This window comes from Capra hircus, chromosome 19 (assembly GCF_001704415.2).
Source record: "Capra hircus breed San Clemente chromosome 19, ASM170441v1, whole genome shotgun sequence".
NCBI classification, from domain to species: Eukaryota; Metazoa; Chordata; class Mammalia; order Artiodactyla; family Bovidae; genus Capra; species Capra hircus.
The window spans coordinates 46,656,534-46,944,891 of NC_030826.1; the positions used below are offsets into that span (position 1 = coordinate 46,656,534).

Sequence of the window (288,358 nt, forward strand, 5' to 3'; positions counted from 1 at the left end):
TGACTCACTGTCAGCCTGTCAGTTTCTGCCCTGCTGATGGGAGGAATGCCCAAACCACTTGGGCTGGTGGGGAAGGGATATCCAACCCTGTTTCAGAACCTGGAGGGCGCCTTGGGAGCCCTACCTGAGTTCCCTTCCAGAGGCCAGGGGGCTCCCTGGTGAGAACTGTGGCTGGCACATCTAGGGATAGGCAAGCAGATAGACGCCGGTGTTTTGGCTGCTCAGACAGGAACAGAGAGAGGGCAGCTTCGTCAAAGCTGGCGGATTCTGAACCTCCTTGAAAATAATGTGAGAAAGGGGAGGCCAAGCGAATGGTTTCTGAGGCAGCTCAGTGTGGTCAGAACTCTGGGATCCCAGTGAAGGAAGTCACCAGCAGGAACTTAGCTCTGTCAGGCAGCTAGCTGTGGGGTGCCAGGGACTTTGCTGGCCTGACTGCTAACCATTTTTTAGGGCCAAAGGGTGGATAGTGGGACTCATTCTAGGGGACTCTAGGGGATTTTATGGGGGCTCACTTTGGCATCCTGCAGCCTCTGGATTGATACTTGGTAAGAATCAGCCCAGCAGAGATGGAAAGCACCAAGTGAGCACCTCCGGCCCCATACCCTCCTTGCAGCGATGGGGAAAGATTTACCCAAGGCAAGGGTAGTAAAAAAGGAGAAAACAACATTGAATTTGTTATTTCCAAAAACAGCACTGAGGTGGACAGCACAGGAAACAATAAAATTTATATTACCGTTTCATAGTGTTTTTATTTGATTACTCGTGGTGGCAGAACGTGAATCTTCTTTGCATTAGGGTCTAAATGTCTCCGTTCAGCTTTGAGCCCAGACGTCCCAAGTAACTTTTCTAAGGTCGCTCGGGAAAGGAGAGATGGACGTGGGCCTGGACTCTCTAACACCCTCTCAGTCCAGTGCTCTGCGCTGCGGTGACCTGTTGCATAATACGGAATAACTGTGGCTTGTCTTCTGAAATTTCCATTTGATCCTCTGAGATCCGCCAGCAGTCCGGTTGCTGGTGAGAGTGATGCTGTCTTCTGGGACGTCCAGGGACAGATTCTCCCTGGCTTTCTGGATACTGCCCCCATCTAGCAAAATCACGACACCCCTCTGCGACAGGGACGCTGACACGGGGTTCACGCAAATGCTAAAACAAGACTTGCAAACGTTGGCGCTCCGCACCAGGCACGGGGGCCCTGCCTCCCCCTCCCCCATCTTTGCCCGGGTGGCTGAGCCCTGGGCTCCGCCCCTTCCCCACCCGGCCGGGGGAGGGGTCCTGCTCCGCGTGGAGGTAGCGGCGGCTGGAGACGCTGGCAGAAAGAGGCGGGACGCAGGGGGCGCCAGCGGCCCGGGTCTGGCCGGCTGGGTCAGCCGCGCGCCCCCGCCCCGCCACGCGGTGAAGTTTGCGGAAAGTTTTGCACAGCCAGCCGGGGAGTTGTGACGCAGCGTCTGGGGCTCCAAGCCCGGACCGAGAAGCGAGGGAAGGCGAGGCGGGGAGAGAGGGAAGCGGAGAGCGAGAGAAAAAGTGCACGCCGGGGTCCTCTTCGACCCCACGGATCCTCCTCTCCCGCTTCCCCTTCTCCCTCCCGGGCCCCGCGCCCGCCCGCTCTTCCTCCCCTTCCCCTCCCACGCTGCCCGCTTCCCTTCCCCGCTGCCCCTCCAACCCTCCTCCCCGGGTCTGCGCTCCTCCCTCCGCCCTCCCTCCGCCCGGCCTGCCTCCTTCCCTCCTCCTCCTCCCCTCCTCTCCCCGGGAGGCATCACTTCGTCCCGACCCGGAGGAAGACGCGAGCCCCTCGCGGGCGGTCACCACAGCCCAGCACCCCTGCAGCCATCGCGCGCCGCGCCCGCGCTCCCTCGGTCCCCGCATCCCCCGAGCGCCACGCCGCGGGCATGGGGCCCGGCCGGCCGATCCTCGCGCCCTGGCCTCATCACCTGCTGCGCTGCGCCTTGCTCTTCGGGGGTCTGCACCTCGGCCGCCCCGCCGCCGCCGCCCTCCCGGGTAAGGCGCTTCCAACTTGGTCAACTTCGAGGGCCGGGCGGGGGGAGCGCCGGGGAGCGGGCCTCACTCCACTTTTCCCTCCTTTTTTTCCCCCGCCTTTGCAGGACGTGTGTGCGTGTGTGTGTGTGTATATGTGTGTGACTGGGTTTTAAAAAATCGTCTCCGCTTTTCTGAAAGCGGGGCGAGGGGTGGGGGGGGGGGAGGACAGGGGTGAGGGAGGAGGAGCGCGCCTGGAGGTGGGGGAGGACCTGAGTGGAACCAGATGTGGCGGGCGGCGGGGGAGGGGAGCCCGGGGGTCTCGAGCCGCCTCGGAGGAAGAGGGCGGGCCCCGGGAGGACCCCCGCGCCCGCCCTCTAGGACCACCCGGCGCCTGCCCTGCGCTGGGCCCGGGGACCTGCAGGGCGCGTCCGGGGAAACCAGCGGAGACTCCAGGCCGGGCTCCTTGCTTTGCTTCGGGACCAAAGCGTTATTGTTGTTTTTGAATTATTCGTGAGGGCTTGGTTGCCCTTCCTGGCACCTCGGGGGTGTTGGTATTTTCTTTTCCACACTTGGTCTTCAAAGGACAGCCCGTGGCAGGCGGCATCCGCATCAATTGAACGGAGCTCTGTGGGGCAGTTTTGTGTCATCAGAAGGACGTAGCAGGCTTCGGCAAGGGTGTGTGTGTTTGTGTGTGTGTAGTGAAGAGAGTGTTGTGTGGGCGGCTCTGACCCAACTGGCACCCCTCCAGAGTGGACAGATCTTGGATGGCCAAAGAGCTGCTAACGATGCACAAACCCGACCAGCAGAAAACAAAAACCCAGAGCTGTGTCTTCCTGCTGCTCTTTCAAAGGGTGACAGTGAAGTGTGGGGACAGACAGACCCCCTCAGCGGTAATCCCAGGGGGAAGGGGGAAGATCTGCTTGCGAAGGGTGAGTGGGGGACGGTGGTATGCAGGAGTCAGAGCTGGAACTGCCCCGGAGTTTGGTTGTTACAACCCAGGTGCTGGGCCTGTGGAAAAGGCTTGGTCTTGTTTTATGTTTAATTTAGGGATGAGGCTCAGTGAAAGGGGACAATCAGCGCAGCGTGTGTAGTTTTGTGCACAGCCCAGACAGCCCCCTGGAGGATCTGGGACCTCTAGCCAAGGCCAGTGCTTGCTGAGTTTGCCTGCCCACCCTTAGGGGACCGAGACACATATCTGCCCAGATTGTGCCCAGCCACTGCGTGAGGTGGGGGCCTGGATGACGCATATTCATGCTGAGCAGACCCCGCCTGCTGAATTCCAGACCCACCTGGAACTGAATATCAGACAAACAGAATCCAGGCAGTAACTCCCCACCCACTGCAGGTCAAGGCACCCAGGCTGCCCCCTGCCTTGCCTTACTGCTCTCCTGCCTGCAATTTCGCCCCCTGTGAAGGCAGGCCGGGTGGGAGGGGTGGAGGAGCCATTCCCAGAGCCCCAGAGCCCATTGTAAAGCCAGGCAGGCTCTGGGAGGGTTGTGGCCAGAGTGCTGACTCAGCCTTTTCCCCTGTGGCGCCTTTGACAGAGTGAGCTGGAAATGCCTGGGGAGAGGCTGGGTCAGGGGAACCGCCTGGAGTGGCCCTCTGCCTCTGGGTCTCCTCCTGGCCCCCCTTTGCCCTTCCTCAGGCTGTGTCCGTGGGTTTGAAGCCCCCGTAGCCTTGGAGGGGCCTGTCCCCAGTGGCACTGCATTGCTCACTCTCGAAGAAGCTTAGGTGTGAGCAGGGGTGGATGGAGAGGACATGGGGTGGGGATGGCCTGGTCCCCAGAACAGCAGTTGAGCACGATGTTGCAGGGCCTTCCCTGCTGTGTTCCCTCTGCCCAGAATACTCTTGCGCCAAATTCCTTCTCCATCCCCCTCTACCTGACGAATTAGGTGGTCCCTGGGAAGAATTTACCAGCACCGGGATCCAAATAGCCCCAGGAAATGCTTGTGGGAGATAGGATTTGGTTTGGCAGGCCAGCGCTGCTGGGTGAAACTTATCCTGGGGGCAGAGTGCTTCCTGACCACCAGGAGGGGAAAGGATGGGACACCACAGAGCCCCTTGGTGTGGGATGGTAGAATCCATCTTTTCTCCACCATCCCTTGTGGAGTACCCAGAGGAGTACCCACACAGCTTGTGGCTGGAAGACTCTCTGTTAATTGCAGTACTGATGCATTTTTGTCTCTTTTACTGCTCAGTGCTGAGCCAAATACTTGGGGAGGGAGGAAGGTACAGAGGAGTTTAAGTTGCATCCTCAGAGAAAGAAAATTTTGTTGGTGGCAGAAGAAACTGTGAGGCAAGTGGTCACCAAGGCCCCCAGGAGGGAGGCAGGGAAGAGAGCAGAGCAGGGAGACTGGGAATGCAGGCTGGGCTGTGCTAGAGTGGCTGTGGAAGCTGGCCGGGCTGGGGTGGAGAGATCCTGAGTAGGGTGGGGGAGAAGCTCGACTGAAGAGGAAACTGGCCAGGTTTCCAAGAGGCCAGAGTGGGGAAGCGACTTGCTGGCTGGCGGTGGGGAGCCCTGGAGAACCCTTGGGAGTTTCTGAGCAGAGGAATGAGGTGCGGATTAGAAAGAGGGCTGCTGGGAGCCCCGGGGATCAGGTATCCCGGTGGAGGAGCGAGGAGACCTTGGGAAATCTTTCTATGGGGACAGACTCTGCTGTCTAAAGGACAGGGAGGGAGGCATTCCTTTGGAAAGGCATCAGGTACTTGCTGCTACTGCCGGAGTCAGCAAGACAGGTCGCCTGCTCTTCCGGCCCAGGTCCTGGTGAGTCATGGAGTTCAGAGCCTTCTTACTGCCCACAGCCACCCATCCACCTACAAAAGTCAGTCTTCCTTGACTTTCTTGCTCCCCCGACCACTCACCTTCTGTGAGCTGCCAGGGCTGAGACAGTGCCCAGCTGAGCTGTGGTTAGTGCTGAGATCCGGCCCTCCCCTGGGGTGACGTGAACAAGGCAAAGGCGTAGGCAGAGGAGGAGGCGGCGGCCAGGGTCTTGGTCCCCACTGCACACAGGAGAGAAATCTCAGCTTTCTGAGGCCTGCAGGGTGTGGTTGATTTGGGCCGATGAGAGGATTTCAGAAGCCACATGAAGTTCTCAGAAGGGCATTCACTTGGATTCACCAGTAATTTCAGCATTGAATAGGAGCCCCATTGCGCCCATCAGCAGGGTGAAGTGGTATCACTGTGGCTACCATTCTTCAAGTGTTGGGTGCGGTGCTGCACGCATGCTGTTCGGGCAAGGGTTCCTCCAAGTCTCATAACCTCGCACACGTTGGCTGTCAACAGCTGAAAGGTGTTAGGTTGTTTGCACAAGACCCTACCTCAACGCCGATAGAACGTGGTGAAAGAGATTCGAACCCAGGTGTGGCTGCCCAGCCTGAGCACTTCACTACCAGACCTTGCTGAGAATCTGTTAAGATTAACACTGTGAAATAGATATGTTAGGAAAGGCTGGAAAATTCTATGGTAGAGGGTACCCCCCGCCAGAGCTCCAAGTCCTCTGGAACGTCCTCTCCACATGTCCTCCAGAGGAGAGTCCCAGGAAGGGGTGGTGGGCATCCTCTGTTACCCCCCAGCTGTCCGGGCGCTGGTCTCTCCCCGCGTCCTGGGGACCCCAGACTCAGGTCCGAGCCCCCCTCGGTGTCCTCAGGGGTCTGAGGTGCCTGCTCCCGAGGGACTGAAGGGATCCAGTGGAGCAAGAGCCCCACTACGCCGAGGTCAGGGGTTCATGTTCATTCAGCCAGTCTGTCAGAGGATGTTTACTGAGCCTGGGCGGTGCTGCAAGCAGGAATGACCTCCGCCTGTTCTTGTGAGCCCACCTCCCCTGCACCCCCAGTGGGGGTCCCTGGGCTTGGAGGGCCTTAGCATTGCCAACAGGAAGTATCCTTCCTGTTTAGTCCATTATGAGATGGGGGGGACGGCTACTTTCCCATAACTGGATCCTATAAATCTGGGTGGGGTGGGCCATCGAGCGGTGACGCAGCTCTTGGACCTCACCCTGGGCCCTGCAGATCCCAGTTACTCCTCAGCAGGAGCTGTGTTGTCAACAGGCGGGATGAAGGCTGCGCGGTGGTATCAGCCAGCTCCAGCTCCTCGGAGGACAGGCTAGGCCGGGCCCCCACCCGCGGCCCCACGTGGAACTCCAGTGGTTAGTTAGGTGCCTTCCTGCCCTTCCCCCTCTTTAGATCCTCTGTCGCCTTGACCATGTATACCCCTCCCATCCTGCCTGGCTGGGCCTATGCTCTCTACCTCTCCTCAGCTCTGCCCTCCCCCAACTTGAGTTCCCCACCCTAAAAAAGCCCTGGTTGTGTTGCTGGATGGTGGCTAGGAACCCTCAGCTTCTTCTCAGCCCTCCACGCATTCCCCCTGCCATCGTCAGGCCTTTGCACACACCCTTCCCTCTGCCTGGCATGCCCTCCCTGTCTTCTGGCCTGACTACCACTGCCCTTCCTTCAAGACTCAGGATTCTCAGAAGGACCCCGAGGGGTCCTGGTCACTGCCTCTTGGGCTCGCCTGGGCTAAGGAGACAAGCTCACAGAGGGCGAACACAGGGATAAACGCCAGAATGGAGGGGTGGCCTTTTTTGGGGGGATCATCTCTAGAAGGACACAGAAGCTGCTGTAGTGGGCTTGGAGCTCCTACAGGGTAAAACAGGAAGCCCGTTGCCCAGCCTCTCTTAACATCCTCAGAAAGTGTGTGGAATGGGGGGCAGACACAGCTCACCCCAGGGTAGACTGAGGCAGGAGGAGGGTGGCTGGGAGCGCCCCGCCCCGGCTTCCTCTTAGATGTAAATCAGCACAGCTGTGTGAACTCGGGCAGAGGCTCCTGTTTCTTCATCTGTAAAAATAATAGTCCCTCATAGGGGTGTCGTAAGAAATGACATAACAGATGTATGAAATACATGGAACAATGCTGGACAGTCACGTCTTAGCAAATAATATTAAATTAGTGCTATTTTTTATTATGGAGGGAGAAAACATGAAAATCCTCAACAAAGTTCTAAATAACTGCAGCCACTTTTTTAATCAAAGTAGGTCTTTGATTATCCATTTTTGCTTGGTGACACTTTGCTAACTACCGTTAAGTGCCTAAAAGTAACCATACTTTTTCTGAAAGTAAATTTAAATCCTAGAGAAAAAAAAATACCCATCCTCAGTTGTCTTTACCCCTTAAGCCCCTCAGTTTACTCCCCCTCCTGCTGCTTCTCTTTATAATGAAGCTTCTTCAGCTGAACTTCCCTTGGAGCGGAGTTCCTGGGACTCTGCCCTTTCAGCCAATGGTCATCCCACCTCATCTAGCCTTCCTCCTAAGAAGCTGCCTCCCAGGGGTTCTAGTAATTAGGCGTCCTAATTACTAAATCCCGTGCCCCTGCTGGCCTCACCTTGTAGCATACGTGCTGCTGAGAGCCTGTTTTATAATACATGCTGTGTGGAAAATAGCCATACAGGGGTAAAGTTTTAACGATTTGAGGTCCTCACTTCCCTTGACCCGCAGCCTAACAGTAGTCGCTGCCAGTAGTTGGGGTGATCTTCCCTTTTTTATGCATATACACACATACAAATACTCCTTTTACACAAACAGGACCACGTTTTATGCTGTACAGTACATTAAATTTTATTTTGTAATATTCGTGGCCTTTCCATGACAGGCTTCAGAGCGGTGTCATTCTTAACGGTGCTCAGTAGTCCATTGGAAGGATGTACTGTCTTTTGGGGGTTTTTTGCTGCTTCCCTGTTGACGGGCACTGTTTGGGAAGTTCTCTCTAGCTCTGGCCTCTGCGATGCGGTTTGCATCCGGGGTCTCCGCCTCCTGGCTTCCAGCCTCAGTCCAGAGTCCACATCGTTGCCAGACTCATGATTCAAAAGGGCTGCTTTTATCGCCAGTCTCAACTTTCTGAACTGAGAATTTGAGGCCTTCCACGGTCAGGTTCTAGCCTTCCTCTTCAAACCCTTGAGCAAGTCGCGTTCCGATGCCCTGAGTCCTGCCTGTGAAGCCTCTGCTTCTCTCGCCCCGCGAGGAGGGCGTGTCTCCGCAGGTGTGGCTCCCAGTCCCCGCTCTGACCCGCAGCTTTAGCCTTCTAGAAGAAGCGTTTCTTCCGCCTCCTTTCTCAATTCATCGCTGCCGCCCTCCAGGTGGATCCTTCCCCTCTCTTCGCCGACTGGAACCTCCGGGGCAAGGCTTTGTCAACGTAGCACAGCCTCCAACCTTGGACACGGTATCCTTTAGTAAATATTAATTGAATCAAACAAAGCGGACAGGTGTTCCAAAGAGCTCCCCTCACAGGTTTTATTGAGTGTAATTGACATATAACATTGCATTAAATTTGAGGTGTACACATAATGATTTGATGTTTGTGTGTATTGCAAAGTGGGGCTTCCCAGGTGATGCAGTGATAAATAATCCGCCTGCTAATACAAGAGACTCAGAGATGTGGGCTCCATCCCTGGGTGGAGAAGATCTCCTGGAGTAGGAAATGGCAACCCCCTCCGGTATTCTTGCCTGGAAAATTCCGTGGACAGAGGAGCCTGGCTGGGCTACAGTCCATGGGATTGCAAAGAGCTGGACACACTGAGCAACTTAGTACACACATATTGGAAAATGATCTCCACATAAGTTTAGTTATCATACTGTCCATCACCTCCCATGATTGTAAATTTATTCCTGTGATGAGAATTTTGTTTGTAGTAGTATAAAGGCAATGAAGAGAGTTGCCCTTCCAGAGTTTTAGGTGATGTCACAGTCGTGAGAAACATGGCATTGAATTAAACAGAAAAAGAGTCCAGTAGACTGGAGTAAATTTCAAACATAGACCTAGACTGTTACAAGAACTAATGTGAGACATGCCAGAAACAACACCCTGATATGAAAAGGAATCTGTACTTGTAAATAGTATGGGACAACTGGATTATAATTTTAAAATTTTAGTTCCAATTTCTAGCTGATTGCAGCTGAGAAAATTCAGCCAGCAAGTTTGTCATGTAGAAAGTGCAAAGATCACTAGAAATTAACTTTCAAAAATACATAATTAAGCTAGTGAAAACAGAAAACCTAATCATGGCAGATCTGTGAGGAAACTCATCTGTATGCCTGCTGCTGCTGCTGCTGCTGCTGCCGCCGCCAAGTCTCTTCAGTCGTGTCTGACTCTGTGCAACCCCAAGGACAGCAGCCCACCAGGCTCCGCCATCCCTGGGATGCTCCAGGCAAGAACACTGGAGTGGGTTGCCATTTCCTTCTCCAATGCATGAAAGTGAAAGTGAAGTCGCTCAGTCGTGTCCGACTCTTCGTGACCCCGTGGACTGCAGCCCACCAGGCTCCTTTGCCCATGGGATTTTCCAGGCAAGAGTACTGGAGGGGGGTGCCATCGCCTTCTCCGTCTGTATGACTGGGGCATGTAAATTAGTTCAGTTTTTCTGGATTCAGTCTTTCAGACAAGATGTAAGAAACTAGATAAGTAAGACTTCACATCCTTTGACCTCATAATTCCGCTTGGGGAATTTATAAGTCATTAACCTCAAAAAGGAAAAAGAAAACGTTCATAGAAGGACTATTTGTAGTAGCAAAACAAATTGGAAACCATCTAGAAGCCTGATAGCAAAAGCATAGCTAATCAAACCAAGATATCAACACAATGGACAACTTACGTAGTTCTAAACAACAAACATAGAACCAATGCCAGTATGTGGAAATATATCTAAGAAGGAAACTTCTCATGACCATAAAACAAGCTTGCAAAATAATTTGTAATTACTCTGGTAGTAATTAAATGAAGGTACATGCCTGATCCCGGACAAGCAGTTTCTCATTCATTCGGCTAACTGTTTTGTTTTTGTTTTCCTGAGCACTGACAATGTGCTACGTGTAGTATTTGATGGTGAACAAACCAGGCATGGCTTCTGCCTTCCTGAAGCTTACATTTTAAGAGCAACACCCCACCCCCAGCAGAGAGCAATGTTCCAGAAGCAAACATGCACTGATTTCAGTTTTGGGTGCAATTTTAAGTTTTTTAGAAGAAAGATGGAAGCAATAGACTGCTCAGAAATCTCAGACACAGGGTCAGGAACCTTTTTGACCACAAAGAGAACAGCCCTGAGTCAGAGCAGCCTGGTCAAGTAGGAATTCAACAGGAAACAGCCTTGTAGTCAGTCTTGGTCCCCAAGGAAAGGATTTCCTAACTTTACAGATGCTTAACCTCATTTCTGAGGATCTGAGGAGATAAGAGTGGTTTAGGAGCACTGTTTTACCATAGCCAAAGCAAAACCAAAAATGCACCTTGAAAGAAATATGGATAATTATAGAGTATAAGCACACAACGAAATATAATGCAGTAGTGAACTGACAATGGCACCCACTCCAGTGTTCTTGCCTGGAAAATCCCATGGACAAGAGGAGCTTGGTGGGCTGCAGTCCATGGGGTCGCTGAGGGTCAGACACGGCTGAGCGACTTCACTTTCACTTTTCACTTTCATGCATTGGAGAAGGAAATGGCAACCCACTCCAGTGTTCTTGCCTGGAGCATCCCAGGGACGGGGGAGCCTGGTGGGCTGCCGTCTCTGGGTTCGCCCAGAGTCAGACACGATTGAAGCGACTTAGCAGCAGCAGCAGCAGCAGCAGACTGACAGACCTCAATGCCTGCATCAACATGAGTGATTCTTAGAGACAAATGCTGAGTGCGGAAAAAAACTCAGAGGACTACGTTGGTATTACAGTCAGTCTCAAACAGCTAGAAGAGTTGACGGGAAAATACAGTGAGCATTCATATACTCTCCACCTGGAAGCACCAATGGTTAACATTTGGCCACATTTGCTTTACCTCATTCTGTGTGTGTGCTGAAGCTTTGCGTTAGTTGTAGACATGACATTTCACATCAGTATTTCACCATATATCAACTAAAAACAAAGACATTCTATAAAACCATAATCACATCCAAGAAAGATAACAGATGCAACAGCTCTTTTTTTCCAATACGCAGTTTGTGTTTGAATTTCTCCATTGTCCCCCTGTATCAGCTGTTATTTAAGTCCAGGACTCAATTTGATGTCATGTCTCTCAGTCTCTTTTAATCTAAAATAGTTGGTCTTTTTTTCTTTTATGACCTTGCATATTTATTCATTTGGCTGTGCCAGGCCTTAGTTGTGGCACATGGGACCTTCGATCTTCACTGTGGCATGTGGGATCTAGTTCCTCGATCAGGGATTGAACCCAGGCCCACTACATTGGGAGCTTGGAGTCTTAGCCACTGGACCGCTAGGGAAGTCCCTATGACATTCCATTTTTGATGACTTCTGGCCAGTCGTTTGCTAGAATGTTAGCAGTCATTTTATCTGATTGTTTAATCATTAAATTCATGCTAAACATTTTTGGGAGGAAAACCACAGGTGTGGGACGCAAGTGTGTTCTTTCCACTGTGTCACGTTAAGTTAGTTGGTTCCCTTATTGGTCTTGCTGACTTTGATCACTTGGTTCAGGTGGTGTCTACCAGATTTCTCCACTAAAAAGGTACCTTTTCTCTTTTTATTTGGTCGATAATTTAAGAAACTAAACGATATTCTTTAAAAAGCAAAGTTGCTCCTAGCAGCACTATTCTTAGTAGCCCCAAACTGAAAACTACCCAAACGCCCATCAACAATGGAACAGTTAGGTTGTGGTGGCTCCACACAGGTCAGTAGCACACAGCACTGAGAATGAACAGCCCACGACACATGCGACAGTGTGGATGAAGCTCACAAAACTGTTGAACCACATGCAAGGCATTCGTGCCATATGATCCCATGTGTGTGAAGTACAAAAAAGAGGGCGACGCTGACCTGTGCTGCTGCTGGCAGTCAGACAGCGCTTACCCCTAGTGGGAGCAGTTGTGACCAGAGGGTGTCCCAGATAACATTTAGAAGAAAAACGGGAGATATCTAGAACATTTATGGCAAGAAGCTCCTATAAACCAATGAGAAAAATACCGGAACCTCCACTAGTTTTTTTCTAATTATTATTGAATTTATTGATTTTGGCTATACTGGGTCTTCATTGCGGAGCATGGACTCTAGAGTGATGCAAGGGCTTAGTTGCCCCTTTAGTATGTGGGATTTTAGTTCCTGGACCAGGGATTGAACCCATGTCCCCTGCATTGCCAAGTGGATTCTTAGCTGCTGGACCACCAGGGAAGTTCCTCCACTAGTTTTAAGGCATTTAAGATAAGCCAATAAAGGCTGGGAACAGAGTTCACCAAGAAGAAATACTGACGTCCAATATGCTTTGGAAAATGTTTTAAATCACTAGCAATAAAAAAAGAGATACCCTTCTCAGAGTACCATCAGAGTACCAACAAAGAGTGATGTAACAATACGTTCAATATAATATTATTTATAATTGAGGAGAATCTGCTTACAAATTGAAGACCAGTAATAGCTAGAGAATGAATAAATGAAATGTATGCTGTCATGGAATAGCATATAGCCATTAAAATGGTTTTTACAAAATTAAAAGACACATTACAGTCCTTTTTCTAAAATGTTAAGTGCAAATCAAGACTCAGAAGCATTTGTTTGGGAGTGTAAGTAAGTAAGTAAGTAAATTCACTCAGTCGTGTCCGACTCTTTGTGACCCCATGAACTGCAGCCCACCAGGATCCTCAGTCCGTGGGATTCTCCAGGCAAGAATACTGGAGTGGGTTGCCATTTTCTTCTCCACGGGATCTTCCCGACCCAGGGATCGAACCCGGGTCTCCTGCATTAGAGGCAGACGCTTTAACCTCTGAGTCACAGTAGTATATATCAATAAATGAACATAACTTGTATTTGAAGTAAGTAGGCAAGATAAAATTGGTAAAGATCACACCAAAATTTAGCAGAAGTCATATGTGTCAGAAAACTAAGATCCTGGCATCTGGTCCCATCACTTCATGGGAAATAGATGGGGAAACAGTGGAAACAGTGTCAGACTTCATTTTTGCTGCTGCTGCTAAGTCGCTTCAGTCGTGTCCGACTCTGTGTGACCCCATAGACGGAAGCCCACCAGGCTCCCCCGTCCTTGGGATTCTCCAGGCAAGAACACTGGAGTGGGTTGCCATTTCCTTCTCCAGTGCATGAAAGTGAAAAGTGAAAGGGAAGTCGCTCAGTCGTGTCCGACTCTTAGCCACTTCATTTTGGGGGGCTCCAAAATCACTGCAGATGGTGACTGAAACCATGAAATTAAAAGTCACTTACTCCTTGTAAGGAAAGTTATGACCAACCTAGACAGCATATTCAAAAGCAGAGACATTACTTTGCCAACAAAGGTCTGTCTAGTCAAGGCTATGGTTTTTCCAGTGGTCACGTATGGATATGAGAGTTGGACTGTAACAAAGCTGAGCACCAAAGAATTGATGCTTTTGAACTGTGGTGTTGAAGAAGACTCTTGAGAGTCCCTTGGACTGCAAGGAGATCCAACCAGTCCATTCTGAAGGACATCAGCCCTGGGTGTTCATTGGAACGACTGATGCTAAAGCTGAAACTCCAGTACTTTGGCCACCTCATGTGAAGAGTTGACTCATTAGAAAAGACTCTGATGCTGGGAGGGATTGGGGGCAGGAGGAGAAGGGGATGACAGAGGATGAGATGGCTGGATGGCATCACCGACTCAATGGACATGGGTTTGAGTGAATTCTGGGAGTTGGTGATGGACAGGGAGGCCTGGCGTGCTGCAATTCATGGGGTCGCGAAGAGTCGGACGCGACTGAGTGACTGAGCTGAACTGATGGGTGTCCAATTCTGCTCTGTTGTGTATTTATCGTTATTTACTTATTTTTGGTTGTGCTGGGTCTTGGTTTCTGTGCACTGGCTCTCTCTAGTTGTGGTCCCTGGACTTTGCATTATGGTGGCTTCTCTTGTTGCAGAGCACAGGCTCTAGAAACGCTGGCTTCCGTCGTCGTGGCTTGTGGACCCTAGAGCTGGGGCTCAGTAGATGTCCTGCGTGGGCTTAGTTGCTCTGGGACAGGTAGAATCCTCCCAGACCAGGGACTGAACTTGTGTCCCCTGCGTTGACGAGCAGATAATTATCCACTTGGGAAGTCCTCTCTTGTGAACTGATTATTTGACAGAGGTGATTTTTTTTCTTTTAGCATGTCTATAATTGGCAGCAATGGGGTGGCAAAGGACAGCTTTCTCCCTGTCCTACTGAGAGATTCCCATCTCACCCATGCCCATTCCCAACTCCTAACAGGGCCACACCCACAGCACGTGATTCCACGGGGCCAGAATCTCCTTGGAGGGGGAGATCTCCCAGTGCTAAGGGAGCCTTGAGAGTCCCTTGGACTGCAAGGAGATACAACCAGTCCATCCTAAAGGAAATCAGTCCTGAATATTCATTGGAAGGTCTGATGTTGAAGCTGGAACTCCAATACTTTAAGGCCACCTGATGCAAAGAACTGAAAAGACCCTGATGCTGGGAAAGATTGAAGGCCAAAGGAGAAGGGGATGACAGAGGATGAGATAGCTGGATGGCACCACTGACTCGATGGACATGAGTTTGAGTGAACTCCGGGAGTTGGTGATGGACAGGGAGGCCTGGCATGCTGCAGTCCATGGGGTCGCAAAGAGTCGGAGGCGATTGAGCAACTGAACTGAACTGAGCTGAAGGGAGCCTTGTCGGGTGGGTCCAGCAGAGGGGGTGCCGCCTGGCTGCAGAAGGGAAGAGTGGACACTGGGTGCAGGGTGGATGGCCCCTGGGACTGAGACCCAGCTGGCTGGGACCTTGGTTAGTTTTCCCAAGCCACTCCCCATTTGCCCGTCTTGGTTTTGTTTTTGTTTTTGTTTTTGTTTTTAATGATGAGTTGGAGCTGGGCTTCACCTACTGGCCGGCAAGGAGGCCGGTGTAGGAGGGTCACCCTCTGAGCTGGGTTCCTGAAGGCGCACTCTGGATGCTCAGGAGCAAGAGCTGGACGATGGGTGCAGCATCAGCCTCGAGCTGTTTCATTAACAGACCCTCAAATGCAAACCCCTTGTTGTTAGTGCTCATCAACTGAGTGTTTACACAAGGGACAGCCGGAGAGAAGGCAAACTCAATAATACATGTACTAAGTATCGTCCTTATGGACAAGATTGGAGTGTATATCAGATAAGTGCCAGTCAAGGGACGGGCTTTTGGAAGGCTTCCTCATTTTTGAAATCTTTATGTGTAACAAATGAGAGGAATGGAAACCAGGTTAATACTGAGCACGTCTAATCTGCCAGGGTCAGTATTAGGCAATTGGGCATGCCCCATATTTTTAATCCTCACATTCCTCCATTTCGTGGATAAGGGAATTGAGCCAGCAAGGCTGTGAGCCGGATCACGCATCTCGTGAGTGGCAGAGTCTATGTCTGTTTGGTTTCCTGCATGGTCTTGTTTTATTTTTGTAAACAAGTATGCGTTTTAATATAATGGACATTAGGCAAGACAGAGAGAGAACTTTGCAATACTTACGTTTACTCATGAACTCCTCTCTCTCACCCTGTTCCTCCCACCCAATTTCTTATTTTGTATTTTCCATGCTTTGCTCTTAAAGTTTTTCATTCTTGGTGTCCTATATAAATACAGGAAAGTGAACACCATAAATGTTCAGCTCCATGATTTTTCACAGACTGAACACACCCATGTAGCCAAGGATTGGATCCAGCAAATAACATTACCAGTATTACCAGTGCTTTCAAATGCTTTTATACATTTTTCTGTAACTTCATTAGATGTGTATATTTCTTCTTCATCAACTGCCTGTTCAGACGTATTCTTTATCATCTCACCTCTTCAGGTCTTAGGGGCTTAAAATGACTGGATCTCTATATTTTTCTCATTGGCTTACATGAACTTCTTGCTGTGTTTGTTAGAAATATCTTTCTCCTGTTGGTTGTTCATTTACATTTTTTATTTTGGGGGGAATTCTCTGGTGGTCCAGTGGTTAGGGCTCCAGGCTTTCGTTGCCAAGGGCCTGAGTTCAATCCCTGGTCCAGTAAACAGAGCCCCATAAGCCATGTAGTATATACAGTGTGTGTGTATATATGTGTGTGTGTATCTTTTTTTAATCCCTCCCCCCACATGCACACACTTGTTTTTTTTTTAGTAAAGTTTACAAAACCCTTGGGGGTTCTCTTCTTCATTGAAAGGCTTCACCCTCTTATGCACCGACACCTTTCTGTTGCCCTGACTCTCACTCCCTCAAGACCCTCAGCAGCTCATCTGAACTTGTGGGCAGCTTCAGTTAGCAAACTTGAATAAAGCTGGAGAAGGACAGTGTTAGATATATATTTTTTCAGAATCAGAATACATTTTGGTGATTGTAAACAAATAGTACACAATTCAAAAGTTGAAAAAGTTACAAAAAAAGACAGGTTACCGAAAATGTCACAGCAAAGAAACAGCCACTATTAACAGTTCAGAGACTATGCTGTCTGACTGTCTCCTCGCCTCTCCTCCCCTCTCTCTCTGTAACCCTTGACGTAAAGTTTTCAGTGTTGGCTTGTGACACTTTTTCGTATGCCAATGTGTCGTCAGTGTGTTTCCACCCAATGCTCCCATTGACTGTGTAAGATTCCATTGTACAGATGTACCATAACTAGCCCATGTTAGACATTCGGGTCATATCTCTTTTTAATTTCCAAACATGTAAATTGTGGAAAATACAAAGAGAAGAAAATAAAAGTCACCAGCTATCCCATATGTCAGTAATAACCACTGTTAACACTTAGGCATGTACGGTGGTTCTGAGATTCTGGTGAGCCTCAGAATCAGCTGGGAGTCTTATTTACAATGCAGATATTCCTTTCTGAGCTTCTAATTCAGTAGGCCGGCTGTAGGGCTGGGGCTTTCCAGGTGGCGCTCGTGGTAAAGAACCTGCCTGCCAAAGCAGAAGAGACTTGGGTTCGATCCCTGGGTCCAGAAGGTCCCCTGGAGCATGGCACAGCAATCCACTTCCGTATTCTCGCCTGGAGAATCCCATGGGCAGAGGAGCCTGGCGGGCTACAATCCTAGGATCGCAGAGAGTCAGGAGTGAAGCGACTTAGCATGCACGCACGCTGTAGGGCTGGGCACTTGCTCTGTAAACAAGCACGCCTGGAGGTTTGGACTCCCAGGTTTAATAAAAGAGCATGGACAAAGGTCTTTTCAGACTTTACTTGATTTAAAAGTAAATAGAAACAAGGTCATATTATACATCCAGTTTTAAAAATCAGTTCGTGTGAACGTCTGTTCATGTCAGAATACTGCTGCAAGTTGATTGGTGTTGTCTGTGTGGTCTCCCATTGCATGAATGTATTTCATTTGGCTCTGTCAATGCTGTATTGTTGGACATTAATTTTCACCCAGTCATTGTCATCAGTAATGCTGTGTAGCAAAATATTTGCATAGATTCTCTTTTAAAATGTATTTCTTTTTAATTGGAGGACAGTTGCTTTAGAGTGTAGTGCTGGTTTCTGCCATACATCACCATGAGTCAGCTGTAGGCATACGTATGTCCCCTCCCTCTGCGTCCCCACCCCATCCCGCCGTCCAGGTTCTTGCAGAGCACTGGGTTGAGCTCCCTGCATCACACGGCAGATTCCCGCCGACCATCTGATTTACATATGCTAATGTATATGTTTCAGTGCTCCTGGTCTCTCAGTTCATCGCACCTTCCTTGCCCTGCTGTGTCAAGTCTCTTCTCTGTGTCTGCATCTCGATTCCTGTCCTGCAGATGGGTTCATTAGTACATTTTTCTAGGTTACATGTATATGCATTAGTATACCGCATTTGTTTTCCTCTTTCTGACTTACTTCACTTTGTTTAATATGCTCTAGTTTCATCCACCTGACTAGAACTGACTCAAATTTCACTTTTTATGGCTGAGTAATATTCCACTGTGTATGTGTGCCACCATTTCTTTGTCCATTCATCTGCTGATGGACATCTAGGTGACTTTCAAGTCCTCGCTATTGTAAATAGTGCTTCTGTGAACACGGGGTACGTGTCGTCTTTTGAATTGTGATTTTCTCAGGATATATATCCAGTAGTGGCACTGTTGGGTTATATGGTCGCTTTTCCCCCTAGTTTTTAAAGAAATTTCCATACTGTTCTCCATAGTGGTTGTATCAGTTTACATTCCCACAAATAGTGCCTGAGGGCTCACTTTTCTTCACATCCCCTCCAGCATTTATCGGTTGTAGATTTTTTGATGATGGCCATTCTCACAGATGCAGATGACACCACCCTTACGGCAGAAAACAAAGAGGAACTAAAGAGCTTCTTGATGAAAGTGGAAAAGCTGGCTTAAAACTCAGCATTCAAAATGCTAAGATTATGGCATCCAGTTCCATCACTTAATAGCAAATAGATGGGGAAACAATGGAAACAGTGACAGACTTTATTTTCTTGGGCTCCAAAATCACTGCAGATGGTGACTGCAGCCATGAAATTAAAAGACGCTTGCTCTTTGGAAGAAAAGCTATGGTAAACCTAGACAGCATATTGAAAAGCAGAGATGTTACTTTGCCAACAAGGTCCGTTTAGTCAAAGCTATGGTTTTTCCAGTAGTCACGTATGGATGTGAGTGTTGGACCATAAAGAAGGCTGAGAGCCAAAGAATTGATGCTTCCAAACTATGGTGTTTGAGAAGACTCTTGAGAATCCCTTGGACTGCAAGGAGATTAAACCAGTCAGTCCTAAAGGAAATCAATCCTGAATATTCATTGGAAGGACTGATGCTGAAGCTGAAGCTCGAATACTTTGGCCACTTGATTCGAAGAGTTGACTCACTGGGAAAAAACGCTCTGATGCTGGGGAAGACTGAGGGCAGGAGGAGAAGGGGCCGACAGGATGAGATGGTTGGATGGCATCACTGACTCAATGGACATGGGTTTGAGCAAATTCTGCGAGATGGTGAAGGGCAGGGATGCCTGGTGTGCAGCAGTCCCATGAAGTTGCAGAGTCGGACATGACTGAGTGACTGAACAACAATAATTCTGGCTAGTATGAAGTGATACCTCATTGTAGTTTTGATTTGCGTTTTTCTAATAACAAATGCTGTTGGACATTTTTTCATGTGTTTATTAGCCATCCATATTTGCATAGATTCTTAATTATTTCTTCAAGTTGAGTTTCTAACAAGTGAACTCTGGGTCAAATGTCTGTACTTTTGAAGACTTTGGACCTTCTTCTCCAGAAGGGTTAGCCTCCAGGGCTACTGCCACCATGTGCTCACTTGTGCGGGGCAGCGAGGTGGTCAGTTATTCTGCCCCTCGTCTCAGCGAGTCCTGCCAGCCGTCCAGTGGGCAGCACCAGCATAGCTCCTGGCACATTCCAGGTGCTCAGTACTTGTCCTGTGCAGTGAACAGGAGTATGGGCACTGAAGGATGAAGAGGTCAAGTGACTAGTTCAGGAGCAGGAATTCAAACCCAGCGAAGACACCAGAGGCTGAGCTCTCTTAGCCGTGCTGTTGATTTTTAATTAATATCAGAGAGGGAGGAAATGTGACGGTTGTGGGAGGAGTACTCTTAAAAATACGGTCCTAAAATTATCCTGACAGAATCAGAAAAAGGGAGCGAAAGGGTGGGGAGGGAGACGGCTTTGGAGGGCCCTCACAGACATTCCTCTGTCGGTGAAGTCTGTTGTGTCACTGGAGGTCTGGGTGCTGCCACAGTGGTGCTCACGTGTGTACATATGGTGGTCTTGTGTACGTATACAACCCTTTGTAGCTTCCAGGGCAAAGCAAGTCAGACTCCACGAACACTGAGCACCGAGTCGGGTTCTGTGGGAAATGCAGAGAGGTTTGGTTCCTTCAAAGATCTTAAGATGTCCACCTTGTCTCTCTTCCCTCAGTTTTATTTACTTTAAAAACATTGTAATAATACAATAGAAAGTTATGCATAATTCCCACCTCCTGGCAACAGAGAAGAATACTTGTTTTGCCATCAGGCCCCAATTCCAAAATTCACAATAACATGTTTCCTTGTACTTTCAGAGCTGTGTAAAGACACTCCTAGGACACTTACGTACCTTTCCATGAGAAAAAAGAGGTCGGGAATGTGTTCCCTGAGTGTTGACTGCCATACATGTTGTTACCCTGATCAGGTGAAATAGTGCTGTCACACAACAGATAATTTCATTCCCTTGTTGTCTTCTATTCATTGTCCACATGTGATCTTTTAAAATTATTATTATTATTTGCTTATTTTTGGCTGCCCTGGGTCTCCATTGCTGCACTCGGGCTCTCTCTAGTTGCGGGGAGCGGGGGCCGCCCTCTAGCTGCGGGGAGCGGGGGCCGCCCTCTAGCTGCGGTGCACCGGCTTCTCATTGCGGTGGCTTCTCTTGTCGTGGTGCACAGGCTGTAGGGCACGTGGGCATCAGTAGTTGTGGCACATGGGCTTAGTTGCCCTGCAGCATGTGGGATCTTCCTGGACCAGGGATCAAACCGGTGTCCCCTGCATTGGCAGGTGGATTCTTAACCACTGGTCCAAGATCTTCTGTTAAAGGAGGATGTAAATTCAGAGGATGTTAAACCTTTGCCTGTGGGACACAGAGCAGCTTGCCTTTCCACTTCCCCTTGTCCAGCTCATGCAATACACATGTATTGACCACCTGTTGTATGCCCTGAATCAAGGGGATGGGTTGATAAGACACAGCTCCTGCTCTGCAGGAGCCATTTAGTGGAGAAGGAAATGGCAACCCACTCCAGTGTTCTTGCCTGGAGAATCCCAGGGACGGGGGAGCCTAGTGGGCTGCCGTCTATGGGGTCGCACAGAGTCGGACATGACTGAAGCGACTTAGCAGCAGTAGCAGCAGCAGCAGAGACCCTGAAAGAATCATGTCAATATCTGCATATATCTCTCCCTGGAAGTCTCCCCAGGAGCCTATGGAGAGGCAGGGAAGGTGTTTTTAAATTCAGTCCACAGGTAAGAAAACCAAATCCCCTCAGGTCATTTACATTGTAATAGCAGAATCAGCGGAAAAGGTGATGGCACCCGACTCCAGTACTCTTGCCTGGAAAATCCTATGGACGGAGGAGCCTGGTAGGCTGCAGTCCATGGGGTCGCTAAGAGTCGGAGACGACTGAGCAACTTCACTTTCACTTTTCACTTTCATGCATTGGAAAAGGAAATGGCAACCCACTCCAGTGTTCTTGCCTCTAGAATCCCAAGGACGGGGGAGCCTGGTGGGCTGCCGTCTATGGGGTTGCACAGAGTCGGACACGACTGAAGCGACTTAGCGCAGCAGCAGCAGAATTAGAGCCATAACTCCTAGATTCTCAGCCTGTGCTGCCCCAACTCTTTCCTCGCATTCTTTTTTTTTTAATGATTTACTTATTTATTCATTTATTTGGCTGTGCTGGGTCTTAGTTACCGCATGGGGGATCTTTAGTTGAGGTATGTGGGATCTAGTTCCCTGACCAGGGATAGAACCTGGGCCCCCTGCATTGGGAGCTCAAAGTCTTAGCCACTGGACCACCAGGGAAGTCCCTCCCCCCCCATCCTTGGAGCCCTACCGCCATGTGACTGTCTGAACCCCAGCGAGGGTCCCATGCAGACTGTCCGCTGCCACGCCAAGTAGTGGGGGCCCTGCGCCACCTCCTTCCACACTCCCAGCTGCATTTTGTGACCTCATTTTCCCTCTACGGCTACATTTGGATTTGATTTCTGCAGCACCATAATGAGGTGGGGAGAGCAGCCCACCCCATGCTGCCTCAGCCTCCCCAGAAATCCCCCCTCTTCCCCCATCGCATCGTTCACAGTTTCTTCTCCATGCATCTCCCTTGCAGGCGCACCTGAGGAGGGTCCCCCAAATTCAGAGGTCAGAAACAAACAATAGTTGCCAGGGACCCACCCATGGGAACTTGGGGAGGACTCTGCATCTGGACAGTGGATTTATTTTTCTTTTAATTCTTCTGAAGAGCAGCTTTAAGCACTCGAGTCCTTGGCTTTATTTATTCTTATCATTTCCTCTTATCCAGATTGCAGCGTCTGCTGAGGCCTGGTTCCCAGGCTCTCTGCTGTGAAACAAACAGATTTTGGAGCTCACGGCCCCCACTGGGGCAGAGGCTCCTCAATGTCAAAAAACAGTAATGGCCTTCCATTACCAAGGGCTAAAGGTACCGAACATCTTTATGCATCCTCTTGCTTAATCTTCCCCGAAACTCATGGGATGGGTGATACTGGTGTCTTCCCCACAGTGAGGCTTGCAGCTGGCCCCAGAAGGGATTGGGACCTGGGTGGGTCCAGATTCCAGAGTCACCCTTCTAAGCCCTTCTCCAGGCTTCTGGAGGCAGTATGGGGAAGGAAGCTTCCATGGGTCTGTCACTGCAGAGGTCAGTGAGTGTTTATTCTTTAGCATACAGTTTTAGGGAGATCTTGAAGATTCCCGAGCAAAAAAGACTCTGAGTTCATTTAACTTCTTTGTTGAGAAGCTGGAGCTGGTATGTTCATTAAGGATATGCAGGTTAGAGGAGGCACAAGCCACTCACGTGGATTGGGGTCGGTTGGCAGGTATTTCCACATCCACTGAACTCCCACTGTGGGGAAGTGAAAACCCTGGGGTTGCTGGGGCTGAAGGGACAATTTCAGTAAACCAACACAGAGGAAGAAAAAACCAACAATTTGTTGCTTTTTGATCCCAGAAACAGGGTTGAGGGGCAGGGGGTTGGTGGCCCAGTGGGCCAAGGGAAGGGCAGCCCTCAGACACAGGGGGCAAGACAGAGAGCAGGTAGGAGGCACCTAGTACTTACAACGTGGTGTGGGTGGAGGCCACAGTTTTCTCAAGGGCTCAACTCTAAGTGGTTATTTTAAAAACAGCCCCCTGGAACTTCCCTGGTGGTCCAGTGGTTAAGACTCTGTGCTGCCAATGCAAGGGGCACAGGTTCCATCCCTGGTCAGGGAACTAGATCCCACATTCTTCGTGGTGTGGCACAGCCATAAGATAGAAAAATTAAAAATAAAAGGTACCCCTCAAAAGCAAAGCAGGAACTTAAGGTAGGAATCCCTAACACAGGCCCTTATCTAAATATCTAGACTCGGTGTGAGCAGGCTTGTCACGCTGTAAAAGGCTGAGGCAGCTTCTCAAAAGGGTTGTTTTTCTCATCACAGCTTTTTAAAACAGAGTGCCATGGCTTGCTTTGAGAACCAAACAAGTCCTCCTTGAATACTTCCATGTCAGAAAGTCACGGGACTGCCAGTAAGTAAAGCAAAAGCTTGTCATGAAACGTGTCACGATTTCTCAGAATCATATTCTGGTGTGTTTCAGACACATCTCGGTAAAGGAATGCTGCCTGTTGCAGGGACATTGTGGTTGCGGGGCAGTGGAGCCTAATTTGGAGGTACCCCTCTCCCAACACATTTCCTTTTTTTTTCCAGTTTTGAAATAGGTACAACCCTCTGGTCATTTTTAATAGAGACTGGAATATTGAAGAATGTTTCTCCACTCTCCTTAAAACAGTAGCTCAAAAGTGATGACACGGGGCCATTCCCATTCCACTTCAGTGTTGGGGTGGGGGTGCACAAAGGGTGGGGGGGGGTACTGTGGCAAACCGGTGAGCCCCTCTCAGATGGGCAGGAACCCCAGAACCTGCAACTGGCTCCCTGCAGGTACACAGGCTCAACATGGACGGGCCTCCCAATGCTTCTGAGAGATGCTGAAGATTCAGATTTTTATGTGAAATCTCTCCCGTTTTCCATGTTGGCTCACTTTGCTTTCACTTACGGTGAAGGCTGTGTGTGATTTGCCTGTGGGTTATCAGTTTAAAGTGCCTGGAGTAGTCTTTTGGCGCTCAGCTCTGGAACTGACCAGTCTCCCTGGTCTCCCATCTCTGGTCTGCCCCTTACTAGCTGGGTTATCAAGAGGATTGATCTCTGAGGTCTTTAATACCTCAGTTTTCTTATCTGTCAAATAGAGAGAAGAGTTTTACCTACTTCTGAGCAGTGCTGTGAGGATTAAGAAGAAAGCCTGGGAAGCCAGTGCCTGGTACCTAGCAAGTACATGGTAAACAGTCACTTATATCATTATTTGTGGTCTCTACTTAAGTGCTGGATGACCACATGTGTCGTCGTTTGCCTGGGACAGCCGTGACTCAGGCTTGTTGTCGTGCTATAATGATTACTGCCTCCCCTTTTCATTCTCAATATGAGACAGTAAACTGTATGCTCAACTTATATAAGCAAATACTGGCTGATACGCTTCAAAGCTTGCATAAAGTGTCATCTCAATGGAAATGCCATGGTTCCAGTTGTTTGAATGTTCCTGGACAAATGACTGAACTTTTCTGTGTTTCTGTTTCCACATTCTAAGGGATTGACACGATGACTACTAAGACTTTCTGGTTCATATTCATTCTGTAATTTAGCAAACACTTACCATGAGGCCAGACTGTGCCAGGCAAATGCCCAGGACATGGAGAGGCCGGGATACAGCTGGGCCCCCAAGGGGCACTTCAGTTTAGTTCAGTCGCTCAGTCGTGTCCGACTCTTTGCGACCCCATGAATCGCAGCACGCCAGGCCTCCCTGTCCATCACCAACTCCTGGAGTTCACTCAAACTCATGTCCATCGAATCGGTGATGCCATCCAGCCATCTGATCCTCTGTCATCCCCTTTTCCTCCTGCCCCCAGTCCCTCCCAGCATCAGAGACTTTTCCAATGAGTCAACTCTTTGCATGAGGTGGCCAAAGTACTGGAGTTTCAGCTTTAGCATCATTCTTTCCAAAGAAATCCCAGGGCTGATCTCCTTCCGAATGGATTGGTTGGATCTCCTTGCAGTCCAAGGGACTCTCAAGAGTCTTCTTCAACACCACAGTTCAAAAGCATCAATTCTTCAGCACTCAGCTTTCTTTATAGTCCAACTCTCACATCCATACATGACTACTGGAAAAACATAGCCTTGACTAGACAGACCTTTGTTGGCAAAGTAATGTCTCTGCTTTTGAATATGTCATCTAGGTTGATCATAATTTTTCTTCCAAGGAGTAAGCATCTTTTAATTTCATGGCTGCAGTCACCATCTGCAGTGATTTTGGAGCCCCCGAAAATAAAGTCTGACACTTCCCACTGTTTCCCCATCTATTTCCCATGAAGTGATGGGACCAGATGCCGTGATCTTCGTTTTCTGAATGTTGAGCTTTAAGCCAACTTTTTCATTCTCCTCTTTCACTTTCGTCAAGAGGCTTTTTAGTTCCTCTTCACTTTCTGCCATAAGGGTAGTGTCATCTGCATATCTGAGGTTATTGATATTTCTCCCGGCAATCTTGATTCCAGCTTGTGCCTCTTCCAGCCCAGCGTTTCTCATGATGTACTCTGCATATAAGTTAAATAAGCAGGGTGACAATATACAGCCTTGACGTACTCCTTTTCCTATTTGGAACCAGTCTGTTGTTCCATGTCCAGTCCTAACTGTTGCTTCCTGACCTGCATACAGGTTTCTCAAGAGGCAAGTCAGGTGGTCTGTTATTCCCATCTCTTTCAGAATTTTCCACAGTTGATTGTGATCCACACAGTCAAAGGCTTTGGCATAGTCACTAAAGCAGAAATAGATGTTTTTCTGGAACTCTCTTGCTTTTTCCATGATCCAGCGGATGTTGGCAATTTGATCTCTGGTTCCTCTGCTTTTCCTAAAACCAGCTTGAACATCTGAAAGTTCACGGTTCACGTATTGCTGAAGCTTGGCTTGGAGAATTTCAAGCATTACTTTACTAGCATGAGGGATGAGTGCAATTGTGTGGTAGTTTGAGCATTCTTTGGCATTGCCTTTCTTTGGGATTGGAATGAAAACAGACTTTTTCCAGTCCTGTGGCCACTGCTGAGTTTTCCAAATTTGCTGGCATATTGAGTGCAGCACTTTCACAGCATCATCTTTCAGGATTTGAAATAGCTCAACTGGAATTCCATGACGTCTACTAGCTTTGTTCATAGTGATGCTTTCTAAGGCCCACTTGACTTCACATTCCAGGATGTCTGGCTCTAGGTGAATGATCACACCATTGTGATTATCTGGGTCGTGAAGATCTTTTTTGTACAGTTCTTCTGTGTATTCTTGCTACCTCTTCTTAATATCTTCTGCTTCTGTTAGGTCCATACCATTTCTGTCCTATATCGAGCCCATGTTTGCATGAAATGTTCCCTTGGTATCTCTAATTTTCTTGAAGAGATCTCTAGTCTTTCCCATTCTGTTGCTTTCCTCTATTTCTTTGCATTGATCCCTGAGGAAGGCTTTCTTATCTCTTCTTGCTATTCTTTGGAACTTGGCATTCAGATGCTTATATCTTTCCTTTTCTCCTTTGCTTGGGTGTTGCAAGAGGGCATCAAGGGGCAGACACACAGAAACCATACTCACAGAAAACTAGTCAATCTAATCACACTAGGACCACAGCCTTGTCTAACTCAATGAAACTAGGCCATGCCCTGTGGTGCCACCCAAGACAGGCGGGTCATGGTGGAGAGGTCTGACAGAATGTGGTCCACTGGAGGAGGAAATGGCAAACCACTTCAGTATTCTTGCCTTGAGAACCCCATGAACAGTATGAAAAGGCGAAATGATAGGATACTGAATGAGGAACTCCCCAGGTCGGTAGGTGCCCAGTATGCTACTGGAGATCAGTGGAGAGATAACTCCAGAAAGAATGAAGGGATGGAGCCAAAACAAAAACAATACCCAGTTGTAGATGTGACTGGTGATAGAAGCAAGGTCCGATGCTGTAAAGAGCAATATTGCATAGGAACCTGGAATGTTAGGTCCGTGAATCAAGGCAAATTGGAAGTGGTCAAACGGGAGATGGCAAGAGTGAATGTCGACATTCTAGGAATCGGCAAACTAAAACGGACTAGAATGGGTGAATTTAACTCAGACGACCATTATATCTACTACTGCAGGCAGGAATCCCTTAGAAGAAGTGGAGTAGCCATCATGGTCAACAAAAGAGTCTGAAATGCAGTACTTGGATGCAGTCTCAAAAACGACAGAATGATCTCTGTTCGTTTCCAAGGTAAACCATTCAATATCACAGTAATCCAAGTCTATGCCCCAACCAGTAACGCTGAAGAAGCTGAAGTTGAACGGTTCTATGAAGAACTAACACCCCAAAAAGATGTCCTTTTCATTACAGGGGACTGGAATGCAAAAGTAGGAAGTCAAGAAACACCTGGGGTAACAGGCAAATTTGGCCTTGGAATACGGAATGAAGCAGGGCAATGACTAATCGAGTTTTGCCAATAGAATGCACTGGTCATAGCAAACACCCTCTTCCAACAACACAAGAGAAGACTCTACACATGGACATCACCAGATGGTCAACACCAAAATCAGATTGATTGTATTCTTTGCAGCCAAAGATGGAGAAGCTCTATACAGTCAGCAAAAACAAGACTGGGAGCTGACTGTGGCTCAGATCATGAGCTCCTTATTGCCAAATTCAGACTTAAATTGAAGAAGGCAGGGAAAACCACTAGACCATTCAGGTATGACCTAAATCAAATCCCTTATGATTATACAGTGGAAGTGAGAAATAGATTTAAGGGACTAGGTCTAATAGATAGAGTGCCTGATGAACTATGGACTGAGGTTCCTGACATTATACAGGAGACAGGGATCAAGACCATCCTCACGGAAAAGAAATGCAAAAAAGCAAAATGGCTGTCTGGGGAGGCCTTACAAATAGCTGTGAAAAGGAGCACTTTGCCAATGACAACGTTATTGTGTTGTGTGAATGGGGGTGGGAATCCTACCCCTTTTTTCTATATTTGAAAAACTTAGCTAGAAATTATTCATAAAATATTTCTTGTGAATCCAAAGTTTATATTTGAAATCTCAGTTTTTCGTGAACAAATAATTACATTTCAGTTCAATTCTCCACACGTTTCTTTTATTGTTGTTTGAAAAAAATTTCACTATGGAAAATGCAGAAAGGCCTAAAGAAGATTCTTTCTTTCTTTCTGTGGACTCTGCAGCAAACAGTTACTGTGCCTGCATGGGCAGTCCTGTCCAACTCTTTGGGACCCCACGGACTGTAGCCCACCAGGCTCCTCTGTTCATGGAATTTTCCAGACAAGAATACTGGAGTGGGTTGCCCTTTCTTTCTTCAGGGACTCTTCTCCGGCCCCCACTCCCCCACCCCCCACTGCCCCCCCCCTCACCCCCCAACCCCAGGTATGTGCCTGTATCTTGCCCATTCATTGGCAGGGGGCAGGTGGATTCTTTACCACTGCACTGCCCTGAGGTCGGTGGGGGAGGTTTCTGATATTTTACCCTTAAGTTACTGCCCAGACCCCCACACTTCTGCAGCCACTTTGCAGAAGTTAAAACAATTTTTCTTTTTCTTTTTCTTTTTTTTCTGGCCAGCTGTGGCTTGAGGGATCTTAGTTTGCAGACTGCGGATTGATTCCATGCTGACACCGGCACTAACCCCGCTGTGTTAGCACGGAGGCCTGACCACTGGACTGCCAGGGAATTCCCAAAACTAAGTTTTTAAAAAGTTGCTCTCTCTCAGTCTGCCAGGATGTCTGTTCATAACTGCTTTCCTTATTAGCTTACTCCTCCTCAGTCAACCAGGTAGGAAGGGTCTGATCTGGTCCTGCGGCTAGAGCTCACGCTCCTGTCCGTGATATTCTAAAATAATCTGCTGACGACTCCCACAGATAAATAAGACAAGTGTGGCCCCTCAGGGGCCATCGGGCCTGCGTCCATGAGTAAGTGGGCACTGCTGTCCGGGCTGTGATCGCGGAGAGGGGCTGGAGATTGCTGGGCCTCGGCTGGAGACGCCCTCGCCCACGCGCGCTCCGTCCAGGCGCGAATGCGCAGCTGGGCCCGGCTCCAACCCCGGGTCCTGAATCCTGCCCTTCTCTGGCCCGTCAGTGAGGTTGGATTGTGCTGGCCCAGAAAGCCACTTCCTGCCGCGACCGGAGCCGGCCGTTGTTGTGAAAGTTGCCCCCCGGGGGAGGAAGTGGCTTTGGGCTGTTTATTTTGGCTGCGTTGAAGCAGACGGCGCCGCCGGGGGCCGAGGACCCGAGGTTCGCAGAGCTGGGCTGGGGAGCCGAGCGGGACCTCGGAGCCGTGGGGGTGCGTGTGGGGGAGGTCAGCGCCCAAACGCCCGGGACGCGCGGCGGGGATGGGGGCGCGGGCATGGGTGGGGGGCGCATCACGGAGGGAGGGCGCACGGCCTAGGTGGGGGTGCACTGCGGCGGCAGGAGGGCGGCTCGCAGAGCCCGGGTTTAGGGAAGGAGGGGTCCAGCGGCCGTAGATCCGGAACTCCGAGGGCGGACAGGTCCCAGCATCTCAGGTCCTGGAGGCGTGTGTGAGGGAAGACGGGGTCCAGGTGGCCCACCGCTGGGATGCTCTGGTGAGGAAGAGACGTGGGGACCGGGCAGGGGAGCCAGGCCCCGGGAGCTGCCCGAGAGCAGAGGGTGCCCGGTCCTCCCAAGAGGTTATGGGCGAAATTAGGCTCGGCCAGCCCCGCCCCTTCTAGCCTTCCTACAAGACCAGGCCTGGGAAAGGATAAGCCGAAGAGATCCTGATGCTTCAGTCTGAGAAGACAAAACCCAGCAGGGAATGAGATCAAACATCTCTAAATCGCCGGGAGGTGGGGTAGAGGGTGGAGAGGTTTTGCGTCTCAGAGAACCAGGGGAGGGCGGGCAGCCCCACTCAGCTGACCCCGCGGGCGGGGGTGGGGGGCACCCAGGCAGAGCCTTGGGAGGGTGAAACTTGCCTTTACAAAATTTACCTGAATTCCCATCCCCTCTTCACCGTGCACCGTTCTGGTGCATTTATTAGGTGCCAAACCCATCTATTAACCCATCCTCTGCCAGAGTGCAGTAACATCTTAGTAGAACCCAGTGTGGCCCTTCGGAGTGGCTGAGCGGTAAAGAAGCTGCCTGCAGTGCAGGAACCCTGGGTGCTGGGGGTTCAGTCCCCTGGGTAGGGAGGATCTCCTGGAGGAGGGCATGTCAACCCACTGCAGTATTCTTGCCTGGAGAATCCCACGGACAGAGGAGCCTGGGGGGCTGCAGTCCCTGGGGTCGCATAGAGTTGGACAGGACTGAACCGACTGGGCGCCCTTGCAAAGCAGTGTATCGCATTGTGGAGCACAGACATTCTAAGGGAAGAGAAGAGCATGTCTAGAAATGAGTGCCAGAGAAAGCTCTCCTAGGGTGGGGGAACTGACTGCATGACACTGTGCTCACGCACACTCACACACAAACACACGGGCACGTGTCAGCGGAGCCTGGGGTGGGGTGGGAGTGCTGCTGTCTGTGTTTAGTTTTGTCACAGGCTCTGTAAGCAGTGGAAGGCCAGCACTTTGGCCTGGCCAGAGTGGAGGAGCTGGACAGGAGGACGGAGAGTGTGAAAAGCCTGGAGGGTGGACGGTCTGTCGGGAGAAGTCCACACTAATCCCAGGATTTTGGTGGGGCTGTTGCACTGTTGGGTGGGGTAGTGGGCCTCAAAGTCATGACTCTCCTGCCCTCCATGGAAGGAATGTGCTGCCTCCCACCACCCTCAGGTCCAGTGTGCGAGCCCGGACATGGACATGGCCTCTAGTAGAGGGTGGTGCAGGGTGAGGTGCTGGGGTCCTCAGGGCTGGCCCCTCAGCAGGGCGGGGCAGGCAGCTTGTGCTGACTCAGACATTTCCAGGCCTGGCCTCAGGGCCCAGCGGCTCATTGAAAACAGCTGCTCCTTCTGGCAGGCGGCCCCTTGGGTGGGCGGCCCCTGGCTCTCCCTGGGATGACCCCTGGCCTTTGCATGGCCTGGGGAGGGGTGCCGCTGGGGGAGAGAGGGGTGAGGCTCAGTGGCTGGAAGCGCCCCCTGCCGTGTCCTCTGGAACCAAACCTGGTCAGCTTCCCCCAGCCCGCCACCTGGTCCCTGGTCCCCGGCTCTCTAGGAGCTGAGCCAGGCTGGTCGCTGGGTCCCCAGTCTTTACTCCTCCATGCCCCAGCTTGGAACCTTCTCCGTGTCCTTGTCTCTGCTTGTGCCGTTCAGGGTTTTGTTTGACATGCCTCTCATTCAGTAGATATTTCTGGAGAGCCTGCCTGCTGCGTGCCAGGCCTTGGGCTAGAATGAACTTCCCCTCCGCTTCCTTCAGCATGATGTCTTCAGCTTGTAATGGGAACAGCCGTCTTATCTGAGGTCAGACCTCTGGCTGCCTCCACTGCTGGGCTGAGTCCCAGAGGCTGTCGGGACAGCTAGGAGGCTTGCTCCTGAGAGAAACAGTGTGAGCCTCTGTGCTTGGCTTTAGGACCAGCCCATTGTGTATACTTTGCAGCAGACGGGAAAGGAGGCCACGGTGACCCTCACCCAGGAGGAAGGAGATGGAGTTACTCAATGTAGGGCAAGTAGCTTTGAAACCCAGTTACTTCTGAGCACAGGAGTAAACTTCCAGGATCATGCCCTAGATGTCTGAGAAGCAGAGACTCCACACCAGAGGGTCCATCAGTTACCTGGAAAATCATTTCTATCCACTTTAATTGATGCTTTTGAACTGTGGTGCTGGAGAAGACTCTGAGTGTCCCCTGGACAGCATGGAGATCAAACCAGTCAATCCTAAAGGAAATCAACCGTGAATATTCATTGGAAAGACTTATCCTGAAGCTCCAATACTTTGGCCAGCTAATGCGAAGAGCTGACTCATTGGAAAAGACCCTGATGCTGGGAAAGACTGAAGGCAGGAGGAGAAGGGGATAACAGAGGATGAGAGGGTTGGATGGCCCTTACCAACTCAATGGACAAGAGTTTGAACAAACTCCAGGAGATAGTGAAGGACAGGGAAGACTGGCATACTGTAGTTCATGGGGTTGCAGAGAGTCAAACACAACTTAGCAACCGAACAAGAACCACCCAAACCATGCAGTATGAATTAGACCTGATGTTTTGCACATGTTGTTATATTGCCTGTAACTTTTTCATGACTTGGTTTTGCCTTTCCAGGTTCACTGTAAACATCTTGAGGCAGAAACCATATCCTTAATTCCCTGTAGTACCTCGTTCAGTGCTTCACAAAACTTGTCATTGTCACGAATGAGAAAACCTCTGGAGGAGCAGCTGGAAAGGTGGTCAGGAGGATGGGGTGGGTCCAGCCTCCAAACACCTCCTGTGACGTGGCCCATGCAGCCACCAGCCCAAATAGCCCATTACTGGTCTGATGGTCAGAGGGGACCTGGGCACTAGGCTTCCAGGGGAGTCAGGAGCATGGACCGATGTTCCAGACTGGGAGAAATGCTCTGGCTCCAGGACCTAGGGCTGTGTGTTTATCAGAATTCTTTCGTTACAAGGACAAAATCCTGATGCAAACCAGCTCAGCAAAAAAAAAAAAAAAAAAAAGGAAAGAGAGAGAAATGTAGCTGCAAACGACCCTGAATGATGCATGGAGCGCTGAAGAGCTGTAAGAACTCAGGGACGGGCCTGACATTCTGCACCCTGGGCACTCGCTCCCCCTCCTTCCGTCTCTCAGCTTTGTGTCTCTTCCCATAGTATCCCTTCCTTGCCTACAGCAGAAAGGTCTTTTCCTCCTGGTAGGAAACGTGGCTGTTGGCAGCCCTGGTTTAGAGAGGGGACTTCAGTGTTCCAGGAGGGGCTCTGGTCAGCCCTGTTTAAGTGCCAGTCACTGTGGCCTGGGAATGGGCATGATTATTGGCCAGTAGTGAGCCTCGTGGGCTTCCCTGGTAACTCAGCTGGTAAAGAATCCGCCTGCAATGCAGGAGACCCCGGTTTGACTCCTGGATCAGGAAGATCCCCTGGAGAAGGGATAGGCTGCCCACTCCAGTATTCTTGGGCTTCCCTGGTGGTTCAGACAGTAAAGAATCCTTCTGCTATGCAAGAGACTTGGGTTCAATCCCTGGGTCGGGAAGATCCCCTGTAGGCAGTCATGGCAACCCACTCCAGGATTCTTGCCTTGGAAAATCCCCATGGAAAGGGGAGCCCGGCAGACTACAGTCCATGGGGTCACAAAGAGTCGGACACGACTGAAGCGACTTCGCATAGCACAGCACAGTGAGCCTGGTGTGCACTCAGCCAGAGATACAGGAAGATTCTCTATAAATAAGAAGGGGAAGGGGACGGGAAGTTTGCTGGGCAGACAAAACAAGGACCAGAGACTGTGGGCGGCTCCACGAGGGCAGGGATTCTGTTACCCTCTCCATATCTTCCACGCAGAGCCCGGCCCCTGCCAGCCCATCTGGCGACAGGGCTGGGTTGTATCTGTGTGGCTCAGCCCTGCACCCTCAGTGCCTGGCACCCTGCCCGGCACCCGTGAGATTCTCAGGGAATATCTGTCGAACAGATAAATGCATGAAATGCAGTTGGCGCTCGGTGCGTGGTTACCTGCCTGGCTTCATTCATTTGTTCACTGCCTGAACAAGGCACTGTGACCCGCACCTGGGGGCCTGGTGTGGTGGTGGTGTGACCATCCAGATACAGGGGTCGTCCTTGTCCTTGCTGAGGACCCTACAAGGTCCCAGTGAGGGCCACTGCCACTCCCTGCACAGCCACCCAAGGCTCCCAGGCGAGTGGAGCGAGGCTAGGGGCCTGGGTTCAGGTGGAGGGGGCCTTCTTGGAATGGGAGAGCCTTCTCATGATGAAGGGCATCAGGTCTTTGCTTTGAGCTCCTCCTGCCACCTCCCATGTGCCTGCAGAGAGCAGAGCTCAAATGACGGTACAGTCAGTTTCCAAAATGCCTGGTTTCCTTCCCAATCCTTGAGCATCTTTAGCTTGGCCAAGCCTGGGCCTCATCTCTGCCTCCATTGACCCCTGGAGAAACAGCTTTCTTTCTGGGAGGACCCAGACCCACCCCTCAACTCTGGGTGGCAAATGTTCTCCCCAGAGGCCCCCAGCCCCCTCCTTGGCAAAGCCCCAGGGTTCCGCTGCTGAGAATTCCCCTTGGCCTCCCCACTGCTCCCAAATTCCTTTTCCTTTTCTCATTTGCTGCCAAGGCAGCTCTGTGACCCGCATCCCTCACCTTCTGCCTCCTCTGGATCCTCAGTGACTTCAGAGTCCAAAGGCCCAGCTCCCTCTGCTGCCCCCAGACACCTGGACTTGAGGGGCTTGTTTGCCCTTGTCTCCTGCTAGACCCACCGTCTCTACCTGGGACAGTGAGCTGTGTCTCCTTGTGTTCCTGGCGTCGCCTGGGACATATGCAGGGAGAGATGGGTCACTGAACCCAGGACCTCGGACGGCAGAGGGAGGGGGGACTTGCAGCGGTGACCCAGGTGACAGAGGAGGAAGCTGAGGCCTTGACCGGTACTGTGCTTGGGTGTCCTGCTCCCCCCCGCTCTGGGCCTCAGTTTCCTCATCTCTCCAGGGGTGGGAAGGTGGCGTTTCCCGACCACGTGGGCCTCTTTTGGACCCTTCACTTGCCCCTTGTTACAACTGCATGCCTGCTGAAGTACCGTGCCTGGGTTTTCTGGTTGGGGAGGAAGGGAAGACCCTGGCCCCTGGGCTCCTATAGGCTCCTGTGATGTTTTGGGCTGTGTGTCCAGCCCCATCTCAAAGATCACCTATGAAAGCAAGTACTGCTTTCTCCCTTTTCCAGTCCCAGACCCTTTCCCTCCCCCTGCCAAGGGTTACTTTCTGTTGCTGACGGTCCTCGCTGGAGTGGAGTTTCCGAGAAACAAATGCCCAATTCAGTCAAATGCTCAGGCAGGCCTGGATGGAGTCCTGGGCCAGTTTGTGGTTCCTGGAGAAGAGCTGGAAGGGAAGGAGCAGGTTAGGGCAGGGGGCAACAGGGAAGTCTTCACGGTGGTGGTCACGCTTGTTGGTCCTTCAGGAAGTCACCTGTGTCTTGCCCAAAGAGGACCCCATCCCGGTGTCATCAAAGAATAGAGTGACCGGTGTCCCTCCCCACCAGCCTTCCCACTCTGGAGTTTCTTGATTTCTTTTTAAAATTCTAACATATCTTTAAAAAAAAATGTTTTGTTATTATTTGTTTGGCTGGCAACTAACCAGGTCTTAGTTGCATCTCTCAGGATCTTTGATCTTCGTTACGGCATGAGAGCTCTTAGTTATGGCATGTGGGGTCTAGTTCCCTGACCAGGGATCAAACCTGGGCCCCTTGCAATGGGACGTGGAGTTTTAGCCACTGGACCGCCAGGGAAGCCGCCCACTGTGGAGTTTCAACATGCAGTGACAGGAGCTGCGGGTGCTCTGTTTTAGTGAAATTGATTTGGCAGCTGGGACGAGGAGCAGAAAGTTAGGTTGGTTGTGATTGTTATCTAGGCAGGGAATTGATTCATTCATTCTTCATTTGCTCATTTGTTATTTTATTAAGCAGTACCATCTGTTGAGTGGAGTTACAGGTACTGAGGATACAGTGTGAAGAGGAAGTCTTTGAAACTTCTGAACAAGAGGGGAGACAGAAAATAAACAAAACCGTGTTAGTTCATGAGCTCTGGTCTGGAAATGGAAGGTTAGCTTTTATCAGTCTGGTTCTCTGGCCAAAAGCCCTTATCGGTTAATGATAAAACATAAAATACAGTGGTTCAGGAGCAGTCAAAACCAGGCAAAGCCAAGGAGGAAACAGTCCTTGAGAGAAAAGATGAAGATGAAGTGAGTGGTTCATTTAAGCAGCTTTTTGGTTCCCTGGTGGCTCAAACGGTAAGGAATCTGCCTGCAATGCACGAGACCAGGGTTCAGTCCCTGGGTGGGTAAGATCCCCTGGAGAAGAGAATGGCTGCCCGCTCCAGGATTCTTGCCTGGAGAATTCCATGGACAGAGGAGCCTGGCGAGCTATAGTCCATGGAGTCGCAAAGAGTTGGAAATGACTGAGCAGCTAACACTCTTCACTTTCCTCCTGAGAACACTACCCAGTTTGAAGAGCTGCAACAGAACGGGGCAGCTTTACTGGTCAGAGTGTGGGGCTACCAGAAAAGCTAAAACTCGAGAGGGAAAATCCTAGAAAGGCAAGAGATGTCCTCATTCGAATTCTCCTCAAATATTTGGCAGCTCGAAACTGCATAGGCAGAGGGATGCTTTAGGGAACCCAGCAAGAAAGAGGAGTGGGGAAGAAGAGATTTCAGTTGCTGCCTGATGCTGAGAAAACAAGAGTTTGTAATTCAAGTTCCACTGAGTTAGAGGAACTTGGTAGTTGCCTAACGTTTTCTTTTGAAATGCTAGAAGGGCCTCACCTTATGATTAAACCCAAGGTTAAGGGCCACACCTTTTTAAGACTAAACTAAAACCCCGAACAGCCCCACCCTAGCAAAACTGAGCCCCTGCAGAATCAGGATGATCTACCACTAATTTAACTGCCTGCCACAACAAAACTCCACATTATTTTAAGGAAGATAATGCGTCCAGACTCCCTGTAACGTGTCATCAACAAGTCCAATATGTAATAATAATAATAAAAAAGAAACAGGTTCCTGGTAACATTATCCACTATGTCCAGTATGTAATAAAAGTGACTATACATGCAAACAGCAGGAATAATCAACAGAAAAACTAGTCAGCAGACCCAGACTCACAGATAGCCCAGATATTGGGAAAATGTCAGATAACAATAAATGCTGCAGAGAGAATTATGCTAGAAAGTAACTGTGACTGCTTTAGATATGGAAGTTGGAGAGGGCCTCTCTAAAGATGTGCCTTTTTTAAATACCAGTCTCAGGCCAATTAAATCAGTCTCTGGAGTGGTACCTGGGCACCTGCATTTTTTATTTTTTGATGCACCGTGTGGCATGCAGGAGCATGTGGAATCTTAGTTCCCCGACCAGGGATTGAACCCATGCCCCGTGCATTGGGAATGCAGAGTCTTAACCAGTGGACCACCAGGGAAGTCCCCAAGATGTGACTTTTTTTTCTGAAATGCGAAATGCCAGGCAGAGGAGACAACGCAAAGGCCTTGAGGCAGGGGAGAGTCAGGCCTGTTCAAGGAAGGGCAAGGAGGTCTGTGTGACCTGAGCAAGGGGGATGTGTGATCTGAGATTAGACTGGTCGGCAGGACCAGAATACGTGGGATCTGACGGCTCATAGCAAGGAGTTTGAATTTCATTTATAGAATGATGAATCGCCTTTGAAGCTGGGAGAGAGACTAACATGACATATTGCTTTTTCTTTTGCTATGAGAGAAGCTGTCATTTCAAAAATTTAACAGCCAATTACATTTCGTTTGTTTTAGCATGTCTTTCACTCATTGTCTACTATATTGGTGCCATTTTACTCCTAATTTATTATATTTTTTTGTAGAAGCTGTTTCCATTTTAGGGAATAAACTGTTCACCTCTAGTAAGTTACATGTGTTTTGTCACTTGAATTCTGATTGTTTTTATGGCATTTTTCATGCCATGAAAAAAATCACGTTACTGAACCACTGTTTCCTTTATGACTTTCAACACGCCAGTATTATTATTATTTTTAAAAATATTTATTTGACTCCTCCAGGGCATAGTTGCAGCATATGGCATCTAGTTCCCTGACCAGAGATTGAACTGGGGCCCCTGCATTGCGAGCACAGAACACTACAATATTATTTAAAAAAATCTTTTTTTTTGTTTAGAGCTTATTTATCTTTGAAAGATCATGCTGTGTGGCCATGATGAATGGCTTACAGAGGGAGGATAAGGCCTGCATGATGGAACAGAAAGGAATTGGGGTTTGGACTCAGAAGACGGGGGGCCAGATTTCAGTCTCAAAACTCTGGTCAAAGTGTTACACTACTCATAGTCAAATATTTTGCCTATAGTGTGGAATCGTCAGGAACGTGTATGGGGCTCTTACTATGTCTGGGCCCTGTTCCAACACTTTACATGTATTATCTCATCTAATCTTTACAATAGTTCCATGAGGAGGAAGCTCAACAGTGCACCCAGCTCACACATTAAATGGCATAGCTGGCATCTGAACCCTGGCAGTCAGACTCATGCTTTTGAGGCATGAAAATTGTCCTGAGAAGCCAGGGGCTAGTGGATGCAGAAGTGCTTTGGAGCCTGGGATGTGCTGTGTATCTGTGGTGTTGTACTCAGTGCACAAAACGTGATGTCACAGAGACCTGGGCTTGCTTCCTGGCTGTGTGATACCATGACTGGGTCACTCTGTGGCTCAAACGCATGTCAGCTTCTTCCCTTCTCTCTCTTAAAACCTTAAAGATATAATAAAAGCTTTGAGATAGAATTCACATATCATAAAACTCACGCATTTAAAATATGCAGTTAATTGGGTTTTAGTATGTTCACAGAATTGTGTAACTATCATGACAATCTAATTTTATTTTTTCCATGATCGGGTTTATTTATTTATTTGTCTGCGCCGGGCCTTAGTTGAGCAAGAGGGATCTTCAGTCTTCACTGTGGCATGCGAACTCTTAGTTGCAGCATGTGGGATCTAGTTCCCTCGACCAGGGATCAAACCTGGGCCCCCTGCACTGGGAGCGCAGAGTCTTAGCCGCTGGACCACCAGGGAAGTCCCATGACAGTTTGATTTTAGAACATTTTCATTTCCCCTAAAGAGACCCTGTGCTTTTTCTTAGCCACTCCCCATTCCCATTACCCAGCCTAGCCCCAGGGAACCACTGATCTACCTCCTATAAATTTAAGTCTTGATTTCTTCATCAGTGTTTGGCAGGGGGCAGGTTGGATTTCAGTGTCTTTCATAGAGTGTCTGCTTAGCGAGGTGATGGGTGAGAAGATGCAAGACTGGGGAAGGCAGAGAGCTAAGTGCTGTCCAAAATCTCAGGAGTAAGATGGTTATGGGATGTGAATGGTTGGGTTTGCTGGGGGTGGCATGGCGAGCGGTTTGGGAAGATTCTAAATGAGAGGAAAATGTGGAGCCAGTGAATGTGAGGAGCCGGGGGAAGAGCGAGACAAAGCAATTTCAGGCTGGAGAACTCTGCTGGAAAAACAACGCCATGTAACAGAGGTTTTGATAAAGGCTGCAGTGTGGTGTCTCATGTAAACACCTTCCCCCTCCTCGTAAGATCTTCATAAAAGGAAACAGTCCCCAACTTGCCCTGTGGAATTTGGTTTGCTTTGGGGGAGACGAGACGGAAGGCTGAGTCCTCCTCCAGGTGCTGTGGGACCAGGGCAGAGGCTGGCCACGTGGGCTCTGCCTTGACTGGGCACAGGCAGCCAGCCGTGCCTCTTACCACCCCATGCAAAGGGCCAGTTGTGAGGATGGAGTGATTTATCATAGGAGAGAAGGCCCACAACCCACTACCAGCATCAGTGTCTGCAGGCAGCCTGGCCATCAGCAGCAGCCAGGAGACCCCTGTGATGGCCTCGTGTCCTGCTTTCCTTCCAGAGCCCAATGTCTTCGTCATCTTCAGCCATGGACTGCAGGGCTGCCTGGAGGCCCAGGGTGGGCAAGTCCGAGTCTCTCCAGCCTGCAATGTCAGCCTTCCTGCCCAGCGCTGGAAGTGGGTCTCCCGAAACCGGCTGTTCAACCTGGGTACCATGCAGTGCCTGGGCACAGGCTGGCCAGGCACCAACACTACCGCCTCCCTGGGCATGTACGAGTGTGACCGCGAGGCACTGAGTCTTCGCTGGAACTGTCGCACCCTGGGCGACCAGCTGTCCCTGCTCCTGGGGGGCCGTTCTGGCAATACATCCAAGGCTGGCACCCCCGAGCGCGGTGACCAGACCCGCAGCGGCCAGTGGCGCATCTATGGCAGCGACGAGGACCTGTGTGCACGGCCCTACTATGGTGAGAGGCTACCCCTGGTGTCAGGGGCCTGGAGCCACGAGGGACAGACGTAGGGGAGACAAAACCTTGGCCTCCACAGGCCTCTGGCAGTCAGCTCTTTCATCGTCATGGGAAGCATTTGGGGATCATGGAGAAAATGAACTTCAGAGCATTTAATTTGCCTTAAAAAACTTACAAACCCTGATACACTCTTGTAAAGACCTCGGTCAGTTCAAAAGTGTATAACGTACAACTAAAAGAGAAATCCCTTCTTTCTCAGGCCCACTCATCAAGGGAGACCCCAGGGTCACCGTCCACAGGCGTCTCCATCCCCCTTTTGCAGGGGTGAATGGGGACTGGAGTCACCCACTGAGAGGCCTTTCCTGGTGGGCAGCTCCATCCTGGGGGCCCTTTCCCGGGATACCTCCTAGAGTGCCAAGATGGAACTTGGCGTGTGAGGCAGCTGAATTTTGGACAGGTGTTAGGGGCCCTAGGGGACCCCCTTTCCCAGCCTGATGGGATGAGCGGCGGGACCTCTCCCAGGCTCCTGGGCTGACCCGAGGGCAGAGGCAGCCTTCCGGCCACTGTCTGACATCGCTGCCCCCTCCCTCTCTCTGCTGACCCTTGCTCACCCCGGCTCCTGGGGCTGTAGGAGATTTTCCCTGGGGGATGAGCGGGCTGGGCAACCTCTGGGGTCCAGATGCCAAAGGCCTGGCTCCCTCTCCTGCAGAGGTCTATACCATCCAGGGCAACTCCCACGGGAAGCCATGCACCATCCCCTTCAAGTATGACAACCAGTGGTTCCACGGCTGCACCAGCACCGGCCGCGAGGATGGGCACCTGTGGTGCGCCACCACCCAGGACTATGGCAAGGACGAGCGCTGGGGCTTCTGCCCCATCAAGGGTGAGGGCCAGCGGGCGGGGTGGCGGGAGGTCGGCCCTGGGGTGGAGAGTGCGGCGGGTGTGGGTGGCGGAACTTTCCAGACTCAAGTGAGAAGTGCCCCCACCCCCCACTTCCGTAGGGTCTCTGCATATTCCTTGAGGGACCTCCCCTTGGACCCCGCAGAGCGGGCCGGGGCGGGACCCACACCTGACTGTCCTGGTGGCAGGTAACGACTGCGAGACCTTCTGGGACAAGGACCAGCTGACCGACAGCTGCTATCAGTTCAACTTCCAGTCCACGCTGTCCTGGAGGGAGGCCTGGGCCAGCTGCGAGCAGCAGGGCGCGGACCTGCTGAGCATCACGGAGATCCACGAGCAGACCTACATCAATGGTGAGGTGGGGGCAGTGGGCAGCGGGCGGGACCCCAAGACCTGTCCCCACCTTTGAAGGGGGCCCTGAGCCCTTTCTGCTGCTGCTGGAGGGCAGGATGCAGTTGGTGTGGCAGCGAGTGGAGGACTGGGGTTGGGATGACCCCCCCCCTCACTGTCGCCCTCTTGTGCTCAGGGCTCCTCACTGGCTACAGCTCCACACTGTGGATTGGCCTTAACGACCTGGACACCAGTGGAGGCTGGCAGTGGTCAGACAACTCGCCTCTCAAGTACCTCAACTGGGAGAGTGGTGAGGCGCCGGGTTTGGGGTACAGGGCGGCCTGGGGATCCCACGGGCACTTGCTCTCCTAGGGACTCCTTCCCTGGTGCCCTACTCTAGACCAGCAGGTTTCCACCCACTCCCGATTGGGTGCCAATGGTCCGTGCAGCGCGTTGTCTGAGTTAGGAATGATGCCCTTTCCTGGGGGCACTGGGCCTGGAAGGTGGACTGGATTTCATCCCCATGCACCCCTTCAGCTACGGGCACCGGGGCCCTCAGCAGGCCAGCAGCCTGGCCAGGGAGGGTGGGCATGGTTGGCCCAGGCAGAAGGTCGAGGACCATGTGAGCCCCGGGGAGGAGGCAGGAGAGCCGAAGTGCAGCGCTGGGCATCTGAGCGGGCTCAGGCTTCCGGGGAAGCATGAGGCTCGGGGGAGGGCTCCCGGGCCAGGGGGTGAGTTCCTCTTCCCTGGGGCGCTGGCGCCCTGCGCTCCCCACAGATCAGCCGGACAACCCGAGTGAGGAGAACTGCGGGGTGATCCGCACGGAGTCGTCAGGCGGATGGCAGAACCGCGACTGCAGCATCGCGCTGCCCTACGTCTGCAAGAAGAAGCCCAACGCCACTGCCGCCGAGCCCCCGCCTCCCGGTGAGCGGGGTGGACGTGGGTGGTAGGGGGCTCCTCAGGCCGCAGCCACTGCGGACCACCCTCACAGCACTGGGGGCTCTGATCCTCCCTCTTCTTAAATGGTTCTGCTGAAATCTGAACAAGTTGAAATGTACTATTCATTCATTCTGGGACATTTGCTGGGAACTGTGTTAAATGCTTCACGACCCATCCTGTCCTCCTGTGGTCACAGTCTGCTGCCGGTGATGGACATGTCAACACACAAACGGAATATCTGGAGTTGTTATAAAAAATAGTATCTATATTAGAGAGGAAATTGATCAAGCTCCTGAGAGCTAAGGAGGGTTTCCAGGAAGTGACACTGGACTTGAGCCTTTCAGGTGAAGTATAAGTTTAAAAACCCAAAAAGAGGTGTGGGGGAAGGGCATGACTGGCAGAGGGAAGGGCAGGGGCAAAGGCACAGAGGCCTGCAAGGTCACAGCAGCTCTAAGGTCGGTGAGGATTGCACCCTGAGGGTTAGAGTACAGGTGGACACTACTTAAAAGTGTGGTCCCGGGATGTCCCTGGTGGTCCAATGGTTAAGAATCCACCTCCCAATTCAGGGGATGTGGGTTCGATCCCTGGTATGGAAACTAAGATCCCATACGCTGCAGAGCAGCTCGTGTGTTACATGCGCAGCTAGACAGAAGCCAGAATGCTGCAACTGAGACCCAACACAGCCATAAATAAATAAATATTTTTTAAAAAAGTGTGGTCCATGTCCCAGCTGCCACCATGAAGGCCGTGGTGCCGCACGTCACCCAGGCCAGCATCACAGTTGGAGGAGAGTAGATAGGCGCCATCAGCTGGGTCATCGGCATGTTGCTGGGTATTTCCCTGGAAGATGCACAGAAGAAACGGGAGCACGTGGGCTGGAAGATCTTGAACCTGCGTGTGTCTGAGGATGGAAGTGGGAAGCACTGGTCGAAGAGCGTGATGGACAAGCAGTATGATGTGCTGTGCCAGTCCTCCCTGCAGCGCGTCCTCAAGGGCAACCAGCCCAACTTCCACCTGCCCATGCCCGCAGGGCAGGCTGAGGCCTTTTACAAGAGCTTTCTGGAGCCGCCGTGCAGGGCGCCAAGGCCAGAGCTCATCAAAGATGGCAAGTTCAGTGCCTACCTGCAAGTCCACATTCAGAACGACGGGCCTGTGGCCGTAGAACCGGAATCTCCGGCCCCTGGTGCTGTTGCCTCTGATTCAGAACACCTGGCGAAGCTTGAAAAGCAACAACAGAAGACAGAAAAAGCCAGAGCCAAAGGGCCTTCCGAATCAAGCAAGAAGAGAAGTGCTCCCCACAAGGAAGACCACAAAGCCAGCAGCGGGGCCTAGGGGGACGTGTCCTCCGAGCAAGAGCCCGTAGGTGGGCCGGGCACAGTGCATTATTATTGAGCAGAACTGGATCCTGAAAAATTCATGAAAGATGCTAGACACCCACACTACTTTAAGAATTTGGAACCAAATCCTGAAAAGGAAGATGGAAATAAAAAACTGGGAACCTACCTACAAAAACAAAAAACCACCAAAGGAGTGCTTCCGTTTTCTGCTGCTGCTGTGGTTTAACAGAGGAGGTGGGTGCTGCCAGCGTGGACAAGGCGCCCCACCCACAGGGCAGCAAGGGACGCACCCAAGGGTCCCCTCAGGGAGCCGTGTTGGTTCCCCTGATTCTCTGCTTGCTTTTGGAACAGGCTGGCCCAACATCACTTGTCATCGAATCCTCCTTTCACAGTATGGTGTATTTCTAAGTGTCTGTGATGAGTCTCAAATGCATTCATGCTGTCCATGTTTTTCCAGAACAGTCATCCATAATAATATATTATGTGAGAACTTAAAAAAAAAGTGTGATCCCTGGACCACCAGCACCTTCCCAAGTGATGTTATAATAAGTGCTTATTAGAAATGCAGACTCTCAGGTGCCTCCCCCCTCCTCCCCCCAATTAATTGAACTAGAACCTGCATTTCACAAGATCTTAGTGACTGGTGTGGAGTTTGAGAAGTACTGGCTTAGAGGGCACGGGGACATGAACAGTTCAGAAAGGCAGGTTGCAGCCAGTCCCTAAAGGATTTTGGCTTCCGGGTGAAATTCAGGTGGGGCCAGGTAGGCTGTGGGAGCCTTTGCAGGCTTTTAAGGCAGGGAGTGTCTTGCTCACATTTGTGACTCACCGAGTTAGCTCTAGGGGCAGGGCGCAGCGTTGGGGTGTGGCCTTCGTCCAGCAGCTTAGTCTCAGAGGTGCCGATTGAGGGTAGGTAAACTCATATCCCCTGTAGGGTTGCTGAAAGGCTGGAGACCTGGCCTGGCTCAGAGGAGCATCTCCATGGGCTGGAGGGGGCTCCTCAGGAGTCCAGTCCCCATGGGGTGAAGAGGGGATTTATATAAAGAAAATACAGCAGGACAAAACAAAAATTCACAAAACACAGAAAGTGAAGAACTTACAGAGCCGACTTTTGCTTCTGACCATTAAAGTGTTGCCAAAGGTTGATTCAGGGCCATTGGCCACTGTTCTCTCCCCTTATCCCCTAGGGGATCAGGAGCAAAGGTTTAAAACATAAGTGCCCACATCAAGGGCACCTCACCTCCCCCTGGGAGTAGACACAGGGGAGCCTGGGGCAGGCGAAGAAAGGAGGGTCACGGGGCTGGTGTGGGCGGGCCTTGCCCATGTGGTCTCCTTCAGGCCTGGCCCCTCACTGAGTCCTCTGTACCCTGGATCTGCCCAGCATGGCTGCTGTGGGGAGCCCTCCCCTGGGGCCTCACGGATCTGCAAATCTGTCTCTAGCCTTGGATTTCCGCTTTCATCCCGGCCCACATCTCTCTGCATGAGGCATATTTTCTTTTTTCCTTTTGGCTGCACTGCATGGCATGTGGGATCTTAGTTTTCCAGTCTGGGATGGAATCCGCGCCCCTGAAGTGGAGGCACAGGATCTTAACCACTGGACCGTCAGGGAAGTCCCAAGGTGTTATTTTCTAAGCAGTTTCTTGGGTGGGTCCTGCCTTCCAGCACTCATCACTCAAAGCATGTCATTTCAGAGGCAGGCGCCATCGGGCCCTGAAGCATCCACATTTCCTGAGCTTCCTCCCTCCCACTAAACTCTCCTGTCCAGGTGGCAGCCTCGGGTCTTAGCTCAGCTGCTGACAAGAGATGATTGACAGGTCTTGAGCCACTGAGGGAGCCTGCTTAGGCTCTCAGCCCTCCCCACTTTGCCAGGTCTGCCAGAGACAGTATGGCCAGTCCTTGGAGCATCTCCCAGGGTGGAGTGTATCCCAGTGGGACGATGCTTCAAGTGGGTACATGCCTTCTTGCCCAGCCAGGCAGAATCCTGCCCAAGCCTGATGTTGTAGGTGGTTTGATGAAGTCCTGTTTTCTCTTGCCAAGGCCCAAGTGAGAGCTTGTTTGCATCAGGTGCCCTGGGACCCCAATCCCTAGAGGGTGAACTTGAAATGCACAGAGATGGGGGTGAGGAGGGGCCTAAGACCAGTCAGGTTCTCAGCCCTAGGGTTCAGGGAGAGGAAAGAGGGTAGGGGAGGGAATGAGAGGAAAAATTTCAAGCAGCGCATGCCTGCCGGGCAGCAGTGACTTCATGAGCTGCTTGGGAGGGGGGTGCGATTCCTCACCTGCGTCACTCTGCACTGATGGGGCCCTGCTCCATAGGTGTTCTTGTCTTTCTGTTTTTTGTAATATTTATTTATTTGGCTGCACCGGATCTTAGTTGTGACAGGTGGGACCTTCGATCTTTGTTGTGGCATGTGGGGTTTTGTTTTTGTTTTTTTTAGTTGCAGCAAGCAGGATCTTTAGTTGTGGCATGCAAACTCTTAGTTGCGGCATGTGGGATCTAGTTCCCTGACCAGGGAATGAACCCAGCCCCCCCTGCACTGGGAGCATGGCATCTCAGCCACCAGACCACCAGGGAAGTCCCCATAGATGTCCTTTGAGACGGTGTCAGCGGTGTCATTTATTAAGTGAGGCGGACATGAGCTAAGCTGGAAGCTTACAGCAGGAAGCCCCATTTTACAGAGGAGGAAACTGAGGTTCCCGGGGCAGTTCTGTCCTGAGTCCCCATCCATCTTTCCCTTTGAGAGCCCCAGCTGGAGGGGCCATCCTATCTTGAGTGGAATCTGCCACCACCTCCCAGGGCTCCAGCTGCCCTGAGGGTTTTGTCTTTTCAACATCACACTGTCTTCAGTATTCAGACCTGTCTTGGTGGGAAGGGTGGATGTAAGACATGTTTGGGGAGGAGGTGAACGTCAAGGCCCTGTCTGAGTTGACGCAGACACCACCATTGCGTGGTGGGTCCGAGCCCATGCTCGGCGTCCCGGCCCCTGAACAGTGGCCTCTCTGGTCTCCACAGATGTGTGGGCCAATGTGAAGGTGGAGTGTGAACCCAGCTGGCAGCCCTTCCAGGGCCATTGCTACCGTCTGCAGGCCGAGAAGCGCAGCTGGCAGGAGTCCAAGAAGATGTGTCTGCGGGGCGGGGGCGACTTGCTCAGCATCCACAGCATGGCGGAGCTGGAGTTCATCACCAAGCAGATCAAGCAGGGTGAGGGGCTGCCTCCCCCACGCCCGTCCCGGGGGCTCAGGCACTGTCCTCGCCTCCCCTGCCGGTGGAGAAGGCCGACCTCCTGACGTCCCCTCTCCCCTGCCGCACCCCCCCAGAGGTGGAGGAGCTGTGGATTGGTCTCAACGACCTGAAACTGCAGATGAATTTTGAGTGGTCTGATGGGAGCCTCGTGAGCTTCACCCACTGGCACCCCTTTGAGCCCAACAACTTCCGAGACAGCCTGGAGGACTGTGTCACCATCTGGGGGCCGGTAAGAACCCTCTCTCCTCACAGTGCCCCCAGACCCCGCCTCCCAGTGCCGCAGCAGCTGAGGGATGTCCTGTTCTTGGTTCCTGCTTGTGACCCCACCCTCTTGCCTCTTGGAAGTACCCCCACCCCATCTCGTCTCCTTCCCATCCGCGTGGAGAGGTTGCCAGGGTTTGACTGTCCTCTCCACCTCCAACTAGCTGGGTCATCTTGGGCAAGTTACTTTATGTGTCTGTGCCTCGGTTTCCTTAGCTGAGTTTTCTTAGCCTCAGTTTTCCCAGCTCTCAGTGGAATTCTAAAGGTGTCAACCTCAGAGGGTCTTCATAAGGATTAGTTCAATGAAACCTTTGGACGTTTGTCGCCTGGCGGTGATCTTGGTCTCCTGCGGGCTGCACTTCCCCACCAGCAGGTGGCGTCAGAACCCACATTATGTGGACAAGCTCCCCAGGCAGGGCTGCTCCCTGCCAGCCCTACCCTAGCGCAGGGTCCTGTCCTCTCAAGAAATGGTGGCGTTGTGACTGTTTGCCATGGTTGTGGTTCAGACAGTGTGGGCAGATGAAGGAATTGATACAGGGTTTCAAACAGTTAAGTCTGTTCCTTAAAAGACAAAACTGTAGAACAGACTACCTACCTCAGAGACAGAGAGGACATTCTGCCTTGAGATACAGCCAACAGTGCCAGGGACTCTAGAGGCATCTGGCTTAGAGGATGCTGTTTTAAAATTTATGAACAGTTAGGAAATGGCTACCTACTCCAGTATCCTTGCCTGAGAAATCCCATGGACAGAGGAGCCTGGCAGGCTATAGTCCATGCGGTCGCAAAAAGTTGGATACAATTGAGAACGCATGCTTTTATTGAGCATCTGCTAAATACTGCGCATTTTCCTGGGGGCTGAGACACACAAACACCTCTGCCCTCCGGATGGCAGACAAAAACTGCTGGCTGGCTGCACTGAACACAGAAGCACTAAGGCTGTTAGGAGGGGCTGAACTAAGTTCCTCTTCGGCTCCACCAACAAGGGAAGGGTCTGGGCACACAGTCTCTGCTTGCCCTGGATCTGCAAGAACTGACTGGACACCTTGCCAAACTGGGAATCTCATCTGTCTTGCTAATGGTCTTAGCCAGCTTGTCCTTGGTGTTTATGAAGTGATCTAATTTAAAAGAGCATGTTTCCATTTTGACAGTGTTTGTCAAAGTTTGGAGGCATCTGCGCAGCTACTCTGTGCTCGCATCAGCCTAGTGAGGCTTCTAGCACTAATCCTGCACGCCCACATCTGCCACCATGGAGCACAGAGAGGTCAAGCTTCTTGCTCGGAGTCACACGGCAAGTCAGAGGCAGGGCCAGGTTTGGGAGGTTTGGGGGAGATAGACTGACACTGCCCCTCACCCTGTGTCCCTAGGAAGGCCGCTGGAACGACAGTCCCTGTAACCAGTCCCTGCCGTCCATTTGCAAGAAGGCGGGCCAGCTGAGCCAGGGGGCCGCCGAGGAGGACCATGGCTGCCGGAAGGTGAGGGTGCTTCTGGAGCTGCCCCGGATGGGGCCAGCCGGAAGGGCTCCCGGGGGCAAGAGGGCAGGAGGAATCTGCAGCCTCCTGTGGCACCCTCCCTTTTTCCCGCCCTCCAAACTGCTCCATCCAGAAGGAGTGATACAGGATGAGGTGGGTGTTGGGAGGAAGCGGAGCTCCCCACCCCACCCCAGCCCTGAGCCCCTTCTCCATGGAAAGCTGCAGAGAACTCGGAGGTAGGGGTAGGCGGGCCCCCCACTCCCACCCCCAAGTCTGGTCTAGTCATCATCTGCGTGGAGGCTGCTGGGGACCACCTAGGTCTCTGTGTACCCTCCCTCCACCCAACCCCCCACTTTCCCACCCATCTCTGCTGGCAGGCACACCAGCCACAGATGCAGTGTGCTTGTCTTTCTCCTGGGGGCAGGGGTGGGGGGAACCAGGCCAGCCCTAAGGAGAGCAGGGATTAGACTAAATGGGGGGAATGAATGAGTCTGGGAGAGAGGGTGTGAGTGAGGGTGAGGGCATGTGATTGGCCCATTTCCCTCCTTCAGCCCCACGCCTACCCCGCTCCCTACCCGGACTGGCAGGGATGTGAGCAGTGTGGCCCATGTGGGCAGGCTGCTCATAAAGGCCACTTTGTGGTGTCTGAGCCCCTGGCAGCTCCCTCCTCCAAAGCCATGTTCCTCCTGCCAGCCCCTCACTGCCAATCTGGTTCCTCACTCTATTTTCCTTTGGATCAAACGCGCTTATCACACCCGCCCACCTGCACCCCAAACTCTCCCCTAGGGGGAGAGCATGAAATGCCTGCAGACATGAGCTCCAGTGGGGAGGAAGGGAGAGCTCACGGGGCCGGGCTGAAGAGCGTGGGGGCCAGCGTGGTCAGCAGCTAGCCGGGGCTCTGACCAGGCTGGGGGAGGCAGAGGGGCTACTATTAACTGTCCCGCGCCAGGACCAGCCTGGAATGGGTGGAGGGTTGTTGGGCTGCCATGGTTAACACGCCAGGAGAGCCAGGGGTCTTAGCACAGTCCTGCTGGAATATGGGGATCTGTGCCTCTCCCCCATACACACATATACATACACATGTAAACACACCCATATGAAAATGAAGAGAGAGTATTAGTCGCTCAGTCGTGTCCAACACTTTGTGATCCATGGACTGTAGCCCATCAGGCTCCTCTGTCCGTGGAATTCTCCAGGCAAGAATACTGGAGTGGGTTGCCATTCCCTTCTCCAGGGGATCTTCCAATCTAGGAACTGATTCCAGGTCTCCTGCATTGCAGGCAGATTCTTTATTGTCTGAGCCACCAGGGAAGCCCCCTAAACACACACATATATAGACACACATAAACACACATACACAACACACGCACATACACACGGACTTCCCTGATGGCCCGGTGGTAAAGAATCCACCTGCCAGTGCAAGAGATGTGGGCTCGATCCCTGGGTTGGGAAGATCCCCTGGACTAGGAAATGGCAACCTACTCCAGTATTCTTGCCTGGAGAATCCCATGGAGAGAGGAGCCTGGCAGGCTACAGTCCGCAGGGTCGCAAAGAGTGGGGCATGACTCAGAGAGTAAACATCAATGACACATTCACAAATAAACACACATACTCATATACACATACATGCACATATGCATAAATACGACTAAACACATACACCTACACACACGTAAACACACATACACACACACCAGCTTGTTCTGAACGGGCTCCTGCCCAGGGGGCTGCTCCCTCCCCCTGCCTCGCCTCTCTCCCAGGCTCCAGCCCCCACCCCTCAGGGGCAGAGAGGCCCTCAGGGCGACCCAAGGGGCCACGGGTTGGTGGGGTAAAGCCTCCCTGGTCTCCTGGGGCGGGTGCAGGGGGCAGGTTGCAAGCCAGCTGTGAAGGAAGGGCGGTCTACTGCAACTTTGCTGCCCCTCACTGAGGGTTTGTTCTCCGCCCTCAACCGCCCTCAGGCGGGTGCCGCCTCCATTCCATTACTCCAGCTTCTCCAGGCCCCTGAGGATCAACCAGCCCCCTCCACTTGCTGGCTGCTCTCCCAGCCTTTCAACTCTCATTTCCCAGCCAGCTGGCAGTTTTCCCAATACGTCTCTTGGTTCAAATACCCGAGAGAGGCGTCCAGTGGGCCACTCATCTTTCTTGGCCAGGCCACAGGCCGGGTGACTGGCTGCCTCCCTTGGGCCGTGCTTCTACCCTGAACCTGGCAGCTGTGGGTGGTGGTAGGCGGGGCTGTGTGCGTGGCACGGTGCAGACACAGCACAGGAATAGCTGGCTCTGGTGTCACACCAGCCCCCTCAGTCCTGTGCTCAAGCCTGCAGAAAGTTCAGCGGTGCCGCTGTTGGCATCCCCACCCCTGGATTTATGGGTGAGAGAGAAGCCCTCCCCCAGACACCCCCTTTTCTGCCCGCTCTCTTGAGCCAGGGTTGGACGTGGCACAGCCCCTCCTGCTACTGGCTGGGAGAGGACCAGGTGACCTACAGTGAGGCCCGGCGCCTGTGCACCGACCACGGCTCTCAGCTGGTCACCATCACCAACAGGTATGAGAGGGGGACCAGCCCACCCCTATGTCTGGTCGAATGTGGTCCCTCCACCGGAAGGGCCAGCATCCTACCATCACGTGCAGAGGGACTTGATCATTGAGTCCCTTTGAGCTTCAGCCGTCTCCAGGGCCTTTTTCTAATATCATCAGAAGAATGACTCTTGTTTATTAAGCGACTCTAGCGTGGGGCAGTTCCTGGGAGGGGGCAGGAACAGGCCTCTCTGTGGACTGGATGCCCCAAAGAGGTCTTGAAAAGTGAAAGTTAGTCGCACAGTCTTGTCCGACTCTTTGCCATCCCGTGGACTATAGCCCACCAGGCTCCTCTGTGCTTGGAATTCTCCAGGCAAGCGTTGGCTTGTGTCTGATTTTTCTCTCAGCAAGACGTGGAGATGCAGACAGCAGCGGGGGTCAGCTGTGTCAGCTGCAGCTTCCCCAGGGGTCCCCACTTCCCTGAGCAAGTTTCCGATCGGGTGCACTCAGGCTCCCTGAGCAGGCCTTCTGGCCTGAGGCCCTGGGAGCGGTGGGGGTCGAGTTGCCTGCCTTGACCAGCCTCTCTCCCGCAGGTTCGAGCAGGCCTTTATCAGCAGTCTCATCTACAACTGGGATGGCGAATACTTCTGGACGGCCCTGCAGGACCTCAACTTCACCGGCTCCTTCCGCTGGCTCAGTGGGGACGAGGTCATGTACACCCACTGGAACCGGGACCAGCCTGGTGAGCCCCTCTCTCAGCCCCCTTCTCGGCGGTGCTTCGATGAAGCCGGGAGGGCCGTGGTGGACCACCCCTGCCACGACCGAGACCCAGGGCTTCATAGGAGACAGCATTCATAGAGTGTGGTGATATGGTTAGAAGGATGGCCTCCAGAGCTGAGATGCCTGGCTCAGGTCCTGACTTTGCAGTTTATTAGCTGTCCATCTTTGAGCCTCAGTTTCCTCATCTGTCCAATGGGGATAATGGTACTTTCCTCACAGGGCTGACATGCGGCTTGAATGGGTTAATATATGTAAAGCCCTTGGAATAGTGGGCGTAGAACAAGTGCTTGCTATTATGCCATTTCACATTTATTACCTTAAAAAATTTTTTTTATAAATCTTTTATGTTTTTAATTAATTTTTTTGGCTGTGCTGGGTCTTCATCGCAGGCTCAGTGGTTGCAGTACACAGGCTTCTCTAGTTGCCCAACGGCACGTGGAATCTTAGTTCCCCAATCAGGGACAGAACCCATATCCCTTGGAAGATAGATTCTTAACTGCGAGTCCACTGTTATCTTTTTTAAGCCCTTTCAAAGATGGAGTAGATGATGAAACAGGCTCAGAGAGGTTAAGCAACTTGCCTAAGATCTCACAGGAGCCAACGCAGAGTGAGGCTTCTGCCTCCATTTCCTTCCTGCTCTCCAGCCCCGCCGCCCCCAACCCCACAGCTATGTCCCTGCAGAGATGGCCAAGCTCGGTGCAGGGGCCATGGAGGTGCCCCTCGGGGACGTGAGGGAGGGCTCAGTGTGTGGGTGCCCCCTCCCTCCTCCAGGGTACAGCCGTGGGGGCTGCGTGGCCCTGGCCACGGGCAGCGCCATGGGGCTGTGGGAGGTGAAGAACTGCACGTCGTTCCGGGCTCGCTACATCTGCCGCCAGAGCCTGGGCACGCCCGTGACGCCTGAGCTGCCCGGGCCAGACCCCACGCCCAGCCTCACCGGCGCCTGTCCGCAGGGCTGGGGCTCAGATCCCAAACTCCGGCACTGCTATAAGGTAGGCAGCCCGAGGGCCTCAGGGTGGGGGGAGAGAAACGAGAGCAAAGACACAGCATCCCTGGCGGGGAGGGTGGTCCCAGTGGGACGCAGCCATGATCCAAGCAGGTGGGCCCTGGAGAAACTTCTCCCCTTAGGTCCTTTCTGTTGAAACTCTTGTCAGTGTCCTCTGAGGCCTGGTGCGCAGCAGGTGCTCGGTAAACAATTGAGGAATTGAAAAACCCACAGACCATCAGTTTTAGAGATGCTCAGATGTTGGGGCCAGCCTGGCAGCTCTTTAGATTGCCCCAGGAGCCTGATTTATACGTGACCCCTTATATGTGGGATCTACAGTGTGACAGAGATGAACCGATCTATGACACAGAAACCAAATCACAGATGTAGAGAAGAGACTGGTGGTTGCCAAGGGAAGGGGGTTGGCGGAGAAATGCAGGAGGAGGTTTGGGTTAGCAGATAGAAGCTTTTATATATATAATAGGTAAAGAACAACATCCTGCTGTATAGCACAGAGAACTATATTCAATATTCTATGATGAATCATAATGGAAAAGAATATTGAAAAAGAATCTATATATATTTATGGGCTTCCCAGGTAATACTAGTGGTAAAGAACCTGCCTGCCACTGCAGGAAACATAATGAGACTCGAGTTCAATCCCTGGGTCAGGAAGATCCCCTGGAGGAGGGCATGACAACCCACTCCAGTATTCTTGCCTGGAGAATCCCATGGACAGAGGAGCCTGGTGGGCTACAGTCCATAGGGTTGCAAATAGGACATGACTGAAGCGACTTAGCATGCACACATATATATTTATAACTGAGTCATATTGCTGTACGGCAGTAATTAACACAACATTGTACATCAATGTTTTAAACCGAAGTACAGGAGTACTTCAGTTTAAAAAGATTTAAAAATCTTCCAGGCTGTCACGATAGAGATGGGAATTCAGTGGGCTGTGGTGGGGCCTGGTAATCTGTGTTTTTAAACCTGGCTGGGTTTGGGAGCCACTGAGGTAGTCCAGGGTCTTTTATTATAGAAAGATGCTAAAGTCCAGGGAGCAGAGGGACTTGCCCACAGCAAACTGTGGCTCTGCTGGGATAAGAGCCCTGACTGCCCCACTGGTCACTGGGACCATCTCTGGGAGATGCTTGTGCCAGTCTTCCTCCCCCAGGGCTCCCTCTCTGATGAGCAGGGCTGTCTTAACTAGCCTTGACACCCTGTCCAGTAAAGCCGCAGCCCCCTCTCCACACAAGTCATGGGAGGGCAGGTGTCCCGTGGGGAGGTGGGCCAGAGGGACAGCTTGGACTCTGCCCCTGCAGGTGTTCAGCTCGGAGCGGCTACAGGACAAGAAGACCTGGGTCCAGGCCCAAGGGGCCTGCCAGGAGCTGGGGGCCCAGCTGCTGAGCCTGGCCAGCTATGAAGAGGAGCACTTTGTGGCCAATATGCTCAACAAGATCTTCGGGTACTGAGCTTAAGGCGCTGGCCCACATGCACCTTTGTGGGGCTCTTGGTTTTGCTGGACACAGGGCAGTGGGCAGGGTGAAGGTGACCCAAGAGAGGTCTGTCCAGGGCTTGGAATGACCTGTGTGTCCGCTGCTAGTGCCAGGCCTGTCCTGTCCCCACTTAAGTAACCCTGGTCTCGCTGGAGTCGGAGACCCTGTGTTGCTCATATGAGCCAACAGCACCCTCTCGGACTCTCAGATCACACAAACCTAACCCTAACCCTTAGGGGCTTCCCTGGTGGCTCAGCAGTAAAGAATCCACCTGCAGTGCAGCAGACACAGTAGACGCAGGTTCAATCCCTGGATCAGGAAGATTCCGCTGGAGAAGAGAATGGCAACTCACTCCAGTATTCTTGCCTGGGAAATCCCAAGGACAGAGGAGCCTGGTGGACTATAGTCCATGGGGTCACAAAGAATCAGACGCGACTGACTGAGCACATATGCAACCCTAATCCTTACCATTCCTTCTCCATGGCAAAATCTATAAGCTTATCCAAGTGAGTGCTCCCTCCTGTAACCCTACACCATCCCATAATAACCCACACTTCTCAATAAACAGCTTTTCCTGATAGGATGAGAAAGGCTGCAAAAGTGAGCATTTACCCACAGGGGTTCCCCCCAGAACCCTGTCTCTGTCCTGTGGGTTCCTATGACACACAACCCCATCATACCTTAGCCTTGGGAAACATCCAAATGGATCCAGGCTTCCTGAAATCTTAATTCCAGGGACATCTCCTCCCAGCAAACAGCACAGTGACATTATTTGACTGGTGATTATTAGAGCCCATGTTGATCGCTTCTCGCTGTGTGCCAGAGGCCGCACTAAACATTGAACCACATTCACTGCTCTCCTCAGCCCTACAAAGTAGACATTATCCCTTGTGGGCTGATCCAGAGGTTGGGTTATTTGCCCAAGGTCACAGGGATGACCTAGGACTGGAATCGAGGTGTATTTGAGTCCATGGCCCCAAGTCTATGCACTGCCCCTGTCTACTTCCTAAAGTGAAAGTCTGCAGACTTGCTGGAGGGGCACACCCTACCCAAAGGGCAGCAGTGGAAGGGGCCAGGCCACCTGCCCTGAGTGAGTGAGCGGGGGGCCCAGCCCAGCTGGCCCAGTTCTCTCTGGGGAGAAGACATTTTAGGGTGGCCTCAACAGTGTTTTCAGTGTGAACCCCAGATGGAGAGATTCCAGGTCCCCGGGACTGCCCGAGTCACAACTGCAAGGATTCCCTACAACTCTCACCCTCCCCATGCCTTCCATCTCCACCCCCCGGTTGTGCTGAAGTGAATCAGAGCCCGAGATCCACGAGCAGCACTGGTTCTGGATCGGCCTGAACCGTCGAGACCCCGGAGCCGGGCAGAGCTGGCGCTGGAGTGATGGACTTGGGGTGAGGAGGCCTGGAGGAGGCGGGGCGGGTGGACGGGATGTGGGCGTGGCCTTTCGAAGGTGCGTGAGGTTGAGCAGAGGCAGGGCCTAGGGCAAGGGCCGGCTGGTGAAGGAGAGGGTGGTGGGGGTGCCTAGCCCAGGTTGAGGGGGCGTTCCCAGCTTATGCCAGGCCTCTCGTTGGTCTGCTCGGGGGTGGGGGCAGCCTGTGCCTGGTGCCTGAGGCCCCTCTCCCCCTCTGACGTCACCAGTTCTCTTACCACAATTTCGACCGGAGCCGGCACGACGACGATGACATCCGCGGCTGCACGGTGCTCGACCTGGCCTCCCTGCAGTGGGTGGCCATGCAGTGCGAGACGCAGCTGGACTGGATCTGCAAGATCCCTCGAGGTGGGTGGGGCGGCGCTGCTGGACCAGGCAAGGGATGACGGGCGGCAGGGCCCGGGGCCCAGGGAAGGGTCTCCCATCTCTGCAGCTTGTCTGTCCCTGTTGCCCCCATAGGCACGGACGTGCGGGAGCCTGACGTCAGCCCGCAAGGTGAGGCTTCCTGTCCATCCCCCTCCCCGTGGCGGCCGGACAGGGCAGGGCTTGACCAGGACAGAAGGAAGGGGATTAAGGGTTTGAGCCAAGGGAAAAGGGAATCGGGGCACATTTACTGGTCCAGGTCAGATGGGCTCGCAGGCCCGCCTGCCCTGGCTGCCCTGAACACGCCTCGTCCTCCGTGGGCGGGGCGGGCAGGCAGCCGCAGCCTGGACTCCAGCCACATGCTGCCCCCGCAGGCCGGCGGGAATGGTTGCGTTTCCAGGAGGCTGAGTATAAGTTCTTCGAGCACCACTCCACGTGGGCGCAGGCGCAGCGCATCTGCACGTGGTTCCAGGCTGAACTGGTCTCAGTGCACAGCCAGGCCGAGCTGGATTTCCTGGGGCACAACCTGCAGAAGGTGGGCATGCCAGCAAGCAGGGAGGGCAGCCCGGGAGCCAGGGGAAAGGCCCTGCCAACCCTCACCTGCCTGCCCGGCTTCCCCAGTTCTCTCGGGGCCAGGAGCAGCACTGGTGGATCGGCCTGCACACCTCAGAGAGCGACGGGCGCTTCAGGTGGGAGCCCTGGCCGGGCGGTGGGTGTGGCTGGGCAGCGGGGCACATGCGTGGATGGCTAGCAGGGACTCAGGCTGGAAATGAGAGGCAGCATCGCACACAAGAGACAGATTTGGTTTTGAATCCAGTTCTGCCCCTCGTGGGCTGTGTGGCCTTGAGCAAGTGGCTTAACCTTTCTGGGCCTCTCTTGGTTTTCTCACCAGAAAATGAAACAACGAGGCGTGCCTGGTTGGGTTGTCCTTAGGGCTAAAAATGAGGTGTCTGAGTCCTTGGTGCTGCGTCCAGCACGCTGTTGTCCACGCAGTAGTGTCTGACTCTTTGCGACCCTGTGGACTAAAGCCCGCCAGGCTCCTCTGTCCATGGGATTTCCCGGGCAAGAATACCAGGGTGGGTTGCCATTACCTTCTCCAGGGGATCTTCCCAACCCAGGGATCGAAGCCGTGTCTCCTGCATTGGCAGGTGGACTCTTTACCACAGAGCCACCTGGGAAGCACATTATTGGACACTAAATAACAGCTGTTCGTATTATTCTGGGGTCACTCGTGAAAAAGGTCCGTGGACGTGGGCAAAAACACATGATGGTCCAGAGGGGCCTCTTCATGGTCAGGGCTCACCTACCCAGGCACGAGGCACAGAAAGACCAGGAGAGCACAGGAGTGTCTGAGCACAGTGTTGCCACTGGACTCCTGCTTTGGGATCCTTAGACTTCTTTTCTAGCTAGAGAAGTGGAAGGCACTGGGTCCTTGGGTTCCTGCTGCACTGAGCCCAGTAGCCTCGCTCCTCAGTCTGTGGCCCTGAGCCCCTAGACTTGGGCCCCAGTCTCTGCCCCCTTGCTTCTGCATTCAGGGGAGGTCTAACCTGGTGCCCTGTACTAGGATCACTCCTGCTTGTACCATTGCAGGTGGACAGATGGTTCCATTATAAACTTCATCTCCTGGGCCCCCGGCAAACCTCGGCCCATTGGCAAGGACAAGAAGTGCGTGTACATGATGGCCAGCCGAGGTGAGGGCAGGGTAGGGCAGAGAGGGTGCAGAAGCCGAGGGGAGGGTTGGTGTTCAGGGCAGCAAGGTGAGCCCGGGCAGGGGCCTTCAGTCTCTTCTCATCCTCTCTGTTCGCCCAACCCAAGAAGGACTGGATCCAGAGAGGGGAGGGCCGGTACCTGTCCAGCAGCCACAGAGGACTTGAGTTCAGAGCTGGACACGGGACCCGAGCCCCAGCCCCACCTCCTCTCAGGGCGTGAGGCCAGGTGCTGGCAGCCTGGCCCCACACTCAGAGTGACTGCTGTTCACTTTTCACAGAGGACTGGGGGGACCAGAGGTGCACAACAGCCTTGCCTTATATCTGCAAGCGGCGCAACAGCACCAGAGAGCTGCAGCCCCCAGACCTGCTGCCCACAGGGGGCTGCCCCTCTGGCTGGAGCCAGTTCCTCAACAAGGTAGGGGGTAGGGAGGGGGTCCCCAAGGGGAAGCCTGAGCTTCAGGAGTACTGGCCCTCTGGCAACATCAGAGTCACGGCCTCTGCCCTGAACCCACCACCCTCTCCCCTGCTCAGTCCTGGGACCAGGGCTAGACCCCTTGGACACTAACTCAGCATAGTGACACCTTCCAGTTCATCAAGTAATAATGTTGCCCATATAGTTTGGTGAGCATCTTGATAATGAATTCCTATTAAAACAAAATGTTGAACATACAAAATATATATATGTGCCATACATATATGTGCAAAAGTAAATATATGTATTTCTTTCTATACTAATGTGACTGCTGCTGCTGTTAAGTCACTTCAGTCGTGTCCGACTCTGTGACCCCATAGACGGCAGCCCACCAGGCTCTCCCGTCCCTGGGATTCTCCAGGCAAGAACACTGGAGTGGGTTGCCATTTCCTTCTCCAATGCATGAAAGTGAAAAGTGAAAGTGAAGTCGCTCAGTCATGTCTGACTCTTAGCGACCCCATGGACTGCAGCCCACCAGGCTCCTCCATCCATGGGATTTTCCAGGCAAGAGTACTGGAGTGGGGTGCCATCGCCTTCTCCGAATGTGACTGATGTCATATATAATAAAATATACACAAGAACAAAACAATCTAAAGCCTGAGCTAAAGATTTCAAAACAGTATTTGTAAGTTTTCAAAATTTTTCCTTTTGGTGGTATGAAAAACATTTTGTGCTCACTCTTAAATGTATCAATTATAATAATTATTACTATTTTAAATAATTTTGATAAGAGCAAAGTGATCACATACACTTCATTATTTTTATTTGTTAGTTTTTCATTTCTTTCTTTATTTTTGGCTGCACTGGGTCCTCCTCTGCAGGACCTTTGCAGGCTTTCTCTAGCTGTGGCGAGTCGGGGCTATTCTTTGTGGTGGTACACGGGCTTAGTTGCTCTGTGGCATGTGAGATTTTCCCCGACCAGGGATAGAATCTGCATCCCCTGCATTGGCAGGCAGATTCTTAACCACTGGACCACCAGGGAAGTCCCTATACTTTATTTAAAAATCTAGGTCTGACACTGATTCAGACTTCACAGGTCTTGTTTGGAGGTCAAATTATTTTAGAACATGGATTGAATGGTTGCTGTAGATGAAAAGATTGCCTTACAAAGACAAATAGATGAAGATGAAGAAAGTTCATCCATCATTGGCTGGGCTTTCTAAGTCCTTCTCTCCATTTTTCAGCCCTTCTGCTGATTTTTGTTTAAAAACTAGCTCATCAATTTTTGCATTTAAATGAATCTGCCTTATAAACTACTGAGAAGAACTGATTGAGAGGGTTTAAAAAAGTCTCTGGAAGATTTTTAAAAAAACAACATTTAGAAGATTCTCTTTCCAACTATTTTGAGTGTGCAGCTAGGAGAGTTTGAGGCAATCAAGAGAATCAGGATGGATGTGCGTCTAAACATGTTTTCAAAATGTTCCTTCTAGAGTGTGACTCTCTTTCCAAGAATGGTTAGTGACCCATGGGCTGATTCATCCAACCTGATTAGACCTTCATTGTTTTTATCTAGCGGCTGAAAGAGCTTATCCCAGGAAGGAAAGTGTGCTATTTCCTTGCAGGTTTCCTTGGTATCCTTAGTATGAGCTTTGAATCATGCCTTCTTTGGCGGACACTATAAGACTGCTTAACTGAGTTGTGAGGATTAGATTAGTTAACACTAGATAACATAATCCATAAATCTTTGTCATGTGCTGGCGTGCAGCCAGCTCATACTGTCATGGAGCTCTCACTGTCTTCAGATTATTCAAGCAAATAATACACCTTTTCTGCCTTAAAGAAAGCAAGAAGAGCAAGATGTATTATTCATATTTTGGAAAAAAAACTCATCTATATTCTCCAGAGATAACCACTATCAATATTTGTTACTCCACTTTCTGACTTTTTCCACATAATTGAGATCATACTAAATAGCACAGTTTTGTAGCCAACATATTTTTCCTCAGTGTTGTATTTTGAGTATTTCTCCATGTCATTGAATTGCTCCAAAAGCTTATTCTTATGGCTTCTTCCACCTAATCTAAAACAATATATTTCATATCTGTAACCGGTCCCTTTCTGAATTTGTCAGCATCATTATAATGATACCAATAATTCTGTGGAAAGCCTTTGAAGTATATGAAGCTGAGAACCAGACAGACCTTGTCCCCAGGTGTGGCCCAGGGGTTGCCGTCATAGGTAGTGGAGCATTTGGTGGCCCAGAGAAATCTTCCCACTTTAAAATTCCCCAGGTGTGGGCAAGTGTCTGTGAATCTGCCGTGCCAGGTCGGGAGGGTATCAGAGCCTTGGTCAAGGGGACCCAGATGTCCTGGTTCTCCTGTTTTTCTCCAGGGCCTGGCGCTGAGGGGTCGAACTTTCTGGGTGTGGGGGCCAGGGAGGTGGAGCTGGATGTCACGCCTCTCCCCCCGCCCCACAGTGTTTCCGAATCCAAGGCCAGGACCCCCAGGACCGGGTGAAGTGGTCAGAGGCACAGTTCTCCTGTGAACAGCAAGAGGCCCAACTGGTCACCATTGCAAACCCCTTAGAGCAAGGTAGGGCCAGCCCAGGGGGAGGCCCCAGAATCCTCTGACACCGTCCCCCTAGACGGCTAGAGCAGAGTGACGAGGGGGCTGCCGCCCTGTGGCTCATCACGGTCTGTTCTGGGGGATTGTAGCGTTCATCACAGCCAGCCTGCCCAATGTGACCTTTGACCTTTGGATTGGCCTCCATGCCTCACAGAGGGACTTCCAGTGGGTGGAGCAGGAGCCTCTGCAGTATGCCAACTGGGCCCCCGGGGAGCCCTCTGGCCCTAGCCCTGCTCCCAGCGGCAACATACCGGTGAGGAAGCCCCTGCCCCATCCTCTCCTCTGCACCCACTAACCCGCCCTGGCCCGCAGCACTTGTCTTCACACCTGGGGACCCCCTTGCAGCCTCTTTGCTCATAGTACAGACTTTCAGGGGCAGTAGCACAAGGCAGGCAGCTCCTGGGGCTCCCCTGAGCGGCTCCTTCCCCCCAGACCAGCTGTGCCGTGGTCCTGCATAGCCCCTCAACCCACTTCACTGGCCGCTGGGACGACCGGAGCTGTACAGAGGAGACCCACGGCTTCATCTGCCAGAAGGCCACGGGTAGGTATCACCCGGGAGCCTGGAAACCTCAGCCCAGGGCTGGACTCTGTGGGCTGAGCCAGGAGGAATGAGGCATGGTCCCTGATCTCAGGGGACCACTCTGCTTGGGAAGCAGATGGGCAGAAAGGCCAGGCACCAATCAGAGGGACAGGCAGTGAGCGTCCAGGGGTTGCAGGAGGAAGGTTTGGGATTTGGAGGGCTACCCAGGAAGAACTAAGACATTGGGCATGCGTTGTGGCAGGGACCCCGTGGTTCAACATCTGAGGCTTCTGCAGCTCTGAGCAGGGGTCCCTCTGCCCTGGGTTCCTGGTCAGGCTCAAGGTTGTTTATGCCTTTACTAGTAAGAATGTATTATTAATAACAACAGTGACTGATGGTTATGTGCCCAGAGGAGAGTTGGTCTCTGCCTGCTGTTCCCCCTTGGCCTCATGCCTGGGGATGGGGTGAGGGGAGCAGAGCCCGGCCTGAGTCCTGCCCCCTTCCCTGTAGACCCCTCCCTGAGCCCATCCCCAGCAGCGTCGCCCCCTGCCCCGGGCACTGAGCTCTCCTACCTCAACGGCACCTTCCGGCTGCTGCAGAAGCCGCTGCGCTGGCACGACGCCCTGTTGCTGTGTGAGAGCCGAAATGCCAGCCTGGCCCACGTGCTCGACCCCTACACCCAGGCCTTCCTCACTCAGGCTGCCCGATGGCTGCGCACGCCACTCTGGATTGGGCTGGCCAGTGAGGAGGTAGGCACTGGGCTGGGCCCCCCTACCCCCAGTTCCCTGTCTCTTCCTAACCCGCTGCCTTCCGTGGCCACCCCCCTCCACCCAGCCCTGGCTGGTCCCCTTGCTTCCACCCTGATGGCCCCCTGTGCCCAGGGCTCCCGGCGGTACTCTTGGGTCTCGGAGGAGCCACTGAGCTATGTGAGCTGGCAGGACGGGGAGCCCCAGCTCCCGGGGGGCTGTGCCTACGTGGACACGGATGGCACCTGGCGCACCACCATCTGTGACACCAAGTTGCAGGGTGCTGTGTGTGGAGTTCACGGTGGTGAGTGCCCACCCGCTGGGGCGAGGGCTGGGCCAGGGAGAAGCCGACCCCAGGAGGACCCTGGGACACTTCCTCAATGCTGCATTTCCCCGCTCACAGGGCCCCCTCCTCCGCGACGAGTAAGCTACCACGGGAGCTGTCCTCAGGGGCTGGCGGACTCGGCCTGGATTCCCTTCCGAGAGCACTGCTACTCCTTCCACATGGAGCTGCTGCTGGGCCACAAGGAGGCGCTGCAGCGCTGCCAGAGAGGTGGGCTCGGGGGGCGAGCGCCCCCACCTGGGCGTTCCGGGCGGCGACCCCTCTCGAGGATGCTCAGAGACCCCACGAATGTGGTCCCCGTGCCGCACTCTGCTTGTAGGCTGCACTCACTTCTCAGTGCCCCTCACGGTCCAATCCACACAGACAGCCTTGGACGGGGCATGGATGTAAATGTAGCCCCCTGTTACACGCACGTCTCCACGCCATCCTCTACTCAGGCTGCCAGGGGAAAGGGCGGGGCCTCTCCGGGGGCTCTGCTACCCACCAGGAGACTCGCCTGCCCTGACGTCGGCCTCCTTTATGTCCAGCGGGCGGCGCGGTCCTGTCCATCCTGGATGAGATGGAGAACGTGTTTGTCTGGGAGCATCTGCAGAGCTCTGAGGGGCAGAGTCGGGGCGCCTGGCTGGGCATGAACTTCAACCCCAAAGGTGGGCGGCCTGGGTATAGGGTCAGGAGGGGCAGGCCTCGGGCTGCAGGGGGAGGCCCTCCACTGGCGTTTGGCCGGTGGTGAGGGGTGGGGGCATGGGGGGTGAGGGCCTGTGGGAGGGGGGTGAGGATCTGTGGGATGTGGGGGTTTTCTAGAACAGGGCTCTTCTCTCCCATCTGCTTCTGCTCCATGTCGTTGGCCCCCATCCCCAACAATGCCCCCCCACCAATGCCACCTTTCCCACAGGGGGAACCCTGGTCTGGCAGGACAACACAGCTGTGAACTACTCCAACTGGGGGCCCCCAGGCCTGGGCCCCAGTATGCTGAGCCACAACAGCTGCTACTGGATCCAGAGCAGCAGCGGGCTGTGGCGCCCGGGGGCCTGCACCAACATCACCATGGGCGTCGTCTGCAAGCTCCCTCGAGGTGCGGGAGACATCTAGTGCTGGGGGGCGGGGGCCCCCGGGCCGCTGCTCATTCCGCAGGCCACACAGTGGATGGGAGGGAGTCAACAGGCCTGGGGCCGCCGGGACCCTCCTCTGGGATCAATTGGTTTGTACCAAGGACTGGCCCTTCCTGAAAATTGCCAGAGTAGACAGCCATTGGTAGACTAACCATTTTGTAGTGGTTAAAGGCAGGGATATGGGGTTCGAGCCCAGGCCAAACCGTTTGCCAACTCTGTGACCTTGGGTAAATTGCCCAAGCTCTCTGGCCTCAGTTTACTCATGTAAAATGGTGTAATAAAAGTACCTATGGGCTTCGAAGGCGGCCCAGTGGTAAAGAATCTGCCTGCCAATGCAGGAGATGCGGGTTCAGTCCCTGGGTTGGGAAGATCCCCTGCAGGAGGAAATGGCAACCCCCTCCAGTATTCTTGCCTGGGAAATCCCATGGCTAGAAGAGCCTGGCAGGCTACAGTCCAAGGGGTTGCAGAAGAGTCAGACACGACTTTGCGGCTAAACGGCAACAACAGTAATAAGAGTACTTATGAGAGAAGTAAACGAGCCAATGAAGTGTCTGGCGCCGCAGAAAATGTTCTTGCATGTTTGCTTATTGTTACTCTATTGTCACTACTACTGTTAACTGGTCCCTCCTCCCCTACAGCTGAGGCGAGCAGCTTCTCTCCATCAGGTGAGTGGCAGGCAGGACTAGCCCTCTCCCCCCGGGTCCTGGTCATTCTGGGCAGCGGGCGGGCATGGCGGGGCTTCTGACCAACGGTCCTTCCGGCCGCAGCTGCCCTCCCGGAGAACCCCGCTGCCCTGGTGGTGGTGCTGATGGCGGTGCTCCTGCTCCTGGCCCTGCTGACCGCTGCCCTGATTCTCTACCGGCGGCGACAGAGCGTCGAGCGTGGGGCCTTTGAGGGTGCCCGCTACAGCCGCAGCTCCTCCGGCCCCAGCGAGGCCACCGAGAAGAACATCCTGGTGTCGGACATGGAAATGAACGAGCAGCAGGAGTAGAGCCGAGGGCGTGGGCGGGGCCGAGGGCGTGGGCGGGCCCGGGGGAGCTGGGCCCCCACCAGCTGCGGTCCAGTCGGCCTATGGGGGGAGGTGGCGCCCTGGGGAGCGCTGTGGGGAGCTGGGGCTGGCAGGGCCTGGGCTGGTGGGGTCCCTCCCTCCCATGAGGGCTGGGCTGAGGCCTGGCTGAGTGCAGCATGGCGTTTCCTTTTGGGGGGACCCTAAGGTCTTGTCACCCGGGCCTGTACCCCCATGGTCACCGGAGGCAGGACGGGAGCCTTTTTCTCCCTGCCCCCACCCTCCCAGGCCTGTGCCCCAACCCTGGGACCCCCTCTTCTCGTTGCAGAGTCTGAGGAGCCACCCCGAGCCCTCAGCCGGCCTCTGTCGCTTCTCCCCTACCCTGGCAGCTCAGCTCCTCACCCCACATCCTCCCTGCCCCCCCGCCGCCCCCCTGTCCCCCCGCCCTGCACCCTGCCTGCTCTCCGAGCCCTTCCTTCTGAGCCAGGGCCCTGGGGTCTGGGGAGCCCTCTCTTGCTGTTGGTGGGAGTCACAGGGGGCCGAGCGTTTGTCACTTGTGTGCCTGCTGGGGTGGCCGTAGGGCATGACGGGAGGGTTCTGGGCTGGGACTGAGGACCGGAGCATCACTGTGGTATCAGCTGGGCTGGAGACAGGACCGGGGAGAGACACCCTGACCTCCTGGGGATGACCGGGCTGGGCTGGGATGTCATCTCCTGCCGGTCAGGGGAGGGCTCTGTCCCTGTAAAGTCCCCTGTGGGGACCAAAGTAAGTTCCCTAAGGTTTCCAGGTCCTGGCTGTAGTTTGGAGAGAGAGAAGGTGGTTGGCCAGGGTCAGTGGGAGCTGGGGTGCGCCCTCTAAGGGGGGCCCAGAGAAACGGCACCTGAACCCCCTGGAGTGGCCCCTGTGTGGGGGAGACGACCCACCCAGAACCTTTCCAAGAGGCCAGAGCCCCAGTTAGAGTCACCGGTCCTGGCGCCATGGCCCAGGGCAATGTGAGCACAGACTCCAAGACACGGTCCTTTTTGTAGTTCTTAATTTTTTTTAATGTGCCATTATTGTTTTAAAAGAAAAAGATAAAAGCAAACAAATAAAACCTTTCAGAGGCTTGAGAGAGAAGGGTCCCCACTTTGTCTCGTTGGGAGTCTTGTCCTTCATACTGCTTCAAAGATACATGTTATTTTGGGGGACTTGCATCTGTTTTGCTTCTGTCATAGGGCCACGGGACCCCAGCCTTCTCTCTGCTCCTGGGGATACGTGTGAGAGTAAGCATTCAGGAGCCAAAGGACAGTGGCGTGAGCTTGAGCAACTTGGCTCCCCTTTCAAAGTGTAAAATGAGAGAATAGGATGCACCTCCCAGGCTCCTTTAAGGAGGTTGAAGATTAAGTGAGATCACCTTGGCAAAGCAATCTGCACGGGGCCTTGGTGCTCGAGCTGTAATTGTCCCATAAACGTCAGCTGGTACTGCTTGTCTCTGGGCTGTGGCTCCCAGGCCAGTGTGTGAGGTGCCCCTGCCAGACTGGGGTGGGGCCCCCACACCACCATGCTTCCAAGGCAGACCTGCATTTGAGCTGCAAGACAGTAAGTACATATTTGTCCCTGGGTAGAGTGGGCTCTGAAACTGCCCTGAGGCAGGGGAGTGGGTCACAGGACCCCACCCCCACTCTCACCTCCATTCAGGATGTTTGAGCTGGAGTTAGAGCCGCAAACAGAGAAGGCCTTGCCAGCCAAGGATGGTCAACTGTGCCAGGTCGCGCTGGGTGCAGTGAGAAGGCTTGAAGCAGGCCGAGGGGTGGGGAGCTGCTTTGGGCTGGGTGGTTGGGGTGGGTCTCTCCAGTGGCAGTGAAGCTGGAACCTGAAGGAGGTGGGTGGGAGGTGGTGCAAGCATCCGGGCCAGGTCCTGGGCTGGGGAAGCCAAGGGGAGGGGGCCGGGTCCTGCCGCATGGTCCTTGGGGCTTCAGATGACTAGTGAGAGGCCAGGCTGGCTGGAGCGTGGCGGGGCCTGGTTGCCGGAGGCCTAGAAGGCAGCCCTAGAAAGCCTGAATGTGGATGTCAGGTCCAGCAGGAAGTCAGTGGGAATGGCTAGTCTGACCTTTTTAGCCGGTGCTTTGGATCGTTTTGTCTGAGATAACTGGTGAGGAACCTGTGTGCGCATGCGTGTTTGGCCTTGGTGATTTTTAAACTGAAACTGAAGCCGCTCAGTCGTGTCCGATTCTCTGCGATCCCATGGACTGTAGCCCACCAGGCTCCTCAGTCCGTGGGATTTTCCAGGCAAGAGTACTGGAGTGGGTTGCCATTTCCTTCTCCAGGGGATCTTCCCAACCCAGGGATCCAACCCGAGTCTCCTGCACTGCAGGCAGACGCTTCACTGTCTGAGCCACCAGCGCGTTTGTTTTCTAAATCGGTAATCCTGTCACGTGGTTCAAACCTAAGCCCATATGATAGGAAAAGATACACAGCGAGAAGTCCAAGGCGTCTCCTGCACAGTGGGGTGGACGAGGTGCCATATCTGAGTCTGGGAGCGCCTTTTTGGAGCCTTGGAAACCAGGCCCTCTTCCTACTCTCTGTAGCAGCAGCAGGACACACAGAGGGGCCTGATCACTTCAGGCTTCAGGTAGGGACCCCCAGTCCTGTTGGGGGGTGGTGTCCTTAATGATTAATCCACTGCAGCCTGAAGTGATTAGCCCTCCACAGTGGGGAACAGCTCCCTTTGTGAGCTGAGTGCCTGCCCATTAGCCACAACTCACAGATGGCTAGGCCAGGCTGAGCCCAAGACCCCTTGGGGAGTTGGCCCTGAGAGAGAGGAAGAGCCTAGGGGTGAAGGCGGGGTCACAGGCTCCCAGGTGGGGTTGTGGGTGGGAGGAGCAGCTGAGTGAGGACCCAAATGCCCCAGGGCTACCTGGGGCCAGTGGCTGCTGTGTGTCCAGAGGTTTAAGTCAGCAGTCCTCAACCTTTTTGACACCAGGGACAGATTTCGTGGAAGACAAGTTTTTCAAGGACTGGGGGGCGTGGGGGTGGGGGGAGGAGTGGTTTTTGGATAATTTGCGTGCCTTACATTTATTGCACACTTTATTTCTAATCTAATGCTGCCGCTGATCTGACGGGAGATACCAGTACATGGCCCGGAGGTTGGGGACCCCTGGTTTAAAATACTCCAGAAATACTTGTTCCCCACTCTTCTCTGCTTTCCTCAGGTGGCTTTAGTCCTCGCCAGAGCCCTGAACCCTCACCGAGAAGCATTTCAGACAGCTTCGCATGCACCTGGGGGCTCCTCATAGACCTTGTTCTCCTTGGGGGCTCCTGCCTGCCCAGGGGAGGGCTGGGGGACTCTGGGTGGCTCTCTGTGGGCAGGAGGAAGGCTGGGGCCTGGGGTCATCTGCCTCTGGCCCCCGGCCAGTGCTGGTTCTGGTAGGGTGCATGGCAGAAACTCCTTTCTTTCTGCTCATTTCCATGCAATAGGCCTTCACCCTCTCTACATTCCATCTATGATGCCCTGAGACCCAGCCCCTGGTGCCTGGGCAAAGGGCACTGAAACCAGGCTCCAAGCCCTGCCGGCACTGGTGGGGCAAAAACCGGGACAGCTCTGGCCACCTGGCCTCCGGGATGGCTCGCTGAATCCATGAATGAACGGGCCTCTCTCCAGAGAGTGGTGTCAGGCCTTCTCACAACCTCTTCTTGTCAAATCAGAGATGGCTTGCTCCCAGGTGTCCTGGCGGAGCTGGCCTGGCCCAGCGGGCAGCACTGTGAGGCCGCGGGGGTAAGGAGCCGGCCAGCCGCACCACATGGCTCTCCTGGAACAGAGCTGCCCGGGCCCTGCCAAGCTGCCTGGAGCACTCGGGCGGGAGTCTGTGGCGGGGACAAGGTCAAGAACTGCATCTGGAGGGAGAGGCAGTTCCCGAGAAAGGCGGGCAGGAAGGGGGAGGAAAGGCAAAGGCGGTGGAGGGAACGTGGAGGGTCCTTGAGTGAGACTGGCGTGAGATGAAAGTGCTCGGATGTTCAGGCCTCTGTCTCAGGGGTCAGGGCAGCCAGGAGGCCCAGTGAAGGCTGACTTTAGTCTCAACTCCCCACTGAATGGGCCCTGTTGGATCTGCAGATGGCAATCCTTGTCCAGCAAAGCAGCCAGGGAGGCCAGCCCTGGAGAAAGGAAAGGGACAAAGCAGCATGCAGGCCTTTCCCCCTTGAAATGGATTTGTTGCTTGCAGTCAGTGCAGAAAATGGACTAGCTTCTGCTAGTGGCTGAGGGCAGAACTGTAGCCAGTTCAGGGAAACCCTGGTCGGTTCAGGTTTTCTAGTTGGCTTTTTTTTTCTTTCCTGCCTGGCATCTCTTAAGTTCTGAGGTCCTGCGGTGTGTCCGGAGATCTGGCCCTCCTTGGTCATTGCACAGCCCTGCCGGCTTACTCAGGGAGGCCTGTCTGTATCTTTCTCTGGGACCTGATAAACTTTTGGATGGTGTCTTTTCCTACTTTGGGGCTGCAGGGAACTTGGGGACGTTGCCTCAGACAGGCCATTCCTCCATGATGATGGTAATGATCAAGATACGTGTTATTTACTAGGTATGGCCCTGTTCTAACTGCTTACCATGAATAAACTCAGTTTATCCTCTCAACCTATCATCAGCTGGTTGAGACTGTGCCCCTTGACAGATGAGGAAACAGGCACTGGGAGGGGAAGGACTTGGCTGATCACTTCTCCACCCTCCCTGCTCTATAAAAAGGTTGGGGGATGGGATACAGGAGAGAACCCACCTCCACCCCCATGATCTTACAGTCAGACTCTGAGGCTCAAGAACTCTCTCTCAACCTGAGACATCTGTGCTGAGTTTCAGAAGCCTGTTTTGAGTGTAAGGGCTAAAAACGACCTCTCTCCTTTCCTTTTTCTCTGGCCTCCATTCCTGAGGCAGCGGGGGAGGGACACCTGATGAGCCTGGGCTGGGGCTGGACATGGCACGCAATGCACAGCATTGCATAGGATGGGGACTTCCCTGGTGGTCTAGTGGTGAAGACTCTGTGGGGCCCGGTTTGATCTCTGTTTGGGGAACTAAGATCCTGCATGCAGCACTCTGCAGCCAAAAGAGAATTGCTTAGGATGTGTAGAAATGAAGTGGGGGCTTGGTTCATATGTGAGACGTTTGCACTATTATGGATATTTTATTATTTTTTAAAATTGGAGTATAATTGCTTTACAATGTTGTTAGTTTCCACTGTATAGCAAACTGAATCAGCTATTCGCATACATATATCCTGTATTCCTTGGATTTCCTTCCCATCTATGTCACCACAGAGCACTGAGTAGTTTCCTGCGCTATATACAGTCAGTTGTCACTAGTTTTCTATTTTGTGCATAGTAGTGTATATAAATCACTGAGGATGGTGACTGCAGCCTCGAAATTAAAAGAAGCTTGCTCCTTGGAAGAAAAACCTATGGCAAACCTAGACAACATATTAAAAAACAGAGACATCTCCTTGCTGACAGAGGTCCATATGGTCACAGCCGTGGTTTTTCCAGGAGTCATGTACACATGTGAGAGGTGGACCATAAGGAAGACTGAGCGCTGAAGAACTGATGCTTTCGAATCGTGGTGCTTCATTGGAAGGACTGATGCTGAAGCTGAAGCTCCAATACTTGGGCCACCTGATGTGAAGAGCCAACTCATTGGAAAAGACCCTGATGCTGGGAATGACAAGGCAGGAGGAGAAAGGGGAGACAGGATGAGATGGTTGGATGGCATCACCAACTCAATGGACATGAGTTTGGGCAAACTCCAGGAGACTGAAGGACAGGGAAGCCTGGCATGCTGCAGTGGCCTCTGTATTGGCAGGGGGGATTCTTAACCGCTGGACCTCCAGTGAAGTCCAGAGGTTGGCACTGGAATCAATAAACCGTAAAGAAGATCACTCTCCCCAGGGTGGGGGGGTGGGCATGGTCCAATCCATTGAGGGCCTGAACGGAACAAAAAGGGAGAGAAAGGACAGATTTTCTGTTGAGCTAGGACACCCATCTTCTGCTCTAGAGCATCAACACTTCTGGTTCTCAGGCCTTCAGACGCCAACCAGGGTTCACACTCTTGCCGCACCCCGCCCCATGTTCCCAGGCCCAAGTTTGAGTTGGAACCGCATCACCGGCTTTCCTAGGTCCTTAGCTTGCCGATGGCAGATGGTGGGACTTCTCAGCCTCCATAATCCTGTGAGCCAATCCCTCATACTAAATCTCTTTCTATATATCCTATTAGCTCTTTTTCTCTAGAGAACCTAGTGCACCTTTCTTCCCATGTAACATGGGGTTACTTGTATCTGCCTCATGGGCGTATTGTGAGGATTAAAGATAAATGTGAAACGCTTACCCTCAGGCCCAGCTCCTAGGACGTGCTCTGTAAGGGCGACCTGTGGGCTCCTGTTACCTCAGTATGATGTTTTCTACACATGTCCTGCCCCAGTGAGAACTGAGCTCCAAGGAGGTGGGTGCTATGCATTTTTCCCCTGCGTCTTCACATCCTGCGCCTGGTTGAAAAAAGTGAAAGTTGAGTCAGATTCCGTGACTCCATCAGCTGTAGCCTGCCAGACTCCTCTGTCCATGGAATTCTCTGGACAAGAATAACTGGAGTGGGTAGCCATTCTCTTCTCCAGGCGTTCTTCCCAACCCAAAGGTCTAACCCAGGTCTCCTGCAATGTGGATTCTTGACCCTGTGAGCCACCAGGGAAGCACAAGCTGATAGTGGGTAAAAGCTGCCTGAAGACCCTGTGTCCTGTCCAGTGTGCCTCAGCCTCGAGTAGGTTCTGCTGATATTTAGCCAGTTATAGGGGAGGGAGATAGCCCTTTTCATCATTCTTTTTTTTAATTATTATTTTTGAGAATTTATCTATATGGCTGTACCGGGTCTTAGTTGTAGCACCCGATTTATTTATTTATTTATTTTTCAGTTGCAGCATGCAGGATTTACTTCTCTGGCCAGATCAAACCTGGGCCGCCTATATTGGGAGTGTGGAGTCTTAACCGCTGGACCACCAGGGAAGTCCCCATCGTTGTCTTTTTTTTTAAATCACAAATAATGCATTTAATTGTTTAGCTTCTTGCAGTATGCCTGGGTCAGCAAGATCCACTGGAGAAGGCCAGTATTCTGGCCTGGAGAATTCCATGGGGTCACAAAGAGTCGGATGCAACTGAGCCCCTTTCACTTTCACTTCACACTTTCAGCACTCACGTGACAGAAGCTTCCCTGGTGCCTCTGAGGGTAAAGAATCTGCCTGCAATGCAGGAGACCCAGGTTTGATCCCTGGGTCAGGAAGATCCTTTAAAGAAGGAAATGGCAACCCACTCCGGTATTCTTGCCTGGAGAATTCCATGGACAGAGAGGCCTGGCGGGCTACAGTCCATGGGGTTGCAAAGAGCTGGATACTACTGAGTGACTCACACACACACACGACAGAAACTGACAAATCCATGTTGTTGTTTAGTCACTAAGTCGTGTCCGATTCTTTGGCACTCCATGGACTATAGCCTGCCGGGCTCCTGTGTCCGTGGGATTTCCCAGGAAAGAATACTGGACCCATCATTGTCTTTTAATAGATGAGACTTGGTACTTTGGCATCTTGGGCCATGAGAAGCCCCATCGGCAGGCCCCTGGGCTGCAGTGGCGATGAATTGATGGTGCAGGTCTGCTGTGTTGCACCTCTCGCCACCCAGACCTCACAGGAGGCACTCCTGCTTTTGTCTGTAAATCCTTCAGATAGTTGCCCCACACCCAACACCGGCTGATGTAAACCTGTAACGGTTTCAGGGTAGCTGCCTCAAACCCTGCTACATCTTACTGCAGGTTTGGCCTGCCAGAACATTTACCCAGCCACCTCAAATTCCATTAAGTTCTCTATAAACCTTATTTTAAAATATGCACTGTCCCTTAGATATTTCTCAGTATTGGCTCTCGGACAAATCCTTTATCTTCAGTTGACCTTACAATTCAGTGAAAAACAAAGACCCATTCTCTCATAGAAGGATCAGGGCTTGGAGCTCCACTGGTGAGTGGAACAACTTGAGGTTATAGGAATCTAATGTACAGCATGGAGATATTTTCAACCTGAGTGGCTCTTCCAGGGACTATGCACATTTAAAGACGTTCTTCTGTGGTTCTCGGATCTAGGCAGCCTGGTGGAACCTTCTTGTTTGCAGTCCTTGAGTCACTGCCTAACTGTGGAACATAGACAAGATTTCGACGTCTAGCTTTTCCTAAACCCCACTGATGCTGTAACTTATTTGGGGGACCCCTTGGCAGCAACATCTTCAGTGGTCACTCTTGTTCTGAGGAGGGCAGGTCTTAAAGGCGGTTCGAGAAGCGCCTCATCCTCTTTAACCCTTTTCTCTCTCTTACCCTTTCTCTGCCCCTTCTTCCATTGTTTAGAAAGTCTGTTGAGGCATATTTTACAGTTATACCACAGAGTTCGCCTACGTTAAGCACACAGTTCAATAAGCTTTAGTAAATGCATCCAGGTGTGTGAACATAACCACAGACCAGCTTTCAGAAGCCGCTCATCACCCCGCAAAGTCCCCTCGAGCTCGTGTGCAGTCCATCTCCACGCCCCTCCCCAACCCCCAGCAAGCACTGCCCTGTCCCTATGGTTTGCCTTTCCAGAAACTGCATGTAAACAGGATCGTACAGTATGTTGTCTTCCGTGACTGGCTTCTTTCATTCGCTGCAGTGTTTTTGCAGGTATCAGTAGTTCACTCCCTCCATCTTTATTTTTTGACTTGGCTTTGTCTCTCTCTCATATATACACACCTACCTCTTCTTTTCTTACTAAATTCTCTGCCTTGTTTTTCATCCTAAGTCTTGATCTGGTCTTTGGGTGATAAGGTGCAATTAGGAGAGAAGTGTGGAGGAAATGTACCAAACCCTCCTAAGTGGGTACATACGGGGGCAGCCAGCCAGCCTGTGCGGGCCCAGGCGGTGTCATCCCTCGTGGCAGTGATGGTGGGGGCAAGGAGAGGTGAGACAGGGGGCGGGGTGTGCGGGAGGTGTACTCCTCAGAGTTTCAGGCCCTGAGTCTTTGTCCAAGGGGACTGGAATGAGCACAAGACAAAGTTGCGTGAATAACGTCAGTTTACTGATTCCACTCAGGGTGGAGTGAGACCTGAAGGGGCACCCTCTGCAGAGGGACCCCAGGCCCTGGGGCCCACTAGGGCCAATGGGTCCCCTTGGACTTCTGGGTGGAGGGGCAGCAGCTGGGCAGCTGGCGGGGGCTCAGCAAGCCCAGGTCTGGGACTGAGCGGGTTGCTATTGCTGTCTGTGGATGCTCGAGCCAGATCCCAAAAAGAGAGTGGCAGAAGGTGAGAAAGATAACTGGGAACATCGGTTTCGGTTTCAGTGGCAAGGAGGAGGAAGGGAGGCTTGTGGGCACAGAGGAAGGGTGGCCAGGAGGAGAGGCTTCTGCCCGGCCAGCTCCAGGGCCAGCTCCCTTGCTAGACAACTCGGCTGTTGCCTTCACAAATGCTGCCGTCACTCCCATCTCCCAGCTCGGAACCTGGAAAGCAAGAGGAAGCTCAGGCTGCGGACTCTGTCGTGGAGGAGGATGGCATCGTTGCCCTTCCTGCCCAGCTACCCCAAACCCCTGCCCCAGCACCAGTGACCAGACATACAGACAATACACAACAGACACACACACCACACACACACCACGTGCTACAGTGCTTGGAACAGTGTGAGGAACAGAGGCCCTGCAGTCTTTCGGGGATCAAACAGGACACAGAGGGTCATGTGATGGGGGGGCACAGAGGCAGTGAGAAGCAGTGGAGTCAGAGCGGAAGAGCTGAGGTGGGGTGCTTTCTTTATTCTTGAGAAAGATTTTTATTCTCAATATTTCTTTTCTCATTGGCTGGAGTGAGTGCTCCCTATTTGGAAGCACATTCTGACTGGTGAAGGGCAAGGGAACAAGAGTAATCGCCTCCCTCCATCCCTACCTGGATACTCTCAGCTTCACCACAATGCAGCCGCAGCTCCAAGAGCTGCCCACCTTCTCTCACCTTCCTCTTTCCCCCAAATCTAGTTGCCTTGACTTGTACATTTGGGTTAGGGGCAGATGCTCTGGCCCAGCCGAGGCTGAAGGCCTTCATGGCTGCTCCTGCCCACTCCAGGCTGCTGGAGGCATGATTCCCCTCCCTGGACTTGAACTTGACTGTGGTGACCATTATTCGTGCCAGCCAAGAAGCAGCTGTGTGTGTGTGGGGGGGGGGGCCTGTGTGACAATGTGTTAGACCCAGGCACACCCACCCAGGGCCTCTCCCCAGCAGCCCTTATTTTGTGTCCAGCCTCGGTTCCCAGGAGCCCAGGACAGGGTGCCCAGCGGGAAGGTTGGCATGAGCCACAGAGGCTGGCATCTTTGTGTCACCTGCTGTGCCCTGATGAGTTGCCTTTTCCCTCCCTGTTTACCTGCATGGGGCTAGGGCGGCGGGTCACAGCCGTGACTCAGCTGCGGCAACCCATCTTCACAGAGCGCTGCCAACCAGGTGAGTCCCGCCAGACTGCCGGGACCAGGGAAGCCATGGCCCCAGGGGGAAGGGCGCGAGGCGTGTGGATCCGCCTTCGGCTGCCCTGGCTCTGGTCCTGATCAGAGCTCGGGCGGGAAGCCAGGCCCCGGCGGCGTCTGAGCAGCGAGCCAAGACGGTCCCTCTGCGCGGGGCTGCCCCTGCCGGCGCCTGGGGTGTGCGCAGGGCTGGGACAGGCGGAGAGGGCCTGGACCCGTTTCCAGCGGGGAAAATCTGAGGCCCCTACATTAGGACTCTACCGGGAGGGGGTGGATCCTAGAGCTAGTCCCAGCTTCCTGAAGAGAGGCGGTTCTGACATGGTGCGGGGCTGGGGGCGGGAACCATCTGCCTCGGTGCAACACAGGAGGCAGGGTTCCCTCGGCGGAGGCGCCTTTTTAAGCACCACCCTGGGGGCGCTCTTCTGCCGTCCTCTAGATATGTCACCCAAGCCGGAGGCCCCAGGCCTGGAGCCGCGGTGCCCCTTCCGCATCCCCAAGCCGGGGTGTGGAGGGAAGCTCTCCATCCTGCTCCGGGCCGCCCCCCGCGGCAGGGCGGCAGCAGGCCCCGCTGGGCACTAGGGGTCGCCCCTGCCCAGCCAGACGCGCCCGGGCGCGCCCGCCGCTGCAGGTTTCCCCGAACCGGGGAGAGCGCGGGCGCCTCCGGGGCGGGGGCCGGGAGGGGCGCGGCGGGGCGCGGCGCCGAGACCCTGCCCGGAGCCTCGGGCCACCGAGCCTTCCCGGCCGACGCGCGGCGGGCCCTCTCTGGACCGAGCCGGGGCGCCCGCGCCCGCACACAAAGGTCTTTCCTAGTCCTCGCCGTTCCCTGCCTGCCCTCCCTTCTCGGCGGCCCGAGAGGGAGCAGCTGCTCGGGGTCGGCCCGGGCGACGACGCCGGGGACCGGCCGCCCGCCGAGTGGCCCCGCGACCTTGCGAGGGCGCGAGGGGGCTCTGGGCCCGCACCTGGCTCGGCTGGACCCCCGCGGTGGCGCCCGGGGACTGGGACCCTGCGAGTTCCTTTTGTGAAGGGAGAGCCCGGGAGAGCCCTCCCCACTCTGAAAATGATCCGCTGGGTTCTCGGGACTGCGTGCCCTGAATAATAGATTGGGTGCTCTAGGGTCGTCATCTGGGCCCCACCCTGTGGAGCTTTGAGCTGGTTCAGCCTCTGCGGGCGGGTCGGTTGCGGGGGGCAGGGTGTGGGTCCCCAAAGCATTACCATGACCACTGACTGTATCAGGGTCACCAGGCGCCCACCCCAGTGCCTGAATCGGTGTCTCTGGGAGGGGCCCGGGAATCTATATTTTTCTAAGTTCCCCGGGTGATTCTGACGGCAAAGCCTGAGTGGAAATAGCTGTTTTAAACCTTTAAAGGCAGGCAGTTGTGACATTTCTCTCCAGAACAGCCTCTGGGGATGGAACTGTCGCTTCTGGCACCCCCTTCCTTAGTTCACTGTAAGGTTTATCCTCCCAGCTGATGGGATAGTTCTTCCCACATCTGACCACCAGCCTGCCTGCTTTAATTGAGCACGCTTTCTTAAGTCGGGTTTTCAATGGGATAATAAGCCTGCTCTGGAGACAGCTGGCCTGGCTCCTTGGCCCTTTCCCAACACTTGTTTTCCTTGTTCAACTTCTGAATCCGGCAGGGCCACTGGCTTGGGCCGAAGAGTGAGAAAATCCAGTAACTCCAATACTAACTTGTGAATGATGGTGGTCCCTTTATGTAATGGCTACACGGCGCCCTTCCGGGGTTTAGAAGAAATCCCAAGAGACTCCTCTAAGTGCTGGAGGCTGGAGAATCCCAGTAAAAGGAAAGGAAGGAAACCTGCAGCGGGTCATCCTATGCCTGAGGAAGACTGATCCTCCCTTTGCCCGCCTTTGCTTTCGCTTTCAGCATGAGTTCAAACTCATCTCTTCTGCATCCAGCACACTTGGACTGCCTTGCTGACTGCTGCAGCTAGGGTTTCCCCAGCTTTGTGGGGTTATTTTTGCCTCTGGGGGCAGGGGGTGGTTGTTACTTCCTTCCATAGGATTAGGTTCAACACAGCCACAGAAAGACAGCAAATTGCCAAACACCCTCAACATGGCAGGACTGACCCCCACACCTACTTTCGTTTTCTTCCGGTCTGGGTTGTGGGTAGTTTCTTGACAACTATGGGAAAGAAGACAATGAAAAATGAACGGTTTTTTCCAAAGCAATTGTGAACAGATGTCTAATCCCCTAGTCGCGGGAATATTCTAGGAATCCCTGACATCACCTTAAAGGGGCAGAGAAGGAGGCGTGGAGGTGCGAGGGCAGTGTTGATATTCAGCACCTGTGGGGCGTAGGCGCCTCCTAAAGACAGCGTCAGCGATAGCGCAGGTCACCTTTGCCTGTTTGTGGCGTCTAAATTTGGCAGTGTGAACAGACCTGCGACCTCTCAGCAATTGATCTGAGCAGCAGAACCCCATCCTGACGGTCCAGAGTCACATTTCCAGGCAGTGGGGGTGAAAGCCGTGCTAATTGGCCACTTGCCTCACCACTGGCTTTTAAACAATCGGTTGTATTCTCCACCCGGCAGGAAGCAGCAGGCCCATCAAGGCTCTGGGCTCCCTCTTTGTTCTGACTTTATGGCATTTTATGCCACAATGAGAAACACTGTGTACTCCGTGGGAGGCCATTGTGCGAGGCTGCAAGGATGTGGGCTCTGGGGCAGAGGGGCTTGTGCCCTTCCCCCCCCCAGGGGGAGGAGGGCCTTTGTGACAGGCTGGGGGACAAAACAAGGGGTGCTGGACACTGTTACTGGGGCAACTGCCTGGCCAGTGTAGCCTCTGGGTCCCTCTCCCCAGAAGACCGGGGGGAAGGGCAGAAGGTTGGAATTTCTTCTAGAGGAGCAGTCCTGGTTACCTGGTAAAGTATACCTCGGGCGATGCTAGCAACGGCCTCCGTGTTCCCCAGGCTGCTAGGACGACCTCATCCTGCCTCTAGATTCTGCGCCCGGAGATGGTGGCTATCTAATGATGGCCACCAGGGGGCGCCAACTTGGTGAGTAGGCAAGCTTTCCCAATAGTTGACCAAGCCTGGGCCTTGCACAAAATTTTGGGTTGGTTTGGTCTTCTGGGGCAAGGGTTTTCGGTTTTGTAGAGATGATGTGAATGGCTCCGGAGAGCCTAGGGAAGATCCACGGACCCTCACACACGGATAGGCCAGTGGGATTTCCAGGCGACTTCAACACCCTCCCCTCCCCTTCCAGGTGAAGTGTGAAAGTAGCACCCCTAAGGCAGAAGACAGGTGGGTACTTGTGCCAGGAGGGCATCGTGGAAGCCGTGGGCTCCCGCCTATGCTCTGCTTTTTAGTGCATGCACACACACAGGGATTCTTTCTATTTCATCTAGTTTGGCAAATGAGGCACTTGAGAAGTGTAAGGAAGCTGCCATGGGCAGGCAGGGAGAGCAATTTCGGGTCCAGGGTCATTTCATTGAGAGGGGATGAAGAGCGTGGCACAGACAAAACCCACACCCAGGAGGAAGCCCAGGTTAGGGAACCCTGGAGGGTGCTGTCCCTGAATACCGGAGAGCGCCACATGGGCACTGAAAGAGAGAAGGCAGAGGGAAGGCATGTCCTTTTAGCTTCACCCTGCAGAACAGTCCTATGTCCCCATGAGATTAAAGGGTGAGCCAAGCAGGTCAGGTGAGGCTGGTGGGGCCCCATGTTCTCTGGAGATGCTCTCATTGTGAACAGCTGGAGAGAGAAAAGGCCAGTTTCCTGCTAGGCATTTGCAGAGCATAACAGTCACTGCTCCCTTCACCCCGTACCTCACTCTCCGTGCCCACTTAAATCTGGCCCTCCACCTCCAGTGCTCCCCACGTGGGCCCCCTCACCCTGTCCCAGTGCAGAAGCTGCCCAGCTGGGCTCTTCCCCCTTAAGCCCACCCTCCACATGGCCACTCTCTCAGAAACAGAGCTCTCCTGACCTGTCAACCCCAGGCTAGAAAGCCTTCCATAGCCTCCCAGAGCTGCACCCAACCCTGTCACATCCTGCTTACTTCCGGCCAGCTCTGGCCACACTCAGTGCCTTGACTTTCCCAGACACGCAAATCTTTTCCTTCCTGAGCCTTTGTGTTCCCTTCTGCGTGGATGCCCTTCCCTCCCCACCAGCACTGGTCCAAGATTCAGCTCCAGCATCACCTCCTCAGCTGACTGGTTGACAGGAGCAATAAAGAAGTGCTTTGCCACCAGGCTCCCAAAGCAGTGGGAAGACGGATGGCAAAGAGTACAAGCTAACTGGATTCAGAGCAAAGGCCTCTGAAACGTTGGCTTGTGTCCCTCCTGCCTGGAGGGTCTGTCCTGCAGAAGGTATGGAAGAAGCAGGGGTGGGGGGTGGGTAAGAACAGTGGCCCCTTCCTGTCCTTTAACTCTGCCTTCTTCCACATCCAGCTCCATCTCCTGAAATAACACAAGGCACTATTTATTTTTTTGGATACTCTTGGTTACCCATCTGTCTCTTTGGACTCTGAATCCCTTTTAGCAAAGTGTGTCTTGATCATCTTTATATTCCCCAGGATCTAGTTTAGAACCCAAGGGCTTCACCGATGGCTCAGTGGTTAGAGAATCCACCTGCAATGTAGGAGACATGGGTTCAGCCCCTGAGTCAGGAAGATCCCCTGGAGGAGTAAATGGCAACCCACTCGAGTATTCGTGCCTGGAAAATCCCATGGACAGAGGAGCCTGGGGGTCTACAGTCCATAGGGTCACAAAGAGTTGGACATGACTGAGCAGAGCGAACACAGTTTAGGACCTATCACATGGTAGACATGTAGAAAACCTCTGAATACTCAGATATACCTTGAACTTGAAAGAGTTCCTTTACCTAGAATACTTTTTTCTCCATAAATTTATATTATCACTTTCTCCACATTTCTCCAATTTTTTCAATACTTGCCTCTTGAAGAAGCAAGTATTGTTCACTTTTTCATTGCTTGAGCATCAGGAGGTTACTGAGTGCGTAGTATGTACCAGGCATTTTCAAGGCACTGGAGGACCACGGTATACAAAAGAGGTAAGGGTTCCTTGCTCCAACTTGTCAATGACCATATCCTCCCCCTGACCTACTCCTGCAACCCTTAGCAGACCACATCCTTTTCTGGCAGTAATTTAGCAAGTTTGTAACCAGTGCTCCTGGCATCCATAGTGTCTGGGACTTGGTCAGCAGTCAAACATGAATCATTGTGTGTCCAGCTTCAGGAAAAGGATAAATGTAGAAGGTTTGACTTTGCCTTAAAATGGCTCACAGCCTCACTGGGGAGCCAAATTATTCGTTTATAAGATCACTGAAAACCCCAGGAAGCCACTGTCAGGGAAGATCTTGGGTTATTTCACAGCCTCTGGGAATTCATTGGATCTGTTAGTTCTCTTGATCAAGGGCTGCTGCTGCTGCTAAGTCGCTTCACTTGTGTCCGACTCTGCGACCCCATAGACAGCAGCCCACCAGGCTCTGCCGTCCCTCATATTCTCCAGGCAAGAACAGTGGAGTGGGTTGTCATTTCCTTCTCCAATGCAGGAAAGTGAAAAGTGAAAGTGAAGTCGCTCAGTGGTGTCCGACTCTTCGCAACCCCATGGGCTGCAGCCTACCAGGCTCCTCCGTCCATGGGATTTTCCAGGCAAGAGTACTGGAGTGGGTTGCCATTGCCTTCTCTGGATCAAGGGCTACTTTTTGATCATTTTCTGGTTTTCCCTATATGTGAGTCTCACCTTCCCACCTGATTATTAACTCCTCAGAGAAAGGGACATCATGTCTGATAGCCACTTTCCCAGGTCCCCATCTCAGCACCTGATATGCAGGTGTGAATGAGTGATCACCACCACAGACAGACCTTCATCACTGTGTCTTATTGAGACACAACCAGGAGCCTGTTGTGAATGGCTTTTCAGGTTCTTGTCAGTAAAGAAGAGGGAAGGAGGCATTCTTTCCCATCATAGTGCCTCTCTCTTGCTAAACGTCACCCTTAGAATCTTCTGCAAGAAAATACTGAGACTCAAATCCAGAAGAGAATCAATTTGATGAAAGCCACTTGTTATGGCAACCCACTCCAGTATTCTTGCCTGGAGAATCTCATGGACAGAGGAGCCTGGCAGGCCACAATCCGTGGGGTCACAAAGAGTCAGACAGGCCCGAGCAACTGAGCACATTCACACACCTGTTTTCCTACTTCCATTCAGGTACCTCGTAACTGGTTCTTAGTACTGGTTACTGCTTGGTGGTTTATATGGGTGAGAACTACGGGGCTGGCCAAAAAGTTTGTTTGGGTCTTTCTGCAAGATGGTACAAAAAACTCGAAAGGAATATTGGCCCACCCAATATTTCGGGGGAATCTCAAATTACAAGTAAGCTTGTGATGAGAGAAGTGATGCCCTGTCCTTCCTGCTTCCTTCCCTGCTGGCTCCTGGCTTGCTCCCCACGTTACCTGCTCCTTCTCTGGGATAGTTTTACCAGAATGTTCTCTAGAGTCAATGCTTTAAGGGCGTGGGTTTTTCATCCGGTGGGCTGTGCTCTTTGTTGCCTTCCTGTGTGCAGTGTTATAGTCCCAGAGGCTAATGTCTCTTGCCTTTGTTTGTGGACGGTGTGGCCATCTGTAACCTTTATCGAACCCTGGGTGCTTTGAAGTTCAATGTGCAATAAAAAGTTCATTAAAAAAGATGTGGAATCGTGAAAATAAGGTTACAGAAATGTTAACAAAGGATCATTTCCTGCTTCCTGTTATACTTTTAAAAAAATGTATTTCTCTAAGGAATTTATGTCACCATTAAAACTACGGAAGAGTGAAAGGAAGGACAGGCCTGGGTCAGAGAGAGGGTGAGATGCCTGAGGAGATATCTTGGCGAAGACCCAGCCTGTTGTCTTAATTGAGAACTTAGGGTTTAAGGGGAGAATGGAAGCCAGAAAGATATAGAGACAGATCTCAAATTCTTATGATTAATGGTCTGAACCCAACATTTTTAGTGGCGTGAGTGTATGCTCAGTCATGTCCGACTCTGCAATCCCATGGACTGTAGCCCACCAAGCTCCTCTGTCCATGAGATTTCCCAGGCAAGAATACTAGAGTGGGTTGCCATATCCTCGTCCTAGGGGATCTTTCCGACCCAGGGATCAAACCCACGTCTCCTGCAGCGGCAGGTGGATTCTCTGCCACTGAGCCACCAGGGAAGCCCATTTCTAGCAGGGATGGCTCCGAATGGATTGCCACGGCCTCCAGTGGCGCAGGGACTGGGGCTGTGTAGGGAGCACTTGGAGTCACTGGGTTTCACCTTCAGACGGTGACTGGTGCTGGCAGGTGCCTCTTGTCCACTTGAGGTAGAAAAGTAGAGACAGAGAGACATGAAGAGCCAAGATGGTGAAGAGAGAGAGGTGCGTGGGACGCGTAGCAGAGCATCACTAAAGCTGCCTCAGGGTACCACTGGAGGCTTGTCCACGGCCACACTGGTTTGCTTTCCAGGGGTGACTTTTTTTTTTTTTTTTTTTGCCATGTGGCACTGTATGTGGGATCTTAGTTCCTCGACCAGGGATCAAACCTGTATCCCCTGCATTGGAAGCATGGAGTCTTAAACACTGGACCACCAGGGATGTCCCTTCTGAACCCGTGAACTCTGTGAACCTATGAATTCAGTCCCTTCTGAATCTGTGGTGACCTTCTGAAGTGAGCAGATGGTCAAATTTCGAGCCTCAGGGGGTGTCCTGGGAACCCCAAACACTAAAAGCATATCAGTGCCTGGCATGGCCTTCAGGTAAGGAAGGCGCCCCTGTCCGGCCAGTGCTCTTCCCTGGCGCAGCCACCGGGGGACATTTAACAAGGAGGACAGTCCCTTGGGGCTCCGGGTTCTGACTTGATAATGGCCAAGGGTATGCGTACATTTCAGAGGTTGCCCTGTTCTCCCGCATTTTGATCTGAGTAGTGGATCCAGGCTTCTCCCCCGACACCATGCAGTCTCCTAGACGGCCCTGGTTCTTTTATTAAAGGAAGGGCAGCCACAGATGATCATTCCTCGTAAATATGCTGTCACTTCTCTAGTGACAGATGGGACCCCATCAGCACCTTTGTTTCTTGGCATATACACACACACAGATGCTGGGATAACATACCCTGGGAGCCAAAGCGAAATAAACAGCTCCCTTGGCTGGGGGCAGGGAAGGTTCCTGTTTCTCATGGACCCTCCTTGCTTGGGCAGTGGACATCCACGTGTGATGCACACCTAGCCCCTGCAGCCTTGCTGGCCTTATTTTGGGCACCAAATATCCCTAGAGACCCACTTGCTTATATAACCATTAATGACCATTTAATTACCACTCATATTTAATAGGAAACAATTATGTGACCTGGTGGCTCAGACGGTAAAGAACCTGCCTGCAATGCAAGGGATCCAGGTTCGATCCCTGGGTCAGGAAGATCCCTTGAAAGAGGGAATGGCTATTCATGCTGGTATTTTTGCCTGGGGAATCCCATGGACAGAGGAGCCTGGTGTGCTACCATCCCTGGGGTTGCAAACAGTCAGACATGACTGAGCAACTAACACTCACACTTGACTGTCACTTTTCAGCCAGAGGGTCGCTGTGCCTATACCTGGCAGCCATTAGTCTTGGTGCCAGTGATGACAGTGCCATATCCCACCAGCTGAACACAGACACACATCTACTAAAGCACACAGCAAGGTCAGTGACACTGCTGCTGACCGTCCAGGCAGGGCCCCGCTCACCCTCTCTCTCGTGGCCCGGTTGTGGTTGAGTCTCATGAGTTCTGCAAACCTCTGTTCATAAAGATGGAGCAGCAACACCAGATATAAGCCTGAATTCATCAGCTCATTTTGTACCTACAGGTGAACAAGAAAGCCTTTAAGTTCATCTATAATATTCATGGTCTCAATAACAGGGTGGAGGATACTAGGCCAAGAGGGGACAAGAAATAGGAACGGGAGACCAAGCCCCAAGGCAAGGCCTGCTCTGGAGGGGGACCGGAGTACAGAGCAGAAAGGGACCTGGGGTGGAGGCAGGATAGCCATCCTGGAATCTTTGACTGCTTCATAGAGGATGCCTGAAGAAGCTCCTGGCCTGGTCCTGGGCTGTGGACACTCACTGAGTAGTTACCTGCCATGGCCTTGAGCTGAGTGTCAGGAGAACACAGGGCCAAAGGTCTCAGCTCCCTGCTGGGACCCCATTCTGTGATGTGGGAGAGAGTGTGTCTCATTCAAAGACGGCTCCCGTATCAGTGGGATGTGTCAAGGGCCACAAAGGAGTCGTGAATGGGAAGAAAGAGGCTGGTGGCATATGACCTGGGTGACACTGTCTCTGATGGTCCTAAAAGGGTGGGAGGGACTTTGGTAGGTGGCTCTGACAAAGGCCCTGAATGGCAGCACACACATGAGGGGGCAGAGTGTTTGTTGGGCAAAATTCTCTACTCACGAGTATAGCTGGAGTATATGGGGCATGTGTTGGTTTTGAATTTTTTAAAAGTCTTGTCATGGGCTGGGGAGATGGTACGGTGGGACCATATTAGGCAGAATGGAGGCAACTGGACGTCATGTTATATGTACACGTGCAGCTGCTGGCCACTGAGAAGAGGAGTCAACAGGATGAGACTGTGACTCAGGAAGGCAGACGGGTCTGTTGGAGAATCTGGGACACAGGTGCCATGGCGGGAATGTTTTTTGTTCCTAGATCCCTCATTTGCTCAAGGGAAGGGCCTCAGGCCTTAGTTCTCTAAGTTTCTCCCTTCACAACTGGGCTTAGTGATGGTCGCACGTAGGGGCTCCCCGACTCCCCACCCTCCCCAGCTGCCCTATTGTCATCTAAACCCCAGAGAGCATGTGCCCGGTGGGGCCTCGGATGGCACGTGAACCTCAAGGCTTCTGCGCATGCTCTTTCTCACGTGGTCTGTTGGCTTGTTTTCGTGCGTCTGTTTCTTTTGAAAATCTTTATTTAGCTGTGCAGGCTCTCAGTTGCAGCACTCAGAATCTTTGATCTTTAGTTAGGGCATGTGGGATCTTCAGCTGCAGCGTGCAGGAGGTGGGATCTAGTTCCCTAGCAGGGATCGGGGCTGGACCCCCCGCACTGGGAGCATGGGGACTCAGCCTCTGCACCACCAGGGAAGCCCCTTTGTGTCTCTGCTGTGAAATCTCTGCCACTTTCCACCCTTCCAAGGCTGTGTCCATGACTTCCTTTACAGCTGTCTCAAGGTCGCCTCCTTGCAGAAATCTTCCCGATTTGTTCCAGGCATTCCTCCCTGAGTCCTAAGCCTTCGTCTTTGCTGTGTATGCTGCGTCGTTCACTGGCTAATGTCTTTGCTTTTTCTCGGTGGGTGTGTGCTGGTGTATTTTTCTCACTGGTGCTGAACACACTGGGAGGTTCCTCTAGGGAAGACCTGACCATCCGAGTGACCGTGGCGCCTCTGTCCTCGGCTCCTTTGGCGGTCTGTCTTGCAGAGCCTCGCCCCATGGACCTGCCTCGACCTTCCATAAATTATCAGATTTGTGATGACTCCTCCCCGTCTGCCGCTTTATTCCCCCATCTGTCCTCGGGTCAGATCTCCAGGGTGGGAGGATCAGGGATGGGCCAGATGATGCTCAGGAAACCCCAGGGGACTAGAAGCCCCAGCAGAGGGCACGGCCCTTGACATCACCCTTGGGAAAGGTCGAAACCGTGACTGCTTTCCCAGGAGAACTGAAGCTCGGCCTTGACACAGTAGCATCTCAGTGCCTCCTCCTTCCTTTCCCCCGGGGGCCCGAGGGGCTTTGCAGGCCCGGTGTCCTGTTCCCATCCCCTGGAGGGCAGCGCAGGAAGCCAGCACAGAGCACACCCCTTCCAGGATGGATCGGCTGCCAGAAAAGGTGCTCAAGCTAAGCAAAGACCCTTGTGCTCTTCCCTTCTGCATCAGGGCCAGCTCTGAATCTTGGTGACCACTGGCCTCAAGGTCACTGCTTGAACCCCCTCCTGCCCTACAGACCTGCCTTCAAAGACTCCAGCCAACAGTCCTTAGCGGTTAGCCTATTTTTAGACTTTCTCTTCTGACCTTGGCCTAGAACAGGCAGAGAGATGGCTCGTTTCTCTTTTTTCTGTGTTAAAGGCCTCCTGCCACCGTCCCCAGGAGTCAGTGCTTCCTTTGCCATCTGTCTCAGGAGCCACCACCTCTGGGAAGCCTTCCCAGACTACCTACCACACAGACCAAGCCTTGTCCCTCGTTGACTTTTCCAAGTGGGGGGCCTCCCATGAGCTGTCGATGGCTCTCTCCTGAGTGAGTGCTTCACCAGGAAGCCTTTCTGCTCCCAGACACTCCGATGCATAATGGCAAATCAATCAGCTAGAAAATGGCTTGGAACTATCAGGTTTGTCAAAGCGTGCAGGGAAATCATTTACTTTTTATGACTCCATAAGACCCGGAGGCATGCAGATGGGAAAATATCCACTAATGTTTTCTGCAGATCATTTGAAAAGTCACTTCCAGCAGATTGTGTCTCTTCTCTGGTCTGTGGGAGGGAACCTGTCACTCGGTGCCATAAATCTCGCTGGCCCAGCTCCTTTATGTGTGCCCTTTGCAGAGCCTGTGATGCTGGACAAAAGGGGCCGGGTGGGCCAGTCGGCGCAGACATTTCATAGTCAGCTTAGAGTCATCCTTTTTACCCTAAGCCACAAGTGGGAGGCATTTGTTATCAGAGAGTTCCATCCGTTGTGTTTGGTTGGTAAGGGCGGGATGAGCTAATTTTTGGAGCATTATTTATTGGAGTTGCTCCTGACCTGACCCTCCTTGGCCCATGTGCATCACACTTTGCTGCCCACGTGCAACAGCAGAGATGGGGGTGGGAAGGCACGAGAAGCAGTGGGCAGGAGCTCAGGGGGGGCACTCCGCCCACCTACCAGATGTTTTTCTTCCTTTTCTCCTGCCCTTTTATTTTGTTCAAATTCATTTCGGCAGAGAGAGTTGTTATGGATGGAAATTCTCAATGTAATCTGCTCGAAGAAAGAGAGCCTGGCTAAGAGTTCTAGCAAGTCTTCAAATATGCTCCAAGGATGCTCCCAGGTGTGAGGGGGATTAGGTGGCTACGTGTGTCCAGGGACATCTGTCCACGGCTGAGAGGGAGCACGGCCAGGCCTGTGCTTCCAAGCAATGACAGCCACAGGCCCCCTGAGCCCCTCCTGTGTGGCAGGGGCCAGGATGGCAGGGGCACTTCTTCATCACACAGGGAGCCTGGGACCTCAGAATGGGCATCCTGGGACCACCGTGCCCTGTGACGTTGGGCCAAGACTTTTAACTGTGCATGGAGAACGGGACTCCATTTATCAGTGAGGAGAATTGTAGCCTCTGCTCTGCCTCGTTTCCTCAATGTGTGATGACAAAATGAGCTAATCCAAGTGGACATGGTATTTCGCAAAACAGAAAACATCCTGCAAGAGACAAGCACTAAAGCTGGGATTCGGGGCAAGCACCACATATGCCTTGCCTGCCCCTTTGCTCCTAGTGCCCGGCCCATGCCTGGAATATGATTGCTCAATAAATACCTGCATGGATCAAAGAATGAGGGGGAAAGTGCGTAATTTTGGGTTAGTGATGACTTTTGACTCTTGTGGTCCCAACTTTAACACATGTCAGAATTACTGAAAGGGCCTTTTAAATGCAGTTCCTGGATACCCCCTTTTCCCAAATGCTGATTCAGTAGGTCTGGATGGGGCCCAAGAACATGCATTTCTAACAAATTCCCAGATGATGCTGTGGGCCGTGGTTTGGCAACCACCCATCTTTGAGAGCCCCTGCTCTCAGCTAAGGATCAACAGTCGGTAGCCAGTAAGCAGAATCTGGCCTGTGGAGGTGCTCTGGTTGAAAGGAAGGAGGGTAGGAAAGAAGGAAGGATGTGACCACCTTCGGCTGGAGGGAGTATTCACCGCCTTGCCACAGTAGCCACCGCTCCCAGTGGATGCTACTTGGGAGATTCTGAGCAGCTGTTAACCTGCCTGGTCTCTATGGCATTTGAGTGTACAATCTCTGACCTCGGGTTTTCTTAAACGTCTTTTCTTATGGTCCATCTTGGAACCTGGACTGTTCCTTGGAGCTCTACCTGTTGCCATCCAGGAGCTCTTCCTTCCGCTCAGAAACCCAATCAATCAACCCATCAATCAATCGTGAGACCCACCTCAGATTCAAGAGCGTGCACATGCACACATACACACGCAACGATGTGGAGTTGCTTCATGGGCAACACTGCAGGGAGGTGGGCAGTGGGTGTGGAATGCCTGCTGGGCTTAATTGCCAGGCATCTTTGAGTAAGGGCGGGAGCAAGTTGATGCCAACCCTGGCAGGCCAATCAATGGACTGCCTGATGCCCACAGCCCAAGGTGCTTAGTTCAGGTCCTGGTCTCCCCTCCACCCCCTCCAGCTGCTTTAGCTTCATGAGGCCTCTCCCCAGACAGCCTATAGGAGTTCCTAATCTAGCCACCTGGAGCCTGGTAACAAGCCGTGACCCTATGGGGACCACCCAATGTCCAAAAAAAGGAGGGAAAATCGGATTTCAGTGCCCTGTTAGAGGTCATGGCTAGCATTCCTGCTGGCCCTACTCAGGTGCATTGAACGAAACCAGGGAAACACACACTAATCCAAGCCCCTCAGAGAATACTGACAGTGCTGGCTGGGCACCTACTGGGCAAGCCCATCTGTGGTCAGATGCTAAGTGAGGTATCTTAGAGGGCTTTGTCCTCAAAAGCCTGTGTGTGGAGGGCTCACTCTTTTTCCTCTCTGGTCTTCTCTTGGCTCTGCTGGGTCTTAGTGGGGGCACACGGGATCTCTGATCTTCAATGAAGCATGTGAGATCTAGTTCCCTAACCAGGAACTGTAGCTGGGATTCCCTGTATTGAGAGCACCAAGTCTTAGCTATGACCACCAGGGAAGTCCCTCCTCACTATCTTTATGCTAAACGACAGTTACTCCCATCTTCATCCAGGGAGAGCTTCTGAACTTATGGAAGTTACACTTCCCTAGTGCCTCTAGTTTAACTCAGACTGTTAGCAAACAGACGCTATTAAATTCACCACCAGCCATCGGAACAGTCGGAACTGCCGTAAAAGTGTGAGCCCTCAGCTGCTTTCCATCCGCAGATAAATATTGCACGTTGGTTCTTGGGACCTTTGTTCTCCTACCAGGGTGGGTCTGTCAATCTAGTTTCTCCCTGTGATTATAATGAAGGGCATTTTCAAAAGGCTCTGATGGCCTGTCAAGCTCTCCTCGAAACTAATTTCAACTCTTTTCTGCTTCCATGTCGTGTAATTAGTGTGCTGGGTATTTTCCATCTTCCCCTCAGCTCCATTTTTCACTTGCTCTGCGGCCGAGAGGCTGATCTCTATGGATTGCATTTACTTGGCCCCCTTGTCCTCTGGCTCCCCATTGTGTTCAGCCAATGGGAGGCCCTGGGAGAAGCCCAGAGGGCAGGAGGAGAGAGGCTGGGGTAGTTATCCCACGGTTTCCTCTCTGCGGGGCAGTGGGGTGCCCGTGGCAGCTTTCCCCTACTCACAGCCTGGTGGTGACTCCCTCCTGGAGCCATAAGCCAGGATTTAAAAAGGTGACTGTAGGACTGCCCAAACTCAGGGGACCCATTTTGACTCTGTTGTGCTTTTTGCACAAAAAAGGTCTGGATATAGACTAGAGCTTCCCTTGGCTCAGCGGTCAAGAATCTACCTGCAGTCCAGGAGACACAGGAGACGCAGGTTATCAGGTTCAATTCCTGGGTCTGGAAGATCTGGAGGAGGGCATGGCAACCCGCTCCAGTGTTCCTGCCTGGAGAATCCTATGGACAGAGGAGCCTGGTGGGCTATGGTCCATAGGGTCTGAGAGAATCAGACCCAACTGAAGCGACTTGGCACGTACACGTTGACAGGCCAGTGATCCGAAAGCCAAAGTGACTCCTCTGAAGAGTGACATTTCAGCTGCTAACAGTGATTTTATGGTTTTTACATTATGTCCTTTACAGTTGTGGTTATTAATCATTTTTTTTCCTAATTGCGTGATGAGGAAGGTCAGTTTTGAATTATAATGGTAACGATGGGCTATTTTCATTTGAGATAAATATCTGTTGACTGCTTATTGGTTGCCAGGCATCGTCCAGATCAGCACTACCCAATAGAAATACAATGTGAGCCACCAATGCAAACAACACTCGTAGCCTGAGAATTTCTAGGAGCCACAAAAAAGAAGTATAGAAAGAAACTGGTGAAATTATTAATAATTCTAATAATGTATTTTATTTGATCTGATATGTTCTAAATATCATTGATGCTGTAATATGGGCTTCCCTGGTGGCTCAGCCAGTAAAGAATCTGCCTGCAATGCGGGAGATTTGTGTTTGATCCCTGGGTCGGGAAGATCCCCTGGGGAAGAGAAGGGCAACCCATTCTAGCATTCTGGCCTGGAGAATCCTATGGACAGAGGAACCTGGCAGGCTACAGTCTATGGTGTTGCAAAGAGTCAGACACAAATGAGCAACCAACTATTTATTTTAAACTATAATATAAAGTTATTTACGTGATTTTTTTTTTTTTTAAGTGAAAGTGAAGCTGCTCAGTCATGTCCAACTCTTTGTGATCCCACAGACTGTAGTCTACCAGGCTTCTCCATCCATGGGATTTTCACTCTTAGTTTTGGACTGAGCCTTTGAAATTTGGTGTGTAACACCGCATACCTGGACTGGAAGTAACCACTTGTTTGTGAGCTAGCCGTGTCTTATGGCTTCCATGTTGGGCAGCATAGCTCTAAACAGACGTGTTTGCCTGAGACATGGGCAATGAACTATTATTCCGGGCATAAATCACCTTCCCACCTAAAGTTACCTCTTTCACAGTACGAGAATTGCAATCCAATGGCCCAGGAGAGTTAATTCACAGGATTTTTTTTTTTTTTTAACACACAATAGGAAAATTCCCTGGTTGTCCAGTGCTTAGAACTAATTGCTTTCACTGCCGAGGACACAGGTTCAATCCCTGGTTGGGTGCAGCAAAAAAAAAAAAAAAAGCCCAGAATAAACAAGTAAACGGTTTTACATGTTTGTAAACCCTGAGCAAAGCTGTTCTTCATTACCCCTCCTCCAAGATTACTTGATATATAAACTGGGGACTATTTCTCTAAGACCCTGATTTTTTTTTCTCTTGTGGGTATTTAATTTCAATTGTTTCAGCAAATTTGGGTGTGGAGCTTGCCAGACTTTTCCTATTTCTGTGTGTCTAGTCAGCAACTGCAGCTTCCTACTTTGTCCCTGACAGTAGTGGGACCTCAGCAGTGGGACCAAGTCTTCTAATCCTCCAGTGGTCCAATTTGGGAACAGACTTTCTCAGAGAAGCGAGCTGAATTGGGAGCCTTGCACAAGACCTCTGCACACCACCTCCACTATTATTCCTGGTATCAGAGACAGAGTTCCTTCCTGCCGTATACCTCTGCCATGTGGACCCAGCATGGGTAGGAGGTTCTCTTACCCGGGACTGCTGGTGCTTCTGGTAGAACTCAGTCACATTGAAATCACCCAGGTCGACCAGTAGGCTTTGCTTACACATCTCACAGGTCTTTACAGCACCAAGATCCGCTCCTTAAAATGAAAGAGTTTGGTTACATGTAACCCTTCTGGTGTTGACATTTTGAGAGCGAATTTGTATGTGTTAGGAATTCTGAGTTTTGGTGGCCTTTTTATAGTGGGTCATCTTCTGTAGAAAATGACCTTGAACCTGAGAGCTGAAATTTCCTTTGTCATTGTTTTCATTATTATGCAAGCTTCCCATGAGTGAAATTCCCGTGACTTTTAAATAACAGGTCTTGCTCTCTGTTTAAATATAAACACAGAGGTTCATAAAATTGGAATTACTACATGGAGGCTGAGAGTCTGTAACACAAGTGTTTGCCAGAAGAGTGAACATTGGGTCTATGTTATTGATGTTTTTCCTGGTAGATCTAACACAAGTCCAAGCAAATAAATTAGTAAGGACCAAACTGATGGCAGAAACTATCCTCAATCTATGGCTTAAAAATCTGCCTTTACTTCTGCCCATGTAACTCCCCAATTGAGAAAAGTGAGGGACCCCAGGCCCATGTGTGGGCTGTGGTATAGCAATATCTGGGTCAAACACTTGAGCCTGAGCCCAGCCTCATTTGGGAAAAGAGACAGGAGAAGGCTTCCTTTGTTCCTGGTTTGTTGTTGTTGATTTTTTGTTTTGTTTTTTAATATATTTATTTATCTGACTGTGCCAGGTCTTAGTTGTGGCACATGGGATCTACTTCCCTGACCAGGGATTGAACCTGGGCCCCCTTGCATTGGGAGTACAGAGTCTTAGCCACTGGACCGCCAGGGAAGTCCTCCTGTTTAGTTTTCTTTTTTAATGTGAATTCTAGATCAGCACATTTCCCCCCCTTTATCCTATTCCTCAGTGCAAAGTGGAAGGTGCAGATCTACAGTGGTTATGTCTAAGCAAATGGGATGCCATTTGTCCTTTCCCCTGGTGTAGGTGTTGCATTTTGGTTAATGATGTACCGGTGTTTGTTTTATGCTTTAGAAAACAGAGGACTGGGAATTCCCTGGTGGTCCAGTGGTTAGGACTCTATGCTTCCAATGCAGAGGGCCCAGGTTTGATCCCTGGTTGGGAAACTAAGGTCCCACAAGCCACCAGGCACGGCCAGAAAAACAAAAAAAAGAATACAGAAGACTAATCAGTTACTTGAATTTATTTGGTAAAGATAGGGTTTGTACAGTTTTACAACCCAGTTCTACTTTTCCCCAGTGGGGCTACAAAGAGGTAGTAAATAATAGAGACTTTCAAAAGACAAGGATGAACACTGATCCCTCATCTGCATTTTGATGACTTGATTTTATTTTTTTAGCAACATTCTGTAATACTTAAGGCTATGGATCATCCCATGTGTCCTCCAGTCTAATCCTGCCTAGCACACCCAGGCCAGAATTGGCATTTACAAGCATTTAGCAGCACTTTCATCACACATCTCATGAGTAATTTTTTCTGTTCTAGATGTTTAATTGGCCCAAATTTCTCGCAAGATAAAGCATCGCACGGCAGGGTCATTAGCTGCTGAGATCCACTTGTTCTTTGCTCTCTGAAGGGCTAGGTTCCCTGCTCACTGTGCAAAGATGCATATAAGCAACTCGGGCTGCGGTCGCTACTATTCTCCTGCAGATATGGAGAAAGGGCCTTGGGGAGAGAAGAGTTAACTGGTTCATCCCGAGTGTTCATTCCCTGATTAAATGGTGTGCTGTGCTTGGTGAGGGGGCCTGGCCACAACCCATGGGGACAGGGTCAAGTTCTAGGTCTCCTGCGTCGTCTAGCACAATGACAACCAAGGAGGACAGCATGGAGGAGAGAAACAGCCTCTGGCTCTAGGGTAAATAGTTTGCAGAGATGGGGACTCTGAAAGACATAGCAGGTCTTTTAAAAGTAAACTCTTCTTTGCATTGGCGTCCCCCCCCCCCTTTTTTTTTTGTTCAAGTTACTCTTGTTCATAAATATTTTAAACAAACCTCTTGTTCTCTGCCAAGAAAACTACAGCCGACCTAGTGACGTGGCTATATTTAGGTTATAACCTCCCCAGGGCGTTGAGAACGGGGACTTCACACCCAGTTACAAGCTCTGTTAAAGACAGAGCTGCCGAAACGAGCACAATGGGAATCTCTTTATCTAATGTGGGGCTAGAAAAATTAGACTGGTATGCTTTTCCTTCCCCTGTTCCAGAAAGGCAGCTGGGCTCAGTTTCTGGGTGTCAAACCTCTCCACACCTCCCACCCTCTCTCACAAGTGAAAGGAAGCAGGTCTTGCTGGGGGTCTACCAGCTGTCCTGACTGCTGGGTGCTTGCTGAGGTCCAGCCATGGGCTTGTTGGTAGTTCCCTCCTTCCTAAGAGGTAATCCTAGCATCTCTGCTCAGGCCTCAAGCAGGAGTCGAATTTAACAGCACATTCCAGGATTCATCCCTAAGCTTTGGAAAAAAAAAAAAAACCCAAACAAACCAAAACTAACTTATTTCTCTCCCATAATTTGAAAGCAGCGTTAGTCCTGATCCTGTCTGTCATGGGCCTGCCAGCAGGAGCCCTGGGCCAGTGCCCCGCTTTTCCCTGTTGTCGGGGCTCGTGGGTCCCACACACGGCGGTGCCTCTTGTTAATTACATATCGCAGCACGTATGTCCTTCCGCCTTCCCCACCTACCTGATGTTATTTTCACTTTCAGCCATTTTTTCAGGCACTCCTGATGAACAAACCGCAGGCTTCCCACACAGCCGCACGGCTCCAGGAGAGGGTTGGTGGGGGAACCCCCGGCTATCTGACAGATGCGACACGAGTCCCCCTCCTCCTCGGAATCCTCCTCCAGGAGACTAAAAGGAAAACAAGCACTCGTCACCAGGAGTCTGCACGTCAGCAGTTTCCACAAATACCAGTTCCCACAAATGCTAGTTCCCAGAGCGTCCCTGGGGCCGGGGGAGAGGGGGTGGGGGAGGCGGAGGGAGCCTGGAGGGAGGAAGGTGGAGGGAGCACGATCTCCACTGCTGTGCCTTCCTGGGGCTCACCCACTGCTCCCTGCGACCCTGCCGCATGGTTACTGATAATAAGTGCATGGATTCTTGTCAGGCATCTTTGCAGTTACTGATGGGTGAGAGCTCACCAGGAGAACCCAGCGCTCCTATCACACAGCTAGAGATTGGGAAAGGACTCCAGAGGGAAACTGAGCAAGAGGCTAGGAGCCCCTCTCCACACCTCGGCCACTGTGGGGTTTAGCTGGTGCAGTGTGTTAGTGAGTGTCATGGGGAGGTGAGCGTGGGGGGATTTGTGGTCAGTAGGCCTGGGTTTGAGGCTTCCTTGAATTTGATGACATGCTGCTTAAGCTTCCCAGGTCTCTGTTTCCTCATGTGTGAAGCCCTGAGGATAATCTGACAACTGCTACCTGCTTACAAGGGTGGTAGGGCAGCCTGGGTGCAGGTGATGGTGATAAGGTGCTTCTGGAGCCTGACGACCAGTGGCAGGTGCAGACCACTCAGTAGATGCTGGTTGGGATGAATGATGAACCAGGGAACTTGGACCTGAGCTCACCAGTACCCTTGCCAGTGAATTAGGCCGACATTCCAGAATATAAGCTGCTGGTGTGTGATGAAGATGGAATTAATGCAAGTGTAAGCAAACATATTTGTATCTCATAAACAGTAAATCAGGAATGGCTGGTAGATATTTCTGTAGGGAGCCTTTTGAGAAGCCTAAGGCTATTTTTTTGTGCTTTAGAATCTTCATGGGCCTGAGGACTGTCCGGTCAAGGAAAGAAAAATTGGCTGGAGACTAAAATCAACAGAGAGGAAGAAATAGCCATTGCTCTGGATATAGGAGAGTATGCTCAGTTTCTTAAGAGAATTTTCTCCCCAAGAAAGGGAAGTTCAATGAAAAGGAACAGAATTACACTTTCTCATGATATTCACCAACAAAAGAAGAAAGATGCCATGTTTATCAAAAAAAGACTCCCCCAGATAATCTATAGATTCAATGTAATTCCAATGAAAATCCCAACAAACTGATGCTTAAATGTTTGTATAGTGAAAGATTCTTATGGAACAAAATGGAGAGGGAGGCTTTGCTCTGATAAATTGATAAAGCTGCAGTCATTGAGATGATGTTCTTCAGGGAAAAACAAAAAGGGCAATAGGACAGAAAGGGGAGCCCTGAGACAAACTTACACACTTTTGTCATATGACAGATGGGGCTCTGCAGGGGGAAGATCCTGGGTATTCAAAATGCATACCTCACACCACACATTAAATGTCACACTTCAGTCCAAAATTCATTTCACGTTAAGTCCTAAGTATGCAAAGCAAAACTGTAGAGATTTTGGAAAAGAGGAGGAAGAATGTTGCAATGACCCCAGGTTACAAAGCATTTCTTAATTAAGATAGCAAGATACAAATCACAGTCCTAACAGAAGATGGATACAATTGACTGCATTAAAACTAAGAATTCATTTTCCTAAAGAAAACATCAAGAAAGAGGAGATACCAACTCTCAATACAAATTGAGAAAAGATATGTCGAAAATATAACTGTCAAAGGATCAGATTAGTTGCCAGAATATATAACGGGTTCTTTTTATATATATATATATGAAGGATTCTTAACATAAAAGAAAAATATTCTAAAAGAAAAATGGGCAGAAGACATAGGTAAGCATTTTATTAAAGAAACAAATGGCTGTTTAACATTTAAAAGAGTCAAGAGGGACTTCCCTTGTGGTCCAGGAGTTGACTCATCTTTCAGGGGGCACAGGTTCAATCCCTGGTGGGGAAGATCCCCTCCTGGAGGAAGAAATGGCAAGCCACTCCAGTATTATTGTCTGGAGAATCCCATGGACAGAGGAGCCTGGCAGGCTTCAGTCCATGGAGTTGCAAAGAGTCAGACACAACTGAAGCAACTCAGCACGCACTGTGCTAAGTGTAACTATCACTGAGACAGTACACATCGTCCACATCATTGTACACATCGTTGAGACAGTACGTTAACTTGCACAGTGGAAGCTGTGCTACTGACCAGCCCAGCAAGCCCACTGTTACATAGATATCCCGGAAGACCCTTCACATGTATGCCAGGCGACATTTACAAGACTGATCGTGCAGCCCCGTGTACAGAGAACAGTAGAGGATGCAAACGTCCATTGACTTGTGGTATATTTCTAGGACGAAGAAGTCTGCAGTGGTGAAAGCAAATGCATTAAAGCCCGAAAATATCAACCAGGATGCATCTGCCTAATGATATAAGTGGGAAAAGCAAGTCACAGAAGAACGGCTGTTCCATTTCTCTGGAGTTCAAAAATAATAGTAACATTTCTACAGAATTCAAAAATATACACAGTGTGTTGTTTAGGAGTGCATATACTCATATGGTGAAGCCATAAGGCAAAAAACTTCCAGTAGCAACAACATAAAAAGCAAAGGAATTATAAATTCAATGCAAGAATGGTTTCTAGGGGCAAACAGTCAGATTTGACTGAGCACCTAACACACACACACACACACACACACACACACACACACACACACACACAGATATACGGGGTGTTAGGAGGGAGGAGATGAAGGGAGGACATGAGGAGGTAGGGTGGGTGAGGGGCTCACAAGCTCCAGTGAGTTTCTGTCTGCTGGAAGGTAGTCATACAGATGCCTAGGTTTTGTTCTAATTCTCTAGATGTGTGCAAATGTTATATACTTATTTGTATGTTTCCAACTAGTCAAGGGAAAAGTTTAAAGAGTGTAAGTGGCATTGAGAAACGGGCTTGAAATCTTAAAATAAGGCATATTATAAAATATGACTATGTTTACCAAAAACTGCATTTATATGAAAAGACCAAAGACTGGAGACAAAGTTTTTCACAATGCTTTTCTCTGGATTATAGGGTTATTGGTGATTTTTAAGTTTGTAGTTTTAATATTTTCCAAAATGAATGTTTTTCAAATAATTAGAATGGCATAAGGTTTATTATATACAGAAAAAGAGAGTATCTGATAAACACAGTACACAAATAATAGCTGTTTAATGCATTACTACAGCTGGATGTAGATGCATTTTTAACAGAAGTCATTTTTCACCCAAAGGCATTGCTTTGGGATGATGGAAATCCAGACCCCTGACAAGTGGGTTTAAAAATGTGTTTTGGGGTAGGTGAGGATGGATTGGTGCTGAGACCTTTTGGCCCTTTACCCTGAGTCAGTCTTCTGGTAGTTTGATATGAAAAAAAAAAAAAGTGCCACTAACAAGGAAGTTAACTTCATCCCTGCAGTTGGAGAATAGCTATAGGAGTGTGTGTGCATTCTAAGTCTTAAGTCTTATCTTTTCCTCCTTTTTGCATTCAAATTCACTGCCATGGAATTTTCTCACTTGCAAATGAATACTAAAAAGTTAATGGCCCAGTGAGCCATACTAACACACAAGAAAGAGGGCTTGCCTTCAAAGAACCACTTTCCAGATCAGTAAGCCAACATCAGGGCATGGTAACCCCTAGGAGGAGTGAAATGGTCAAATCCTGACATGATGCTTAATGATGGCTTTAAAAAGTATCATATTTCATAGTTGGGAAATATCCCCAAATCATCTCACAAGAAAGGAGAGATCAAAGAAAAGAGCAATTCAAAAAAGATCTGATTTCTCTCTTTCTCATGTGTGAGAAACAGCACAGAAAATGGAAGCAGTGGTCACCCCAGCGTGGCCCTTCGGAGAACTGAGGTAACTATGGTAACTGTTTGAGACTGGCCTTGCAGTTTGGAAGATTCAAATTCTAGAACTGTTGGTTGGATTTGCCCAGAGTCCCATGGGGGAGAGCTGGTGAACTTCAAGTGCTGAGTGGCTCCTTCTCTGGGGAGGCAGCAACCTTTTCGTAAAACTCTCTAATTGCTGGGAGTGAGGGGGTGGGTAAGGGCAAGCCATATGTAACAGTCAGAAACCCTTGGGAGTTCCCTGGCTGTCCAGTGGTTAGGACTTGTGCTTTCACTGCAGGCAGCATGGGTTCAGTCCCTGGTCAGGAAAGTAAGTTACTGCAAGATACGCGATGCAGCCAAAAGACGTTCTATCTGGCAAACTTGCCTTTCGTACAGTTATAGCATGCAAGGAAAAAAAAAAAAAAACACTTTGGGAATACTGAAGACATTGGGCTGGAACACGGGATGTTTCTTTGAAAATATATATTTTTTAAAAGCAACAAAATAGACAATTTTCTTGAAAGAAGCAATCATTAAAATGTTAAGGAAGGGCTTACCTGTGACTTAAAATCCCATGAACCTCTTTAGGAAAGCACTGCTTTTTGCCATTCGAGAAAGGGAATTTTAAAAACATAGATGCATATTCATATATTTATGAAAACCCCTCACCTCTCTTGTATTTTCTTGAGTTTCTCAGGATCCGTCTTCATTTTAGGGGCTCCCGTGGCATTGGTAAAGCCAGAGAACTCCATTCTGCTCCCATTCTCATTTTGGTTTGGGAACTCAGAGACTGCAAAGAACGTAAAAGGTCTATTTTCTTGCAGAGACTGCGCCATGTGCAAGGGGGCTTGTACATTCATTCCTGATGGGGAGGAGCTGGAAGACTCCATCAAGGACAAGTTGCCCTGAGGATTCGGCAAGAGATGGTCTGTATATAATGGAGCCTCCTGAGACGGGCTTGTTGAAGTAACATCTTCTGCTCCCCTGACATCAAGTTCATGTGTACTATCTACTGGAAGGTAACTGCAATTTTCAGCACCAGCAAGTAGATTCCTGTTCCTAATGGGGGACAGTGGTTGACGATTGTTAAACCTGGAACTTCCCTCCAAGTCTGAACTGGGAACTAAGGTAGATGATGGGGGCAGATCTGCCAGAGTATCATCTCTCAGAGTGAAATGTGTGACTGATCCAAGCATGTTATGGGACGAATTCACTGATGATCTTGGAGTCGTTGGTCTACCAGCAAGGAAAGAATCAAGAGGGTTACTAGACTCACTTAAATAGGCGTGCCAGTCTCTTTCATAAGCACGGGTTCCAGGCCTCTCTTCCATAGAGATACCATCACGGGATTCATTTTCAGCATTGATGTCCTCCTCCAGGCTGGGTTTGGATTGGGTGTCCCATGAATGAGAGGCCTTTTTCTCACTTTCACAGTCACTGCTGTCTTTCCCTTTAATAGATCCCCCATCAGACAGCCCAGGGTCTTGGGACATCCTTTGCCCAACAGAAGACTGCTCTGTCACCGGCTCCATTGCATTGCTAATTCTTAAGGAGCCATGGGTGGCCTCACTTCTCCTTATAGAATTGGCTCTGCAGTGTGCAGGATTTTCTTCAGTATCTTTATTTTTGGCCTGAGTGGCCAGTGTCCCCAGGAATCTGCTTCTCTTATGACTGGAAGGGGAACGGGGCGGGTGCATGCCAGCCATCAGAAGCTCTTCCTCCATGTGGGTTTCCTCTTCCGTGTCATCATGGTCACCTCCAGGGTTTGAGGATAAAATGGAATAGAAGTCTTCATCTCTGAACCGAAACACGGTTCTTCTCGGCCCTCCCAGGGCGCTGGCCGCAACTGGTAGCCCCAAGGACTCGTCCAACTCTTGGGGACTGTGTGTTCCTTGGAAGGCCTGGGGTAGGGCTGAGTGTGGCGCACTCTGGGAGCGCGTGCTTGGGTCTCGTTTTCTGGCTCGTTCAGTGGGGGTGTTTTCTATCACCATTACTCCTTGTGAGGATGGGACCAAGTTTCTTCTCTCTCGAGTGGGCCTCTTCAGCTTGGGGTCACTTGCCCATGCTGGATGTTCTTGTCGACCTATCGGATCTGCATTGAGAAAAGACAAGCTTAATCATTTTACTATAAGTGCTCGCGGATGCAGGACCTCTTAATACCGAGTGGGAGAGTCCTGTAAGGCAACCAACAAGCCTGGAGAGGGAAACGGGCACGGTTAAAGCGGCTGGAGGTACTGAAAGTGTCCAGGAGAGTCAGCCTCAGTTTAAAAGTAAAGTGTGAGTCACTCAGTCACGTCTGGCTCTTTGTGATCCCATGGACTGTAGCCCACCAGGCTCCTCTGTCCATGGCCTCAGTTTACCACCTACAAATTCTGTTTTGCATACTTGTGGAGCTCAGGTTGGTCCTGGGGCAGTGGAGTGACCCTGAGGATACAGATCTTTTCTGCAGAAGCTCTTGGAAGACTGTCCAGCCCCCACATCAGTCAGGGCTGATGATGAGTAAAACCTCTTATTCAATATGAATATGATTTTCATATTCATACCTGTATTTGTTGAGAAGGAAGACCAGCACTCCAGGAATGCCTATTACAAAAACTACCAGCACTGTCCCATCCCAATTCATTCAACATACATTCATACCCCTGCTTTACATGCAGCTTCACAGAACCTTAAGAAATGCATGGTCCACTGTGGCAGATTGGAGGAAGGCTCTAGAAACTGGTGTCCTATTATATTGATGATTGTGGTTACGCTTACTATTCCGTGCAGATAAAAATCATAACTCTCTCATGAAATCACAATCTCCCCTTTGTCACTAGCGCCTAATCAGTTTGTGACCTCTGGCTATGATAGAATTCCTCTCCATTGTCCCCTGAATCTAAAGTATAGGAGATGTAGAAAGAGGAGAGAGGGTGAGTGCCCAAATGGGTGGAATCCTCTGAAGGTGAAATGGTTTGGTCAAAATTTACCTTGTAAAATTAATGAATAAGCACAGCTTTTGAGGGCAGCATGCTAACTGTGCTATATACATTAGGAAGTCCCATAGCTTGCCAAGACCCTATTTCCAGTAAGTGATGGAGCGAACATTTGAATTTAGGTCTGCCTGAGGCTGCAGTTTGTCTCCATAACCACTACCCTGCGTTGCTCCTGAAGAAACAATTTCCTTATGAAAATAAGGATCTACTTCATTCATCACGTGTGAACTGCTGAGCGCTTTTACCCTCGGAGTGTGGATTGAACACTTCCCCGATTCCACTCACCTGTGTCCCCTCCTGCCGTCAGCCCTCCTTCCACCCCACCCTCCCCTCCCCCACTCCCCTCCCTGCTGTCTTGCAGGGTCTGGTGAGGTGCTACCGTCCTTATCCTTCTAAAGCAATTCACCCTGTAGGGTGGCCAGGACTCCACAGCTTTAGGAAGGCCTGTGTGGTAACAGCTCAGGCAGGCAAAATGCAAATCCTCTGAGTGTGCAGCTTAGCTAAAGGCCAAGCCCATACAGACTCGCTTTAATGGAGCTCCCAGGGAGCATCAGCCCTGGTCCCTCTGTAAGCCTCTTTTTACTGTGAACCGCATGGGACACTCAGGGACGCAGTGAGAATCTTTACTCATTGGCTCTTCTGGAAATCAGTTAAGCTTTCTTATCAGGCTCCTCCTGGGTTTTATAAACCCCAGTAAGAGACGAAGCAGTGATTCTAGGATGCTCTGGGTATGTGGCTGTGGATATAAAGGAGTGGCACTGTGTTTCCACCCAGGCTGGGCTGATGGTTTTTTAAAGAACAAATGCTTCAATGCAGTGATCTGAATTCTCTTGATATATGTGTCTGTTGTCGTGCTCGTGTTCAGTCGAGTCTGACTCTTCATGACCCCTGGACTGTAGCCCACCAGGCTCCTCTGTCCATGGGATTTCCTAGGCAAGAATATTGGAGCGGGTTGCCATTTCCTCCTCCAGGGGATCTTCCTAACCCAGGGATCGAACTCACATCTTGTGTCTCCTGTATCAGCAGGCAGATTCTTTACCACTATGCCACCATATGTGTGTATGTATAAGTGTATATATATATATATATATATATATATATTACATGTACACACTGCTGTTTTTATTTATTTTTGGCTGCACTGGGTCTTCACTGCTGCATGTGAGCCTTCTCTAGACATGTCAAGCAGGGGCTGCGCTCTAATTGCGGTGCGTGGGCTTCTCACTGTGGTGGCTTCTCTTGTTGCAGAGCACAGGCTCTAGGGCGCATGGGCTTAGTTGCTCAGTGCCATATGGAGTCTTTCTGGGCCAGGAATCGAACCTGTGTCCCCTGCGTTGGCAAGCGGGTTCTTCCACTGTCCCTCCAGGCAAGTCCATATATATGTCTTTTTGTGTGTATATATATTTTTTTCTTTGAAGAAAAAGGTAGTTTGGAGGATTCAGAAGTATAGTCTTCAGTTGGTTACTTTTCATTTTGAATGTGACTGGAGAAGGAAATGGCAACCCACTCCAGTATTCTTGCCTGGAAAATCCCATGGACAAAGGAGCCTGGCAGGCTGCAGTCCATGGGGTAGCAAAGAGTCACGGACACGGACGGAAGTGACTGAGCACAAGGGCCTCAGAGATTAGCTAGCAGGTGCTGAGACCTGAATCTTCTGGTTGTGAACACACAGAGCTGCTCCTGTGCCCTGAGTCTGTTTAGTTCAGGCCCCAGGAGACCCCCCCACCCCCACCCCCAACAGGCTATCAGCTAGCTAGCTAGCTAGATAACAAGAATCAGTTTGAGTGGCTTCTGAAACCCAGAAACTGGAAACAGCAGGAGCCACAGCTTATTTCACGGAAGCCACTGACACCAGCCTCTGGGCCAGGAGGAGTCACAAGGTAAGTGCTGCCCTACAGCGCGTGCAGATTCCAGAAATGCCAGGGAGTGCGTCTCCACCCTTCCTCACCATCCCAGCTGCCTTCCTCTTTAAAAATTCAGTCCCTGTGTGTGTTTCCCCTAAAGGTGGCAGACTGTGCTATTCTATGTTTATGCTAGTTTAACCCTTTTTCTTGTGTCTATCAAATAGGGAGCAGATTTCATAGCTCCAGGCCTGGGATGACCCCTAGACTGCGTGTGTCCAGGGATGTAGTCTTTGCAGATCAGGCCTTGCAGATGCTGCTGAGTCCTCTCTGAGGCCCTGCATGGGCTCCAGCTGTGAGCGGAATGCCTGCTGTTTCCAGGAGCCCAACTAGGTGCGACCGAATGTTGTAGGAGCAACGAGATGAAACCAGAAAAAGCACCTCTCTGCCCGAAGGCTGTGGCTTTGTTCTAGACTTCTACATGTGCTTGACCAACAGTTTCATCTGTTTTGACAGCCATAAACTTTTAACTGTTTTCCTCTGGTTAATAAAAGTAGTTGATAGAAACCTTGGGAGACACACAGAGGATGAAGAAGAAGTAAAAATTACCAAGTATCTGAAACTCAGAGGAACATCGCTGCTGCTGCTGCTGCTGCTAAGTCGCTTTAGTCGTGTCCGACTCTGTGCGACCCCATAGACAGGGGCCCACTGTCCCTGGGATTCTCCAGGCAAGAACACTGGAGTGGGTTGCCATTTCCTTCTCCAACGCATGAAAGTGAAAAGTGAAAGTGAAGTCGCTCAGTCGTGCCCGACTCTTAGTGACCCCATGGACTGCAGCCTACCAGGATCCTCCATCCATGGGATTTTCCAGGCAAGAGTATTGGAGTGGGGTGCCATTGCCTTCTCTGAGGAACGTCACTGCTGTTCTGGAATTCAGAGGTGGGTGGCAAACTCAAGACCCCGGGCTACTTTTATTTTGCAGTTGTCTGTGAACACTAAGTTACTTGCCTTCAGGTGGAGTGTGCCTGGCTGACTGCAAGCATCCTAGCCGTTGTTAGGTACTTCTGCCCTACCCACCTGTTCCCTGAAGACATTTGAATTTACAACCCAGGGCTTGCTTATCTAGAAATACTATTTTTAAAAGCAAAATTGGGTATTTGGGTATATACAATTTTATGTCCTGCTTTCTTTCCCTAAACATTTTTATTGTGAGCACTATCTCCTGCCATTAATTACTCTTTAAGAATATGATAATGATTCTACTCTAAGGCTACATTATACAAACCCTTCCCCTGTTGTTGGGTATATAGACTGTTTCCAGATTTTTGCTGCCACAAATCACACCATGATAGACATCCTCGCTCACGCCTCCTAGATTGCAGGTCTTATTTTCTTAGAACAGATTCATAGGAGTGGAATCGCAAGCTCTAAAGACGAGGACACAGGTTGCCAAATTCCAGTTTGGACCAAGTGACCCACCAGGTAGGATATGAAAGCATCTCTCCTAACTGTGGTGGTTACTGGGAACGTATGCTGCGGGCTTGGCATAGCACCTGCGTATCTGTGCCTGGGAAATGTTAGTCAGTAGTTTCACTATCAGTATTGAGCATTATTTTTTATATAATTTTGTTTATCATATTTGTTTATTTTTATGTTTGGCTGTGTGGGCTTTTGTCTAGTTGGGGTGAGCAGGGGCTGCTCTCTAGTGGGCAGCCTGTGGGCTTTGCTTGTTGCAGAGCACATGCTCTCGGGGGCACAGGCTTCAGTAATTGTGGCACACTGGCTTAGTAGCTCCGCAGCCTGTGGGATCCTCCTGGATCAGGGATCGCACCCATGTCTTCCTCATTGGCAGGTGAATTTTTCACCACTGAACCACCAGAGACGTCATTGAGCTTTATTCTTAGCCGACTTGGTAGGCCAAATTTCTCTCTTGTAAACTTACATTTACTACTGAGTGAGCTTGAACTTTTTACCCGCCTCCCCTGACTTTATTAACCACCTGTATTATTTCTTCTGTGAAATTGTCTGCAGTGCCTCTTCCCCAGTTTTCCTATTAGGTATTCATGTTTTCCTTATTGATTTGTGAGTGCTTGCAATATATTAGCTCTCTGTCACGTTTGCTTGGATCTCTTACTGACACAATTCAAACATCTGGCTCCTACTCCAACTTATGCAAACTGCTTTATTGTATTTATTCATTTATTTTTTTGCAAACTACTTTGGAATGTTGGGGAAAAAAAAAAAAAGGACCAGAGGCAAGATGAGGAGTCAGGGGCATAATAGAAGATCAGGACAAATTCTCAGTGAATCTCAGGATAATGGAAGATACCTTCTGGGCACACGTGGAGGATCAGATGAGCCTCGTGGGTCAAGGAATGTTTGATGCATGGGGAACCCCACCTTCCAAACAGCAGTCTAGAGTTCACTGAGAACTGTGGGGGAGATGGCAGGAGAAACTAGCGGTAGTTGAGTGCCCGCTGTATTCAAGTGCTGCCGAGAATAGCACTTCCTCTCCTTATTCTAGCAAGGCGATGAGGTAGCTTTCATTATCTTTATTTTAAAACATGGGCACTGTAACCCAGACTGGCTTCTTGACCACCCCAGGCTGCACTGGAGAAGGAAGGAGGGCTGGAATTAGAAGTGAGGTCTGCCCTTCCTGCCAGGAGGCATTAGATCACTGGGGGCCCGTGGACTTTGAGTTGTTACAGAGTCGCATGTGCTCTAATCGCCCCTAACTTCAAGCCATCCGAGTACAAGTTCTATATTTACTTGTGTCCACCACAGTACATATCATACTTTTAAGTAAAGTCTCCTGCGTTCAGTGGGTGGTGAGGAAATGTGATGCTCAGTGGCTCCCCCAAGAGGACGAAACAGGTGCTTGGCTGGCAAGGTGAGCTGTCAAGTATCCCTTTCCTTGACTCCCAAGGGGGCTCCTTAGGACCTATTCCTCCTTTCCTTTGCCACCGCAGGAGAGGACAGCGTGGTTAGCAGAGCAGCGTGGCTCGGGCCTTGGGATGAATGCTCAGGACCAAAAGAGGAGGTGTCGGCCAAACCAGTGCTTTGAAATAAAGCCTATATCCGCCTCTGTGTTATTTCTTAGATGGTAAGATCTTGACACCTTGGATCAGAAGGGGAAAAAATCTCTGGGGGAGGTGAGTCGTCTGCCATCCACTGACCTCTATCCTCCCCTCCTGGGAGGTGGGCGGGGAACTGCGGCGGCGTGAGACATCCTCAGAGCTGGAAACTGCTTCTCTACCCTCCCCCGCTCACCCCCAATACCTACCCCCCACCACCAAAATACCCTCTCCAGAAGCCTCACGGTGGGCATCCACTCAAAACCTTACATGGTCTCGCTTATGGAGTAACGGCAGAGAAAATGAAAACTCTCCCCACCCTGCCTTTGCCTGCCAGCCTCCCTCAGAGAAGGAAACTGGATCCAATAGTTTGTTTTTAAAACCTTTTAAGTATTTCATTGTAAGGTACACTCTCTTCACATAAAAAGCACACGGAATTCACCCTGTAACAGCGCAAATCAGTCTCCGAGGTCAGAGATGTATGAGCATCCTTACCTGTTCCCCTGAGGGCAGGTACCCTCCCAGGCCGCTGCAGTTTCTGTCTGCTGCTGTCCCCAGACAATCGCGGACTCTGCGTCTCTGGGCTGACTGTCAGTCTCCCCAGGTTTGGCCTCTTCTTCCTTGATAAAATCTGAGGTGCCTGGGCTGCTGAAAAGTGCAAAATCTTTTCAATAATTTTTTTTATAGGAAAACATCTTCATAGAAAGACTGCTCAGAGGGCCTGTGGTGGGGAAGGCGGTTAAGGGAATTAAAAAAAAAAAAAACCGGAGGCGAGGGAGAAGCTGGATTTGAAACCTGGTTCTATGACCTTGTAACCACGTGGGCTTGGACAGATCACTTCCGGGAGCCTGTTTTCCCCACCTGTGACATGGCAATAATAATACCTACTTCACAAGGCTGTGATCACCATTCATGAGCACCCCCTGACACCTGCCATGCGGAGTCTGAAGGGGGTCCTTCCTTTTGCTAAGAAGTTTCTAGCTTCCAGTTCATAGATATTGGGATGGGCTTGCTGTTAAAACCTTCGAGAGCCTTTACCTTTGGGACACACAAAGCCCGGCTCCCCATGTCCTCATCCAAACTTGTATCACAGTCTGTTCTGCAACGACATATTCATATCTTCAGGTTGTTTATTAGCAACTAATATGGTCTTCCAGAAAGATTCCAAGCATCTGGGGACCTGTTTGTTTTTTTTTTTTGCCTGTGTGTTACCCACCACTGGGTGGGGTTGATACATTCCCTGGAAGACAGTAACTGAAGTGCCAATTCTAATTGAGTTCCCGGTAATATATATTTTTAAAGTCACATTTTGAATTAGGTTGCTAATTGGTATGAATAATCTCAAGTTTCCTCTTCACATGTATTCTCAGGGCATGTGAGCTTGGGGAAAGGGTTTTGTTGTTTTCCATGCATCTCTACAAGTTCTCAAGTTCACAGGCAGTTAAAGATTGTGAATTTCTAGATGAAATGCTTCCAGGAGAATTTGCCTGGCTCATCTCCTCTTGGACAGTTCAGAACTTTCACAAATAGCCAGCAGCCAAGGGGGAGGGCGGGTAAAGCTGGGAAGGGTCTCTGAGTTGTATGCGAGAGAACAGCCTTCCTTGGCGCATGAAGACAACTGGATTTATGTCCCACAGTGTAAGTTGTGGTTATGTGGATCTTTTTAAATCAGATTGAGGAAAGGAATGGAAGTTCTCCTTGGCTGCCCGTGAAGCCTGGTTTAAAACAATGATTAGCTACAGCTTACTTTCCCTGACAGGCCCTCGTCGGGGGAACTTGCTAGAAGGGGGAGCTGCCCGTGGTGTGGGTTCCAGCTTAGGGCACGTCGGTGGAGCCCAGAGAGATTGTGGGCATGACCAGCAAGAGAATTCTCCAGAAAATGAGAATACATTCTTTGGAGAGTGTAGGATGATGATTAGACAGGATCTCACTGACTGAGTTGGGAGAGAGGAGGGTGAGAGAGAGGGATGGAGGGCTTAACAGTAGGGGATCCTGCCCCCCTACCCCAGGAGCTGCGTTCCTCTGGCCCATAGGCTTCTCCCCGTCACTTGAGGCCTTATTCCTCTGCAGCTCTCAGAAGTCATCAACTGCCCCCTGCCTAGCACCTGACAGATGGGTGTGGCTGGGCGGGGAAGCAGCAGGACCATTCTTTACTGAAGAGGAAACAGGAGGGCGACCAGGGAAGGGGCAGGCTTGGGGCACAGGCCAAGTCCAGTGGATATTCAGGACCTCGCTCAAAGGTCCTTCTTATGAGGATTTTACTTTGATTTTCAGCCGAATATTCAGATTTCCTTCACACCCCAGGCAGCAGCCCTCCTGCTCCCCCATCTCATCCACACCTCTATGCCCCCTGTCTCCCAGAGGGCCTTTTTCCTCCAGCCTGCACTAGCTTGCTCCAACCAACAGGTCCCTGGAGGTCTGCTTTGGCCAGAACTTTCAGGGTCCTTAGGGCCTTTATTATTTAAATATTCCAAGATTGCCTCAGAATTGTGTCCTTTCCTCTCCAACTAGACTGTAAGCTCCTTAAGGATGAGGACCCTGTCTTAGCCAGCCTGTTTTCTCAAACTCTCTTGCAGGACAAGTCATAATCACTTAGTATGGTTTATAGGGCTTGAGAAGATGCATTCAGCTGAAAACTATGGGGAATTCCAAAAGTAGAACCATTTTTTCCCTTGTGCTGAACACCCAAGAAAACTTAAGATAACAGATTAGTCTGTTTTGTTCAGAAAAGTACTTACTTCAAAGCATTGGCTATCGTAAGTGATTTCCAGAATGATTTCCATAACCACGTCTCCTCTAATTGAGTTCCCAGCAAACTAAAGTAATAAAACTGAAAAAACTAGAGATTGTTTGACCAGGTCTGGCAGTGAAGAAAATACTGCTGGTAGTGAAGCCAGATTCCTCTGACTTTGGGCAGTTTGTACCTCAGTATCTGCAACTGTAAAATGGGAATATTTGCATCCTGTTGAGTTATCGTGAAGTTTAGCAATAATGTAGGTATGGTCTAACTCAGTGTCTGGTGCTTATTAGCTGCTAAAAATGGTAACTGCTGCTTCTGCCATAAACAGTGATAATAATACCACCAATAATAATTGGAAATCTGAAGTCACTCCCCTGAGAGAACCAAATTTGACCAGAAATGTATTATTATGCAGGCTTTATAGGTTGAGAATAACTTATTGAGTACCCTTTATTCCTGTGTAATTCTTGCCGACTCTCTTCTTTAATCCTATTACAGTATTCAAAAGACAAATAGCAACTCTTTTAATTGTAATTTGTTCAGCAAATGCCTTTTCTGTGTAATAATCCAAGGGCTTACAAAGATGAGTAAGACATTTTGGCCTAAAGATTATAATCTAACTTGGCTGCACCACTGACTTCTTCCCTGTGATACCCTTAGGTTCTATAGAAAGCAGTCTTATGAAATACTCCTTATTTTCCATTTGCACCTGCAGTTACAAATGAAATGACCTAAGCTGCCTGCAGTACAGGAGATCTGGGTTCAATCTGCAGGCTGGGAAGATCCCTGGAGAAGGGACTGGCTACCCACTCCAGTATTCTTGCCTGGAAAATTCCGTAGACAGAGGAGTCTGGCAGGCTACAGTCCGTGGGATCACAAAGAGCTGGACAGGCTAGCAGCACACAAAGTGCCTAGTTTGTTTGTATCAATACACGGATTCCAGTTCCTAATCACCTTACTCACATCCAAAGTGAACAAAACCTCAGGCCATGGGGGCCTTTCTAAGATGATCTTCATGATAGCATGCTGCTGCTGCTAAGTCACTTCAGTCGTGTTCGACTCTGTGCGACCCCATAGACAGCAGCACACTAGGCTCCTCTGTCCCTGGGATTCTCGAGGCAAGCATACTGGAGTGGGTTGCCGTTTCCTTCTCCAATGCATGAAAGTGAAAAGTGAAAATGAAGTCGCTCAGTCTTGCCTGACTCTTCACGACCCCATGGACTGTAGCCTACCAGGCTCTTCCGTCCTCGGGATTTTCCAGGCAAGAATATTGGGGTGGGTGCCATTGCCTTCTCCCATGGTAGCATGCTACATATACTAGTTTTTAGGAAGGCTAAATTATACTGACACTAAAAGGTGAAATATAACTTCCTCTCCAGATAGTAAGACTGAGCCTTTGCCTTACAGAGGATGGAGCAAGTTGTGTTCAGAAGTTTTGTTGCCAGGCAACCTATCAACCTGAAGTTTGTCACTGAATTTTGGGAAGACTGTGGCTTGCTTTGGGCACCATGAAACCCATTCCTTCTAGTATCTGCACAAAGGGATGCCTCCAGTAGCCAAGAAATCAAACAGCTGTTTACACAGAAGGTGTCTGCCTCAATTGTCTGTCTTGACATTGCTGGGACACCGATTGTTGACTGAGCAGTTCTTAATTTGACCAGCAAAGGAAAAAAAGTAGAAATCTTATATTTATACAAGACCTTGACGACTGGAGATTAGTTCAAGATAGTGGAGAAGGGCGTGCACTCACCTCCTCCTGTGAAAGCACTGAAATTGCAACTATTGAACAGTCATTGACCAGAAGATGCTGGAACACACCAAAAAAAGATCCACCACGTCCAAAGTCAAAGGAGAAGCCACATTGAGATGGTAGGAGGGGCGCTGCTGCTGCTGCTGAGTCGCTTCAGTCGTGTCCAACTCTGTGCGACCCCATAGACGGCAGCCCACCAGGCTCCCCTGTCCCTGGGATTCTCCAGGCAAGAACACTGGAGTGGGTTGCCATTTCCTTCTCCAATGCATGAAAGTGAAAAGTGAAAGCAGGGCCGCTCAGTCGTGTCCAACTCTTAGCGACCCCATGGACTGCAGCCTACCAGGCTCCTCCATCCATGGGATTTTCCAGGCAAGAGTACTGGAGTGGGCTGCCATTGCCTTCTCCGAGGAGGGGCGCAATCATGATAAAATCAAGTCCCATACCCACTGGGTGGACGACCCAAAAACTGAGGAACACTAGTATCACAGAAGTTCTCCGACTGTTGTGAAGGTTCTGAGCCCCATGTCAGGCTTTCCAGCCTGGGGATCTAGCAAAGGGACTAGGAATCCTCAGGGAATCTCTCTGTAAAACTTAGCAGGATTTGATTGCAGGACTTCCACAGGACCAGGGGAAACAGAGTCTCCACTCTTGGAGGCCACACACAAAATTTTGTGTGCACTAAGACTCCGAGAAGAAGCAGTGTGATCCCACAGGAGACTGAACCATACCTACCTGCTGGTGTTGGAGGGTCTTCTGCAGAGGCATGGGTTGGCAGTGGCTCACCACAGGGACAAAGGCACTGGCCACAGCAGTCATAGGAAGTACCCTTTGGCATGAGCTGTCCTGGAGATCACCATTAGCTCTACCATATAGCCTGCAGATTCCAGGGATGGGTTGCCTCAGATAAAAAAACTAACAGGGAGGGAACACAGGCTTACCCATCAGCAGACCAGTAGATTAAAGTTTTACTGAGCACAGCCCTGCCCTCCAGAGCAAGACTGAGTTCTACAGCCACCAGTTCCTCATATCAGGAAGCTTGCACAAGCCTCTTAGATAGCCTCATCTACCAGAAGCAAGAAGAACTATAATCCTGCAGCCTCCAGAATGAAAATCACAGAAATGGAAAGGCAGAAGATTATGTCCCAGATGAAGGAACAAGATAAAACCCCAGAAAAACAATGAAGTAGAGACAGGCAACCTTCCAGAAAAGGAATTCAGAATAATGATAGTGAAGATGATCTGGGATCTTGGGAAAAATAATGGAGTCAAATATTGAGAAGATGCAAGAAACGTTTAATAAAGACCTGGAAGAACTAAAAAGGAAACAAACAGATGAACAATACACTAGAAGGAATCAATAGCAGGATACCTGAGGGAAAGACAGAATGGTGGAAGTCAATACTGCAGAACAGAATAAAGGAAAAAATGAAATGAAGACAGCCTAAGAGACCTCTGGGATAACATTAGAAACACCAACATTTTCATTATAGGGAATGGCAACCCACTCCAGTGTTCTTGTCTGGAGAATCCCAGGGACAGGGGAGCCTGGTGGGCTGCCGTCTATGGGATCGCACAGAGTCGGACACGACTGAAGCGACCTAGCAGCAGCAGCAGCAGCAGCAGCAGAAGGACAAGAGAGAGGATCTGAGAAGGTATTTGAAGATATAATAGCTGAAAACTTCACTAACATGAGAAAGGAAATAGAACTTCAATCCAGTCCAGGAAACTCAGAGAGTCCCAGGCAGGATAAACTGAAGCAGGAACACACTGAAACACATACTAATCAAATTGACCAAAATTAAAGACAAAGATAAGATGTTCAAAGTAACAAGGGACAATGATAAATAACATACAAGGGTTAACCCAGAAGGTTGACAGCTGATTTCTCAGCAGAAACTCTGTAAGCTAGAAGGGAATGGCATGATATATTTAAAGCAATGAAACAGAAGAAACTACAACCAAGAATACTCTACCCAGTGAGGCGCTCATTCAGATTTTGATGGAGAAGTCAAATGCTTTAAAAGTGAACAGAATTCAGCACCTTGAAGTCAACTTTACAACAAATGCTGAAGAAACTTCTCTAGGCAGGAAACACAAGAGAAGGAAAAGACCTACAAAAACAACCCCCCGCCCCCACCAAGGCCCCTGTCGACTGAGAACCGAGTCCATTTAGTGGCCCATGTTAATTCCACACACCTGGTCATCCTTTAACTCCTCACATCACTGTATGAAGTGAAGTGAAGTCGCTCAGTCACATCCGACTCTTTGCGATCCCATGGACAGTAGCCTACCAGGCTCCTCCCTCTATGGGATTCTCCAGGCAGGGGTACTGGAGTGGGTTGCCATTTCCTTCTCCAGGAAGGAGACACAGTTCTGGATAGACACAGTTCTGGATAGACAAAGTGAAAAAGAAAGGCGGAGAGAGAAATCCAATTCCTGAACCTGTACCCATCCCGACTTTAATGCCCAGTGCCTAGGGTTGTGCCTGAGAGATGCCTTTTGAAAAGGTTTTATTGCTTCTTTTGGATCACGGGCAGAATTACAGCTTAACCGCAAGAGCCGATGTTGCCCTGGTGGAACAGGCAGCCTTCTGTACAGTCACAAATAATCGGCCGTGTCTGTTTGCTGGTCTGAGTGTGCTGGGAAATGTGTGTTGTCTCACATCCCCAGAGGAGATCTTAATGAAAGCTTAATTATGGACCATAAATGTGTTTTATTTAGGGACCCAGGAGGTGGGATTTTTTTTTATTTGGAGAGATGTAGGGCCTAATAAGTAGCCAGGAAAGAAAACATAAACAGTGTCTGAGGCCTTTCATTTGTCCCTCCCCGGTGTGATCCTGAACCGGCTCTCACACCCAGCCTGGACGTCCCCCACCCAGTCCTGTCCCTGATGCCTCCCTCTCAGGGCCAGCTCCAGGACTACGATCGGACACGGAGGGGCCTGCTGGGTTTCTGGCGGTTATAATCCAAACTGTGCCAGACACAGGTGTGAAGAAATCAAATGAGTCTCGAGAGAGGGAGAGAGACTGAGAGAGGAAGGATGGGATTTTATTGGTCGCTCACTCCTTTAAGTGCTAGGAGAAGGCTAGTGAAGTGGCCGCAGCTGCCTGGTCTTCCTGTGCCCCCGACGCACCACACTGGCCAGCCGTGGGCCCCCCTCTTGTCCACCTGCCCTCCGGAAGCTTGAGGTTTCCCCCCTTCTCTTCGGCTCCACTGTGCTGTGTGCCCCGCCCTGCCTAGGGCCACTTACCACACCAGGTAAATTTTACTGGGCCGTCGGGGGCTGGGCAGGCACAGCACAGGGGTCTCGATGGGCCTGGGGCTGGAGACGGGGAAGTAGCACAGGGTGGCTGGAGACTCGGGCACGGGGCCCGGGGAGGAAGGAGAGGGGCTCAGGAAGGGGGGAAAGCGGGCTGGTGGTGGGGTGTCCTGGCCCGCCGGTGGGGAGGTGGGTGGCAGTAGTGGCAGGAGGAGGCAGCAGTAATTGGTATTGGGCTGCGGGACAGGGGAGAAAGCAAAGACGGAGCAGTAAGGGGAATATTCAACACAGAACAGCGGGTGCTCACTGCTGTCACCTGCACGAAAGAAAAAGAGCGGTCAGGAGGTAACACTTGCCCGGGGGAAAGGACATTCAAAAGGCTGAGAATGAATCAAAACTCAAACATCATTCTTGAGGGGTGGATGGCATCTCCCAGTGCCTGGCTCCTGCCCAGGAGGTGCCTGGCTCGGGTCTCAGAGTCGCTGAAGAGTTAAGCAGCGCAGTGACATCACCATCACCCCCCTTTCCGGCCACTGGTCTCCGGCGTCCCCGACAGATGCAGGAAGTTCTTCCCCACTAAGTTCCCATGTGGAAGCTCACGGGCCCTTCTCCTCTCCTACAGCCAGTCTAATTAGCTATTCTGGCAGCAACATATGGTGGTCTGCGGGGTCTCACTTAGGTAAGCCTCTCTCCCCCAATCTTCCAGCTGCCCACCCCGGTTGGGAAGTTGTGGTCATGCCCTAATTTGGCCTTTCTGTTGCAGAGGGGAGGCTTGGGGGAAAAGAGAAAGGAGCAGATAGATCCTGGTGGGCTCACGGGCAGGGAGAGGGAGCAAGCAGGAAGAAGCAGGTGGACAGGAGGGAGGGGTCCAGGTGAAGTTAATGATTTGTTTGCTAACCTCACACTCAATCTGCCAGCCTTGCTGGAGGCAGAGTATGGGCGCCTGATGGAGTCACGATCCAGGGAGACCTCCCTCAGGCAGGACATATCTCTGCTCTGGCGCTCAGCGAGCTGGGTCACCTTGGATTGACGGCTTACCGCCTCAGAACCTGTTTCCTTGCCTGCAAAATGAGAGAGGTGTTCTCTCTAGCCCTGTTCCTGCCAGGGTGGTCCTGAGACCACAGCAGTGTGGCTGTCACCTGGCAGCTGCTTAGAAATGCAGACTTCCTGCCCACTCAAACCTACTGAATCATAACCGGCAGTTTATTGAGGTTCCCAGGTATTTCTGGAGAATTTTAAAGTTTGAGAAGCAAGGCTACGAGACAGTGGACCAAACTTATGATGAGAATCACCTGTAGAGCTTGTTAAAAAACCAGCTTTGCGGCCCCTTCATTGGAGAGACATGCTCTGAGGCAGGACAGGCCCCAGGTGTGTGTGTTTTATTAACGACCTCCCTGGCGACTCTTAGCAACACAGGAGTTTGGGAAATGCTGCGGTTGAACTTGGTTCCAAAGCTGAGACGCCATTGTTGGAGCCATTGCCTATAATGGAGGGCTCTAATCCTTAAGCACTTGAAAGTGCTGTAGGAGCTTACCCACCCATTTCCAAAGGCCTCTCTTGGCTCCTGGGTGGCTCCTACTTCTCGGAACCTTTGTCTGTAGTTGTCTTTCCCTTCCTTCCTCAACTGTTCTTGCACCTTCTCTCTCGTTACTCCATCCACTCTCTCAGGGAAGACACTCTTGTGGTTTCAGCCACCTCTTACTGCAGGCCCTTGGCTTCCTCCTGGTGGCCAGGAGTCCTCTGCTGAGCAGCAGACCTGGGTAACCAGGTGCTTCCTGGCATCTCCTGGCCTGACCAGGATGTTCCTGAAGACAACAGCTACAGAATAAGCCTTGCCTTCTTCTTGGTTTCTCAGCCGCCGTTGGCCTAGTTTTCTGGGCCAGAAATCCAAGATCTCTCGGATTCCTCCTTTTTCCTTTTCCCCATTCCTGACCCTCACCAAATTCTGCCAGGTTTACTTCTGTAAACTTCATCCTTCTGGCCCAGCCCCTCTCCCTCTGCTTTTGCTCCAGGTCAAGCCCTTTTCAGGTCTCTCTGGGGCCACTGCAGTTGCTGGTAGTCTGGTCTTTTGGCTTCTGTCTGCCCTCACCCTCCTTGCCAACCCCCTTCCCTGGTCCCGGTCAGCTGCTAACAATGCTGATCTGGTAGCGTCCTTTCCCTGCTCAGCCCGCTGCTCCAGCACCTCCAGCATGACATTCAGGGCCCTCGGGAGCCGGGTGCTTGCTTACCTGGAGGGCACCAACTTTACACTTCCTGACTTGTAGCCTGATCCTGACCCAGAGCTTCTCAAACTCAACCTGGGCACACAAATCTCCCAGGGAGCCTGTTACATGCGGGAGCCTGTTAAGGCTGGGCTGGGGTTCTTGCATTTCTAACAAGTTCTCGGGTGATGCCCCGGTTCCTTGTCTGGAGATACTGTGAGCCCCTAGCCTCGCTGTAGTTCCTCCATGTCTGTCTGTCGGTCTGTCCTCTCTCTCCTCCCTCTTCCTCGTCCTCTCTTCCACACCTTTGTGTCTTCAGCACCTCTGCTGGGTGCACCTTTCCTGCTTTAATCTCCTGTGCTCCTTCGCTCAGTCCTGTCTGCCTCTTTGCGACCCCACGGACTGTAGGTCGTCAGGCTCCTCTGTCTATGGAACTTTCCAGGCAAGAATACTGGAGTGGGTTTCCCTTTCCTTCCCCAGGGGCTCTTCCTGACCCAGGGCTTGAACCTGTCTCCTGCCCTGGCAGGCATGTTCTCTACCCCTAGCCAGCTGGGAAGCCACCTTCCTCCTCTGGCCCTGGCTAAATCCCCTCCTTCAGGATTTTTTGCCCCACAGGCCCCTCCCAACACATCCTTAGAACTTTCCTTGGCCAGGGTATGCTGGTGCCCCACCCTCCCACTAGGCTGGGAGCCCCTGGAAGGCAGGTCCTGTGTGCTTGATTCTTGTATCCCCAGTATCTGTGTGGTGCCTGGCAGATAAGCAGGCAGTAGGTGAATAGTGAAGTGCTGATTGAATGCATGATGGGCAGGAAAACCAAGGCTCCTTGTGCCACGTGCTCTGAGATGGTGGGGAGCAAGTTGAAGGTGTTGCTAATATCCCCTAGGTCCTGGGGGTATAGATGGATGACTTTATTGATAATCAGAGTTAAACATTTTAAATAATCAACTTATGACCTGTCACATCTCAAACTAAAATATCCTTGGTTGAGCTATTCTCTTACAGAGAGGCTAACCTGGGAGTGGCCTATGGGGCTGGGAGCAGGCTTCATAAGTAGAGGGGGTCTTTGGGATTAAACTTTACCTAAAGCCCAGTCTATACCCAGGATTTTAGTCCTCACGTCTACCTTGTGGTGTTGGTAACCACTCCATTTTACTGATGAGAAAACTGAGATTGCAGAAGTTGCCAGTTTATATTTATAGGGTGAAGTAGACCAGAAGTCTGAACCAGGACCTCAAATTCTGGGCTCTGTGATACCTGTGCCCCTCATTTAGGAGCATGACCATACATGGACTGAGAATTAGGCTTCAGTCTATAAATACAGGAGCATTTGCTATGTCAGTTGTTTTCTAACTTGGGCAGACAGCTTGGAAAGTTGTTGGACGCCGCTGGACTTGCCTGGAAACCTATTCATCACGGCCTCTCAGGGAATCTTCAACAGAACTGACTTGCCAGGTAAGTTATGAAGATTTGGGATTTGCCCTCAAATTTATCTTCCTGGCTGCTCTTCAAGTGACTATTTCCCAATCCAAAAGAGACCACAGTTGTCTTAGAGGTGTGCCTTTTAAAATATGAGTTTGCTGCTTTTTCTTAGTTTTAGACTCCATCATAAGCCCCTTAGGCTGACTAGGTCTTGCTACTCCTACAAATCTGTATCTGGTAATGACTAACACTGAACTCAATAAGAAGTGAGGAGAATATCAGAACATTTGGCTCTGTTTTAAAGGGCAAGATTTTGGAAGCAGGCTCACCGGACTCCATCCAGATCACTTTTCCTGGCACATAATGAGAGGGACTGTGCCGGGGCTCCGGGTGAGAGGAGAGGGCAGGCGAGGGCTTTTACTTCCTATGAGCCTGGCACTCGGGGTCAGGAGCATCTTAGGACTCTGGGTGTCAGACCCCCACAGCACAATGGCCTTTGGATGGCTCTACATGTCCTGGAAAGGAGAGGCGGCTCCTGGCCAAGTCAGGATGGGGCTGGGAGGTGTTCTGGGAACAGGCAGGAGTCCAGGAGCCTGTGGCCCCCACAGCTCCGTGCACTCAATGGGCCTGCTGTCTGCTCTGCTTCCCACTGGTTCCTACAGGTCGATGGAAGGACTCAGATCCTGGGTACAGACTGGGCCTTTGCTAAAGGTTAATCCCCAAGCCTCCTCCCTCTGCTTCTGAAAGAAGAATATGTTAACTGGGCCAGGCTTATTTCTCACTCCACATCCATGTTCACCTTGATCAAGAAATAGGATTTCTGAATCGATTGCGTGTCAGACCCAGCTAAGTCTTGACTCGCTGCCTGAGTTTTTCATGTCTGTTTGGAGGGAAAGCAAATCTCTGGCTTGATGAATGCTTTCTGATTGTTCATCTTTTTCCATTTGGTGTTTTGCTTTAAAAATTTAGGGTGTGGTAAAAATGTCTGTGCCTTTGTTTGTGTTAGGTGTTTAAAAGTACAACTCTGATTTTTGCTAAGGGAGAGAAGACTGAGGATGGGGGAGGAGTTAACATAAAGACAAAACAAAATTTTCTAGTCCAATCTGCTTATTGAATAAAGCTCTTGTGTGCAGGATACCTTAGTGAAGTGAAAGTGAAAGTCACTCAGTCGTGTTTGAGTCTTTGTGACCCCATGGACTATACAGTCCCTGGAATTCTGCAGGCCAGAATACTGGAGTGGGTAACCTTTCCCTTCTCCAGGGGAGCTTCCCAACCCAGGGATCGAACCCAGGTCTCCCGCCTTGCAGGCAGATCCCGCCTTGTGGCAGCTGAGCCACAAGGGAAGCCCAAGAATACTGGAGTGGGTAGCCTATCCCTTCTCTAGGGGATCTTCCTGACCCAGGAATCAAACTGGGGTCTTCTGCATTGCAGGCAGATTCTTTACCAACTGAGCTATCATATATGAGCTATGGTGCTGGAGGCTGTGCTAATGGTTGAGAATGTTTTATCATTGAATCCTCACAGCTATGCTAGCAGGTAGGATCTGTTCTGACTCCCAGGCTCTGCCATTTTACAGATGAGGAAACTGAGGCACAGAGAAGTTACTTCTCAGAGGGACACAGCAAATGAGAAACAGGGCCCAGATGCTAATCCAAGCATTTTGTCGCTAAAGCACTTGCCCACAACTGCATGGAGATAGGGGACAAAGAGAATCATAAGCCAGCTCATTTAGAAACTGTTCCATGGAATATATGAATTAATTTAAAATGCGTGAATTCCTTCTAACAGAGTGTGAAGTACAATGAAAATCGGAGACCTTCTTGGCTATAAATCTATTAGTAGCGGGTACTGATGGTTCCTCTCTTGTAAATAGCCATTTTAGGGGTTCTGGATGATACTTCACATATAAGGGTTATAATGGAATATCACTACATAGGTTTGCATATAAGTCAAGCCACATTCTCCAGCTGAATTATTTTTTCCAGGAAAAGTGTGGCATAACACAGTATGGAATGTTAGCCTATTGAGCAAAGGAATTCCACTGTCTTAATGGAATTAGTTTTGTGTAGAACTCAGGTCTGCCATGGCAAGTTTTGGTAACTCGCTGCAATCTTTGGGTGGCCCCCAAAATGCTTTAGAAAATTATTTCCCTACGGAGGTGAAGGAAAGCAGGAGCCTGTGAGTTTAGCCACCGAATTGGATGGAGGTGTCCTAGATACGTTAGGTCCCCACACCTCTTTTGCTACTACCGCAGGGTATTTATCAGAATGTTCTGAGTTGTCACCACCACTGGCCTCAACTTTGCCTGAATAAACTCAGCTTAAGTTATTGTCTTGTCCATGGGCTCTCGTTTCACTGGACTAATAAAGGAATTCAGTGGGTGAGACTACACATGTGAAACGAGTGGATCCCAACACACCAAGACTCTACCTTTAGTTCACCCGATTAACCCAATTTGCTATAGTAACTAACATCAATCAGCAGGGTTTTTATGCTCCCTGGGTGGCTGGGCCACAGTGGTCCTGCTCATGGTTGCATAGAGCTCGGACACAGTCTAGGGCTATAATGTGATAATAAAGCTGCTGTTTTAAAATTTATTTATTGTATTATTTTTAAGCTGGTGGATTTTTTTTTTTAAATCAAGGTGGTTTTTAAAGGCTTTTACTCCAAGTGTTGCTTGCTTAGTCACTCATAGTGTCCAACTCTTTGCGACCCTTGGGACTGTAGCCCTCCAGGCTCCTCTGTCTGTGGGATTTTTCAGGCAAGAATACTGGATTGGGTTGCCCTTTCTTTCTCCAGGGGATCTTCTGACCCAAGGATCAAACCCATGTCTCCTTCCATGGCAGGCAGATTCTCTACCTGCTGAGCCATTGGGAAGTAACATCTCTTATTTGATGAAATAATTATCCTTCTGCCAACTTGGCTATCTTGTCTATACCTTGGTGCTTTCCAGTCTAGTGATTCCTCAAATTTGAGGTTTTATAGAATGGAAAGTGAGTTAATTTTCCTTTCCTGTAAGTGTTGTAAGTTCCATATGGAGTGCGCTCAGTTGGAAGAACATCTGTGTTAATCAGACAAACTAAACGTGGAATGGGCCTAAACTGTCCATTTGAATGATTTATCTCTGCAAAGGACAAAACACAGCATGCAAATGGCTACCCAGTTTTAGCAAGAAGGCTGAAAATTATAACGAGTGACTACAGTTCCATTATTTAAACTTAAATTCAATTTTTAAAAAGACATCCTCAGTTCGATCCATGACAGCATGTATTTGAAATATTTGAGGAGTGATCTTATCTGCCCTATTTCATTCTTAAACAGTTGAATTAAAAACCTAATTCCTACTAAAACGCTTCAAAATGAGCAGTTGTTAACTAGGAAGAAACATGAGGTCACTTCTAAGCATGAGATAGGTTTTCCATTCTCAGAGGAGCTGTGGGCAGATTTTAATGATGGAGCCTAAGGCAGTCATGGGCAAGAAGAACATCAGTGAGCAGGTGACCAAACTTCTTCCACACACTTACATTACAATGGAGAAGCCCGCTCACACATCTATTTTCAGCCAGTGGAAAGGTAGGAAGGATGCTCTGGTTTACAGAGCATCAACCAATATCTGTGGTTACAGCGTCAGGAGCGGTAATAGTGTCCACTGCTACTGGTGAGTCTCTCCCCATCACCCTCAGCCAGAACGAGAATTTTTGCTTGCCCCAGGTGGTGGTGAATCCAGAGCAGTTGGTGAAGAGACTCTTAATTGGGTGGGGTGTTAACCCATGTTTATCCTTCCTTCACCCATTCATTGTACCTTTTGCTTTTAAGGCACCAAAGGTAAAAGAAAATTTGGCCAATTAAATAGGAAAAGGAGTTGGGGCTTTGCCTGAAAGGACATCATTTCAGAAGTCAATTTTTTTCCCCCAACTTCATTAAAGCTATAAAATATGCCTAGTTAATCTGAGAGCTGCCATTGCCTAAAAATGCATCCAGACTTAACTGGATGGGTGGTTGCAGAACAGGAGCTATTTAGGATTAGAAAGTCATTGTGCTTTTAAACAAATTGCATGCTGTTTACGAATTTTGGGGCAGTTAATCTGGATCGTTTCCATTCCATTGCAAGCAGAAGACGGCCCTTTCTGCCTGGCTATCCCAACTTCCACGTCAGTTCCCCAGAGGAATCAAGTTTGTCCTACAGATGTTGGCTCTAATGGAGATGAGCCTGAGGGACTCTAAACTTCCGGCTGCATTTATCCCCTCTCTGGATACTATTAAGTCGCTCCTGCCTGAAGCAGAGGACGGGTCTTTGCTTCAAAGGCAGCTAAAGAGTGAATTATTTACCAAATTGCACAAAGGGGAGGATTTATCAAGGCCCCTGCCTTTTTTCCCCCAGAGAGGACAACCACAGAACTAGAAGACTTTATTACTCTCTTTCTTGGCAGTAAATTATGCCATTCAGATGCATTTGAAAGCTTCCCTTCATGCTCTGTATTGAGCCATAAAACTTGATACCTGGGGCCAAATGCCTTTATCCTCCTAGAAGGGTGACGAAGGTGAAAGGGCAGCCATTCTAAGCCAGTGCCACACAAAGGCAGTGAGTGGGCAGAATGTGTGGGCAGTGGAGACCCTTACTCTGCCTACTTCACACCTCTTCAACCTGATGTTCTCCAAAATGAATCTGATCACTAGCAGAAGATCATCAAACCCTCCAAAACCCAAATGAGCCACATGAAAAACACTGGGCTGTCATCAGACCACCTATCTGATTGTTGTCCTTGGTGTGATGCTAGACTTAAAAAAGCTTGTGAATTTCAAAATAGAAAACTGTCACTCACCTTTTAGATTTTGTGAATTTCAGTAAATCTGCCACTCACCTGGAGGGGGTTTGCTGGGGCCCGCTTTCTCTAATTTCTTGGGAGTCATGGTACTCTTATGTTTCTGCTTGACTGAGGTTTGGTCAATTGCCGGAAGTCTAGAATCGATCTTACAAGCAGAACTTGCGGCAGATAATCTTGGTTCGGCTTGAGCATCCTCATCACCAGAACTCTACCGGAAATGAAAGATCAGCTCTGAGTATCAGTGATCAATAGGTCCTCTTTGCTGGGCAGAGGAAAAAGAGACAAGCCAAATGCAGCAACCTCTCAGCAGAGACATCGGAGTGTCCTGCCAGCTCAATGTGCCCTTTTTGCCAGTCAGATTTTCATGGACTGGGTGTAGCAATTTAGAAATAATAGCAAAGTTAATGAGTCTATTTGGTATGACATTATGAAAAGAATGAATTCCTGACCCTTAAGTAATTGGATGACCAGTAAACAGCTCATGTTAAAAGCTGCATATGAAAGCATCCATGCATTTAAACGTCTTGATATTTGTTATTTGAACTACTCCAGGGTGGGTGAGGAAGAACTATTCCTTACATTAATCATATAGTTGATAATGAAAAGGAAATTTAGAGACGTGTGTTGGGACTGAATAAATGAGACCTCATTTAATACTCTGAATTATCGGGTGCAACATAAGACAGATTAATCTTTTAAGAAAGACTCTACTTGTCAGTCTTCTGCAAAGAAGTCAGTATAAATCTATGCATGGACAAATCACGACTCACGTGGTGTCAGAATATCTTAACACAGCCTTACAGATGCAGTGAAATCTGTCTGCAGTGCAGGAGACCTGGGTTTGATCCCTGGGTTGGGAAGATCCCCTGGAGAAGGGAATGGCTACCCACTCCAGTATTCTTGCCTAAGAATTCCATGGACAGAGGAGCCTGGCGGGCTATAGTCCAAGGGGTGGCAAAAGAATTGGACATGACTGAGCAATTATCATACTTTGCCACACTTAGAGTGAAAACAACATACATAATTAGGAGAAACTTGGTCCTGAAGGTGATTTAAGTCCTGCCTTACGGTCTTAGGTCCTGGTGTTCATATGATTTGCTAGGTGATGTGCTCCATGGCAAATAAAACCAAAGGACTGCCTCCCCTCCTCCCAGGGAAAGGGTCACTAAATACTCCTGCATTGCACAATGGTCTGTACTGGCAAGTCCTCTGAAAACGTATTCCTCTGTTGACACAGAGTGCTAAATTGATGCCCCCCGCGCCTCTCCAGTGGTGGCAATTTGTATTGATCTTGCTCCCTGTTCTCGCTGACAGTTGTGGCATTTTCATTTCAAGCCACCTGACTCAGGAAAATACTCTGAATAGCTTTGAATTATTGGGTGCAACGTGAGACAAACTCAGCTCTCAAAAAAGTCCCCCACCTGTCAGTCTTCTATAGGGAAGTCAGTACAAATCTACAGGTGGACAGATCATTCTTCTCTGGATTATAAATCATGTTTGGTAACTTAGAGCCTGGCGACAGCCTTCCAACAAATAATTATTGTTTCTCTCTGCATTTTCAGAAAACAGACCACCCTCAGATAAAGGGACAAGAAGAAGGAAAGGACATAATGAGTTGCTTGTTCTCCCTTTTCCCTTGTGAATCTGGAATTTAGCAGAAGTCCTTGACGATGATTCTGAAATGTCAAAGATGAAACACGAGGTCATTTCTGGGCATGAGATAGGCTTCCCATTCTCAGAGAAGGAAATGTGGGCAGATTTTAATGATGGTGCCTGACGGTCATAGGCAAGAAGAACATCAGTGAGCATGTGACCAAACTTCCACACACTTACATTAGTGAATGGAGAAGTCTGCTCACACATCTGTTTTCAGCCAGTGGAAAGGTAGGAAAGATGCTCTGGGCTAAGATGACCAATATCCATGGTTACAGCATCAAGAGCAGTTAATAGTGTCCACTGCTACTGATGGGTCTCTCCCCATCACCCTCAGCCAGAATGAGAATTTTTGCTTGCCCCAGGTGGTGGTGAATCCAGAGGAGTTGGTGAAGAGACTCTTAATTGGGTGGGATGTTAAGCCATGTTTATCCTTCCTTCACCCTTTCATTTGTACCAAACGTGAAAGAAAGTTTGGCCAATTAAACCATGCCTAAAAGAGTTGGACACAACTTAGCAATTAAGCAACAAACAACAAGAAAATTATGTTTGGAATCATGCACTTGCCTTTCAAATACATCTTTCTCTGGTTCCTGGTTCTATCAACCTGACTTCCAGTTGGGAATCCCTCTTTTTTTTTTTTTTTTATAACTTTTTATTTTATATTGGAATATAGCTGATAGTTTCAGGTGGACAGCAAAGGAACTCAGTCATACATATTACGAGTATGATAATCACTCTTAGGTCCAGAAATTACAGCTGAAAGTGAGTGTTTTGTCAGCTGGAAACTAAATCCACGATGGAAAGAACTAGAATACTTATAATGCACTATGGGGTCTTTTCCTGCTTGCTCCATTGACTCATCTTAAGCCAATCACTTCAACATTTTGTGTCCTCATTTGGGTCTTGTCACGTACTCAGCCATTCTCATGCATCCTCTCTCCTGAAAGCCCATTTCATTATCCAAGGAGGGTAAGCCTTGGGTGAAAGAAGTTGTAGTAACTCATTCTGGCAATAAAATGTAATATTAATATATAAGACTCTGTAGCCCAGCGTCCTGGGAGTGAATCCTCGCTGTTACACAGAGTGACTATGTGACATAGTGTTAGTTTTAGGTAGTTCATCTCTTTGCCTCTCAGGTTTTCTCATCTGTGAACAATAGTGCCTTCCTTTTGGTGGTTCTCTGAGGATGAAATGAGTTAGGATATGTTTGTTGCACTTAGAACACTGCCAGGCACTGAGGAAGTGCCGTGTAAGCGTTGGCTTTTGAAATTAGCCGTTCATGTTAAGCCGTTTAAACAATTAACTAGCTAACTACTGAACATTAACTGCTTGCTATTGAAACCAAAACCATAAGCCCCTCTGAGATATTCTAGTGGGTTTTCATGTATTTCAAAGAGCAATGGACAGCAAGGTGGGGCAAGTCCTACACTCGACTCTTGATTTCTTCCAAAGGCTGTATAATTTATGATTGTGACATAAATAGCCAGTTGACATTTATCTAGCCTTAAGAAAAATATGGTACAATTTCCCTTTCAGACAATAAAGCTCTAATGGAAAATATTTAACATTTAAAGATTATCAGATGATAATAATTAAATTATACTGATTTAAAGCTGATTTTAAAACATTGTCTCCTCCTCTCGCAAGTTTAAAGAGCAATTACAATTTTCATTTCTTCTCCCTTATGTTCCTATGTTGAAATGTCACATGGAGGTGGAGGCAACAGCACATTGCTATTCCTTTAAGAGGAAGAAAACTAGCTCTGTCTTTCAAAATCAAAGCCTGAAACATGAAACACAAACAAACAAACAAAACTGGAAAGCCTAGACTATATAATACATGTGCAGACATTAGATTCTCTCTTGGTAGTCTGAAAAGAGTCCTAAGAAAGCCATGTTAACTAAAGAAACTATTATTGAAATTAATTTGTATATAGGGTATTAGGATTTTTGTAATTAACATTTTTCAAAGATTCCCCAGCTTGCTCTTTGGGCATTGTCCATAATAAAGTTGAGATATTACCTTAGAGCTAGAATCTCTCAAAAGTTCAGAAAGGGGCTTCCCTGGTGATCCAGTGGCTAAGATTCCATGCTCCCAATGCTGGGGGCCTGGGTTCAATCCCTGGTCAGAGAACTAGAGCTCACATGCTGCAACTAAGACCCATCACAGCCAAATACATAAATAGTACAAAAAAATTTAATCAAACCAATTTAAAAAAAGAAAGTTCAGAGAAAAACTCATACAGGAAAAAGACGGAATTTACCTTAGGGTATGTATGTGGTGCTGGGCACTCACTGAAGTAGGATTCTGAAATATTATAATGGTTCTGGTTAGACCTTCTGGAAGGTGGAGACCCAAGAATTGGGAAGTGGGATACATTTTCCCAGGGATGTGAGAGTGACTAGATCTTTAGACAAGGACCTACTGATGTTGAGTCTGAAACGGCAGGGTGACATTGAACAGAGATGATCAGAAGAGCAAGGAGACAGAAGTCGTCAGGAACAGAAAGGATCAAGTCATTTTCCAGCTCTTGCCTGATGGCTCATTTCCAAGACCTAAGGAGCTGGTTCTCAACCGGTATGCAGCCACCTCCCTCCCTCCCTCCCTCCCGTTGCTGAATTCTGATTGGTGTGTGCAAATCCCACGGCAGCCACGTGTCACGTGATGGATGGAAGGCTGAGCTGAGCGGATCTTGTGACCTAGTGTAGAGATCAGGACATGACTTGCTGTGAATAAGAAAACAGGCAAAGAGCAGTGTCAGGCTGGTGCCAGAGAAAGCCAGTGTGCTTGTTACATTTGAAATAAAGCATTCTCATGAGATGGTGAAAGAGAAGGATCAAGGTTGTGAAACTCGACACTCAAACAGTAATGACACGGGAAGGGTGGCCAGGGGACTGTGGGTGCAAACGTGTGCCTTCCGAGTGTTGTCCTCAAAGTCCACGTTCCTACTGTGCCTCAAACACAAAAACTGCCTTTGAAAATTGAGGGCAGCTTGCATAAATATAGCACTGGCCAAGAAGTGCATTCTGGTTTTTCTATTACGTCATACGGGAAACCCCAGATGAACTTTTTGGCCAACCCAATAGCATTCGGGACAGGATGGGTACCTTTATGAGTTCAAGAAATATAAAGTTAGCAGGTTCTATGCAGTCTCATAAAGCTGGCTAAATGTCTTCTTTTCCGGGGGCGGGGCGGGGGGAGGTGGGCAGAAAACTGTCAGGGCAGCAATCCCTCGGTTGCAAAGATCCCCTGGAGAAGGGAATAGCAACTCACTTCAGTATTCTTGCCTGGAAAATCTCATGGACAGAGGACCCCAGTGGGCTATAGTCCACGGTGTTGTAAGAGTCGGACACGACTTAATAGCTAAACCATCACCAAGGGCAGCAAAGTTCTTCCCATGTGCAAGACGATTTTGAAATTGCTTACCAAGATTGTAAACTTGAACAACAGTAAAGAACAGATTAGCAATTTTGCGGGGGTGGGATTTGGACTTGGGTACCACTCACCTAAATCCCACCGCTTCTTCACCCTGTTTGTGTCTCCCACCTGAAGACGTGGCTGCCAGGTGGGGTTGGATGAGATCAGACTCAGCAGGAGAAGCTTTTGGGAGTCAGCTGGGCTGTCATGTACCTGAATTTCATGAGCCGTTGTCTCTACCAACGACAGCTATAGAGAAAATGCTCCTGTCTGCCATCTTTTCTCTGATTCTCATGCTAGCAAGTTGGAATGGAGTTAACGTCTTCATAATCTTTGATCACCTTTGGGGCTGCTGTCTGAAGGAGAGGCATTGTGGGTCTTTAGTAGAACCTGCTTCTTATTTACAAGACATCCCCCTGGGGAAGGGCCTCTGGCTGAAAGCTTTGCAAGCTACTGAAATGGCAAACATGACCTGTTTTATGACACTTGCTAGTATTCCTTAAACCCAACTGAATCCCTCATGTGCTTCAGAAATCATGGTTGGTTTACATGGGTGGTAACCATACATTTTCATGCTTGGGGGACAAGCAAATGTAGTGTTTTCTGAGATGGAGTTCTGTGTGGTGGGCAGTGAGTGAGGAAGTGGCATGTGGCCAGGAAATTGTTGGATTTAAAAAATTTGAACACTCCAGTACAGTGTTGTGTAGCACACTGAGACTGCCCTCTGTGAGAGGAGCATCTGAAGAACGTGGAAGATGGCCTTTAAGTGGAGGTCATCCATGAAAATACCTCCTACTCGAAACAATAAGTCATAGAACATCTAATTGAAAAGCATCATATGTACCTACTGTGTCTTCAGCCCCCACATACAAGTAAGGCGCTTGCAGTGTGGGGGTGCTCAGTCATGTCCAGCTGTTTGCAACTCCACGGACTGCCAGGCTCTTCAGCCCATGGGATCTCCCAGGCAAGAATACTGGAGTAGGTTGCCATTTCCTCCTCCAGGGGATCTTCCCAACGCAGGGACTGAACCTGCACCTCTTCCATCTCTTGCATTGGCAGGTGGGTTCTTTCCCACTGCTCCATTTGGGAAGCCCGTGCTTGCAATGGGAGAGGTGCAATACTAGCCATACTAGCGAAACTATGTTTAGTTAAGTATAAATTGGGTGGTACCAATTCTAAATTTCAGAGGCATTCACAGCAAAAAAAGGAAAAAACCGAGAAGTTAAGGGATGCTTCATGGAGGAGGTGGTATTTTCTAGGTGGTATTTGCTATGAAAGACTGATAGGAACTGGCTTTGGCTGGAATCAGCACAGGAGCCAAGGTGTGGATGGAGTGATGCACGAGGTGTGATTCTCAGTGAGGCACGTGGCCAGAACGGAGGGCGTGGGGAAGAGAGGTAAGAAATATAGCTGGCTGGCACAGTCCCCCACACATCGTGGGGTCTCTGAGATTCAAGCAAAGGATGGAGAATCAATGCATTGGAGAATAGGGTCCAACTGAAGGTTTCTGAGTTGAAAGCTGTCATTTTAATGTGGTATTTGTGGTATTTAAGATTAGCTTGTATGTTTCTTTCAGGGAGAAAAAAATGAAGCATCCAGCCAATTTGCCAGTGAAATGATGTTTTTGTAGTTTCAATGGCTTATTTTCATAAAATGTAAGTCTTTCCTTTATTGCAAGAAAAATGCATGTTCATAATGGAAAACTAAAGACAAAGAGAAAAATTTTAAAGCATTCAAAGCTCCATTAACCTTGGAATAAAAACTGCAAATCGCTTGGTCTGTGTTGTTTCAGAGCCCTTTTTAATGACTCTGTTGGAGACTGCTAGCTTTCCACTGAAATCCCTGCTCAAGCGATGAGAGCCGCAGCTGGGATGTGCCGCCCACCCCGAACTCAGTGACTCAGTTTCCCCTGCAACAAGGTGTTGCCCTGGGAGGAAAGGCTCCCTGATGGGGTGGGAGTGGGAGTGATGTGTGCAGCCTGCTTCAGAGATCATCTCTGGCCCTGCACCTCAGCTGGAAAGGCAACAGCTTTGAAAGTCATGTGTTAAACAGAAACATCACAGGCCTGAATCCCTGTGAGTCCTAGTGGAGGAGAGATGCCTTCTGATCTGGTTCAGCCAACCTGGGCCATCATATGTGTAAGAGATAAACCTCTGTCTTGATTGAGTCATCACATTTTTGGTCCCTTTGTTATAGCAGCTAACATTACCCTACACATATGTTTATGTATCCGCATAAATGTTTCTTTTCACAGAAATAGAATTGAACCATACTTTACATTGTCACTTAACAATACATTGTATCCATAGATACCTTTCTACAATTTTTTCAACCTTATTTTTAAAAATTTCAAATCTATGGAGTTGAAAGAATAATAGAAATAACATCCATTACCCTTCCCCTTGCCAATTTGCTTTCTCTCTCTCTCTCTCTCTCTCTATATATATATATACATATATATATATAAAATTAATATATATATTCTTTTTCTAAACAATTTAAAAGTGACTGGACTTCATGATACTCTTACCCCTAAATACTTCAACATGCATCTCCTATCAAAATAGCCGTTCTCCTACAAAGCCACAATACTGTTATCCGACCCAAGAGAATTTAATAGCTTCATAACATCACCTAATATGTATAGCATATTCGAACTGAACTGTCACCAGAGTGCCTGTTTCGATCTACCGTCCAGTGAAGATACGCCAGTTGCATGCACTTGCTATGTCTCTTTAGTTCTCGGCCCTTTTTGCCTTTTCATGATTTTTACTGTTTGAAAAGTCTCAGCCTCCTGGAAGGTTGTGTGTTTTGGATTTGCAAGCTTTCTCATAATAAAATTGGCGGTTAATCATTTTGGGTAAGAATATTGCACAGGTGGTGGTATCCATCACCTCAGCACAAAACAACACTGTTTGGTCTCTAGGGTAAGGAGCTGACTGCTAGGTTTCTGACTGTTAGATTTTTTTTTAATATTATTTTTTAATATAAAAGTGCACGTTTCCCTTTAGTAATTAGTAGGTAATCTATGGGATGATTCTTTGACACTAAATAGCCTATTAATTACACATTTTATTCAATAATTTTAGCATCTTTTGATGTGCTTTGACTGAATTGATAGTTACATCAAAGTAGCAAAATGATGATTTTCCTATCATTTCTTCTCTAATTATTAGCTGGTTTTCTTCTCTAAAGAACTTTCCTTTCCTCCCTTCTTGTTTGTTTACTTGTTTGTTATCATTGTGGTCTCACGGGCATATTTTATTTAATTATCTCATCACATTTTTTGAGGCTCAAGAAGTGGTGAATGGGAATTCATTCTAGTCTGCTGTTGACTTGAGTCCCTGAGCGCTTCTTCGCTTTCTGGTGCAGTAAAATTTCATAGCCTAACCTTGCACTTTACCTGGCTCAGACCTAGAATCAGTTGTTTTCCCAGTAAGCTCTAGTTCCTTCTAGTTTAGAAAGCTATTTAGAAATCAATATCTGCTTGCTATGCGCATTTATTGCAAATAGAGGGACAGTGTTCCTAAATCTTTTCACTGGAATTAATTAGAAATATGTATTTTAAAAATTATAAGCTCATAGAAATATTTAAAGTTAAAATTAAATATTTTATGGGGTTTTCCCTTCCTTTCTTTTATTTTCTCTCTCATATTTAAAATCTTTATTCCTCAGTTATATTAAAACATTTATTAATTTTTTACTCTGCAATACACATGAAATAATTTCAGAATCACAATACAAATGTTACTCTAACAAACCCACTAAGTAAAGTTTATTCTTTCTTAACAGCTCTCTTTGTCTTTACAATATATTCACATTGTATGGCTCTGTCATAATTATTTCTGTTGGTCATTTAGGTTGCTTCCAATTTCTTCTGTGGTAAATGATGCTATGATGAATATTCTTATATATTTATGCACATCATCAATTATTTCTTTATTCTTGAAGTGGGAATTTATATTGGTAGATTAACAGTATCACAAAGATTTACAAATTTTTGTTCCCAAACTGTCCTCCAGAAATGATGTATTAATTTACATTTCCAGATGTACATGCCAGATTCTACAAGTATTCTGCAACTACATATTATCTTTTAGAAAGAGTCTTTGTCATCTTGGGAAAATACTGTAATTTGTAACTTGTATGTAATTTTAATTTAATTATTGAGTAGGTTCATTTATTTTAGCTCATCTGTTTAGAATCTATATTCCACCTATTTCTAAAAAGGGTCTGAAATGACTTAAAAGCTAAACTGAAAAGAGTGTAAAAAAATGGGGAAAGGCAAAACTAATTTATGGTGAAAACATGCAGAATAGTGGTTGCCTCTGAGAGGGATGGGGCAGGAATTGACTGGGAAGGGGCATGGGATAATGGAAACTTAGGGGGGGTCAGGTTATATGGTTACAAGCATTTATCAAAACTAATGAAATACTACTCTTAATATCTGTATAAGTCACTGGAGGTAATTTTTACCTCTAAAATTTAAAAATAGGAAAAAAATAGAACAAATCAAATCACAAAAACCGTAAACAAATATTCAACTCTAGCTAACGATGTATGTCAGAGAAGGCAATGGCACCCCACTCCAGCACTCTTGCCTGGAAAATCCCATGGATGGAGGAGCCTGGTGGGCCACAGTCCATGGGGTTGCTAAGAGTCAGACACGACTGAACGACTTTACTTTCATGCATTGGAGAAGGAAACAGCAACCCACTCCAGTGTTCTTGCCTGGAGAATCCCAGGGACGGGGGAGCCTGGTGGGCTGCCGTCTACGGGGTCGCACAGAGTCGGACACGACTGAAGCGACTCAGCAGCAGCAGCAGCAGCAATGATGTATGTATGTGTTTAGTCGTTCAGTCGTGTCTGACTCTGTGCGACCCCATAGACGGCAGCCCACCAGGCTCTTCTGTCCACGGAACTCTCCAGGCAAGAATACCGGAGTGGGTTGCCATTCCCTTCTCCAGAATGACGTATTGGGTTGGCCAAAAAGTTCGTTTGGGTTTTTCCATAACATCTTACGCTGAAGTTTTTTCCAGGGGGAAGTAGGCAGAGTACTGATGTTTGCAACTTACTTTGAAATGCACCAAAACACAAGATGGCTCAATGGATGGATAAGGGGCTAGATACGTGATAAAGCAAGTACAGCAAAGTGTCAACACTGTAGTATCTAGGTGGTGGGGATGTGGATATTCATAGTACACTTCTGTCAGCTTCTCCGTATGTTTAGAAGCTCCTGGTAAAATGCTGGAGGGAAAGGGAGAGCGGCGCTATAGATGGAGAAGTACAGGTGTTTTCAGGGCAGCCGGGATAAACGAGGTACTTTTGGAAAATGCTGCTGGTCTTCTAATGTATGGTTCATCATAGACATTCGTTTCTTTAGATTAAAAAATCTTGGCCGGGACTTCTTTGGTGGTCCAGTGGTTAAGAATCTACCTTCCAAGGCAGGGGACACAAGTTCAATCCCTGGTCTGGGCAGATTCCACAGGCCACAGAGCAACTAAGCCCACACCCTGCAACTACGGAAGTCCGTGAGTATGCCGCAATGAAGGATCCCTCATGACGCAACAAAGATCAGTAAGTTAGACCCGACACAGCCAAATTAATAAATAAATATTAAAAAACAACCTTTGTCTTCATAATATCATCAGGTAACAATGAGAGATCAGTGATCAACTCAGTAAAGTCAATGTAAGATAAATTTTAAAAGAAATGTCTTATCTTACACTTGGTGCTTTAGGATGAGCGTACAGTTACACTAACAGGGACCCTCCGATGGAAAAGGCAACATAGCTACTTATGTTGGGACTATCAGAATAAGGACTCAAAGACTGCCCTTACAGAGCTGACGGGGACTTCCCTGGTGGTCCAGTGGTTATGACTCTACATTTCTACCGCAGGGGTCATGAGTTTGATCCCTGGTTGGTGAACTAAGATCTTACATGCTGTGTGGTGCAGCCAGGAGGGGAAAAAAAGAACAAAGGGCCAGGCTGGGAACTTTAGCACTGGGCCTGCTGATGCGCAGCCGGAGTGGAGTGGATTACATTGTGAATAGGAAGTGCATCTTATTTTATGCATTTGAAAATATTATTGTGAGAAGAGGCAAAGAAGTCATCATTATTGCCTAAGAAGCCTGTGACATAAAACCAGGATTTACTCCCAGGTGTAGAGTGAAAAGAGAAGCAAGCCTGGAGGAATCCCAGGACTGGAGAAGGGAGGAGCAGGAGAAGCCAGGAGAGAATCAGGAGACTGTGGCTTCGTAGAAGCTCAGGGACACAGCATTTCAAGGAGTGTGGAGTGGCCAGGTGAGTCAGAGCCGCCGAGAGATCGAGCACAGTGAGGACCCCAGGAGGCCTTCTGCACCACAGACGTGGAAGGCATCTGACCAAGAGCCATTTCTGTGGAACGATGTGCATGGTAGCCAGGTTGGAGTGGGTTGCATTGTGAGTAAGAGGTGGGGAAACAGAGTCAATCAGAGTAAATGATTCTTCTAAGAACCTTGACTGTGAGGGAGAAGAAATAAGCGGAGGGGATGTGGGCTCAAGGAAGGTCTGTTCTGCTAAAGTTTTAGACAGGAGAGCTTAGTGTTAGTTGCTCGGTTGTGTCCAACTCTTTGTGACCCCCCTGGACTGTAGCCCTGCAGGCTCCTCTGTTCATGGGATTTCCCAGGCAAGAATACTGGAGTGGATTGCCATTTCCTTCTCCAGAGGATCTTCCTGACCCAGGGATCAAACCCAGGTCTCCCACATTGCAGGCAGATTCTTTACCATCTGAGCCACCAGGGAAGCCCCGAGAGCTTAGGTCATGATTAAACACAGATGGGAAGGCTCTGGTACAGAGTTGGGAGGTGCAGGAATGGAAGTGAGGAGAGAGCTAGGAGGTGGGCTCCGGAGCAGAGGTGGAGACGTTGATGACTGGATGGCAATGAGGGGAGGGTGGTGCAGTTTTCAGCAGCCTGGGTACAGACCCAGAGACCATGGATGAGCAGGATTTTGCCGGAGAGGTATGGAAACAAAACAAAGGGCAAGGCAACGTTAAGAGGATCAAACACAGAACACAGCCTGCTTGGGAAGGGAAGTTTAGCCCAGAGTGGGCAATAAGAGGGCAAAGGGAGACGAACCAGTGAGCCAGAGGTTCCCCATGGGAAGAAGTGTCACAGTAGAAGTGGTTGAGCAGAAGAGCAGGAAGGCTGGTGGTGATCAGTAATTTTTAGAGATGGAGAACTTTATCTGATGATGCCGACTAGGATGTGGTGTTGGGGAGGGTAGCAGAGAGGGGTGGAGGGGGACCTTTAAGATGCTTGGGGACCTGAGGAGGCAGGGTGTGGCTAGATCACCCAGGTAGATGCTGAACTCATCTAGGCCAGGGGTCCCCCACCTCTGGACCACAGACCGGTACCTCCTGTCGGATCAGCGGTGGCATCAGGTTAGAAATAAAGTGCACAATAAATGTAATGTGCTTGAATCATCCCCAAACCATCCCCCGTCCCTTGGTCTGTGGAAAAACTGTCTTCCATGAAACCGGTCCCTGGTGCCAAAAAGGTTGGGGACTGCTGATCCACGCTTGCAACCAGAGTTCAGGAGACGGGGTGGAGAGGAAGGGAGCCACGGCCGGTCCTCACTGAAGAGGGAAAAGTGGCCAGGAGACAACAAGGATGACGGCAGGAGGGAATGGTGGAATGAAGCAGCACAAGCCCCAGCGGACGGCGTGTTCACCAGAGCCAGGGGAGCGGTGGTCTGAGAGCCAGAAGGGCGCCCTCCTGCCTCCTGATCTGAGGAAGGGCTGTGGGGGGATGTGAACACCACCACCCCCTCCGCCAGGGGGCGCTCTGGTGCACATTTCCTGTGCTGCGGGGAGACTGGCCTGCTTACCTGCTCCCCAGTGTGCCTCTCTGACGCCGGCTGTCCCTTCCGCCTGTAACCTCTGCCCTACCTTGGCTCCCCACCCCCCACTCCCAGCTCCCCAGTACCTGCCCGTGTCTTAATATCCAACTGAAAATCAGCATCTCCAGGAAGGTTTCCCAAGTTTCCCTTGCCTTCTTATCACACTCATCAGATACTATCTTGACCTGCAGGCATTCGTGTGATGTCTTATTTTACCAACACTATGAACTACCCGAGGGTGGGAGCGAGGCACAGTTTACTCATCACTATCCCCCCGTATACCACCCAACACAGTGTCTTGGACACCAGTGATTTATAATTCTGTGAAAAGAAAGCAATGTAACAGTAAAACAAAAGGAGGTTTTAGGATGAAATGCTATAATTACAAATTATACTTAATGCAGGCATGCCTCTGAATAATCACATCTTGCAACGGAAAATTTTTAAAATTTTGATATCTGAATTTTAATAGGTTTTTAACAAGTTTTTTGGTTTTAAAAAGCTGTTGGAATCTTTTTTTTTTTTAAGTAGGGGATTTTAATAAGAGGTTGCAAATGGAAACACACAGCACTACATAAAATGTGAAAAGAGCCACTTTATTATAATCTTCGCTCATGCAATTTCTGAGCTGCTCAGTCCAATTAACACGGGGAACTCTTGGGGTCAGATGTCAGCAAGGCTCGGTACCGTGGATTTCACTGAGTGGGGATAACCAATTGGTGTTTGTCTGACCTGGCCGCATGGCAGAGTCATCCTGTGGAAGGATTGACCCTAGGCTATCCTGCTTATCTGTTGAAAAGGCAGGATGATGCTCTGGAAGCAGCTGCAATTTAAACTGACAGTTGCCCCATTTTCCTGCCATGCCCTATTTTAAGATTACCTAGTGGAGCTCAGGCAAAGCACAGAAACAAAAAAGAAATGAGGCCCTGCTGGTTCTGCCTGGATGCAGTTATTCGCCCGTGCCATTGCTGCTCTGAAAGGTCTGTGGGTCCTGGCTGTGTCCACAGAGGGGCCTGTGCTCCAGGTCTTCCAATTTTTCTGGAATCTGATCACAACCTTCACATGAAATGTTCCCTTGGTATCTCTAATTTTCTTGAAGAGATCTCTAGTCTTTCCCATTCTATTGTTTACCTCTATTTCTTTGCATTGATCACTGAGGAAGGCTTTCTTATCTCTCCTTGCTATTCTTTGGAACTAGGTGGCAAGAATACACAGAAGAACTATACAAAAAAGATCTTCATGACCCAGATAACCATGATGGTGTGATCACTCACCTAGAGACAGACATCCTGGAATGCGAAGTCAAGTGGGCCTTAGGGAGCATCACTATGAACAAAGCTAGTGGAGGCAACAGAATTCCAGTTGAGCTATTTCAAATCCTAAAAGATGATGCTGTGAAAGTGCTGCATTCAATATGCCAGCAAATTTGGAAAACTCAGCCACAGGACTGGGAAAGTTCAATTTTCATTCGAATCCCAAAGAAAAGCAGTGCCAAAGAATGTTCAAACTACTGCACAATTACACTCATCTCACACACTAGCAAAGTAACGCTCAAAATTCTCCAAGCCAGGCTTCAACAGTGTGTGAACCATGAAATTCCAGATGTACAAGCTGGATTTAGAAAAGGCAGAGGAACCAGAAATCAAATTGCCAACATCTGTTGGATCATCAAAAAAGCAAGAGAGTTCCAGAAAAATGTCTACTTCTGCTTTATTGACTATGCCAAAGCCTTTGACTGTGTGGACCACAACAAACTGTGGAAAATTCTTAAGAGATAGGAATAGCAGACCACCTGACCTGCCTCTTGAGAAACCTGTATGCAGGTCAGGAAGCAACAGTTAGAACTGGACATGGAACAACAGACTGGTTCCAAATTGGGAAAGGAGTACGTCAAGCCTGTATATTGTCACCCTGCTTATTTAGCTTATATGCAAAGTACATCATGCGAAATGCCAGGCTGGATGAAGCACAAGCTGGAATCAAGATTGTTGGGAGAAATATCAGTAACCTCAGATATGCAGATGACACCACCCTGGTGGCAGAAAGCAAGGAAGAACTAAAGAACCTCTTGATGAAAGTGAAAGAGGAGAGTCAAAAAGTTGGTTTAAAACTCATCATTCAGAAAACTAAGATCATGGCATCCAGTCCCATCACTTCATGGCAAATAGATGGGGAAACAATGGAAACAGTGACGGACTTTATTTTTTGGGCTCCTAAATCACTGCAGATGGTGACTGCAGCCATGAAATTAAAAGATGTTCGCTCTTTGGGAGAAAAGTTATGACCAACCTAGAAGCTTATTAAAAAGCAGAGACATTACTTTGTCAACAAAGGTCCATCTAGTCAAAGTATGGTTTTTCTAGTGGTCATGTATGGATGTGAGAGTTGGACTATGAAGAAAGCTGAGTGCTGAAGAATTGATGCTTTTGAACTGTGGTGTTGGAGAAGACCCTTGAGAGTCCCTTGGACTGCAAAGAGATCCAACCAGTCCATCCTAAAGGAAATCAGTCCTGAATATTCATTGGAAGGACTGATGGTAAAGCTGAAATTTCGATACTTTGGCCACCTGATAAGAAAAACTGACTCATTGGAAAAGACCCTGATGCTGGGAAAGATTGAAGGCAGGAGGAGAAGGGGAAGACAGAGAATAAGATGGTTGGATGGCATCACCGACTCAATGGACATGAGTCTGAGTAAGCTCCAGGAGTTGGTGATGGACAGGGAAGCCTGGCGTGCTACAGTCTATTGAGTTGCAAAGAGTCGGAGACGACTGAGTGATTGAATTGAACTGATCTCAAAGAAAGCCTCTGGTTCAGCCTGGTGAGTTACCTGGTGAAATGTTCAATTACACCAAGATGATCTCTTATAAAATATGAGTGAGTCCTGGGTCAGCTTTGGGCTAGTCTGAGTTTCCTCTGTCCACAGAGAACTGCTTGTGTGTTTGTGTGTGTGTGTGTCAGTAGGAAAGAAAGATGCTTTCATCTGAAAAGCCGGCCATCTGAGGCAATGGTGGACTTATGTCCAGAGGTCAGCTCCAAAGATTCTGCTCAGTCATGAGTTTGTTTGTTTGTTTTTAACTTTAAAATTTTGTATCGGAATATAGCCGATTAACAGTGTTGGGGTAGTTTCAGGCGCATAGCAAAGGGACTCAGCCACACACATACTACTATCCATTCTCCCCTAAGGGGCTTCCCAGGTGGCCCAGCAGTAAAGAATCTGCCTGCCAATGCAGGAGATTTGGGTTTCATCCCTGGGTTGGGAAGACCCCCTGGAGAAGGGCATGGCAACCCACTCTAGTACTCTTGCCTGGCTCAGCCCATGGACAGAGGAGCCTGGTGGGCTACAGTCCTTGGGGTCACAAAGAGTCAGACACGACTGAGCGCACAGAGCCAGCAGCAGCACTCTCCCCCAAACCTCCCTCCCATTCTGGCTGCCCCATAACACTGAGCAGACTTCCCTGTGCTGAACGGTAGGAGAGAGCTTCTTCTGTCTCTATATTCTTGCCCACCTGGGATTAAAGGAACCCACCGAGAGCTTTAAAGCTGCCACCTGTCCCTTGGCGGAGTGGTGAGCCAGGCTCTCTGTAGCTGGTTAGTCTGGTCATCAGCAGTGAGGTTGTTTCCAGATGGCTGATGGCAGTTTCAATCTTCAGAGCCAGACTGGCCCTTGTTCACTGCCTGTCTCACCAAACCACCCTCCTCTGGATGATTTCAAGCCAGGCTGGGGATTGCTCACCACCCTGGTATCAGTACCCGCTTTCTTCTCTTGCTCAGGGGAGGGGTCCTGCTCCGGATGCATCACTATAACTTCAACATGAGCATATTCCTAAACAGGTCTTGCGACTGTCAGTCTTCAAGCATTCATGGAGTGCTTAGCATGTGGTGGGCACTGGAAATGGAGTAACCACGAGGGCCTGCTCCTGAGTGACCCCCAGCCTGAGGAGGAGACAGACACGTGTCCTAAGGTGGGCTTGAGCCTGGAGAGTGGTATGGGGACACAGTGAAGGAACGAAAACAAAACCACCAGACCCCCCAGTAGCTGCTCGGAAGCTCTTCCCAAAGCAGGTGCTTGCAGAGTTGAGAGTCAGGCCACCGATGGCCTTGAGGGCCATCAGGGCCATCAAACACTTTGCTAAGGTGTTTGAACTTGATCCCAAGACAATGGGGAACCGCTAGAGAACTTTTTAAAAAAACATTTATTTATTTGGATGCACTGGGTCTTAGTAGCAGCACATGGGACCTTTAGTTGCGGCATGTAGGACCTAGTTCCCTGACCAGGGATGGAACCTGGGCCCCCTGCATTGGGAGCTCAGAGTCTTAGCCACTGGCCCACCAGGGAAGTCCCCACTAAAGAACTTTTAATAGCAGAGCGACACAATCTAATTTGCTTTTAGAAGGATCATTCTTACTGCTGCCTAGGACACTGGCCAGAAGGGTTGAGGTGAAGGTGAAATGACCAGGAAAATGGCTCCTACAATAATCCAGGCAAAAAGGAAAAAGGAAGACAGAGCTGTGTAAAGGGAGGTGCTGGTGGACAGATCTCAAGACAGAGGAGTGTAAGGCAGTCCAGCTCTGGTGTCTGACAGCTGTCAGATGTGAGAAGGAGAGGGAGGAGGAGTCTAAGGGTCTCCAGAATTCTCCTGGGCCGAAAGAAGTTCAGGCAAAACAAACTCAAGCGAAGATTCTCACAGGTGTGCACCCGGCAAACCGTGGGCTGTGCATTCCACCGCCCTGACGTCCATGTCGGGTCCCAGAGGCGGGGCGGAGGCGTGCTGTCACTCAGGGGCACCTGGAGGGCGCGGAATCTGTGCTAGAGTCAAGGGGGCGGCAGAGACAACACCTGGCCAGGTGTTAGGGATGACTCACAACCTCCCAGGGTGGGGCAGTTGGAACCAGTGTTAGTGTGTGTGTGTGTGTGACCTGCCTCAGCCACACACAGCCCCCAGGGCCAGAAGGATGGGAGGCCCAGCCCAAGGGGAGTCTGGCAACACACAAGTAGAAGTTAGAGAAAATCAAAAGAATGAGTCACAGAACACATATGCCATGTGCTACACTGGCTGCTTCCGTGACACCCCCAAGGGTGTCGGTAGGGTGACACTGACAGATTAATGGAGAAGAAACAACTCCCTGAGAGCCGTTTGAAAGAGGAGAGGCTCAAGGTTTCCACAGGCAGGAGAGGCTGAAGAGAAAGGTAGTGAAAGGAGGCATGCAAATATACCCAGGTCAGAGGAAAACCCAAATGCAAAGCAAGCCAGCTGACTCATCATCCGAGAGCAAACATTTGCAAGGAGCTGTCACGGGCAAAGCACTGTAGTTTGGATTATGCAGGGCTGATTTCTGGGAAACAAAACTCTTTCCTGGCCCATGAGATCTTGTCTTATCTTTTGGACTTGACTGTAATCTGGAGCACTTTCGTAGTGCTTCAGTGGTAAAGAACCCGCCTGCAGTGCGGGAGACACAGGTTTGAACCTTGGATTGGGAAGATCCCCTGGAGAAGGAAATGGGAACCCACTGCAGTGTTTTTGCCTGGAAATCCCACAGACAGAGGAGCCGCTATAGAGGCTATAGTCCATGGGGTCAGACACAATTGAGCAACTAAACAACAACATAATCTGGAGGTGCTGTTCCATAGGATTTCTGCAAGTGGCTACTGAACCTAGAACTTCATTCATAATTTTAAGTATTTAATTTATATAGTCTCGCGTGGCTTATGTCCACTGTATTAAACGGCACAGTTTTATGTTTTTGCTGCCTTCATGTATGAACCCACATTCTGACTTTTTAAGCCACTGCAGATTACTCAAAGAGGCTTTACTTTTCATTTCAACCTCTCAAGTTTGTGTGGATGATCATGAACAAAACAATTAAAAATGTTTGTGTTGGGGAGCCGCCTCCACACTTGAGTCTACCTTGCCTTCTGGAAGGCTCAGGTGTTCTCTCGGAGGTAAACATCCTGCTGAGCCAGGCCTGGGGCAGAGCCAGCTGCTGCTGGAGTCAGGTTCACCGCCGCCCTCCAGTGTCACGTTGGGTCCTTGTGACATGGGATCTAGACATCGAGCTGCTCAGTTGCTGATGCTGGGAGGACGATAATCCTATTCCTGTTAGCGAAGGGTGCTCTTGAAAAGCTGAGGGCTGGTCACCTTCTTTGCCGATACTGTAAATACTGTACTCTGTGCGTCCTCAATCCTTGACGTTTGTGCTTTTGGAAATTCCCAGCTGGCACGGATGCAGGGTCTTAGAAGACGAGAAGGGTCCATGATGACTTTCTCCATTGAAGGTTCCTGTCCCCCAGTCAGTTTCACCATCTCTGTGGGGAGATCAGGGCTCCTGACCCTTCTCTGTGAAGTCTTGAGAGGGCAAAATATCCTGGTGTCCCTGTCATCACAGCAGGCTCCTCTGGGCCATCAGTGTCCTGGGGACACTCTTTCCTGTTTATACTGAGAGACTGCTTTGCTTTATATATATATATATTTTGACGTGGATCATTTTTAAAGTCTTTATTGAATTTGTTACAATATTGTTTCTGTTTTATGGCTTGGCTTTTTGGTGGCAAGAAATGAGGAATCTTAGCTCCGCTTCCAGGGACTCAACCTGCACTCCCTTTATGGAAGCACAGTCTTAACCACTGGACCACCACAAAAGTCCGTGCTTTGCCCTTTAATCTGCTAAATCATCCAAGGTCTCATTGGTTCTATGGAGCTGCTATTTATTTCCCTGTTAAATTCTAATTTGATTAAACAGCTCAGATGGTTGTAGGTAACTTTGCAAAGGGTCTAAAATTAAGTTGCTACATTAGGTTGGCTTTTAGACATGTTGCCTGGGACCAGGCTGAGGGGAAAGAAGGCACTCTAGAAGCCTCAGGAGCTGCTCCTCCATAGATAAGTGTTGGAGCATCATTTGCAGAAATAGCTGGACACCAAGGCAATTTATAATGAATCTAATGTTAGCATGACACTTGAGAGGCTCACTCATTCTTACAGTGATCCCATGAGATAATAGCATAATAATGAGGATCTCCTTGATGGGAAATTGAAGTACTTAGAAGTAAAGTGCTTTGTCTGAATTTGCACTGTAATGAGGGGCAGAGCTGGCCCTTGATGGTAAGTGTTCTTTGTACTGCGTCACGTCACTAACTTAAATGTATTTAGGAGGAGCCACTTTATTTATTTAATTTTTTGGTAATTTTTAAAACCTGAGGTGTAGTTGATTTACAGTGTTGCATTAATTTCGGCTGCACAGCAAAGCGTTTCAGTTATACACGTACAGAACTTCTCTTTTATATTCTTTTCCATTATGGTTTATCACAGTATATTGAATATAGTTCACTGTTTTATACAGCAAGACCTTGCTGTTTATCCCTTCTATATATAATGGCTTACATCTGCTAACCCCAACCTCCCCCTCCATCCCTCCCCCAAACCTCTTCCCGTTGGCAACCGTAAGTCTGTTCTTTATGTGTGGGAGTCTGTTTCTGTTTCATAGATAAATTCATTTGTGTCGTATTTTAGATCCCACATATAAATGATATCAAATGGTATTTGTCTTTCTCTTTCTGACTTTATTTAGTATGACAGTCTCTAATTGTATCCATGTTGCTGCAAGGGGCACTATTTTATTCTTTTAATGGCTGAGTAGTATGCCATCGTATATACGTACCACATCATTTTTATCCATCCATCTGTCAGTGGATATTTAGGTTATTTCCATATTGTGGCTGTTGTGAATAGTGCTGCTATGAGCATAGGTGTGCATGTGTATTTTTGAACTACAGTTTTGTCTGGGTAAATGCCCAGGAGTGGGATTGCTGGATCATATGGTTATTCTATTTTTAGTTTTCTAGGGAACCTCCATGCTGTTTTCCATAGTGGCTACACCAACTTCCATTCCCACCCACAGTGTAGAAGGGTTCCCTTTTCTAGAAGGTGCTGCTTTAAAGACCACCTCAGCACAGGCTTGCCGATGATTGCTTTATCTTGGATTTAGATTGAACACCGTCTCTGCATAACCAGTGGTTAAAGCCTCAGGAGTAAGAAGGTTGGGCCATAAGGGAAGGGCTGCCATGTTAACTGCGTATCTGGGGATCTGACCACCCCCCCAGGCAGGTACTTGGAAATGATTTCTTGATACTGTAGCTATCACTTCATGGCAAATGCCTCACTTATTCCAGGCCCATCAGCATTCTGATGGCCTGAGAGTGGGTTAAGGAATGAACAAGTAATGGAAATTGTAATTCAAGTGTCAAAATGAGGTGGTGGCATGCCTTACCTCATGACTGTACAGTCGGAAAAATTTCCACGGATTAAGCCATCTACTCTCACACAACCTACTGAATCAGGGAATGAACTTGCTTTCTCCAATCAGAGGTAAATCCTCCCCTCGATTTTTCAGCCATAGCCATCTACACAAAAATATTACTCAGGGGAGTGTTCTCCTAAGGAAGAGAGCTTGGATTGGGTTTACGCTACCTCATTGGACTGTATCTTTCTCCTGTCCCTTTCTTTGCTTTTTTTCTCTTTTAACAATATTTGTTACATTCTTCTTCTCTTTAAAAAATATTTGTTATATTCTTATTAAAAATAATTGTATTTATTTATTTTTGGCTCTGCTGGGTCTCCGTTGCTGCTCGGGCTATTCTCCAGGCGTGGCGAGCGGCGGCCACGCTTCGCTGCAGTGCACGGGCTTCTCATTGTGGTGGCTTCTCTCCTTGTGGATAACAGGCTCTAGGCATGTGTACCACTGGCTGCAGCTCTGGGGGCCCTAGAGCTCAGGCTCAATAGCTGTGGCGCACAGGCTTAGCTGCTTTGCAGCACGTGGAATCTTCCCGGATCAGGGATTGAACCCGCATCTCCTGCATTGGCAGGTGGATTCTTTACCACTGAGCCATCAGGGAAGCCGGCTTCATCTGTATTTATAGCCGCTCCCCATGGGCTTGCATGACCGCCTGAGCTCCGCCTCCTGTCAGATCAGCAGCGGCATTAGACTCTCATGGGAGCATGAACCCTATGGTGAAATGCACATGCGGGGATCTAGGTTGTGTGGAGAAGGAAATGGCAACCCACTCCAGTATTCTTGCCTAGAGAATCCTGTGGACAGAAGAGCCTGCTGGGCTGCTGTCCATAGGGTCGCACAGAGTTGGACATGACTGAAGCGACTTAGCATGCATGCAGGCATTGGAGAAGGCAATGGCACCCCACTCCAGTATTCTTGCCTGGAGAATCCCAGGGACAGAGGAGCCTGGTGGCTGCCGTCTATGGGGTCTCACAGAGTTGGACACGACTGAAGCGATTTAGCAGCAGCAGCAGGAGGTTGTACGGTCCTGATCAGAATCTAATGCCTGATGGCCTGAGGTGGAGCTGAGGTGGTGATGCTAGCTACTGTTGGGGAAAGGCTGCAAATACAGATTATTATTAGCAGAGAGGTTTGACTGCACAGAGACCATAGTAAATCCCACCGATTCTGCATTGTGGTGAGTTGTATAATTATTTCATTGTACATCATAATATAATAATAGAAATAAAGTGCATAATAAATGTAATATGCTTGACTCATCCCCCCAAACCATCCCCTTCCCCCGAGTCTGTGGAAAAATTGTCTTCCACAATACTGGTCTCTGGTGCCAGAAAGGTTGAGGACTGCTAACATAAGGGTTCTCTGGCTTCACTTGTACCAGGCAGAAGTCAAAAGATGGCGTGAGGAGTGATTAGCATTATGCGCACACAAGCCAGATGGCTGTTGAGCAGGATGCCTTGAGTTACATCTCCCCTCACCTTGCCCCGCCTGCACTTTTGTATCCAGAGGCAAACCCCTCCAAGATCCTGCAAGGAATGTGTCTAATACAGGGAGTGAAGCAGAGGTGAAATTCACTGTGGAAAACTCGAATTTCGTCACTTTTTTTTTTTAACCTTGTAAATCAACCCTTTAGTTTTCCTTTAATTAAATATTACTTTGTAGGATAAAATATTCCCACATTTATTGCCAATCCAATGTTTTGTGATTAATGACTTAGAGAATCTAGTCCTTACGTGTGTGTGCTCAGTCATGTCCAACTCTTTGCGACCCCATGGACTGTAGCCCACCAGGCTCCCCTGTCCGTGGAATTCTCCAGGCAAGAAATACTGAAGTGGGTTGCCATTTCCTTCTTCACGTAAGTCCTTAGCTTATTAATAAATAGGGTTTAAATAGGGTTATGACTGCCCTCATTATTTATAATATGGATAAATTCAATAAAATTGATATAATTCTATAGGTTTGTAAGAAATATTAATTGGGTTAATCACTATTATTTTTTCTGATTTAAAACAATACTTTTTATTTTGTACTGGGGTATAGCCTATTAACAAATAATGTGATAGCTTCAGGTGAACAGAGAAGGGACTCAGTTATACATATATGTGTATCCATTCCCTTCCAAGTTCACTTCAGGCATTCAGTCGTGTCCAACCAGACCTCCCTGTCCATCACCAGCTCCCGGAGTCCACCCAAACCCATGTCCATCGAGTCACTGATGCCATCCAACCATCTCATCCTCTGTTGTTCCCTTCTCCTCCCGCCTTCAATCTTTCCCAGCATCAGGGTCTTTTCAAATGAGTCAGCTCTTCACATCAGGTGGTCAAAGGTGGAGTTTCAGCTTCAACATCAGTCCTTCCAATGAACACCCAGGACTGATCTCCTTTAGGATGGACTGGTTGGATCTCCTCACAGTCCAAGGGACTCTCAAGAGTCTTCTTCATCACCACAGTTCAAAAGCATCAATTCTTAGGTGCTCAGCTTTCTTTATGGTCCAACTCTCACATCCATACAAGACTACTGGAAAAACCATAGCCTTGACTAGATGGACCTTTGTTGGCAAAGTAATGTCTCTGCTTTTCAATATGCTGACTAGGTTGGTCATAACTTTCCTTCCAAGGAGTAAGCGTCTTTTAATTTTGTGGCTGCAATCACCATCTGCAGTGATTTTGGAGCCCGGAAAAATAAAGTCAGCCACTGTTTCCACTGTTTCCCCATCTATTTGCCATGAAGTGATGGGACCGGATGCCATGATTTAAGTTTTCTGAATGTTGAGCTTTAAGCCAACGTTTTCACTCCTCTTTCACTTTCATCAAGAGGCTCTTAGTTCTTCACTTTCTGCCATAAGGGTAGTGTCATCTGCATATCTGAGGTTATTGATATTTCTCCTGGCAGTCTTAATTCCAGCTTGTGCTTCCTTCAGCCCAGCATTTGTCATGATGTATTCTGCACATACGTTAAATAAGCAGGGTGACAATATACAGCCTTGACGTACTCCTTTTCCTATTTGGAACCAGTCTGTTGTTCCATGTCCAGTTCTAAACTCCCCTCCTATTCAGGCTGCCCCATAATGTTGAGCAGAGTTCCATGTGCTTTACAGTAGGTCCTTGTTGATTATCCATTTTAAATGTAGCAGTGTTTTGTCGCTTTTCCTGATGGAGAAGGTGCAGCCTGGAAGGCACTTGTACAACAGTGAAAACTGAAAATGTCAGTTGCGTCTGACTCTTGGCAACCCCATGGACTGTAGCCCATCAGGCTCCTCTGTCCATGAAATTCTCCAAGCAAGAATACTGCAGTGGGTAGCCATTGCCTTCTCCAGGATATCTTCCCAACCCAGGGATAGAACCCCGGTCTCCTGCAATGCAGACAAGCCATCAGGGCAGCCCTGGCACTTGTACAATCAATACCCAAGCCCTTGGGACAGCATCATCTGGAAAAAATCGGGAGTATTCAGTCATGTTTTGAGTTCTCTGACATACTGAGGTGCCGTGACACGAAGCCAACGTGAAAAATCCTGTCCTTGGGCTTTAGAAATTGCCAGTTTTATGCAGTTCACCACATATTTTTGTCTTTATTTCATAATTACTTTTATATGTACAGCTGAGTCCTTTTTTAGATGTGGTCTGAGTATTTTGCAATGCTGCCTTAAAGCAGCAGTCCCCAATCTTTTTGGCACCAGGGACCAGTTTCGTAGAAGACAATTTTTCCACAAATCAGGGGTAGGGGGATGATTTCAGGATGATTCAAGCACATTACATTTATTGTGCACTGATTTCTATTATTATTACATCAGCTCCACCTCAGATCATCAGGGATTAGATCCCGGAGGTTGGAGATGCCTGCCTTAAAGAATGAGTAATTTTTACAGCATGAAACTTCAAGTCCTAGAATATCCCAAATGCATGAGTGTTGCCGTGCAAAATGGCCAAGACTCTGCACGTGAGACTTTGCATGAAAATAGAAGAAGAACCCAGCTGTCTATTTGTTTAGTAATTCCAGTCTAGGAAGATTGCTATATGCTACTGTTCGACTGAAATTACGTTACTTTTTTTTTTGTTTTCATCTGTCCTTGATTTTTGTTTCTAAGTGCAAAACTGGGAGAATTTATCTTAGTGCTAAAAATGTGTTGTTCTAGCCAAACTAGATTTAAATTTTGGATTAATCTCACTCCATAAGTTTAATCAGCACCAGGCATTTTATTTAGTCCTTGACTAACAGGAAAAGGTGGGCTGCCCTGGTGGCTCAGTGGAAAAGAATGTGGCCGCCAATGAAGATGTGGGTTTGATCCCAGGTCGGGAAGATCCCCTGGAGTCGGAGATGGCAACCCACACCAGCATTCTTGCCTGGGAAATCCCTTGGACAGAGGAGCCTGATGGGCTACCATCTATGGGATCACAAAAGAGTCAGACACAACTTAACGACTAAACAATAACAACAAACAGGAAAAGATGCAGGCAGCATGCTCTTCTCAGAGCTGCCAATATTGTGAGGGAGTTTCTTTCACCTTCGGGCTTTAGGTGGAACGTTTTATTGCGCAATCTTATGTTCCTTAATAGGGAGTATAGGTCTCTCCCATAATCATCAATCACTGATGTTTTTAAGGTGTCCTTTGAACATTAAATAACTGCTATGTGAATGTCCTAGATTAGGGAAGAAATCCCAACGAGAACTTGATTGATATCAGGTATCCAGGATCTATCTCAGGGATCCACGCCACTGATAGAAAAGAGTCCATCCTCCAGAGTATATTTTAGGCATAAAATATTAAATAAGAATTCATAAAAGGCATATTACTCATCTTAAATCAGTTCTCCATACTAACAACCAGTATTGAATGCAGCCTGCGGTATTCAGTGCTTACATAGGATAAGTAAAACCTTACACAGATAAGATCTTAAACATGAAATATGATCATACAGCTCAGTGGTTCAGAGCCACCCTCTCAGGGGTCAGACTGCCTGGAAAGGAATCTGTGTGTGTGTGTGTGTGTGTGTGTGTGTGTGTGTTAGTTGCTGAGTCGTGTCTGACTCTTTGCGACCCCATAGACTAGCTCATCAGGCTCTTCTGTCCATGGAATTCTCCAGGCAAAGATAATGGAGTGGGTTGCCATTTCCTTTTCCAGGGGAAGAAAGATCTTCCTGACCTGAAGATCTAGGGGATCTTCCTGACTCAGGGGTCAAACCTGGGTCTCCCGCATTGCAGGTGGATTCTTTACTGTTTGAGCCACCAGGGCATACTGGCTGTGAAATCTTAGGTAAACTTTCTTAATTTTTCTAAGGCTCAGTTTTCTCATCTATAAAATGAGGCTATAACCTGCAAAGAGATTTATGAGAATTAAATAAATGAATAGGTAAAAGCGCCTAGCATGATACTGGAACATTGTAATCACTCAAGTGATGGTAACTATTACTACTGTTGTTATCATTTTCATATTGCTGTTATGTTGGAGTAGTCTAGTGGCTAAGTCTTGTCCGACTCTTTGCAGCCCCATGGACTGTAGCCCACCAGGCTCCTCTGTCTATGTAATTTTCCTGGCAAGAATACTGGAGTGGGTTGCCATTTCCTTCTGCAGGGGATCTTCCCCACCCAGGGATTGGACCTGGGCCTCCTGCTTTGCAGGCAGATTCTTGATCTCATTTGTTTTAACTTTGTTTATTTATATTTATTTTTGCACCAGGTTGCACCAGGTCTTTGTTGCTGTACACAGGCTTCTCACTCACTGCGGTGGGTTCTCTTGTGGATCATAATCTAGTTGCAGCAGGAGGGCTGGGAGTTCTGGCATACAGGTGTTGCCCCGAGGCATGTGGAGTCTTCCCACACCAGGGATTGAACCTGTGCCCCCTGCCTTGGCAACTGGATTCTTTACCACTGGACCACCAGGGAAGTTCCTATATTGGTTGTCTTATTAGTATCATCCAGACAAAAATCCTTGAACAATTTCTAGTTATTACATGATGCAATTATTACTGCATTTTACTCTATTTGAAATAAAATCTATACTAAGCAATGCAGTGGGTAAGATCATAAGCCTGCATATGTCTCCATATAGACAGATCAAGGAGCCAGAGATATAGGTATATAGATATGATACTGCACTTTAGAAGGCCCAGTGCCTCCAGCTCTTAAATGGCCACAGCGTTTCTGATTTGGATGGTACCTCTCCACTGTACCCTTTATATATAGGAAAGAAGAGTGAGACTCAACAGGGTGAAGAGGGAGGGTCACACAGCAGAGGAGGAGCAGGCCTGGTAGGGGTGGTACCCAGGATGAGAGCTTCGGCCGCTGTCTCTCCCTGCCCTGCCCTTTGAAATTCTTCACAGACACACATACACACACACACCCTCTGCAGCAAAAAGTGTCTCCCAGAGTTCTAAGTACCTGTTTGGAAGATGACCCGCTTGAAAACCGGGATCTCTCAAAATTTGTCTCTTGCCCCCAAAATTGATCTCGTTTCTTCTCATTTGGGTCTCTTTTGTATTCCTGTCGTCTTAGACAAGCCTGCAGAATAAAAACAAAAATGTTTCTTTGGCTTAGGTCTACAGCTAGCTCTGATAACTTTATGCTTGGAATGCCTATTATGAGGAACATGCAATACAGACGTCCATCTCTAAGTGTTACCAATACCTCTTATCAGGTGTAAAGATACCCAGGCATCATTTCCTCCTCTCTTTGCCCTAAATGCCAGGTCAGGAATATTAGCTGCTGCCTTCATAAATTCAAACAACAGAGGCATTTTGTCAAGTACTTACCCCAAAGCTGCCTTTTAGAGCTGCCTTCTAGCTCTTCCTAGAACACTGTACTTACTTCTCTTTCTGTTCTCAGCCTCCTTTTTTTTTTAAAAAAAAAACTGAAGTATGGTTAATTTACAATGTTATTACACACAATGTTAATTTACACACACATATTCTTTAGATTCTATAGGTTACTACAAGATATAGAATATGGTTCCCTGTGCTATACAACAGGTCCTTGCTGTTTATTTTATATATAGTAGTGTGTATCTGTTAATCCCCAAACTCCTAATTTATCCCTCCCCTCATTCTTACTATCTTCATTCTCCTCATGCTCGCCTTCATTGCTCTGTATCCCCTTGGGTCAGATTCCAAGCTACAGGGTAAGAATTCTGTAGATTTCCAGCTACAGGATAAGAATTTTCACACGTGAGAGCTTTAGCACATGCTGTTCCTTCCACTTGGAATAGCTTTTGCAGCATGCTTTCTTGGCAAACCCTGCTTATCTGCTAAGAACCAGCTCATAGGGCATCTCATCCCTGTGGTTTCTACCCAGACTCAGGGTATATTCTTCCCTAGGCCCTGTTAATTGCTCCTGTATACGTACGTGACTTGAATTATGCAACTTTTCCACTATTGTATTTAGTTTTATTTTTTGAGCCTGTTTCTCCTGCTGATTAGCAAGAAATCCTGAGGGTAAAGACCATGTCTTATCTTTTGAATCCCCCAGCATCTAGCACTTAATGTTAGCTAAATTTCCTTTTTGTTCTGGAGGGAACTATCTATTCCCAAATGCAAAAATAAATAAAACAACCAAAGAATTGTTCCATTTTTTAAAACAAAATTTAGTACCAAAATATTTCTCTTCCAGTATTCAGTTCAGTTCAGTTCAGTCGCTCAGTTGTGTCCGACTCTTTGCGACCCCATGAATCGCAGCACGCCAGGCCTCCCTGTCCATCACCATCTCCCAGAGTTCACTCAGACTCACTTCCATTGAGTCTGTGATGCCATCCAGCCATCTCATCCTCAGTCATCCCCTTCTCCTCCTGCCCCCAACCCCTCCCAGCATCAGAGTCTTTTCCAATGAGTTAACTCTTCGCATGAGGTGGCCAAAGTACTGGAGCTTCAGCTTTAGCATCATTTCTTCCAAAGAAATCCCAGGGCTGATCTCCTTCAGAATGGACTGGTTGGATCTCCTTGCAGTCCAAGGGACTCTCAAGAGTCTTCTCCAACACCACAGTTCAAACGCATAAATTCTTCAGTGCTCAGCCTCCTTCACAGTCCAACTCTCACATCCATACATGACCACAGGAAAAACCATAGCCTTGACTAGACGGACCTTAGTTGGCAAAATAATGTCTCTGCTTTTGAATATGCTATCTAGGTTGGTCATAACTTTTCTTCCAAGGAGTAAGCGTCTTTTAATTTCATGGCTGCAGTCACCATCTGCAGTGATTTTGGAGCCCCCAAAAATAAAGTCTGACACTGTTTCCACGGTTTCCCCATCTATTTCCCATGAAGTGATGGGACTGGATGCCATGATCTTCGGTTTCTGAATGTTGAGCTTTAAGCCAACTTTTTCACGCTCCAGTGTTAGGACTGAACAAAACCCAAGGCTATTGTGTTATATGGGCATGTCAATGGATTTTTTGTTTTTGAGGTATAGTTGATATACAATGCTGTGTTAGTTTCCGGTGTACAACAAAGTAATTCAGATATACGAATCACTTTTTTCAGATTCTTTTCCCATATAGGTTGTTACAAAATACTGAGTATAGTTCCCTGTATATAGTAGGTACTTGTTGATTATCTATTTTATATGTAGTAGTGTGTTTATATTAATTCCAAACTCCTAATTTATCCCTCCCTCGCTTCCCCTTTGGTAGCCATAAATTTGTTTTCTATGTCTGTAGGTCTATTTCTGTTTTGTACATAAGTTCATTTGTATGAATGATTTCTTCTTTTTTTTTTTAACGATTCTACATATGAGTGATATTCATATGATATTTATCTTTATCTGGCTTTAAAATTTTTATTTATTTTTGCATAGTGCTTTTGGTGTATCTAAGGACACTTTTCATAACCCAAGGTAACAAAGCCTTTCTCCTATTTTTTTTCCCAAAAGTTTTACAGTTTTACATATAGATCTATAATCTATTTGGAATTAACTTTATATATGATACGAAGGGCTTCCCTGGTGGCTTAGTTGGTAAAGAATCTGCTTTCAGCCCAGGAGACCTAGGTTCAATCCCTGGGTCTGGAAATCTCCTGGAGAAGAAAATGGCAACCCACTCCAGTATTCTTGCCTGGAAAATCCTATGGACAGAGGAACCTGTGGGCTACAGTCCATGGGGTTGCAAGAGTGAGACACAACTTAGTGACTAAACCACCACCATGATATGAATATGCATGCTAAGTGACTTCAGTCGTGTCTGACTCTTTTCAATCCTATGGACTAGCCCAACTAGGCTTCTCTATCCATGGGATTCTCCAGGCAAGAATACTAGAGCAGGTTGCCGTACCCTTCTCCAGGGGACCTTCTGCAACCCAGGGATGGAACACACATCTCCTGCATTGGCAGGCGGGTTCTTTACCACTAGTGCCACCTGGGAAGCCCTATGTGAAGTATGGACCCTGATTTATTTCTCTTCTCTTCTCATCTCTTCCTCCTTCCCTTCCTCTCTTTGCATATGGTTTCCCTTCCAATTGTTTCATCATCATGTTTTAAAAAGAACTTTACTTATTTATTTTTGGTTGTGCTGGGTCTTCATTGCTGTGCTGGCTTTCTCTAGTTGCAGCGAGTGGGGCATACTCTAGTTGTGGTGTGCAGGCTTCTCAGTGCGGTGGCTTCTATTGTTGCAGAGCATGGGCTCCAGGGCTCGAGGGCTCCTGGGCTCTAGAGCACAGGCTCAACAGTTGCGGTGCACCGTCTTAGCTGCTCCATGGCACGTGGGATCTTCCCTGATCAGGGATCAAACCCATGAGCCCTGTACTGGCAGGTGGATTCTTTACCACTGAGCTGCCAAGGAAGCCCTCAACTGACATTTTAAATACTGCAATATAGCAAAACTTCTTGCAGAATTTCTATAGATCCAATAACTGAACTCACCTTTGTCCTGCCAGAGCCGAATTATCCATTGCTACAGTAAAGAAATGCAGCATAAAGACAATCTTATTTCTAAACCAGGCCTGACATCTCCCTTTTCCTGCCTGAGTTAAGAAAGGAAAGATTTCTTCCACATGTTTTTCCCTCTGTTAGAAAATGCATCTCCTTCCTTGAAGGATTTGCCAGAATTTCATGGCCAAGGGGAAAGCCAATATTCTGCCACAAGGTTAAGAGTAGAAATGACCTGATATTAACAAAACATTTACCACTTGGACTTGGGAACAGAGAATCAGTTACACTGTGCTTCAAAACTGATTGGCAAATGAAGCACTGGCCTCAGGGTTCATCTAGAGCGGCCAGGTGGTACCTGCAGCAAGGTGAATCCTGGATACTTAGGAGAAAGGTGTCATTTTACCCCACCTTGCTTGGAAAGGGAGAACACTCCAAAATGGTGGAATTTTTCCCCTTGTTGTTGTTCAGTCTCCAAGTTGTGTCCAGCTGTTTGTGACCCCATGAACTGCAGCACGCCAGGCTTCCCTGTCCTTCACTATCTCTAAGAGTATGCTCAAACTCTTGTCCATTGAGTTGGTGATATCATCCAAACATCTCATCCTCTGCTGCCCCTTCTCCTCCTGCCTTCAGTCTTTCCCAGCATCAAGGCCTCTTCCAATGAGTTGGCTCTTTGCATCATGTGGCCTGGAGCTTCAGCATCAGTTCCTTTCAGTGAATATTCAGAGCTGATTTCCTTTAGGATTGACTGATTTGATCTCCTTGTTGTCCAAGGGACTCTCAAGAGTCTTCTCCAGCACCGTAGTTCAAAAGCATCAATTCTTCAGCACTCAGCCTTCTTTACGGTCCAACTCTCACATCTATACATGACTACTGGAAAAACCATAGCTTTGACTATATGGACCTTTGTCAGCAAAGTGATGTCTCTGCTTTTTAATACTGTCTAGGTTTGTTATAGCTTTTCTTCCAAGGAGCAAGCGTCTTTTAATTTCGTGGATGCAGGCACCATCCGCAGTGATTTTGGAGCCCAAGAATATAAAATCTGTCACTGTTTCCACTATTTCCCCATCTACTTGCCATAAAGTGATAGGACTGGGTGCCATGATCTTAGTTTTCTGAATGTTCTGTTTTAAGCCAGCCTTTTCACTCTCTTCTTTCACCCTCATCAAGAGGCTCTTTAGCTCCTCTTTATTTTCTGCCATTAGAATGGTATTTTCTGCTTATCTGAGGTTGTTGATATTTCTCTCAGCAATCTTGATTTCAGCCCTCAGTTTATTTTCAAAAATGATGCCATTATTCAATAGATAGCAAGCCTTTTAAATAATTCTGGACAGTGTTTGTTTTAATAAATACTTTAAATAAGAACACCCCACCCCCAATACTGAATAGTAACTATAAAAAGTTAAACAGACACCAAATGATAGAATTAACCAAGCTAAAACTAAAAAGAGTCAGCTGGAGAGGTCAGTAAAGTCCAACTAAATATGGGCCTCTTTCTCCCTATTTCTTTATGATGAGTGCTGGAGCTCCTGTTGGGGGCAGGGGAGCCCCAGCCTGTAGTATTGTTTCCTGGAGCCTCAGAGGTCTCTGTTACCCTTGTATTAGAGGCTGGGGAAGGAAATGCTGATAGGCTGAAAGTGGAGGAGCCCATATTAGCAACTGCATGCAGGACCGAGGCAGATTTTGTGGGATGAACAGAATTCTTGTGGGCTGAGTGTTTTTTGAAACTTCTCTCTAAGAATGCATGCGACTTAAATATTTCTTTACTAAAAGGGGAGGAGGAATAGAATGATTTGCAATGTTGAAAAAAAAATGTTTTTCCCCTCTAGTTCTCCCCACCCCTCCACCTTCTCTCATAGAGGAGCAGGAGAAGAAACCAGTGGCAAGGTAGGTACTTTCTAATTTTAATCTTGAAACAGCCAAGCAATCTTTCCATGTAAATTAAACATTAGTCCTCTCCAAGTTACAGTTTTGCTGAGAAGGGGACATGGGGACAGAGCTAAGTTCGGACTTCCAGTCCTAGAAGCAGCAAGAATCTAGACATACCCTCCAGCCCTACCCAGGGAGTACACACAAATGGGTGTACACACAATCTAGCCATACCCCCCAGCCCTACCCAGGGAGTACACACAAATGGGTGTACACACAATCTAGCCATACCCCCCAGCCCTACCCAGGGAGTACACACAAATGGGTGTACACACAATCTAGCCATACCCCCCAGCCCTACCCAGGGAGTACACACAAATGGGTATACCCATTAGTACATGTGAATGATTTTTTGTTGTTGTTTTCTGATGTTGATGCGGTTTCTGCTTGGAGGGTCCTGAAGGGATAGGGGCTGAGGAGTGTGAAATCCCCAGGATGGGGAGAAGGAAAAGATTTGTAATTCATTGTCACCAGGGGCTCCCCTCACCCTGGGACTTTATTTCTCTTTCAGTTTCATGTGTCTGGAGCTAGAGTGCTATAAATAAGTTTCTGTTCTTGTGGCAGGAACTGGCTGGGTCTTGAAATGGAGGCTCCAGGTAACGCCTTGTTTCTTCTTTCTGGGGAGAATTGGGGCTTCTTCCTTCACTCCCGCTTTGGTGTTGCACCCTCTGGACCCCCTAACCCATCCTTCTGACTGTAACACGTGCTGTCAGGTTGCCTCCTGCGCAGAAGCTACCATTGTGGGGCCGGAAAACAAACGTGCCTATGTGCCTGTGGGGGATGACGAGGGTTTTGTGATTCACTGTAACTCAGTATGGGTAAACACGACAGGACCCAGCTCTGCCACTTTCTAGCACTGTGACCTTGGGCAAGCTGACTAACTCCATAGATTCTTGCTTCTCTCATCTTTGGGATGGAGGTGTCTCTGCGCTGCAAGACTGCAGGGAGAGCCTGAGGGACTGTTGGTAAGATGCTTAGCAGAGTGGTTGGCTCGCTGTAGCATTCAGTAAAACTCAGCATCATCACCATCTACCACCACCACCATCATCATCACCACTACCATCTTCATCATAGTCTTGATCAACCTCTAATTGTTTCCAATCCCACATCTGGGTGTACTCCTTTTTCTAAAGTCTGCTTTTGCCAAATAAGGTGACTCCAACCTTGGCTGTGGAAGAAGAAAGACTCTTCTTGCAGGCCTGACATTCATCCTTGTTTTTCTGCCCCAGAAGTAGAGGTCTGCTTGCTAAGCCTGCCCATCCCCTCAGCAGCCAACTGAGGAGCTGCCACGCCCAGTCATGCAGGCTACCTCTGTAAACCATTTGCTTCAGAATTACAGCTTTCTGAACCCACAGGGATGCTCAAAGTTTCTTTTGTCCCTTTTATTACCAGCCCCATTCTTAGTCATCATTTGGGCTCCTGGTACCTTAGGAAGCCACACACCCCAGGAACTCTTCCAGCTTCACGGTTCTGGTCTAAAAAGCATTGTAATGATGACCCAACTCTACATCTTCATCAGCAAGGTTATTGTTACTCGAACCCCACAAGCATTTTGAGAAGCAGGACTTGCCACAGCCTTCAGTTGCTTTTAATTGTTCTTATGATCCATCACGGGCTACCCTGGTGGCTCAGTGGTAAAGAATCTGCCTGCCAATGCAGAAGACTCCGGTTTGATCCCTGGGTTGGGAAGATGCCCTGGAGAAGGGGATGGCTACCCACTTCAGTATTCTTGCCTGGAGAATCCCATGGCCAGAGGAGTCTGGTGGGCTCTAGTTCATGGGGTTGCAGAGTCGGACACGACTGAGTGACTCAATAACAACAATGATCCAACATGCCTAACTCAGAGTTTGGGCTTTTAATTATCACTGGGGACATTACAAAGTTTATCAGTTTTAAGAGGTTGAGAAATCAAAGGTGTGAAAAACAGTTTGACATGCTATTCCCCTCCGGTGAGTTTTTTTGTTTGTTCTATGAAGAGTAGAGGAATGCACAGGTCACATATCCCTCCCCGTGACTCCTGCAGGAGAAAAAGCGGAATTATCTCTGTTCCCTCAACCCCCCGAGTGGATAGCCCCCAGACTCGTGCCACCTGGCGCAGTGACCCATTATATCCTTAAACAAGTTTATATCATCATATTAGGTTTTGATCTGTACTTGAAAGAATCCAAATGAAAAATAAGCAACATGAAGTGAAACCCATTTGAACACATTTGATAGAGTCTAGAAAATCATCCTGAAATGCCAGGTGTAATCTTTCTTTCTAGCTTTCAGTGGACGTTAACAGCTAAATTTTGCCACAAGCTTCATAAACACATTTGACCAAAAGAAGGGGAAATAAAAAGCTAAACAGCATGAACACCCTTGAAGAAACAGAGCCAAATTCTGAGATGGTGTATAATTACGTACTAGCTACCAGATTCTGAAATAGCATGTAATATGCCAAATAGATGTTTATTTCCTCTTGGTTTTTCAAAAGTGTCCCACCCAACCACTGAGAGGAACAGCATCAGAATAACTCAGGGTAGGTTTAACCTTCCTCTCCTGCCGCTGACAGACAGACCTGTAAAGGCACTGCTAATTTGGGGCATACCAGCCTGAAGAGTATTTTAGGCAGTTGCAGGAATAGTGTGTACAGCAGGTTTCAAAGGGCTTCAATTTGAGCTAGTTCATTAAAGACAAGTCCAGCACAGGGAGCCATATGTGGCAAAGGTCTATGATTTGGGAGTCACGTCTGGTTATTAGGCCTTACACTATTGTACACCCTGAAATGGGGAGTCCCTTGTACGTCACTGGGCTCCGAGTAAAAGCTGGGGTTTCCACAAGTAACTGGCCAAGCTCACTGATGCCCCAGGGTTTCAGTGTCTACCCAGTGCAGTCTATCTGAGTAAATTATCTAAATACACACAGGTTGTATATGGACCAAGTTATTGAGGGGGTCATTAAAATCATGCAACTGATTTTTTTTTTTCTGATGTGGACCATTTTTAAAGTCTTTATTGAATTTGTTACAGTATTGCTTCTGTTTCATGTTTTTGTTTTGTTTTGTTTTGTTTTGTTGCCTGCAAGGCATGTGGGATCTTAGCTCTTCGACCAAGAATTGAACTCACAGCCCCTCTGTTGGAAGGTGAAGTCTTGACCACTGGACCACCAGGGAAGTCCCATGCAACTGATTCTTAAATCCCTACTTTAAATCTTTTCTGGAAGAAGGCGAGGGACAGAGTTGATAATATAACTCATCACTATTCCCATCAAATAGTTTCTGTGGGTTGCTATATACTTAATTTGACACTCCTCAGAACATATTAAGGACAATCATTTATTTTTGTAGACCTTGTGGTGAGTGGTTTTGAAAATGCTCAGTGAAGGCAGATTTGACTTTGAGGATTAGTTACAAGTCAGCTGGACCTGTGTCTGATAAACATTGTTGGTGGTCAAGTTCGCTAATGCTGGCTTTCCTCAATGACAAGGCATTCGATTCAACACAGGAAAGTGACTCTGTCCTTCCCTGAAGAAGTCGTGGTCCAGTTTGATAGAAAGACATACAAAAGGCAATTCCAATACAATTTCATCAACAATGAAAAAGAGGTATGAAAAGGGTTCTTTGGTATTGGAGTGATAGAAATGTTCTAAAACGAGATGACGGTGATGGCAGCAAACTTGGTCAATTTAAACTTGAAACAGGTGAATTTTATGATATGTAAATTACACTTCAATAAGGTTTTGTTTTGTTTTGAAGAGGGTGCTATGGGAATACGGAGGGTCCCTCTAGTTCTAAGTTAAAACTATGGTCTTCACCACTCTTGCTGAGAGAATAAGGACCAGGGAAGGGAGGTTAGAGAAGCGGTGGCGGATTGGGCTGTTCTTTCTGTGGTTCTTGGGTCTGGGACCTGCCTCTGTGTGAGGGGAAAACGATGGAATTGCATACTCAGTTCTCATTTTCCATACGTTTCCATCTGAAAGGTGGCAAGGCTGCAGGCAGGGAGACCGGATATGAGGATATTTTAATAAACTTGGAGATAAACCATGGAGGTTGGAACCAGGGCAACGGCCACAGGATGAGAAGGGAGGCACAAGTTCATGAGCTTTTAGGTAAATTCAGCAGAACTTGGTAACTGGCTGGGGTCGGGGTTGGGGGATTGTGAGTGGTGACAAAGAGAAAGGAGTCAAGGAAGGCTTGGGCCACCATCTTCAGAGAAGGGGTACACAGGAGGATGATCGGGGATGGATCACAAAGAATTCACCATGGACATGTTGTATTCAGTGTGCCTTTCCGACTCCTAGATGGAACCATCCAGCAAGCAGGTGTGTATGGGATTCTGACACTTTGAGAAGACTCGGGATTACAGGTCATGGGTCTATGTGATTGCCATTGTTTAGTCGCTAAGTCATGTCTGACTTTGTTTGCAACCTCATGGACTGTAGCCCTCCAGGCTCCTCTGTCCATGGGATTCCCCAGGCAAGAATACTGGAGTGTTGCCATTTCCTTCTCCAGGAGGATTTCCAGACCCAGGGATCGACCCCATGTCTCCTGCATCGGCAAGCAGGTTCTTTACCACTGAGCCACCTGGCGAGCCCCATCAGTGTATGAGTGGTAGTTAAACACGTAGGAAGGGATGAGATGGGCCACAGAAATTGTGAATTAGGAGAAAACTGGGCTGATGGAAACCTAGGGGAATTAACACGTGATGGGTAGAGAGAAGAATGTGAGTGAAACAGGAGGAAAACTAGGAGAACGTGATATCAGGAAGCCAGAGAAGTAATGTTTCAAGAAAGAAAGAGTAATGGCCCCAAATGCAGATAAAGCTTCAGAAAACAAAGAGTTAAAAGTTATCCACTGATTTTCACTACGGACCTTAGGAGACGGCCAGGCTAACAGGCCAGTAGGTGATGGGATGCACCCGAGGGAGCAGGGAGTGGAGACAAAAGTCTAGCTGACTGCTTGGGGACATATGGAGACTAGATAAAGTGCCAGGGTTGTGGCTGGAAAAGGACACATGGTCCACAGACAGCTTTGTTCTTTTGTTCTCAGTGTGAGAGAGAGTTGAACATGTTTGTGGGCTGAGACAGTAAGAAGAGGAGGAATTCCAAGGATGCAGATGAGAGGTCCACGATGGAAACGGGCTGGGAACACAGGGGCGTGGACCAAGCTCTCAGGTCCGGCCCCAGCAGTGAGTGTCCTTCACCCCTCGAGCCCTGAGGGCTAGACAGGCGTGCATCCTGGGATGGAAGGGGAAGAGCTGAGTGGTGTCCCACCTGTCGGCCTCAAGTTCTTTGGTTTCATGTGTGTGTAAAACAGGGAGAGATGGTCCTTGCTGAAAGTATAGGGATGGGAGGTTTGAAAAAAATAAAGTTTAAACCGTGATAATAGAGGGAACTGATGGACAACGAAAATATTGGAGTTATCCTTCATCCCTCTTTCCCTCACTCTTCCTCCCTATCAGCAAGATGTCTGTGCAGCTTCTGTTGCTATTTCCTGGGTCAGGCTGCTTCTCACCACCCCCACTGGTCTTGCCTAAATTTTTATCAGTTTCCTTACAAGTTTCTCTGCAGCTTCTCTTGCCCTTTTCAGTCCTTTCCCCACACAACAGCCAGAGTGATCTTTTTCTTTCTTCCAAATTCATTTATTCCTGGCCCCTCTGGGTCTTCATTGTTGCACGCAAGCTTTCTCTAGTTGTGGCGAGTGGGGAGCTGTTCTCTGGCTGTGGTGTGCAGTGTATTCTTTTGTTGTAAAACACAGACTCTAGGCATGTGGGCTCAGTAGTTGTGGCTCAGGGCTCCAGAATGCAAGCTTGACACTTGTGGTGCGCGGCCTCAGTTGCCCTGAGGCCTGCGGGGTCCTCCCCACCAGGGATGAAACTGGTGTCTCCCGCATTGCAAGGCAGATTCTTAACCACTGGGCCATCAGGGAACCCCCCCAAGTGATCTTTTTAAAAAGGTAAATCAGGTCATACCACTCTCCTGCTTTAAACTGTTCAGTAATTCTCACTGGGATAAGAGTAAACACCAAAGACCAAGCTTTGTCCTGAGAGACTCGATGTGATCTGGTCCTATCCACACCCTCCCTTCGTGTTCCAGCCAAGCTGACCTTCTTTCGTTTATACCGTTAGTTCCCACCACAGGGCCTTTGCACCTGCTTCCTTGCTACTCAGGATGCTCTGACCAGCTCTCTCCCATCATTTTACCTCCAGGATCAAATGTTATTTCCTCAAAGATGATGCTCTGCCTGTGCAAAGAGCATCACCCCACCCTCTTTACCTCTGTTTTACTGGCCTCATTATATTTATCATATATATTATATTGTCTTACATATTAATTTACTTGTGTGTGTAGCTTGTTTCTCAGTCATAGAATAAGAACTTGGGGAGAGAAGGGACTTTGTTCAGAACGTTGTTGTTCAGAAGGGACTTTGTTCAGAACTTTGTTCAGAACGTTGTTTTCAGAAGAAAATGGCAACCCACTCCAGTATTCTTCCCTGGGAAATCCTGTGGACAGAGGAACATGGCTGGCTACAATTCATGAGGCAGAAAAGAGTTGGACACGACTGAGCCATTTTCTTCTCCAGAGGATCATCCCAACCCAGGGATCGAATCCAGGTCTCCTGCGTTAGCACGTGGACTCTTTACCACTTGAGCCACCAGGGAAGCCCCGTTCAGGACACAATAGGCACTTAATAATAATTATTATTTTTGAAGACAGTGTTGAAAGTGTCCTTATTAACAAGCACAGTGTTGAAAGCCCAAATGAAATTAGAAAATAAAGCTGCAAGTGACTCCAAGCCGTGCGGTTGTGCGGTTTTCTCCAGGAGAGACCATCAAATAATAAGATTGATTTTCTTACGTGCCTGTTCTGGAGACAATGTCAAGCAAGTATTTCCAACCTGGGCTCCGTGGCAGAGGCATCTTCGTGGAAAGCAGAGGGCCTCCCAATGTGACCAGTTCGGATGTTTAAGTTCTTATTATCTTATAGAAATCTCCTCAATTCTACAGCCTTGGAGGTGGACTGACAAGTGTAGGAGGCAATTGCCGACTTCATTTCCAGGCCCAGAGCTGAACTGTGTTATACAGGTGAAATCAGGTTACTGAGATCGGTCTGGTTTCCTTGGTGACACGGGAGGTTCGGTTATATTTGAAATAGCTAAGAAGGAGAAAAACCTGATGATGACAGGTCTAGGTTTTCCTTCGGGAAGGAGCACTTTTTGATCCTCAGCTGAAGCTAAGGATGTGTCTCCTTGATTGTTGAGGGGTGACCTCCAGCCAGTGGGCTGAGTGACACTTTCTAACTGCTCCCAGAATCCCGCAAGCCAGTCTGGCAGGTTTGTCCCACACCAGCTCTGGGTAATTACATCATGACTTCTTAGGCTCCCTGTTTTGTTTTTGCATGTAAACACTGTAACTAGGGTGACGAAGAGTTAGCTTGTTGTAGAATGTGTTAACTACCTTTCTTTTGGCTGCAGGACAACGGAAGGGTGTGTTGTTTGATAAATGGTAGGGTGACCCAGTTAACTCCTTAATGTCTTTTTTTTTCTTGATTGCTGGTCTATCCAATTTAAGCCCTGATGTCATTTGTTGATAAGGTTTGTGTGCCAAGCCCTGGGCTAAATACTTGAAAAATGTTATTTCATTTCCATGATGGTATAATGCAGGGGTGGGCACTACTATCCCCATTGTACAGATGAGGAAACAGACTCTGAGAGGTTAAGTAGCTTTTCATTGGTCACACAGCTGTTATGTGTGGGTTTTTGAGATTTTTTTTGTTGTTGTTACAGACCATTTTAAAAATCTTTTACTGAATTTGTTACAATATTGCTTCTGTTTTTAAAAATATATATTTTTAATTAGAAGATAATTGCTTTACAATGTTGTGGTGGTTTCTGCTGTACAACCTGAATCAGCCATGCTGCTGCTAAGTCGCTTCAGTCATGTCTGACTCTGTGCAACCACACAGACGGCAGCCCACCAGGCTCTGCCGTCCCTGGGATTCTCCAGGCAAGAATACTGGAGTGGGTTGCCATTTCCTTCTCCAATGCATGAAAGTGAAAAGTGAAAGTGAAGTTGTTCAGTCGTGTCCGACTCTTAGTGACCCCATGGACTGTAGCCTACCAGGCTCCTTGGTCCATGGGCCATTTCCTTCCCCAAATCAGCCATAAGTGTACATATATCGCTCCCCACCACCACCCTCTTGAACCTCGCTCCTACCTCCTCATCTGCATTTCTCTAGGCTGTCCCAGAGCACCAGGTTGAGCTCCCTGTGATCTACAGGCAACTTCCCACCAGCTATCTATTTCACACATGGTAATGTGTATGTTTCCATGCTCCTCTCTCAATTCGTCCCACCCTCTCCTTCCCCGCCTGTGTCTACAGGTCTGTTCTGTATGTCTGCGTCTCATTGCTGCCCTACAAATAGGTTCATCAGTACCATTGTTCTAGATTCCACGTATATGCATTAATATACTGCTTCTGTTTTACATTTTGCTTTTTTTTTTTTTGGCTTTGAAGCACGTGGGATCTTAGGTCCCAGAGCAGGGATCAAACCTGCACCCCCTGCATTGGAAGGCGAAGTCTTAACCACTGGACCGCCAGGGAAGTCCCAAGTGTGGAGTTTGGCTTTTGGCAACCTATTACTGCTTCTCATGTACCAGTACTGTTTCCCCACTTCTCTCATGCTGTTGGCGGAGGAGACTTCTCACTGCCTGCTGTTACCTGGTATTCTGAGTCCACCTTGTGCTGCATGTCCCGCAGATATTGAACATCACTGACGAACTTCTGCCTGTCCTTTGCTTCGTGTAACATGATTCTTAATCCCCGACCTGCATATAGAAGATGAATAAATGTGCTGTGATATAACCCTTTGTTGCTTTGCCATTTGGGGACTTCTCTGGGTATAATTGCTTTTATTCTCTTATTAATCTCATGTCCATTGTTGGAAGGGCACAGATGCTCCTTTCAGACTCAAAGGACTCTTTGTCTGCGTGTCGATGCCCTTACAGCCCTCTTGTTCCAGACATAAATCATGTAGCCACTTTCATCAGCTGGCTTCAGCCAGCCTGTCCTGGTTACTCAGAGGGAGTCAGACCGGCAGAAGCAGTTCGACCACATGACAAAAAAGATCCTAGCTAGATTAGCAATGACCGAAGCTCTGAGCCCCGTGGTCATGTAAACTCATGGACTCTACAATGATCACACCCCTATTCCAATTCAGGCACTTCGCTGGGCATGGGGGTCAGGTGGTCTGCAAGATGACATGGCCCTGGGCTTTGTGTTTCTCAGTCTAGAGTGGAAGCCAGCACCGAATATGGTAGTCCCCCAGCCCCTTCAGACTCCACATCACTTTCTCACAAACTGCTCTTCCTCCCAAGTTTTCGGGAGGGAATGTTGGCATCAACCCGCAGGCTGCCTGAGCAAGTAACCTGGGGAGCTTCCTTCACCCTGCTCTCTCTTGGCCCAGCCATATGAAAACCAAGCCCTGATGGTTTTCATCCCTGAGTATCCCTGGGATCCATCGTGATTGGAGCACAGGCACTAGTGTGAGACCCTCTGGGTTCAAACCCCAGTCTTGGGACACTGACAGTGGACCCTGATGCTGATGAATGCGACGGAGCGAAAGCACGGGGGTCTCTGAGAAACGGTCATTGGAGGAGGGGGAGGCAAGGTTTTCTTTAGGGAAGGACACTGGGTTTGCTAAGGAGTGAGCTGGGCTGGAAATGGGACAGAAAGGACAAAAAGTACAGAGATTTTTGTACTCTGTACAAAAGGGAAGGGAACTTTCAAAATGTGGGCCCAGCTCACAAGGGGCCTTGGAGGTGGGATTCAAAGAGTCATATAAAGCCACTTGAAGGTTCCAATCAGGGGGAGGACATGAGTAAATCTGCATTTTTAAAGTTCCCTTCAGGGGACTCCCTGGTGGTCCGGGGGTTAGGACTCCATGTTCTCACTGCCAGGGGCCCGGATTCAATCGCTGATCGGGGAACTAAGTAAGATCCTACAAGCTGTAGCCAAAACCGAAACAGAGCAAAAGGTCCGAGACTGGACGGAGGGCAGGGGAGGAGGCAGAGGAAGAGTGGAAGTGGGCAGGCCACTGGGGACATGTTAGAGGAATCCACATAAGATGGTGCCCAGACTTGGCTCACAACTGGAGGGGAAGGGGAAGAGGAGGAGGAGCTCACAGCTACTGTTTATGGAGCCTCTGGAAGTGCCAAGCGGTGTTTGACACATTTAAACATACTAACTCACGCAATCTTCACGATTGTGGCAAAAATTATATCTCTTTTGCAGACGAGGAAACTGAGGCACAAAGGGATTAAGTAAGGTTAGGATTAAGGAAGGTTACGGAACTGGTAAGCCCAAGAGTTGGGGTTTGAACCCAGGGAGTCTCACGCCAGTGGCCACCCCCTAATCATGATGGGTTCAAGGGACAATGAGGAGGGAAAAATCATCAGGTCTTGGTGATAATAAAAATGATACGATAATAAAAAAGATGGAGGTTTAAAGGCAGCAGGCTGCCCAGGTTACCGGCTCAGGCAGCCAGATGGTTGATGCCAATACTCCCTTCAGAAAACTTGGAATGAGGAGCAGGTTTGTGAGAAAATAATGCAGATTTTGAAGGGGCCGGGGACAGCAAATGGAGATGGCAGGTAAGCAGTTAGATATACTGCTCTGGAGCTGATTGGAGAAGTAAAGGCTGGAGCATCGCTGGCATTGTGGTAACGGCTGAAGTGGAAGGCAGGATGGGTACTGAAAAGAGAATGATCGCCCAGGACAAAATTCTGAGGACCACTGGATTTCAAGAACAGGAAAGGCAGCAGAAGAGAAACTCTGGGAAGAAGCCAGAGAGGCAGGAGAAAAACCGAGAATCAGGTGGGCGCAGTTTCAGAGATGCTGAGAAGTGCGTGTTTTAAGGAGGACATTATTAATAACCCCGGTGAGAGCCTTTCAGTGGAGTGACGGGGCTGAAGACAGATTGCACTGAGTTGCGTAAATGTGAGGTAAGGAAGTGCAGGCAATGCTTTCAAGAAGTTTGACTCTGACTAGTGTGGTCTAAATTTATGACAAAAACATTGAATTAGTTAATGGCATAGTTCATAGTGAGTCTACTGGCTTTCATTTATAAGGTCATCGGGGTCCCACACTATTTCTACTTAGTGACCAGTGAAGCTCTTTTACTTTATATTTAACTGAGATATAATTGACTACGGGCGTCCTTGGTGGCTCAGTGGTAAGGAACCTGCCTGCCAATGCAGGAAACACACACAGCTTTGATCTCTGGGTTGGGAAGATCCCCTGGAGAAGGAAATGGCGACCCACTCCAGTATTCTTGCCTAGGAAATCCCATGGACAGAGGAGCCTGACATAACTTAGCAACTAAGCAACTACATAATTGACATGTAACATCATATTAGTTTCAGAAGTACATTGGTATTTGTATGTATTGTGAAAGGAACACCACCATGAGGCTGCTGCTGCTGCTGCTGCTAAGTCGCTTCAGTCGTGTCCGACTCTATGCAACCCCATAGACAGAAGCCCACTAGACTCCCCCGTCCCTGGGATTCTCCAGGCAAGAACACTGGAGTGGGTTGCCATTTCCTTTTCCAGTCCATGAAAGTGAAAAGTAAAAGGGAAGTTGCTCAGTCGTGTCCGACTCTTCGCGACCCTATGGATTGCAGCCTACCAGGCTCCGACTCTCCGCGACCCTATGGACTGCAGCCTACCAGGCTCCTCTGTCCATGGAATTTTCCAGGCAAGAGTACTGGAGTGGGGTGCCTTTGCCTTCTCCATGAGTCTAGTTAATATCTATCAGCCCGCATCATTACAATTATTTTTTGTTCTTGTGATGAGAACTTCTAAGATCTAGTCTGTTAGCAATGTTCACATATACTGTGTTAGTAACTATAGTTACTATGTTGTACATTGCATCCTTAGTACTTATTTATTCAATAACAGAAAGTATATACTCTTTAGCTCCTTTGCCATTTCACTGTCTCCCTACTCCATGCCTCTGGCAACCACCAATCTGTTCTCTGTATGCTCTCTGTATCCATGAGTCTGGTGGTTTCGTTTTTTAGATTCCACATATGAGAGAGATCATGGTATTTTGTATCTCTCTGACTTATTTCACTTAGCCCTCAAGGTCAATCATGTAGTCACAAATGCCAAGGTTTCCTTCTTTTTTATAGATGAATAATATTCCATTGTGTGTGTGTGTGTGTGTGAGAGAGAGAGAGAGAGAGAGAGAGAGAGTGTGTCCATGAGTCAGTGCATGCTCAGTCATGTCCAGCTCTTTGTGACCCCATGGACAAGCTCTGCCAGGCCCCTCTGTCCATGGAATTTTCCAGGAAAGAACCCTGGAGTGGGTTGCCATTTCCTTCTCCAGGGGACCTTTATAGATACACCACATTTTCTTTATCCATCCATCCACTGATAAGACATTTCAGTTGCTTCCATGTCTAGGTTATTGTAAATACTGCTGCAATGAACATAGGGGTGCATATATTAATATCTTTTTGAGTTAGTGTTTTCATTTCCTTTGGATTAAATACCCAGGATTGAAATTGCTGTGTAAAATGTGGTTCTATTTTTAATTTTTTGGAGGAACCTCCATACTGTTTTCCATAATGGCTGCACCAATTTACATTCCCACGAACAGTGCACATGGGTTTTTCTCATCCTCGCCAACACTTGTCATCAACACTTGTTGTTTCTTTTCTTTTTGATAGAAGCCATTCAAACACATGTGAAGTGATATCTCATTGTGGTTTTGATTTGCATTTCCCTGATTAGTGATGTTGAACACCTTTTCATGCACCTGTTGGCCACCTGTATGTCTTCTTTGGGAAAAAGTTCATTCAGATCAGCTCATTTTAAAAATCAGGTTTTTTTGTTTATCTGCTATTGAGTTGTATGAGTTCTTTATATATTTTGTATATTAACCCGTTCTTAGATAATATGATTTGCAAATATTTTTTCCCATTCTGTGGGTTCGCTTTTTCGTTTTGTTGATGGTTTTCTTTGCTATGCAGAAGCCTTTTAGTTTGATGGAGGCCCGCTTGTTGATTTTTGCTTTTGTTGCCACATTAAAAAAAAAATCCATCGCAACGACCGATATTGAAGAATTTACTATCTTACTTCTTTTAGGAGTTTTATGGTTTGGGGTCTTATGTTCAAGTTTTTAATCCATTTTGAGTTGATTTTTGTGTGTGGTGTAAGACGGTGGTCCAGTTTCCTTCTTTCGCCTGTGACTGCAGTTTTCCCAGCATTGTTTATCGAAGAGGCTATCTTTTGCCCACAGTATATTCTTGGTTCCTTTGTCATAAATTAATTGACCACATATGCATGGGTTTATTTCAGATTCTCTATTCTGTTCCATTCATCTATATGTCTATTTTTCTTCTGATATCATACTGTTTTCATTACTGTAGCACTGTAATATAGTTTGAAATCAAGATGAGTGATGCCTCCAGCTTGGTTCTTCTTTCCTACATGTGTTTTTTAAAGACAGCCATGTGACAGATGCTGCTGTAGGCTCTGGGGAAACAGCAAGACAAGACAGACAACATTTTTGAACTCAAGTGTCTATCTTCTATGGCTTTCCTTCCTTGTTTGGTTTATTTTTCCAGTTGTGCAGGTATTGGCAGAATCAGGTTGCCTCTGACTCATGGTGACCCAGTGTCTGGTCTGGTCTCTATGAAATCTTGCAAGATTTATCATTGAGCCCCAAACAATATCATCTAGGAGCTTGTGCTGGTCTGTCCCTTGGGGCATATTTTCTCTCATTTATAGCAAGTTGATCTTTGTGAGTCAGAATCCAAAACTACAATCTGATAGGTAGTTCTACAGATGACACAACAAAGCCTAAATTTTGTCTCTGAGAATTTTAATAGTCATTTATGGAAGTCTAATTTAAGAGACCACTTTTAACTTTTCATATGAATTTGTACCTGCATAGAATAAACTTATGTTCCCACGCTTTTCAGAAAACCATGGTGTTAAAACTGGCAGAAAGATGAATCCCTGCTGCTACTGATGGAAAGAAAAGCCTGTCTGAATATTAATCAGGCAGAGAACATAAGGATTCACAGTAAAAATATGTTAATGGTCACTAAAACAGTACATCCTAGAGTCCTCTTGGATGATACATTTTGGTTACAAAATTAACCTGGAAAAGCCAGCTAATCTCTCCTGGCTTTAATGCCATGTTATTTTAAGGAGGCTTCTCAGTCAAGAGACATGAAATAATTTTGTCTAAAGAGGTGGGAAATAGCATTATCTGAATTACTCCATGCTAGGTTACCTCTGACTTCACAATCACCTACCAAATAATGGACTTTAAAATTGTCTACAAGTCTCTTTGTCCTCCCATAAACTCTCTATGACTGGACTCTACTATAAAATCATTATTTGGAAGCACTGTGGTGCCACATTTAATCTCTTATTTAAATATATCAATACTTTGTGAGATTAAACAAATACTCTAGGCCCCCAAAAATCAGATTATTAGGGATAGATCAAGGAGATGATGGGTAGGTCACCACAGTTTAGGTGAACATCCTCCACATTTCTGAAGTGGCACTTGAACTTCATACTGGACTTCGGGTTTGAAAAACTGACCAGGAGGAACCAGAAATGGAAATCACTATACGGAAATACATCCACATGAGATCATGCTTCATGTGTGGATCTCAGTTTCGTGGGCCTACTCAACCAGATGGCCATTTGAAGCCCCAATTTTTTTCTTAGCAAATACAGGCAGGTGGAGGGGAGGAGAGTGATAATAAAATGTGGGCAGGGTACATGTTTCTAAAACAGCATTCTGTATTCTCTGCTGTTTCTCACCTTTGAACTGCTTCTCAATTCAATATCCACTCGTGGTCATGCACACTTAAGTCTCTGGTGATAATGTGCCAGTTTGGGGCTTTAGAAATCCACAGGAGAAGCCATATTAAGTCAGGAGAGGGAGCAGGAAATGAGAAGAGAGGAGGAGGCATGTGGGAGAGGAAGTCCTGCTTGGCTGAAAGCGAGAGTGAACAATTCTTCTTGGCCTCAAAATTCTACACGCCTGTGAAATTTCAGGGAGGAATATTCTAAGAACTTTGTGACATATGCCTTCCTCTCTAGTGTCAATTTCCAGTGAATTCAGACTTAATTTCCCTGACTAAGGAGAAACAAAGTCTGACTGCAGAATATATTTCTTCCCCTGCTCTAAAAAAATCACATGTGCTGTCTTTCTGTTCTATGGTCACATTTCACAAAAAGGAATTGATGGGAAGGAAGCTCTTTTTATTATTATTAATAATCAAGCCATTTCACTGTTTTCTTATGAGGTTCTCATGTTATGTGTCATCAAAATGAATATGTTGTTTGTTCACTCACAAAGAAAAATGTCAGTCTAAGCCCCTCTTTCAACTCAAGGTTCCTCTGAAGCAAAACCTATATGGCTGAATTTATATTTATACTTGACCATCAGGTTTATGGGCTTCCCTGGTGGCTCAGATAGTAAAGAATCTGCCTGGAATGCAGGAGACCTGGGTTCAATCACTGGGATGGGAAGATCTCCTGGAGGAGGGCATGGCAACCCACACTAGTATTCTTGCCTGGAGAATCCTCATGGACAGAGGAGCCTGGCGGGCTACAGTCTATGGGGTCGCAAAGAGTTGGGCAGGACTGAGTGACTAAGCACAGCACATCAGGTTTATAAATCCCCCACCTTTCCATAACTCGGTGCTGGGAAGAAGGACTGTAGAGGCTTTATTCATCTCCTTTACACAATTAATTTGTAATAACAAAGATTACAAAATTTGTTAAATTTTAACTTTCAAAAATCTTAAAAATTTGAAAAATCTGTAAAAAAGAAAACAATAAAATCTTAACTTACAAAAATACTTTGAGTATAGGCGACAAATATGAGCGATTTAGGCTCACTCTTCCTAACACTCCACTTCTGAGAGAATAATACTATAACCGAAGAAAAAGACGGGGAATTGAGAGGGGCGAGGGTAGATGGTTTGACTCTTCCATCCAATTTGCCTAGGAGATCAGGGGGCGGGGTTGGGGTGCAGTACTATAAATGGCTTATGAGAAAAGTTCTTTGGCGTTGACTTCCCTTTATTAATCAAACCGTGAAAGAGCCGGACAGTCATACACTGACCATCAAGCCCAGAAAAGAGAGACTCAACGTGTAATTGGGAAACTCTGGGGCTGGGCGGGGATGTCACAGGCTGGACCAGCAATTCGATGCTCTCAACAATACCAATAATTTCGCACTGAGGAGCTGGAAGGGCCGTGAACCGTACACCTCTGGAGTCTGTGTGGGAAGTTATGTGGATGCAAGGGGACCTGCCAGAGTGCAAATACACGATCCCCACACCGTGTCTGAGGTAGAAAAATGCGGGGGGTGTGGCCCGCTGAGAGGGAGTGACCAAGTCCCTAGGATTTAGGCGGGATTCCGCAGCCCCCTCCCCCGCAACCCCGCCCCAGAATCGGAGTCATCTCAAGGAAAAGTGGTCTCCCATCTTTTCCCCCCGCATCCTCGGAGGACCAGGGGCCGCGCGGGGCGGCTGGGCCGGGCCGGCCGTTACCTTGCGGGTCAGCCCTCTCCCCCTGCAAGGGGTTAAAGGGGCCGAGGGGCGGGGCAGGCGGGCCGGTCCAGGGCGGAGGGGCCGCCCATCAATCGCGCTGGGCTGTCCCGACGCTCCTCTTCCTCCTCGCTCTTCTCTCCCCCCTCTACCGGCCCCTCTTCCTCCTCCTACCCGGAGGCAGCTTTTAGCGGCGGCGGCTGGGCTTACTAGGGGCGGAGGCGGTGGGGGCGGCTGCCTAGCGTCCTCCCGTTTCCTTGGCAACCCGGCCCCCTCCCTCCTCTCGCGGCCGTGGGGGCAGGGTGGGGCTGCGGCCGCGGAGGTCCTGAACCCGGACTTGGACGCCCGGCCGGTTGCCGTGGGAACTAGTGGGGATGCTATCCGAAAGGCCAAGCGGCGATGGCGGCAAGCGAAGAAGAGGTGCTGAAGGAGTCGGATTGGCTTTGTCTTGATGTCCAAAGCCCAGACCTAATACTGAGGCCTTCGCTCCTGCCCGGATTAGTGCTGAAGAATGAGATTAGAAAACCAGAGGAGAAAGTATTTTTAATCGAATAAAATAATATTAAAGGCAACACAACGGTAGAGGGAAAGTGCAGCTCTGCAGTCTGAGCTGTGCAGGGGATCTCTGAAATATCTGCGCCAACATAAAAAGGAAATAAATGACTAAGGGGGTCACCCCATCAGTGGAAGAGCGGAGACAGGAATCCGGTTTTCTCTTGGTTATCAGTAATCTTGGCTGCTTTTCCCAGGGTAGGAGGCTCTTAGAGGTTTAGACTAGTGCCCACAGATTTGCAAAGAAGGCACCGGAGCCTGTGCTAGATACACCCTGTGCCAGGTTTATTTTTGTCTGTGGTTTTCATAGGCAAAGATGACTCTTCCATTTATTGTGCATAGTTAGACACCTGATAACTTGCCAACTAATGTCAAGTTTGGCATTTTTGATTGGGTAGAGAGTAGGGAAAAGGGAGAACAGAAATACTTGGACTATTCATCAGTGCTCAGAATCCTCAGGTGTCTGGTGGTTTGGGTGTCTTCTCAGTAATCCCCTAAATCCAGTTGACCTCCATGTCTCCTGCAGCATCACACACCCTTCTTTCTTTTCTTATCACCACCACCCTAGTCTGGGGCTCTGGGACCTTTTAACTAATCTTCCCGGGTGGCTGAGTGGTAAAGAATCCACCTGCCAGTGCAGGAGATGCTGGAGATGTGGGTTCAATCCCTGGGTCAGGAAGATCCCCTGGAGAAGGGAATGGTAACCCACTCCGGTATTCTTGCCTGAAAAATGCCATGGACAGAGAGCCTGGCGGGCTATGGTTCATGCGGTAGTAAAGAGTCAGACACAACTGAGCACCTGAGCATGCAACCTTTTAACTGGATTGTTAGATTAGGGGCTATTAGGGCCTAACTGGATTATTATTAGGGCCTCCTAACCACACCCTGCATCCCTGTCTTCCACACCCTATGCCCACCATTTCCATTGTTCTAAAACCAGCACAGATCCAGTGTCACTGAGCCACTCATTAGGAAGCTCTCAAAATACCTTACTCCCTGGGGAATGAAATCCCTTCCCCAGGGCTTACCTTCTTGCTTTTCCTCATTCAGCACTTTTTCAATCATACTTCCACCAGATGCAACTGTGTGTTACACACTGAACATTACTCCCTGCCTTCATACCAACTCCTAAGGCACATCCTGAGCCTGGCAGAGCCCAGATCAAATGTATAGAGTCAGCCAAAACATATGTTTGGGTTTTCCATACTCTTATGAAAAATCTGAATGAAATATTTACTTATGTGAAGTCTTCATTTTCAGCACTTTGTCATCCAGCCTTCATTGGTTCTTCAGCAATCCTGTCTATCTCTTGTGACATTGTTGTTGTTCAGTTGCTCAGTTGTGTCCAACTCTTTGGGACCCCATGGACTGCAGCACACCAGGCTTTCCTGTCCCTCACCATCTCTCAGAGCTTGCTCAAACTCATGTCCATTGAGTTGGTGATGCCATCTCGTCCTCTCTCATCCCCTTCTCCTCCTGCCTTCAATCTTTCTCAACATCAGAGTCTTTTTCAATGAGTCGGCTCTTCACATTAGGTGGCCAAAGTACTGGAGCTTCAGCTTCAGCATCAGTCTTTCCAATGAATATACAGTGTTGATTCCTTTAGTATTGACTGGTTTGAAAAGCAAGAAGGTAAGCCCTGGGGAAGGGATTTCATTCCCCAGGGAGTAAGGTATTTTGAGAGATTCCTAATGAGTGGCTCAGTGACACTGGATCTGTCCAAAAGACTCTCAAGAGTCTTCTCCAACACCACAGTTCAAAAGCATCAATTTTTCTGTGCTCAGCCTCCTTTATGGTCCAACTCTCACATACATACATGAGTAGCTGGAAAAACTATAACTCATAGCTTTGACTATACAGACCTCTGTCAGCAAAGTAATGTCTCTGCTTTTTAATATGCTCTCTAGGTTGGTCATAGCTTTCTTCCAAGGAGCAGTTCAGTTCAGTTCAGTTGCTCAGTTGTGTCCGATTCTTTGCGACCCTGTGAATCGCAGCATGCCAGGCCTCCCTGTCCATCACCAACTCCCGCAGTTCACTCAGACTCACGTCCATCGAGTCAGTGATGCCACCCAGCCATCTCATCCTCTGTTGTCCCCTTCTCCTCTTGCCCCCAATCCCTCCCAGCATCAGAGTCTTTTCCAATGAGTCAACTCTTCACGTGAGGTGGCCAAAGTACTAGAATTTCAGCTTTAGCATCATTCCTTCCAAAGAAATCCCAGGGCTGATCTCCTTCAGAATGGACTGGTTGGATCTCCTTGCAGTCCAAGGGACTCTCAAGAGTCTTCACATGGTGGTCTTATTCCTAGTTTTTTAAGGAGTCTCCATACCATCTTCCATAGTGGCTGTATCAATTTACATTCCCACTCCTCTTTTCTTTCTGCCACAAAGATGGTGCCATCTGCATATCTGAGTTTATTGATATTTCTCCCAGCAGTCTTGATTCCAGCTTGCGCTTCATCCAGGCTGGTATTTTGCATGATGTACTCTGCATATAAGTTGTAGGGTGTAATGTAAATAAATAGGGTGACAATATAGAGCCTTGATGTACTCCTTTCCCAATTTGGAACCAGTCCATTGTTCCATGTCCAGTTCTAATTTTGCTTCTTGACCTGCATACAGGTTTCTCAGGAGGCAGGTAAGGTGGTCTGGTATTCCTATCTCTCGAAGAATTTTCCATAGTTTGTTGTGATCCACACAGTCAAAGTCTTTAGTGTAGCCAATGAAGCAGAAGTAGTTTTTCTGGAATTTCAGTAGCCCAACCCATATTCTGTTCTTGTTGTTAGCTAGCCATTAAGTAATCCTTAATAAAGTATTAACTGATAATTGAAGCATTAACTGAGAAGTACTAACTTACGACCTCTTCCCACAGTTTGTGCTTTTTGAAAGGAGGTGCTTAAAGATGCAAAAATCTTTAAGACACACTGGATTGAAATTGTAACAGTGACACGATGGGTAGAGAGTTTGTTCTGTTGGAGCTAGGACATCCCCCTCAAATAAAAATGATTATAATGATTAACAATGGAGGAAGTTGAAATCCAGATGAGATAGTCAAAGAGAAGTGACCTGCCTTAGGACACATGGCAAGTGGCTCAAAAGCAGGGCTTCCCATTCCTGATTCCCTGAGGATACCTACTAGTCAGAAAAGCACCTTGGTACATATCGGACCCACATTTTTCTTCCAGTTCAACATCTGTATAAAACAATAGTTTCTACCTCAAAAGATTTCTATGGGGATTTGAAAGACAGGCCAAGTGAAACACTTTAACATTTTACTTGATATAGAGTAAGCACTCAATTGGGCTTCCCCAATGGCTCAGGAGGTAAAGAATCTGCCCGCAATGCACGAGACACCGAAGACATGGGTTTGATCCCTGGGGGATCGGGAAGATTCCCCCAGAGGAGGAAATGGCAACCCACTCCGGTGTTCTTGCCTGAGAAATCCCATGGACAGAGGAGCCTCGAGGGCTACAGTCCATGGGGTCGCAGAGAGTTGGGTATGACTGAGCATTAGCATGTACTTAAGCACTCAATAATCAGTAGCTTTACTTTTTGAGGCATATTTTAAGATTTTATTTAATGCATATGCATGTCAGCCATACATTTTTGAAGATTTGTAAGTCTTCAAAAGGTTTGGAGATGTCACTTCATGTCTCAGTTTTAAACTCTTCTACATTTCAAGCATTTATGAAAATTAAGTTCTGTGAAAAGAATCTGGTGCCTTTGCAAGAGGGCAATCAGAGGTCAGCTTGTAAAAACGTTTCTCAAACAACTCCTGCTGCAGTGTTTAATGAGTAAACTTGAGCTTTGTTGTTGTTGTTCAGTTACTAAGTCATGTCCGACTCTCTGCAATACCATGAACTGCAGCATGCCATGCTTCCCTGTCCTTCACTATCTCCCAGAGTTTGCTCATGTAAATTACCAATAAGACTAGTTCTAGCCTTAAAGAGCAAAATGCAAAGAACGTGAAATGTTACATTGAGGAAGAAGCACAATTCCTGGTTGGGGAAAGGATCCTACTCTTCATTGCTCTTTGCATGATGTCCCTGATGGATGATAAATAAATGAAGGGGAAAAACCAACTTAAGTAGATAGTAGATTCAAATGACTGAGATATTTGATGTTTTCAAATAAGCATCAAGAAGTTCTTTAGATTAATTTAAGCGTTGTGCAAAGGGCAACTTCAAGTATAAAATTTCAGAAGTAGATTGTGTATTAGGTTTTAGAAATTACGTTTTTTGAGGGAAATATTGAACTCAGTGCAAAGGGTAAGCTGTCTAGGGGTGCAGCCTGCTTTCTAAGCCCCTGAGGGTTAGGTGCCTCATGAAGACCTGGCCCAGCCTCTTGATCTGGAACAACCCATGCTTTCTTTGTTCACCTAGTATTTTCTCTTCCTAGGAGCGAGTCTAACTAGGTCACTTTGTCATTGTCTAATCAGGAGCTCCCCTGATGGACATAGTGCTTCATGCCAAGTAGTCCTACAAGGAGATGGGCTCCCTCATAAACAATATGGTCATTTTTCACCTTGGTTCTCACTGTGACTCATGGGTTTCTGTTTTTCATTGGCTGAGGCCACCCAGGTGATGTTGCCTTCATTGAATGCATAGAAGGTTGTTTACAGATAGAATCTGGGAGGGGCTTTTCTGAGAAGGGGACTGTGGGCACAGTAGTCTTTTAAAGCTTCATGTGTTCTCCTCCAGAACCCCTCTGGGCAGGGGATTCATCTGATTGATTAAAAAATGTTTGTTGTTGCTCTTCAGTCCCTAAGTCATGTCCAGCTCTTTGCAACCCCATGGACTGCAGCATGCCAGGCTTCCCCGTCCTTCACCATCTCCTGCAGTCTGCTCAGACTCATGCCCATTGAGTCGGTGATGCCATCCAACCATCTCATCCTCTGTTGTCCCCTTCTCCTGCCTTCAATCTTTCCCAGCATTAGCGTCTTTTCAAATGAGTCAGTTCTTCGCATCAGGTGGCCAAAGTATTGGAGCGTCAGCTTCAGCATCGGTCCTTCCAATGAATATTCAGGGCTGATTTCCTTTAGGTTTGACTGGTTTGATCTCTTTGCTGTCCAAGGGACTCTCAAGAGTCTTCTCCAGCTCCACAATTCAAAAGAATCAGTTCTTTGGTGCTAAGTATAATTTACAATGTTGTGTTAATTTTAAGTGCACAGCAAAGTGCTTCGGTTATATATATATATTTTTTTTTTTCAGATTCTTTTCCATTATAGGTTATTATAAGTTATGGATATAGTTCCCTGTGCCATACAGTAGATCTTTGTTGTTTACCTATTTTACATATAGTAGTATATAGATTTTAATTCCAAATGTCTAATTTATCTCTCCCCCTCTCCCCATATCCCCTTGATAGCCATAACTGGCTAGTAGATTACTGAATATGCCATGGACTGTTGTGACTTTCTGCATTCATCCCATAGAGATATTTGGCCAGACTGTGGATATGGAATGTTACCATCTCTTGATGTCACTTATTAAAAGCAGCCCTTTATCAATGTCATTAAGATGGCTAGAGAACTCGGTAGGTTGTTTTGAGGTGTATCCTCTGGGCTATGTATGCATTCTTAAAAATTTATTTATTTATTCGGCTGTACTGGGTCTTAGTTGCAGCATGTAGTTTCTTTAGTTGTGGTGGGATCTAGTTCCCCAACCAGGGATCGAACTCAGGCCCCAACACTGGGAACACAGAGTCTTAGCTACTGGACCATCAGGGAAGACCTGGGGCTAGGTATACATTTTGGTGGAAGTCACTGAAGATCCAGGATTGAGTTCCTTGGGTTCGTAAGATCAGAAATGTCATTTTAGTTAATTCAGGGCTGATCTTTATAGGAACTGTGCTGTGTGCTATGCTTAGTTGCTCAGTCATGTCCGACTCTTTGTGAAGCCATGGACTGTAGCCAATGAGGCTCCTCTGTCCTTTGGGATTCTCCAGGCAAGAATACTGGAGTGGGTTGCCGTGCCTCCCCCAGGGGATCGTCCCCACCCAGGGATCAAACCCAGGTCTCCCGCATTGCAGGCAGATTCTTTACCATCTGAGCCACCAGGGAAGAATTATTGGAATCTAATTCCTAATAATTCTACTCTGTGGAGACTAAATGAACTCCACCTGACTGAGCTGTTTTAGCCCAGAGACTAAAGCTGGCAGCTGACCATCCATGGTCACATGTCCAAGGTCCTCCCTTTGGTGGAAAGGCATCCCTGGGAGGTCAAATTAAAGATCCGAAGGTGTGTTTGGTGAAGGTTGAATTAGATTAGAGGGAACTGAGTGTCCTCAGGGATATCTCCAGCAGTTGAGGAGGCCCTGTGTTTGGTGAAGGTTGAGTTAGATCAGAGGGAACTGAGTGTCCTCAGGGATATCTCCAGCAGTTGAGGAGGCCCTTCCCTCCAGAGAGGTTTCAGTCTGGATAACTGATTTGAACTGTTCAAAGCTTTGGGAGGTTTTTTACCCCATCTTTGTTTCTGCCTTTTTGCTCAACTTCTCTGAACCATTTCTCTTCCACTTACACCACTGACTGCATGGCTTGGAGTTGACAAGTCCCGGTTGGCCTTTGCTGTATGATATGTAGTAAACAGGGCTTTCCTGGTGGGTCAGCAGTGAAGGATCTGCCTGCCAATTCAGGAGGCATGGGTTTGATCCCTGGGTCAAGAAGATCCCCTGGAGAAGGAATTGGCAACCCACTCCAGTATTCTTGCCTGGAGAATTCTATGGACAGAGGAGCCTGGCGGGCTATAGTCCATGGAGTCACAAAAGAGTCAGACACAACTTAGTGGCTGAACAAAAAGACGTAGTAAACAACTTTTATTCTTCACACCTTGAGATCCACAGAGTTACAGTGGGAAGAGCCCGAGCCTCCTCACTAGCTTGGTGTTAGGATTAATGAAGCATCAAGTGCAAAGTTCCTGGTCTTGAACCTGTCCCATGATAATTCTTCAACAAACAGTAGCTGTCATGATTATTCGCATCATGTAAATTTAGTTCTCCTTGCTGAGGATACGTCAAGGTACATACATCATGCGTGAGTTTATAAAACATCTCTAAAATAGTTATTTCTTGAAAATGTTCACCTTATGTTGCTAATATCATGGTGGTTAACTTTAGATTGATTTTTTTTTATTCTGAATTTCAGAGAGTGACATTTTATGACCTCATACCTAATTGTGAGGGTGTATCCAGTTTGAGACTTGCAGTCGTCCATGATCCATCTGAAATTTAGTAATGCCTACTGGGCTTTCATAGGTCAAATATTTGAGATCTGATTCTCTTGCAGGATAAAGTAGACTCTACTGGACATTGGCAAACCCTACAATTTTAAAATTAAAAATTTTAATTAAAAAAAAGCATGTCCTTTGGGGGAATCCCTTAGAATTTCCCTCATTTCTAATTGTAGTGGGTCTGTTGTAGTGTTTTACAAAGAGAGGGCAAACTCATTAAAGTTTGTTGGGTTAGTTCTCAAAAGTTCAAACAAGCTTTGATTTCTTTATCCATTTTGGAAGCTTCAGACTTTTCAAAAACCCTTCATTATGGCAATTGATGCAGTTGATGTGATTATAAGAACTTTGAGAACAGAAAACATACTGCTTTTCTGAATTTCTGAGAAATTATTGCCAAAGGAAAGAATTTGACTTCTGTCCAGAAAGAATATCTGATTTGTTTGGATTTGGGATAAACTCAAGCCATATATGTTTGGCCAAGAGTTTAATTTGTGGACCGATCACCAAGCTCTAAGTAAGACTCAGGTTTCAGAAAGCTATGACAACATCAGGGATCTCACGTGATTATTAAACATGCTTTGGATAGATGGATATTCAGGCCAAACACAACAACAAAAAATCCTCATCAACAGGGCACTGAGCAACTCCTGGACCTTCAAGAAGTGGATGTTACTTGGTGATGTTTTGTTTGGATAGCAGGAGAGGCAGGGAACAGAGCAACACAGAAGACAGCTCCCTAGAGGGCTGGGGCAGCACCTGGGGGAGCCCCCTTTCTAATCACGTGCTTCCTGATCCTGGCAGTCATGGAGATTTTGCCCTCTGCACTCACAAGGAGGTAGCTGGGGATCCCCCAGTGACTGTGCCATGGGCTTCAAGGTGGCTCAGTGGTAAAGAATCCACCTGCCAATGCAGGAAACAGGTTCTATCCCTGGGTTGGGAAGCTCCCCTGGAGAAGGAATTGGCAACCCACTCCAGTACTCTTGCCTGGGAAATCACATGGACGGAGGAGCCTGGCGGGCTATAGTCTATCGGGTCACAAAAGAGACATGACTGAGTGGCTAAACAGTAACAATACCAGGACCATTCCACACACAGGAGCATTCATCCCTGACGTGGAATCTGTTTCTTCCTTCCTCCGCTGGGTCTTAGGTGTGGCATGTGTGAGTGCTAAGGCCCCTCAGTCATGTCCTATTTTGTGCAACCCTATGGACTGTAGCCCTCAGGACTCCTCTGTCCATGGGATTTCCCAGGCAAGAGTACTGAAGTGAGTTGCCATTTCTTCCTCTGCGGGATCTTCCCAATCCAGGGATCGAACCCATGTCTCTTACATCTCCCACATTGGCGGGTGGGTTCCTTACCACTAGCGCCACCTGGGAAGCCCCTTAGTTGTGGTATGTGGGATCTATTAATATTCCCTGACTAGCGATCAAATCTGGGCCCTCTGCAATGGGAGTCTTAGTCACCGGATCACCAGGGTACCCCCGACATGGAGTATTTCTAATGTCTGCACTTCTCTTCAGGAAGCTTTTATTTTTAAATTTTTTGTCTGTTTAAATTTTTTTTTGTTTGTTTTGCTATGCTGCAGGGCTTATAGGATCTTTGTTCCCAAACCAGGGATTGAACCCAGGCCATGCAGTGAAAGCACCAGGTCCTAACCACTGGACAGACAGGGAATTCCCAGTACTCTTTATGATTTGCTTTCTGTTGTTCTAACTGGGGCTTCCGTGGTGGCTCAGAAGGTAAAGAATCTGCCTGCAGTGCAGGAGACCCAGGTTTGATCCCTGGGTCAGGAAGATCCCCTGGAGAAGGGAATGGCTACCCACTCCAGTGTTCTTGCCTCGAGAATTCCATGGACAGAGGAGCTTGGAGGGCTACAGTCCATGGGTCGCAGAGAGTCGGATACGACTGAGTGACTAAGCACAGCACAGCACAAGCATCAGATCAGTGGCTAACTAATTTTTTTCTTTTTAACCCTTTGTGACCCCTCATTGCCTTTGCCTCCACTAAAGACTGATGCTCCCCCTCCAACTTGGGGGAGGCCCTCTCAGGGTGTCACAGGCAGCAGGAACAGCTTCATGGCCTAGATAGGTGCTAGGTAGGGACAACGGGGGGAGGAAGAGACACTTGAAGTCAAGATGGGGGACTGCTGCTGGTGTTCAAAGCTGTGCATCCCAAACCAGTGAATCTAGAACATTCTGTCGATTCACTTAACAAATCTTTGACTGATAGGTTTCAGGGACAATTTACATGTAGACAAATCAATAAATACATGCTGATAGATGGTAATTAGTACCAGGACAGGAATAGGGTACGGTGACAGAGGATATTGTGGTGGTGAAGGGGAGAGCAGGAACCTATTTAGACAAAGCAGTCAGATATGGTCTCTGCAGGTGAGATCCGAAGGATGAAGAGGAGCCAGCTCTATGCGGGCAGAGAAGGGGCGCAGGTGAGACAAACAACGTTGGGAGAGTCTTGGGGTAAAAGAGAGCTCACGGGATTCAAGGAGCTGAGAGGAATCCAGCATGACTGGAAAACTTGTGAGGGAAGGCTGGCGAGGTTGCAAGATTTGGTGGTAGATTTTATCCCAAGTACAATGGAAAGCCATGGGTGGGAACTTTCTGGTGGCGCAGTGGTTAAGACTCTGTGCTGTCAGTACAGGGGGCCTGGGTTTGATCCTTGGTCAGGGAACTAGATCCCACATGCTGCAACTAAGACCCAGAGCAGCCAAAAAACAGAAAGCCATGGGTGGTTTTAAAGCATGTTGTGTGTGCACATGTCTGTGTGCACATGTGTGTGTGCACGTGTGTGTGTGTGTATGTGTGTGCACGTGTCATTATCACCTGTGAGGAGGTTCCTCACCAGAACTGGGAGATGGGACAACTTGATCCCTCTTCCAGTCGTTAAGGAAACTTCAAAATGTCATTCCAGTACGTTCCTGGCGAGTGGCACTAAGATAAGATGATTAGAGACGAATAATCAAAGCCCTTTCTCCTACTTCCAGGACATTGACAGGACCAGAGGTCCCACATTGCGTAGCATATCCTGGTTTTTAACTTGCAGCCTCTCATTGCAGGGTGCTTCATTGCACTGTCCCAGTGACGCCTTTCTGTCCCACACTGAGTCCCGCTCCTTTCCCTCCCTGTCTCTTTTTCCCTGTCTCGCTGTCCTCCTCCTCTCCTTCCTCAGCACCCCTCTGCCCTCCTCATCCCATTCACCCCCGCCACTTCTCCCCCTGCCTTTCTCATTAAGAGTAACTTGCCAAACCGCAGCTCTTAGATTCCTATTTCCCCCCAAACATTTCTTGGCTGGTCATCTCAGTCCCTGGTTCTCGCCTCTCTTTCCAGGCTGGAGCCTTCTCTGGCTCCCCGTCACCTCTCCCCTCTCTCAGTCAGCCCAACCCCGAGGTCACTCAGTTTTAAACATGTCAACAGGAAGAAGCGCTCTTGCTCTTACCCTATAAAAAGAATGTGTGAAGAGCTGAACCGTGGTGACATCAGTCCACGGGCACCAAGACCACAGAAGGCAGTTCTTGAAAACCAGACGGGACAGAAGGTATCACTGGGCGGCCTCCCTTCTTGGCTCACAGCACCCTCTGAGTCAGGATAATGAGAGAACATTCTTGAAACATGACTTAACCATGCTTGGTCCTCAAACAAATTCCTGGTTGTGTGTGGAATACGCTCTACCAGCAAGCCCGAGCACAAACGTGGGGCGGGCTTGTCAGCACGCTTCTCAGAGTTGCTACCTTTACAAAGCCACCTTCCGAGCCAGTTAGTGTTTGTTCAGTTTTTAAAACTTAAAAAAAAAAAGAAAAAGAAAAAAGCCAGAGACACAGTGGGGTTTTTTATGCCTGCATTTTCAGAGTTTTGTATTGTGGTGACTGGGTTTCTGTCTGAGGGGAGTGGGAGGTGGGGTACCCTTGACATCACACATTAGCAGGAAAACATTATGGAAAAGTCTTTCAGAGATAGAAAACAAAAAGAAAACAAGATATTGTCCATTTCCAAAATCAAGCAGAGGGAGAGAGAATCCCAACTGGGGTCAGTTTGTCCTTTAATTCACTTATACCTGGAGTGTGTGTGTGTGTGTGTGTGTGTGTGTGTGTGTTTAACACAGGCGGCTTATCTGAGTGGATTTTAAGAAATTAATTTAACTGAAAAATAATTAAATTACAAAGAGAGGAAAAAGCGTTTGGTTGGCATCGTACGGGGTCAGAGGCCGTTGCTAATGCAATATTTCATCAATTGGCTCATTGCTATTCTCGCATTGATGTGATTTCATTTCTCAAATAGCTCTTATCGTGGCAGGCTTGCATTTAGGATACATTGTACAGATGCCTTATAATCATTTCAGTGTGTTTACTTAAAATTTTAAAAGCAATTAAGCAATTTAAAATATAGTCATGTATGTGTTTGTGTGTGTGTGTGTTCACACACATCCACAGAGAGATTTTATAAATGCTCAGACTAGGGTTCTAAGTGAACACTGGGGCAAGTGTTACATTTATACACTGTAGGGCCCTTCATGCATTTCAAAGAGCTTCATGCAGGCGAATGTTAAGCTTGTTTCATACCCATTGAATCTACCATTATCTTCCTTAATACACTGAAGAAGCCAGAGAACAAAGAGTCTCCCTGTGTCCCTTATCCAAGGCCACACAACTGTTACTGGAACCGTGAGCTTCCTGAGTGCCAGTCACTTGCTTGCTGCACATCACAAGTGCTGGAAAACGGTGATGAGTCAGTTTGTTAAAAAGTATAATAATCTACTGGGGAGGGGGTGAGAGAGGGGAGGGTTTTGAGATACTCTGCCTTTTATTTTGATACAAAAGATACCCTGCTTTTTATTTATTTTGATGCAAAACAAGTTATAATAATGGTTTTTCCTCATTAAAAAAAGAACAAACAACCTACTGAGATTGGGTGTGAAACAGTAACTTGCGTCCACAGGGAAGGACCAAACAACCTGGCAGCATCTGAATAGATACGTGTGTATCTAGGTGGGGGTATCTTCATGCCCCGACCTGTCCCACGCCTCTGCCCCCTCATCTTTGTTGTAGAATGTTGTGTCCAGAGTTGAGAGAAACAGTTTGATGCAGGGTTTTGGAACCAAGTTCCACCAGCAGGATGATAGACCCTCCTGGGATCCTCCCTCCTCGGGAGGCAGGGAGCTGCAGTCACGTATTCATTCATCAAACGCTTATTAAGCACTTAAGTGCCAAGTCCTGGGGACACAGAGGCATAAGATGTAGTCTTTGTGCTTGTGGGGGAGGAAGGAAGGTAAACAAGGATGGAGCAAGCCCTACAATAGAGGAGGGTGTGGGCCTGGGAGCCTGGGAGGGGGAGATGGAAAGAGGGAAGGTTCTCACGGTGAGGAATGCAGTGCCTCCAAGCCTTGCTGGAGGCCCCACTCAGTACTGCCTGCTGGTGCTCAGTTCCCCTTGGATGGAAGCATTTCTCACAGTGCCAGGCGCTGGCTCCATCTGAGCCAGATGACGTTGGCCGTCAGCTCTCCCCGCCTTCCATCTCTGTCTGTTTCCTCCCTCCCCCACTTTCTTTTTGCTCCCAGTCTTATCAAATTCTATTCAGGGCAGCCACACATGGCCCATCATTTACGGAATCAAACCAATCTGAAAAGTATTCACATTAAGGTATGAATGTAATATGGGGGACACCTGGGAACACCTGCATTTACCAGGCTTCAAAGCCTTAAGCTTTGGCTGGCTATGGAAACACCGTTTTCCTTAGCATGCTGGAGTGCTACAGGCACCTCTGAATTCACATAGTCTGGATAGTTGCCTACTCTTTCTGCACTTAGAGCTGGCCTTGTTTCCATTCAGTCTTATGTTTTTCCCTCCCGGCCCTCTATTGTGGCTGCATGATAAGGCAAGGGTGGGGGCCCGATTACTACTAATCTGAGACGTTTTGGCTGGAAATCCCACAAGACTGTAGAAACAACGGCTTTGAAATGTTTGAGACACCAGCGATGGAAAACAAAGTGGCTATAAGTAGGACCTTTAGATGCTGGCCCCTCCAAATGCACTCACTCATTTAGTTCATTCTTTCTTTCTTTTAAAAATTATTTTATTTGGCTGTGCTGTGTCTTGGTTGCGGCACTTAGAACCCCTTAGTTGCAGCATGTGGGATCTAGTTTCCCGACCGGGGCTGGAACCCAGGCCCCCTGCAGGGGGAGTGTAGAATCTTAGTCACTGGACCACCAGGGAAGTCCCTAGTTCATTCTTTATCATTTGCATTTTCCAGCTTCAGGACAGAACTGGCATAAGTGAGTGCACAAATGAGGAAAACATTGTGGGCTGGTAAATATAGTGAAATTATATTCCTAATGTTGGGTGGGAGGAAGGAGGATGTGACCAGTAACCTCTACATCATTCTCCCTCAAAGTTTTCCACTAGGATTCTCCCAAGGGCCCTACTTGACTATATAAAAGTGTCCTATTGCCATAGAGTACTGCTTTTGATTTTGTGCGTCTCCATCCAGGTGAAGTTGTGTAGTTTCAGTCAATTCTATTAAAAATTGTCCCTTTGTCAGCTCTGTACTCTGTGACAACCTAGAGGGGTGGGAGGGGCAGGGGGTGAGAGGGAGGTTCAGGAAGGAGGGGGTGTATGTGTACTTAAAGCTGATTCATATCGTTGTACAGTAGAAACCGACACAAGATTGTAAAGCAATTATCCTCCAATTAAAAAGAAAAATCATCTCCTTGTAGGAGCCTGGGCAGTAAAGACTAGGCATCAAATGTTTTTCAAACTGCAACTTAGTTCAGTCTGAGGAGCTGTCTTCTTTTAAACACTATAAACTTCAACAGAAGTTTCAGAAAGTGGACATGTCTCACTGGAATTATCTAATAGCAATGAAATGGGAGAAAGCCGAAGTAGTTTAAAATTCTCTAGTAACCGTATTTAGAAAGGTAAAAGTAAACAGGGAAATTTAATTTTAATAATATACATTTAATAATATATATACACATATATATATGTATAAAATTTGCCATGCCCTACGGCATGTGTGATATCAGTTCCGCCACCAGGAATTGAGCCCACACTGCCTGCAAGGGAAGCTTGGAATCTTAACCACTAGACCTCCAGGGAAGTCCCTACTAATATATATTTTTAAACTTACTATATTAAAATATTATTTCAACATGGGATTAACATAAAAATTATTAATAAGATATTTTACTTTTTAGGTACTAAAGTTACATCATACATTTTTCAACTCCAGCGCATCTCCACTGGGACTTACCACATTCTAGGTGTTTGTGCATAGGGTGTGGCTGGCAGTTACCTTTTAAATCCTGTGACACTCTTAGTATCTTTTTGTTTGTTTTACTGGAGTACTGCTGATTTACAGTGTTGCATCAGTTTCAGGTGTATAGCAAAGTAATTCAGATCTATAGCTCTCTCTCCATCTGTATATTTTTCAGATTCTTTTCCATTATAGGTTATTACAAGATACTGAAAAAAGTTCCCTGTGCTATACAGCATCCTTGTTGGTTATCTATTTTATATATAGTAGTGTATATCTGTTAATCTCAAATTCCTAATTTATCTCTTCCCACCACCCTCCCACCCCGATTTCCCCATTGGTAACCATAAATTTGTTTTCTATGTCTGTGAGACTGTTTCTGTTTTGGAAATAAGTTCATTTGTATCACTTTTTATGTTGCACATGTGACATCGTATGATATTCGTCTTTGACTTCACGATGATCTGTAAATTCATTCATGTTGCTGCAAATGACAATATTTCATTCTTTTTATGGCTAAGTAATATTCCATCATATATATGTACCACATCTTATCCATTCATCTGCTGATGGACATTTAGGTTGCTTCTATGTCTTAGCACTATGTAAATAGGGCTGCAATGAATATTGGGGTGCATGTATCATTTTTAATTAAAATTTTCATCTTTTCTGGATATATGCCCAGGTGTGGGATTGCTGGATCATATAGTAGTTTTATTTTTAGGTTTTTAAGGAACCTTCATGGAGGTTAAATCTTCGTATCTTTAAATGGCAGCAATTTAGATACTTTCCCCAGGGTAAAAATATTTACAATGTGAGAATCAGTGGGCCTTGAACAAGTGAGGCCTGAATATGGTTGCGGAGAGTTAATTTAAGGGAGTGGGTGTCAGAACTGGGGATTCTAGTCTGGGCCTCTTTTAGTGACTTATTGAAAAAAATATTTTTAGAGTGTGAAATGTATAGCCTTTACCAGCAATCTGAAATAAAGGAGAAATTAACAGAGCAAATGGCTATTCTCCTGGCATCCAATCCTGAAGTGAAGTGTTAGTTGCTCAGTCGTGCCCGACTCTTGGCGACCCCATGGACTGCAGCCCACCAGACTCCTCTGTCCATGGGATTTTCCAGGCAAGAACACAGAATCACAGACAGAAATGTTGGGAAAATACTGATTCCTGGACCTCCAGCTCAGAGAATCAGGTTCAGGTGGTCGGGGGTCGGGTGTAGGGCATCAGTACTCTTTAAAATCCTCCCAAGTGATTCTAATGTCTGGCCTGGACTTTGACTGCAAAAACATCCCCTTCATTTTATAGGTGAAGAAACAGAGCTAATGATTAAGCAACTCACCTCAAGTCCCACAGGTTGTTAGGGGCAGAGTAGGGTCCAGAACTCAGGAATTCTCACACATCTTTTCCCTGCTTGGTCTCAGAATTTCTCTTACTCTGAATTGAGATACATTACCCAGATCAACCTAGATTAGACAGAAACTTTTAGTAAAGACTCTGTGCTCTTATTTCCCAGAAAATCTCTAAATCAATGATAACTTTAAAGTGATTCTCATCTGGGTTGTTGTTGCTCAGCGATCAATTGTGTCTGACTCTTCTGTGACCCCACGGCCTGCAGCCCACCAGGCTCCTCCATTCATGGGATTTCCCAGGCAAGAATACTGGAGTGGGTTGCCACTTCCTTCTCCAGGGGATCTTTCCAACCCAGGGATTGAACCCAAATCTCCTGCATTGACAAGAAGATCCTTTACCACTGAGCCTCCAAGGAAGTCCTCTCATCTGGGCCAAAGGCCCTGAATGCCTCTCATTTTAGGTTCAATCAGGATCTGGAAACTTTATACTGAATATTGGGTTTTATTGGAAAGGATAGGGAAGAACCCTGAAGAAGCTAACACCTGAATCTGATCCAGCTCATCTCATCCTCATTGACACGCAGCTAGAGCTAGTGGTTCATCCCAAGGGTCTTAGTCAGAATACCAAGCAGGAAGTGCTCGTGCGCAGCAGGGGGCTTGGGGGAGGGGTTGGGGGAGGGGGACACTTGAGCTGGGCCACGGATTGGGGGAATGCTTGAGCCCCTGGGTGGAGAACAGCCAAGGCCTGTCTCCTGTCCCTCTGCACCCAGGGCACAGCGATGGAGGTCCTGTGTTGCCAGAACTGCTGATGGTCCAGTTACTCCAGAAGACAGAAAAGTAGGTCTGTGTTTCTGTTCTTGTGAAATACCCTGATTTGTGAATGTTGGCAAACAATCCAATTTTTAGAAAAACACAGGGTCCAGGAAAGCCCACTCATGAGGTTTCTTCTCCCTAGAAGTGTTCCACGTGCAGACTTTTTGTTAAATCTAAGACTTCATGCTCAATATTGAGTTGTGTGGGGTTTAAATGGCGATCTCATGCCTTCGTGAAGCTGATGAAAGCGGGCGGCAGTACCAGAAGGGAAGAATGGTAGAGAAGTCATACTGTCACTGAAAGTGGGGTCCTGCTGCTCACCGCCCTGAAGTTAAGATAGAGGCCAGGCTGGGGGAAAAGAAAGGTTGCTTTATTTCTGAGGCCGGCAAGGGGTGGGGGAGCGAGATGGGCGGTGGTGGTGCCTCCTGTAGGCAGAGGGAGGGGGCTCTACGTGGAAACAGCACCAGGTCAGCTCTGACAGTTATCTTGAAACTGGTCATGCAGTGGTCTGATGAGCGTCATCTTGATTGTTTTAAGTACAGTTAGTCTTCAGTTCCAGGGATGTTTTGTTCCCATTTCCTTGAGGCCAGTTGGGGGGAATCTTGGCAGCGTCTGTCATGGCTACAGCCTGGCCATCATGTAGTTAACTTCTTCCACCTGGTTGGGGGTTCAGTATCTATAATACGGCTCAGAGGACGAGGCTCCGAACATTATCCTTAGTCCTTGAAGAGGAACTAAAGGTACCTGACTTTGCTCAATGACTAAGCTATTATTTTGTCCTCTTTGACTGCTTTCGTTTGCTTCTGTATTTTCTGGTATCTCTGATTAAACTTATTCTCTGGCTAAAGTTTTTCTGGCTTCCCAGGTGGCTCAGCAGTATAGAATCCTCCTACCAATGCAGGAGATTTCGGTTCAATCCCCTGGAGAAGGAAATGGCAATCCACTCCAGTATTCTTGCCTAGAGAATTCCATGGATAGAGGAGCCTGCACCTTCTCCTTCCCACTTAACCCTCACCCCAGGTCCACAAGTCTGTTTCCGAGTTTCTTTCAAAATTTTACTCATTTTCTCACTGTCCACGTTATTTTTTAGCATTTGGCACCTGTGACATGTCATGCATTTTCAGTATAAAATTGAAAGTGAAGATATTACAGTGCCTAAGTTCTGGCACTATTTATTTTTAACTTCTTTTTTAACATATAACAAATCAAGCTATTATTAGCATTGTCATGGATAGGCTAGTTGTTCTATATAGGGGTATATAAGGAAAAAATGTTCTCATTTACTGTGAAATGAAATGGAAATTTCCCTCAAAAAGTCCTGGGGCAACCTCTTTTTTAAATATATAATCTTTTTTTAAAAAAATCTGATTTTATTTATTTATTTTTTAATTGAAGGATGATTGCTTTACAGAATTTCGTTTTCTGCCAAATATCAACATGAATCAGAAATAGGTATACATGTGTCCCCTCCCTCTTGAACCTCCCTCCTCATCTCACCTGTCCAGGTTGTTACAGAGCCCCTGTTTGAGTTCCCTGAGACAAACAGCAAATTCTGGGGCAACCTCTTAACCAATGAAATGATAATCCAAATAAAAATTAGAATTACTCTTACCCACATTCTTTATTTCAGTATGGGGAGGGAGGTGGGAGGGGGGTTCAGGATTGGGAAGACATATACACCCGTGGCGGATTCATGTTGATGTATGACAAAACCAATACAGTATTGTAAAGTAAAATAAAAAGAAAAAGGCATCCTGGCTAAGTCATCAGCGCGACTTTGAGAGCCCTTGATTTCAAATAATCTAAGGTATTAATAAATGTAAATCCTTTTTCGTTAACAGTGTAAGAATTGATGCTACATTACCCTTTCATCCAAAGTACATTGTAAAAATAAGTGTAAGTTGTTTGTGAAGCATATTGGACAGGAACGTAAAATATGCATGGCATTTGTGTCTTGGCTATTCTCCCTACACATAACCTTGAATTTCACCATGATTTTTTTTTTTCATGTAAAAGGCTTAAAATTAGAATCTGTACTTGTGAGTACCTGCTTCAAGTATATTTCTATGAACAGTTTCCCCTGTCCTCAGATAAACAGAGATGGGTAACTGTTTCTGACAAAAGCTGTAGGGAACAAGATTAAACAAGAATTAGAGCAATTATATTTTCTTATCTAAAACCTTCAAGTCTTTGGAAAACTGCTTGGTTTCTATTTTGAGTCACGCTGCCCGCATATCTTAACAACAGAATTTTTGCATAGTTTTGCTCTTCCTCTTTTTCTCTCTGTTTGGGTGTATTTATTATTTCATATGTGATGATGCAAAGCTCATTAAAAGGTCCATTTATATTCTTGTTATCTGCATGGGGATCTAGCCATTTCTCTCTTACTGTTTATAGAACCCACACTGTAATATTCAGATTTGCTGGCAATGGGCCCTTTCTAACACCGTATACATTCCATTCCCCTCTGTGACTCTATTTATGGGGGCTCCTGTGATTTATCCAAGACTAATAAAGACAGTGTAAAATGATGGTCTGTGGATTTATCCATCCGTGGAATTTTAGCACTTTCAGAAGGAGGTTTGTCTTATGTTCTTTTTTTCCCCCCAATTTAATTAAAACAACAACCCAAAAAAAAAAGCCTCCGTCCAAGTGAGTGACAGTTGGCAGATCCACATTATTCAGCTGGAGGGACTCCAGCGTTTCTGATGCTTGGAGATGGACAAGTAATTACCTCCTGTCTGTGACTATTTTCTACCAGGCTAAGCCCAATGTTTATTGTAAACTATCTGCCATTAAAAGCTGTAATAGCAAGCCTTATGTTCCCACACCATAAATTTGACTGCACTGTTTTTTTATTTACCTTCGTGTTTTATTACATTCTTTGAAATGTTTCATTCTAAAGAAAGATAACAGAAGAATGAAAATTGAACAAATTCCAAATTCATGCTTGAAAAAGAGATATGCTTGGCATGCATGTATATATATACATATTTTTGCCTGTGTCTGGATAGCCCTGATGGCCACTTTCTGGATATTGGCAGCTTCCATGTAACTATTAGATGCAGTTGCTATTAGTCCATCACTTGTTCAATGGTCCAGAAAACAGCCTAAAAATTAAAGTTTAACCAGACTGTATAGGCCCAGAGCATCAGCTCCCAAACTTTTTATTCTCAGGACCCCTTTATACTCTTAAACTGTTTTTGAAGACCCCAATGAGGTTTTGTTTTGTATGGATTATATCTATCAATGTTTATTGTATAAGAAATGTGAACAGAGACCATTTAAACATATTTTTAAATAAGGATATGTATTTGTTTTAAAATAACTTAAAAATCTGTTACATGTAACATTAATAACATTTCAAAAGAATTGCTATTTTCTTAAAAAAAATAATGTAGTGCAAAGAGAGGGAATGTTTTTAGATTTTGTGTGATTTAATAGAAAAAAGACTCTCATATCTGCTACTTCACTCAACTTATTGTGATATTAATATGTTGCTTTGGTTAAAGTATGTGAAAATAGCTTCTTAAAGGTTAGTTGCAATGAGGAATTGGAAATCCTATTAGTGGACGTTTATTTCTTTAAAAACTAACAGACTTTTAGAGCAGTTTTAGCTTTACAAAAAATTGAGCAAGTTGTACAGAGCTTCCATAAACTTTCTTCCTCTCAGTTTCTTCTATTATTTACATTAGTGTGGTATGTTTGTTAAAATTGATGAACCAGGGGATTTCCCTGGCTGTCCAGTGGTTAAGACTTCACCTTCCAGCATAGGGGTGTGATCCCTGATCGGGGAGCAAGGCTCCTACATGCCTCAAGTCTAAGAAACCAAAACATAAAACAGAAGCAATATTGAAACAAATTCAGTAAAGACTTTAATAATAGTCCACATACTTTGGCCACCTGATGTGAAGGGCCAACGCATTGGAAAAGATCCTGATGCAAAAGATTGAGGGCAGAAGGAGAAAGGGGTGACAGAGGATGAGACGGTTGGGTGGTATTGCCAACTCAATGGACATGAGTTTGAGCACACTCTGGGAGATAGTGAAGGACAGGGAAGCCTGGTGTGCTACAGTCTATGGAGTTGCAAAGAGCTGGACATGATTTAACCGCTGAAAAACAACATAAAAAAATTGATGAGCCAATATTGGAACATTATAATTAGCTAGGGAGGCCTGGCGTGCTGCGATTCATGGGATTGCAAAGAGTCGGACACGACTGAGCGACTGAACTGATAGCTTACAACAGAGTTCAGTCTTTGTGGCATATAGTTCTATGGGTTTTGATAAATGCATGTCATGTGTCCACCATGACAGTGTCATACAAAATAGTTTCACTGACCTAAAAACCATGTTCTCCACCTACTTACCCCTTGTCTTCTTCCCTCAGACTCTGGTAACCATTGATCTATTTATGACCTCTATATTATCACCTTTTCCAGAATATCTTACAGTTGGAGTGATATCATATATACCCCTTTCAGACTGCCTTCTTTCACTAAAGCAATATGCATTTGGTATTCCTTTATGCCTTTTCATGCCTTGATAGCTCATTTCTTTTTGTAGCTGGGTAAAATTCCATTGATCAGTGTATTACAGTTTGTTACCCATTCAGCTTTTGAGGACATCTTGGGTGCTTTCAGTTTTGGGAAATTATAACAAAGCTACTATAAACATCAGTGTGTGAGTTTTTGCAACTCAATTTGGGTAGATGGTGAGGAATGTGATAGCTGGGTGCTCTGGTGATTGTGGTTAGTTGCTAAGTCATGTCCAACTCTTGTGACCCCATGGACTATAGCCTGCCAGGCTTCTCTGTCCATGAGATTTCCCAAGCAAGAAGACTGGAGTGGGTTGCCATTCCCTTCTCCAGGGTATCTTCCCAACCCAGGAATTGAACCTGGCTCTCTTTCCTTGCAGGCGAGCTCTTGCATTGCAGACAGATTCTTTACCAAATGAGCCACCAAGGTTCTCTGGTAAGACTGTTTATTTAAGGTTTGTAAGAAACTGCCAGACTATTTTCCAAAGTGGTTATACCATTTTGCATTCCTAGCAGCAGTGAATGAGTTTTCCCATTGTTCTATATCCCTGCCAACATTAGGTATTATCAGTTGTCTTTTTTTTTTTTTAATTTTAGCCATCTAATAGGTATACAATAGTATGTCATTGTTTTGCTTTGCTAATGGCGTCTGCTGCTGAGCATCTTTCCATGTGTTCATTGCTATCTGTGTATTTTCTTTGAGTTGTCTGTTGAGATCTTTTACTCACTTTTTTTAATTGGGTTGTTTATTATTGTTGAGTTTTAAGAGTTCTTTGTATATTTTGGATACCACTCTTTAATCAAATATGCATTTTGTAAATATTTTTCTCCCAGTCGCTTGTCTTTCTCTTCTCTAAAATCAGTGGACCTTTCATACTGGTACAGTTTGGTGCCACTGTCTTGATTTATACTAAGACACCAGCAATTTCACCCACCAGGGAAAAGGCACATAGCATCTTAATAATCTCTATAATTATAAAGATAGTTTTAATTTTGTGAGCACCCTAGGAAAGGTCTCACAGATCCCTGGGGCCCGCAGACTACATTTTGAGAGCCACTGGCCTACAGCAAACAAGTACAACCCATACTATTTAGTTCAAGCTTTGGAAAGACTAAATAGAAATCTGTTTCCCAAATGTGAAATGTTCACTTCATTTTCTGCAAAAGTGATTTAGAAAGCACAAAAGAAATCTTATGTGCTGAAGCCAGTATTCTAATCCATTGGGCAGAGTCAATTTTGCTTAGATTTGTTTTTTTCTCCTAGTGGCTCTTGGCAAGATATCATTCTTATTTTTCAAGAAATATACTGTGTGTATGTATAAATGTATTACCTAAAGTCTGTGAGCCAATGAATGTCTCTTTAATAACCAAAACACTGATAGATGATGCCCAGTAATGGGCTTATAATGTATTTGTATACATAGACAGTATATGGTGTTCTCAACTTTTTCCTTTCTTTTCTCACGCCTCCGCTCATGTATAAGCATAGAAATGGGGAAAGAACTCTAGTTTTGCCACCAGCAGACCAGGATTTGAATCTTGGCTACGTAATCTTATTTAACTTCTCGGAGTCTTTTGTTCTCCATCTGTAAAAGGGAAATGATATCATTGCCAAGACTGTGAAGATTATATTGAGTTGGCCAAAAAGTTCATTCGGGTTTTTCCATTACATGAAATCCCAAACCAACTGTTTGGCCAACCCAATATAAGACAGTATATATAAAGCCTCTAGAACCTCAGAGGTATCACTCAAATAACCAACATCATCATCAAAAGTCATCCCTTCCATTTTTAACAGATTCACAGTCTATGATTTTCTGGCTCAAATATGCCTTAGTGTGAGTTTTCTGGAGAAAATACTAATGAGACTTAGTGTATCTCTCCAGGAATATTGTTTTTACAGGGACCAAAACCAGAGAAATAAATCCACTGTTGTCAACCCCCAGCAGGGGGACTAAATATGGGAATGACTATGAGAAGCAGCCAGAATAGAAAGTAAGGATGGAACCAGAGGTGTGATGAGGTAGCTGAGACCTGTTCCAAAGGCAAAGGTCTAGTAGTGGTCAAAAGTTAAGGATAGCACAGGGAACTCAGCTCAGTGCTCTGTAGTAATCTAAAGGGGTGGAATGGGAGGGCAGATATGTATACTTGTGGCTGATCTATGATATTGTCCAGCAGAAACTAACACAACATTGTAAAGCAATCATATTCCAAAAAAAAGTTAAGGGTGGGACTTCCCTGGGCGTCCAGTGGTTAAGAATCCACCTTGCAATGCAGGGGACACAGATTTGATCCCTTATCTGGGAAATAAGATCCCACATACTGCTGGGCAACTAAGGCCTCAGGCTGCAACTACTAAGCCCGCAAGGCACAGCAAAGATCATGTGTAATGCAACTAGACACAACTAAGCAAACAAACTGTGTGTGTGTGCGCGCACACACGGGCATGTGTGTGCGCGTGTGCACGTGCTCAGTCGTGTCCGACTATTTGCGACCTTATGGACTGGAGCCCACCAGGCTCCTTTGTCCATGGAGTTTTCCAGGCAAGAATACTGGAGTGGGTTGCTGTTTCCTTCTCCAGAGGATCTTCTTGACCCAAGGACTGAACCCATGTCTCTTGTATCTGCTGCGTTGGCAGACAGATTCTTTGCCACTAGCACCACCTGGGGAACCCCAAATGAAGTTAGGGGTGAAGGCAAATCATGGGGTGTGTTCTAGGAACAGTGGAAGGGGAAAATCAGTAGTGAGCCATGAGGGGCATGTCATGGGGATGTACATGCCCACATAGAATTCCCACGGGCAAGGTTTATTTCATCTCCCTTCATCTACAAACACCTTAGTGCTGCTTCTGGCAAGCATGACCGATCAAGAAACAGCTGAACAAGGAAGTATTTTTAGGACAGAGGAGACCTTGACACCCTGGAAATTCAGAGTCTGGGCTCTGAAGCTGTGCTTCCTGCGCTTTGAATCCTGGTTCCTCTGTCTGCTCTTGTGCGACTGAGGGCAATCACATAAGGCAGCCCTGCTTCCATCGTCTCATCTGTAAAAATGGAGTAGGTGTTGTTATTAGGACATTGCTTCATGCGAAGCGTCCAGAACAGCACCTGACATGAGGTAATGGCTCAACACACCCCAGCTGTTGTCACTTGTCTGCCATCCATGTTGCTCACTCCTGTGACCAGCACTGGGTGCAGCTGTGTGAAATTTCTGTGTATTTATCTGCGGGCTCCCTGGTGGCTCAGCGGGAAAGAACCTGCCTGCCAATGCAGGAGATGTAGGTTCGGTGCCTGGTTTGGGAAGATCCCCTGGCAATCCACTCCAGTATTTGTGCCTGGGAAATCCTATGCACAGAGGAGCCTGGCAGGCAGTCCCCAGCCTTTTTGGCACCAGGACCAGTTTCGTGGAAGACAGTTTTTCCATGGACCAGGGTTGGGGTGGAGAGATGGTTTCAGGACGACTCGAGCACATTACGTTTATAGTGTCTTTTATTTCTATTCTAATGTCACTGCTGATCTGACAGGAGGTATCAGCCCTTGGCCCAGAGGTTGGGTCCCCTGAGCTGCGATGCTATTGGTGGTGTGATGCATTTCACATTAGGCTCCCATCTCTGTTTCCGGGTTCATGCAGGGCCAGTGTACCAGTAAATATACCCACAGCTTGATGTTATTTATGGGGACTCCAGACCCTCCACCAATGACTGCAGCTTCAGGCCATTGAGCTTTAAAAGCTTTTCACTCTGAGTGATTTTTATTGTGTTACTCTTTTCAGATACAAAGTGTGATCATTGTAGGAAACTTAGAACACAAGGAAATGTAAATCACCCATAATCCCATTGGGAGGTAATGTTGGGATTTTTTTTAAATTAATTTTTATTGAGTAGAGTTAACTTTACTATGTTGTTTTAGTATCTGCTGTACAGCAAAGTGAATCTGCTGTATATTTACATATATCCCCTCCTTTTTGGACTTCCTTCCCATTAATGTTGGGGTTTTGTTTTCATGAATTTCCTTCTAATCATGTTTGCACCCATACGGAGAAAGTTAAGTTCTCTCAATCATAAAGTGCAAACACTGATGGAGAAGGTATAAATCAAGTCTTTATCAATTAATAAGCTATTTTTAAAAATGAAGTATCATTGCTTTACAGCGTTGTGTTAGTGTCTGATGTGTGATGAAGTAAGTCCGCTGTATGGATACATATATCCCCTCCCTCTTGGACCTCCCTCCCACCTCGCCTGAGAAGTGCATTTTCAGTCGGATCAGTTCTAACTGTTGAGGTTTTTAAGTGATGAGAATCTCTGATGCATTTAGGTGCACACCAGGTAGGGAATGAGGCAGTTCAGTCACAATGCAGTTATTCATTCAATGAACATTTATTACTTACCTGCTATGTGGCTTGGCACTACTGGGCCCTGGTAATAGAGAAATGAGAAGCAAGCAAACAGCCAACTAAACAGTCGACCCTATTGTTTACTGCAGTGTTGTTTTCAGTAGGAAAAAATGACATTTATTACCAATGCTAAGCGTTCATCAATAAGTTATGGCACAGCCTTCCAATAGAGTTGTAAAAAGATTAAAGTAACAGGGAAGGTGGAGTAGACATACTTCTCCCTGTTCTTTCCACTAAGTAAACCTGAAAACCCTGGACATTATATAGAAAATGAAAGAAGACTCTGAAATGTGGAGAAAAGGCAGAGTGGCGAGGGATGTCAGGACCTGAGGAACAGCATGGCTCTCTCTTGGATGTTTTTGCCTCATATACCTCAAACCTGCAGCTGAAGAAGCCTGCAACCTGGAAATGCCAACAGGAGCAGACAAGAAAACCCAAACAATAGCCTGCTGTCTCTTCCCAAAGGATTGAAAAAGGAGCAGCCTAGGAAGACAGAAGACTTTTCAACAATGCTATGGGCTGTATTCAGATGTTGAAAGCCTAACCGCCAATGTGTTAATATTCGGAGATGAGGTCTTTGGGAGATAATTAGGGTTAGATGAAGTCATGAAGGTGGGGCCCTTGTGATGGGATTAGTGGTTTTATAAGAGGTGTGAGTGAGAGATCACTTGTTTTCTGCCATGTGAGGACAGAGTAAGAGATGGCAACACAGGGAGAGAGCCCTCATGAGATACTGACCTTGTTGTCCTTTGACCTTAGACCTTCAGCCTCCAGAACTGTGGGAAAATAAATTTTTGTTAAGTCACCCAGGCTATGGTATATCTTTTGTTATAAGAGCCCAAGCCCAAGCTTCCCAGGTGGTGCTGGTGGAAAAGAACCCACCTGCCAAGGCAGGAGATGGAAGAGATGCAGGTTCAGTCCCTGGGTTGAGAAGATCCCGTGGAGGAGGGCAGGGCAACCCACTCTAGTATTCTTGCCTGGAACAACCCCATGGACACAGGAGCCTGGTGGGTTACAGTGCATAGAGTCGGACACGACTGAAGTGACTTAGAACCCAAGCAGATTAAAACAGAGTTTGGTACTGAGAAGTGGGATGCTGCTGTAGCAACTACTTGTATATGCAGAAGCAGCTTTGGAACTGGGTAATGGGTAAAGCCTGGAGAAGGGCATGGCAACCCACTCCAGTACACTCGCCTGGAAAATCCCATGGACAGAGGGGCCTGGTGGGCTACAGTCCATAGGGTCATACAGAGTTGGACATGACTGCAGTGACTTTGCATGCATGCATGCATGCAGCGGGTAAAGGCCGGAAGAGTTTTGAGGTGCATGCTAGAAATATAGATGTTAAAAGTTATTTTGGTGAGGGACTTCCCTGGATGTCCAGTGGTTAGGACTCTGCACTCTCACTGCTGAGGGCTCAGGTTCAATCCCTAGTCAGGGAACTAAAATCCCACAACCACGTGGTGTGGCCTAAAAACAACAACAAAAGAAGTGATTTTGGTGAGATCTTGGACAGAAATGAGAAACAGGAGTTTGAACATTGGAGGAAAGGTGATCCTCATTATAAGCTGGCAAAGAACTTGGCTGAAATGTGTTCTAGTGTTTTGGGAATGGTAGAATTGTGAACGATCAAATTAGATACTTTGCTGAGATTTCCAGAAGAAACCACTGAAAGAGAAGTTTGGTTCCTCCTGAATACTTCGAGTAAAATGTGGAAGAGGAGAGATGAATCGAAGGAGGAATTAAGAAAAGGGAACCAGAACTTGAAGATTCAGAAAATTTCCAACCTGTCCATATTGTTAAAAAACAATGAGACAGAGGACTTCACAGGTGGTCAAGTGGTTAGGAATCCACCTTCCAATACAGGGGACACAGATTCAATCCCTGTTTGGGGAATTAAAATCCCACAAGCTGCAGGGCAACTAAACCCATGCACCACAACTAGAGAGTCCATACATGGAAATGAACAGAGGCCAGAAATAGAGGTGGGATTCTACCAGCAAAGACCCAGCCGATTTGAATTAAAGGGGTCATAAAGAAAAGAGGTGAAACGAAGGAAGCCACAGAAGCGGAATCGCTGTCTTGGAGGATCCAGGAGGCAGAGCGTGGAACTAGAGATGATTCTCAGCCTTCAAGTCCAGTGGAATTTGCCTTGCTAGGTTTTAGCTTTGCTTAAGACCCATCACCCTTTCCTTCTTTCCTGTTTCTCTCCTTTGGAATGGAAATAATCTATCCCAAGCCTTTGAGCATCTACAAAACACCTTTAACAGTTAAGATTATACCTGGTGGGGAAAGACTGAAGCTTTTCCTCTAAGACTGAGGCCAGCCAAGGAGGTCCACCATCACCATTCTTATTGAACATAGTGCTGGAAGGTCGAATCAGTATAAAAAAGAAAGAATATGGAATGCATATAAGTTGAGAAGGAAGGAATACAGAGTTTCCTATTTGCAGATGACATGACCACATAAAATATCCCAAAGAATCTGCCTCCCCCACCCAACAAAAAACCAACCAAACAAAACCCTTGTGGAACTAAGTGAGCTCAAGGGTGTGTAATATAAGATCAAAATCCAAAAATCAATTATATTTCTGTATACTACCAATGAACATGTGGATACAAAAATTAAAAATACTATACTATAAACAGTCATTCCCCCCAAAATACCGAGGTATAAATTTAACAAAACAAGAATAGGACTTGTATGTTGTAAATTCTACAATATGAGGAAAGATATCAAAGAATATCTAAATAAATGGAGAGATATTCCTTTTTCATGAATTGGAAGACTCAACATAGTAAAGATATCAATTCTGCCCAGACGGATATAAAATTTTAATTCCTATCAAAATTCCAGCAAGACTTTTTATAGATATTGACAAGAATTTTCTAAGCTTCATAGGGAAAATCAAAACAAAAGCTAAAACAATTTTGAAAAAGAATAAACTGGGAGTAGTCAGTCTGCTGGGCTCTCTTGGTGGCTCAGTGGTGAGGAATCCACCTGCCAATTCAAGAGACGAGGATTGGGTCCCTGGGTTGAGAAGATCCCCAGGAGAAGGAAATGGCAAACCACCGCAGTATTCTTTCCTGGGAGATCCCATGGAGAGGAGCCTCATGGGCTACAGTCCATGGGGTCACAAAAGAGCTGAACATGACTTAGTGACTAAACAACAAGTCAGTCTACTAGATTTCAAGACTTACGCTGTAGCTGTAGTCATTACAGCTGCATAGTATTGGCAAAGAGACACTTTAGCCATATTAATGGAACAAAAAAGAAAATCTAGAAACAGGCTCACACAAATATGCCCAAATGATTTTTGACAAATATGTAAAACCAATTCAAAGGAGGCAAACCTCAAAAAATGGTGCTGAAGCAATTAGATATCTATAGGCAAAAACAAATGAAAAAAAACTCATTTGCTACAAAAAAGAAAACTCAAAAAGGGTCATAAACTTAACTATGAAATGTAAAACTGTAAGACAATTAGAAAAAAAATAGAAAATCTTTGCAACCTAGGTCTAGGAAAAGTCTTAGACCTGACACCAAAATAATAATGTCCATAAAAAGAAAAACTGATCAATGAGACTTCATCAAATTGAAATTTTTGTTCTGCAAAAGATTCTGTGAAGACAAAAAAAAAAGCTCTGGAAATATTTGCAAGCCACATATATGATACTCAGAATATCTAGAATATGTAAAGAATTTTCCAAACTCAGCAATAAAATAGGTAAAAATCCAATTAGAAGACAGCCAAAAGGCATGAAGATGCTATTAAAGATGGCAAAAAACACATGAAAAGATGTTCAATATTATTTGTCTTTGTTCAGTCGCCTAACAGTGTCTGACTCTGTGCAACTCCATGGACTGCAACATGCCAGACCTCTCTGTCCCTCATCATTTCCCAAAGTTTGCCCAAGTTCATGTCCATTGCATCAGTGATGCCATCCAGCCATCTCATCCTCTGATGCCCTCTTCTCCTTCTGCCCACATTTTTTTCCCAGCATCAGAGACTTTTCCAAAGAGTTGGCTGTTCACATCAGGTGACCAAAATACTAGAGCTTCAGCATCAGTCCTTCCAATGAGTATTTAGGGTTGGTTTCTCTTAAGATTGACTGGTTTGATCTCCTTGCTGTCTAAGGGATTTTCAAGTCTTCTTCAGCACCACAGTTGGAACACATCAATTCTTTGGCGCTCTGCCTTCTTTATGGTCCAGCTCTCACAACCGTACATGACCACTGGGAAGACCATAGCCCTAATTATATGGACCTTTGTCAGCAGAGTAATGTCTCTGCTTTTCAACACACTGTCTAGGTTTGTCATTGCTTTCCTGCCAAGAAGCACTCGTCATCTGACTTCACGGCTGCAGTCACCATCCGCAGTGATTTTAGAGCCCAAGAAGAGGAAATCTGTCACTACTTCCACATTTTCCCCTTCTGTTTGCCAGTAATGGGGCCGGATGCTATGATCTTAGGTTTTTTAAGATTTAGTTTTAAGCCAGCTCTTTCACTCTCCTCCTTCACCCTCATCAAGAGGCTCTTTAGTTCTTCTTTGCTTTTGCCATTAGAGTGATATCATCCACATATCTGAGGTTGTTTATGTTTCTCCCACTTGTCTTGATTCCAGCTTATAACTCATCCAGCCTGGCATTTCTCATGATGTGCTCAGTGTATAGGTTAAATAGACAGAGTGATAGCAGACAGCCCTGTCGTACTCCTTTCTCAGTCCTGAACCAGTCAGTTGTTCCATACAGGGTTTTAACTTGTTGCTTCTTGACCTGCCTACAGGTTTCTCAGGAGACAGGTAAGATGATGTCTGGTATTCCTATCTCTTTAAGAGTTTTCCACAGTTTGTTATGATCCACACAGTCAAAAGCTTTAGCACAGTTAATGAAACGGAAGTAGATGTTTTTCTGGCATTCGCTTGCTTTCTCTATGATTCACCAGATGTTGGTAATTTAATCTCTGGTTCTTCTGCTTTTTCTAAACCCAGCTTGGACGTCTGGAAGTTCTTGGTTCATATAATGCTGAAGCCTAGCATGCAATATTTTAAGTATGATGGTACTAGCATGAGAGATGAGTGCAATTGTCTGATGGTTTGAACATTCTTTAGTACTACCCTTCTTGGGGACTGGGATGAGGACTGACCTTTTCCAGTCCTGTGACCACTGCTGGGTCTTCCAAATTTGCTGACATATTGAGTGCATCACTTTGACAGCATCATCCTTTAGGGTTTTGAGTAGCTCTACTGGAATTGCATTGCATCCACTAGCTTTATTGACAGCAGTGCTTCCTAAGGCTCACTTAACTTCACACCCCAGAATGGCTCTGGGTGACAGACCACACCATCATAGTTATCTGGTTCATTAAGATCTTTTTTGTACAATTCTTCTGTGTGTTCTTTCCATCTCTTCTGAGTTGACTGGGTCTCTGCCGTTTCTGTCCTTTATTGTGCTCATCTTTGGGCGAAATGTTCCCTTGATATTTCCAATTTTCCTGAAGAGATCTCTCGTCTTTCCCCTTCTGTTGTTTTCCTCTAGTTTTATGCGCTGTTTGAAGAAGGCGTTCTTGCCTCTCCTTGCTATTCTTTGGAACTCTACATTTAGTTGGACGTAACTTTCCCCTTCGCCCTTGCTTTTCACTTCTCTTTCTTCAGCTATTTGTAAAGCCTCCTCAGATAACCACTTTGCCATCTTTTCTTTTTCTTTGGAATGGTTTTGTTTACTGTCTCCTGTACAATATTTTGGACCTATGTCCCTAGTTTTTCAGGCATACTGTTTACTGTATTTAATCCCTTGAATCTATTCGTCACCTTAAGTTGTACCTGGCTGACCTAGTGGTTTTTCCCCACTTTCTTTAGTTTAAGCTTGAAGTTTGCTATGAGAAGCTGATGATCTGAGCCACAGTCAGCTCCAGGTCTTGTTTTTGCTGACTGTATACAGCTTCTCCATCTTCAGTACAAAGAATGTAATCAATTTGATTTCAGTATTGACTGTTTGGTGATGTCCATGTGTAAAGTCATCTCTTGTGTTGTTGAAAATGCGTGTTTGATATGACCAGTGCATTCTCTTGGTAGAATTCAATTAGTCTCTGCCCAGCTTTATTTTGTTCTCCAAGGCCAAACTTGCCTGTTACTCCAGGTATCTCTTGACTTCCTACTTTTGCATTCCAATCCCCAACGAATAGAATATCTTTTATTGGTGTTAGTTCTAGGAGGTCTTCTAGGTCTTCGTAGAACTGATTAGCTTCTTTGGCATTGGTAGGAGGGGCATAGACTTGAATTTCTGTGATGTTGAATGGCATGTCTTAAAAACAAACTGAGATCGTTCTGTCATTTTTGAGGTTGTACCCAAGTACTGCATTTTGGACTCTTGTTGATTATGAGGGCTACTCCATTTCTTCTATAGGACCCTTGCCCAGAGTAGTAGATATAATGGTCTTCTGAATTAAATTCGCCCATTCCTGTCCATGTCCATTTTAGTTCACTGATTCCTAGGATGTTGAAGTTTATTCTTACCACCTCCTGCTTGACCATGTCCAATTTTCCTTGATTCACGGACCTAACGTTCCAGGTTCCTATGCAATACTGTTCTCTGCAGCACTGGATTTTACTTTCATCACCAGACACATCCGCAACTGAGCATCGTTTCCATTTTGGCCCAGATGCTTCATTCTTTCTGGGGCTATTATTAGTGGTCTTCCACTCTTCCCCAGTAGCATATTGGAAACCTTCTGACCTGGGGGACATCTTTCAGTGGCACATCTTTTCATCTTTTTATACAGTTCATGAGGTTCTCCTGGCAAGTATACTGGGGTGGTTTGCCATTTCCTCCTCCCTATTTGCCATTAGAGAAATCCAAACTGAAACCACAGTGAGATACTGCTACTTGCCTGTCAGAAAAGCTAAAATAAGAAATAACTACAATATCAAATGCCAGCAGTGATGCAGAGAAACTGGCTCACTCATATATTGCTGGCATGAAGTTAAAATGGTACAGCCACTCTGGAAGACAGTTCAACAATGTCTTAAACTAAACACATAATGACCAGGCAACCCAGAAATTACAATCTTGGACATTTGTTTCAGAAAAATGAAAACATATATTCAGTTCACATAAAAACCTATACACAAATGTTAATTGCAGCTTTATCCATAGTAGCCCCAGACTATAAACAGCCTAGATGTCTTTCAACAGGTGAGTGGTTAAATGATGGTCCATCCAAAATAATATTCAACAATGTAAATGAATGAATTATTCACACAACAACCTTTTCATGTCTCTTCAGAGAATTATGCCAAGTGAATAAAGGCAATCCCAAGAGGTTATATACTATGTGATTCCATTTACAAGACACTCTTTGGTTGGTAGGTTTGGGTTCTTTTTGGTTGTTTTTAATAAATTTATTTCTAATTTGAGGATAATTGTTTTACAATATTGCGTTAGTTTCTGCCATACATCAACATGGATCAGCCATAGGTATACATATGTTCCCTCCCTCCCTCCTCCTACCCCATCCCACCCTTCTACGTTGTTACAGAGCACCGGGTTTGAGCTCCCTGCATGCATGACACTCTCGAAATGATAAAATTATAGAAATAGATTAGCGGTTGCCAGGGGTTAGTAGTACGTCAAGGCTGTATATTGTCACCCTGCTTATTTAACTTATATGAAGAGTACATCATGCGAAATGCTGGGCTAGATGAAGCACCAGCTGGAATCAAGATTGGCAGGAGAAATATCAATACCCTCAGGTACGCAGATGACACAACCCTTATGGCAGAAAGCGAGGAAGAACTAAAGAACCTCTTGATGAAAGTGAAAGAGGAGAGTGAAAAAGGTGGCTTAAAACTTAACATTCAGAAATTAAGATCATGGCTTCTGATCCCATCACTTCATGGCAAATAGATGGGGAGACAATGGAAACGGTGATGGACTTTATTTTGGGGGGCTCCGAAATCACTGCAGATGGTGACTGCAGCCATGAAATTAAAAGACGCTTGCTCCTTGGAAGAAAAGCTATGACCAACCTAAACAGCATATTAAAAAGCAGAGATATTACTTTGCTGACAAAAGTCTGTCCTGTCAAACCTATGGTTTTCCCAGTAGTCATGTATAGATGTGAGAAGTGGACTATAAAGAAAGCTGAGCACTGTAGAATTGATGCTTTTGAACTGTGGTGTTGGAGAAGACTCTTGAGAGTCCCTTGGACTGCAGGGAGATCAAACCAGTCAATCCTAAAGGAAATCAGTCCTGAGTGTTCATTGGAAGGACTGATGCTGAAGGTGAAACTCCAATACTTTGGTCACCTGATGCGAAGAACTAATGAGATGGTTGGATGGCATCACCAATTCGATGGACATGAGTTTGAGCAAGCTCCTGGGAGTTGGTGATGGACAGGGAGGCCTGGCATGCTGCAGTCCATGGGGTTGCAAAGAGTCAGGCACGACTGAGCAACTGAACTGAACTGAAGAGTTAAGGAGTGGATGGGGTGGAAGAGAAGTGGGTGTACTTATAAAAAGGCAGCCTGGGAACTCTTGGTGGAGAAGGAAATGTTCTGAATCGTGATTGTATCAGCATCAATATTCTGGCTGATAGTCCTACAGTTTCATAAGACTTACCATTGGGGGAAACTTGGTAAAGGATATACAGGACTTCTCTGAGTTATTTCTTATAACTGCATGTGAATCTGCAGTGATCTCAAAATAAGACATTTAATTAAGAGAGTCAGGTAATATTTTTGCCACTTGAGATATGACAAGTGTCCTATCCAAGTCCATCAAACCCTACTTGAAGCCCCCTCAGGATGACTGTTCAGCTGCTCAGCTTCAGTGATTTTCTCTGTCTAGAGCATTCCATTCAATTCTTCCTGCAACCCTCTGACGTGCCATCAACCCCAGCTCTCTGATGAGGAAGCTGAGGTCAGTGAGGTCCCCTGACACACCCCAGACCACACATGTACAGACCCAGTATTCTCAGACTCTAAAGTCCATGCTGTAAAGCACCCTCAAGATGCAAAAGATCACATTTTAATTCAAGTGGGGAAAAGGGTGGAGAAGAGAAATAAAATGCCTCAGGCTTTCAGAGAACTCAGATCAGATAGGAGCAAGTCCAGTGATAGATCTCCACCCACCCATCCTACTTTGATGGCCCTGCCCAAAAGCCACTCCCTCCAGGAGGCCTTTCTGGAATTTCCAACCCAGGGACATCTTGCCGCCTCCTCTGAGACTCCCAGAACCGCTGGTTCAGTGCCTTCCCCATGGCTTCCCAGTCAGCCTCAAGGAGATGTGTCTATTGGAGATGACAAATTTCTGTATCTGTGGAAAGCACGCATCTTATATGGCAATGCTAGAGTCCAGAGGAGCCAGGTGCAGCTCAGGGGAGTGGGCATAGCAAGGTGAATCCTCCCAGATAGAAGCTCAAGATTGTGGGTCCATGACTTCCCTGGTGGTCCAGTGGCTAAGACTTCACACTCCCAACACAGGGGACTCAGGTTTGAACCCTGGTTAGGGAACTAGAATTCCACATGCCACAACTAAGAGTTCGTGTGCTGCAACTGAGCCCAGCATAGCCAAATACATAAATATTTAAAAAAAAAAAAAAAAAGACTGTAGGTCCCCAGAACTATGGTTTCTCATCCCCAGAGCTCAAGAGTGGAGGGTAGGGAGAGGAGAGTAGAGAGGTTTTTAGGGGCCAACTACATACTTGAATCACCTGGAGAGAAGGTGGGTTTAAAAATACTGACCTAGCGTCACTCTTCAGTTCAGTTGCTCAGGCGTGTCTGACTCTTTGCGATGCCATGAATCACAGCACGCCAGACCTCCCTGTCCATCACCAACTCCCGGAGTTCACTCAGATTCACGTCCATCGAGTCAGTGATACCATCCAGCCGTCTCATCCTCTGTCATCCCCTTCTCCTCCTGTCCCCAGTCCCTCCCAGCATCAGAGTCTTTTCCAATGAGTCAACTCTTCGCATAAGGTGGCCAAAGTACTGGAGTTTAAGCTTCAGCATCATTCCTTCCAAAGAAATCCCAGGGCTGATCTCCTTCAGAATGGTGCCAGGGTCCAGCCCCGGTGGATCCAGGGTGATTTGAAGGGGAAACAGAGTAGGTGAGGAAAAAAACTTATTTATTAATATAAGATTAGGAGGAAATAGTATAGTAGGAAAATTAAGTGGAGAAAAGAGGCTGAATAACTTGGTTTATGGGGAAAACCAATAAAATCTCAGGACAAGAGATTTGCACCATCTACGTTAGGCCACCGGTGCCCACTTGAATATCGAAGGGTGCCCCGCCTTAGGCTCCCTTTCGCGTGGGTCTTAGCAGCCAGGGCAAGTAAGTAGACGTGGTGAGCCTCCCCGCTCCAGATGGGAATTCAGCCCAAAAAAAGGAGAGAAAAGAATGACATGGGGAAGCCCAGCGTCGGTGCAAGACTCTAAAAACTTTATTTTTCAAAATCAGCTTGTATACCCCAAGATGTACATAAAGAAATAGTGGAATATGCAGAGTTATGCAGGGGCAGCAGTCCTGACCCTCACTGAGACAAACAAGGCTTTCTTTTTGCATACCCTCCCGTATACAAATGTCTCAGGTGGTTTACATTATCTTCTGGCCAAGAGGCCTGTTAACATTTTTATGGCTCTCTTCCTAGATAATTGTCTATCAACCAGAAAACTCCTTTTCCCTAGAAGAGTTTTTTCTTTACTCTGCATCACCCTCAAAGTACTAAATAAAGTTACATTATTGTGGAACAAAGTGCAGTGGGTTATAACAAAGAAAGTACTTAACTCAAAGATCTAATGTTGCTAATACCAGGTCTACTACCTGTTTTTCAATATACCAACTATATCTAAAAATAAAAGATATGAAAATTTGGCAGCAAGTATTGGCTCAACCAGTGAAGCCCCTACATTCCTAGGATGTTTTAAGCTTCCTGTGCCTCCTGCGGTCAGGAGGCCTCAAACAATCACATGCACAGCTGTATGAGTCCTGCAGGCAGGCTAGAAAGCCATCAGAGGGGTTTTTGGATTGAAATACTCGTATTATGCCCAGGAGATTTATTATCTAAAAGCTCTAATTTTTTCCAGAAAAAGGTGGTAGGGGAACAGTCCCCTGTTAATGACAGAAGAGTAGGTGGAAAGCATAACACAGTAAAGCAGGCAGACTCTGGTCTTGGTGGTGGATGCTCAGGAAATTCCAGGGGGAACCCCTGAAACCTGATCACGTCCTTGTGTTTTGTCAGGCTTCCTTCCGCATGACCTTGTCATGGGCGGGATTCCTCACGCTGGCCCCCGGCATCGGATTGGTTGGATCTCCTTGCAGTCCAAGGGACTCTCAAGAGTCTTCTCCAACACCACAGTTCAAAAGCATCAATTCTTCGGTGCTCACCCTTCTTCACAGTCCAACTCTCACATCCGTACATGACCACAGGAAAAACCATAGCCTTGACTAGACGGACCTTAGTGGGGAAAGTAATGTCTCTGCTTTTGAATATACTATCTAGGTTGGTCATAACTTTTCTTCCAAGGAGTAAACGTCTTTTAATTTCATGGCTGCGGTCACCATCTGCAGTGATTTTGGAGCCCCCCAAAAAAACAAGTCTGACACTGTTTCCACATCTATTTCCCATGAAGTGATGGGACCAGATGCCATGATCTTCGTTTTCTGAATGTTGAGCTTTAAGCCAACTTTCTCTTAGAGATATGGAATTCAGCTTATCTATAGCAGTACTCTTGCCTGGAAAATCCCATGGATGGAGGAGCCTGGTGGCCTGCAGTCCATGGGATTGCTGAGGGTCCGACACGACTGAGTGACTTCACTTTCACTTTTCACTTTTTTATGCATTGAAGAAGGAAATGGCAACCCACTCCAGTGTTCTTGCCTGGAGAATCCCAGGGATGGGGGAGCCTGGTGGGCTGCCATCTATGGGGTCGCACAGAGTCAGACACGACTGAAGCGACTTAGCAGCAGCGTAGCAACTGTACCCTTGTGCTTCCACCATCGTGGATGGTGGGGGCTGGCCTGCAGGCTCTGAGTCTACTATCTAGTAGCTCCCATACCAGCCCTGTATGAAATCATGGCTATATTACCATCAACAAGAAAGTCATTGCTTAGAGGGGCTTCCCTGGTGGTCCAGTGGCTAAGACTTTGTGCCTCCCCTGCAGGGGATGCAGTTTCGACCCCAGGTCAGGGACCTAAGATCCCACATGCCGAGCAGTGTGGCCAAAAAAAAGAGTCATTGCTTAGAGATACATACTGAAGGATTTACAGATGGGACATCTTACAAAGAGCAATGAATTCCATGCTAACAGATTTGGTTTTTATCTTGAAGGCAAAGGGCCTCTATTGGAAGAAGTCAAGTAGAGGTAGCTATAAGATCAGATTTGTAATCTTGGAAGACCATTGTGATTTATCCCAGTTAAGACAAATCCTTGTCCTTTATGAATCACAGATTGCATTCTGTTGTCACATCTCCTTAGCTACGCTAAATCTGAAATGCTTCCTCAGTGCTTTCATTGTCTCTCATGAACTTAACTTTTTTGAAGGATCTGTTACTGTTCCAGGATGTCTCCGGAGCTGGGTTTGTGAATATCGCAACGATATTCACATTATGCATTTGGACAGAAATACCCCAGAAGGAATGCTGTGTCCTTCTTAGTGCCTGATATCAGATGATGTGCACGTTAACTGTGCTGCTAATTTACATCACCCGTTTAGGGTGGTGTCTCAAGAATTTTCATTAGAAAGTTCTTATTTTTCTTTTTGTAATTTGTAAATTCCCTCTCTCTTTTGGAGAGAGATTTTGAGACAATTGCGAATAAGCTGTGATTTCTCAAGCGTCTGCTGCTGCTGCTCCTGTTAAGTCACTTCAGTCGTGTCTGACTCTGTGTGACCCCACAGACGGCAGCCCACCAGGCTCCCCCGTCCCTGGGATTCTCCAGGCAAGAACACTGGAGTGGGTTGCCATTTCCTTCTCCAATGCGAGAAAGTGAAAAGTGAAAGCGAAGTCGCTCAGTCGTGTCCGACTCTTTGCAACCCCATGGGCTGCAACCTACCAGGCTCCTCCGTCCATGGGATTCTCCAGGCAAGAGTGCTGGAGTGGGGTGCCACTGCTTTCTCCTTCTCAAGTGTCTGCCCTTTAGTAAAAACCAATGATTCGTGCTTGCATCAGTTATTACTCTGATGGTTGCCAAGTGGCAGTTTTCTCCGTTCGTCATTTGATCCATACTTACAGGTTAGTTTTCTTCTGTAAGGCAGAAATTTCGCTTCTCCTCCATTTATTTATTTAAATAGACACACACAGACAGATTCATGTATTCTTATTTAATGAATCCCTTGACTTTTTTTTAAACAACTCTCTAGAATAGTTTGTTGCTTTGTCTTTTTTTGTCTCTTTTCCACCTTTTGGTGTTTTTCCTATTGAAATACAGTTGATTTACAATATTGTGTTAGTTTCAGGTATACAGTTATATGCACACATATATTCTTTTTCAGATTCTTTTCTCTTATACGTTATTATGAAATATTGATTATAGTTCCCTGTGCTATATAGTAGGTCCTTGTTGGTTATCTGTTTTAAATATAGTAGTGTGATATATGCTAATCTCAAATGCCTAATTTATCCCTCCCCATCTTTCCCCTTTGGTAACCATAAATTTGTTTTCTATGTCTTTGGGTCTATTTTTGTTTTCAGTTCAGTTCATTTGCTCAATCATATCCGACTCTTTGCGACCCCATGAACTGCAGGACGCCAGGCCTCCCTGTCCATCACCAACTCCCGGAGTCCACCCAAACCCATGTCCATTGAGTCAGTGATGCCATCCAACCATCTCATCCTCTGTCGTCCCCTTCTCCTCGTGCCCTCACTTTTTTTTATATACAAGTTAATTTGTATCTTTTTTTTTAGATTCCACATATAAGCAATAGGATATGATATTTGTCTTTCTCATCTGACTTACTTCCTTTAGTACGATTATCTCTGGGTCCATCCATGTTGCCGCAGGTGGCAATATTTCATTCTTTTTCTGTGGCTGAGTAATATTCCTGTGTGTGTGTGTGCGTGCATGCGTGCGTGCGTGCATGCGTGTGCGTGTGCGTGCGTGCGTGTGCGTGCGTGCGTGCGTGTGTGCGTGTGCGTGCGTGCGTGCGTGCGTGCGTGCTACATCTTCTTTATCCATCAATCTGTCAGTGGACTTCAGGCTGCTTCCATGTCTTGGCTTTTGCAAACAGTGCTGCAGTGAACATTGGGGTGCGTGTGTCTCTGTCAATTATGGTTTTCTCTGGATATATGCCCAGGAATGGGATTGTAGGGTCATATGGTAGCTCTGTTTTTAGTTTTTTTAAGGAATCTCCATACTGCTCGTCATAGTGTCTGCACCAATTTACATTCCTACCAACAGTGTAGGAGAGAATCCCTCGACTTTCAGGCCTTCTGCATCATGTTTTAGGTATTTCTCTTGTAAACAGCACATGGCTAGACGTTTTTTGTCTCCCACACTGACTTTATAACCTTTAAGCAGTGAGTTTTATTCTTCCTTTATATGAGTTGTGAAAATAGTATACATGGATTTATTTCTGTAAAAAAAGATGTAGAGCTGCACATGCTGATGTAGAAAAATGTCTAAAATGTAGTTTTTAGGAAAAAAGCAAATTGCAGGAAAGTATGTACAGTTTGAGACCATCTGTTGGGGGAAAACATATTTGTATATATATTTCCATAGTCATGAACATTTCTGGAAGGTTATACAAGAAGGAAGTGAACATTGGTTACTTCTAAGTAGCTGGACTGGATGTGGGGCATGGGGTCTCTTCATAGTTCAGTATATTAGTTAAATTTTAGCTTTGTGATCAGGTGTTCTTTCTTTTTTAAAAAAGATATTTATCTGGCTGCTCCAGCTTTTAGCTGCAGATCTTCACTGTGGCATGCAGGATCTTGTTTAGCGTGTGTGTGTGTTTAGGTTGCAGCATGTGGAATCTTAGTTGTGGCATGTGGGATCTAGCTTCATGACCAGTGATCAAACCCAGGCCTCTGGCACTGGGGGGCATCTTAGCCACTGGACCACCAGGTAAGTCCCTTTTCTTTCCTTTTTTTAAAAAACAACTTTATTTATTTGTTTATTGGGTGATCCCATGGCATGTGGGATCTTAATTCCCTGCCCAGGGATCAAACCTGTGGCCCCTTCAGTGGGAGTGCAGAGTCTTAACCACTGGACCATCAGGGAAGTCCCTTTTTTAATTAAAAGGCCCACTGTTTGCCCACTAGAAGCTCACAACATAGGACAGTGACTGAGCAACACTTCCCTGTGAATTTTGGAGGCAGATAGAGGAAAGCCCTGGTGGAGTGCTGTAAGAGCCAGGCCAGTTGAGGGGCACGGGAGGCCCCTGCAACATCTGAGTGCAGTTCTGAAGTGGGGCGTCTTGGCTTCCTGGGAAGATTGTAGGCACTGGAATCAAGCAGGCCTGATCTGAGTTCCTGTTTAGCTGCTCATTAGCTGCACACCTTTCACCAAATTCTGCAGGTCTCAGGGGATCATTGGAAGGATTAGAAATCATAAAATGTGCATCCAACACCAAAATAGTGCCCGTGTCAACATTTCATATGCTTTTGAAGAACGCATAGGTGTTAAGCAAGGGAAACGCGTGCTCAAGAGGGAAAGGCCATCATCCAGAGGGATAGCATGTGGTTTACCAGGCCCAAGCGCTGGCCTGGGGGAGTTGGGGGTGACACAGAGACAGCTTAGAAAGAGCCTTAAATTCTATGCCAAGGAGTCTGATTTGTATTTTGAGGGCAAGGGACAGATATCGAAGGGTTTTTTTGGCTGCGCTGGGTCTTGGTTGTCACGTGTGGGATCTCTTAGTTCCAGCATGTGGGATCTAGTTCCCTGATTAGGGATGGAACCTGGACCCCTTGCATTGGAAGCGTGAAGTCTTAGCCCCTGGACCACCAGGGCAGTCCCTGTTGAAGGATTTTAAGTGGTAATGGTTCTAAGACCAGATTTGTAATTTCAAAAGGTTATTGGCAACAGATTGAAGGGAGAGGGGTGAAAATCCACTGAGGTTGCTGCAGTAATCCAGAAGGTAGATGGAGACATGAACAAAAGCGCCTGGCTTTGAGGGAGGCAGACTCATGAAGACCTTATCACTTACTGGATGCAAGATACAACTCTGTCTTAAGCATGGTCTATGTGGTGGTGCCTGCAGGTAGACAGGTGGAAGAGTAGATCTGGAGGAAAGAAGAGTCTAGCTTTAGGCGTATTGAGTTTAGGTGTCTCTGGTACATATAATCACTGGATATGTGAGGCCAGAACTCAGAAGGGAAAGTCTGTGCTGGAATTAAACCCTACTCTGTTAGTACAAGAGAGGATGGATGGCCTGAAAGGCAATGATTATTCTGAGTAAGGATCAAGCATAACAGGGTAATGACTTGGGCACAATTACTTGGTCTTAAGGTTATCTTTTTTTAAACTGTACTTAAAAAAACATTTGTTTGGCTGCACCAGGTCTCAGTGTGGCATGCAAACCCTTGGCTGTGGCATGTGGGGTATAGTTCCCTGACCAGGGATCAGACCTGGGTCCCCTGCATTGGGAATGTAGAGTCTTAGCTACTGGAAGTCCTGGTCTTAAGGTTTTAAATAGAGGTTGATTAAAAGTGTCAGTATCAACAACCATCAAGGCCTAAGGGAGTATGAGAGGCTTAATGATGACACCAGGAGGCTAGTGCTATTAAAATAACCAAATAATATTAGATGTCTCCAGCAAAAGCCTCAATTGTTTGTGCTTCCAAGGGGAGCTATTAATACGACAAGTGTTGAAACACCTATGGTAAGTGGTAGACTTCACTTGAATCTGACAATTACGTTATTTCTTCAGATTAGAGATCTAAAGATATGGATTGGAGAGTAGCTGATAAAGCCTATTAAATTAGATGAATTCTAAGCAAAACATTTGAAAGCCTATGTCCAAAACTTTGAGTGTGGTTCACTGTGGTTCATCAAACCAGTGAATCCTAAAGGAAATCAACTCTGAATATTCACTGAAAGGACTGATGCTGAAGCTCCAATGTTTTGGCCGCCTGATGCAAAGAGCCAACTCATTGGAAAAGACCCTGATGCTGGGAAAGATTGAGGGAAGGAGAAGTGGGTGACAGAGGATGAGATAGTTGGATGGCATCACCAACTCAATGGACACGAATTTGCGCAAACTCTGGGAGATGGTGAAGGACAGGGAAGCCTAGCATGCTGCAGTCCATGGAGTTACAAAGAGTTAGACGTGACTTAGTGACTGAGCAACACTGTGATTCATAGCAACATCCATGCGAGTATAACTAGGAAAGATCAGAGCTGCATTAAATAAAAATGAGAATTCCAGAATATTGGCTTCACAGCAGGCACCCTGTGTAACTGATAGGGTAACCTAAGGTTGTTGCTGTCAGGGAGCCCTCCCATGGGTGCTTTCAACCTGGGTCCCTAAATGAGGGTCTTCACGGTTGACAGAGCCCTATGGATGGTTTGCAGTGTATTATGTGAATGTGTATAAGTGTACATTTTCTGGGAAGAGAGGCCTCCAAACCACTATTATAGAAATTAATCCTTTTCTTTCTCTGACATCCCGCTTCTTTTATTGATTTCCTATTATTTTCTCTTTTGTCCATGCCTCGGGCTTAACAGACCACAAAAGGAATCTGCTTACCCCACGGTCTAGCCCGGTTTATCCACATATGGTTGAAATGACTGCTGACTCTTGGTCTAGAACAGCTATTTCAAGCATCCCACCTTGTTTTCTATAAAAATATATACTAGGACCTCCTCTGAATTATTTTGTTTTATCTAACAAAATCTTGCATGGAGACCAGTTTAGAAAACTGATTTAAAAAAAAAGCTCTGTATCTACCCAAGTAGGGAACTCTGGTCCCACCCACCAGGCCATCCCATAGATGTATGTTTGAGGTATATTTTAAAACCACCGGTGTTATGAGAATCTAGAAAAAAATGGTATAGATGTACCTATTTGTAGGGCAGGAATAGAGATGCAGACAGAGAGGGAACCTGTGGACACAGTGGGGAAAGGGGAGGGTGGGATGAATTAGGAGAGAACCACTAACACACACACACCCACACACCCACCCACACACACACACACACACACACCACATGTAAAATAGATAGCTAGTGGGAAGCTGCTGTGTAACACAGGGAGCTCAGCTTAGTGCTCTGTGATGATCTAGAGGGGTGGGATGGGGGAGTGGGAGGGAGGGGATATATGTATATTTATAGCTGATTCACTTTGTTGTACAGCAGAAACTGACACAACATTGTACAACAATTATACGCCAATAAAAAATAAAACCACCAGGGTAAATCAGGGTATTGGGGTGGAGATCAGCTCTATCAGAGTCCCTATAGGGAAGCAGCATTGCCTATGGTGCCAAGAAGCACAAGATAAGAATATTTCTGATCTGCTAGGCTTAAAAGATTATCCCGATGAGGGTGGCTCTTAAGGAGGGAAAGGAAGCCAGCCCTGGCCTGTCCTGGTTAGTTGAGCTGTTGAGGGTAATGTGAGTGAAACCGATGTTGCAAGCCTGATATCTTCATCAGTTCGATCAGCTCAATTTCATGCCTACAAGGCACACCCCAGGTTGCGGCTAAATTTCTCTGCAGAGACTGGGATATTTGTAAGAGCCTTTGAGTAGGAGAGTTTAGAGGGCTACAGGCAAATCCATCTTTAATCTGGAAAAAAAAAAAAAAAAACACACTTAACTCTCTTACTGCCCTGGACTTTGGTGCCCACACTGTAAACCTAGCTCCTGTGCTTCCCCATCCAGGTTTTAAAATTTTTTCTGTCTTTATTTATTCATTCAGTTTTGACTGTGCTGGGGCTTTGCTGCTGTGCACAGGCTTTCACTAGCTGTGACGCGCCAGGGCTACTATCTAGTTTCGGAGCTTGGGCTTCTCACTGCAGTGGCTTCTCTCGTTGCGGAGCACACGCTGTATGTAGGGCGTGTGGGCTCAGGAGTTGTAGCACATGGGCTTAATTGCCCTTCAGCACGCAGGATCTTCCTAAGGACTGAACCCACACCCTCTGTATTGGCAGGCAGCTTCTTGACCACTGGACCACCAGGGAAATCCCCACATCCAGTTCTTTGATGGAGTCCATTACACCTTGACCATGGTTTTCTGACTATCTTGGCTCAACTCTGAAGCTGCCTTCATTTAATGCTTTTATCCCCCTCCCTCCTCTATCCAGATATATTTTTTTTAAGGTACATTTATTTGGCTGTACTGTGTCTTAGTTGCAACAGGTGAGTTCCTTAGTTGCAACACACAAACTCTTAGTTGGAGCATGTGACATCACCAGGGACTGAACCTGGGCCCTCTACGTTGAGAGCACAGAGTCTTAACCACTGTGCTGCCAGGGATTTTATCCCTTGCCCAACTTGCCCTCGTTCCCTGCCACAGCCTCTCCCCATTTCCTCCCTGTAGGAGGCCATCACTTTATTCCAGTGATGACACCGCTGCCCAGCGATTTCTTTGTAACTCTTCTCTTAAAGCCCGTGTCATGTTATTTTTAAATATCTTCAGTGACTATATTTCAGGGATTGATGTTTCAAATGGCCAGACATTATTAAAGTTCATGCACCACAGCAAAGACTGGGACTGCTCTTTGGGTCACCAAAGTAAAAAGATTTTATTTTTCTCTCATAATTTGCAATCTGGGCTCCAAAAGATATTCCGCTGGACTCTAACTGTGAGGACAGGGGCTGTGTTTGTTCTGCTCATCACTTTATGCTCAGCTTGGAAGACTGCAGGTGCTTCAATAATATTTGCTGAGTGAATGAGTAGGACTTCCAAAACTGTCTGGAGCAGAAGCAGCATCCTTTGAACAAGTACATGATCTCTCATGACGTCAGCCATCCTAGGACCCCACTGGCTGAGCACAGAAATCCTGACTCGTGTGTTCTCCCCTTATTCCCTCTGCTCACGTGGAGATATACTGCCAACGAGTTGTGAGCCCAGAGAGTCAGTAACAATTAAATCAGGAATGTAAACCTTGGGATTGTCTACATGTTGAAGCCACGTGTGCAGATGTTGTTCCCAAGGGAACCGCTGCAGAGGCTGCTGGTCAGTACCACGTGTCTAAACCTTTCCATGATAAATCGGTATTACCAGAAATCTTTACAGAATGTTTTCAAGTACAGCTCAGTGCTTTAGATAGATTTGTTTTTCTCTTCATGTGGTAGAATCACATCTGGACATTAGTTAGATGTATTTCATCTAAAAATAGCATTTATCCAATTTACTGTCACTTGAGGAGAGAAACCTTTTTTTTTCTCTCTTCATTCTTTTTAAAGGCAGACTCCACTAATAATTCTCTGCAGGCTAACGTGGCTCGTTGCCATTTCATAGAGTTAAAAATAATAAAGGTATCAGGTTGTGTGTGTGTGAGCGGATAAATGGAAGTACAACAAAGTAATGGTTTTTATAGATAGAAAAAATATGACCACTGCCGCCTTATGGCCATTTTCTTCTTCTTCTTTTTTTTTTTTTCTCTTTAAAGTCATCACTGATCTTCCTGGTTACGTGGTTAAGCCCTAAACTCAGCAGTGGGATGAACATCAGACTCTCCTGAGCAATGACACCGGGGCCATAGGACATGACTTGGGGGATTTTTGTCTTAGGCTGTTTTCTTATCAGTGATCATTTCGTCTCATCAATCAACCATTTGGGTTTTAGAAAGAAAGGTGGAGAGAAGTGGAAAAGGAGTCCAGAATAAGAGATGAAGGAAAAAGGAGAAGCAGGAGTTCAAGCACCAAGCTCCTGGAGCCCTCTGGAACACTCTGCACATATTTGAAGGCAGAAACTGGAATTAAATGTGACTAAAGAAAAACCCACACGCTGCTCCTTCCACCTAAGGTGCTGACCTCAAGTAAATCAGCGTGGGTTCGGGAAGACACTGTAAGGAAGGAAGCACTGACTAGTCAGTCCCAATGGCACCTCTGTCAAGGCCATGGGTGGTTCTGGAAGTATATATCTTCAGGGACAGTTCTTGGACCTTTCTTGCCGTGTGACACTTGTCCTGTCTCCCTAAAGAGAACTCTGGCTGTTGCGCTATTTCTCTAAAGACACTTTCTTATTCCCCACCCCACCCTCCATGTACCAATGAAATCATTATTGTCATCAGTGTGATAGGATGATTTCTGTTTCACTTTTCTTTCTTTTGTTCTGATGTGAATCATTTTTAACATCTTCATTGAATTTGTTACGGGACTTCCCTGGTGGCTCAGTGTTAAAGAATCCGCCCACCAATGCAAAAGATGTGGGTTCAATCCCTGGGTTGGGAAGATCCCCTGGCGAAGGAAATGGCAACCCACACCGGTATTCTTGCCTGGGAAATCTCATGGACAGAGGAACCTGTTGGGCTATTAGTCCACTGGGTAGCCAAAGAATCTGACCCAACTTAGCAACTAAACAACAACTGAATTGTTACAGTGTTTGTTTTATGCTTTGGTTTTTGGCCATGAAACATATGGGATTTCAGCCTTATGGGATTGAACCTGCACCCCCTGCCTTGGAAGGTGAAGTCTTAACCACTGGACTGTCAGGGAAGTCCCTGTTTCCCTTTTCAGTGCACCTTCCAACCAGAGTTCATGGGTCTGACCCGTCACTGTTACGAGGTGTTGTCCCTTGCCTGTCAGAGTGCCTTCTCTGGCCCTCTGTCAGTAGGCCCTGAGTGTGGAGTTCCTTTCCATGCAGCAGGGAAGGGTTTGACTGACTCTGTCCACATCCCTACCCTTCTCATTTGTGACCTCCCCTGGGTGGAGGTGTGTAATGGGAGGTGTTAGCACCACAGCCTGAGCTGTGGACTTGAGCCACATTGGCTGAGCTAAGTGGCAGTTCAATCCAGGACCTTGACATTGTTGGTACCGTGCAAGCCTGCAAATGATTTGCCCACTGGGACAGGCTTAAACACATCTGCTCGATTTTCTTCCAGTGCATGAACACAGGGGCCTTCTAATTCCTAAGCGTATCCAGCCTATAAAAACTTCTGCAGCAGCAACCCTGAGATTGGAACTGTTGAGCCATTTTCATTTCGTGAAGTATTTTTATAGATTTTTTTTGCTTCAGATACATCTTGGCATAAATGAAACAACAGACTTAACATTTTAAGAGGAGACTCTCATTTGCCTTCAGTTAGTTGCAACCTTCATTTCTCAGCTATAAAAATTTAACAGATATGTGAGTATCACGGGTGGAATGAAATTAATTTTTACCACCCACAATAGTTCATTAGTGAAATAAGGAAAGTATTTAATGGATTTGTGCTTGGTGCACCTAAAATTATTTCACCGTAATGAAAGGTCTTGAAAGACTAAGAAAAAGTATGATGACAATTAAATTGCCTATCTGAACAGTATTACTGTAGAGAAGGAAAACAGACTCTTAAAATAGCTCATTGTAGAGTTGCAAAAGATGGAGAAATCCATAAAGGAAGCATAAAGATGTTGCAAATGGAAGGAGAATCTTAAAAAAAAAAAAAAAAAAAAAACCAACATGATTCTTCTTTCTTTGCATAAAGTCCCAGAATTTCAGGATCTTCCATTTCATTTGGGGGGTGGGAGGGGGATGAGTTGTTAGATTCCTAAGCAAGCTCTATTTTTCTGCTCTAAGAGGTAAACCTTCATTCTTCCCAAATGTACAGAAAACCATAAAAAAAAATCAAACCAAATGTACAGTAAAACTTTGTATTTTTCATGTTTGGAAACCTATTAATTAACAATTTGACACTCCTGGGACTTCCTTGCTGGTGGTACAGAGGCTAAGACTCTGAATTTCCAATGCAGGGGGCTGGAGTTCGATTCCTGGTCAGGGAACTAGATCCTATATGCAGCAACTAAGACCCAGTGCAGCCAAATAAATAAATACTAAAAAAAAAAAGAAGTTGACACTTCTGATGTGAAAAAGGCCAACAGGGCAGAAAGACAGTGGGAGGAAGTATTTAATAAACAAACTTGCTTTCAGCCCTTGAATAGTGTTCTCTCCTATATAATGTCAGAGGTGGAAGGGATCTTAGCAGCCATTTAGTCCAACATCCTTTTTTACAGATAAAGAAATGAAAACATAGAGAAGGCAAGGAATTTGCTCAAGGACACACAGTTAGTGGTCGAACAAGTAGAGAATTCAGTTCAGAGCCTTCTATCAGGATAGATCAAGGCTTACTAGGACTTCAGCACGAATCCGTTGTTATACCTATTGAAAGAAAGTGAGAGTTGCTCGGTCGTGTACGACTCTGTGACCCCCATGAACCATACAGTTCATGGAGTTCTCCAGGCCAGAATATTGGAGTGGGTAGCCATTCCCTTCTCCAGGAGATCTTCCCAACCTAGGGATCAAACCCAGGTCTCCTGCATTGCAGGTGAATTCTTTATCAGCTAAGCCCCCAGGGAAGCCCTATTATACTATTAGTTTTTATTTATGCATTTAATTGAAAGAAGTAAAATTCCTTTGAAATGTCCTCTAATGCAGACTTTTCACAGATCCTGTTCTTTTTTTAATTTAAAAAATTGCATAATTTCTTTACAGTGTGTTAGTTTCTGCTGTAAAACAAAGTGAATCAGCTGTAATTACACATCTACCCCCTCCCTCCCACCTCGGATCCCATTTCAATACTAAGTCCTTTATGCTCCATCCCAAGATCAGATGAATGGAGTCAGAAGGTTTTCCTGCAAATCCTATCCCAAGCCAGTGGGTAATATGCATCCTTCAGTTTGTTAGGTCAAAGAATGGTGACCTTCCTCAGACTTTGGGAATCCTGTTGGCTCCATGAAGCTTGTTTGCCTGCATCTTACCTCCCTCAGCTCCTCTTAAAAAGAAAAGACTTAAAAGTTTATTTATTTGGGTGCGCTGGGTCTTAGTTGTGGCATGCAAGATCTTCCATCTTCATTGTGGGTTGCGAGATTTTTTTGTTGTTGTTGAGGCATGCAGAATCTTTAGTTGCAGCATGTGGGATCCAGTTCCCTGACCAGGGATCAAACCTGAGTTCCCTGCGTTAGGAGCATGGAGTCTTAGCCACTGGACCACCAGGGAAGTCCCCTTCTGCTCATCTTGACTCTAGAAGAAGAAAAAAGCAAGGAACAAACCCCAGATTTCTTCCTTGTTGTCTGATAACATTGCACCAAAGCCAGTTTTACCTTTCTGGTTTTCGAGCTGCTTGTGTTTTTATTATCTGAACTTAAAAATAATTTAAATGACAGATAGGTGTCTTCTGGAAGGTCAAGAGAAGGGTGGGTATGAAATCTAGAATTCATTGCGTGTCTTGTCACTTTGTTCTAATAATTCAGTGCTTAACTGTGCTGGGCATTTGATGTGTAAAGATCAAGATTGAAAAAAAAAAAGATATGAGGGTCCCCATACACAAAGAATTGTTAGTTTGGGGGAACTAAAAAAACTAGAAATTATAGGTGGGTTGAAAGTGAAAAAGTGAAAGTGTTGGTCACTCAGTCGTGTCTGGCTCTGTGATCACATGGACTGTAGCCCACCAGGCTCCTCTGTCCATGGGATTTTCCAGGCAAAAATACTGGAGTGGGTCATCATTCCCTTCTCCAGGGGATCTTCCCGACCAATGGATCAAATCTGCGTCTCTCGCTTTGGCAAGCAGATTCTTTACTGTCTGAGCCAGCAGAGTGGGTTGCCGATAATAAAATAACCACTACAGCTGGCCCTGGCTAACTTCATAGAATGAATCACATTAGTCTCTTCTTTCTGCCCATGTGGAGTCTCCCTTCCCTCATCACCCAGAGGGAAAGAGGGGCTAACAGGATTGGAAGTAGGGCAAGGCAAGTGAGGTGCTTGCCTTGGGCACATCATTTAAGGGGGCACCAAAAATCCAGCTAAGTCAAGACTTTAAATAGTGCATTAAAATTAACGCCAAAACCTCATGAACAAAATATCAATATTTAAATAGAGGACAGGTTCTACTGATTTTTCCTTTTTTGCCTCAGGCTCTAATATAGTTTGGTATGACATTTGGAGTTAATATCCAGAAATAAAGCAAAATGTGTGTGTATGTAAGAGAGAGAGAGAAGAAAGAGGGAGGGAAGGTGAGAGAGAGAGAAGAAAGAGGGAGAGGGAGGAAGAGAAAGAGATGAGTCATAAAGTCAGAAGAAATCTTAATGCCCCAAATTTAGTTCTGTCAAGTTGATAGGTGAGGAAACTGAGAAGTTGAAGTTTCACCTTAAGTCAATCACAGATATTTATTTTTTAAACTTTTTACTTTGTATTGGCGTATAGCCGATTAAGAATGTTGTAATAGTTTCAGGTGAACAGGGATGGGGACTCAGCCATACATATACATGTATCCATTCTCCCCCAGACTTCCTTCCCATCTAGGCTGCCACATAACATTGAGCAGAGTCCCCTGTTCTGTACAGTAGGTCCTTGTTGGCTGCCCATTTTAAATCTCAGTGTTTACATGGCCATCCCAAACCCTCTAATTATCCCTCCCTCACATCATTCCCCCTGGCAGCTGTAAGTTCCTTCTCTAAGTCTGTGAGTCGCTTTCTGTTTTGTAAATTCATTTGTATCATTTCTTTTTAGATTCCACATAGAAAGGATGTTATACCATATTTCTCCCTCTCTGTCTGACTTACTTCACTCAGTATAACAATCTCTAGGTCCATCCATATTGCTGCAAATGGCATTATTTCATTCTTTTTAGTGGCTGAATAATATCCCGCTGGATATGGGTACCACGTCTTCATCCATTCCACTGTTAATGGACTTAGGTTGCTTCCATATCTCGGCTATTGTAAACAACGCTGCAGTGAACACTGGGCTGCATGTATCCTTTTGGATCATGTTTTCCTCCATATATAAATACCTAGGAGTCGGACTGCAGGGTCATATGGTAGCTCTATTTTTAGTTTTTTAAGGAACCTCTGTACTGTTCTCCATAGTGGCTGTACCAGTTTACATTCTCACCAACAGGGTGGGAGGGTTCCCTTCTCTCCATATCTCTCTAGCATGTATTGTTTGAATCAAAGATATCTTTTTAAAAATTATTTTTAGTTGGAATATGATTGGTTTACAATGTTGTATTAGTTTCAGGTGTATAGCAAAGTGAATCAGTTATACATATACATACTCATTTTTTAAAATTTAGATTCTTTTCCCATATAACAGATACTTTAAAAACACCAAAGTTTGGGACTCTTAACCACCAGTACTATGAATACTTACATACTTATACTTACACAGTAATGGTTTCCAAAGCGAAGGAAACTTGGCTCCCCCCAAAGGAGGCAAGCTCAATAAATTGGTCAAATCAGGGCATTTTAATGGGCTATAGACATAGAACTTTTAAAATAGCTAAAGGTCCCAGAGCACATGCAGTCTCTTTGTATCCTTTGCATGTGAGGATTCCAGGAAAATAAGACATGGCCTGAAGACCCAGCCACTGTCTGAGTTTGGATGGCAGTGCTTGCAAGGGGTTGAGGGGTAAGAGGGGTTTGGGTTTCAGGCTCAACGGACATTCCCCGTGCCCTGGCTAGGAGACCCACCTGACTTTGGCCATTGGGGCAAATACTCTTGCCCATATACCCCTGCCTTCTTCTTTGTCTCTGCTCAAAGGGCACTTTGCTGGCATGGCTTTTCCTCACATTGGCGTGGTTTGACCTTCAGGACTGGATATGTGCTTTGCTTCTGATTCAGCTCTATGAATGATTTTGGCCAACTCACTGGCGTTTGGCAGTCAGGATTGGGGCCAAAGTGTCAGAGCAAGTATCCTTTTGCTGCACTTTGTCTTCAGTGAGTAGAGGTTCCCTGGTGACCTTGCAGGAAGGAGTGGATGGTGGAGGGAAGGAATGTTTGGGTGTTCCAGGGCCATGGCCCAATTCTGGACCAGTGATACAGTCCTCAACCTACAAATAACCATCAACATCCCTTTTTGACAAGACTTAGACTACAGTCCAGTTACGTGGTGATGACGAAAATTTCTGTTCCTCCTTGCTCCTTCCCCATCCAAGTCTCCAGGGAAACACTCTATCCTGTGCACACATGAGGGTTCTGACAGCAAGAGTTCTGAAAAACTGATCAACTTGTCCTGGGTTGCTTGGGACTTTCCCACTTTTAGCATCAAATACGCCAAAGTCCCAGGTGACCCCTCAGTCCCAGGCAAACCAGCACAGTTGGTCAGCTTCAGTGACCTGCAGCCAGTGGTCACTGGGCCACATGGTGATTTCAAGGGTCGTTAGAGAGCTAGAGCATTTGGCCTTTTTTAAAGACTAGGATGGAACCCCAAGTGAATGAAGTAAAGGGGCAGCAGAACTTGCTTTTCAAGTTTGGGCATGGGAACTCTAGTAAAACAAGTCCCTCAGCCTCTGATAAGAATCAGCTGCTTTTGGCCAGGATCAGTGCTGAGTGCTACGCTTCCAAAGCAGTGAGAGTTTATTACTACCCTCATGGAACTTGGGCTGCGGGCCAGAGGTGTCTTGTGAGGACTCTTGGGTAATCGGCAAGCAGTGACGCCAGCAGTACCTTTGATCCCTCGTCACCATCAGAATCAGGGCAGAGGAGATGAAGGCAGGAGCTGCAAGACCCAAATCTCCAGGGACAGGCTTTCCAGCAGGATACATCCTCCTGTACGGTCAACCTCAAAGCATCTCCACAGGCACCAGGCTCAGCCTGACCTTGGCCAAGCCTCTCCCCAGGGACAACGCTGATGGAGCCGAGTGAGCCCCTCAGCACCTGAGTAGTATGTAGCAGTCTCACACCTGGATGTTTCAGAGGCAGCTGAGGACAGGAAGGCAAAAGAAGGAATGAAGGCAGGATCATCAGAGTTACTGTTTCCTCTTTGGTACGTCTGTGCCTGCACACACTCTCCAGTCTGATCAAAAAGCATGGAGAACTCTTATGGTTGGAATCAGAAATGTGAAGTCCCAAATGAAACCAGAAATGAGAGCAGAGTAAGTATCTGTGTAGCAAAAGAGGTGAGGGTGCCAAGCAGATCAGGAAGATTTTTGGTATTCAGGGTCTTCCCTGGGGCATGTTCAAGGCATCAGTTAACTCAGGATATCTTAAAGGCATCACCGAACCTCCAGTGATAACTTCCATCACACTGGAATACACAAAGGCTGCGGAGATTCCAAAGAGATCACATGTGATGGGACAACAGAGTATGGTTATGAAATGAGTAGCAGGAAAGCATGGGTAAGAATGAGATAGAAAGCTTGGGAGGAGTAACAGATGAGGGGTGGACAAAGGCTCTGATCAGGGAGCTGGAAGAGGTTTAAAGAACCTGTGTTGAAGCAGATAATAGTCTTGTCTTCTTTTTAAAAAAATTTTTCACTGGAGTAGAGTTGATTTTCTTTTTTTCTTTTTCTTTTTAATCCAAAACGTGTTTATTGGGATGGTTTCCCGTTCATCTTGATACAGGGTACTTTTAGTGCTGCTTCCGTCTGAAAGAGCATCCTTCTGTAAGCCTTGCTTTTCCTCCTGTAGGCTGGCAGAGGACAGTAGAGCAGCCAACACACAAAATTACTGTTTGTGCATGGCTGAAGACGGTGGTGATTTTATAGCATCCTGGGCATTTTACATCCATGAAATAGGAATTGGGGCTCTGCACCAGGCGCTTCTTCTTGTGTTTCCTCTTCTCCTCTTCTGGAGAGGGACGAAGAAGATCCTTTGCGAGAGGCATGTTCTCGTGAGGAGGTCGTCACCACCGGAAAGGGCTAGAGTTGATTTTCAATGTTGTGTTGTTTCTGGTGTACCACAAAGTACATCAGTCATACATATACATATATTCACTCTTTAAGACTCTTTTCCCATGTAGGTCGTTACAGAGTATTGAGTAGAGTTCCTTGTGTTATACAGTAAGTTCGTTTAGATATCTATTTTATATATAGTAGTATGTATATATCAATCCCAATCTCCCAGTTTATCTTCTACTCTTTTACCCCCTGCCCTGGTAACCATAAGTTTGTTTTCTACACTCGTGATTCTATTTCAGTTTTGTAAATATGTTCATTTGTACCATTTTTCTGCTGCTGCTAAGTCGCTTCAGTCGTGTCCGACTCTGTGCGACCCCACAGACGGCAGCCCACCATTCTCTGCCGTCCCTGGGATTCTCTAGGCAAGAAGACTGGCGTGGTTGCCATTTCCTTCTCCAGTGTATGAAAGTGAAAAGTGAAAGTGAAGTTGCTCAGTCGTATCCAACTCTTCGCGACTCCATGGACTGTAAACTACCAGGCTCCTCCGTCCAAGTCTTGGCTATGGTGAACAGTGCTACAATCACAATGGAGTGCATGTATCTTTTCAAATTATGGTTTTCTCTGGATGTATGCCCAGGAGTGGGATTGCTGGATCATATAGTAGCTCTATTTTTAGTTTTTTAAGGAATCTTAATACTGCTCTTCATAGTGGCTGTACCTGTTTACATTCCCAACAACAATGTAGAAGGGTTCCTTTTCCACACTCTCTTGAATTTGTTGTTTGTAGACTTTTTGATGAGAGCCATTCTGAGTGCTATGTGGTGATACCTCATTGTACTTTTGTTTTGCATTTCTCTAATAATTAGTCTTGATGAACATCTTTTCATGTGCTTTTTGGCCATCCATACTCTTGCCTGGAAAATCCCATGGACGGAGGAGCCTGGTAGGCTGCAGTCCAGTGGGTCGCTAAGAGTCGGACACGACTGAGCGACTTCACTTTCACTTTTCACCTTCATGCATTGGAGAAGGAAATGGCAACCCACTCCAGTGTTCTTGCCTGGAGAATCCCAGGGATGGGGGAGCCTAGCGGGCTGCCATCTATGGGGTCGCACAGAGTCAGACACAACTGAAGTGACTTAGCAGCAGCAGCAGCAGCAGCAGCATGTCTTTTCTGGAGAAATATCTGTTTAGATGATTTGCCCATTTTTTAATGAATTTTAAAAAAATATTTATTTGACTACATCAGGTCTTAGTTGTGGCACATGAGATCTTTGTTGTGGTACACGGACTTTCTAATTGTGTAGCACGAGCTTAGTTACCCCAAGGCATATAGGGTCTTAGTTCCCAGACCAGGGATGGAACCCAAGTCCCCTTCACTGCAAGGTGGATTCTTAACCACTGAACCATCAGGGAAGTCCCCCACCCATTTTCTTTCTTTTTTTTTTTTTTAATTGAGCTGCATGAGCTGTTTATATATTTTGGACATTAATCCCTTGTCAGTCACTTCATTTGCAAATATTTTCTCCCATTTTGTGGGCTGTCTTTTTGTCTTGTTTATGGCATCCATTCTGTAAAACAAATGCCACTGATATTTTTTGATAGGGATTGCACTGAATCTATACATTGTTTTGGGCAGTATTGTTATTTTCACCATATTGATTCTTCCCATCTACGAGCATGGTATATCTCTCAGTTTGTATCATCTTTGGTTTCTTTCATCAATATCTTATAGGTTTATTCCTAGGTATTTTATTCTTTTTGATGTGATGGAAAATGGGATTGTTTCCTTAATTTCTCTTTCTGATCTTTCATTGTTATAGAAATGCAAGAGCTTTCTGGGTATTAATTTTGTATGCTGTAACTTCACCATATCTGTTGATGAGCTCTAGTAGTTTTCTGGTGGCATCTTTAGGATTTTCTGCACATAGTATCATGTCATCTGCAAACAGTGACAGTTTTACTTCTTTTCCAACTTAGATTCCTTTGATCTCTTTTTCTTCTTGGATTGCCATGGCTAGAACTTCCAAAACTGTGTTGAATAAAAATAGTGAGAGTAGACATCCTTGTCTGTTCCTGACCTTAGAGGAAATGCTTTCAAGTTTTCACTGCTGAGAATGATGTTTGCTGTGGATTTGTTGGATATGGCCCTTATTGTGTTGAACCTTATAGGTTCCCTCTACACTCACTTTCTATAGAGTTTTTACCATTAATGGGTGTTGAATTTTGTCAAAAGCTTTTTCTGCATCTATTGAGATGATCATATGGTTTTTATTCTTCAGTTTGTTAGTGTGGTGTATCAAATTGATTGATATATTACATTGAAGAATCATCGCATCCCTGGGATAAATTCCACTGGATCATGATGTATGATGCTTTTAATGTATTGTTGGCTTCTGTTTGCTAGTCTTTTGTTAAGGAGCTTTGTGTCTATGTTCATCAGTGATATTTGCCTGTAATTTTCTTTTTTTGTGATATCTTTGGTTTTGGTACCAGGATGATGATGGCCTTGTAGAATGAACTTGGGGAGTGTTCTTGCCTCTGCAGTTTTTTGGAAGAGTTTCAGAAGGATAGGTATTAACTCTAAATGTTTGATAGAATTCCCCTGTGAAGCTATCTGGTACTGGATTTTTGTTTGTTGGAAGTTTTTTAATCATAGATTCAATTTCAGTACTTGTGATTGGCCTGTTTTTATTTTCCATTTCCTCCTGGTTCAGTTTTGGAAGGTTGTACCTTTCTAAGAATTTGTGCATTTCTTCTAGATTGTCCATTTTATGGCATATACTTGCTTGAAGTAGTCTCTTATGATCTTTTGTATCTCTGGTGTCAATTGTAACTTCTTTTTCTTTTCTAATTTTATGGATTTGAGTCCTCTCCCTTTGATTCTTGATGAGTCTGGATAAAGATTTATCAATTTTGTGTTTTCAAAGAATCAGCTTTTAGTTTCTTTGATCTTATCTATTGTTTTTTTCATCTCTTTCATTTACTTCTGCTTTGATCTTTACGATTTCTTTCCTTCTGCTAACTTTGGGTTTTGTTTGTCTTTCTATAGCTGCTTAGGTATAAAGCTAGACTGTTTGAGATTTTTCTTTTTTCCCAATATAAGGTTGTATTGCTATAAGCTTCCCTCTTAGAGCTGCTTTTGCTGTGTCCCAGAGGTTTTGGATTGTCATGTTTTTGTTGTCACTTGTCTCTAGGTATTTTTTTAAATTTCCTTTTTGTTATCTTCAGTGATCCATTGATTGTTTAGTAACATATTGTTTAGTCTCCATGAAAAGTGAAAGTGTTAGTCACTCAGTCATGTCCTACTCTTTGCGACCCCATGGACTATAGCCCACCAGGCTCCTCTGTCCATGGAATTCTCCAGGAGATCTTCCTGACCCAGGGATTGAACCCAGGTCTTCTACACTGTAGGCCGATTCTTTACCATATGAACCACCAGAGAAGCCTCCATGTTTTGTATTTTTTTCTTCCCCCCTGTGATTGATTTCTAATCTCATAGCATTGTGGTCAGAAAAGATGCTTGATATGATTTCAATTTTCTTTAACTTACTGAGGCCTGATTTGTGCCCCAAGACATGATCCTGGAGAATGTTTCACATGTACTTGAGAAGAAAAGTGTATTCTGCTGCTTTCAGATGGAATGTTTTATCAATATCAATTAAGTCTATCTGGTCTAATCTGTCAACTAAGGCTTGTGCTTCCTTATTAATTTTCTGTCCGGATGATCTGTCCATCGGTGGAAGTAAGGTGTTAAAGTCTCCCACTATTGTGTTACTGTCCATTTCCCCTTTTAAGATGTTAGCATTTGGCTTAACCAAATGTCGCTTTGTTTAGCATTTGAGGTACTCCTTTATTGGGTGCATATATATTTGTAATTGTTATATCTTCTGCTTGGACTGATCCATTGATTATGCAGTGTCCTTCCTTGTCTCTTGTAACAGTCTTTGTTTTAGTCTATTTTGTCTGATATGAGGATTGCTATTCCAGCTTTCTTTTGGTTTCCATTTGCACGGAATACCTTTTTCTATTCCACTTTCAGTCTGTATGAGTCCCTAACCTGAATTGAGTCCCTTATAGACAGCATATATATGGGGTCTTGTTTTTGTATTCATTTAGCCAATCTGCATTTTTTGGTTGGAAGCTTTAATCTATTTACATTTACTGATATATACGTTCCTGTTGACATTTTCTTCATTGCTTTGGGTTTGTTTTTGTAGGTCTTATTTCTTCCCTTCCTCTTTTTTTCTGTTCTCTTGTGGTTTGATGACCATCTTTACTGTTGTGTTTCAGTCGCTTTTCCTTTTGTGTGTGTATCTCTTGTAGTTTTTTGGTTTGCGTTTCCTATAAGGTTTTAATATAGCAATAACCAGGCTTCTCCAATGGCTCAGATCATAAAGAATCTGCCTGCAATGTGGGAGACCCAAGTTCAATCCTTGGGTCGAGAAGATCCCCTGGAGAAGGGAATGGCAACTCCAGTATTCTGGCCTGGAGAATCCCATGGAGCCTGGCAGGCTATAATTCATGGGGTTGAAAACAGTCAGACACAGCTGAGCAACTAACACTTTCTACACACACAAAGGTTAAGTTGCTGGTCTCAATTTCAAATGCAGTTTCCATTTCTGTACTTGCACTCTTCTCCTCCCACCCCCCGCATCCCACCCCACCCCACCCCACCCCTCTAGATCATCACAGAGCAGTGAGCTGAGCTCCCTGTGCTATCCAGCAGCTTCCCACTGGCTAGCTACTTTACACATGGGAGTGTATAAGTGTCACTGCTACTCTCTCAGTTCCTCCCACCTCCCCCTCCCACCCTGTGTTCACAAGTCCATTCTCTCTGACTGCGTCTCTATTCCTGCCCTGCTAATATGTTCATCTGTGTCATTTTTCTAGATTCTATATATGAAGCATTAATACACCATATGTTTTTCATTATCTGACTTTACTCTGTGTGACAGACACATCACTACAGATGAGCCAATTTTGTTTCTTTTTATGGCTGAGTAGTATTCCATTATATATATGTACCACATATTCATCCACCCATCCACCCACCCATCCATCCATCCATCCATCCATCCATCCATCCATCCCTCCCTCCCTCCCTCCATCCCTCCATCCCTCCATCCATCCACAGACATTTAGGTTGCTTCTATGTCCTGGCTATTGTCTGATTCTTTCCGTGAATACAACTTTCTTTAAAATTAGTCCATAAAAATCAGAATATAAACCATGTAAATCAGAATGACCAGCTTGGATAAATGAGGTCTTTGTAGTATATTTGTAGTACTGAAAAGGCTGGTTCTACATTAGGGACAGCTGATCTTCACTCCACACCTAGAAGGAAGGGTTTATTATTACTTGCAGCAAGAAAGTGAACACTGGGGATGTTTCCCAAAGCAGTGTCTCTCCAAGTAGCAAATTGGGGAAAGTCTTAACTGTGGGTACATGCATATTTGTGAAGGGGCTTGAAAGGTAGGCAGAGCCCAAGTTTTAGTTGATTGAAGAGGACAGGCCGACCTTTAGTGCCAGGGAGGTGCTGACTGCTGCCTGAAGCATTGTTGATGACATTTCTTCACTCCTCGGTTAATGCGTATCTTCCTTTTTGTTTTGGTTCCTATTATTTTATTCCCTAGCTTCTATTCTTTTTCTTTCTGTCTTCCTGTATTAAATGGACTAAGCACCCACATGCCCATCCTCTTCTAGGGACCTCTCACCTTGCACACAGCCCTGCCTTTCCTTTCCCAACCACCTCACTACCCCCTTCCCCCTACCTCCCAAAGCTGCTGCTGGTCCCCATCCTCTTTGAGGCTCGATTGCTCAGCTTTTCTCGGTGTCCATGAGATTATATAGCCATCACCCTCTTACTTGAACTTGTTTTGAGTAGGTTTCTGTTCTTGCAATCAAAGGTGTATCTTGAGCCCTTATCTCTTCCTTCTCTGTTGTAGTTACCCTGAGGAGTTGCTCAGCCTCCCTGGTGTCCTCCAGGACATGAAAGACCACCGGGCCTGTGTGCTTGGAAGCATCAGAATATTTAGAGATTGGCAGATGATTGGTTGAATTTCTTACCTTTTGGGGGAACATTTCAGCACCTTGTAGACAAGGCTCTTCGGCTCCATTTAAGCACCTTGCTAAGACCATTAGATGAATGTTGTGCAAAACAAGGATCCACATGGAAACGGCCACTGAGGCCTGCCTAGGTGGTAGGCTTAGCTGGATAGAAAGTGGTCAGGGATTTCTTTATTTAAGAATGAAAAACACAAAATTGGGAAGGAAAGTGGACTTCATCTCCCTAAATGGAATGACAGTAGAACAGAAAACCCTTTTTCTATCTCCAGAAGGGAATTGTGGCAGGAGAATAGGAGCTTTACGGGGAATTACTGGTATTATCAAAGGCTTTTCAAAATAGACTTGAAATGAATAGCTGTGCCTCATTTTATTACTGCCTTGTGAGTTTACATTTTGTTTTTGTACGGTGCTTTTCTCCCCCTTATGAGACGGTTGCTAGGGCTTGTGAGCAAATAACCTTTATTGTGTTGAATTTGGGACTGAACATAATTATCTCATAATTTGGGTTCAGAGTGCCATTTTTGACAGTTGTATTATGAGCTTTTAGAGGAAAATTGAGGCCACATGTGGTAAGCTGCTTCCTATTCAGTTGCCCTTCAAGTTATGGTGTCTCAGCTTTCCCTTCCCCCACTACTCTGCACCAGTGCAGCCTTGGGACCAGATGCTGCCAGAGGCAAACCATATGATCCAGTGTGGGTACCACCAAACTCCAGCACCATCTCCTCTGAAAAGACCCTGGTCCCCTGTCAGTGCCTTTTCCCAGATGACTCTGTGGACATGCATCTCCAGGGATGCTCCTACCAGGAAAGCTGTGAGTCAACAGAAGTTTTGTAAATTGCATCAATGTTCCTAGCAACCTCCTTGACCATTTCAGAGATGCTTCATCTTCATTTCTGACTTGTCTGTCTTGTGGGTGGCACTTTTTCCCTAATCTGTCCTACAGCATTTCTATAAAGGAGGGTAGTGCACTGTGAACAAACTCTTAAATGTACCAGGAAAGCACATGGCTTACAGAAATCCTTAAATAACCATCTCTCTCTCTCTCTCTCTCTTTTTTTTTTTTCTGTTCCTTCCTATTGCCTAGCAGAAATTTGAGTTCACCTAGAAGCAGGTCTCAAGAAAAGAGTTTAAGGGCAGGTGGTTTATTAGAGAAGTCACGCCAGGAAACACCAGTTGTTGTTGTTCATTTGCTCTGTTGGGTTCGATTCTTTGTTACTGCAGCATGCCAGGTTCTCCTGTCCTTCATTGTTTCCCAGAGTCTGCTCAGATTCATGTCCATTGAGTTGGTGATGCCATCCACCACCAGTAGGAGAGAGGGAGCTGATACAGGCAAGGGAAGGAAGTCAATACAAGGTGCATCTTGGAGCTGGTTACTACTTAGGCAAGGTAGTGGGCCTCGATCCTTCCGGGGATCTCTAGGAACCAGTGTAAAGACACACCTCAGATCTGTGCCATGTGAGGGTGAGGAACCTGGGGTTATTTATATCTGGGCTCCTTCAGTCACTGGTGGAGGGCTGCTTCTGGGAGAGAGAGTGGATGATATTTAATCATTTCCTAGCACTCTGCCTTCTACCCAGGCAGGGCTGTCGAAATCCAAGACAGCTCTTGGATGGTAAATGCTGGCAAATGGAAGCCAAGCCAAGTGTAAGTGGCTGTGGGCAGGACACCAGCGCGTCTGCTACATTCAGCTTCTCCGTCATGCCTGGGAGTTACTACACCCACTCTTCTTCATCGTTAAGTGTCTTCTAGCTGAATTCTCTGCAAATCAGAAAAAGGTTCTTAGAGACTTATTAGGAAAGTGAAGTTTTCCTTCAGAACATTTTCTTTATATAGAAACACTAGGAAATGGAACCAGTGGCCACAACCAAGGCTTAACATCAAAATGCTCCATCCATCACTTGCAGTGGATGGAGGATATAGAAGCAAGTATAGACAGCCTTTATAGTCCAGATTGTTTTTATTCCACCATCAGTGGATTTCCATGATTAGCAAAGACTTGCTTCTTAGATGCTTTTCTTAAAAAAATTTTTTTTTATTGGGGTATAGTTGCTTTACAATGTTGTATTAGTTTCTGCTGTACAGCAAAGTGAATCAGCTATATATATATATATCTCCACTCTTTTTTTTGGATTTCCTTCTCATTAAGGTCACCACAGAGCACTGAGTAGAGTTCTCTATGCTATATTCAGTTGTTGTTTAGTTGCTAAGTCATGTCCATCTCTTTTTGCAATCCCATGGACTGTGGCCCACCAGGCTTCTCTGTCCATGGGATTTCCCAGGTAAGAATACTAAAGTGGGTTGCCATTTCCTTCTCCAGGGGATCTTCTTGACCCAGGGATTGAGCCTGTGTCTTCTGCCTTGGCAGGCAGATTGCTTACTGCAGAGCCACCAGGGAAGCTGTGCTATACAGTAGGTTCTCATTAATTATCTATATTATACAAAGTAATGTGTATATGTCCATCCCAATCTCCCAGGTCATCCCACCCCTTTCCCCTCCTTGGTATCCATATGTTTGTTTTCTATGTATCTTAGACGCGTTTTGAAAGTGTGTACGTATCTCTGGGTACCTCATGAACCATGGTGTGGCAGGCAGACCATCTATAACTTGCCCAAGCAGGGGTCCAACAGAGGTCTGGGATGCTGTCCTTTTGTTTGTAAGTACCAGCTGCAAACACTGACAACTGAAAAGAGTGATTAAACCCAGGCATCCTAGTTTCTATATCTTGGAGGCCCTGGATCCTCACGTTCCCAGTGAGTCCTGCTTTGGCTCTCTGGCAGCTGAACAAATCATGCCTTGGGTGGTTTCCTACTATTTTGAGGGTTGAAGAGTCTTAAGTTCCTAACATAGCATCAGATGAGGATCTTGGTGCTGAGAATTAAGCTCATGGAGTCTCTATTGTACAGAGATACTACAAATGAGTGGAGCTGAACTTCCCTCAAGAGGCATACTGATGATGGACTGGCATTTGGCAAAATGGACTCCAGGTCAGTTCTGCATCAGATCTGCCTAAGTGGCAGCCTGTATCAGATCCAGGGACCATTTCTACTCTGACTCCTCATTCTAGTCCCTGATGTGTAATTTGTGAGGTTTCAGAGTTAGAAAAAAACTTTAAAGATCATCCAGCCAACCTGTCTATTTTGCTGATAAGGACACTGCATTCCAGCGTGGCTGAGTCACTAAATCCAAAGTCAAACAGGGAGTCAAGAGCTGGGCTGAAGGGAGAGAAAGCCAGTCTCTTCTCACTTCCCATGCAGTTAATAAAGCAGCAGAATTTCTCAGTAGATTCAGGCGAAGTAAACGTTTGGGGCCACATTTATTTCTGGTATACCTGCTCAGGACAGTGCAAGGCTGTCTGGGAATCTGAAGACTGAGACTCTCATGGCTCTCTTCCCCTACTTCCACTCCCAATTCATTCTCCATCCCATTTTCACTTCTTTTGTTTATTTTTGGTGCCAAAACCCACGAACTATTTTCTCTCTCTTCTTATAACTCATGTCCTTCATTCCAACTCCCTAATTCCCTTCCTCCACCATTTCTCTGTTCCCACTCTATCAGGTTCTTTCTCTTTCACTTCTCTTAGCTGCCCTTTCCTAGGCTCCCCGGCTCTCCCCCTCTGCCATCTTGGATCCTGGAAGCATACTTGGTTATGGTGATAGGCAGCTTCTGTGATAGCCAACGATCCCCAACTGGTCTCCCTGCCCTCATGGAATCTCTTTCCTCTTGGTACAGGATGGACCTTGTATGAAATAACTCAATTCTAATGAAAAAAAAAAAATGACCAAAATGATGGGACATCATTTGTAAGCTTAGGTTTAAAGAGGCTGTGGCTTCCATCCTTGACTGTGAGGAAGATGGCTGCCATGTTGTAAACTGTCCTGAGAGGCCCATGGAACAAGGAACTGAAATCTCCAGCTAACAGCCAGCGAGGATCTCAGGTTGGCTTACCATCACATGAGTGATCCTCCTCTTGTGGAGCCTGGAGACAACTGCAGCACCTCTGATACCTTGATGGTAGCCTGTGAGAGACCCCCAAGTCTGAGGTCCCCAGTTGAGATGCTCTTGGATTCCTGACCCACAGAAACTGTAACATAATAAATTAAAAAAAATTTTTAAGTGCTGTTGATTTACAATATTGAAATCTCTACACCCCTTTGAGAGCCCGCCAGGCTCTTCTGTCCATGGGATTCTCCAAGCAAGAAAACTGAAGTGGGTTGCCATGCTCTCCTCCAGGGGATCTTCCCGATCCAGGGATCGAACCCATGTCTCTTACGTCTCCTGTACTGGCAGGTGAGTGCTTTACCACTAGCACCACTTGGGAAGCCCCTTTGGGTTATTACAAAATATTGAGTAGAGTTCCCTATGAGACACAGTAGGTCCTTGTTGATTATCTATTTTAATAATAGTGAAGTGGTTTTTTTCAGCTGCTAAGTCTGGGGGGCAGTTGGTTATGCCGCAAAACTAAAAAGGCACAGTGGTCCCTTACAGATCTCCCCACAGAAACGTTTGTGCTCTCTGAGCAAATTGCTATGCTGGTTGGGCCTCAGTCTCCCGTCCATGAGGCTGTGTAGCCTGTGAAGTTGCAACAAGCCCTATCTATTCTACTGTTCAGCATAGGAAGCCTGGTTAAACCTGCACATCTTTGTACGTTAAGCTCCACATCTTTATATTTGCCTGAGATTTTTCATCCTATTATCTGAGGTCTGTTTCTAATTTCTGACAGAATCACAGTGGCCCATTGTGTGCCTCGCTCTGCCTGACACACCAGTTGCATTTTGGAGTCACAGCTATTGTCTTTTTCACCACTAATCTCGTTTTGCAAAATTCCAATAGAACCTGTGAACAGAGAGAGTCACCCTGGTGCCTGATCCAGGCACTGTGTGGCCCCCAGACAGCGCTGGATGATAGACAGACAGACAGCCTGTCTGCCACCCGAGGCATCTTTTCTCGCTTAAAATCTTGCTCCCCAGATTGCAGACTCCCTTCCAATGCTAGCAAAGACTGGAACATATTAAATAAGAGCAGAGCTGAAATTGGATGAAATGTCTCAGCCACTTAGATTCAGACCTCTCTTTCTGGGGAGCACGTGAGAAGGGGCTGGATGCGTGAATAACGTAGAAGATGTCTTCCATACCTGTCTCATACCATTCAAGCCTTAAGTGATGGTAACATAGTCTTTCTTAAACACGGCCTATAACCCAGGATCCATCACTTATATATGGTGTCCATGGCAACCAGGCAATGGTATGGGATCCCTTCTCACTGGGGAATTCCTTTTATGGCTCATTTCCGAAACCAGCACGGCCAGTACACGAGTCTGCAGTTTCCCAGTTGCTTAGCAACCAGCTCCTATGCTCTAGTCACTAGGAACAGCAGACAGTTAAAAAACTGTTTGTCATCAGAATCATATGTTACATTCTCTCTACTTTGTCTCTTTAGAATCAAATAATTAGTGTGTGATAAGGATGCGGGAAAGGGCACCCACTCCCTGCGGTTAGTGCTTCCACTGCTCCTGGCGGGCTGCTGCAGGCAGAGGGAGGGAGGAAAATGTTAGCATGCTTTCGGCTGGTAATTAAGCAGCGCAAGCCATCTGCACATTGAAAGCTCTACATTTTTCACATCTCGTGGGGGCATCGAGTAAGTACAGGGCCAGTAATCTGTGTACTGCATTCCCTCCCCCAAAGCAAGAAAGCTAGGCTTCACCCACAGGTGTTCACTGGACCACCACTCCTTGGATGACATTCCTGGGAGGGGTGAGTTGGTTTGTTGGGTTTTTGGTAGAAAGGCAAGGAAGGAGCTCATGTGGTCCCCTTGAGTGACAGCCTTGGTTTTCAACCAGGGGTGATTTGCCCCCTTTCTCTTTCAGGTGACATTTGGCAAGGTCTGCAGACATTTTTGGTTGTCATAACTGGCGGGGGAGGGGGATGTTATTGCTAACTAGTGGGTAGAGACCAAGGATGTTGCTAACCATTCTGTGATGTTTAGGCAAAGGACAGCCCCCAACAACAAAGTAGTAGCCTACCCACATTGCCAGTGTGCCGAGGCTGAGAAACCTCAACATTTAGAGAAATCAGAAGATCTATCTGCTTTGTTAAAAACCAACACGATAGCTGACTAGACAAGGCAACTTGTCAAAATGTTGACAAGGTAAAGATGGGACTGATGAAAATCCATTCAATAGACAATTCCTGGGACATCTCTGGTGGTTCAGTGGTTAAGACTTCACCTTCCAATGCAGGGGGCAAGGGTTCGATCCCTGGTCAGGGAGCTAAGACCCCACATGCCTCACAGCCACAAAACCAAAACATGAAACAGAAGCAATATTGTAACAAATTCCATAAAGACTTTTGAAAAATAGACAATTCCAACTGGAATTTCTGTATGCACGGAACTCCTCTGCCCCTACCAGCACTCACTTGGCACATGTAGAGCAAAGTCCCCCTGGAGTTTGTGGCAATGGAGGAACCTCTGAGGTTGCCTCCCTTTGGGAAAGAGAGAAGGGACACAGCTTTGGCATTAGACAGATTGGGTTTCACATAACGAGTCCCTTGACTGCACTGGGGCCTTTTAGTAAAAGACCTAAGAAGACTGTCTTCTCAACTCCAAAATGAGTTTTGTGAGAACTACATGGCAGAACATGGGAAACACCTGACCCCTATCCAGCTCTGTTTCCCTTTGTGTCTCAGCCCCAGGACCCCAATTGTTCTTTCTTGTACTTTGAACTTTTGAGGAATATGAACAAATGTGCTGATCTTATAATGACCAAGGTCATTTAGCAGTGAGTCAAGGACAAAAGCATCATTTGGAGGATTTTGTGTGTGTGCACGCACGTGCCTGCTCAGTCATGTCCAAGTCTGTGACCCCATGGGCTGTAGCCCACCAGGCTCCTCTGTCCATGGGGATTTTCCAGGCAAGAATACAGGAGTGGGTGGGCCACATTTCCTTCTCCAAGGGATTGTCCCAACTCAACACAGTATCAAACCTGTGTCTCTTGCTTTGGCAGGTAGATTCTTTACCACTGCACCACCTGGGAAGTCCAATGTTACCATTAAGAGTGTTACATTGCCTCTATTTTACTGGTTCTGTGACCCTGAAGAGTTATTTAACCTATCTGAGCAATTTCTTGTCTATGAAATGGGAATAATTATTACCTCTTGTGTTATTGTAAAGATTAAAGATCATGTATAAAGTGCCTAGCCTGATATCCAATAAAAGGTAGGCACTTGATGATATAACAATAGACATATCATGCAGGCACCTTACCTTATTTTTTAAAGTAAGATTGGCATGTGTAATTCTAACCCAAGATCTTTTCCACTGATGCTGAGAATTAAGCTAAGCTGTGTGCTAGGAAGACACAACTGGCCTCTCTATTTCATCTATGACAATCAGATTTCACTCAGTCATATATGGTAGTTCTAGTGGGCACAATATTATGTAAGCAGTTTGGAGGCTACTTCTATTTTCAGCCTGTGCTACCTCTTTGTAGGGGGTAATGAATGCCATACATTTAGTAACCATTTTTTTTACTTGCTTGAAATCTTGAGACTATCTCAGGACAATTCCTAGTTCTAATAAGTGTATTTTGGTCTGTGTTCCTATTACCTGCACCTTTAGTAATTTTCTAGACTGTAGCACATCCCCTGTACCCTCCACCCTGTTCTAAAACAGAAGCCTGTGAGGGGGGTTCATGTTTGGGAACGCATGTAAGAATTAAAGATTTTAAAATTTAAAAAAAATAAAAAATTAAAAAAAAAAAAAAAAAGAAATAGCATGACTGAGACCCAGAATGGCTTGTGAAGGGACATTATGTCTAAGAAATTATGACAAGTTGAGCAAACCTGACCTGGAGAGGCCAGCTAGGAATAGTGCAGGGGGAAGGTAGGTGTGAGATATTTTAAAGAGTCTTATATAGGCTATGCCAAAGAATTTTGATTTTTATCCCAATAAAATGAAATATCACATGGTAAAAATAAATAAATAAATAAATAAAACAGAAGCCTGTCCAGTCCCTGGGCCACTTGAAATGCCTCGTCACCTTTCTCAAAATGCATCAACCTGAGCTACACATTCCTTACAAAGGTAATATTTTCTATGTTTTTGTTCCTTGTTCTTCCTAATAATTTCACAAAACACATAGGCCTCTGTGGGCCCAGAGTCTTTGCTGCACACTCTTGCAATGAATCCCAAGTCCTTTTTCTGGGTCACAACAGCTGGTTCGTAGTGGCAGTGCCATCTTCTATAGTTTGTACTCTCCCTCCCTGTCATGCCCTTATTCTCAGCAAAGTTTGTCTGCTAAGATTTTGCCCACTCAACCAGCCTCATTTAATCTCACCCCTGTTGGTTTCTTGTTCAACACCCAATAGAGACAGTCTCAAGTCTCTAAACACTTAGAAATTCCACTGCTTATTCCAGATGGTTGAGTGATCCCACCTAATTTTGCCCAATCGACTCTGGGCAAGAGAGAGAGAGTACAGCTCTCACCTGTCACTGCTAAGATTTTTCTCTTCCATGGGGGGATAATCAAAAGATAAATTTCGAGGTTGCTTGCTCATCTTTTCCAAGCAGAATGAGACTCTCACCGGGAAGCTGCAACAACCAGGAATGGCAGAAGGATATTCCTCAGACACGCATGAGCCCAGCTCCCCAGAGTGCAGTAAACAGGAGCTTCATTTCTGAACAAGTGACAGAAGCCAGATCCACAGTCACCCTATGGCTGTGAGTGGGGAAAGCTTTATCAGGGGATGAAGGCAAGGCTTTATCAGGGGATGAATCTGAGTTCCAGGAATGAGAGTCGTACAACTGAACCGAGCTGAAGACAGAGGCTTAAAACAGTAAAGCACAAGCAGTACAGAGAGAGGGGGAAGGGGTTGATGGCTTCTCTGGGGGCCAAGAATCTTCTCTGTATTCCTGTAACACTAGTACAGGCTCCTGGAAGATCAGTCAGTTGATCAGTTGGCAGGTAATGTTGACCTATGTACTCTGAGGGCATCATTCTTTGCATAAAGTTCCAGCAGAATGCTAACCTCATGAGGTGCCCAAGAAAAACATTCTACAATCACTAAGTCTGGGATTTTTGCAAACTGCAAGTGCCTCTGGGAAATCTACAGTGTATAAAAGCATTTTAGAAGCTCAAACTTCTATGTTATAGAAATCTGTCTGTTTTATCTAATGTTTCTCCAGCAGTTGACAACGGGATTCTTTTGTTACATGAAAATGATGAGCATCCTGTGCACATATTGTGAGAGACATTGTTCTAGAGAATTCCTAACCTGGTGTTCCCAGGCCCTTCACAACCCGGGCCCACCCTTGTTTCCCAACTTTACCTTCCTTTATTTTCCTACATTCCAACCACATTGAACTCTTTCCCCTTGTACCCCCCCCGCTCCGTTTCACATTTCCTTCTTTACTGTTACAACAAGTGATTCATCATCTACCCCCCCCCCCAAAAGGAAAAAATGCTGAGCCTTTCTCACTTCAGCACAACCCCCGCACCATTTCTAGTTATCCTTTAAGGATCACCTCAAAAGAGACACTCTGCCCCAGCCTCCCTGTTTCTATAAATGATCCATTTTCTCCTCTGATCCTTTGTGTCACTGTATCTGTTACTTTTAGAGCACTCAGTATTTTTTTTTTTTTGATTTGTTTGGCCATTTATGCCTTTCTTATTAGAAGACAATCCATGATGGATTCATTTTTATATTCCTAGCCAAGAATACAGCTCACTTGTAGGATTGTTCAAGGGAACAGAAAGTACGAAGCTATAAACAACAACAACAAATGATGTCCAAGGCAGAAGTAAGTTTCTCAATGCTCAGGCTAGAGATGGCAGCTCCTCTGGCTCACGTGTTGTCAACTCATACTCACCTTTGTGAACAGACTCATCTATTATCATGTGATGCCCCTGAGGCCTAGATCGCCTCCCCCCCCAACCACCATCACCAGAATGCTTTTCAACACAGTGCTCTGGAGAGTCCTAATCATCAGGTCAGGGTTGGCATGACAGAGAAATCTAATTGTCATCACTGATTTGGACTTTTCCATGAAGTGAAAGTTAGAATTTAGCAGGCTGAACATTGGAGGTGTTAATAATTTGGATCAAGGACTGTCCATAACAGAAAAGAGCAATTAGCGAAACTATTCATTATACTTTCATGTTCATGTCTAGTCTCAAGGCTAATTATTTGTATAATTAACATGTCACCAAATGCAAATAATTGATGAGCCTGATCTCTTAGAATGAAACACGAGTCTTGTGAAATGTAAATAGCTGTGAATTACTAACAGTTTCCTTTACATAGCCTAATAGGGCAATGCCTGTAAAATTAAACCATTTTAGTGTAATCCCATGTACGCTAACAGACTGACAAAGTAAAACAATATGATGTGTGCTTAAAGGCATTGAAAAAGCACAGGTTTTTAAATTCTCATTCTACTGCTTTCTAGCTGTGACCTTGGGCAAGTTACTTAATCTCCATTTACTCATGTTATTTATAAATCTCAGTTTCCGCATTTATGAAATGGGTGTAACAGTGGCCCCTAGTTCACAGGATTGTTGAGAATTAAATGAGGGTTGACTCATTTGTAAAGAGTGCACAATAAATGTGAGCCATTGTTTTCATTATTATACTTGGTGTTGCCTGGATTTTATACAGAAAGAAATATTAGAGGGATACATGTATATGTGTAGCTGAGTCCCTTCACTTGAAACTATCACATCACTGTTAATTGGCTATATTGCACTACAAAAAATTCAAAACAAAAAAAATTCAAGGGAAAGGCAATGTATACAGATGTCCCTGCTACAACACCATCTGTGTGTTCCTGTAAAGTTCCTATGGTCTACAGCATAGCCCATTGAAAAGAACTGGACTGCCTGGGATAAAAAAATAATAATAATAAGGTTGGGACAACCACTCAAAAAACCGATACAATTTTGTAACCCAAGCACTAACAAAAACAGTGTCAGTACTAACAAAATATTAGCCCCACTAACCCTTAGCTTGAACATTGCACACTTCATTCCTTGAACTCAGGGACTACTGGTGCTTCTTTTGAGATAAAAGTCCTGGAGAACATTCATTTCTAAGAGGGATCAGTTTAATCAAAATTAAACATGTGATTTATGGAGTAGTGTTGTAGTTGAAAGGGAAATGTCTTCACAGATTCATCATCAGTACCCTGAACTTCTCTAGAAAGCACAACATGATGATAACAGGGATTCTTAAAGTCACTGAATCAGTTACTTTCTGCAGCTAAAAAAAATTCACCTTTTCTTAGATGTAGTTACTATAAGAAAGAGTCCCTCCATGTCTCTGGTTGCTTCAAAATCTTAACATGCTAAGAAAAATAATTGTATAGGAAACAACATGACTTCCATGTTATATCAATTCCCTATTTACCTATGGCAGGTAAGGTAACTCACATGTAAAACACATGTTGTAGCAATACAGTTTGTATTGCCTATCTCCTACCAGTTGCTGTGACAGGAGCTAAATATAATCATATGATTTAATCTGCACATTAATCTAAGGTGGTAGGTATCCTTATCTCTGATAAGGCTCAGGGACATTAACTTGCCTGAGATCACAAATTCTTAAGTAGCAAAACCAGAACTCCTCTTTGGAATCAAACTGATTCCCAAACTCACATTCTTTATGACATTATACCCTTAAGAGTGGATGGAACAGGAAAGCAGACAGATACCCCTGGCTGTGGTGATGAGTAAAAGCCTGATTCCTAACCACAAGTCACTAACATTTCATCTCATTTAATTCTCATAACACCCCGCCTACTTAGCTATTCTTATCACCACTTTATAGATAAGAAAACTGAAGCTCAGAGGAGTTACAATTGGCTGATAGCCAAGCCCGGATTCAAAATTAGCCCTACCCAGTTCCTAAACTGGGGTGTTTCTCCCTATGTCCTATTTATGTCTTTATGTTTAAAGACAGCATTCCTAAGTATCTTAGTGCGCCTGCCTGCTAGTTTTTTTAAAAGCTGAGTTATACATCCCCATTCTCCCATTCTCTCAGTCAGTGAATTTCACTGTGCATCATGCGCACACACGCACAACTGGAAATTCTCACAGGTGCAATTTATCAAGCATGTTTCATAGCACAACCATAAAATACTAGCCTCTTTCAGTGCTTTTTATTTTTCTCTTTGTGCTATTTAAATTTGCCTTTTAAACAGCCTAGAAGAGAACCTATAACTAGAAAACTGTTACCTACTTAGGATTCAAGAAAAGCAAATTGTTAAGCAGAACGTCATTTATTGAGTCTGTTAATGTATTTTTATTTTGTAATTTTTAAAAATAAAAAATAAACTATTATTGCCTTCTTGGTTAAAGAAGTGACAGTGTATTTGATCAACAAATCAATATAAGATTTCTTTGCCATAATAATGTTGTTCTTCATATGGAAATATGATACCAATCTATTGATTGGAAAGCTAAGTGGAATTAGGAAAACCATGCATCAACAAAATGAGAAGTTCGAAGAAATGGAAACCATCAAACCCCAAATAAATCCTAAAGCTGAAAAATACAATGACTGAACTGAAGAATTCAATAGAGTTTCAAAAGCAGACTCAATTCTGCAGAAGAAAGAATCAGTGACCTAGAAGACAGGACACTTAGAAGGTGAAAGAATGAAAGAGAGTGAAGAAAGCCTATAGAACCTGTGGGATATAATCAGTGGAAGCAATATTTGCATTATGAGAATTCCAGAAAGACAAGAGAAAAATGAACAAAGTATGTTTAAGGCAATAATGGCTGGACTCCCAGTGGCTGAGAATCCACCTGCCAATGCAGAGGGTCCCTGATCTGGGAATGCTGCAAAGCAGCCAAGCCCAGGTGCCACAACCACTGAGCTTGTGTGCTAGCGTGTGTGAGCCACTGTTAAACTGCAAGCTGCAAGTACCGAAGTCCTCACACCTAGAGCCTGTGCTCCGCAACAAGAGGGGCCACCACAATGAGAAGCCCACAGGACACAAAGAGAAGCCCCCCCTCACTGAAACTAGAGAAAGCCCACACAGGAGCAGAGCCCCAGCACAGCACAAAATACATTTTTTTTATTTTTTAAAGTTTTAATAATGGCTGAAAACTCCCCAAACCTGGGGAAAGAAATGGACATCTAGATCCATGAGGCCCAAACTGAAACTGAAACTGAAGTCTCTCAGTCATGTCCGACTCTTTGCGACCCGGTGAACTGTAGCCCACCATGCTCCTCTGTCCATGGGATTTTCCAGGCAAGAGTACTGGAGTGGGTTGCCATTTCCTTCTCCAGAGGATCTTCCCAACCCAGGGATCGAACCCAGGTCTCCCGCATTGTAAGCAAGATGCTTTACTGTCTGAGCCACCAGGGAAAAGGACCTCAAATAAGTTGACCTTAAATAGGGTTACACCAGGACACATCATCATTAAATTGTCAAAAGTCAAAGAAAGAATTTTGAATGCAGCAAAAGAAAAGAGAAGGTATCTCACAAGTTTATCAGTAGATTTCTCAACAGAAGTTCTTTAGGCCAGAAGAGAATGGAATGATAAATTCAAAATATTCTGAATGTCTTTTGATACCAGTATGCTTTGATTTCTTTATCTTATTATTTTGTGTAACTTCTACAGGTTTCTCCCTTGTGGGTATCATGAGACTTTTATAAAATAAGTTAAAATACCCTATTTTAAAGTGATAACCTCAATAGAATTCTCAGACTTTACACTTTTCATTCTCCAACCCCTTCCCCCCATCTTTTAGATTATGTTGTTGGTTTATGTACAGTTTATAGTGACAGAAAAAACAACAACAATAACAAACTATCAAGCAAGAATTCTATACCAGGCAAAGTTGTCCTTGAGAAATACAGGAGAAATAAAGCCTTTCCCAAACAAACAAAAGGTGAGGGAGTTCATCATTAGACCAGCCTTACCAGAAATGCTAAAGGGAGTTCTTTGAGTGGAAATAAAAGGATGCCACTTAACATCATAAAAACATAAGAAGGCAATGTAAAACTCACTGCTATTGGAAACAGTGAGTTAGATTCTGTAATATGGTAACAGTAGTGTGTAATTCACTTACAACCCTAGTTTAAAAGTTAAAAAATGCTGCCACTTCCTCTGACCACACCAGTCCCAGTGGGTTGGTGCCCTGCCTGATGCCACTCCACCCCCACCCACCTGGGCAGGTGAGTGCACTCTGGGGCAGCCTCAGCAGTAGATGCTGGTGGGAGGCCCCCACACAGAGGTGGGGGTGAAACCACAGCTGAGCCTCAGAGGCTATGCAAGAAGAGCTGAGAGATCTCCTTGCAGCTGTAGGAACCATAGATTTACATCCCTGCCGTTATCTTTGTAAAGTCAGTGCCTGGGGGAACATCCAAATGGGGGATGGCTCTGGCTTTAGCAGATATGGGCTTTGTGAGCTCACCTACAGCTGAGATGGGTCTGGCTTTAGCAGATGTGGGCTTTGTGAGCAAGTACACATAGGGATTGGACCAGGCCAGAATCTGAGCTTCCTCCGTAACTCCCACAGCGGGTCCAGGTGCACGATTGCTGCAGTCTAGGGACCTGACTTCAGTGAATCTGCACAGGTGGCCTGGTGAAAACAATGCCTGAGAGACATCAGGGCCAACTGCCAGCATACTCACGGTTAAGGTGGGGCTGAGAGCAGTGCCAGCGACAGTGTAATTTGTGAGCACAATGGGTGAAAAGTGACACAGCAGAATACACTCACAGGTGAACAGCTCAAGAGGAGGAAAACTCAGTGACTTCTCTCTCAGTGAGAGTGCTCCAATTCTGCCTACCTCACACTGCAGTCAGCAACACAGCTCAGAAATGGATCTGGGGCCCTCTATTCCAACAACCAGGGAGCAAACCCTACCCCTGACAGGGCAGTAACAACCACACAACAAGGGGGAGGCCCCATTCAATATGCAGTGCAGACTCAAGTCACCACAACATCAGGCATACCTCCTATCAAGGGATAATGGCCAGTATACATTCAGAAAAGAGGCGGAAGACATTTATACTATAAACAGCCCTTGAATCAAAAAGTATTAAAGTCACACAAGCTACACAGGAAGTTCCCATATAAAAATAGCCCTCCAAGACAGTCTTGAGGGTCAGGCATTGGGAGGAAGAACTCCCAGAGCATTTGGCTTTGAAGGCTAGCAGAGACTGAGCGCAGGGGCTCCACATGGCTGGGAGAAACAGACGTTCCACTCTTGCAGGGTGTATTCAAGACTCCGTGTGTAGTGGGGCCCAACACAAAGCAGTACCTCCATAGGAACTGGGGCTAGACCTAACTAGGGGTCTTGAAGGATCATCTTTAGAGGCAGAGGTTGACTAGCTCACCTTGGGGGCAAGGACACTGGTTGGCAGAGACCCTAAGGAATATTGATCAGCATTAGCTCTCCAAATGGTCCCCATTTTGGCACCAAGACCAGGCCTCACCAACCATCTACAGGTTCCAGAGCTGGAATGCCTCAGGCCAAACAATGAGCAAGACAGGAACACAGCCCCACCCATTAGCAGACGGGCTGCCTTAAGTCATACTGAGCTCACAACTTCCTCAAAACACACCATATGACACAGCCCTGCCCACCAAAGGGATAAGACCCAGCTCCACCCACCAGAGGGCAGGCACCAGTTCCTTCCACCAGGAAGCCCCCATAAGCCCCTGGACCAGCCTCATCCACCATAGGGCAGACACCAGGCATAGCAATAATTATGATCCTCAGGCTGCAGACAGGTGACCACAAGCACAAAAAGTTAGATAAAATGAGATGACAGAGAAATTTGTTGCAAAGAAACAAGGTAGAAATCCACAAGAACAACTAAATCCAAAAGGAGATAGGCAATCTACCTGAAAAAGAATTCAGAGTAATGATAGTAAAGATGATTTTAAAAATCTCAGAAAAAGAATAGAGGCACAGCCTCCCTAGTGGCTCAGTTGGTAAATTTGTCTGTAATGCAGAAGACCATTTGCCAATGCAGGAGACACAGGTTCAGTCCCTGAGGGAGGAAGATCCCCTGGAGAAGGAAATGTTCCAGTATTCTTGCCTTGGAAATCCCATGGACAGAGGAGCCTGATGGGCTACAGTCCATGGGGTCACAAGAGTTGGACCCAACTTAGTGATGAAACCATCACCACAGATAAAGAAGATAAAAGAAATGTTTAACAAGGAGCCAGAATATTTAGAACAAACAGAAATGAACAATAAAATAACTGAAATGAAAAACACTGCTGCTGCTCCTGCTGCTAAGTCACATACACTGGAAGGAATCAAAAGCAAAATAAATGAGGCAGAAGAACAAATAAGTGAGCTGAAAGATAGGACGATAGAAATCACTGCCACAGAACAAAGAAAAAATAATGAAAAGAAATGAGACAGTCCCAGAGATTTTGGGGACAATATTAAATGCACCAACATCAACATTATAGGAGTCCCAGAAGGAGAAAAGAAAGAGAAAAGACCTTAGAAATATTTGAAGATATTATAGCTGAAAACTTCTCTAACATGAGAAAGGAACCACAAGTCTGAGAAGCACAGAGTTCCATATAGGATGAACCCAAAGGGTAACACACTGAGACACATATTAATCACACTGACAAAAATTAAAGACAAAGAAAAAAAATCAAAACCAACAAGGGAAAAGCAACAAATAGCATACAAGGAATTATAGTAGGGTTACCAGCTAAATTTTCAGCAGAAACTCTGCAGACCAGAAGGAAGTGGCACAATATTTTTCAAGTGATGAAAGGGGAAAATCTGCAAACAAGAATATTGTACCAGCAAGGCTGTCATTCAGGTTCAATGGAAAATCAAAAGCTTTACAGACAAGCAAAAGCTAAAAGAATTCAGTACTACCAAACCAGCTTTGGGCTTCTCTGATAGCTCAGTTGGTAAAGAATCCATCTGCAATGCAGGAGACCCCGGTTCGATTCCTGGGTCAGGAAGATATGCTGGAGAATGGATAGGCTACCCACTCCAGGATCCTTGGGCTTCCTTTGTGGCTCAGCTGGTACAGAATCCGCCTGCAGTGTGGGAGACCTGGGTTCGACCCCTCAGTTGGGAAGATCCCCTGGAGAAGGGAAAGGCTACCCACTCCAGTATTCTGGCCTGGAGAATTCCATGGACTGTATAGTCCATGGGTTGCAAGAGTCAGACATAACTGGGAGACTTTCACTTTCACACCAGCATTACAACAAATGCTGAAGGAACTTCCCTAGGTGGGAAACAGACCAACTTAAAACAACCGTGTGTGTGTGTGTGTGTGTGTGTGTATGTGTGTACGTGTGTGTGTATGTGTGTGTGTACGTGTGCACTGCTATATCAAAACCTCATTGGAAGAGCAAACTAAATACATGCATGAAAAAGAAAACACAGTAGAAACACAGCACTAAAGATAGTCATCAGATCACAAGAGAACAAAAGAAGGGAAAAAAAAAGACCTAGGGAAAAAAAAAAAAACCACAAAGCAATTAAGAAAGTGCCAATAAGAAAATATATATCAATAATTACCTTACCTGTAAATAGATTAAATTAATAAAGAAGAAATAGAAATTATAAAAACAGACTAATCACAAGTAATGAAATTGAAACTGTGATGAAAAAATTCCCAATAAACATAAGTCCAGTACCGGCTGACTTCACAGGAGAATTCTATTAAACCCTTAGGGAAGAGTTAATACCTATCCCACTGAAACTCTTACAAAAAATTGCAGAGGAAAGAAAACTCCCAAGCTCATTCTACCAGGCCACCATCACCCCAGGATAGGAACCAAATATACTACAAAAAAAAAAAAAAAAAAAAAAAACACTATAGGTCAATATCACTGATGAACAAAAACACACAAATCTTCAACAAAAATACTAGCAAAGGGAATCTAACAACACATTAAAAGGATCATATACCATGAACCAGTGGAATTTATCCCAGGGATGCAAGGATTCTTCAGTATTTGTAAATCAATGTGATATACCACGTTAACTGAATAAAAACCATATGATCATCTCAATAGATGCAGAAAAAGCTTTTGACAAAATTCAATACCCATTTATGAAAAAAAAATTCTCTAGAAAGTGGGCATGGAGGGAACATGCCTCAACATAATAAGGGCCATATATAACAAACCCACAGGAAACATCATTCTCAAAGGTGAAAAACTGAAAGCATGTTCTCTATTGTCAGGAACAAGACAAGGATGTCCACTCTTACCACTTTTATTCAACACAGTTATGGAAGTCCTAGCCACAGCAGTCTAGAGTAGAAAAATAAATAAAGGGAATCCAAATTGGAAAAAAACTATTTGTACATGACCTAATACTACACATAGGAAATCCTAAAGATGCCACCAGAAAACGCTTGGTGCTAATCAATGAATTTGGTAAAAAGTTGCAGGATATAGAATTAATGCACAGACATTTCTTGCATTCCTACACACTAGCAACTCCTTCATGGATCACAGCATTGTTGTAGTAAAGGGGCTTGCATAACTCAATGAAGCTATGAGCCATGCCATGCAAGGCAACCCACGACACACGGGTCACAGTGAAGAGTTCTGACCAAACGTGGTCCACTGGAGGAGGAAGTGGCAAACCATTCCAGTATTCTTGCTGTGAGAACCCCATGAAAAATATGAAAAGGCAAAAAGATATGACAGTGGAAGATGAGCCCCACAGGTCAGAAGGTGTCCAATATGCTACTGGGGAAGAGCAGAGAGCAATTACTAATAACTCCAGCAAGAATGAAGTGGCTGGGCCAAAGCAAACGATGCTCAGTTGTGGATGTGTCTGGTGGTGAAAGTAGAATTCAATGTTGTAAAGAACAGTATTGCATAGGAACCTGGAATGTTAGGTCCATGAATCAAGGTAAACTTAATGTGGTCAAGCAGGAAATGGCAAGAGTGAACATCAACACCTTAGGAGTAAGTGAACACAAATGGACATGTATGGGAATGGGTGAATTTTATTCAGTTGAGCATTGTATCTACTACTGTGAGCAAGAATCCCTTAGAAGAAATGGAGTAGCCCTCATAGTCAACAAAAGAGTTGAAAATACAGTACTTGGATACAACCTAAAAACAACAGAATAATCTCAGTTCATTTCCAAGGCAAACCATTCAATATCACAACAATCCAAGTCTATGCCACAACCACTAATGCAAAAGAAGCTGAAGTAGACCAGTTCTATGAAGAGCTACAACACCAAAAATATGTCCTTTTCATCATAAGGGATTGGAATCCAAAAGTAGGAAGAGAAGAGATACCTGGAGTAACAGACTTTGGCCTTGGAGTAGAATATGAAGCAGGGCAAAGGTTAACAGAGTTTTATCAAGAGAACACAGGTCATAGCAAACATCTTTTTCCAACAACACAAGAGACAACTCCACATGGCCATCAGCAAATGGTCAATACCAAAATCAGATTGATTATATTCTTTGCAGCCAAAGATGGAGAAACCCTATACAGTCAGCAAAAACAAGACCTAGGGCTGACTGTGGCTCAGATCGTCAGCTTCTCATAGCAAAATTCAAGCTTAAACTAAAGAAAGCAGGGAAAACCACTAGGCCAGCCAGGTATGACTTAAATCAAATCCCTATGAATATGCAGTGGAGGCAGCAAATAGATTCAAGGGATTAGATCTGGTACAGAGAGTGCCTGAAGAATTATGAATAGAGGTTCATAACATTGTACAGGAGGCAATGACCTAAACCATCCCAAAGAACAAGAAATGCAAGAAGGCAAAGTGGTTGTCTAAGGAGGCTTCACAAATAGCTGAGTAAAGAAGAGAGATGAAAGGCAAGGGAGAAAGGGAAAGTTATACCCAACTGAATGCAGAGTTCCAGAGAATAGCAAGGAGAAATAAGAAGGCCTTGTTAAATGAGCAATGCAAAGAAATAGAGGAAAACAACAGGATGGGAAAGACTAGAGATTTCTTCAAGAAAACTGGAGATATCAAGGGAACATTTCATGCAAGGTTGGGCACAACAAAGGACAGAAATGGTAAGGACCTAATAGAAGAGATTAAGAAGTAACAAGAATACACAGAAGAATTATACAAAAGAGGTCTTAAAGATCCAGATAACCACGATGGTGTGGTCACTCACCTAGAGCCAGACATTCTGGAATGTGAAGTCAAGTGGGCCTTTGGAAGCATTACTATGAACAAAGTGAGTGGAGGTGATGGAATTCCAGCTGAGCTATTTAAAATCCTAAAAGATGATGCTGTAAAAGGGTTGCAATCAATATGTCAGCAAGTTTGGAAAACACTGCAGTGGTCACAGGACTAGAAAAGGTCAGTTTTTCAATCTGAAAGAAGGACAAGGCCAAAGAATGCTCAAACTACCATACAGTTGTGTTCATTTCACAAGCTAGCAAGGTAATACTCAAAATCCTTCAAGCTAGGTTTTTGCAGTTTGTGAACTGAGAGCTAACAGATATTCAAGCTGGGTTTAGAAAAGGCAGAGGAACCAGAGATCAAATTGCCAACATTGTTGGATCATAGAGAAAGCAAGGGACTTCCAGAAAAACATCTGCTTCACTGACTATGCTAAAGCCTTTGACCATGTGTGGATCACAACAAACTGTGGGAAAAGTCTTAAAGAGATGGGAATACCAGACCACCTTACCTGTCTCCTGAGAAACCTTTAAGTAGGCCAAGAAGCAACAGTTAGAATCGGACATGAAACAATGGACTGGCTTAAAATTGGGAAAAGAGTACAACAAAGCTGTATATTGTCACCCTGCTTATTTAACATATATGCAGAATATATCATGCAAAATGGCAGGCTGGATTAATCACAAGCTGGAATCAAGAATGCCGGGAGAAATAACCTCAGATATGCAGATGATACCACTTTCACGCAAAAAGTGAAGAGGAACTGAAAAGCCTCTTGATGAGGGTGAAAGAGGACAGTGAAAAAGCTGGCTTAAACTCAACATTCAAAAACTAAGATCACACATCTGCCCCATCTCTTCATGGGAAATAGAAGGGGGGAAAGTGGAAGCAGTAACAGATTTTCCTTCCTTGGGCTCCAAAATCACCACAGATGATGACTGCAGCCATGAAATTAAAAGACGCTTTCTCCTTAGAAGGAAAGCTATGACAAACCTAGGCAGCATATAAGAAAGCAGAGACATCTTTGCTGTCAAAGGTCCGCATAGTTAAAGTTGCTTATAGTAGTCATGTTTGGATGTGAGAGTTGGACCATAAATAAGGCTGAGTGCCAAAGAATTGATGCTTTTGAATTGTGGTACTGAGGAGTCACCTTGAGAGTCCCTTGGACTACAAGGAGATAAAACCAGTCAATCCTAAAGGAAATCAACCCTGAAGATTCACTGGAAGGACTGATGCTGAAGCTCCAATACTTTGGCCACCTGATGTGAAGAACTGACTCATTGGAAAAGACCCTGATGCTGGGAAAGGCTGAAGGCAAAAGGAGAAAGAGGTGGCAGAGGGTGAGATGGTTAGATAGTATCATTGACTCAATGGACATGACTGAGCAAACTCTAGCAGAGAGTGAAGGACAGGGAAACCTAGTGTACTGTAGTCCATGGGGTGGCAAAGAGTCGGACATGTCTTGGTGACTGAACAACAACAAATAGGACTGAACAACAGCAGGACTAGAAGAAGAAATTAAGGGACTCCCATTCACCATTGTGTGAAAAAGAATAAAATACCTAGGACTAAACCTACTCAAGGAGGCAGAAGACCTGTATTCAGAAAACTATAAAATACTGATGGAAGAAATCAAAGATGACATAAACAGATGGAGAGAGATACCGTGTTCTTGGATTGGAAGAATCAATATGGTGAAAATGAAAATATTACCCAAAGCAATATACAGATTTAATTCAATCCCTATCAAGTTACCAATGGCATTTTTCAAAGAACAACAAAAAAAAGTTACAGTTGGTATGGAAACCCAAAAGGCCTTGAAGAGCCACAGAAATCTTGAGAAATGAAAATGGAACTGGAGGAATCAGGTCCCTCACTTCAGACTACATATACCACAAAAGATACAGTAATCAAGACAGTATGGTTCTGACACACACACACACACACAAAGAAATATGGATCAATGGAACAAGATAGCAAGGAAATAGTGGGTGTGAACAACACGATAGAGCCAATGGACCTGACAGGCATACAGAATACCACTGACAACAGCAGAATACAGATTCTTTTCAGCCACACATGTAATACTTTCCAGGATAGACCATGTACCAGGCCACAAAACAAGTCCTAAAAACTTAAGATTGAAATCAGTCTTAAGTATCAATATTTCTGACTATAATGATGTGCAACTAGAAATCGATAACAGAAGGAAAGTTGGAAAACTCACACATACATGGAAATTAAACATTCTCCTGAGCAACCAATGCATCAAAGCATCAATTAAAAGGGAAATCCTGTAGATTTCGGTTATAACTGGGCTTCCCAGGTAGTGCCAGGGGTAAAGAACCCACTTGCCAATGCAGAAGATGTAAGAGAGGCAGGTCCGATTCTTGGGTCAGGAAGGTCTCCTGTAGAAAGGCATGGCAACCCACTCCAGTATTGTGGCCTGGCCAGTTCTGTGGACAGAGGACCCTGGAGGGCTACAGTCCATAGGGTCTCAAGATTTGGAATCTTTTAAAAAGGGCAGGGGGAGAAACATTCCCAAACTCATTTTACATAGCCAGCATTACCCTGATAACAAAGTCAGAAAAGGACAAAAGGGGAAAAAACTACTGGCCATTATCCTGATAAAAACAGATACAAAAATTCTCAATGAAGTTTTAGCAAATGAAATTCAGCAGCATTCTTAAAGGGACCATTCACCATGATCAAGCATAAATCACCCCTGGGATACAAGGATGGTTCAACATTCCAAATCAATGTAATACATCATATTAATAGAATTAAAGAGAAAAACATGATCACCTCAAATGCAAGGGGAAAAAAAACCATGAAATTCAACATCCATTCATGATAAAAACTCTTAACAAATTAGATTTAGAAGGAATGTATCTCAACAATAATAAAGGACATATATAGCTAGCGTCATACTCAGGGTGTTTTGTTAAACTGCTCATACTCCCCAAAGCCATCTATAGGTTAAATGTAATCCTTATCAAGAGTCCAATAGCATTTTTTTTTAATTTAAGAAAAAGAGATCAGATTTGTGCCCCCATGAACTGTAGTCCGCTCCTCTGTCTGTGGGAATTCCTAGGCAAGAATACTGGAGTGGGTTGTCATTTCCTTCTCCAGGGGATCTTCTTGACCCGAGGATTGAACTTACATCTCCTACATCGCCTGCATTGACAGGAGGATTCTTTACCACTGAAGCCACCAGGGAAACCCCCATAAGGTGCATACTTACAGTTAAAAATAAATTCTGGGATGTAATGTACAGCATTGTAACTATAGTTAACAAAACTATACTGTATATTTGCTAAGAGTACATTTTGAAAGTTTTCATCACAAGTAAAAAAACCTTGTAACTATGTGGTGATGAACGTTAACTAAAACTGTGGTAATCATTTCTCAACAGATACATAAATCAAGTTATACTGTACCCCTAAAATCAACACAGCATTATATGTTAATTATGTCTCAGTAAAGAAAAAAACATTTTTATTTCAGTGTTGGTTTGTATCTTTCAGTGTTGGTTTGAAATTGGAGATACCAGCATGAACTTTTGATTGTATGTGTTTGCGTGTGTGTCCACTTGCTGTGAGAGCCTAGAAACAATATCACACCAGTAGCAATCAGCACATTAAGGATTAAGTTCTTGATTTCAAAATTCTGAAAGCAATCACCGGTGAAAAGATTACTTCCAGGTCTGAAATGGGAAAAGTATAAGATGAGCCTCGATGATCTTGTTGCACTGGAGAGGACTTGAAGACGCTCCTATTTGCCAAATATGAGAAAATACGAGCATCATAATAATGATGGTGATAGATTATAACCTGCTTAGCAAAATAGGAATCTATGAGCCCATATTGACAAAATATAAATGAAAAAATAAATGTGGGAGAGGAGAAAGCTCTTCTTTATAGTAGCAAGGCAATAAGAATATAGAGGAAATGATGAAGTTGGGTAGTCATCAATGGAGGCTAAAACCTGTGGGTAGATTTTTTTATGTGGAATAGCATATTTACATGGTCTCAAAGTAGTTCCCAAAATACTACTAATCACAAAGGGGAAAAGAATAACTTTATAGTGGAGGAATTGAGCAAACATTATTTAACCTACAGATCAAATTTAACATCACCAACATTGGGAAAAACCTCTACTCTGTGGCATGATGTTTTCAACTTATTTTCAGTTTGCTCAGAATATGCATGTGTGCATTTATGCACACATATATACAGAATGATAAAAGCAAATGAGACAAACTAATTAGCAGACACAGGGGTATAAGGGCTTTCCTTGAACTATCCTTGCTTGCAACTTAAGATTGAGGGTCTTGCTTGCAACTTAAGATTGAGGGTCTTGCTTGCAACTTAAGATTGGGAGCTACCCTGGTAGCTCAGACAGTAAAGAATCTGCCTGCAATGCAAGAGACCCAGGTTCAGTCCCTGGGTTGGGAAGATCCCCTGGAGAAGGAAATGGCAATCCACTCCAGTATTCTTGCTTGGAGAATACCACGGACAGAGGACCCTGGTGGGCTACAGTTTATGGGGCACAAAGAGTCAGACACAACTGAGTGACTTTCAAAATTGAAGTTATATCAAAATAAAAAGTTGTCCAAAAATGTTGGAAAAGATGCGAGGAGACAATTTTCCATGGGTTGTCTGTGTTTTCTTTTCCTATCTTGTGAGCAGGGACACTGGCAGCTTTTGTTCCAGCCTAACTTTTCACGGATGTTTGTATCGTTTAAGAGCCTTAGAAGAAAGAGATTGTACCCCCTACTGGAACCAAGGTCAAGTTTGTTTACTGTCAAATATAATAATATAATGTCTCCCTACAGGGCAAAGTTTGAGCAGGATTATTTGCAATCTATTTAAAAATTCAGATCACCTGAACTTAAGGTTCTTTAGCCTTGAGGCATATCTACTGTGAGCAGAGAATCCACCTAGAGCCCTCTATATTGCTCTTTGAGAGCAAGAGGAACCAATGGAATCATGAAGCTTATATTGCTGGATGTTCCATGAGTAATAAAGTCCTTTGTCTCTGACCTTAGAGTCTGACATCATCTGCCAGAAACCAGGAAACCATGACAGGCTAACTTCTTAATTTGCATGTAGGGGGAAATCTCAGAACCATCATAGTTCTCGGCCAAAAAACAAAAGCAGTGAAAATGAGAACAGTCAGCCAATTTGCCAAATGATATGTATTGTTCTCTATTGTGCTGTGTGATTTAGCAGACACTTTAAGGAAGGCATGGGCTTCCCAAGTGCTGCTGCTGCTGCTAAATTGCTTCAGTCGTGTCTGACTCTGTGCGACCCCAGAGTCAGCAGCCCACCAGGCTCCCCCGTCCCTGGGATTCTCCAGGCAAGAACACTGGAGTGGGTTGTCATTTCCTTCTCCAATGCATGAAAGTGAAAAGTGAAAGTGAAGTCACTCAGTCATGTCCGACTCTTCGTGACCCCATGGACTGCAGCCCACCAGGCTCCTCAGTCCATGGGACCTTCCAGGCAAGAGTACTGGAGTGGGGTGCCATTGCCTTCTCCAGCTTCCCAGGTAGCTTAGTGGTAAAGAATCTGCCTGTCAAGACACAGGTTTGATCCCTGGGTTTTGAAGATCCCCTGGAGAAGGAAATGGCATCCCACTCCAGTATTCTTGCCTGAGAAAGCCAAGGGACATCGGAAGCTGACAGGGTGTGGTCCATTGGGGAGCAAAAGATTCAGACATGACTTAAGGAGTGAACAAAAAAACCGAAGGTATGGGAATATATATATATATATATATATAATATGGGGGGCTGGATGGAGTGTGGCTAGAGAGGACTCTGGAAGAAGCAGAGAACCACTATCAACCAATAGAGAAGGGAGAAGGGAACAAACAGGGCAGAAAACAGTCATCTGGGAGCAATGATTAAGATCAGAATTCTGAGATTTACAGCAATAGAAGCAAGTAGTGGAAATTCATTTTGGGGGGAATCTGGGGGCATTGTTTGCTTATTTCTCATCACTTGTGTACACATAAAAGAGAGACTGGAGTAAATGTCTTCATTTTGAGTTTTTAAGCTAATGGGGGCCAGAGAAAGTGACTATTTCTTTATTTTCACCCTAGTAGCATATAATTCAATGACTAACCCCATAAATAGCTTTTAACTGGTCGATTCTGTAAGATATAGCCCTGTTTTGGTGCTGGTAATAGTGGCAGAAAATGAGTTTTCATGAATCTCCTTATTATTTTTAAAACATGCCTTCAAGTCATTATAAAAAGTTAATAAATGTTTATCATTAAAGAGAAAATATAAGAAAAATTAGATCACCCTCTTTATACAATCCAGAGAAAAATCACGGTTAATATTTTAGCTTATTTTCACTTTGTACAAAGTTTAAATTCTACTGTCTATAACTTTCTATCTTGTTTAACCTAATATTATATTAAACTATATTTATATCATTAAATTTTCTTTGAAAGCATGACTCTAACAGCTGCATACGATTATATCTAATGAATCTACCATCATATATCTGCAATTGTTTTTCTGGGTTTTGTCATTTATACTGTTTTTAATTTTTTGTTTTTATGGGATAAACTCTGATTACTTGTTTAGGATTAATTTCCATCAGTGGAATTACTGGATGAAACCATTGTCAACTAGCTTTCTAGAAAAGTTCTGCTACTTTGCCATTCTATATAGAAACTTTCTGGTATGTATGTATTACCTAGCGAAATCAACCAAATTTAAGTAAAAACATGTGTTTTAATTTACATCTATTATTAATGGTTTAAATTTTGGAATATAATTATTAACCAAAACAGTATGCTATTGGCATAAAAACAGACACATAGATCAATGGAGCAGAATAGAGAGCCCAGAAATAAACTCATGCAAATATGCTCCATATATTTAAGACAAAGGAGCCAAGAATATGGAAAAAAGACAGTCTCTTCAAAAGATGCTGTTGTGAAAACTGGACAGCCATGTGCAAAATAATGAAACTGGACCCCTATCTTATACAAAAGAATTAACTCAAAATGGATTGAAGACTTGAATGAAAGACCTGAAACCATAAAACTCTTAGAAGAAAACATTGGCAGTAAGCTCCTTGACATTGGTCTTGGTGATGAAAATTTTTTAGATTTGACAACAAAAGCAAAAAAATAAAACCAAAATCAAACTAAAAAGCTCCTACACTACAAAGAAAACCATCAACAAAATGAAAAGGTAACATACCAAATGTGAGAAAATATTTGCTAGTCATATATCTTATAAGAGACTAATATCCAGAATGTATAAAGAACTCATACAATTCAATAGCAAACAACCTGATTTTAAAAATAAGAAGATCTGAACAGACCTTTTTCCAAAAAAGACATACAGATGGCCACAAGGTACATTTTTATGTATTTCAGGTATTCAAAATTGCTAATCAAGAAAATGCAAATCAAAACCAAAATGAAATATCATTTCACCCTTGTCAGAATGACTTGTTACCAAGTCTTGTCACCCTTGTTACCAAAAAAACAAAAGACAGATATCAGTGAAGATTTGGAGAAAAGGGAACACTTGCACACTGTTGGTGGAAATATAAATTGGTTTAGCCCCTATGGAAAAGGGTATAGAGGTTCCTCACAAAATTAAACATAGAAAATATTTATGATCCAGAAATTTCACTTCTCAGTATTTATCCAAAGAAAATGAAATCACTAGCTTGAAAGGATACATGCACCCTCCTCCACCATATTCACTGCAACATTATTTACAGTAGTCAAGATATGGAAGCATCATAAGTGTCCATTGATGGATGAATGGATAAAGAAGATGTTACAGGAGGAGGGCATGGCAACCCACTCCAGTATTCTTGCCTGGAGAATCCCATGGACCGAAAAGCCTGGCAGGCTACAGTGGACAGGGTCGCAAAGAGTTGGACATGACTGAAGCAACTGAGCACAAATGTGTGTGTGTGTGTGTGTGTGTGTGTGTTGGAATATTACTTGGCTATAAAAAGAAGAAAATATTATCATTTGCAACAACATGGATGGACCTTGAGGGCATTAGGCTCAATTAAATAAGTCAGACAGAGAAAGACAAGTACTATATGATCTCACTTATACTGGGAATTTAAAACAAAAAGTTAACTCTTAGATATAAAGAAATTGGTGGTTGCCAGATTGTAGAAGGTGGGTATGGGTGGAATGGGTGAAGGAGGCCAAAAGGTGTAAACTTCCAGTTATAAAATAAATTAATACTGAGGATGTAATATATAGCAGGGGTTATGTTTCTGAAAATCACTACATTAGGAGTCATATAATCTATTTTATTGATCTAGTTATAAATTCTTATGCTTTATTAAGCTCCTTCTTACTAGGATAGCAATTCTAATTATATTCAATGAGCATATTAATTTGTAAGGCATTTATATTTCCTTCATATCTGGATTTAATATCTTTATATGTCTTCCAGTAATATTGTATGCTTTTCTTCATATAGGTTATGACTTGAAACTTTATCCTACTAGGTCTTCATTTATTTTTGCCAGAATCCAAGTTTCTCTCACTTTTGCCTTTTACTCATTCGCCCATCTAGCTAGGCTCAGTGATTTCAGTCATTTAATGTAAAGCAGCATAGTATAACCTCCTGCTCTCTAACTTTAGTGTGCACCAAATCATCTGAAGAGCTTGTTAAAAAACAGATGTTCTGATTTAGTGGTTCTAGAATTGGGTCCAAGAATTTGCATTTCTAATAAGTCCTCAGGTGATGCTAATGCTGCATGTCCAGAGATTACACTTTGAGAACCACTGTTTAGACCAATGCTTCTCAAAGCATTTGGATGCTTTAACATGCATACAAGTTTTCCAAACACCTTGTTAAATGCAAATTGGTTCTGATTTAGTAGATCTTCAACAGGACTGTGTGATTCTGCACTTCTAACAAGCTCCCAGATAATTCTCCTTCTGCTGGTTCATATATCATATTTTGGGTATCAGGGGAATAGAATGAAGAGTGTGGACTTTGAATTCAGGGAGAATTGAGCTTTTGGTGGTGGTGGTGGGTTTTTTGTTTTGTTTTGTTTTTTGCCACATGGTATGTGAGACCTTAGTTCCTGACCCAGGATGAAACTTGTGGCCCCTGCATTGGAAGCAGAGTCTGAACCACTGGACCACCAAGGAAGTCCAAAGATTTTTTTTTTAAGAACTGAATTTGAATGCTGGTCTCTACATACTAATTGATGATCTTGAAGTTTTTCTTCAGTTCACTTGCTCAGTCGTGTCCAACTCTTTGCAACCCCATGGAGGGCAGCACGCCAGGCCTCCCTGTCCATCACCAACTCCCAGAGTTTACTCAAACTCATGTCCAGTGAGTCAGTGATGCCATCCAGCCATCTCATCCTCTGTTGTCCCCTTCTCCTCAGCCTTCAATCTTTCCTCCTAGCATCAGGGTCTTTTCAAATGAGTCAGTTCTTCCCATCAGGTGGTCAAAGTATTGGAGTTTCAGCTCCAGCATCAGTCCTTCCAATGAATGCTGCTGCTGCTGCTGCTGCTGCTGCTAAGTCACTTCAGTTGTGTCTGACTCTGTGCGACCCTATAGATGGCAGCCCACCAGGCTCCCCCGTCCCTGGGATTCTCCAGGCAAGAACACTGGAGTGGTCTGCCATTTCCTTTTCCAATGCATGAAAGTGAAAAGTGAAAGAAGTCGCTCAGTCGTGTCTGACTCTTCGTGAACCCCGTGAACTGCAGCCTACCAGGCTCCTCTGTCCATGGGATTTTCCAAGCAAGAGTACTGGAGTAGGGTGCCATCGCCTTCTCCGTTCCAATGAATATTCAGGACTGATTTCCTTTATGATGGACTGGTTGGATCTCCTTTTAGTCCAAGGGACTCTCAAGAGTCTTCTCCCACAGCACAGTTCAAAAGCATCAATTCTTCAGTGCTCAGCGTTCTTTATAGTCCAACTCTCACATCGATACATGACTACTGGGAAAACCATAGCTTTGACTAGATGGACCTTTATTGGCAAAAGTCCTTTGCTTTTTAATATGCTCTCTAGGTTTTTCATAGCTTTTCTTCCAAGGAGCAAGTGTCTTTTGATTTCATGGCTACAGTCACCATCTGCAGTGATTTTGGAGCACACACACCCCCCCCTCCACCCCGCCTCCAAAAAATAACGTCTCTCATTGTTTCCACTGTTTTCCCATCTATTTGCCATGAAGTGATGGGACCAAATCCATGATCTTAGTTTTCTGAATGTTGAGTTTTAAGCCAACTTTTTCACTCTCCTCTTTCACTTTCATCAAGAGGCTCTTTAGTTCTTCTTTGCTTTCTACCATAAGGGAAGTGTTATCTGCATATCTGAGGTTATTGATATTTCTCTCGGCAATCTTGATTCCAGCTTGTGCTTCATCCAGCCCAGCATTTCTCATAATGTGCTCTGCATATAAGTTAAATAAGCACAGTGACAATAAACAGCCTTGACGTACTCCTTTCCCTATTTGGAACCAGTCTGTTGTTCCATGTCCAGTTCTAACTGTTGCTTCCTGACCTGCATACAGATTTCTCAAGAGGCAGGTCAGGTGGTCTGATATTCCCATCTCTTTAAGAATTTTCCACAGTTTGTTGTGGTCCACACAGTCAGAGGCTTTGGCATAGTCAATAAAGCAGACGCAGATGTATTTCTGGACTCTCTTGCTTTTTTGATGATCCAACAGATGTTGGCAATTTGATCTCTGGTTCCTCTGCCTTTTCTAAATCCAGCTTGAACATCTGGAAGTTCATGGTTCACATACTGTTGAAGCCTGGCTTGGAGAATTTTGAGCATCACTTTGCTAGCATGTGAGATGAGTACAATTGTGCGGTAGTTTGAACATTTGGCATTGCCTTTCTTTGGGATTGGAATTAAAACTGACCTTTTCCAGTCCTGTGGCCACTGCTGAGTTTTCCAAATTTGCTGGCATATTGAGTGCAGCACTTTCACAGCATCGTCTTTCAGGATTTGAAATAGCTCAACAGTGATTCCATCACCTCCACTAGCTTTGTTTATAGTGATGCTTCCTAAGGCCCCCTCGACTTCACATTCCAGGATATCTGGCTCTAGGTGAGTGATCACACCATTGTGATTATCTCGGTCATGAAGATCTTTTTTGTATAGTTCTTCTGTGTATTCTTGCCACCTCTTCTTCATATCTTCTGCTTCTGTTGGTCCATACCATTTCTGTCCTTTATTGTGCCCATCTTTGCATGAAATGTTCCCTTGGTATCTCTAATTTTCTTGAAGAGATCTCTAGACTTTCCCATTGTATTGCTTTCCTCTATTTCTTTGCACTGATCACTGAGGAAGGTTTTCTTATCTCTCCTTGCTATTCTTTGGAACTCTGCTTTCAAATGGGTATTTCTTTCCTTTTTTTCCTTTGCCTTTCGCTTCTCTTCTATTCACAGCTATTTGTAAGGCCTCCTCAGACAACCATTTTGCCTTTTTGCATTTCTTTTCCTTGGGGATGGTCTTGATCCTTGCCTCCTGTACAATGTCACGAACCTCCATCCATAGTTATTCAGGCACTCTGTTTATTAGATCTAATACCTTGAATCTATTTCTCACTTCCATTGCATAATCGTAAGTGATTTGATTTAGGCCATACCTGAATGGTCTAGGGGTTTTCCCTTTCTTCAATTTAAGTCTGAATTTGGCAATAAGGAGTTCATGACCTGAGCCACAGTCAGCTCCCGGTCTTGTTTTTGCTGACTGTATAGAACTTCCCTATCTTTGGCTGCAAAGAATATAATCAGTCTGATTTCAATGTTGACCATCTGGCGATGTCCATGCGTAGTTTTTTGGATTTTTTTAGCAAAATGTTGTTGTTGTTCAGTTGCTAAGTCGTGTCCTACTCTTTGTGACCCCATGGAATGCAGCATGCCAAGCTCCTCTGTCTTCCACTATCTCCCAGAGTTTGCTCAAATTCATTAGTAAAATACTTTATATCAAATCAATAAAATTATTTTATGAAATAATACTGCCCGGCACATAATAAGTACTTAATACAAAGTTGTTCTCTGTCTCATATCTCAGAAGTATATCTGCCCTACAGAATTTTCAGTACCAGAGTCAAACCAAAGTCCCAGAGCTTTTGTTTACATCTTAATCACAGACACCTTCACTTGAATCCCTAAGGTAGTATTACTCTGTGTTCTCTAGATGTTCTTAGTATTGTGTGATGAAACTTGGGAAACAATTTCATAGTTCATTTTACTCATTCATGATGCACATGAGCACATTTTAAAATTCTGCACTGAAGCAGTCTGTATCATTTTAAGATATGTTTTGGTTGTAGAATTTCTATTTTTCTGTTGAGATTTCATTATCTTTTCATTCATTGTGAGCTTATTTTCTCTTATAATCATTGAACTTCATTATAATGGCTACTTAACACTTTTAATTTATTGGAGCATAGTTTTTAATGGATTATTTATTTTTTTATATTTAGCTGTGCTAGGTTGGAGAAGGCAATGGCACCCCACTCCAGTACTCTTGCCTGGAAAATCCCATGGACGGAGGAGCCTGGTAGGCTGTAGTCCATGGGGTCGCTGAGGGTCGGACACGACTGAGCGACTTCACTTTCACTTTTCACTTTCATGCATTGGAGAAGGCAATGGCAACCCACTCCAGTGTTCTTGCCTGGAGAATCCCAGGGACGGGGGAGCCTGGTGGGCTGCTGTCTCTGGGGTCGCACAGAGTCGGACACGACTGAAGCGACTTAGCAGCAGCAGCAGCAGCTGTGCCGGGTCTTCACTGCTGCATGCAGGCTTTCTCCAGTTGCCGCGAGTAGGGGCTGCTCTCTAACTGTGGTGTGCAGGCTTCTCATCGCAGTGGCTCTGGTTGCGGAGCGCAGGCTCTAGGTTGTAGGGGCTTCACTAGTTGTGGCACACAGCTGCCCTCTGGCCTATGGGATCTTCCCAGACCAGGGATGGAACCAGCATCCCCCACACTGCAAGGCAGATTCTTAACCACTGGACCACCAAGGAAGCCTTGGAGTATAATTGATTTACAGTGTTGTGTTATTAATGTTTCCAGATATACAGCAAAGTGAATCAGTTACACTTAAACATTTATCTACTCTTTTTTTTTTTTTAGCTTCTTTCCCCATATAGGCCTACTTTGAAATTACTGTCTGCAGTCCCATTATCTGGGTCATCTAGAGGGTTGGTCTCTGTTGATTATCTTCTCTCTTGAGTAGGAATCACATTTCTTTGTGTGCTGAATTTTGGCTTACATCCTGGACATTGATAATAATACACTGTAGAAATCCTGAAATCTATTATCTTCCTTTAAAAAGTTTTCAGTTTGTTTGTTTGTTTTTTTAGTAGAAAGATAATGTAGCTGAACTCAGATTACAAACTCTTTTCTTTTCTGAGGAGGGAATCAACTGAAATTTCAGTATACTTCTTTTAGGGTTGCTTGGAGTCTGTACCATACATGCACGGTACAAATATCTGACAGCTTTGAGCAGAATTTATACATAGAATGTGGGCCTTCCCCTTTCTGGTTCTTTTTCTGAAATTCCTTCCATTTTCTAGCTGCTGTGGTCACCCAAACTGTGTCTTCTAGTTCTTCAACTCAGTAATACTGAGTTTCTATTTGAGTTTTAGCCACTCTGCTTGGGGCAGCTCTCAGTAGGGGCCTGCTTTATATGAAGGCAAGCAGCTGTAAAAATGGGAAGTTCATCCCTTGCCATTCCCTTGTTCATAGTGTTGGCCACATTCCTGGGCCATCACTGGAAGTGGAATCTGGGTAATTTTCTTTAATCTAGCATTCCCTAAAGAGATTCTTCTTTTGGTAAAACCTTACGAGTATATCACAGGCCTTAGTATTTCATAGAACTCATTTGGGGAGATGCCATTCTAAGATTTTTATCCTGGGAGACTTAAAAAATGGTGATAAAATTAACAGATTAGATAGTTAAAAAGCAAAATGGGTTTTGAGGGAAAGATGATGAGAAAGGCATTAAAAATGCAAACTCTCTCAATATTCTCTAAGGGACGTTCAGTGGGGAAGAGTGGTGGTTTTCTATGATAACGCTCTCAGAAATTATGGATGTACCCCCAAATTACTTAATTCTTTTAAATCTATTAGGCAGCTGAGATCTACAAATTTTTCTCAACCCTTCTCGAACCTGTTTATGTTGTCTGCTATCATTTAAGGTCACAGTTAAAGAGAAAATAAGATGTTTGTTTGAGAGATTAAGGCCTATAAATTTTCCTAAAGTCTTTGGGCCCAAATGCTCATAGCAGGCCATAATGGGTCTACACAATGAAGTAAATAATACCAAATACCATATGGAATCTACACAATCAATATTCTTAAATACTGGGTTGGCCAGAAAGTTCATTTGAGTTTTTGTACACTCTTATGGAAAAACCTGAACAAACTTTCTGGACAACCAAATAATTACTTTTTTTCTGGCCTCTCATTTTATTAGAAAAAGCAATTAATAATTTTATATTAGAATATGAAATAGGACCATATAGTTGCAGCCTAACCTATTCCTGTTCTCTTTTTTATTATGATGGATATAAAAGTAATAAGATAAAACTAAGTCTTGATAGCTGCTGTTTAGAAAAATAAAATTTGGAGATAAAGTGTCTTTTTGATCACAGTAGAAGATTAAGTTATTTTCATTATGATTTTACTGTCAAGTAAATTTTATTGTATTCTTTCTCAGAAAATTGGCAAACCATGTGCCATAATGGAGTAGAGAGGGAGGATCTCAAGCTTAGAAGCCAGACACCCTGGGGTTTAATAATTCTTCAGTGTTGTAAAAATTAAATTAGATAACATTTATGAAATATATACTGTATATAAAGTATCTAACATAATGCCTGACATTCAGTAAACTGTTGGTTTTCTGCTCCAATCTGGTTTTCTGGGACTGCAAAAAGGAAATTGATACCAAACATGGATAGGAATATTTTCCTATTATTATTTTAACTTTGGACAGGCAAAGGAATGAAAGAAATGAGTCTTTCTATTGACAGATCGACAGCCTAGATCCCAAATGAAACCAAAATTTCCAAAAGATGAACCTGATCTTCTAGCATTTTTAATCCAGTTTTTGATGTACTTCATGAGAATTGTTTTCCCGCTTCTACCTTTATTCCCAAAACTGTCAAAATATTAATAGAAACTTCCTACTTAAGTTGTATTTATACAAGCACATAAAGGGCTTTTTAAAAAATTAAATTTGCTTTTGGTTGAATTAGATGGAATCTTTTAGAGGAAATAAATCATTCTTGTAACAGTGAGGAAGTTGACCTTGTGGACTCCTTCCTGAGCAGGATGTTTCTTCAGTCCTGGATCAAGACTGCAAGACAAATCTTTTGGTGACTGCAAGACAAATTTGAGATCTGGAGACAATAAGCAGTTTCCCTCACATCCACACTCCACAGGCTCTCTATCTGGGTCCTAATTTACTTTACCTTTGTCTTCATTCTTTGTCCTTGCTACATAGACTGATACATTTGAGATAAAAACCAATCCGAAGATAGGAAGCCTTTAAAGAGGAAAATGAAGGGGGACTTCCCTGGAGATCCAGTGGCTAAGATTCTGAGATCCCAATGCAGGGGCCCCAGGTCCCATCCCTGGTCGACAAACCTAGATCCCACATGTTGCAACTGAAGATCCTAAATGCTGCAACAAAGATGGCAGGTCTTGTATACAACAACTAAGACCCAGTGCAGCCAAATAAATAAGTACATACATAAATATATATATATATTAAAAAGATGAAAATGAAGCTGTTCACTATGGTCCATTGTGAAATAGCTCCTTTGACTCTCGTGTCACAAACGGAGCAGAATAAAAGATGGGAGTAGTGGAGTGAGATGGAAGAGGGGTGGGGTAGGCTTAAATGATGAGACAGACAGTGAGGTCCTTGGTTTCTCAGCCCACAAATCCTGACTATGTTTAGATATGGGTGCACAGACTTTCTAAAGATGGCTGGAGAAGAAGTCACCTGCTAACTGCATTCTGCCTGTTGGATATGGAAGGAATAGGCTTTACCCAATACCTCGTTGTTTTTTTCTTTTTTTACTGCAGATAGTGCCAGCCCCTGAGGAAACTGATGGTAACCAATTGTCAATATGCTTTTGTTAGTGCCTCTTTCCTGCTGTGCTCGGCTACGTAATTACTGGAGCCCTTGCAAACGCTGATTGTCAATGTGAGTAATTTCACATCCCATCCATTTAGTGAAAAGCTGTGAAAGTTGATCTTGGTGCTGCGGTAAGGCTGGAACCAGACACAGGCTACCAATGCCTTGGAAATAAATATGTGCCCATCATTGTTTTCATTAGGTGTTGTTGTAACTCAGCCTCCAGGGAAATGAACTCAAGTCTGGCTGTCTTTCTGGAGAAGTTCAGATGTATTCTCAGTCTGGTAAAGTAGGCTGTCAGTTTCATTTATTGTTAAATTTTTTTAGTGGTTGTCAAGTGAGAGGTTGGCAGCCTCAAAGAACACAGTTCTCTGTCTTATCCACGGACAGGGGACATTGTAATTTGATACTTGCCAGCAAAGAGGAATTTGTCCTTCCAATTCGGATTATTGTGTTGTTTTTCTTTTTTCATTACAGGCTGTTTATGGTTTCAAACGTTTTCTTAAAACGGCAGCAAAATTAGCCTTAAATAGTATTTCTTGGATTGCTTTTAACAATGGCAATAAGGCCAAAGCTTCTAGTCTTGACAGAAGTGGTTTCTTTACAACTTGCTTTTATCTTGCCAGAATAAGAAACTTAAAAATGTGTTTTTATTATAGCTAACGACCATGTTTTACCTGGTCTCTTCCACAAGGAGAGAACAACCAGCAACCTCCTGGATCCTCTCTTTAGCTTTGTGCTCCTGAGGCAAAAAGTAGGTTTGCTTATTTGTTTGTGTTTTATAGAGGACTTCTGCTTCAATTAGCACATTTAACATAACAAGAATTTATATGGCCATAAGTTCTGCACTTCACTGCAAGGAATCACAGTTTTTAAATGACATTTATTTACCAAGAACTGTAATCAAGATGAAAATCTTTATTTTAAAAATTCACCTTGGAAACAGAGGCAAAAAAAAAAAAAAAAGGCAAGCCTAACTAGAAACTATTTTCCAACTCTTTTTTCCCCCTTGCAGGTGACACTAGTTCCACTTTGATCTACAGACATGATATCATCTATGGGGTGCACCCAGCGCCAAACTACTGCATTCTTTTGACCAAAACAGTGGTTTTGTGCAGCCTTACAGATGCAGGCTGAATAGCTTCAGAGTTGGCCTGTGTCTTCACAAACAGGTCAGAGCAGATTTGAGTTACACAACCCCTGCAGACAGAGCTGCTTTCCCCATAGCCAGCTGGCGAGTTTACATTTGTCAATTACTTCCTTCAGGGCCTGGCTCAAGATTAATTTCCTCCAAGACTCCCTGTTTCATGAATTTACCTCACTCAGCCATTCCCTTCCACCGCATCTGCTGATTACTCATCTGACGCTCTTTGTTCTGCTCTGCCACGCACTGTTATGTTTTACCTCGTGATCATTGTCTAGATTTTTACTTTATCCTTCAGCTAAATTAAAACTGCCTTGAAAGTAGGGCCTGTCTACTTCTTTTGTGTACTTCTATAGCACATAAGTATAGTGCGATAGGTACATAGTTTCTTCATAAAAGAGGAATGCTTTGTGGTTATTGTCTTGGGGCTGGGATCCTGCCTTTGCTTTCTGTGCCTGAAAACCAGACTCGGCGCTTCCATATCCTGGGATATCCCCAGTCTGCTCTGGTGATGGTATGCTGCCCTGCCATATTCTCTGCTCTGACCCCAGAAATCGGTCACAAGTTTCTCTCCTAACATCCCATGGATTTGATTTTCCCAAAGGTTAGATTTTCCATAGTCAAGATAGTAAGGGTAGGGAGGCACAGAAAAGAGATCTGCAAAGAATGATATTAAGTGGATAGAAGAGGACCCAAGAAGGAATAGAAGGGGACTTGCTTGGTGGCCCAGTGGCTAAGACTCCATCCTCCCAATGCAGGGAACTCAGGTTTGGTCAGGGAGCTGGACCCTGAAGGCTGAAACTAGGAGCCCACATGGCCACAACTGAAAAAGACCCCACATACCTCAATAAAGACCTTGCACTTGGCAATGAAGATTCCCTGTGCCATAACTAAAGCCGGAGCAGCCAAATAATTTTTTTTTTTTTTAACTTATTAGTCTTAAAAAGAAGAAGGCAGCAGCATAGGAGGGGCTTCCCTGATGACTCAGTGGTAAAATAGCCGCCTGCCAATGCAGGAGACACAGGTTGGATCCTGGGTCTGGGAAGATTCCATAGGCCACGGAGCAACTAAGCCCATGCCCACAACTACTGAGCCTGAGCTCTGCAACAAGAGAAGACACTGCATGAGAAGCTCTCGTATCGCAACTAGAGAAAAGCCCCAGCAGCAACAACCAAAAATAAATAAATAGCTATATATATGGATATATACACACACACATATATATATAAAGAAAGAAAGCATGGGAGCAAACCTGTAAGTTTTGGAGAGAGTGGTGGGAAGAATAGGTAGCTGGGATAAGACACAGCAAAGAGCTTAAACTCTTCAAAGGCAGCTCGGATTGGGGAGGGGCTGGGGAAATTTAAAGCAAAAGTGTTCCGAATCAATGCGGATTTGAAGACTAGCTGGAGTCGACTGAGCGACTGAACTGAACTGAGATAAAGATGATAAGGCCTCACACATGCTTAGGGGATACATGACCATGTGCAGGGGTAAATATGAAGCCACAGGATAAACAAGGCACTTTTTCTGGAATGTCTATTTTACTAAACAATTGTTGAAATTGTTCCATCTCAAATGAACTAGCTTAAGCAAACCTACTTTTTGGAAGTATTTGGAAAGCCCATGCAACTTCAGGTATGGCTGGATATACAGGTGCTCCAATGATGTTGTCAGAACTCTCTCCATCTATCTGCTCTGCTTGCCCCCTTCTGTATGGAGGCTTTCTCCAACTTACACTTAAGCTGACTGTTGGCAACTTAGATCTTTATTTACCTTACTTAGCCAACCACAAGAAGGAAAATAACTTTTTCCTTATATTCATACACCTATGAAAAGACGGGGCTTCCTTGGTGGCTCAGACAGCAAAGAATCTGCCCGCAATGCAGGAGACCCCACTTTGATCCCTGAGTTGGGAAGATCCCCTAGAGAAGGGAATGGCTACCCATTCCAGTATTCTTGCCTGGAGAATCCCATGGACAGAGGAGCCTAGCAGGTTACAGTCCATGGGGTCACAAACAGTCGGACACTATTTGAACGAATAACACTTTCGCTTATGAAGACACTGCAATTGTTTCTTGCTTGAGATATGTGCTGTGCCAGTGGGGTGCCACGATCGGTACAGAACTGGTACCCTTCCCTGGTCCATGCCAGCAGCTCAGCCCTGTGACTAGGGATCAAAGCCGTTATGAACAATACACCCCCAGCAATGACGCAGTAGGTGGACAGTGATTTCCCTCAGGAAACAATGCTGGCAGCAAAGCCATCATGTCCACTACATGCAGTGTTACATAATTTAAAACATTTCATATTAAAATAAACCCACTTTGGGCTACCAGCAGGGTTGAGGGGACATGGTTTAACTTTTTCTGCTGGTATTGGAACAGATGAAAACATGAGGAGCACTGATCAATACACATGGCTTTTTAACGCCACAGCTACTGTGTTAGCTGTGACTGTCCTTATCACACTCGATGCTGCGCTTTTCAAATGGAAATCTGACACTGTCTGTAGGTGTTGTAAAATTGCAGGGCCTGCATTTCCAGTTTCATAGCATCACTCTCCTTGCTCCAAAGACTAGACAGACCTGGGGCTGTCAAGACTTCTGGGCAGCTTACGAAAAAAGCCAGTCTTCACCCAAGAGGAATCGATACAATAGAAAGTGATAGGAGGGATAAAAAATGACTGGAAAAGTCACAGGAAAATGTGCATAAGTATATTAAAAAAAAAATGACTAGCATGGGTAAGCACGTCGAGTCCTACTACTCCCATCTGATCCGCACATTCTTGACCCACCTAGCACGCAGCCTACCACAATTTCATGCTCCCCACATTGAGGCAGACAGTAGTAACAACAGTAGTAACAGACTTATCAGTACCCCACCCCTATCCCCTTGCCTTATCACTTCTGGTACAAGACGATTAGACTTCTGATCACCAGCTTTTGCATTTCCTTGTCTGAGAGTTTTTCTGGCCACTGCTAGTGTGGCTGGAAGTACCCAGATATTATACTCCTGTGGCAGCCTTCAGACAGAGTGACTGTCCAGAGGTGAAGAAATACCCCAGTTCCCTGTCCCGTGGATGGGATTCCTCTGAGGAATGCTCGACACCGGCTCTCAGCTCACCCAGTGTGATTGGGCTCCAGTTGTTCAAGTAGCTGACATGCAAGTGCGCATGCATGCTCAGTCATGTCCAGTTCTTCGTGACCCCTTGGGTTGTAGCCCACCAGGCTCCTCTGTCCATGGGATTTTTCAGACAAGAATCTTGTAGTTTGTTACCATCTCCTCCTCCAAGGGATCTTCCCGACCCAGGGATCGAACCCACGTCTCTTGTGTCTGCTACACTGGCAGGCAGATTCTTTACCACTCGAGCCATGTGGGAAGGCCTAGCTGGTTTGGCAACACATCTTTTATTGTCTAATATCTGCTCCCTCCCTTATATCACCCACTCCCACACTTACACCACTTAAACTACTTGCACTTGAGTCCTTATCTCAATGTCAACTTGCGGAGGAACCCAAGCCAAGATGGAAGTTTCAGGTAAAGTTTCAGGAATTTTCTTGAGGCTAAGGAAGGCTTTCTGTGGTTTTGGATAGGAACGGTGGACCCATTATGCAAACAGCCACTACTGTCTCTGTTGACTCATTTGGTTATTAACCCTTATGATATTAGGGCTATTCTGAGGTTGTAGAGCTACCCCTAACACCTCTATGGATTAGTTGCTATTGCATAACAATAGTAATCCACCATAATAATAACAATCCTTTATTATTACAGTTCATGCATCTAGAGATTGGCTGGGGTTGGCTGATTTGGACTGAGCTTGCTCATTCATGGGCAGTCAGCTGAGGCTTTCTTGCAGACTGAGCTTAGCAGGGCAACTCTGCCCATGTGTCTTTCCCTCTTCTCCGGGAACCAGCCAGTCAGCCTGGGCACATTCTTCTCTTGGCAGTGGCAGAGGTGGAAAAATAAGATGTTCAATGGAGCAAGTCCTTCTTTAAGCCTCCATTTATACCATCCATATGAATGTTCCTTTGGCCCAAGTAAATCAGATGGCCAAACTCAGAGTCAAAGGGTAGGAAAATCTATTCCTTCCCTCTTGGGGAGGATCTACAAAATGCCCTGGAAAGGGACATAAAGAGAGGAAGGGATTAGAAACTGAGGCCAAATCTACCCCACACCTATACATTTGTCCTCATAAACCTTCACCTTTCTACTTGCCTATCTCCTGGGAGAGTCCCGCAGGAAACACTTGACTATCATCACTTTTTGTAACTTTTGTAAATTACATTCTGACTTGCTTAGGAAGGACGTTTATCTCTGTCTCTGACAGTCAACAACCTGTTTTTACAATTTAAAGCAGATTCAATAAAGGTGACCATCTGAACTTGCCTTAGTACTGAAGGAATGAATTTGAACTGAAATGTATATTTCAAAAGCTGAAGCATGACGGGAGAAACCAATTAGCAACCAGGCAGCACTGCTTCAAGACAACACACAGATTTCCAGAAGTGTTTAATTGGAGGGATTCCTTTTCATGATGATTCAGACAGTGTTATTTCTTAAACTTGACATAGACGATCCTCCCGCCTTCCCCAGACATGCTGAAATGGCAGTGAAATGGAAAACACCTATCATCAGTATTCGTTGCAGCCCCTTTTTATGTATTCTCTGTCCATCAGAGTTAAAAAAAAAAAAAAAGATTTATGACTCATTGTTTTTCAAGGATGCTGCTTCCTCTGCAGTTTTTCAAGTTGTTTTTAGATAAGGTTTTTCTCCTTGTTTATACACTGCCCACTGGCGTTCTTTTTATATCCCAGGTTTGTATGTTTACGGGCCCATTAGGCAAACTTCATAACACTGTTTTCTGCCCCTCAGTTGTCTCTGGTGCTTTGAAACAGATGGTACTTAAAAGAGAAAGAAAATGTGCCTAGATTCAGCCAGTGTCATGAAAAACAATCATATTGTTTGACCCTGTCCCTCTGATGATAACCTTTTATGAGAGCTCTGTTTCCTTAGATCTGCCTTTTGGGATTGCCTTTGTGCCATTTCTGAAGTGGTAGGTTTCTGAGGTCCTCCAGGGAATTGTCCCATTATCTGTGGGAGCACGGGAAGGAATTTTACAGTAACTCTGCTACAGTGAAACATTTGCCTTGAGGCCGGAATCGAAAATAGCAGCTGGAAGGACATTTGGAAAAGAGGGGAAGGAGGAGGTGTGGGAGTGCGAGAGAGGTGGAGGGACAGAGTTTTTCACATTTGGATTAAAAACACTAGCTCCAAGGCAGAACTGAGACAGGCCTGGCATCTCCCACCCTTGAAACTATCCCAAACTCAATTCTCTGAGGGCTTGGCTCTCAAAGCCGGTGATTTCAGTGCTGAGCGTGCTGGCCGGGGTCAGCGCACTGCTCTTGGCGATGAACAGTGAGCACCAAGATTCCTGGATGTCGACCAGCATCCCTGGCCTCTATTCCATCACACCAAGAGGCGCGGAAAGACTGCTGCTCCTCCCACAGCAAGTTAGCATCCAAATCAGAGAGCAGTTTCCTGGAGTAACTAGGAACTGAATGGCTAGTGTCAGCCCTCTGAACACTTGAGGGAGAGATGCTCAACTCTTACCCATAAGTGTCCTTGCAGTAACGGACACAAGTTATAGAAGGTGAGGGGAAGAGTCTAAGACAAATAAACAAAGGGATATAAACTAGGAATTAAAGTGAAAGTGAAGTCACTCAGTCGCGTCCAGCTCTTTGGGACCCCGAGGACTATAGCCCACCAGGCTCCTCCGTCCATGGGATTCTCCGGGCAGGAATACTGGAGTGGGTTGCCATTTCCTTCTCCAAAACTAGGAATGGAGGCACCTATATTATCATGATGTAAGAGGCCGTGGCAGCTAGCCTGCAAATATGGCCCCCAGGGAACCATGCTTCTCAGTACTAGCCCTTTATGCCCTTATAAAATTTCCTCCCTTGAATGTGGGTTTCCTGTGACTTACTGATCACTAGTAGAATATGGCTTAAATGACAATGTGGGACTTCTGAGACTAGGTCATAAGAAGCCATGCAGCTTCTGCCTTGGTTTCCTGGGCCAGTGGTCCACAAACTTTTTGGCATGAGGGACCAGTTTCATGGAAGACAATCTTTCCATTTACGGGGATTCAGGGGCTGTTGGTTTTAGGATGATTCAAGCGCATTATATTTATTGTGCACTTTATTTCTATTATTATTAAATTAGCTTCAGATCATCAGGCATTAGATCCCAGAGGTTGGGGACCCCCTGTCCTAGATAAAAGGAGATACTTTTTTGGGACACTCCTTCTTGAACCTGGCCACCAAGCCCAAGCCACACGGAGAATCCAGGGGTAGACATTCTAGTTGACAGCCCAGCTCTGTTCCCTGCTGACAGCCTGCATTAACTGTCACTTCAGATGACTCTAGCCCCAGCTGCCACCTGACGGCAACCACATGAGAGACCTCAAGAGAAACTGCCCAGTTGAGAACACTGGATACATAGAACATGAGATAATAAATTTGTGTTAAGCCCTTAAATTCAGTGGTTTGTAATCCAGAAGAGGTAACCAGAAGTTACACATTCACACACATAGACAGATACACTTATGGATGGATCCATCCATGGATAGATCAATTGAATAGTTTTTATTTACTCATTTATTAATTTCTCCACAAATATCTATGGAGCATACATGTTCCAGGCACTGTGCTAGTCTCTGGGAAAACAGTGTGAACAAATTAATTATAGTGCCTGCCTCCAAGGAGCTTACAATTTAGTGGGTGGCAGTGGGTGGGAGCTTGTGTGGTCAAGAAAGCTTTCTCTGAGGTGTGATTTTTATCATTATTTTTTGCCTTCCCTAGTGGCATGTGGTATCTTAGTTCCCTGACCAAGGATTGAACCAGGGCCCCCTTCAGTAGAAGTACAGTCTTAACCACTGGACCATCAGGGAAGCCCCGAGGTGTGATTTTTTTATGAATAAATTTATTTTTTTAATTAAAGTATAATTGTTCTACAATATTGTGTTGATTTTTGCCAAACATCAACATGAATCAGCCACAGGTATCCCTATGTCCCCTCCCTCTTAAACCTCCGTCCCACCTCCCTCCCCATCCCACCCCTGTAGGTTGTTGCAGAGCCCTGGTTTGAGTTCCCTGAGTCACACAGCATATTCCCACTGGCTATCTGTTTCACATACGGTAATGTATATGTTTCCATGTTACTCTCTCCATACATCCCACCCTCTCCTCCCCTTCCCTGCGCCCCCACCTCCTTGCCATGTCCATAAGTTTGTTCTCTACTGTCTGTGACCTGAGGTGTGATTTTAAAGTGGATATCTGAAATACGAGGAGTCAGCCACATTAGGGATTGGGGTAGGTACAAAGAACTTTCTAGAATAAGGGAGTAAAGGGAATAGTTAGGACATAGCTGGATGGCATCATCAACACAATGGACAGGAGTTTGAGCAAACTCCGGGAGATGGAGGACAGGGAAGCCTGGCGTGCTGTAGTCCATGAGGTTGCAAAGAGTAAGACATGACTTAGCAACTGAACGACAAGAACCCTGAAGTAGTGAGCATGGAGTACTGCAAGAACTGAGAGAAAGCCAGTGTACTTGAGCTGAAGGGATTTTAGGGGAGAAATACTGGAGAGGGAGACCTGGGCCACAGTGGGCAGTCTTGCAGGCCGTGATAAAGAGTCTGGATTTTCTCTTAAATGCAATGGAAAAGCGTGAAGGGCTTTTAAACAGAGAAGTGACAAAATCCAATTTACATTTTAAAAAGGTCACTCAGGCAGCCAGATTGGAAGAGGGCAAGAGGGGAACCAGGGAGGCAGTCATCCAGGTGAGATGATGGAGGCCTACAAAACGCCAGTCTAAGGGCTAAGAGGCACCAAAAGGCACCTGCTTCCCACTGTGTCTGTCACTGGGGCCACCGCTCTTCAAAGTGCCCCAGCAGCTTCTGTTCTAAGGTAGCTGGTCTATGGCCTGTGTTTCTGACTGATGACAAATGCCACAAGTCCATCAGTTCACATCCGGAAAATCTCTAATTGTTTCAGCCATGCAAACGCTCCCCCTTGTTCTGTCCTGATAAGCAAGGTTTACAGCTAACCCACCCTGGTGAGGGTATGTGTCAGGTGTATTCAACAAGCCTATTCCTCTCACCCCCCTCTCCCCATGCACCCTCATTTCACACAGTACACCCACCACCCCAGGGTGCCTATTGGTGAGGAGCTACAGCAATATCACCATCCCCCATGCCCCCATCCCCACCCCAGAGTCAGCATCTTGGGACACTTTACATTCCAAGTGCCAGCCCATCTGGTTGACCAGATTTACTGCCTGGGTGAAGCTATCTTTCCTGACCAAGTTGGCTGTTGTTACTAGCAGATACCAGGTCCTTGTGCTGTCATTAAATTAGTTGTAAATAAAAGGGAACCAGAATAACTAAAGCCTACAGTCCTCAGAGGCTAGAGAAAACCTGTCAATAGTAATTATTCCCCAGGATTGTCATTACAAAGGTATTTAGCTCTGTAGGCTCAGCTTCCCTCCAACTTTCTCAGGGTTCAAAGACTGTATTTTCATAGTAACTGCCAGCCTCATTTTTGACCAAAAAAGCCAGTCTGCATATAAATATGTGTGTGTGTGTCAGGGGGCAAGCACTGAATGAACCCTGGGGGAAGAGATCTCATCACGGATCCCCTGCCTTCCCATCAAATCTGCTTCCCCCAGGTCTCCTGCCCCACCCTCCCCAGCACCATTTACCCACTGCCTGTCTGGTAGTCGGCCTTGACCCTCTCCCTCCCTCTCTCTACCTATTACCACTCACTGACTCTCTCCCCAAATCACTCACTCCCTCTGCCCACTACTACTTTAGCCCAGGACATGTACAGCAGCAACCTCTCCGGTCTCCACATCCAGACTCCTCCCATCCACTTTCTGCAGCTTTGTTCTTTTTCAAAACATATTTATTTTATTTGGACTTCCCTGTGAGTCAGTGGTAAAGAATCCACCTGCCAGTGCAGATGTGTGTTCGATCCCTGGTCCAGGAAGATCCCACAAGCTGCAGGACAAATAAGCCCCTGGACCAGCACTGCTGAAACCTGAACACTCTAGCGCCTGGGTTCCGCAAGAAGAGAAGCCACCACAATGAGAAGCCCTTGCACCTCAACTAGAGAGTGGCCCCCGCTCGCCGCAACTAGAGAAAAGCCCATGCTGCACGGAAGACCCAGCACAGCCAAGTAAATAAATAAAATTCGAAAAAATACTCTGTTTTGTTTATTTGGCTGGATGGGTCTCAGTTGCGGCATGCAGGATTTTTAGCTGCAGCTCACAAACTTAGTTGCAGGATGTGGGACCTAGTTCCCAAACCAGGAATTGAACCCGGGCCCCCTGCATTGGAGGCATAAAGTCTTAGCCACTGGACCACCAGGGAAGTCCCTGCAGCCTTGTTCTTAGCTCCTCAGACTCCTCCCTCCCTGCTCCTACCCCATCCTCTCTGCACCAGCCATCTTAAAGGACTCTCAGCACCTCAAATAAGCTTTCTCTGAACTCTGGGCCTTCCCATTTACTAAGGAGATGGCAAACTAGGATCTTCAGGCCTGCTGCCTGTTTTGTAAATAAAGTCTTGTTGGAACACATCCACACCCATACCCTTATGTTTTGTCTACAATACACATAGCAACATATTTTTACATACGACAGCAGAGTTGAGTAGTTGCAACAGAGACTGCATGACTTGCAAAGGCTTAAATATTTACTATCTGATCCTTTATAGAAAAACTCTGCTGCTGAGGGGAGTACCAGGGGGAACGGATACAGGTATATGTATGGCTGAGTCCCTTCCCTTAAACAGAGACTATCACAATGCTGTTGATCAGCTTTCCCCCAACACAAAATAAAAAGTTTGAAAAAAGAAAAGGACAGTTTTACTACCCTTGCCATACACTGTTCCTTCTGGCTGGAACTCTCATCCCATGTCCTTTTCCCATTTCTGTTCCTTCCTGCTCTTGACCTAGTTAACAGCTAATTTATCCTTTAGCTCTAAGCCTAGAAATAGCTTCCTCCAGAAAGTCCTCCATGACCACATCCCATCCCCTGGAAACATTTCCCTAGCACTCTATTATTTTACAACAACAATTACAATGGCCTACTAGTCTCTCCCTTTAGACTATGAGCTCCTTAAGAACAAAGATTGGGTCTTACAGACCAGCTTCTCCATTTGAGGGCCCTGGGGCAAGAGTATAAATTCCCATGTATCATTGTCTAAATATTAAGCATTATAAACTACAAGCTAGCAAACAGTTAAATAAAAACCCTTTAAACTCTTATTACCCTGACAAGTATTCCTCCATGTGTGGTGAAAAGTACACATCAAGGTATTGTTTTGATATGATTAAAAGCTGGCAAAATTTTAAAGACAATTATGAGTGAATGAGTATTCCACTGATGGACCAACGTTTATCTGAGTAAAGAAAATGACACACAATTTAGGAACTACTGTATTATTTTATAAATTTATTTTTGTCTTCATTTTGGCCAAACCACATTATATTATTATAATCTAGGTTTTCACATAATGTGTGTTCAATTGCTTGTAATAAAGGATTAAAAGTAAAATTGTATTAAAAGTACAAAAAGTTTGGATTACTTACACCCAAAATGTAAAGTAAAAATAAGGAAAACATGATTTTATATATGCTATTTTTCCTCTAAGTTATTCAAAACCATGCATTAAAAAGGCAAAATAAGGGAATTCCCTGGCAGTCCAGTGGTTAGGACACTGTACTTTCACTGCTGAGGGCACAGGTTTGATCCTTGGTAGGGGAACTAAGATCCCATACCATGCACAGCACAGACCAGCAAAAAAAAAAAAAAAAAAAAGGCAAAATAAAACATATAACGAATGGCAAAATTTTACATTGAAATTGTTTAAAGTTACACATTAAATTTAATTTTGTAAAGATTTAATGAAATCTTATTAAATAGATACATAAAAGGATTTCAATTCTAGTGTGCAAAGCCTATTAATTGACAATGTAAAGAATTGGCATCACTCTTCATATAGTATATCTAGACCTACATATGCACAAATATAATACAAATAGTTTAATACAGTTAATATCATATGATTTCATAAGTACTCTGAGAGCCATAAATTGGAAGGGTGCTAAGAGAAGAAATTGGACTCTCAGCCCCACTGCAAAATCATATGTTGTTTTGCAACAATCTATTGCTGAAAGGAAGGTTTGACCACATATTTAATTTGCCTTGATCTTACCTGGGACTTCCCTGGTGGCTCAGACGGTAAAGTGTCTGCCTGCAATGCAGGAGACTCAGGTTCAATCCCTGGGTTGGGAAGATCCCCTGGAGAAGGAAATGGCAACCCACTCCAGTACTCTTGCCTGGAAAATTCCATGGATGGAGGAGCCTGGTGGGCTATAGTTCATGGGGTAACAAAGAGTCGGACACAACTGAGCAACTTCACTGAGACCTCCCACTGCTCAAATTCTCCCTGTGTGCCAAGGAAGTGTTTTTCTCCAACATCAGCAGTGGCGCAATCCACAAACCTCTGCGGTATTGACAAAGTCATCTAGAATTTTGAGGACATACTGTCAGGGATGTAGTGAATCATCTCCCTGGAATCTGAATAAGCTGCAAAGAATCGTTGCTTAGAGTTATAGGTCATGCTCTGCCAACGCTCAGCATGACAGTACAAGTGACAGAAGTACCACGTATTCCTCCATAACTTTGTGTCTGTGTATATTGGTGACACGCGTGGCTTTCTAAGGTGAGGAACCTTGCTGGAGTATAAGGGCAATATGGTTCTCTTGTCTATGATTGTGTGCCTACTGCTTACTAGAGAGTCTGGCACATAGTAGCTGCTCAGTAAATGCCAACTTGGTTACACTGTGAAGGATTTCTATTATTTTGGACCAGTGAGACACTAATATATAAATGACTGGTCTCTGGCCTCTACACCACCATTAGGGTATATCATCTACTACAGGGGTCAGCAAAGCTTTTCTGTAATGGGTCAAATAGTAAATAGTTTAGGCTTTGTAGGCTACTATTGTCGTTGTTGTAAATACTCATAGTGCAAAAACAGCCATCAGTTTAGTTCAGTTCAGTCACTCAGTCGTGTCCGACTCTTTGCGATCCCATGAAACACAGCACGCCAGGCCTCCCTGTCCATCACCAACTCCCAGAGTTCACTCAAACTCATGTCCATCGAGTTGGTGATGCCATCCAGCCATCTCATTCTCTGTCGTCCCCTTTCCCTCCTGCTCCCAATCCCTCCCAGCATCAGGGTCTTTTCCAATGAGTCAGCTCTTCGCATGAGGTGGCCAAAGTATTCAAGTTTCAGCTTTAGCATCAGTCCTTCCAATGAATACCCAGGACTGATCTCCTTTAGACTGGTTGGATCTCCTTGCAGTCCAAGGGACTCTCAAGAGTCTTCTCCAACACCACAGTTCAAAAGCATCAATTCTTTGGTGCTCAGTTTTATTCACAGTCCAACTCTCACGTCCATACACGACCACAGGAAAAACCATAGCCTTGACTAGATGGACCTTTGTTGGCAAAGTAATGTCTCTGCTTTTGAATATGCTGTCTAGGTTGGTCATAACCTTCCTTCCAAGGAGTAAGCGTCTTTTAATTTCATGGCTGCAAACACCATCTGCAGTAATTTTGGAGTCCCAAAAAATAAAGTCTGACACTGTTTCCCCATCTATTTGCCATGAAGTGATGGGACCAGATGCCATGATCTTCGTTTTCTGAATGTTGAGCTTTAGGCCAACTTTTTCACTCTCCTCTTTCACTTTCATCAAGAGGCTTTTTAGTTCCTCTTCACTTTCTGCCATAAGGGTGGTGTCATCTGCATATCTAAGGTTATTGATATTTCTCCCGGCAATCTTGATTCCAGCTTGTGCTTCTTACAGCCCAGCGTTTCTCATGATGTACTCTGTATAGAAGTTAAATAAGCAGGGTGACAATATGCAGCCTTGACGTACTCCTTTTCCTATTTGGAACCAGTCTGTTGTTCCATGTCCAGTTCTAACTGTTGCTTCCTGACCTGCATATAGGTTTTGACCATACAAAAACAAGTCTGACTGTTCTCCAATAAAACTTTATAAAAACAGCTGGCTGACCATCACCTTGATATCAAAACCAAAGATACCACTAAAAGAAGAAAACTACAGGCCAATATCTTTGATGAATATAGAGGCAAAAATTCAAAAAAATATTATCAAATCTAACAATACATAAGAAAGATGATACACCACAACCAAGTTGGACCACCCCAGGGTCACAAGGATGGTTCAGCGTATGAAAAATCAATATGATATACCACATCCACAAAAGAAAAGGCAAAGACCACCTGATCATCTCAATAGATGCAGAAAAAGCACTGGATAAAAATTCAACAGCCATTCATGCTAAAAACTTATGGAAGTGGGTATAGAGGGAACATATCTCAACATAATAAAAACTATGACAAACACACAGCCAATATACTATTCAACAGTGAAAAACTGAAAGCCTTCTCACTAAAATCCAGAGAAAGACAAGGAGGCCCACTCTTATCACTTCTCTTCAACATAGTACTGGAAGTCCTAGCCACAGCAATCAGACAAGAAATAAAAGGTATTCAGATTGGTAGGGATGACAAGATACTATACATAGAAAACCCTAAAGACTCCAGACAAAAACTACTAGAACTAATAAATGAATTCAGCAAGGTAGCAGGATCCAAGATTAACATATAGAAATGGGTTTCATTTCTTTACACTAATAATGAAATATCAGAAAAGGAATATAAAAATCTTTTTTAAAATCCCATCAAGAAAAATAAAATACTTAAGAATGTAAACCTCAAGGAGGTAAAAACTTATATGCTAAGAACTACAAAACATTAATAAAGGAAATTGAAGATTATTCAAAGAAATGGAAAGCTAGCCCATGTTCTTGGATTGGAAGAAATACTACTGTTAAAATAGACATACTACCCAAAGCAATCTACAGATTTAATGCAATTCCTATCAAAATACCCATGACTTTTTTATTTTACAGAGCTAGAGCAAATAATCCTAAACTTTATATGAAACCAGAAAAGACCCAGGATTGCCAAAGAAATCCTGATGAAAAAGTACAAAGCAGGAGGCCTAACCCTCCTAGACTTCAGACAATACCACAATGCTACAGTAATCAAAATAGCATAATATTGGCATACAACTGACATACGGATCAGTGAAATAGAATAGAGAGCCCAGAAATAAACTTACACACCTATGGACAATTAATCCTTGACAAAGGAGGCAAGAATATACAATGGAGTAAAGACAGTCTCTTCAAGCAATGCTGGGAAACTTGGACAGCTGCATGTAAATCAATGAAGTAAGAACACACCCTCACATCATACAAAAATAAACTCAAAACATCTTAAAGACTTAAATATAAGACACCATAAAGCTCCTAGAAGAGAACATAGGCAAAACATTCTCTGACATAAATAGAAATAAAAGCAAAAACAAACAAATCGGACTTAAGCTCATAAGCTTTTGCACAAAAAGGAAACCATAAACAAAATGAGAAGACAACCTGTAAACTTGGAAGAAAATTTGCAATTGATGTGACTTAATTTCCAAAATATACAAATAGCTCATACAGTTCAAAAGCAAAAAAACAAACAACCCAATCAAAAACTGGGCAGAAGCCCTAGTTTCTCCAAAAAAAGACATAAGGGCCAATAGGCATATGAAAAGATGTTCATCATTGCTAATATTAGAGAAATACAAATCAAAACTACAATGGGGTATCACCTCACACCAGTCAGAATGGCCATCATCAAAAAGTCTACAAATAATAAATGCTGGAACAGGTATGAGGAGAAAGGAACTCTCTTACACTGTATGTGGGAATGTAAGTTGGTGCATCCACTATGGAAAACAGTGTTAAGGCTCCTCATAAAACTAAAAAAACTAAAACATAAAACTAATAGATTTGCCATTGATCCAGCATTTCCACTGCTGGGCATATACCCAGACAAAACTATAATTTGAAAAGATACACGCACCCCTATGTTCATAGCAGCACCATTTATAATAGCCAAGACACTATTTATAATAGCCAACCCAAATACCCATCAACAGATGAATGGATAATGAAGATGTGATATATACAATAGAATATTACTAAGCCATTAAAAAGAATGAAATAATGCCATTTGCAGCAACATGGATGGACCTAGAGATTATCATACTAAGCCAAGAAAGTCAGAAAGAGAAAGACAAATACCATATGCTATCACTTATATGTGGAATCTAAAATAGGACAAAAATGAACCTATCAGCAAAATGGACTCACAGATACAGAGAACAGATTTGTGGTTGCAGAGGGGGAGAGAAGTATCGGGAGTTTGGGATCAGCAGATACGAATTATTATATATAGAATGGATAAACGACAAGGTCCTACTGTATAGTACAGAAAACTAATATATATGGATAAATCAATCACTTTGCTGTATAGTAGAAATTAACAGAACATTGTAAATCAACTATATTTCAATAAAATTTAAAAAGAAACAACAACCGAAAAATCAGATGGCTGGCCAGATTTGGCCCACGGGTCATGGTTTGCCAACCACCATACTGGAGCAGAGGAGGAAAGGGACAGTGCTGACGGAGATGAGGAGGCAGAACTGAAAAATAGGAGGTGGAATTATCAGGAGCTGACGACTGCCAAGGGCTTGGCCACTCTACCCTGATCCCCTTAATTACTGTGCTGTGCCCGTGGAAGCCCCAGCTGAAACTGTGTCGAGATGTTAAAGGCCTCCCAGAGGCTGGCTTTCCTTTATCTGGGCTGCTCCTCCTCCTCGGCTTCCCTGGTTAGTCACCGCATTTGTCTTTTTATAGGTATCTCCCGTTTGCTGTCTGGCTCAGTGCTTCTCCAACCTGGCTTGTGCTTTAGAATCACTCAGGGAGTTTATGAGAAAGATCCCTGTCTAGACTCTCTACCAGGTGTTTTAGTTTGCTTGGGATGTCATAGCAAAATACCACAGATGGGGTGGCTTAAGCAAAAATTCAGTTTACTCAGTTCTGGAGGCCGAAAGTCCAAAATTAAGGTGTTGTCAGGGTTGGTTTTTGGTGCAGCTTCTCCTAGGTTTGCAAAGGACCCCATTCGGGAGTTCTCACGCGGCCTCTCCTCTGTGCACGCGCTGGGAGGGAGCGCGTGGGAACTCTGGTATCCTTTTTTCATTAGGGTATAGTTGCCTTACAACATTGTGTTAGTTTCTGCCGTACGACTAAGTGAATCAGTCATATGTATACATATACTCCTTCCCTCTTGAGCCTCTCCCCCAAGCCATCCCCCTCCCATCCCACCCACCCAGGTCATCACAGAACACGGAGCTAAGCTCCCTATGTTATACAGCAGGGGGTTTTTTCTTATAAGCACGCCAGTCTTAGGGCTCTAGTCTTATGACCTCATTTAACCTTAATACCTCCTGAAAGGTTTTCTCTCCAAATACAGTCACATTGCAGGTTAGCGCTTCAATATATGAATTTGTTGGGTGGGGGCGGGGGGTTAATGGGGGAGAGACAGAGTTCAGTCCTGTGATATTGTGATTTACAATAAGAAATATATATTTGGTCTTTGTCCACTGTTTCTAGCACGTAGTTCCTAAAACCCTTGTGAAGAACCATAGGGGCATCTTTTGTTACACTATCTAGCTTTGTGCTCAGTTCTGGAAATAGCTTTAGGCTAAAGCAGAAAGGTGAAATGGGTGTCTTTTGTTATTCATAACAAGCCCCTATCAACCTCACTAGGTTTATGCTAATAAGGTAATTTTTGGAATGCTCCAGAGGACGGGGGCTGGCTGCCAGGGGAACCAACCACTTTTAGAGGTGTGGAGCCGATAGTTCCACATCCCAGGCCCCCACCCCCATCTCTAGGGAGCAGGGAACTCCTGAGATTGAGTCCAGTTGTTAGGGGAACCACGGACTGAAACCACTTGCCCTGGTCAGCTAGTAGCCACTTGCATGAGCTGTCTTACAACAGGAGGTCTTGGAAAGGAATGTGAAAATAAGAAGCGACCACCTATGGAAAGAATTCAGGAAAGGTCAAAAGGAGAGAGGAGATTGATGCCAGTCCCTATGTCCTACCGACCTCCCAGAACCCTTCTCACTGGAATCCGTCTTGTCTGAGCGATGCATGCATCACCAGGAAGGACCTTGGGTCAGAACGATTGGCCAGAGACAACCCAGAAACTAACCCCATCACCATAAAACCTGAGACTGCAAGCCACATGGCAGAGCAGTTCTCCTGGGTTCCCTTACCCTGCTGCTCTCCTCCCAGGTTCCTCTTCCCAACAAAGTCCCTTGCTTTGTCAGCACTTGTGTCTCCTTGGACATTTCATTTCTGAGTGTTAGACAAGAGCCCACTTTTGGGCCCTGGAAGGGGTCCCCCTTCCTGCAACATACTCACCGATGACCTATAATCAAATCGTAGCTATGTAATGAGCCTCCTATAAAACCCCAAAAGGAAAGGATTTGGAGAGCTTCCAGGCTGATGAACAAGTAGGCACCCACGTGCTGGGAAATTGGCGCATCCGAAACGCAACTGGGACAGAAGCTCCTGTGCTCAGGACCCTCCCAGACCCTTCTCTATGTATGTCTTCATCTGGCTATTCATATCCTTAAATGTCCTTTGTAATAAACTGGTCATCTAGTAAGTAAATTTGTTTCCTGACTTCTGTGAGGCAAGCTAGTAAAGTAATCAAATGGGAGAAGGGGAGCCTGGGAAGCTCAGATTTATAGCCCGTCTGACAGAAGCACAGGTGACAACCTGAGCTTGCACTTGGTGTCTGACGTAGGGGAGGCAGGCTTGTAGGACTAAACCTGCACCCCTCGGTGTCCGCCACTGTCTCCAGTGTCAGAGTTAAGTTAAACTCTGTAGAGTAGAACACTCAGCTGGTATCATAGAATTGTATGCAGTATGGAAAATCTACACATTTGGTTTCAGAAGGGATGTAGTAGAGAATCAGAATTAGAGGAGACACATGGGAGGTGTGTCTTCTCTAAATTCTTAACACCAGATTCTTGGATTAATTGGTTTTAGGTGAGGCCCAGGTACGCAGAAAAATCTGATGCTCAACACAGTTGAGAAGCTGCTTAGATTGGATATCCTGGTTCGGGTCTTATTCTCCCAGCTCTGTCATTCCTCCAGGACAAATTCAATTAAAAGCTCATCATTTCTGCACTTGAGCTCTTCTTTGACCCAGTCTCCACTTCAAGGTAAAGAGAAGTGGACAGTATGTGGAAGGTAAGGAATTAGAGGAAGGAGATTTCAGGGTTTCCGCTTGGACCAACAGGGCCATTCAGTTGGTGGGAACCATAAGGGGCAGGTCTATAGGAGAAGCTGATGTGTTTGGCTTTCCCATGCTGACTTTGAGAAGCCAATGAGACAGTCCCATGTTGCTGTCAATAAATAAGTGTGGAATTGAGATGAAAGGTCTTGGCTAGAGACAAAAGATTCAGTCTTGAATCAGCCAAGAGTCGTGAATTACATGCGTGGAGTGATTGAATGGGGGCAGAGCATCAGAAAAGGAAACATGGAGAATTCTAACACTTGAGAGGGGTAATCTCATTTCCAATGAACAAGACTAGCAA

At 46.3% G+C, this 288,358-nt stretch overlaps 3 protein-coding genes and 1 pseudogene across 3 annotated transcripts; 2 read left to right on the forward strand and 2 right to left on the reverse strand.

Annotated features, from left to right (window-relative positions):
• Positions 1,863 to 65,174, forward strand: MRC2 (mannose receptor C type 2). Its single transcript, XM_018065315.1, has 30 exons — positions 1,863 to 1,995; positions 39,134 to 39,535; positions 40,245 to 40,418; positions 40,624 to 40,788; positions 40,962 to 41,075; positions 41,543 to 41,689; positions 46,049 to 46,237; positions 46,354 to 46,508; positions 47,905 to 48,012; positions 50,437 to 50,552; positions 51,118 to 51,266; positions 52,076 to 52,293; positions 53,612 to 53,754; positions 55,080 to 55,182; positions 55,430 to 55,568; positions 55,680 to 55,715; positions 55,958 to 56,118; positions 56,205 to 56,272; positions 57,174 to 57,274; positions 57,571 to 57,707; positions 60,181 to 60,295; positions 60,418 to 60,581; positions 60,761 to 60,869; positions 61,359 to 61,597; positions 61,730 to 61,898; positions 61,998 to 62,147; positions 62,465 to 62,584; positions 62,830 to 63,009; positions 63,685 to 63,711; positions 63,814 to 65,174. The coding sequence occupies exons 1-30, from the start codon at positions 1,887 to 1,889 to the stop codon at positions 64,035 to 64,037; spliced, it is 4,431 nt and encodes a 1,476-aa protein (XP_017920804.1). The 5' UTR covers positions 1,863 to 1,886; the 3' UTR covers positions 64,038 to 65,174.
• On the forward strand, positions 41,702 to 43,207 carry LOC108638308 (annotated as a pseudogene).
• Positions 73,065 to 163,687, reverse strand: MARCH10 (membrane associated ring-CH-type finger 10). The gene is made up of 10 exons (XM_018065317.1): positions 163,564 to 163,687; positions 149,468 to 149,587; positions 121,885 to 122,056; positions 106,149 to 106,301; positions 98,433 to 99,855; positions 93,749 to 93,915; positions 91,024 to 91,133; positions 83,280 to 83,393; positions 76,662 to 76,704; positions 73,065 to 73,561 (listed from the first exon to the last, which is right to left on the reverse strand). The coding sequence occupies exons 1-10, from the start codon at positions 163,651 to 163,653 to the stop codon at positions 73,500 to 73,502; spliced, it is 2,454 nt and encodes an 817-aa protein (XP_017920806.1). The 5' UTR covers positions 163,654 to 163,687; the 3' UTR covers positions 73,065 to 73,499.
• LOC108638228 (40S ribosomal protein S27-like) lies at positions 225,929 to 226,265 on the reverse strand. The gene has a single exon (XM_018064050.1). The coding sequence runs from the start codon at positions 226,235 to 226,237 to the stop codon at positions 225,983 to 225,985; it is 255 nt and encodes an 84-aa protein (XP_017919539.1). The 5' UTR covers positions 226,238 to 226,265; the 3' UTR covers positions 225,929 to 225,982.

Bases quoted from the DNA above. Each gene is read 5' to 3' on its own strand.
- MRC2 (XM_018065315.1), top strand. From the start codon at position 1,887: ATGGGGCCCGGCCGGCCGATCCTCGCGCCCTGGCCTCATCACCTGCTG. The intron at 1,996-39,133 runs GTAAGGCGCTTC...CTTTCCTTCCAG, and splicing joins CGCCGCCGCCGCCCTCCCGG to AGCCCAATGTCTTCGTCATC. The intron at 41,076-41,542 runs GTGAGGCGCCGG...CGCTCCCCACAG, and splicing joins GTACCTCAACTGGGAGAGTG to ATCAGCCGGACAACCCGAGT.
- MARCH10 (XM_018065317.1), bottom strand. From the start codon at position 163,653: ATGTTACACGAAGCAAAGGACAGGCAGAAGTTCGTCAGTGATGTTCAA. The intron at 91,134-93,748 runs GTAGGTGGGGAA...TTTCATTTTAAG, and splicing joins GAAAGTGAAAATAACATCAG to GAGCGGATCTTGGTGCTGTA. The intron at 76,705-83,279 runs GTGAGCGGGGCC...TCTTTCCCATAG, and splicing joins ACCGGGCCACGAGAGAGAGG to TTGTCAAGAAACTACCCACA.
- LOC108638228 (XM_018064050.1), bottom strand. From the start codon at position 226,237: ATGCCTCTCGCAAAGGATCTTCTTCGTCCCTCTCCAGAAGAGGAGAAG.